The 255,577-nt window shown below is 41.1% G+C and overlaps 8 protein-coding genes across 14 annotated transcripts; 5 read left to right on the forward strand and 3 right to left on the reverse strand.

Moving 5' to 3' along the window:
- Positions 1-1,278: 1,278 nt before the first annotated feature.
- CCDC62 (coiled-coil domain containing 62) lies at positions 1,279-35,253 on the reverse strand. Its single transcript, XM_075996512.1, has 13 exons — positions 35,071-35,253; positions 32,551-32,743; positions 31,236-31,402; positions 28,665-28,766; positions 26,385-26,556; positions 23,482-23,583; positions 19,734-19,822; positions 19,272-19,387; positions 16,212-16,937; positions 14,073-14,217; positions 9,690-9,815; positions 2,800-2,893; positions 1,279-2,080 (listed from the first exon to the last, which is right to left on the reverse strand). The coding sequence occupies exons 1-12, from the start codon at positions 35,104-35,106 to the stop codon at positions 2,840-2,842; spliced, it is 2,028 nt and encodes a 675-aa protein (XP_075852627.1). The 5' UTR covers positions 35,107-35,253; the 3' UTR covers positions 1,279-2,080; positions 2,800-2,839.
- Positions 35,254-38,264: 3,011 nt separating this feature from the next.
- On the reverse strand, positions 38,265-48,706 carry DENR (density regulated re-initiation and release factor). Of its 2 annotated transcripts, none has more exons than XM_012782234.3 (8): positions 48,445-48,706; positions 47,614-47,728; positions 44,874-44,893; positions 43,739-43,823; positions 42,085-42,168; positions 39,497-39,613; positions 38,671-38,810; positions 38,265-38,556 (listed from the first exon to the last, which is right to left on the reverse strand). In XM_012782234.3, exons 2-8 carry the CDS (start codon positions 47,717-47,719, stop codon positions 38,512-38,514), a joined length of 597 nt encoding a protein of 198 aa, XP_012637688.2. In that variant the 5' UTR covers positions 47,720-47,728; positions 48,445-48,706; the 3' UTR covers positions 38,265-38,511. The 2 variants fall into 2 exon arrangements, with proteins under 2 accessions (XP_012637688.2, XP_012637687.2); XM_012782233.3 differs by having other exon boundaries at positions 48,508-48,526.
- A 15,135-nt stretch (positions 48,707-63,841) lies between these two features.
- On the forward strand, positions 63,842-67,208 carry HCAR1 (hydroxycarboxylic acid receptor 1). The gene has a single exon (XM_012782236.3). It carries the CDS (start codon positions 64,345-64,347, stop codon positions 65,374-65,376), a length of 1,032 nt encoding a protein of 343 aa, XP_012637690.1. The 5' UTR covers positions 63,842-64,344; the 3' UTR covers positions 65,377-67,208.
- An 8,315-nt stretch (positions 67,209-75,523) lies between these two features.
- LOC105880835 (hydroxycarboxylic acid receptor 2) lies at positions 75,524-77,587 on the forward strand. Its single transcript, XM_012782142.2, has one exon. The coding sequence runs from the start codon at positions 75,620-75,622 to the stop codon at positions 76,703-76,705; it is 1,086 nt and encodes a 361-aa protein (XP_012637596.1). The 5' UTR covers positions 75,524-75,619; the 3' UTR covers positions 76,706-77,587.
- Positions 77,588-104,612: 27,025 nt separating this feature from the next.
- Positions 104,613-178,772, reverse strand: KNTC1 (kinetochore associated 1). Its single transcript, XM_075996514.1, has 64 exons — positions 178,678-178,772; positions 175,083-175,253; positions 174,018-174,138; positions 171,892-172,007; positions 171,469-171,547; positions 170,675-170,752; positions 169,163-169,197; positions 168,856-168,966; positions 167,352-167,445; positions 166,934-166,986; positions 166,610-166,725; positions 166,146-166,200; positions 165,150-165,248; positions 164,015-164,058; positions 163,862-163,927; positions 163,697-163,772; positions 161,426-161,551; positions 161,247-161,336; positions 158,471-158,524; positions 157,761-157,822; positions 154,750-154,861; positions 153,859-154,002; positions 153,237-153,293; positions 153,043-153,144; positions 151,943-152,062; positions 151,709-151,852; positions 150,581-150,679; positions 149,867-149,970; positions 149,625-149,724; positions 149,115-149,249; positions 147,784-147,903; positions 146,148-146,220; positions 145,050-145,117; positions 142,730-143,010; positions 142,156-142,328; positions 141,278-141,375; positions 136,739-136,877; positions 136,198-136,254; positions 135,533-135,696; positions 134,588-134,692; positions 130,907-131,035; positions 130,351-130,467; positions 129,048-129,157; positions 127,053-127,260; positions 124,541-124,630; positions 123,459-123,630; positions 123,312-123,370; positions 122,956-123,172; positions 121,421-121,494; positions 120,380-120,590; positions 120,143-120,252; positions 119,034-119,080; positions 117,583-117,661; positions 114,944-115,062; positions 114,407-114,542; positions 113,514-113,609; positions 113,081-113,137; positions 110,499-110,553; positions 110,358-110,421; positions 109,308-109,437; positions 108,054-108,143; positions 107,454-107,599; positions 106,895-106,985; positions 104,613-105,906 (listed from the first exon to the last, which is right to left on the reverse strand). The coding sequence occupies exons 2-64, from the start codon at positions 175,236-175,238 to the stop codon at positions 105,883-105,885; spliced, it is 6,657 nt and encodes a 2,218-aa protein (XP_075852629.1). The 5' UTR covers positions 175,239-175,253; positions 178,678-178,772; the 3' UTR covers positions 104,613-105,882.
- Positions 137,354-138,036, forward strand: LOC105880887 (synaptosomal-associated protein 23-like). The gene is made up of 2 exons (XM_075996836.1): positions 137,354-137,648; positions 137,808-138,036. Exons 1-2 carry the CDS (start codon positions 137,383-137,385, stop codon positions 138,016-138,018), a joined length of 477 nt encoding a protein of 158 aa, XP_075852951.1. The 5' UTR covers positions 137,354-137,382; the 3' UTR covers positions 138,019-138,036.
- A 258-nt stretch (positions 178,773-179,030) lies between the features above and the next one.
- Positions 179,031-196,513, forward strand: RSRC2 (arginine and serine rich coiled-coil 2). 5 transcript variants are annotated; one of them, XM_012782240.3, is made up of 12 exons: positions 179,031-179,186; positions 182,465-182,572; positions 183,086-183,242; positions 183,673-183,716; positions 184,524-184,601; positions 186,082-186,294; positions 187,010-187,243; positions 189,476-189,598; positions 192,556-192,635; positions 193,441-193,673; positions 193,947-194,036; positions 195,533-196,513. In XM_012782240.3, exons 5-12 carry the CDS (start codon positions 184,594-184,596, stop codon positions 195,710-195,712), a joined length of 1,161 nt encoding a protein of 386 aa, XP_012637694.1. In that variant the 5' UTR covers positions 179,031-179,186; positions 182,465-182,572; positions 183,086-183,242; positions 183,673-183,716; positions 184,524-184,593; the 3' UTR covers positions 195,713-196,513. The 5 variants fall into 5 exon arrangements, with proteins under 5 accessions (XP_012637694.1, XP_075852631.1, XP_075852630.1 ...); XM_075996516.1 differs by having other exon boundaries at positions 193,444-193,673; XM_075996515.1 differs by lacking the exon at positions 182,465-182,572 and having other exon boundaries at positions 183,181-183,242.
- Positions 196,514-203,353: 6,840 nt separating this feature from the next.
- On the forward strand, positions 203,354-228,347 carry ZCCHC8 (zinc finger CCHC-type containing 8). 2 transcript variants are annotated; one of them, XM_020282892.2, is made up of 14 exons: positions 203,354-204,028; positions 205,718-205,760; positions 208,084-208,158; positions 209,850-209,955; positions 211,077-211,154; positions 216,124-216,227; positions 216,343-216,408; positions 216,984-217,044; positions 217,506-217,648; positions 217,937-218,079; positions 220,575-220,696; positions 223,014-223,100; positions 223,341-223,458; positions 226,312-228,347. In XM_020282892.2, exons 1-14 carry the CDS (start codon positions 203,596-203,598, stop codon positions 227,091-227,093), a joined length of 2,361 nt encoding a protein of 786 aa, XP_020138481.1. In that variant the 5' UTR covers positions 203,354-203,595; the 3' UTR covers positions 227,094-228,347. The 2 variants fall into 2 exon arrangements, with proteins under 2 accessions (XP_020138481.1, XP_075852632.1); XM_075996517.1 differs by lacking the exons at positions 203,354-204,028; positions 205,718-205,760; positions 208,084-208,158; ... (1 more) ...; positions 216,124-216,227; positions 216,343-216,408.
- The last annotated feature ends 27,230 nt before the right edge of the window (positions 228,348-255,577 follow it).

The following is a 255,577-nucleotide window of genomic DNA, read 5'->3' on the forward strand; positions in this document are numbered from 1 at the left end:
CTTTTCCAATGACTGAGATCATTTCTGGCAGGCAAATTATAGTGTAATTCTAAGATGGCATGTTCATCTTAAGAATGTTGATGATAAAATATAAATGCCAAAAATCTAGTTTTTTTTTTTTTTTTTTTTTTTTTTTTTTTTTTTTGAGACAGAGTCTTGCTTTCTTGCCTAGGCTAGAGTGAGTGCCGTGGCGTCAGCCTAGCTCACAGCAACCTCAAACTCCTGGGCTCAAGCGATCCTCCTGCCTCAGCCTCCCGAGTAGCTGGGACTACAGGCACGAGCCACCATGCCCGGCTGATTTTTTATATTATATATATTAGTTGGCCAATTAATTTCTTTCTATTTTTATGGTAGAGACAGGGTCTCGCTCAGGCTGGTTTTGAACTCCTGACCTTGAGCAATCCGCCCGCCTCGGCCTCCCAGAGTGCTAGGATTACAGGCGTGAGCCACCGCGCCCGGCCAAAAATCTAGTTTTAACTTGCAACTATTTCAAACATACTATAAGACTACTTCTTGCATCCAGTAAAGTACAGAAGGAAAAAGAAGAAAAAACAGACTGCTTCTCTTTAACATACATTGATCACACATTTAAATAACTTAGGTTGAGATAGGTAATTTGCTAATATTAGAATTCCCCATTCTTGAATTACATGTGGAATAATACACAACAATGTAGTGGGATAAGAATAGGTATCATAAGCCTATGAGCTACATTTAGCCATAAAATAGTTTTTAATTATTTTCAAATCCTTGAGTTCCCTGAAATTTTCCTACTTAGCATCTAGCAAGTGTTCCCTTTTCGAGAGGCAAGTTGAAATGTAGCCATGGACCTATCATAAAGAGAGGGAGAAAATTGAACATTTTGATTCTCAGACTGGAAGTCAGTCTCTCCGGGGACATTTTAGGTTTCCTAGTTGGCAGGCGGTGGTTCAGAATCAACTATACCTTTTTCAGTTTTGCTCTGTACAAGCCAGCCCGAGGGAGAAAGCATGCATTGATAAAGAACATAAGCAAACCTCACCCATGCCTCTTTTCAGCACCCTAATTAAAAAGGCTAAATGGGGTAGCTCTTCCCCTCTCATGAAAATCATCTCTGAAGTAACACTGAAACCTTCTAACAAAGGGACATTTATTCAGCACAATAGAACTTTGATATCTGCAATGCTTAAAAAAAAAAATGCATTCCCATTCCTGAGGACATTAACTTGCCAGGTTCAGTTTAAAGCAACTAACCTTCCTTATTTTACTCCTGTGTCGTGACAAGAAACCAAAGAAACATTTTCTTTATTATTAAAAATATTTTTTATTGGCTGAAGCTGATCGATTCTCTTAGAAGGGGCACAGAGGCACACAGTACTATATTCTTTAAAAAAAATTACAAGTTAAAACAGAAGTATTTTATTCTTTAATGATAAAATAAAATGCATATAAAACTTGATCTTCCAGCAAGCTTTGTATAAGTAGATGGGACTTCTATAGACCCAGACAAGATGGGGCTCTGCTCAGCTTGAGACAAAAGGACCTCGATTGTCAATTTAAGGAGATATTTTCCAGTTAAAAATATTTTATATCATATCATTTTATGTCTATTTACACAGAAAAGTCCAGACCTAAAACCGTAAGAGAATACTGTTATATTTTGAGCTGACTCTGATAAGCTATTGGTTATAATTTAAATGTATGCTCAGATTTTTTTTTTTTTTAAATCAGATAGTTAAAACAGCATTTCATAGGCAGGGGTTCTCTATTCGATGTTCACACCTTAAAAGAGCTTCTCTAGTGTTTAACTACAGTCTGTATCTTTGAAGAGATGTCTTTGTCTTTCTTAGCATAATTCCAAGTTTGTGTATATATACGATAAGGTCTAATTTCTTACACATGAAAATATTTCTTGCACACAAAAATGGTTAATTTGAAAAAAAATACATAGATGTTTAAAAAAATTAACGTTCAGGTCCTGCTCCCCTTGGGTGTTGAACGTCGTCGCTTAGGGAGAATTAAAATCCTCTTTTTGTTTTAGGGCTAAGTGTTTGGTATTGCTGTCTGCTTTCTGCCTTCTGCATAGATGAGAAATCTGCTTCTGGAGGAAGGAAAACAACAGAGTGGATAAAATAAAAATCAATTAGCATTGGACAGTGCACTATAAGCTCCCAGTGTCTGAGATATTAACTATGCATCCTGATTTTCATCAACAGCAGGTCATGCAAAAATATTACAGATATGATGACTCAGCAGAGAGAGGCGGAGAGAAGAGACAGGGAGGGGGGAGGGGAGGCTTTGCTGCTACCCCAGTGTCTTCCAAATGCCCTGTGCTTACCTTGGAACCCTCTGAAATGACCGTACCCTTTACCTTATCAAACTGGATTCCGGGAAGGCTTTGCATATGAAATGAAGGTTTGACAGACGGAAACGTAAGTCAAGAAAGTGCTTACTGGGTCAATAAACTTTTCTATAAAACTTAGTAGGAAGTCAAGACTCCCTTTCCTGCCAGATACCCAGGTGAAATGCTGAAAGGTGCATTTAGATCCTGATTGTTAAAGCCCTGTCTTTGTACTCACTTCCTCAGATTCAAAACTCTAGGTATTGAGAACGAGAACTTTTGGATCTGCATTTCCACCTGCAGTTGACATTGTGCTCTGATTAAATTTAGAAGGCATGTGTAAATAGGTCAGGCAAAAGAGAAAGTATTACAGGTCAAACAAATGCGTGAGTGGCCTTGACTCTGCGTTATCAATGTCCCCTGAGTTACATGTTAAATATCAATGGAGACATAAGGTGAGATAAGCAAAGGTGACTTACCCAGCATCACAGTGAATGCTGAGGTTGACTTTTGTTTTCTTCAATAACTGCCAGTGGTATTGTTTTGAGGTGACTCTTCTGAGACCTCTGAGTTCTAGAAAACAACTCTCAAATTAGTACCTGGAATAGAGACACTAGAAAATACTTAAGATTATACACAAATAGAGCAGAAATGGCTTTAAAAGACCTCAGGCAAAGAGATAGCTGCATTCCTATGTTCACTGCAGCCTTACACAGCCAAGATGCGGAAGCAACTTAAATGCCCTGCAACAGATGAGTGGATAAAGAAAATGTGGGCCAGGAGTAGTGGCTCACACCTGTAATCCTAGCACTCTGGGAGGCCGAGGCAGGTGGATCCTTTGAGCTCAGGAATTCGAGACCAGCCTGAGCAAGAGTGAGATCCCGTCCCTACTAAAAAAAAAAATAAAAATAGAAATTTTAGCTGGACAACTAAAAATACACATATAGAAAAAATTAGCTGGGCATGGTGGTGCATGACTGTAGTCCCAGCTACTCGGAAGGCTGAGGCAGCAGGATCGCTTGAGCCCAGGAGTTTGACTAGGCTGACGCCACGGCACTCTAGCTCAGGCAACAGAATGAGACTCTGTCTCAAAAAGAAAAAAGAAAAGAAAAGAAAGTGCTGTGTATATGCAGAGTGGAACGCTCTTTAGCCACAAAAACGATTGAAATTCTGTCACTTGCAATGACGAGGATGAACCTGAAGGACACTGTGCCAAGTGAACTAAGCCAGGCACGGAAGGACAAATCCTGCACAATCTCACTTACGTGTGGAATCTAAAAGGCTGAAGTCACAGACACAGAGGGTGGAACGGTGGCCACACGGGGCTGCCGGGGGGTGGATGGGAATGGGAGTTGACAGTCAAAGGGGACGTTTCAGTTTCTCAGGAGGAACGTGTTTTACTGGTCTACCGCACAGCATGGTGACTACAGTTAATAATGTTTTGTATGTTTCAAAATTGCTAAAAGGGTGGACTCTGAATCTTTTTTTTTTTTTTTTTTTTTGAGACAGAGTCTCGCTTTGTTGCTCAGGCTAGAGTGAGTGCCGTGGCATCAGCCTAGCTCACAGCAACCTCAAACTAACTCCTGGGCTCAAGCAATCCTCCTGCCTCAGCCTCCCGAGTAGCTGAGACTACAGGCATGGACCACCATGCCCGGCTAATTTTTTCTATATATATTAGTTGGCCAATTAATTTGTTTCTATTTATAGTAGAGATGGGGTCTCACTCTTGCTCAGGGTGGTTTCGAACTCCTGACCTTGAGCAATCCGCCCACCTCGGCCTCTCAGAGTGCTAGGATTACAGGCGTGAGCCACTGCGCCCGGCCTCTGAATCTTTTTACCACAAAGAAATAAGTATGTGAGATGATAGATATATTAATTGGCTTGACTTAATTATTCTACAATGTTATATGCATTACATTGTACTCTATAAACATATATAATTATTATTCAATTATTGTCCATTTTAAAAAAACCCCTAAGGGAATTAACAAAATACATTAAAGTGATTCCATCAACTACCATCCATGTATGGCACAAAGATTTCTTTTCCTTTTTTTTTCCCCAGAGACAGGGTCTTCTTCTTCTCCTTTTTTTTTTTTTCCAAGGCAGAGTTTTGATCTGTCACCCTGCATAGAGTGCAGTGGGGTCACCAACCCCAAAGTCCTGGGCTCTTGCCTCAGCCTCCCAAGTTGCTGGGACTACAGGTGCATGCTACCACGCCTGGCTAATTTTTCTATTTTTAGTAGAGACAGGGTCTTTCTCTTGCTTAGGCTGATCTTGAACTCCCGAGCTCAGATCTTCCTGCCTTGGCCTCCCAGAGTGCTAGGACTATAGGTGTGAGCCACCTCGCCAAGCCAAGAGACAGGGTCTTGCTCTGTCGCCCAGGCTGGAGTGCAGTGGTGCAATCATAGCTCACTGTAGCCTCGAGCCCCTGGCCTCAAGTGATCCTCTCGCCTCAGCCTCCCAGAGTGCTGGCATCACTGAGCTCAGCCAACATTTCTTGATTTCCTATTCATGTGTGGGGTTCCCTTGTCTCTGATCTCCTGGTAGGGCTGTTCTGTTTGCTTGATTTTATGTGTTAGGGCCAAACTCTGGCAGCCAGCTAATGCCCACATACAGCTGGCTCAGCCTCAGCCTCAAGACTGCACGGTGAGCCCTTAATGAAGGCAATGGTCAGGAACAAGAATCAACCACTCTAAGTGCCTGCTGGGTGCCTGGTTAGCTTTGGTGGGTGTTTTGGTGGGGGATGGGGGAAGGAGAGGAAGGGAGAAGAGAAGGAAGGGGAGGATGACACCTGGAAAGACCACAGTACTTGCGTGTGGTTAGCAGGCAGGCTGACTCCTCAGCCTCCCCCTCCTCCCCGTGGGGCCTGTATTCCAGTCACCAGGGACCATGCACAGCTACTCAGGGCACCCAGGAAGCTTCCAGACCCCTGTGTTTTCACTCATGCTGCTCCTCTCCACTCACCTGCCTGCCTCTGTGTTTTACAACCCAGTGTATTTTATCTCAGCCCTTTACAAACGTCATTCTAAAAGGGATCCACAAAAGAGGGTAAGAACCAATTGGAATGCCCCATCCCGAGTACTGGCCACGACTCCAAGTCCAGTTTAAGGCCGAGTCCACGCCCCATTCCCACCCTTGAGGCCAGGAGGAAGCCTCGTGGGCGAGGTGATGCGCTGCATTTGACTCTTCCCTTATTCCTCCTTTCCCTACTTTCCAATTATTGTTTTTGTGTGTGTGTGTGTGGGGGGGGAATCATCTGCAAATCACAATCACATACACAGGTATAAATCGGAGAAGTCGTGCGCCTCCTGCTGGTAACGATTCACATCACCCTTCCACTGTGTCCTTGCGGCGCAAGTGTCGATTCTTATTCCCGTTCCCGCTCTTACTAAACAGGCACAGGGCATAGGAACGTCCCAGTGTCTGCATGTTTCCACTCAACAATGCATCTGGAATATTTCCACAGCCCAGAGCCTCTTGATCCGTCTGTGGCTGGGACGGACTCCGTCGTGGGGACGGACGGGGCTTGCTCACCCAGCTCCCCTGTGCTGGGCGCTCGGATCGACTCCCATCTCTAGCTGTTGTAACGAAGCAACGCTGCAAATGCAAGCCTTGCACGGTGCCGCTTCGTACGCGTGCGGACATGTCTCCAGGAGAGATGCCCAAAGAGACACTGCTGCGTCAGTCGGTTCCGGGCGATTTTGAGAAAACACTGCCGGTTTCCCGCCAGGAGGACCGAATCCCTGTGAGCTCCCCAGCGAGGCAGCGGAGCGCCCGCTCCACAGAGTCTCTGAATTACCGTCCTCGTCTTTGGCGACAGATGGCAAGGCCCTGGCAAGGCAGACAGGCTGCTCAGAACTCCACCCTGCTTCCTCGTCACAGAAGTTAAGGATTTTCCACAAAGACTGTGTGCTTTTGCTGCGTCTAGCCGCACTCAGTGCGAAGGCACGAGGGGGATCTGTGAGTGTGTAAAGCGCGTCGCCGTCGCCGAGTGGGTGTGTTGATGGCGAGCCCATCGGTCCGCTGGGAAGTACACCCCATCTGGAGCCAGTAGTTTTCCAATTAAACGATTTTCCAATTAAATGATTTTCTGACTCTAGCTGCGCGATGCTGAGCAAGAGAGTCAGTCATTTTCCCTCACTTGTGACATGAAAGGCTCTTCTGGTTCTTTCTAGCTCAAGAACTCTCTTAAGCCAAGTCTCTGCCAACCTCAAACAGCTTTCCCCCTTTTTTTCCGGTGACACCTGAGCTCACAGTTGAGCCTTTTCTTTCCTGCACTTTTCTTACCAGTTCCAGTCAAGGTGGGACCCAAGCACTCCGTGTCTCCTGTTTCGGGGGCTGTGTGTGCCACCGCCAGGGTGCCGCGGTGACCAGGGCTCCTAAAGCCCCCACAGTGCGGTGGGAAGACGCGTCACCAGAGACTGGGGCCCGGGATGCGCACGCTGATGGAGACAGAGTCACACACACACCAGCCACGTATGAGGACAGAAACGAAGGCTGCAGTGAGCTACGCTGACTCTAGCCCGGGAAACAGAGGCAGAGCCCGTCTTGAAAAAATAAATAAATAAATAAAATAAACATCTTCCTCTGCCTCAGTGTAAATGAACTTCTTCACTAATGCTTCAGAGAGAATCTGTCAAGAAGAAATCTTCCCAGAAAACACCAAAGTCCATCACAGTTTCCAGTTTGAAAAGCTTATATGACCCACGTGGGTACACATGGTATACTCTGAAAAACTGCTATTTTGGGAGCCTATGACTTTATTTTATTATTTTATTTTATTTATTTATTTTTTTTTTGAGACAGAGTCTCGCTTTGTTGCACAGGCTAGAGTGAGTGCCGTAGCATCAGCCTAGATCACAGCAACCTCAAACTCCTGGGCTCAAGAAATCCTCCTGCCTCAGCCTCCCGAGTAGCTGGGACTACAGGCATGCGCCACCATGCCCGGCTAATTTTTTTCTATATATATTAGTTGGCCAATTAATTTCTTTCTATATTTATAGTAGAGACGGGGTCTCACTCTTGCTCAGGCTGGTTTCGAACTCCTGACTTCGAGCAATCCGCCCGCCTCGGCCTCCCAGAGTGCTAGGATTACAGACGTGAGCCACCGCGCCCGGCCTATTTTATTATTTTTTAAAGAGACAGGGTCTCAATCACTCTGCGGCCCAGGCTGGAGTACAATGGCGTGATCACAGCTCACTGCAGCTGTGAACTCCTGGGCTCGAGTGATCCTCCTGCCTCGGCCTCCCCAATGGCTGGGACTACAGATAAGCACCACCACGCCTGGCTATGTTTTTTTTTTTTTTTTTAAGAGATGGAGTCTTACTTTGTTGCCCAGGCTGACTCCTGCCTTGGTCTCCCAAAGTGCTGGGATTACAGGCATGAGCCACTGCGCCCCGCCATGGAGACCATTCTTTCAGGTAATATTTGCAACTACCTATTAAGGCTCATGGCAATGACTGATTGCTCGAGAACACTGATTCTGAAATGGTTAATGTTCTAGTTTTGGGTCATCTGTGTCACATGGAAAGTTGCTCCATGGAACTCCGAATCTAACGAAATACCAGTATGAAAACCCAAGCAAGAAATGTCACCATGGAACGAGGCCTGAGGATATCAGTTCTCACTATTCTCACTCAACACTGATCTGGACGTCCCAGCCAGAACAATATGGGAAGAAAAAGAAATAAAACTGTCTTTACCTACAAATGACACGACTGTATAAAAAATCCTAAGGAAGTTACAGAAAATCTACTAGAATAGGTGAATTCTGCAAAATTGCAATTTACAAAAACCAGCTACAGTTATTTGTACCCATAGGCAATTTTAGAATGAAATTTAAAATATCATGTATAACGGCAACGAGAGAATACAGGTGAGTATCCCTAATGCAAAAATCTGAAATCCACAACATTTCATAATCTGAAACTTTTTGAGTACCAACGTGATGCTAAATAAGGAAATGCATGGGAACGTTTTAGATTTCGGATTTTCAGATTTGGGATGCTCAACTGGTAAGTATACAAATGCAAATATTAAAAAATCTGAAATCCAAACACTTCTGGTTCCAAGCATTTCAGATGTGGGATACTCAACCTGTATTAAGGATACATTTAAGAAGAGATGTGCAAGATCTCTACAATAAAAATTACAAAATATGGTTAGGAGAAGTAAAGAGAGACCTAAACAAATGGAGATGCTCATGGTTGCCAATCCTTCCTAAAGTGATCTGTATATTCAAGGAAACCACAATACTAAAACACATTTTTGTAAAAATTGACAAGTTGATTCTAAAATTGATATGGTCTGCAAAGGACCTAGAATAGTCAAAGCAATTTTGAAAAAGAAGAACAAAGTGGAGAACTTGTACTTGATTTTGAGACTTTTTATAGAGTTATAGTAATCAATATAGTGTGCTACTGGTGTAAGGAGAGACAGACAGATCAATGGAATGACCAGCGAGTCCAGAAATAGATACTTCCTTGTGAGGTCAACCAATAGTCAGCAAAAGCGCCAGAACTAATTTAATGGTGAAAGAACAATCTTTTCAACAAATCGTGTTGGGACTAAATATGTGTAGAGGAAAAAAAATGAACCTTGATCCTTATTTCACACTACACACAAAAATGAAGTGGAAATGAACCATAGACCCAGATATAACTATAAAACTTCTAGGAGGAGAAAAGATTCACAATCTTGGGGTAGATTTCTTAGAACACAGAAATCACCATTAAAAAAAAAACAAAAAACCTGCTAAGTTGGACTTAATCAAAATTTAAAATTTCTGCTCTTCAAAAGATACTGCTGCGAGGTGGCTCACACCTGTAATCCTAGCACTCTGGGAGGCCGAGGCGGGAGGATTGCCCAAGGTGAGGAGTTCAAAACCAGTCTCAGCAAGAGTGAGACCACCGTCTCTACTAAAAATAGAAAGAAGTTAATTGGCCAACTAAAAATATATAGAAAAAATTAGCCGGGCACGGTGGCGCATGCCTGTAGTCCCAGCTACTCGGGAGGCTGAGACAGAAGGATCGCTTGAGCCCAGGAGTTTGAGGTTGCTGTGAGCTAGGCTGATGCCACGGCACTCTAGCCCAGGCAAGAGAGCAAGACTTTGTCTCAAAAAATAAAATAAAATAAAATAAAAAAGAAAGAAAGAAAGAGGAAGTTTGGAGGCAGTAACATTTGAGTATGACTTTTTCCTCCTTTAAACCAGCATGCTCCCTCCTTCCCTCTCCCTCTCCCTCTCCCTCTGAGACACAGAAACTTCCATTCTAACCAGTCCATTGGCCGCCCTCCCATATGCGCACACCAGCAGTCAGTGGCGCATTCGGACACTGCAAATGTAGTGGAGATGGAGCGGGACACGTACGTTTTTGGCGCTGCTGTTGACGTTCTCGCAGGTGATGGGCAGCAGCGTGCTCAGCTCCAGGTCTGTCACCATCTGCCGAGACTCGGCCAGCAGGCGCTGGAGCTTGCTCGTGGGGGAAAAGTCATCCTGGGGAGGTAGCACATTTGAGCATTCGTGAAATTAACAGGCATTTTTAAATTTTTACGTTACAGACACGTTTACAAACGCAAGTGCTAACTGCCCGCTAATATTTCTTGGACTTTGGGTACCACAAAGCAAAGCAGGACATCAAACAGTAGAACCACCAAATTCCTTTTATTTCTCAGAGCTGCCTCAGTTAAATAATTCGACTTAAGCAGAACTTATGACAACTAATTAAGTAACATCCGTATGATAGAACAATCCCAAGGCACTAGATATCTGTCCTAAGTGAACTTTTGAAGGCCACAGTTAGCACGGCAAAATACTTGCCAAGTGGAGCTTTAACACTAAAGGGTTGTTTGTAAGCTTATGGTCAATCTTCAACTGGGGATCGAAACTTTAACATGAAAAGGAGTCACTGCCAACTGTTCTCAAAGGGGCCTAGACTAAGTTTTTTGTTAAGCAAAGTTAATTTCTAATTTTCCACAAACAAGGATCACCACTGACCTGGCATGTCGAAGATGTTTAACAAACACGTGCTAAATGAATATGCCTGTGTATATACATGGATAACATAGGCATGCAATGTTATGTACTGCCTGAGAAAAAATAGGTCTGAACATTGAAAAAGGGTCTCTAAGAGCTAAAAAAAAAAAGTAATAGCTAATATTTTCCCTCATATTTACAGCTTTAAAAAATTAATGACTTTAGTGTGGTACAACTGACATACAATCACCTATACAATTAAAGTGTACAATCTGATGAGTTTCGACACAAGTATGTACCCATGAAACCACGACCACAAAGAACAGTGAACCCATTCATTGCCCTCAAGGCCCTGTGTGCTTCCTGTGTTCTCAGACAACCCCTGACCTGCTTGAGATTCCTCCGTTCTCAGACAACCCCTGACTCTGCTATAGCCAGAGATTAGTTTGCACTTTCTAGAATTTTATAGAAATGCATTGAAACTTTTATCTGTTTGACTTCTTTCATTTGGTATAATTATCTCGAGAGATCCACCCATATTGTTGTGCGTGTAAATAATTCTTTTTCATTGCTGAGTATTTCATTTATGGATGTACTACAGTTTTTTTATCCATTCACTTGTTAATGGACATTTGGGCTGTTTCCAGTTTTTCTGCTACTATAAATAAAGCTGCTTGAATATTAGTGTGTAGACGTATGTTTTCATTTCTTTAGGAATGGAATGGCTAGGAAGGTACATATTTAACTTTTTAGGAAACTTGCCAAAGTATTTTCCAAAGTGGTTGTACCAGTTACATTCCCACCATCAGTGTATGAAAGTCCCAGTCTAGTCAACACTTGGTATGGTCAATTTTTATTTATTTTTAATTTATTAATTTATTTTTTTAGACAGAGTCTCACTCTGTTGCTCAGGCTAGCGTGCTGTGGCATCAGCTTAACTCACAGAAACCTCAAACTCCTGGGCTCAAGTGATCTTCCTGCTTCAGCCGCCCGAGTAGCTAGGACTACAGGCGTGCACCACCAGGCTCGGCTAATTTTTTCTATATATTTTTAGTTGGCCAAGTAATTTCTTTCCATTTTTAGTACAGACAGGGTCTCGCTCTTTCTCAGGCTGGCCTCGAACTCCTGGCCTCAAGCAATCTTCCTGCCTTGGCCTCCCAGAATGCTAGGATTACTGGTGTGTTTAGGTTACATAGATTGCCTTTGCCCCACCTGAGTCAGTCTCAAGTGTGTCCATCTCCTTGTGCACTGCACCCACTAGGTGTGTACATACCCATCTCCACCTCCCCCCTTCTGCCTACTCCACTCCTGACGAATGTTATTACTATATGTGCACTTAAGTGTTGATCAGTTAATACCATTTTGATGGTGAGTGCATGCAGCGCTTTGTTTTTCCATTCTTGTCTTACTTCACTTAGTGCAATGGGCTCCCACTCCATCTGGGATAACACAAGAGGTGCTAGATCACCATTGTTTTTTGTGGCTGAGTATACTCCATAGTATACGTATACCACATTTTATTAGTCCACTCATGTATTGATGGGCACTTGGGTTGTTTCCACATCTTTGCAATTGTGAATTGTGCTGCTATAAACATTCTAGTGCAGGTGTCTTTTTTACAGAATGTCTTTTGTTCTTTCGGATAGATGCCCAGTAATGGGATTGCTGGCAGTTCTACTTGTAGCTCTTTGAGGTATCTCCATATTGCTTTCCACTGAGGTCGAACATTTTAAAAACACACAAAACACTACGTAAAGTTTACGTATATACTTCTAAGTGCTACAAGCATAAAAACAAGCATGGAACCGACTTCAGGATGGTGGTTAATTGGCGGCGGGGTGGGCATGGGGAGAACGCTTGTGGGACTAACGCTTTTTTAGACTTCATCTCCAACAGTGCATTTCTTTAAAAAGAAAAATAAAGCATGTATGCCCAAATGTAAACATCTGTTAATCTGAATGTAGGTACACAAATGCTTGTTATATTCTTTTTTTGTATGCTTAAAATATTTATTAATTAAAAATAAATATACCAATCACCTGGAAGGCCTAAGGGATGCCCCCACTAAAGCTGACCAGAGGGTACTGAGAGAAAGCAGAGAGCGGGCACTCGGACTTCAGTTATAACAGAATCCAGAGAAGAAAGCCCGGCCTCCCGGGTACCGCACAAATGACTGAGCCGTGAAGACTCGGTCACAATTCTCCCAGTGTGGACACCAGGAGCTGGGATGTCGTTAGCCGAGCTCAAGCCTCCTCTCCCTGACCTGAGCATGCATCAGAATCACCTGGGGGCTCAGGCAAACACGGACTGGGCCCCTCTCCCAGTTTCTGATTCAAGAGGGCCTGGGTGAGCCTGAGCAACTGCGTTTCTAGCAAGTTCCCAGGTGCTGCCGCTGCTGGTTCACAGAACACACTTTGAGGGAGAACCCCTGCTCTGAACAATCCCGTCCTCCCCGTCTTTCCTTCCTCCAGGCTCTGTCAGTGAAAAACCATAATATGGAAATGACACTTTTTAAAAAAATAAAATTTGTTGAGTTAAAGCTCATTCCTCCCATTCCTCACTTGAAATCAGATGGTAGGCCCATTTTAATTTCTCTTTTAAAAAAGGAAGGAAGAAAAGATTTTTACTTAAAGCCTTTGAGGAAAAGCACCTGCTCTTGCTGTGGTTTCTGAAAGTTTACAGAAAAGACGCCGGAAGACAGTCTACCCATAACGGGCAGTGTCAGAAAGGCCTCGTTCCTGGGCTCTAGCATAGCCCACAGCCAGGCACTGGATCTCTCACTGGCAGCAGGAAGATTTAAATTTGCCATCCTGGCAAATCATAAATGTTAGACCTTTTCTTATGTAATAAAATCCCATTTATCATGCATGCATTAGCATGCATGTCTCCGCAGAGCGGTATCTGTAAGCTAGCTCCCCAGCATGATAGCTGGGACTGGCTGAAGACTCAGCTGCCGCCAGGGGGTGTGTCTGGAGGAAGGGGTGGCTGAGCCCAGGCAGTTTGGTGACATCTTCTGGGTGTACATTTCTATATTGTTCTTGTCAGGTTTTTAACAATAAACATATATCAAATTGCAAAAAACAAAAAATACAATTTTTCTTGAAAGATAAAAAAAATAAGAGAATTGATTATAAAGTACATTAAAGTCCTATAATTTAAAAGAACTGGCTGGGCACAGTGGCTAATGCCTGTGATCCTAGCACTCTGAGAGGCCGAGGCAGGAGGACTGCTTGAGCTCAAGAGTTCGAGACCAGCCTGAGCAAGAGTGAGACCCCATCTCTACTAAATATAGAAAAAAAAATTCGCTTCAACTAAAAATAGAAAAATATTAGCCAGGTCCATGGTGGTGTGTGCCTGTAGTCCCAGCTGCTCAGGAGGCTGAGACAGGAGGATCACTTGAGCCCAGTAATTTGAAGTTGCTATGAGCTAGGCTGACACCATTGCACTTTAGGCTGGGTGACAGAGTGAAACTGTCTCAAAAAAAAAAAAAGAAAATGAAAAATTAGTCAGGTGTGTCGTCCCAGCTACTCGGGAGGCTGAGGCAGGAGGATCGCCTTAGCCCAGGAGTTGGAGGCTGCCGTGAGCGATGATCAAACCACTGCCCTCCAGGCAGGTGACAGAGTGAGGCCCTAGACCCTGACTCTAGAAACAAATAAACACATAACTTAGGAATGGCCAAAACGAAGCAAGCAAACTAAAGTGCTAGAGAAGCATCAAAAGCACACTGGCGAAAAATCCTGCCTGAATCAGCAGCGGATGTCTAAGCAAAATACGAACCTTTTCATTGGACGTCGCTTCATCTTTGCTGACCAACAAACTCTTAGGTGAGTTCTTTTTATCAGAAGACGACTCTGCCTCATCCTCTCTTAAGGCAGATTTTTGAGAATCCAAACAGTGGGAATGTTGGATGGCAATTAGTTCACTACGAATAATAAAACCAAACAAAAATGTGTCTTAAATCAGTATCGTACACATATCACTAATACTCTTATACTTAAACGTGTCTAAAGAGGACAAAAACATAAGTGTTTTTGTTAATGAAGCACCTTGAGTTTGAGTAGAATATTACAGCCTGGGGTAGAACATTATAAATTGATGCATACCTTTTGCAAGTAAGAATTAAAATTCTTAGTTAAGGGTAACTATAGAATAGGGAAGTCCTAGTTCCCAAAAAATACAAAGGAAAGACGGTTCTAGGGACAAGATCATCCAAAAGGGAGGGAAAAAAATAAATTAACATAGAATAAGATTATACTTGTGAAAATTTCCGGTTTTGGGTTTGTGAGACTGATTTCTGTTAACAGCTTTTTAAAGTCCTTTTATGAAAGTATTATGGCCCCACGGAGGCTGATCGATCCTCCTACAGGTAGACAGTGTTGGGAACAAACACGTAGCTAAGCTTCTAAGTATGTTATTAAGGTTTGGGCTCACAGCAGAGTTTAACAACAAAAGCCGTTCTGGAACGGACCAGAAGCCACAGAACCGCATCCTCCCACGTAACCTACAGCTGAGTGGGAACAGGCTGCCTGATGTTCCTCCCTCCACAGGTAAACCTCGATTTGTCAAATGCAACGGTGGCTAAAATGTGAAAATTTCAGTTAGATAATGAAGTAGGCATACAAGTTCTCACGATCTAAGGAAAAATAGGAAAACACGATTATCTGCTCTACTTAATCACATATTTGTCATGTGACGCCTTGGCATGCGTCTGGGCCGGCAGAACAAGCCGTCACTTCAATTACTTTAAGTCATCGAGGTCAAAGGGGCCTTGAGAGAAACTCTGAATGTAAATTTGCATTTAGTTCACACGTTAAATTTAATCCATTATGCTCTTAAAACTATCTGACATAAGCTTTTGCCTTAATATATAAGTGTTCTTGTTTAGTGGTGAAAAATAGATAGTTGTACCCTACTGAGACTTGCAATTATCCAAAGGTCTTTTAAAAGCCAAATAAGAATAGATGACATTTGGTGTCACAACCAACTTTTAAAAAATAAATTTTAATAATTGGCAGAATAACTAACTATCTGTGCGATTTTTAAATGACTCAAAGCTTTCGAAGGGCCAAAGGAAAAAAAATGAATAAATTATAATAATCAAATAAATATAAGGGCCAAGAATACTCCAAATAATGAAGTACTAGAAAGAAATTTTAATCATAAAGTCCTGTGAAAGTCAACGTAACGACTGAAATATGGCTCTCAATATAGAAACTTCATCTTTTCTGTAATTTAAGATTGAAGAGCTGTGCTTTATTTAAAAATAGCAGACATTATCACAGCGCTACTCAACCACAAGATTCAGCAATTCCAACAATAAGACGAGCCTGGATAATGCAGCCCAGGCTAACACCTAATCCATTTCCTTCTCAAAAAAAAAAAAAATCAAAACAAAACTCAGTAACTTTTACCAGTTTGCTAAATACAAATACGCTTTCTCTTGAGTCTCTCTTGAACTATGCCAAGGGACCCTGGACAAGGGCCGTGAGAAATTTTTACGTGGGGTCTGGGCGATGCAACCTGGACCAGAAAGGGTCAGCCTGCCAATTCAGGGTGGCTCAAGGGGTGAAGAATGCTCTAGAGCAGCATTCCACTCTGCATGGGGACCCCACCCGCTTGTTTTTTAATAAAACATATTTGTCCAACTCATAATAACCGGTTTTGTTTTTAAACAAAACCTTTGCCTCAGAAGCCACCCTCAGTACAAACTCTCCGCCGGAATCTTAATACAGGCCCTGGACAAAGGCCAGGCAGCCTAGGCCTCGATGGAAAGAGCGAACAGTCTGTCTTAAACAAGGTGTCTGTCTGCAAATCCCGCTTGCTGGTCCACGGCGGGCACGCAGCGGCGACTGTCGCCCTTTGGCATACACGGGGACGTGTGCTCCCTGGCCGTTTATGGCAGTGAACGTTACTAACCTCGTGGAGGAGTTACGTTTCGTCCCACTGACGCCTTCTGAACAAGTGCACTCGGACTTGTGGCGGACGTGTCTTTGGTTTTTGGAAGGCTTGAAAATACTCATCCACTCCCCGTCGGACATGTGGCCGGGGCCCCCCACGACGGCGTTGCTGGGGTGGCAGCACCTGGGCGATTCACAGTCGCTCTCACCCAGGCAGGCTTCGCTTTTCTGGCTGCGGGAGGTTTCAGGCCTTTCCGCCTGATCTTGGCCTTCCACATCCAGCTTTTCCGGTTGTCTTGGACCCGGAGAGTTGGCCAGGCCCAGGTAAACGTTGACGTCGTGCCACTGCTTTTCGTCAGATGAGGCTGATATTTCTGAGAGTTGTCTCTCCCCGTTCTCAACCCCAATTCCATTACCTTTTGGTGATTTTCCGTGGATCTTGCACAACGTAATTTTATTTTCAGGTTCGATCTGGATTTTTCCTCCCAGAGACCAAGGTTTTTGTTTCTCCATTAAGTCTTTTGTAAATACAGATGACAGAGTAATGACACTTCGTTCCCCGAATGCAGAATTGATCTGTAGTTTCTTCTCTTTGCACAAGTCACAGGAGCTCTTGTCTGATCTATTTTGCTGAACCAACATGGCTTCAAATTTTTGGTCCCTAACTGGTGACTTCTGATTTTTTCCCCTCTTAATATCGACTTTTGAGTGATGATTTTCAAGGTCTGATAAACTCATGTCTCTGCTATGGTGGCATTACAAAAAATGGAGGTTATGAGATATACTTGATATGCTATCACTCTAAGTATTTCACCCAAATCTCACTAGTAGAGCTAAATTACAATAAGACCTACCTGTCTGACCTACAGAGCTCAATTCCAGCCTGGCCTCCTACAGGAATCCTCTGACCACCAAGCCCATATTCACTTCCCTTTCCCACTCTTATCTCCTGTTGTACTTGCTGTCTATATAACAAATAAAAAATCAAGAATACTACATATACCATCTAGGGGATGGTCATGATGGAGACTCAGACTTTTGGGGGGAGGGGGAGAAATGGGCATTTATTGAAACCTTAAAATCTGTACCCCCATAATATGCCGGAAAAAAAAAGAATACTACATAAATCTAACAAAACATTTTCATAAACCTTCCTTTATAGTTTGCCACGTCACATGTAGTCCTGTATTTCAGGTATTCTAATCTGCATCATCGTGATATTGTGATAGCTTAGAAATCACAACTCTCTCCTATAATGGCAAAAAACCCATTTCATGCTCTTTATTTTTTTAAGAAATTGGGGCTTGCTCTGTCACCCAGGCTACAGTGCAGTGGCCCAATCATAGCTCACTGCAGCCTCCAACTCCCGGGCTTACAGGTGCGACCCACCACACCTGGCTAATTTCCTGCTTTTAAGGAATAACTTCAACTCATTTATGCCTCCCAGTGGCAGTGAAATTCAAAAAGGAAAAAGAGCTGATATGCGGAGGGCTTCTGCCTGTAAGAGAACCGTGGGCTGTTCTGGTGTCTGCAGGTGGCAGTGGCTGGGATACAGAGCAACAGGGTGGCCACCGCAGCAGAGGGCCTTGGAAGGAAAGCAAGACAGCAAGTGCAGCACCTGAAGCCTCAGTGACACTTCCTGGAGCCACACTGCTGCCTACCCCCCATTCTCACAGCTGACCACCACCACTCTGAACCCCAATCTCTCAGGGGAAGGACCCGACGTCAATCCAGCCCAGCCCATGGGTGTGTTCAGGCCTGGGGAACTGCCCTAATCCCCTGCCTTCTTTTTTTTTTTTTTTTGAGACAGAGTCTCACTCAGTTGCTGGGGCTAGAGTACCGTGGCATCAGTCTAGCTCACAGCAACCTCAAACTCCTGAGCTCGAGCGATCCTCCTGCCTCAATCTCCTAAGTAGCTGGGACTACAGGCATGCATGCATCCACCATGCCCGGATAATTTTTTCTATATATTTTTGGTTGGCCAATTAATTTCTTTCTATTTTTAGTAGAGATGGGGTCTCGCTCTTGCTCAGGCTGGTTTCGAACTCCTGACCTTGTGCAATCTTCCCGCCTCGGCCTTGCAGAGTGCTAGGATTACAGGCGTGAGCCACCGTGCCTGGCCAATCCCCATGCCTTTTAACCATGCCTTGTAACATTTCTGCTTACAAAAGTAAACTCAATGCAACTGCAGTACAGTTATGCCTGTTAAATGAAACCACAGAAACCAGTTTAAGGGCCAGGTGCGGTGGCTCACGCCTGTAATCCTAGCACTCTGGGAGGCTGAGGTGGGTCGATCACTCAAGGTTAGGAGTTCGAAAGCAGCCTGAGCAAGAGTGAGACCCCCATCTCTACTAAACATAGAAACAAATTAATTGGCCAACTAATATATACAGAAAAAATTAGCCAGGCATGGTGGTGTGTGCCTGTAGTCCCAGCTACTCAGGAGGCTGAGGCAGAAGCTGACCCCACAGCACTATAGCCAGGGCAACAGAGTGAGACTCTGTCTCAAAAGAAAAAAAAAAAAAAAAAAAAAAAAAAACCAGAAACGAGTTTAATTCCTACACTGCTTATTATAGGTAAGGGAAGACGTTTCCTGTTAACAAGGAAAACAGGAAAATCGAGTTGGGATCGCAGATCGCCCTCAGCTGGCTGAGTGTCTGCTGCGGCTGCTGATGCCACCCTTCGGCATCATTTCTTTCAGACAAGTACCACGTCCAACATGCCTTTACATCCCGCGTTCCCAGCCCTCGCCTGGACGCTGCGAGTGCTGAGCGGATGGATGACTGAGTCACCCCTGCAGTTTCTACTCTAGCCCGAAGCCTCCCGCCCCACAGACGCGTGTCAGGCTTAACGGATTTACTTTTGCCAAGTGGCTACATTAGGATCATGCCCCAAATTCTCAGATCTCGGGTCTCACCGTAACCCAGAATTACGACGATAATTATTAGCTCACTGACATTTATTTCCTACTCTATGGTGAACAGTGCTAAGTGCAGGCCCACGGCGAGTAAGGAATAAACACTGATCAAATAATGGGATAAAATGCAAGACCATGTTGATGGCACCGTGCTAAGATTACCTGCATTCCAGGGCCTTTGGTTCCTCCATCCTTGAGTCATACAATTGTATTAATTCCTGAGAGTTTTCCACGTTGAAATTAAGAAACTGCAGATCACTCTGTTGTTTTACGTAAATCTGCCATAGATATTGATAAATCAGTATGAAATGTCGGAACAAAACTAAACTGAGCGAACAACTGGGCACTTTCAAACCCTGTAACAGATCAGATAGTTGTAAGGGAAACCTGCCAAGCATGTCTGCTTTTGTTTTCCCAATGTCAGCACAAAGATTTACGAGGATAGCCAGTCTCCTGACCTTGAAGGACCAAGAGCAAGACCATGCCTGCTAAGCTAAACGTGACATACGTCTAATGCAGTTAGGATTCCAAAAGCAGAATCAACAGGCACATGTTCTTCCTAGTCCGTTATTTGTTTATAAATACCTCCCACCCAACACTGAGAGAAGGGAAGTGAGGACATACCTGTCTCAGGTTATGAAGTTCTGAATTTGTACGGTCTTGCTTTGACTTTGCAATATCAAGCAGCTCATCTTTCCTCTTTTCTCTCTCTACTGTTTGAGAACAGATATTATTAAAACATTCTTCATCAGCCAGATCAACACAAACCTCTCCCTTTCTAACAATTTAATGCTCAACTAACAGGTTTTTGTTGTTGTTGTTGTTCCTGAACTTCAAAATAGCAGCATGGCTTACCTACTGGGAAGAGCTTTAACCTGTGATTCTCACTAGATCCTTCATCAAATGGGAAAATGCTCACAATATAAAGCTAAGTCAAAAAAGGATTCAAAATTACATGTGTATCTGTATGCACATACGCACAGGAAAAATCTGAGAGCAAGTATCCCAAAGTATTAAGAAGTTATTTTTAGATGGGAAGATTAAAGACATTTATTTTTCTTTTTTGGGAGATAGGATGAGGGTGATTCCTACATTTCTGTACATAATAATATAGTACTTTAGTTTTTAACTCTTTTCTCCGGGAGCAGTGCCTGTAATCCTAGCACTCTGCGAGGCCTAGACAGGAAGATCGCTCAAGGTCAGGAGTTCGAGGAAAGCCTGAGCAAGAGCAAGACCCCGTCTCTACTAAAAATAGAAAGAAATTAATTGGCCAACTAAAGATATATAGAAAAAAAAATCAGCCGGGCACGGTGGCACATGCCTGTAGTCCCAGCTACTCGGGAGGCTGAGGAAGCAGGATTGCTTGAGCCCAGGAGTTTGAGGTTGCTGTGAGCTAGGCTGACGCCATGGCACTCACTCTAGCCTGGGCAACAAAGCAAGACTCTGTCTCAAAAAAAAAAAAAAAAAGAACATCTAAGGGCAGAGGCGTGTGCTTGCCTGTGGACGTCAGCTCCACCCAGACAGCCACTCCGCCAGCATGTGCTGGCGCTCTCGGGACACCGAGGCACGGAAACAGTGGGAAGCGATCTGTGCGAACCCCGCCCCCAACACGATTAGTGCTCAGGCCTTGCCAGGGCAGGTCTGTAGCATCATCTTACTTCTAAAGGTAACCCTTGCGCACAAAATTGAGAACCTTGAGAAAAGCACAGTGAATGCCACTGTGCCAGGTTCAGTAAGTTTTCTCTACTCAATTCTTAATTTCTTTCTTTGCATTAGGCAAGTCAACACTTTAACAAAACCACATAAATAATGGTAGACTTGCACAATTGAGGTAGAGCTGCATTTAGTTTATGTGAATTCAATTATGTACACAAGGAAATAAATAAAAAAGGAAGCCCCGACTTTTTGACTTGGGAAGGGGTGCCCACAGGACATCTGGCCCTCAGCTGGTCTCAGTTTCACAGGCCTCTCACAGTGGCAGGATCTTCACAGGCTGGGAGTATTCCTGACGTTTAAAGACACTTGTTTATGGCCGAGCGAGGTGGCTCACGCCTGTAATCCTAGCACTCTGGGAGGCTGAGGTGGGTGGCTAGCTCAAGGTCAGGAGTTCGAAACCAGCCTGAGCAAGAGCGAGACCCCCTGTCTCTACTATAAATAGAAAGAAATTAATTGGCCAACCAATATATAGAGAAAAAATTAGCCAGGCATGGTGGCGCATGCCTGTAGTCCCAGCTACTCAGGAGGCTGAGGCAGAAGGATCGCTTGAGCCCAGGAGTTTGAGGTTGCTGTGAGCTAGGCTGACACCATGGCACTCACTCTAGCCTGGGCAACAAAGTGAGACTCTGTCTCAAAAAATAAATAAATAAATAAATAAATAAATAAATAAATAAATAAATAAAGACACTTGTTTTTGGATACAGTGTGGCCCCAGAGCAAAAGCCCTTTATCTGGCCCTCAAAGTAATTTTAAATACATGTGAATATTGCCTTAATGTCTGATTGGAGAATAACCTACTGTTGGAGAAGAGGCAGTCCCACTGTAAAAGCTTCTCAAGTTCCGACAGCTTTCTGTGTGGCTGGGATTGGCTGAGAGATCACAGTGGAGTCTGCCTATTTTCACAAGCTGGTCACAGAACACTAAGAGGTAAGGGACTCTGCTGACGTCGGCCTGCGGAAGCAGCCTGCATGAGAGCTGCAGAAAGTGCACTGGGAGTCTGGAACCTGCCGAATTCCGGTCAAGGCTCTGCCTTTTACTGCCTGGGAGACCTGAGGCAAGACACACAGTGGCAGGAGGCCTCACCATCGTTCAGTTTGCAAACTCCTTATAAGCAATATATACAAACAAACCAACTCTCTGTCTATGTGAAGAACTTAATCTTCAACAAAAGGCAAAAAAGTTTCTTTTGTTTTGTCTTGTTTTTGTTTTTGAGACAGTATCATTGTCTTGCCTGGGCTCGAGTGCCATAGTGTCAGCCTAGCTCACAGTAACCTCAGACTCCTGGGCTCAAGCAATCCTCCTGCCTCAGCCTCCTGGGTAGCTGGGACTACAGGCATGTGCCACCATGCCCGGCTAATTTTTTCTATATATTTTTAGTTGGCCAATTAATTTCTTTCTATTTTTAGTAGAGACGGGGGTCTCGCTCTTGCTCAGGCTGGTTTCGAACTCCTGACCTTGAGCGATCCACCCACCCTGGCCTCCCAGACTTAATTCCTTTTATAATTATTAATAACACATACAAAAACTGTTTTCAAACAATGGCATGATATTGTCTTCAGTAGAAAAGATGTTTAGGAATCAGCTTAGGAAATTATATAAAAATTATTTCACAAAATGAAATTATAGTATTAGCTAATAAATTCTTTATACTTTACCTAGTAACATAATAGTAAACATGAGTAAAAAACGATAAATCAAAAACAAAGGAGAGGCCGGGCACAGTGGCTCACGCCTATAATCCTAGCACTCTGGGAGGCTGAGGCGGGCGGATTGCTCAAGGTCAGTAGTTCAAAACCAGCCTGAGCAAGAGCGAGACCCCGTCTCTACTATAAATAGAAAGAAATTAATTGGCCAACTAAAAGTATATATACAAAAAAAAAAAAAAAAAATTAGCCGGGCATGGTGGTCCATGCCTGTAGTCCCAGCTACTCGGGAGGCTGAGACAGGAGGATTGCTTGAGCCCAGGAATTTGAGGTTGCTGTGAGCTAGGCTGACGCCACGGCACTCACTCTAGCCTGGGCAACAAAAGTGAGACTCTGTCTCAAAAAAAAAAAAAAAACAAACAAACAAACAAAGGAGATTTAAAATATCTATAAACTTGATGCTTTCTTCCGACCTCCCATGGCATAATTCATAACATTTGTAAAGTACGACACTCTCTGCAGGCATGTGAGCTTCTGGACAAGTAGCAGGGTGCCTGGCATACAAATGCCGATCTTTGGATTGTTGTTTGAATTCAAATGTAAAGCAACAAATGTATCTTTAGTAATATAAGAGGTATCATTACTTGGAGATGCAGCAATCCTAGAAGTAATGAAAATAGTGACATCTAGTGGTAGAAAGCCACACTTTCTCCCAGTCTTTAATCACAGGAGATTATAATTAAAGCATCTCAAGGCTCCCTTCCACGCTCAGGCTGGAAGGGAGTGTGGCTCCTCATTTTTCAGAAGCGGAAATAGTTCCTGGGAGGCACAATGACAACATGAACATTCCTTGCCTGGCAACTCACAGATCCCTTACAGGGTGTTGAAAGACAAAAACAAAAAGCTATTTTGAGAGGGGCACAATTCCTGGACCCTGTCATAGCAGTATCATAGGAAGTTTAGGTGACAAACACATAACAATTCAATCACTTAAATTGATCATCTATTTTTACCAGTGAAAACCAATTCATCGTGGAGGCAGCTTTTCTCCTGCTTGAGGCGAATGATCTCTTCTCGCTGTTCGTTGTTTTCTGTTGTCTTTTCGCTGAGGTCCTCTTCACAAGAGAAGGAAAAAAAAGACCTTAAATAAATAGTAATTTGTGGGAAAATACACACTATGACTACCCCTCGTGTCCGAGCACTCCCTTCCCATTAATCTGAAAGTCCTGTTGGATCTATGGCCCAAATGTGGGACACTGAGCCTTTTAATTTAGGGGATCAGGCCGGGCGCTGTGGCTCACGCCTGTAATCCTAGCTCTTGGGAGGCCGAGGCGGGTGGATTGCTCAAGGTCAGGAGTTCAAAACCAGCCTGAGCAAGAGCGAGACCCCGTCTCTACTATAAATAGAAAGAAATTAATTGGCCAACTGATATATATATAAAAAAAAAAATTAGCTGGGCATGGTGGCGCATGCCTGTAGTCCCAGCTACCCGGGAGGCTGAGGCAGAAGGATCACTCGAGCCCAGGAGTTTGAGGTTGCTGTGAGCTAGGCTGACGCCACGGCACTCACTCTAGCCTGGGCAACAAAGCGAGACTCTGTCTCAAAAAAAAAAAAAAAAAAAAAAAAAAAAATTTAGGGGATCAACACTCACTGCAGGTAGCAGAGATCGACAAATTGGACTGAAGTTCTGGACACCCTGTTGGTGTCAGAGAACTGAAAGATTAGTTGATATCAGAGAAAATATCCCAGAACGTTGAAACCTCAAAACTCATGCTAGGGCTTTTGCATTCTCGGCCTCTCCTGCCTGAGAGGGACTTGGCCTGGGTCTTCACAAGGCTGGGTCCCCCCTCATTCAAGTTCCAGCTCAAATGTTAACTCTTCAATGAAGCCTTCCCAGTCTAACCAAATCAAATGAGTCTGTCTGTCTCACTCTCCATGCTCCCACCCAATATCCTGCTTGTCTTTTTTAAAAAAATGTTTTCAATAAATATGCATGTATAAAATATTTATAACACATAAATACTGACACAACAGACTTATTACTTGAATATCTCACCGAGGTACATATAAACATTCAATAAACACCCAATACCCACCATGTGTGCCAGGTGCTGTGTTATTAACTGTGTATCCAAACATGAGAAGACAAGAGTCTCACTGCTACCAAGAGGCTGACACTATGGTTATAGTTTTAGCCAAGGCTATGCATGGGGGTGAGAGCTGTGAGTGACCGTAGGTCAGGCATCATAAGGACGGGACTTTATAGAGTGCTGAATCTCTTCAATTAAATCAGCCAAGATAAAATTTCATAATTTCAGAATCTTTTCATTGAAATAAATGTAAAAGGTGATTTAGTCCGGGAATCCTTCCCAGGCTGGTCCCTCGCTTGAATACATCCAGGAGAGCAGCTCACGGCCTCACGAGGCGTCCCAGGGTGCACAGACGTGGGACGACTTCCCCAGACTGTGGCTCTGTCACAGCTTCTAAGGTGGCTTGTTCTAAGGAGGAATCAGCCCTCTTGTCCAATGCCATGACCATTTGTACAATGTGATACTGTGGGTGCAGTTTTAAGATCAAAATGATAGCCCCTCAGTCCAGCAGTTGCTGCTGCCCCACAGTGGGGAACGGTCGGAGAGAGGGGGCCCTACCTCCAGACCCTTGCAGACTATTTAAAATCTTTTTTTTTTTTTTTTGAGACAGAGTCTCACTTTGTTCCCCAGGCTACAGTGAGTGCCGGGGTGTCAGCCTAGCTCACAGCAACCTCAAACTCCTGGGCTCAAGAAATCCTACTGCCTCAGCCTCCCGAGTAGCTGGGATTACAGGCATGCGCCACCATGCTCGGCTAAGTTTTTCTATATATATTAGTTGGCCAATTAATTTCTTTTTTTATTTATAGTAGAGACAGGGTCTTGCTCTTGCTCAGGTTGGTTTTGAACTACTGACCTCGAGCAATCCGCCCGCCTAGGCCTCCCAGAGTGCTAGGATTACAGGCGTGAGCCACAGCACCCAGCCTATTTAAAATCTTTATACCATTACCTATATCCATATTCAAATATACTGCACTAACTTATTTGAGATACCTTGCCTTCCTTTCATTATAAAACTTCAAGAATTCTATTACTCAGAAAGAAGTGAATCATGCAGTTACCATGAGAACAAAAATAGAAAAGAAGAACCCGAAAGGAATTTTCGAAAACGAAACACACACCCAAACGCCACCCCGGTAGACTGTGGTGTTAGTAGCAATTCCTCATCTCTGCACGCGGCTCTGCGGTTCCCCCCACAGAGGAGGAGCAGAGTGCGTTTCCTTCACCGCTTGACTTGGAGTTCGGCCGCATGACTCACTTCAGCCAATAGACCGGGACAGAAGTGAGGGTGTCAGGCCCAGGCCTAAACCTTAGAGTCCTCACGTGTCTTTGCTGAAGCTTCCGCCCTCGAGGCGGGAAAAGCCCAGGCCAGCCCACTGGGGAGGGAAGAAGAGACCCGTGAGGCAGAGCTGCCCCCCATGAGCAGCTCAGCAGGGCCCAAAGGAGATCAGCCTGCTTCCGCCTGGCCTCGTCGAGATGGACGAGATGCACGTGTCTAATAAGCGCCCCGGCTGCACGCCACTCAGACACCGCTATTGTCCGTCACAGAGCATGCGTTAGCAGGAAGCAACGGTATAGTTGCCTAAACTAGGGCAGGAGTATTTTAAAATAGGATGTATTACGCAGTTTTCTCCAATTCTGTTACTACCGTGTAACCCAAAAATCGCAGCATAATTCTGTATAAATGAAATGGATATTTCATGTTAGGGCCCAAGGCCAGGAACAGACCTATTGACTCTCAAACATAAAGTTAGGTGAAGCCAAATAAGGCAGTATTATGTATTCCCGAGATAATATATTGTGATCCTACATGCATGTCTCTTTCTTACCTTTCAGTTTATTGACTTCAATCTTAAGTGCCTTCAATTTCTGCTTATAATCCTGCTTTTCTTTCACAATACAAGTCTCCACCATCTTGGCATCACGTAAAGCGTGCTCTAACAGTTTAAATTTCCCCGAGCAGTCTGAAATGTGATTGACTGCCTCGATAATATCCTTGTCCTAAAAACCAAATTTGAAAACGGTTATCCTAGATTTTAAAATTCCAACTAATCAGTAAGAAACGATTACACTTAAATTCCCATTGTGTGCCAGGTTTCATTCCAAGCATTTGTCATGTATTAACTTATTTAATCTTCACAGTAACCCCATGAAGTAGGTACTGTTATTGTTGCCAGGTGACAGATGAGTCAACAGACACAGAAAGGTGACTTTACTTGCACATGGTTACAAAACTAGTTAGTGATGGAGCTGCCATTTGACCCTAGCTGGCTGGCCACAGAAACTATGCACTAAACCACGATACCTTACTGACGCTCAGAAAGTTCAGAACCAGACAATTTGATTACCTGAGAAACTAGGAGCAAAGGGAGAGTTGGCAGCCCTTGGCGGGGAAGTCGTCCTCTGGATCCCAGGTAAACCCCAGGGCTCACCATTTCCTCCCTTCTTTCCACCTGTTAACGTGACAGGCTCTGAGACCTCCTCCCAAACTTACCACATTAGAATCTCTTATTTGCTGAGGTTGTTTTAATTACAAAAAAGGTATCTGCTTGTTATAAATCAATTAAAACAATACCTAAAAGTATAAAAGTAGTAAGTAAAAGTTCTAACCCTCTCCCACTCACCTGGAATAACTGTTATTAACAGGTTTTACCCCAGCTGAATGAAGTGTAAGCGTTTCTGCTACAGCATTGTATATGCATTCCCTCTTTCCTTTAAAAAACAGGGTCCTGCTCTGTTGGCCTAGGCTGGGGTGCAGTTGTGCAATCGTAGTTCGCTGCAGCCTTGAACTCCTGGGCTCAAGCCTCCCAAGTAGCTGGGACTACAGGCATGCACCACCATACCTGGCTAATTTTTCTATTTTTTGTAGAGACAGGGCCTCACTATGTTGCCCAGGCTGGTCTCAAACTCCTGGCTTCAAGCGATCCCCCCCACCTTAGCCTCTCAAAGTGTTGGGATAACAAGCGTGAGCCACCACGCTCAGCCTCATATATGCATTCTTAAAAAACCCCATCATCTGCACATGTCATGCTAGGAGGCTTACAGAATAATAGGGTGGGGGCAGGCCATTAAAAAACCAACGGAACTTTGTGCCCAGACAGACTAGTAGCAAAAAATAACAGTGTTAATAAGCACAGGAGCAATTAGGCCAATGCCAGTAGAAGCACATCACAGTCAATCCCTCTCAGCCTTAAACCTGGGGCTCTCCTTCCTCCTTTGATAAGTATGTCCTGAAAAGCACGTGCTTCAAATGGAAACCATTTTCATCAAAATAAAAACGCCAAATCTGCGAGCACAGCCTTCTTCACGAATCCACTGTTTTCACTTGGGGGAAATGCCTTTGTGGCATTTCCATTAGTGCTCACAGCTTTGCCAGAGTCTGCTCTGATGGAAACCATAGCAGTTGCTGAACTGGCCACCACTTTGCTAAAGAAAATATTGTATATTTTAATATTTTTCTCTTTAATTTTAAGAACGGTTGCCCCTGATCACTTCAAAACATTATGTGCTAGGGAAAAAAAATCACATATGAATTAGCATGAGTGTCCCATTATACCAACATCATTCCCCTAGTTACCGTCAAAGACGATGTGTTATAGCCCAAGAGACTGTATATTACTGCACAGCGCATGCTGGTGACTACATCAACCGCTTGACTAACAGTTTTACTCTCCCTTAAAAATAATATTTCCCAAATAAAAAAAAATTAAGAAAAAAAATTTATTTTAAAAAAGGAAAAAAAAATGTTAACAAGCAAGCTAATTGCCAGTAACTTTAAGAGACCTAATAATGGATACCTGACCAAAAAAAAAAAAAAAAAACAAGTAAATTTGTTAATTCCATGGCATGCCAAGGCCATGGGATGGGCTTTGGAGACAGAAGACCCAAACTGGAGACCTGCCTCTTCTTTTAATGCCTTGGGAACATCATTTTAAGCCTGTGTCCCTCATTTATAAAACGAGTATTTTAGAAAACGAGAGCATTTTCTATGTACTATGTACACTGGTAGCTCTATATTTCTGGGATGCTCTGGAACTTAGGTGAAATAATGCATGTGACTATATTAACTACAAAGTGCTCTGGCAAAGGGAGGTATTGTTTTTAATTACCTTTAGCTTTATCATTGTAGTGAGAGCTTGTTCTCGAGCTTGCAGTTGTCCTACCTGAGCAGAAAGTTCCACTAATGTGCTGCTCAGGGTTTCATTTCTAGCCTGCAAGGAATGACACACACAGCACTACTTGAGTCCTTTTAAAGCTTTCGTTATTATCACCAGCCACAGTCTATCTTCACTCTTCTATTTTGTTTTGCCTTGTTTAACTTTCTTTAAGTAACTAGTAGCCTAAAAAAGCAATCATCAAAAAGGAATACAAGGCCGGGCGCGGTGGCTGATGCCTGTAATCCTAGCACTCTTGGGAGGCCGAGGCAGGCAGATTGCTCAAGGTCAGGAGTTTGAAACCAGCCTGAGCAAGAGTGAGACCCCATCTCTACTAAAAATAGAAAGAAAATTAATTGGCCAACTAAAATATATAGAAAAAATTAGCCAGGCATGGTGGCACATGCCTGTAATCCCAGCTACTTGGGAGGCTGAGGCAGGAGGATCGCTTGAGCCTAAGAGTTTGAGGTTGCTGTGAGCTAGGCTGATGCCACGGCACTCTAGTCCGAGACTCTGTCTCAAAAAAAAAAAAAAAAAAAAGGAATACAATTCCTTTCCTTCTGTCAAAAAGAAAAAAAGTATATAAATATCTATTTCTACATGATTTCTAGCATCTTCTCAATACTTATATTTGCTCTACTGAATTATATTGGTTATGCTCATAAACATGTCTATTTCCAGTATCTTTTATGTATAATTTTAGGTTGGGAAGAAGGAAGAAAATGAATGAATGAGAACTGGGTTAGTAAGAGATTTCCTTTGCTGAAATACAGTGGCATTGGTGAATTTTTTAAAAACTCTGTGTTGAAAGAACTTCACAATGAGGTACTCCCACTTATCAGTTGCTGGTTTTTTTTTTTTTTTTTTTTTTAAACCAAAGCACTGTATCTGATATAATTACTGTGTACATGATGTATTTGCTAGCTGGAAAAAAAATAATAATCAGACTTTTTAAAAGAAACCTTCGGGAGGAAACTTAAATGCATATTACTAAGTGAAAAAAGTCCATGTGAAAAGGCTATTTACTGCATGACTCCAACTACATGACAGTGTGGAAAAGGCAAAAAACCATGGAGACGGTAAAAAGATCAGTGTTACCAGGGGTGAATGGGGAGGAACGGACAGGAAGCAGAGGACAGGTGGAGCACAGAGGAGTTTTAGGACAGTGAAACTATTTTGTACATACTACGATAGTGGATATATGTCATTATATATGTCATTTGTTGAAACCTCATAGAATATAAAACTCAAAGAATGAATCCTAATGTAAACTGTAAACACCAGGTGATAATGATGTGTCAGTAAAGATTCATCAGTTATAACAAACGCCCCACCCTGGTGCCGGATGTGAACAGTGGGGAAGGCTGTGTGTGTGTGTGGACACAGGGGGTGTGGGAACTCTCCTACTTTCTGCTCAATTTTGCTGTGAACCCAAAACTGTTCTAAAAGATAAAGTTCAGTAATTATAAAGATATCTTCCATTTTTTCATCCAACATATCAACAGATTCTGTAATGGTTTTTTTCCTTATTTTATAGCTAGAAACTATCCAGAATAGTATTCTAACAACAACAAAAAAACCCTAAAATAAAATCTACAATCTTATTATGAATTATTAAGACTCATTACTGGGCGAGGTGGCTCATGCCTGTAATCCTAGCACTCTGGGAGGCTGAGGCGGGCGGATTGCTCGAGGTCAGGAGTTCGAAACCAGCCTGAGCAAGAGTGAGACCCCCGTCTCTACTAAAAATAGAAAGAAATTAATTGGCCAACTAAAAATAGATAGAAAAAATTAGCCGGGCATAGTGGTGTATGCCTGTAGTCCCAGCTACTTGGGAGGCTGAGACAGGAGGATTGCTTGAGCCTAGGAGTTTGAGGTTGCTGTGAGCTACACGGCACTCTAGCCTAGGCAACAGAGTGAGACTCCGTTTCAGGGGAAAAAAAAAAAAGATCCATTACATTACCGAGACCTATACTGAATATCATTATGTAACAAGAATATGAAGGATAGAACAAAAAAATAGGCTGGTTTTCTCTCTGTACCTCTCATAAGGCACAAGCTGAAACTATGTGATGTCTGACTGGTTAGAACAAAAAACTGAAAAATCAGTCTTACAGACTTTATACCCAATATGCCACCAACATGGTGTAGACATGATTATCACATCAGATAAGACATAATAATTTAGGAAACATAATTTGAAGCTACCAAAACTTGATGATACTCATCCCAGCCTTTGAGAAAGGCTTTCTAAAATAACCCATTGTTGATTAACTGGTCGATGCTACTAACCCAATGGCATAATAGTTACAAAGGGTTGAATTGCAGCTTGATCTCCAAGACAGCAAAGTGCTGTGCAGCTGACCAAAACTGCAGGATGAATACAAAACTGCCATTGTGGATGGATGTATATACTTTCACACATACACCAGGTGCATTTTTAACGAAACATTTAAATCTAATTTTTCAATAATTGAAACACAAACAGCATTTGGACTAGTGAAGCTTATCAAAAATAAACCCAACCTCCAGGTCTTCAGCAAGTAGAGAAGAATGTGTTGCCCTTTGAACCATTTCCTGAAGCTGCAATTGAGTCTTCTGAAGAGATGTCTGGCATTCGATCTGATTGGATTCAAGGATTTTTACCTTCTTCATGAGGGACCTAATTATTTCTGTTCTTTTCTGTAGTTCGCCTGAGGGAAATTCAATAACTTATTTGTGGTCAGATCTGGAGCTTAAAATGCATTATTTTCAAAATCGGTGCTTAAAAAGTAAAAAAGTAAAAGTGTGCTAAAGACTTTTTTTTAAAGGAAAATTCTTGTGTGTGTGTGTGTGGGGGGGTGAAATGCACAGTACTGTATCTAGTCAAGAAATAAAACTGGCTGGGTGCGGTGGCTCACGCCTATGATCCTAGCACTCTGGGAGGCTGAGGTGGGCGGATCGTTTGAGCTCAGGAGTTCAAGCCCAGCCTGAGCAAGCATGAGACCTCGTCTCTATTAAAAGTAGAAAGAAATTAGATGGACAACTAAAAATATAGGCACTCTAGCCTGGGCAACAGATTGAGACTCTGTCTCTAAAAAAAACAAAACAAAAAAACTGATAGCAACCAGAAGCTCCTCGATGTCACTTCCTGAACACAATCCTATTTTCACCTTCCCAATGCCCACCCTGATCTTACAGGAATCATTTCCTAGCTTTTTATTGTAGTTTTACTACCCAAGACTGAATCCCCCCCAAAATAGAGCTTAATTTGAGGCCTGGAATTTGAGACCAGCCTGGGCAACATAGTGAGACCCTGTTTCTACAAAAAATTAGAAAAATGAGCCTGGTGTGTTGGTGCACACCTGTAGTCCCCAGCTACTCAGGAGGCTGAAGCAGGAGTTTGAGGTTGCAGTGAGCTATGATCATGCCACTGCACTCTAGCCTGGGCAACAGAGTGAGACTTTGTCTCTAAAAAAAATTAAGTAAACAAAAATTCAAAATAAAAAAAGATCAAGTTCAATATCAGAACTTTAAAATTTTCAAGGCAGTTCAAAAGAAATGGCTGGTCATCCCATCCTTATTCATATTCTTGTTCAAAACTTCCTTCAAATCCACCCTTGATGCTCACTCCGTATGAACTGGGGCTCCCACCCAGCACTCTTGCTATATTTGCCCTTCATTATTTGTGTGTGTGTGTTTTCGGCTGTTCATAAAGTCCTCCTATTGGCAATGAGACTAAACTCCATGACGGCAGGGACTGTTTCCTTCATTTCTTCTCTACCTTCCTTCCCCCTGAACCCTTTCCACGTGTTAGCACATACAGAAGTGCATAACAGATGTTGCCAAATGTATTTCTGACCTTCTAATTTGCTGCAACGTTCTTCCAAAGTCAACACTTTCTGCCGATCCTCTTCCCATGAAAGAAGCTGTCTCTGGTGCACTGCGACCATATCATTGAGCTCTTTATCTCGGTCTTTCAATTCTCCAATGAGCAACTGCAGCTCCTTCCGTTGTTTCTCAATAGTGGAAATCTCAATGTCTGAACCGATGTTCTAAACACAGAAAGTGAGTTTACATCGGAACAAAACTAATCAATAACATAAATCAGCCAAGGTATATTTTCCAAATAATCATTCCTCCCTTCAGTGCCAATTCTTAAATTAAGTTTTATAGTTAATATTATTTACAAGTTTTATTATTAAAAACATGGTATCAAAATTATGTGTACTTAAGAACCAAGTTCAAGTTCAAACCTGCCAGGCACTCTGCCTCTCTATTATTTTCTGTCATGCCTCACACACCACACAGAAAAAGTGGGACTGTTTCTAAAACCACAAATAAGCCCATTTCTGCACTTTTTCCCCCTTTGCTGTCATTCCTTCCCTGGAATCTTCCAGGAGAATCCTTTCCTCCACCACCTTGCCCCAGCAACTGCGGAATAAACAAGTGAAGGTAAACATGAAGCGGTTACAGTTTAAATGTAAATACATTTTAGTCTACAAAAAGAGAATGAAGTTCCACAGTGTTAAATATTTATTATAACCACAACATCAGAGACATCCATAGACACTCAATCTACCAAGGACAATTTAATATTGTCGCTGGTCCAAACTCAACATACCTAATTAAAAATCAAGTTTTGGAAGGAAATTTTGCACACATACACAAAAGATAATAGTACAATAGACTCCCATATACTCAATACCTAGGTTCTATCATTATCAAGATTTTGTAACATGTTTCAATTTTCCTTTTTCTTTTTGTTATTGATAAAAGATTTCTTTTTTTTTTTTTATCTTATTTTTTCTTCTTCTTTCTTTTTTTTTTTTTTGAGACAGAGTCTTGCTTTGTTGCCTAAGCTAGAGTGACTGCCATGGCATCAGCCTAGCTCACAGCAACCTCAAACTCCTGGGCTCAAGCAATCCTACTGCCTCAGCCTCTCGAATAGTTGGGACTACAGGCATGCGCCACCATGCCCGGCTAATTTATTTATATATATATTATATATAATATATTATATTATAGAATATAATCTATAATATATAATATATATGTTATATATATAATATATATATATACTTTTTTTTTAGTTGTCCAGCTAATTTGTTTCTATTTTTTTAGTAGAGATGGGGTCTCGCTCTTGCTCAGGCTGGTTTCGAACTCCTGACCTCAAGCAATCCACCCACCTCGGCCTCCCAGAGTGCTAGGATTACAGGTGTGAGCTACCGTGCCCAGCCTGTTATTGATAAAAGATTTCATTTCACCCTTACATACTTCAGTAAGCATCCCTAAAAATAAACACTTCTTATATAACCATAATGCTATGTTTACACCTAACAACATCATCTACAATAATCCCTTTTAAGCACATGTCGTTTTAAAGTCTAGTGCCCTGAATTTGGTCTGACCCAGGTGGCTATATAAATAACCTTTGGGCAAGTTACTTCTCTACTAAGCCTTGGTTTCCTCACCTGTCAGACAGTAACAACAGCACTTTAACTTCTTAGAGTCACGTAGATAAAGCAAGATAAACTCTGTAAAGTGCTTAAGCACAAAGCCTGGCACATAGCAAGCACTCAAGAAACATTAGCTACTGCTAAGACTATAAACCACGTTTCCAATTATGCTACCATCCCTATCTATGAAATAAAGAACTAAAGTTTTGCTTTAAGAGTTCCACCTTGGAGACAGTACTTGAAAGTTCTCCAGAGGTTCATGTACAGCATTACAGCTTTTTAAAAATGAGATTTCTAAATAAGAATGATGAATGAATTAGTTACTTACTAGTAACTAAACACAGAAAATGGAATTTGGAGTCAAGGGGTTCCAAGTCACAAGACTTAAATTCCAGTCCTTGGTTAGCCATTCATTCATTTATTCAACAAATATTTACTGAGCAGCAGTGGCTTGGGATTCAGTTATGAGCACACCAGGCAAGGAGCATATTTTCTACTACAGGAAAACAAGCAATAAGCCAAGAGTACAAAGAGTTCATCTTGTTACATACTGATAAGTGCAAATCCTGGGCAAGTTCACTTTCAAGACTTGTTGGTAAAACAGAGTTATAAGCGTGTCCCTCCACCCGCCAAGCTAAGTAAACTAAGGACATCAGACCAGGTGTACAGCAAAGCAGCTCTACAAATGCCAATCGTCATCCTTAAAAAGTGAGCACCTGGTACTCTTTAGCCTGGGGTGAATAACCAGTTTCTATCAGGTTAAGGAAACGGACGTGACGCCGTTTTTACCCTGTGTACTGCGTGCTGTTTTAAATTTTACGCAGAAACCGTTCTTTCCAGGCAACCTGGATTCTGGCCACCGTGCGCCGTCCTTCCAGACGCGCCGGGTGGGAGCAGTGGGCGGGCCCGGGGCGGCCGCTCACCTGGCGCACGGCGAGGTAGGTCGCCGAAGGGTTCATAGGTGTTTCTCCGCCCGGGAGAGTCGGTGCGGGCAGCGTCACCCGAGAAACGCCATAGGCGCGCCTGCCCGGAGAGGCGGGGGCGAGCCCGGAGCCCGGCGCCCCGCGCGCCCCCAAACCGCCTGCCCAGTGCGAAGGCGCCTCGCGACATTTGGCGACACTTGGCGACACTGCGCGCCAGCGCCGAGCCTTCGGGCTCCCGCCCGCTTCAGTCTGGGAATGCAAAGTCCATTACCCTCGCTAGAGGCTCCAGCGCCAGGGCTCTAAAGAGCCGGCTCTGCACCACCGCCCAGGGAATGCATAAGCGAATTAAAGGGTGTTGCTCCCCGTCACCCTTTTGCTCGCTTCTGTGCACAGCTGGCACCGAGAACAGGGCCCGACACGCAAAGGAGGCAGATGCCCAGCCCTTCTACTCACGTCGCTGGCATCCTAGCAGACCACTCTAAACCAACATACACAGGTGAGGGGGGGAATTATTTTGTTCGTGAATAGTGATGAGAATCGTGACACTTTGTCATGACAAAAGTTACCATATGTGGGGGTGAATCTAAGCTCTTTCGCGTGTTATCCCATAGTAACCTCTTCCTGTCTTTTCACTCTTCACCAGAACTATGGAAAGATAATGCTTATCACACTTCACCCTGGTCGCCCCGCCCCTAATGCTTAACCCATTACACAGCACCACTGGAAAGACAAGTTACCAAGTACAGTCATATTTCAACTTTGTTGGTTGAATATAAATTAGCAAAACATGCCACTGCGTTCAAAAAGGACAATCTGAAGATGGAAAAACAATATTAAGATTTCTTGCTTAGAAGCTTTACTGACAGGCTCATGTTCAGAACGAGGCAATGTCTTAGAATTTATCAAGAAAGCAAATTCTGACTAGTTATTAAAGATAGCCCATCAGTTGATGACTATGCAGTAAGTCTTGGTGGAGTGAGAAAGATGAAAAGGAAGGTGGGTTGAATGTCATTTTCAAATTGAGGACCATTTTAATTCACGTGCTTCTCAAGATTTCACCACTGTTTAAGATTTGGTATTTTTCCAGGAAGCCCTAAAGTGCCATTGTTCACCAGGCAACCACATGCCTTTAAAAGGACATGTATAGGGCGACTTCCAGGGCCCCCGCTCTTGGGGCCCCAGAACCTCGTCCACGAGTGTATAATAAAGCCACGTGGTTTGGCCCCCCCTAAAAAAAAAAAAAAAAAAAGGACATGTATAAAGAGAGTAAGAACCGAGGCTAATCTTCTATCATTTGTAAATAGTTATTGAACGTCGTAAGAGGATTACAATAACCAGGTGCCAATCAAAAATCCCAATATTTTCTATTCACTCCCCCTACAGGTTTTCTTTAAAACAAAAAATCTTTAAAGAGAAGGTATAACTTTTAAAAATGACATAAATGAAAGCTACAAGAATTATACTGCATCTGATTTTATACTCACACATGAGCTAATCCAAACTAAAGTCCTGAATGGATTTATTCCAGTCTCCTTACTTGATTTCCTCAGTAAGGGAATTTAGTAAATAATGAAGACAGGACCTAAAAGGTAGAATTCATTCTTAAAATAGTGATTTAACACATTTAAAGAGAAAGCCACCACAGATTATATATTAAGCAACAGCTGACTTACTGAGGCTTTTAACTAAAAGGGAGTTTAAAATCACATATTGTCAGCATCTATTTTTTTAAAATGAATGAAACATTCAAAACTGTATTTGCATTTGATGTTGTAAGCTTAATCATGAAAAATCTCTTACACATAATATAAGGCTGCTTAAAGGTTCACATTCTTTTTGCTAAAAATGCTATACTGTTAGAATGTATAAAGTCAATCCTTGAACTGTTAGTATATTTTAATCAAAGATTATAAACCATGTTGCATTTTAAATTTCAGGTCAAAGAAAAAGATTCACACATATGTTATCACAAGGACAATTTTAATCCTGCATTTTCCTGCAGTAACATCCATTGCCAGCTATCTATGGATTGAAACTGCATTCTAAGAACTGTGAACATTAAGAAACGTTACATGAAGTCACATGTGTTGATACAGGCATCTTCCAGCACCAATGGAATACATACATTAACACAAACCAAATGGTCTTGATGGATAAATGTGTTTCACCAGATAATCCTATTTAGAATTCACAGTTAATGCAGAATTTTTAAATTTTATATCTTTATTACACATTTTTCTAAGACTTCATTTAAAAAGACATTCTTCAAGATTGTAATTTGCATGGCAATAAACAATAGTTTCATACATTCTAAGTTTTTTAAAGGTGTCTATAGTAATTTAAAATACCGCAAGTCTTCTTTTCAATTTGCAGCACCTGACAAAGTTTAAATTCATTTAATGCATCCACTAAATTTGTCAGTTTCTCTTGTGAGAAAGACATGTTTCAATTGTTACTTTCCAGACCATATAGTGAGCATGGGTTTATATTATTTTTAATTGGTTAGCAGAATTTTACTCACATTACTTATAGCTAGAACAAGAACTCCCAGCCTCTCTGAATGGCCTTCCACTCAGAATAATAATGACTATCTAAAATGGATTTGGGTCTGGCCCCATTTAACATTACCAAACATGTTTCCATTACCAAACATATTCTTAGAAAATATGAATTTTAAACATATACATAATATTCTATCATAACATGATGCACCATCACCTCTTTAACCATTTCCCAATTGTTATTTATATCATTTGCAATTTTTGATATTAAAAATAACATTGTGATGGACACCTTCACCCATTAAGTTTAAGCAAGACTGACTATTTCTTTAGGATAATGTCAAAGAAGTGGCTTACTGGGTCATACAGTGCACATGGTTTTAAGGCTTTTAATATACTTTACCAAAGAATCTCCAGAACAGCTTGAACAACTCCTACCAAGAGTATGTAATTATGCCCACAAAGTGGACTTGGTAACAAGGAAGCAAATTCAATCATAAATCTGTTAGAGTCTCACCCAGCTCAAAACTATCACACCAAAGAAGCAAGGAGACATATTATTGGTGAGGAAGCCAAATTTTCAAAAAATCACTCAGCTTTAATCAGTAAAATAATCAACAGAAATGCTTCCCACAAAAACTCTACAGGGTTTTTCCAAAAATAAAAAGTTAAAAAGAGAAAGATAAAAGTCAGTACCAAATGACCAAAATTTTTTATTTGACTAAATTCTAACTCATGCATAAGCATGACAGTCTCCCCTGTTTATTAGACTTTGGCAATAAAAAAACAAGCAGCCTCGTACAGAACAGTGAAAACGCCAAGGATGAGGGTGCTCTACAGTTTTACTGTAGGATAAATATATATATATATATTTAAAAGGCCTCTCCCCCTTTGGCCATATCAACTTTCAGTTCAGGTCATTAAATACAAATTTTCAAAATCACTTCTTTACTTCTCCAAGATCTTCGATACTGTCATCATCTACCTATAAAACACAAATAATTACATTTTATGAGTTGTGGTGGCAAATAAGAAAAAAATGGAATAATTTGCCTTAAAAAAACCTATTTCTATATATACATGTGTTCTGTGTACTTACCTCTGGCCATTTTTCCTGAATGACATCAATTATGTCATCTGTAAAGTCTCCCTGAATGATAATTTCATCCTCCCCTGTTACTGAGGCACCACAGGAGAATTTTTGAGCAAAAAATCTTTGTGCTTCTTTAAGATCAATTTCTGTTTTTTTAAAAAAAGAAAGAGCAAGACTATAATTGGAAATGTGCATCAAAGATAAATTTCCATTTTGAAATTTAATCTGCATTTTAAATTCATAAAACAGATTGTGTTAAGGGGTTTCGTATTCCTTTCAGAATAATTACAAATCATCATAGGCAGAGATCTTAACAAGTCTTAATATTTACAAGGAGGTCCATTAATTGTTTTTCAATCTGTGCTGTTATATGAGGGAACCATGGTTTAATTTTCACCCAAGTTTTACTATTCATTCACGGTCAACAGGAACTAAAGGGGCTCTAAAAGCAAGACATTCTGCTGCTACCCACCTTCCCTCACCCTCCACTGTCATTCCCAGAGGGAACAAACCATTTTGCAACCCTTTGCCACCACCATGCCTGCAGAGGAGAGAGGAGCAGCACTGGATGGCTTCAAAGGGAATCCTTTCTAGCCTTCCTCATCCTACATAAAATGTGCCCAAGCACGAATTCTGGGAAGGAAAAAATAATACCAGTTCCTTCTACAAAAGATTTTCAATTTCTCCAAAGTTTGATTTTGAGGCTATAGTTAGAAATGCAAAACCTCATTTTGTATCACAGCAAAAAACCTGTGAAGTTTTCATGATACCAGAGAGAGAGAGAAAGAGAATATAGTGCATACATGTTAAATATATTTAAGCCTGAACTCACCAAAAGTTGCAAGGCCACATACTCTTGTTACGTATTTCTTCTTTGCCCTGGGAATTTTGGCTATGGTAACCTTCTGTGGAACAGTCTTCTTTTTTTGTTTTATTTGACCCCTTCCACCTTTATTTATTAAAAAAGAGCTTTCCATTAATTGTTTTGTTTTTTGATATAATTATAGAACACTAAGTCTTTTTTATAAAATTTATTTTATTTTACTTTTTTTGTGAGACAGAGTCTCACTCTGTAGCCTGGGTTAGAGTACCATGGCATCAGCTCACAGCAACCTCAAACTCCTGGGGTCACGTGATCCTCCTGCCTTAGCCTCCAGAGTAGCTGGTACTACAGGCATATGCCACTGTGCCCGACTAATTTTTTCTATTTTTAGGTGTTTGGCTAGTTTTATTTCTATTTATAGTAGAGACAGGGTCTCACTCTTGCTCAGGCTGGTCTTGAACTCCTGAGCTCAAGCAATCCTCCTGTCTCGGCCTCCCAGAGTGCTAGGATTACAGGTGTGAGCCACCACGCAGGCTAAGTCTTTTAAATTTGTTAATTTTCAAAAGGTCTAAGTTTCTCTAATATAAGATAATACATGCATGTATTCACTTAATAAATATTTATTAAGTACCTATTATGTGCCCAACACTAGACTAAGGGCTGAGGACACAAAGATGGACAAAACATAGTCCCTGCCCTCCAGGGACTCACAGTCTAGTGAAGGGAGTAAAAAAAAAAAAGAGCTAAATAATTACAGTAATCTGATATTATCATAATAGGACCCATGAATAAGGCACTACTGTAACTTTGCAGAGGAATGACTTACTCAGCTTCCAGAGGACAGAAAAGGTTTCCTAGATGAAGTAACATCTAGATTGGGTTTGGAAGAATAAGGAAGTGTCCAGGTGAAGGGGAAAGGGCTGGAGAGGTATAAGAAAGGACATTCTAGGGAAAGAGAACAAGTACAGAGATAAGACAATACATTTGGAACTTTGGGAATTATGCTTGTCTTGACTGAAGAATGCTAAAGGATGAAGCCAGAAAAGCAAATGAAGCCAGATGAAGCAGATGAAGCCAGAAAAGCAAAAGATTATGAACCAGTCATTAAAGGACTGGTACATCAATCTCTGGAATTTGACTTTATATTGTGGAAGAGAAGTCATTGAAAAACTACACAAGACTGAAATAATCAGATCTACATTTTGTCACTCTATGATGGATCTGTACTTAGCTGAGGAGACCTGTGAAGAATAAGGTTGACAGAAAGGCCACTAACGAGGCTCCTGCATTAGCTCAGGCAGATATTACGAAAATCTAAACCAAAGCTGTGGCAGCAATAGTGGCAACTAGGCACAGGATAAGAGGAGGAAGGAGGAGAAAAAACAGAATTTAGAATTAAGTGGGCAAAGGGAGAAAATCTAAGATGGTTCTCAAGTTTCTGGCTCAGATGACTGGATAAACTGTGCTGTCACTAACCAAAGTTGGAAAAATGAAAGACATTGATTTGGGACTTAGTAAGTTTAACTTTGGAAGTGCTGTGTTTGAGGTGCCTATGGGACCGTGCACACTTCTAGTCTAGAGACATGGGCCAGATTTTGGGAATTTTAAGTGTATAGTGGTGACAGAAGTTAGGGATGTAACAGAAGCATCTAGAAAGGAACATGCAGAGTGAGAAGGTAAGAGAGCTTAGGACAGAATCCTGAAAAACCCCAACTTTTAAGAGACAGAAGGAAGAAATGTATGCACAGACTAAGGAGGAGTGATAGAACTAGAAAGGAAGAATGCCACAGAAACAAAGGAAGTACAGCACTTCAAGGAGGGAAAGCTCAAATGCTTTTATTATTTAGTGATTACCAAGCCACCAGTGAGCCTGGCTAGAATTTCTGTGGCATTAAAGTTGGGTTAGGACAGACTGAGGAGTGAATAGTAAATGACAGAGCAGAAAGGGGTAGCAAGTCCATCTAAGTCTGGCTAAGAGGGAAAGGAGAGGGATAAGATTGGAAAAAAAAAGACATTATTTGGCATTTTTTTTTTAAGATTAAAAGTTCTGAAAATATTTATAAGCTAATTTTAGCCATAGGGGAGAATAATTAAAGAAGAAACAGGCACAGACAGGATCCACAACATAAGGAATTAGTTTTAGAAGGAAGAGTCAAGTATACACAACAGCTATAAAACAAAATTTTCAAATGAGCTATCAGAAAGTAATGAGAAGATGAAATTTTTTATAAATGTCCTCACTCCACTTAAATAGAATACATAGGAATTTTCGCTGGCTGGCTGCTTTTTACATATATACAGGGCAAATAAGTATGTTTTGTTAAGTCCAATTTACTGATAAAGCCCAAATCATATCACATCTGATCATGATCCTGAGAATATGGTTTTGTACCCCTCTGCATGATATACACATGGCTAGTCACAGGCACAATCATATCCAACCACAGCCTCTAAGCCTGGAACTCCTGGGCTCAAGCAATCCTCAGATGGAACTATAGGCTTGTGCCACTGCACCTGGGGAATCCTTTTAATTACTTATAACTTCTATCAGAGGGAAGGTATGTTTATACAATTCCAAACGTGAATTAAGGTCTTACCTCTCTTTTGTTTTTTCTTCTCCTCTTCTTCCCCTGCTGTTCCTTGACCCTCACTAATTCCAGTTTCTTGTTTGGGTGAATTTTCTAGACATAAACATGAAATCCAAAAGCATTAATACCCATCACATAATCATTTCATACTAATGTTAAAAAAAGAAATCACCTTTGAGCAAATCCATACACAAATAAGACGTTTTACCAATAACAGCACAACATCTGTTTAGCAAATGATTATATTGCTAGACTCCTTTCAAGTCGAAATCTGAAGTCATTATGGTAAGTGTGTAGTAATAGGAGAGAAAATAAAGTACTTGATATGTGCGGATTAGGATTACTTTAGCCACATGAAAGAAGCGTAAAACACTCAGGTGCTGCAGGAGTGTTCTAGCATCTAACCATACTAACCTTTCTTTCTTTTTTATGAGACAGAGTCTCACTCTGTTGCCTGGGCTAGGGTGCCGTGGCATCAGCCTAGCTCACAAAAACCTCAAACTCCTGGGCTCAAGCAATCCTTCTGCCTCAGCCTCCTGAGCAGCTGGGACTACAGGCATGCACTGCTATGCCTGGCTAATTATTTCTATATATTTTTTTTATCTGGTCAATTAATTTCTTTCTATTTTTAGTAGAGATGGGGTCTCGCTCTTGCTCAGGCTGGTTTCAAACTCCTGAGCTCAAATGATCCACCTGCCTTGGCCTCCCAGAGTGCTAGAATTACAGGCATCAGCCACCACGGCCGGCCCTTTCTTTCTTTTTTTGAGAGGCAGGGTCTCACTCTGCATCCCAGGCTGGAGGATAATGGTAATCATAACTCACAGTAACCTCAAATTCCTGGGCTCAGTGATCCTGCTGCCTCAGCCTCCTGAGCAGCTGAGACTACAGGCATATGCCACCATACTGAGCTAAATTTTTTTTGGTAGAGATGGGATCACTCTATGTTGCCCAGGCTGGTCTCAAATTCCTGGCCGCAAGTGATCCTCCTGCCTCAGCCTCCTAAGTCCCTGAAATTATAGGCATAAGCACCACATCTGGCTTCAATACATAATGTGGGACTCTACAGCAGCAGTCTCCAACCTTTTTGGCACCAAGGGAGTTCAGACGGTGATGCGAGCAATGGGGAACAGCTGTAAGTACAGAAGAAACTTTGCTGCCAGCCCCTGCAAATTCCCAAGTTTCACGGAAGACAAATTTTCCATGGAAAGGGGGAGTGCTGGGGAGGAGTACAGAGCTCTGCAGTCCAGTTCCTAAAAGGCCACGGACCAGTACCACAGCTCTACAGGACAAACGAGCCAGTTTCTTTTTACTTATTATTTTTTTGAGACACTTGCTCTGTTGCCTGGGCTAGAGTACAGTGGCATCATCATAGCTCACTGTAGCCTCAAACTCCTGGGCTCAAGCAATTCTCCTGCCTCAGCCTCTTGAGTTGCTGGGACTATTGCCTCATGCCACCATGCCTAGCTAAGCTTTCTATTTTTTGTAGAGATGAAGTCTTGCTATGTTACCCAGGCTGGTATCAAACTCCTGGTCTCAAGCTATCCTCTCACCTTGGCCTCTCAAGTAGCTGATATTACAGGCATGAGCTGCTACCTTAAAATAATGCCATACATGCATTTGTTTCAGGCATACAAGTCTGATGAAAGAAAAACAATGTTCATACCTACAGTAAGTTTTGCAAACTCATTTGGAAAATTCTTCTCTAACCATTGTCTACATTTAGCAACATCAGGCATATATTCACAGTACTGGGAGAAAAAGAAAGGAACAAATTGAGTCACAACAAAACATTTTCAGTCATCCAAAGCATTTAAATCAAAAATCATTCCCCGAAAAGAAAAAAAAAATTCCCTATGGTTGCTATATGAAGAATGATAAAAACTAACTACTCCCACCTGAATTCTTATCCACAGGAAATCTGTATTCAACCATGAAATGCCCCATGAAAAGTTAGAAATTAAAAAGGAGGGTTAGTTATCTTCTCACTAAAGCAATTTATTTCCTCTCCACCTAACAGAAGAGCCATTAGAAAAAGGAGCAACAGACAAAAATATCTACTTATTTATTTATTTATTTTGAGACAGAGTCTCACTCTGTTGCCCAGGCTAGAGTGCCATGGCGTCAGCCTAGCTCACAGCAACCTCAAACTCCTGGGCTCAAGCAATCCTCCTGTCTCAGCCTCCCAAGTAGCTGGGACTACAGGCATGCACCACCATGCCTAGCTAATTTTTTCTATATATGTTAGTTGGCCAATTAATTTCTATTTATAGTAGAGACGGGGTCTTGCTCTTGCTCAGGCTGGTTTCGAACTCCTGACCTTGAGCAATCCGTCAGCCTTGGCCTCCCAGAGTGCTAGGATTACAGGTGTGAGCCACTGTACCCGGCCAAAAATGTCTATTTCTTGCTTTGGGCACATAAGTGCCTCAGCTTTATGACCTGCCCATAGAGCCTGACTTAGAAAGTCTTATATACAATTTATATTGCTCTTTCTTTCCTGCCAGACACATAAATTTTGGCTTTAAGGTTACTCTTATTTTATTAGTTATTCACGAGTTCTATCTAAAAATCCAAAATGTATAGCAAAGTGCAAAAGATGTACACATATGACTTAAGTCTAAAGGAAAGAATTTTTAAGACTTTATAAAACCATAAAATTACTCTAAATCAAAGTTTGAAATTTTACTGTCAAATGATAGAGAATTAAAAATAAAAGAAAGTTCTAAAGGTAGCTCTAAAATCAAGAGTGACTTTAAAGGCAGAAGTGAAAACACACAGAAAAATATTTTAAAAGGACTTACCTCTGTTGGTAATGAACAGACTAGGGAAATGGAAAGAAAAAAGATTAGAAATGTTAAACATATATGTACATACACACACAGGGTTGATCATTACTTTTATATTTGACAAAACACTTCATTTCTACTTTTTTCTCATAATTTTCTCGTATCATTTTTCCAATGCTACTTTTTTTGAGGTAAAAGACATGGTTATTTGAGACGATACTATCTTGATTTTTTGATTTAAAGAGTGTCTCATTCAGTTGACGCAACATCAAACTATACTATCTTGCACATAGTAAAGTCTTACCACAACCATGGGTCCAAGTGGGTCCGAACTAAGCTAAGATGGGAACAATTCCCCCTACAACAAACCATAAGTGGAGCTGATTATTTCTTTTGGTGGCTTTTCTAAAATAGCCATTACTTTTCATCCTCACTGACACTTTTATAAACTGCAGCAGCACTTTTGCTACCATTTCTTTGCAATATACTTTTCCTTTTCTTCTTCATATTATGCTATAGATCATGAAACTATAAAGCTAGAATGAACTTTGGTTGTCATTCACTGTATAGCCTGTACCAGCTAAAGGACCAAAGGAACTAAAAGAGCTTCACGATTTTAACTGTGATTCTACCACTAGGGCAAGTGCTTATTTTGTTTTTATTCACTTTTTATTTTTTGACACAGGGTCTCGCCATCACCCAGGCTTGAGTGCAGTGGCATCATCATAGCTCACTGCAACCTCAAACTCCCGGGCTCAAGCAATACTCTTGGTTCAGATTCCCAAGGAGCTAGGACTGTAGTACTACAGGTGTGCAGCACCACGCCCAGCTAATTTTTCTTTCTTTCTTTTTTTTAGTAGAGATGGGGGGGGGGGTTCACTATGTTTCCCAGGCTGGTCTCAAACTCCCAGCCTCAAGCAAGCCTCCTGCCTTGGCCTCCCAGAGTGTTAGGATTACAGGCATAATCCACCGCATGAGGCCCTGTTTTTATTTTTAAGGTTTAAAATGGCATAGTTTGCTGGGCCCAGTATCTTGAGACTTCCAAGGGAGAAATGGGATGGTACACCATGAAATAACAGCAATTACCATATATCAGGCACCTACGATGTGCCAGGCACTTTGCTATGCTTTAAATTCATTATTATATTTAATCATCACAACCTTATAAGGTAAGAATTAACATATCTGTATACAGATGAGGAAATGAAGGTTAGACTAAATAGCCCACTTGCATCTAGATAACAGGAATTGAACACTGGTCTATTTTTGAAGCTCATGCTCTTAACCACTAAATTAGATTGCATAAAGTAAGCAGGTAACTTAGCTGTGACAGCCAAGTGAAAATGATCTGCTTTCCCCTCACCTGACTAATGTACCACCATGCTAGCACCCATCATTATTTTATATATATGATTAAATATCTCATCCAGTAACAAAGGTGGAATTGCAGGTTTAATTTGTAGGAACACACCATAAGGAACAGACTATTCCAGTAAATGGGACACTTTATAAGGTACTGGCTTGGACTCTTCAAAAAGTATCATTTTTTTAAAAAAGAGGGGATGGGGATAGGGAGTTCTAGATTAAAAGAGTAAAGAGATACATCCATCAAATGCAGTTTGCAAAGCCTGACTAAATTCTAGTTAAAAGCTGGGCATGCATGCCTATAATCCCAGCTACTCAGAAGGTTGAGGCAGTAGGATTGCTTGAGGCCAGGAGTTCAAGACCCTGTCACTAAAACAATTTTTTTTTTTAAATTAGGCAAGTATGGTGGCATGCACCTATAGTCTCAGCTACTTGGAAGGCTGAGGCAGGAGAATCACTTGAGCCCAGAAGTTCAAGGTTACAGTGAACTATGATTGCACCACTACACTCCAGCCTAGACAACAGAGCAAGACCTAGGCTCTTGAAAAAAAAAAAAAAAAAAAAAAATTCAGATTAGGTCTCTATTGCACTCACAGAATGTTAGGTCCACAAGAACAAAACCATTTTTGACTAATTCACTACTCAGTCCCTAGCACTTAAAAAAACATTGCTAGGCACATAGTAAGTGCTCAAAAATATTTACTGAAAAAAGCAGTATCTACCCTTTTACTGTCCTGAGTCTTCAAATTTTTCTGAAATTTTCCAAGATGCTAATAAAATAGAGCATTTGAAATTCACAAACATTTCTATATTGAGAATGAAGAAAAGTACTCAAAGGGAAAAAGATCTTGATTAAACCTAATACATGGAATATTGCTTAAACCAAGAAGACTTTTTCAACTGTCCTAATGTCCATCCTTCCAACCTCATTTCCCAATCCTTAACTGGCACTCTCCCTACACTGCACACTATAGGAATTCAAAGCTGCTCGTTTGTCCACAGACATGCATCAAGCTTTTTCCTGCATAACTGTTCACTTAATCTGGGATTCCCTTCCCCACTTTCTCATCTAGTCCTTGTCATCCCTAAAGACTCAATACCTTCCAAGAAGTCCTCCTCTAATAGCCAGACTAGCACGTAACATCAGGCTGAAGTAATCTATTTGCATGTCTCTATTCCAAATGGACTGTAAGCTTCTCCAGGCCAATTACACAGGTTGGGAAAAATCTGTTCCTGTCTCCTCCTCAGACCCCAGCCACTCCCCAGCTGAGGATCCACCAAATGACAAAAACAGATTGGGTGGGGGGAAGCTCAATAGGAGGAAATGTGAAACTATTACCACAATGCATAAAAATAGAGTAAGAGTCATTTTCTGCCTTCCAACACTTGCCTCCACAATAAAGGACGCGAAGTGGGTAATCGGCATCTAACTTGGCACTGTTCCTTGGTTCTCCTTTGGAATCAGCCCCACTGGATTCAGAAATGTCAGCAGCCATTTCACAAACCTGTACACAAGGAAAGTAACACATTTTCACTATTGTGGACTAAGACCCCAGAAGAGCAGTAGTCAGGGGCTGTCTTGCTGCCTCTCACTAGAAATCCCCCTACCCCAAAGCTGTTTCAATTCTGTTAAGTGAGGGATACAAGCTGCACTACATCCATAAAATATGAGCAATTGCAGTACATCATCTCCCTGGTCCTCGGGTCTGCAGGGAAGCAAGCAGCAAACGGACCATGGAGGATGGGAAAGAGAGCGGGACACTAGTAAAAAAAGATGAAGCAACAAGGAGAAAAGGATGGGTGGGTGACCTCGGCAGACGCGGAGCAAAAGGTGTGAGGGTGACCAGGGACGGATGCAAACTGCAGTGCGAGAGAAAGGCTACTAAGCTGCTGGCGAAGAGAGTCTGGAAAAGCCTAGGAAGAAGGGGTGGGTCACCGCAGGCGCCCAGAGTGCAGGGCGTGGGGGCGGGCGGCTAAACGGCAAGGGAGGGGCATGAAGAGTCGGGAAAGGGGATGGGACAGGGCGGGGTGTCCAGAGCCCGAGGAGAATGAGGAGAAAAGTGGGGGGGAAAGAACCAGGAAGGGGCAGAATGTAAGAGCACTGAGGGGACAAGGGCCACCAGGTCTGAGGCGAAGGGGCGATCCCAAGGGACACCAGAAGGGGCCCATGTGGGCGGGGGTGTGGAGACGCCCGGCCCGGCCCCCTTCCGCCAGGCAGCACCTCAGCTTCCAGCACGCTCTCTACGAGCTTCTCGGAAACCGGAGAAGCACGAGGGGTCGTTACCCAGGCGGTCGCACAGGTCTCGCCACCTCCGCTCCCACCGCTATCGCCAGCTGAAGCGACACATGCGACTCCTCTTCCCCGGCCAGGGCAGCCCAAGAGCCCCTCAGCGAGCCGCGTTCCCGCGAGACAATGAGCCTTTATCGCGAGATTCAGGCTGCCGCTGGGCGGATGTCGCGAGAAGCCTGAAGGCGGGGGCGGGGCTGAACTAGTGAGCATGCGCCTTCCTGTCCGGGGGCGGGGCCCAGCGCCGAGAGGCGGGGTAGCCGGCGGTGCTCTTTACCTGTTGCGCTGGACCGACGAGTCGTGAGAGGTTCCCGGGTGGAAGGGGTCGCGCCTGGAAACGCGGAGACATGCTCCTGAGTCAGAAATGACTCCCGATTAATGAGCCCGTGGAACATCGCCGCAGTGTCTGGAATGCATCCTGGAGTCCTGACTAACCTCCAGCCTGCTGGCTAAGTCACTCCGCTGCGGGGAGAATGCGGCTGGACAGGGCGCTTGGCTTCAACACCACGCCCTAAATTGGAGGAATTCTTCTTGAAGAGATACTATCAACGCTATTTACGTGTTTTTTTTTTTAATCGTCCGCAGTCTCACCACCATAACAGCTGTTTTTGTCACCTTCTTCATGTTTACCTGTCCTTATATGTGTTCTAACGTGGAATGACTCTGTCCCATCTCAGACTTTCTCAGGAGCTGAACGCCTGGTGGACATAACCACGTACGGTGTGTCCTGTTGCCCTTGGGGGAAAATCCCTCCATGTCCTCAGTCAGCCTGAAACCCATCTGTGAGATGGGAGTGATAACACTACAACACTTGCAGAGGAGATAAGGCAATGACCCCCCCCAAAAAAGTGCTTTGTAGATGGTGAAGTTTGTTCTTTCCTGTTTTGCTTACTCCTCCACTCACACCTGCCTTATTCTCCTCCTTCCCTGCCAACTACATTCACCATTGCTGCTACCACGCATTTAATTTTCTGTTTACGACTTGTGTGTGCACTCAGACATCTATCTGGCACCATCCTTTCCACCAGTCGTGTGTCTTCCACCCTGACATCTTTCTTAAATAAAAGAAGAATTCCCCTGCGCCCCCCCCTCACAGAAGGATCAATTCTACATGGCACTTGTGCAAGGAGAAAAGATTTTGTTCCCACCGAAGCATGTTTGACTCCAACAATAATAGCTTCCGCGTATTGACACCCACCCCTCCCCCACTATGTGCCAGGAACCACCCATTTGGGGATAACGAGTCCAGGTGGATTCATTCCACAAAGTTTTCTTAGGCTCCTCCTATGCACCAGCCACTGTGCTAGACAGACTGCGAATACGACAGTGAGCAGAAGAGCTAAATCTCCATTCTCACTCAATGTAGCAGTCTTGCACATGTCAGCTGATTTAAGCCTTACAAAAGCCCTGCGAAGTAGGTGTTAATATTATTGTCCCTAATTCCCAGATGGTAAAATCAAGGCTCAGAGGTGGAAATGAATTAAGTTCACATATGCTTAGAAGCACACACAAGAACTAGCATATTTTATTGATCTTAAGATGCACACTGGTGTTCGCAGCCGCTTTCAACTCTAGCTCGCCGAACAACAGCGGAAGGAGAAGAAGGGTGAGTAAGGAGGTCTTTATACCACGGCTCGGCTCGTACAGAGCGGACTGCCTTAAAATCGACCCCGGTAAAGCACCCAGGAAGTAACTGGCTACAAAAGGCGCTCGCAGGAGCGCGCCCTCTGCTGGAGGAGCGAAGAAACCTCGCCGCTCCAGGCTGGTACCCTGGCACTCCGCGAAATCAGACGCTACCAGAAGTCCCCCGAACTTCCTTTCCAGCGTCTGGTGCAATAAATTTGCTCAGGTCTTCAAAACTAAACCTGCGCTTCCAGAGCACAGCTATGGGTGCTTTGCAGGAGGCAAACACCTGGTTGGCCTGTTTTCAAGACACCAATCTGTGCGCTATCCATGCCAAGCGTGTAACGATTATGCCAAAAGACATCCAGCTACTTTCAGCACTTCAACTTTTATAAATAATCCTGTTAAAGTTTTTCTGGAAAATGCCAGCATTTGGACTTTTTAAAAAAAACAAGTAAAGTTCTTCATTGACGGCAACTAAATGGTGTTTGTAGAATTTTTACCATACAGTAAGATTTCCATCCATTCACTGTACTTTTCTGAGTTGTGCTCCATGCAAGTACATGGTTTTAATGTTCTGTCTCCTGTGCTTGTTCTTATAAGCTTGCTATTCAAATACATTAAACTTTGCTGGGCATCTACCCAAATGATCCAGTGACACTCTACAAAAAAGACACCTGCACTCGAATGTTTATAGCAGCACAATTCATAATCGCAAGGCTGTGGAAACAGCCCAAGTGCCCATCAATCCAAGAATGGATTAATAAAATGTGGTATATGTATACCATGGAGTACTATTCAGCTCTAAGAAACAATGGTGATATAGCACATCTTATATTTTCCTGGTTAGAGCTGGAACCCATACTACTAAGTGAAGTATCCCAAGAATGGAAAAACAAGCACCAGTTATATTCTCCAGCAAACTGGTATTAACTGAGTAGCACCTAAGTGGACACATAGGTACTATAGTAATAGGGTATTGGGCAGGGGGGAGGGGGGAGGGGGGAGGGGGGCGGGTATATACATACACAATGAGTGAGATGTGCACCATCTGGGGGATGGTCATGATGGAGACTCAGACTTTTGGGGGGAGGGGGGGAATGGGCATTTATTGAAACCTTAAAATCTGTACCCCCATAATATGCCGAAATAAAAAAAAAAGAGGAAAAAAAAACCAAATACATTAAACTATAAAAAAGTGTACATTTGTCACATATCAACATCTCCAGCAGGAAAGGGAGAGTCTCTTTTTTAGAGCTCTCTCAAAAATCTGCTGGGATTCACTCTGGTTGATCTACCCTTGAACCAGTCACTGTTACCAGCAGAACACAATGTGCTAATTGGCTTAGACCTGGGTCACATTAGAGGCTTTTTTCCTCAAATTAGTCCTGATGGACACATAGGGTTAGGGCTAGGGCAGGCCCCCTCCCTCCCCGTCCCCCCACCCCCTGCACCTCCCCACGTGCAAAAAACCCAGCCTTTCTCAGGGTTTATTAACACTTGTTCTAGCCCAGTGTTTCCGAACAATTTTCCCCCCACTATGACATACAATGGACGCTATGACCTTGTAGAGCACAATCTCATAAACAAATCAACATTTTTATGAAATTCTAAAATAGTTACAGGGATGTAAAGCTACCATAATACGTAATTTTCAGACTTTATAAGTTTGTAATTTATAATTTTCACAACTACTTACACTACATCTGTAAGATAGCTCACTATGAAGTGTATGATGTCGCTTGCTTCCTTCCTTTTCTATTCAAGAAGTCATTTGGGGTTACTAGGAACAAGCCTCACCCCAAAGAGAGTCATCATGGGGCTAATGTTCAATCTGTCTAATTTGTTTGAGTAATTAAAATTTCAGAGTTTAGCACTTTATATTATATTAGCAATAAATTTCCAGCCACACGCCATACATACAACTGAATGCAACACGCCAAAGGACTGTTGAACTCAATCTCCACGGATGAGAACTGCTAAGTAAACTGGGCTCAATTTATTCTCAGGCTATCTGAACTTACCTTCCAAACTGATAACGTTTTCATCTGTTAGTTCTAGTCTCAAGCAAAAACATGTATTCTTTTTCTGAAAAGAGAGTTTTTATGTGTCACCTTTCTCCCTTATAAATTTCCTTCAATAATTGCTATCTCAGCAAGATGGTACCTTCTCCTTGGGTCTCTTGATACTCATTGTGGTTTAAAAAAATTTTTTTTTTTTTTTTTTTTGAGACAGAGTCTCGCTTTGTTGCCCAGGCTAGAGTGAGTGCCGTGGCATCAGCCTAGCTCACAGCAACCTCAAACTCCTGGGCTTGAGCGATCCTTCTGCCTCAGCCTCCCGAGTAGCTGGGACTACAGGCATGCGCCACCATGCCCGGCTAATTTTTTATATATATATATATCAGTTGGCCAATTAATTTCTTTCTATTTATAGTAGAGACAGGGTCTCGCTCTTGCTCAGGCTGGTTTTGAACTCCTGACCTTGAGCAATCCGCCCGCCTCGGCCTCCCAAGAGCTAGGATTACAGGCGTGAGCCACTGCGCCCGGCCAAAAAAAAAATTTTTTTTTTTTTTTCTATTTTTTTTTTTTTTACCAGAAATGTCTGTTGTAAAAAAATTTTTTTAATGAAAGCAAATTTTAAGAGTACGGGAGTGGATCTCAGTTTCAGGAATAGTTGAGTCCTACAGATAAAGTAACATATTTGAAAATTCAAGAACATATTCAATGGGCTGGGTGCGGTGGCTCATGCCTATAATCTTAGCACTCTGAGAGGCCAAGGCAGGCAGATTGATCGAGGTCAGGAGTTCGAAACCAGCCTGAGCAAGAGCGAGACCCCATCTCTACTATAAATAGAAAGAAATTAAGTGGTCAAATAATATATATGAAAAAAATTAGCTGGGCATGGTGGCTCATCCCTGTAGTCCCAGCTACTCGGGAGGCTGAGGCAGGAGGATTGCTTGAGCCCAGGAGTTTGAGGTTGCTGTGAGCTAGGCTGACGCCACGGCACTCACTCTAGCCTGGGCAACAAAGTGAGACTCTGTGTCAAAAAAAAGAGAACATACTCAAGGATATGTTGCTGCCTTCAAGAATCTCTCGGAGAATTATAAAGCAAATTCAAAAAGTGAATGTTTGGTGACTTTGGGTAAATATGTGGAAGTTACTTTGCCCTGTTCTAGTAGCTTTTCTGTAAATTTGAAATTATTTTAAATTTATAAGTTTTTTTTTTTAAGGAAACTATGTCTTTTCATCTATTGGCTCCTTCCCTATGCTTTCTTCATATTCCGTAGATACTTAGGTTATTTTCTACTAGTTTATCAATCCCAGATAAAGAGAGATGATTCTAGCAAATCAGATTACTGTCTCATTAGCCTTTTGAGTCATGTGCCCATCCCTGAGCCAATCACGGTGGCTGCAGGATGGAATGATTTTATTGGCCAGACTTGGTCACATGCCCATTCGTAGAGCCAAGACAGGGAACCATATCCTTGCAAACCTCAGAGGTGGAGAGAGAGGGAGAGAAGGAGGGATGAGTTGCCAAAGGAAAATCAAGGTGCTACTGCCAAAAGGAGAGCTATATGGATGCTGGGAAGACAAAACCACCATGTAAATATACCATCAGCTGAGCTCTTGATCCCAGAAGCCCTGCTCAAAGGGAGAAGGGTTCGGGGACTGAGACGGATGGGGAAGAAGCAGGCACGACAGAAGTTAATGAAAACCACCCTGTTCTGCTTCTCCAAAAATTAGATGTCTAATAAGGTCATTTGCTCTCCTTGCAGCACAGGACTGACAAGGGACACAACCAGTTCTGCCACAAGAGGCCAATAAATATTCAATGTAGAGGAGCATTCATTTTAAAAGATGACACAATGTTGTCAGGATGAGATGAGCACTTTGTTAAGTCAGGCAGTAAAACCCGTCCTTGCTTTAGTAAAACCAAGAGCCCCCTTACATAAGAATCCCAAAGCCCCTCGACACTCTGCGAGTCTTACTACAATAGATCTTAGTCTGTCTTTTATTATAAAAATATCACGTGCTTCTTCCAAAAATTTCAAACAATACAAACGTGTATACAAGAGAAGATAAAACTTTCTCCCTCCCCAGAGTGTTAAGAGCGTGCTACATATATGATAATAATAATAGTAACGATAGCTAAAACTTATATAGCACCTACTCTGTGTTGTACACTGTTATGAGCACTTTACATAGATTAACCCATTTTGCCTTCACATTAGAATGATGTGACATTTTTCCCATTTGACACAGAAGGGAACGGGTAACATGGCTTACGTAAGATCTCACAGCCAATAAGTGAGAGAATTAACTTGAAATCCAGGCAGCCTAACTCCAGAGCACATATTCTTATATTTCAGATTTTAAATTGCAATGCATATCTACAATTATTTAATTGACATGCAATTTACCTAACATAAAATTAACCATTTAAAATGAACCATTCATTCAACCTGAGAAGGCAGATGAAAAATATAATAAAATGAACAATTCAGTGGCATTTAGTATATCCACCATGGTGTGCAAACACTACCTCTATCTAGTTCCAAAATATTTCCATCACCCCCAAAAGAAACCCATTAAGCAGTCACTCCTCATTGTCCCCTGGCAAACACTCATCTGCATTCTTGTCTCTGTGATTTATCTATTCTGGATATTTCACATAAATGGAATCAACACTATGTGACCCTTTGTGTCTGGGTTCTTTCACTTAGAATGATGATTTTGAAGTTTGTACACTTGTAACATGAATCAGTACTTCAGCCGTTTTAATGGCTGAAACATATCCCATTGCATGTAAATAGTACAATTTCTTCATCCATTCATCCACTGGTGACCATTTGGGTTGTTTCCACCTGTATTAGTCAGGGTTCACCAGAGAAAAAGAACCCACAGGCCAGGTGCGGTGGCTCACGCTTGTAATCCTAGCACTCTGGGAGGCAGAGGCGGGCGGATTGCTCGAGGTCAGGAGTTTGAAACCAGTCTGAGCAAGAGTGAGACCCCTGTCTCTACTATACATAGAAAGAAATTAATTGGCCAACTAATGTATATAGAAAAAATTAGCCGCATGCCTGTAGTCCCAGCTACTTGGGAGGCTGAGGCAGGAGGATCGCTTGAGCCCAGGAGTTTGAGGTTGCTGTGAGCTAGGCTGACGCCACAGCACTCACTCTAGCCTGGGCAACAAAGCGAGACTCTGTGTCAAAAAAAAAAAGAAAGAAAAAAAAAGAACCAACAGAATGTGCATATATAGAGAGAAATTTATTTTTAGGAATTTCTCACATGATTGTGGAGGCTGGCAAATCCAAAATCTACAGGGTAGGCAGAAGGTTGGAGAGTCAAGGAAGAGCTGATGTTGCAATTCATGTCTTCAGGCTGTCTGCTGGCAGAATCCCTTCTTGCTTGGGGGAGACCAGGCTTTGTTCTACGAAGGCCTTCGACTGATTGGACGAGGCCCACCCACACTATGGAGAGCCATCTACTTTACTCCATGTCCACAAATTTAAACGCCAATCTCATCCAAAAAACACCCTCACAGAAACATCCAGCATAACGTTTGACCAAAGGTCTGGGCACCAAGGCCCATCACACCACCTTTGGCAATTGTGAATAGTGTTGTTACAAACATTCGAGCACAAGTATTGGTTTCAGTCTCTGTTTCCAGTTCTCTTGAGTATATATCCAGGAGTGGAATTGCTGAGTTGCATGACACTCCTATGTTGAACTTTTTGAGGAACTGCCAAACTGTTTCCCATAGCAAATGGGAAATAGTTTACGTTCCCACCAGCGATGTAGAAGGAAATATATGTTTTAATTTACAAAAATTGGGTTATACTATACAAATTGCAATGTGGGTTTTTTGTTGTTTTTTTTTTTTCCATTTAACAATGTATCTTGGACATCTTTCTGGGTTAGCTCTGCATCTTATAGCAGAAATGCTTAGAACAGGGCCTCGTCCAAAGGGAGTGTTATACAAGTGAATGCTTTTTTTTTTTTTGAGACAGAGTCTCACTCTGTTGCCCAGGCTAGAGTGCCATGGCTATCAACCTAGCTCACAGCAACCTCAAACTCCTGGGCTCAAGCAATCCTCCTGCCTCAGCCTCCTGAGTAGCTGGGACTACAGGCATGCGCCACCATGCCCGGCTAATTTTTTTCTATATATATCTTTTAGTTGGCCATTTAATTTCTTTCTATTTTTAGTACAGACGTGGTCTCACTCTTTGCTCAGGCTGGTCTCCAACTCCTGACCTTGAGCAATCTGCCCTGCCTCAGCCTCCCAGAGTGCTATTCTATTTTTTAAAGATTATATATTTTATTTAATAAGTATTTTATTGAATTAAGTCATTGTAATATATATATCTCGTTCCTCACTGGTAAATATTTAAGTTGCTCTCATATTAATTTTTTTAGTGCTATTACAAGCTTTTTAAAAAAAATACAGATGGGGAGTTGCTATGTTGCCCAGACTGTATTCAAACTCATGGGCTCAAGTGATCCTCCCACCTCAGCCTCCTGAGTAGCTGGGACCACAGGCATCTACCACTGCATGGTCCTTATTTATTTTTTGGGGAGGTGGTGCTGGAGGACAGTGGCATCATCACAGCTCACAGCTACCTCAAACTCCTGGTCTCAAGCAATCCTCCTGCCTCAGCTTCTCGAGTAGCTGGGCCTACTTGCACAAACCACAGGCCCGGCTAATTTTTTTCCTACATTTTTGTAGAGACATAACTATGTTTCTCAGGCTGGTCTCAAACTCATGGCCTCAAGCAATCCTCCTGCCTCAGCCTCCCACAGTGTTAGGATTATAGGCATGAGCCATCGTGCCTGGCCTATTTAACTTTATATTATGGAAAATATGTACAAGTCCAGAGAAAAGGACAGTGAATGTCCATCTTCCTGTCATTCAGCTACAATAATCAAAAACTTGTAACCTCTCTTGTCCTATATATACTTCTCTCCTCTGCCAGACTACTTTGAAGCAAGTCCCAAATATTATGTAATTTCATCTACACATATTCAGTGGTTATTTCTAAAAGATAAGGACTCTTTCCTTTTTTCTTTTTTATTCTTTTTTATTTTTTTGAGACAGAGTCTCACTTTGTTGCCCAGGCTAGAGTGAGTGCCATGGCGTCAGCCTAGCTCACAGCAACCTCAAACTCCTGGGCTCAAGTGATCCTCCTGCCTCAGCCTCCCGAGTAGCTGGGACTACAGGCATGTACCACCATGCCCGGCTAATTTTTTTCTATGTATATTAGTTGGCCAATTAACTTCTTTTTTTTTTTTTTTTTTTGAGACAGAGTCTCACTTTGTTGCCCAGGCTAGAGTGAGTGCCGTGGCGTCAGCCTAGCTCACAGCAACCTCAAACTCCTGGGCTTGAGTGATCCTTCTGCCTCAGCCTCCCAGGTAGCTGGGACTACAGGCATGCGCCACCATGCCCGGCTAATTTTTTATATATATATCACTTGGCCAATTAATTTCTTTCTATTTATAGTAGAGACGGGGTCTCACTCTTGCTCAGGCTGGTTTCGAACTCCTGACCTTGAGCAATCCGCCCGCCTCGGCCTCCCAAGAGCTAGGATTACAGGCGTGAGCCACAGCGCCCGGCCTAACTTCTTTTTTACTTATAGTAAAGACGAGGTCTCACTCTTGCTCAGGCTGGTTTCAAACTCCTGACCTCGAGCAATCCACCCGCCTTGGCCTCCCAGAGTGCTAGGATTACAGTCGTGAGCCACTGCGCCCAGCCGAGGACTCTTTCTTTAAACATAAGCAAAATCTCATAATCACACCTAACATAATTAGCAATAATTTCTTAGTATCCTCAATTAGCCAGTATTTAGATTTCCCGAAATATCTCAGACATTTTACCAGTTGGAGTTGCTTAACTCAGAGTACAAACACTTGGTTGATATATCTCTTAAATATCCTTGATTTCTATAGTTCCCCCCTTCTAATTTTTCTTACACTTTATACATAGAAGAAACCATTGTCTGCGATTTTTTTTTCTTTTTTTGAGACAGAGTCTCACTTTGTTGCCCAGGCTAGAGTGAGTGCTATGGCGTCAGCCTAGCTCACAGCAACCTCAAACTCCTGGCTCAAGCGATCCTACTGCCTCAGCCTCATCTACATGCCTGTAGATGGGACTACAGGCATGCGCCACTATGCCCAGCTATTTTTTTCTACATATTTTTAGTTGTCCAATCAATTTCTTTGTATTTTTGGTAGAGACGGGGTCTCACTCTTGCTCAGGCTGGTGTCGAACTCCTGACCTTGAGCGATCCGCCCATCCCGGCCTCCCAGAGTACTAGGATTACAGGCGTGAGCCACCACGCCCAGCCCATAAAACTCATTTTGAAATGGCAGGAACTTCCTCATCAAAGCCCATGTCAGGTCAGCGTGACACCCGGGTGACACTGTGAAGCAATCCTCATCTGTCCCCTTTAACCTTTACGCCCAGCCTTCTCCTGGGCTGCAGCCCCTCCAGGAAGAAACAAACAAACAAAAAACCCCAGAAAATATGATGAATCAGTTAAACCTTAAATTTGGTCAGAAATTCCACCCTTCCACAGAAGGCATGTTGAAATATTTGGCCGGAGAGGAACTCTAGGACTCAACGGCTGACGTTGCAAGATCACTGTAAGGCCAGGCGTGGTGGCTCGAGCCTGTCATCCTATCACTTTGGGAGGCTGAGGCAGGAGGATCACTTGAGACCAGGAGTTCAAGACCAGCCTGAGCAAGAGGGAGGCCCCATCTCTACAAAAAATAGAAAAATTAACTGGGCGTAGTGGTGCATCTGTAGTCCCAGCTACTCGGGAGGCTGAGGCAGGAGGATCGCTTGAGCCCAGGAGTTTGAGCCTGCAGTGAGTTAGGCTGATGCCACGGCACTCTAGCCTGGGCAACAGAGAGTGAACCTGTCTCAAAAAAAAAGAAAAAGAGAAAGAAAAAGAAAGAAAGGTCACTGTAGAGCATTGAGTGATGCCCCCTCAAAATACGTGTTTGTGTCCTGACTCCCAGAAATTGTGAATTGAATAGGACTTTATTTGGGAAAAGAGTATTTGCAGATGCAATTAAATTAAGGATCAGTAGATGAGATCATTCTGGATTATCTGGGCCCTAAATCCAATGACGAGTGTCCTTCCAAGAGATGCATGGAGGAGAAGGCCATGGAGACAGATTGGGGGATGCAGCCACAAGCCAAGGAAAGAGACAAAGAAGAGAATCTTCCCTGGACCCTCTGGAGGGAGCGTGGTCGGGCCGACAGCCTGACTTCAGACCGCCGGCCTCCAAACTGCGAGAGAATAGTTTTAAGCCATCACGTTTGCGGCAGTTTCAGGAAGCTCACACAGTCACACACAGTCACCCACTCAGGCACCTGCATGGGGAAGGAGTTTTGGGGAAACAGAGCCCCTGAATTCCTACCACACGGTTTCTCCTCCCACCACCTGTTGGGTGGCTCCCATGGGACTATTCACTTCCTGCTCTTGTCACGTTTAGAGGGAAATACTGTCTTATAGAAAGCATCAGAGTAGGTGGCGCAATGGGGGCCCAAGAGCCCCAAGCCAGTGCCAGATGCCTGGCAGGTGTGCCCCAAGTTGCTTCTGTCGGCCCCTCCTGTTCAGTAGCATCTTGCCACAGCCGGGAGGAGCAAACTGCAGAGGCCCGGACTTACTGGTTGATTAGTGCATTTATTTATTCAACACTGACTTACTGAATGTCCCCGTGATGCCAGGCGTCGGGCTATGTGCTGGAGAGAGACACGTGTAGATCTTTACACGACTGCCGTTATATGGCAGAGATGGCACAAAGAAGAGGGCCTGACCCAGACTAGAGAGGAAGAGTCGCTGGAAGCTTGGGGGTTGGGGGGTAGCCACGAATGGCATGTGGCTTTTAAATTTTAAATTAATTAAAATTAAATAATACTAAAAATTCACCTCCTATCACCCCATTTTAAGAGCTCAATAGCTACACGTATACAGTATTACAGAACATTTCCGTCATTATAGAAAGTCCTGGCTAGGCACATTGGCTCACGTTTATAATCCTAGCACATAGGGAAGCAGAGGCCGGAAGATTGCTTGAGGCCAGGAGTTTGAGACCAGCCTGGGCAAGCTCGACTCCTGGGCTCAAGCGATCCTCCCTCCTCGGCCTTCTAAAGTGCTGGGATTACAGGCACATACCACAGCGTCCGGCCTCATCTTCCAGACTAAAACTCTGTCCTCATGAAACACTCACTCCCCATCCACCTCTCTTCCCAGCCCTGGTAACCACCATTCTACTTTCTGTCTCTAAGAATTTGACTCCGAGGTACTCTTGATAGCGGAATCAAATAGGGTTTTTTTTTGTGTGTGTGACCAACCAATTGTACTTAGTATAATGTCTTCAAGCTTCATTCATACTGTAGCATGTGTCATACTGTCCTTTCTTTCTAAGGCTGAATAATATACCATCGCGTGTCTATACCACATTCTGTTTGTCCACTCACCAACTGGTGGACACTTGGGTTGCTTCCACCATTTGACTATTGTGACTGATGCTGCTATGAACATGGATGTACGAATACCTGCTTTCAATACCTTCAGCCATATACCCAGAAATGGAATTGCTGGATCATATGATAATTCTATGTTAAATCTTTTTTAGGAGCTGCCAGACTGTTCCACCGTGGGTGTCCCACTTTGTATCCACCAACAACGCACAGGGTTCCAATTTCTCAACAATCTTGTGATTTTCTTTTGTTTTTGTTTTTTATAATAGCCATCCTAATGTGTGTGAAGTGCTACCTTGTGCTTTTGATTTGGTTTTCCCTAGTGATTCGTAATGTTGACTATCTTAATGGCAAATGTGCTTACTAGTCATTTGCATATCTTCTTTGGAGAAATGTCTATTCAAGTCTTTTGCCCATTTTTTAATTGGGTTGGGTTTTTTTGTTGTTGTTCTTGAGTTGTAGGAACTCTTTATATAGCCTAGATATTAATCCTTATCACATATATATGGTTTGCAAATATTTTCTCCCATTCCATGGGTGGGTTGCCTTTCATTCTTTTGGTAGCAAGTATCCTTTGGTGCACAAAAGTTTTTAATTTTGATGGAGTCTAATTTATCTATTTTTTTTTCTTTTGTGCTTTTGGTGTCATATCCAAGAAATCATTGGCAAATTCAACATCCTGAAGCTTTTCCCCTATGGTTTCTTCTAAGAGTTTTATAGTTTTAGCTCCTACATTTAGGTCTTGGGTCTCTTTTGAGTTGATTTTTGGATAGATGTTAATTTGATGCACAAAGAAATACAGCAGCAGAGCCCGGTCCTGAGTGTATGGTACACTGAGAGACAGATGCCATCTTCTGGAAGCCTCTGGGGTAGAATAAGATCAGATTGTATGTGAAAAACCAGTAGACTTCAGAGAAAATCAAACCAATCTTTTCTTCCCTAATCTCCAGCCTTCCAGGTAATTCCAGTCAAATGAAAGAGAGAGAGGAAGATGATTTGACAAGACACACGACATGTAGCAAAGAAAGGCAGGTGTTTGTCATACGGAGAAAAGGGAAGTAGTTTTGTTTACACGAATCCTGACAGTGTCTTATAATACAGAAGGAAGAATATTTTCCATCTGCTGGAAAATCCAACCAGGGCATGTGAAGGTGTTCGGAGTTACCCCTCTGGCCTCATCTTGGGGTGTCTCAGCCTACCACGGTTACCTCTGTTAGTTCACGCCCTCTTGCAGAATTGCAAAGGCCCACGGAATGAAAGCAGTTGCTACGAGGGCTCCTGAAAAGTAGGAGTTAACCAACCGGATCCTTATTCTATGCCCCTCCCGCCAAGAACACGGACTTTGTCTTCAAGGACCTCCTAGATTGTTGGGGTAACTAGACGTAGATGTTTGATGCGCACATTTATTTGTTAGAAGTTATGAGACTGACAATTAGGGTGTGGGGCAGATAGTGGCAGGAACGTGATGTTATTGCACAGGGAGGTTGGGAACCACCTGTGAAGGACCTTGTATGTCAGTCCAAGGAATGTGAGCTTTCACCTAGAGCAGAGGTGGCAAACTCAAAATCCCACAGAGACCAGGCATGTCAATAAGAAAAGCTGACCAGAAATGAGGTAGTAGGGAAGGGTAGGGACTATGGCAAAGTGCACAACTCATGCTCTGTCTAAAGGGGCAGCTACTCTTAGCTCTAGCTGATTGTTACCACATGGGATTATTGGTCCAATGTGGCTACATCTTCCAGTTTTCTAAGAGAAGACAGAAATCCAGGAGGGCCCCAGGTTTTTAAAAACATACAGGCCAGGCCAGGCGCGATGGCTCACACTTGTAATCCTAGTACTCTGGGAGGCCAAGGCGGGAGGATCGCTCAAGGTCAGGAGTTTGAAACCAGCCTGAGCAAGAGTGAGATCCCGTCTCTACTGAAAACAGAAAGAAATTAATTGACCAACTAAAAGTATATATAGAAAAAATTATCCCAGCATGGTGGCGCATGCCTGTAGTCCCAGCTACTCAGGAGGCTGAGGCAGGAGGATCGCTTGAGCCCAGGAGTTTGAGGTTGCTGTGAGCTAGGCTGACGCCACGGCACTCTAGTCCCGGCAACAGAGTGAGACTCTGTCTCAAAAAAAAAAAAAATACAGGCCAAACCAAACTGGTTTTTAAGATCAATATGGCCCATGGGCCATCGATCTGCCACCTTGGCCGATTGAAGGGAGCTAGTGAAGGTGTTTAGGTGAAAAAAGGTGTATGATCCTATCTGTGCTTTAGAAAAATCTAATTGCTGTGTGGGAGATGAATTAATAGACTAGATGAAGGAAAACGAATGAGGAGCCTGCTTCAACAGTCTGGATGCGAGGTGGCCGCGGTCTGTGCTAGGACGGGGCAGCGGGGAATGCTGGTGGGCTGACTTGGAGTCCAGCATGCAGAGGGAAGAATTTAGCTTGAATGCGCATCTAGAAGAAGGCAAATGCACGGTTTCCATGCACGCTCCCCACACACCCCTGTCCTAAACTGGGAGCTGAAAGGCACAGGGCAGATAGATAATCCTTAAAGCCAAAGGGCAGGAAATTTCAGCAAAGACTTCAGTTCTTCCTGCAGTCTAATTTTACTCTCGATTATTTTAGAGATAGGCTCCTTAACCAACTCCTCCAATCCTCATCCGCTCCCATGGGATATTTTTAATTTATGGGCTCAGCACACAATTCAAATTAAAAACATGCATCTCACGGAGTCGAGCTCTGTTGAGCAGCCAGTGGGAAACGCAGGGCCAGCTCCTCTGCAAGAACGCTGGGCTCTGCGTCCCAGCAGAGTTGGGGGGACCTGGCTCCCCAGGAGGCCGTTTCGTGGAGACTGACATGCAACAAGTGGGCTTTGGATCCATTCTGTGGTCTTGGGGGTTGCGCAGCTGGTCCCCGGGGTCCTTGGAAAGGCAGAGGGTAATAGAGTGGGAATGCAAGGGAGGAAGGGTGACTTCCTTCCAAGAATGTTTCTGGCACCCAACAAGTGCGGTGCTAGCACTCTGCCACTCTGCAGACCCTTCCAGTCTTTGAGGGCTGTACTTGCGGGCGTGGGCACGGGAGACCCTAAGACGCTGCAGAGCAAAGCCTCCCTCGCTGGCACGGCGCGGGAGCAGGCGCCCCGTGGGACGCGGGAGAGGATGGGGCAGTCAGGCAAAGGTTAGGGGAGGGAAGCAGAGGCCGAGGTCCAGAACGGCTCGGCTCCGGGAAATGTTTGTATTTCTCCACCAGGAGGGAGGACAAACACGCTTTTTTTTCTCGTGCCTTCTGGGCAGCTTTGCGCGCTCTCCAGCACAGAACGCGTCCGAGGAGGAAAGAGCGAAGCTGAAAATAAAAATCATCCCGGGGCTGGACCCGGCAAGTCCTCTGCAGCATGCATCTCATCGGACCCCCGGGCCGCCTCCCAGAAACGACCACTTACGTGAAGCTGCATGCCTTTCCCAGCCCTGCCTGGCGACAGGCTTTGCCTCTCGGGCAGACTGGCGGCTTGTGACCTGGGCTGCAGAGAAAGGACCTCACCGGGACTCTCGTTTCCTGGCTGGAGTTTCTCTTCTCGGTGCGCAGGCAGCACCCACCCAGCGGGCGGGCCCGCGCCGGTGATGCAGCTGGACGCGCGGCAGCCCGGCGAGTGGCAGCCGTGGGGTAAGCATCTGTGCCTCTGCGGGGACTCAGGGGCCGCTAGGCACTAAGGACACTTGTCCTGCCTCCGCCATGTACAACGGGTCGTGCTGCCTCATTGAGGGGGACCCCATCTCCCAGGTGATGCCGCCACTGCTCATTCTGGCCTTCGTGCTGGGCGCCCTGGGCAACGGGCTGGCCCTGTGTGGCTTTTGCTTCCACATGAAGACCTGGAAGCCGAGCACCATCTACCTGTTCAACCTGGCCGTGGCCGATTTCCTCCTCATCGTCTGCCTGCCCTTTCGGACCGACTACTACCGCAGACGGCGGCACTGGGCGTTCGAGGATATTCCCTGCCGGGTGGTGCTGTTCATGATGGCCATGAACAGGGCCGGGAGCATCGTCTTCCTCACGGTGGTGGCTGTGGACAGGTATTTCAAGGTGGTGCACCCCCACCACGTGGTGAACGCCATCTCCAACCGCACGGCGGCCGGCCTCGTCTGCGTCCTGTGGACCGTAGTCATCCTGGGGACTCTGTATCTTTTGATGGAGAGCCACCTGTGCGTGCAGGAGAAGTCCGTGTCTTGTGAGAGCTTCATTATGGAGTCCGCCAATGGCTGGCACGACATCATGTTCCAGCTGGAGTTCTTCTTGCCTCTCGGCATCATCTTGTTTTGCTCCTTCAAGATTGTCTGGAGCCTGAAGCAGAGGCAGCAGCTGGCCAGACAGACTCGGATGAAGAAGGCCATCCGGTTCATCATGGTGGTGGCTGTGGTGTTCGTCACGGGCTACCTGCCCAGCGTGTCGGCCAGGCTGTATTTCCTCTGGACGGTGCCCTCGAGTGCCTGTGACCCCTCCGTCCACCTAGCCCTGCACGTCACCCTCAGTTTCACCTACATGAACAGCATGCTGGACCCCTTGGTGTATTATTTTTCAAGTCCCTCCTTCCCCAAATTCTACACCAAGCTCAAAATCCGCAATTTGAGACCCCGGCAGCCAGGACACCCAAAGACACCACGGCCGGAAGAGATGCCAATTTCAGACCTCTGTCGTAAGAGTTGCATCAGCGTGGCAAATAGTTTCCAAAGCCAGTCTGATGTTCAGTGGGATCTCCAAATGTGTTGAATGGCACTAAGTAAACTGACCAACCACATCTAGAAGGACAGATTGGTGACTTTAGAATGAATTCATGCTAAGGGGTGGGGGGCGTTGGAAACGCCACCAGCCTTTCTGAGCTGTATCTTCATGCTGCTGGAAATGAAATGCACATGACTATACCTTTCTGGAAGGTTCCAGTCGATCAAAGTGAGTTGGTTGAATGTATATGATCTGATTACAAGGGTAAGGCACCCTATGGGCTGCTGGCGGGGGGGGTTAGGAATCGCACAGCCCCTGTCACTTTAAATGGCTGAGTAAGTAGGAACGAGTGTTTAAATGGGTCAAGTTCTCTTTCTGGGGTGTGGGGAGTAGATAATGAACTTAAAGAGCTATCAGCATTTCCTATCCTCTGACCTTAAATCATCACTTGTCTTGCAAAACAGAAACTGGGCTAAGTTAATACTTTTATTTCAGACCGAGTGAGGCTCTTTTGACTGGGATGCCTCGGTCCTGATGGTTTCATCTTCACAGGGACCCAGTATACATTTCTTTGTCATTGTTTTGACTTCCCGGCAGCCCAAGAACAATAGCCGAACAGTCGGCCCTGACCTTCTTCAAGCTTCACATTTTTCTGCAAATCTTTGCTTTTCTAAGAAGGTGCTGAGAGGTATGTTTACCTGCCCCGGTTTCTCCAGTGGGATATGCTGAGTCCAGCATAACAGCTTTGGCTGCTTGTTATGTGACTGTGAATTGGAATTATTCACTCATTTATCCTCCAAGTGTGCACTGCGTTCGTATTTGCTGTCAGGCACGATGCTGGTGTCCTTTCCACCGGGAGGGTCATTAATCAACTCTTGTGCGACAGTAACATTTTTCAGGTGGCAAACAGAGAAGTTGAGGACTTCCCTCCTTTCATGGAATGTAGTTTCTAGACCAGTTCTGTGCAAACATCAGGGTTATTGTCTTATTGCAAGGTTGCCTGCCTTATGCACGAGTTTCCCAGATATGTGCCCTCAAAGCTAGATGACTTTATGAAATGACAGGCTGCCCTGCCCTGAATTTCCAAGTCAACCGACTCCTTTATCTACACTCTCTCAAAATTCCCAGGGTCCTCTCCCTACATTAGGACCCGGCCATCTTCTAGTCTTCGGCCTCAAAACACCCGTGTAGGCTGTCTCTATTATTTCTTTTTTCAGAGACACTGAACAGCCCGGTGACAAAACGTACGGGCTAGAGAGAGTCAGAGGGACCTTAAGTTTGGATCCCAGCTCTGCCACTTCCCAGATGTGGGACCTCTGGGCAGATCTTATGTAACCACTGTTAGCTTCAACCTCCCTCCTCTGTCAAACAGGGGTAACATCAGTGCTGACTGCAGAGGGTCGTTGGGTGGATTCAATGAATGTACAACCCTGAAGTGAAAGGATTCTGTTCACTGTTATATCCCGGGTACGTAGACGACACCTGCACATAGTAGGTACCTAATAAATATTTGTTAGATGAATGAATGAATAAGTGCATGTAAAGCATTATGCCCTGTGCCTGGCAGTAAATGCTCAATATTATGGCTCACTATATTAATATGTTTTACACATACAGAAACTGAGGCACAGAAGCAATTTCCTTTGGGGGCTCAGAGCCCCCAAGTAGCTGCTCGGTCACCACGCCTGAATCCCCCCTCCTCCCTAGCTCCCTGGGCAGGAGTGAAAGCAAACAGTATAATCAGCACCAAAGAACCATATTTCCTCCCGATAGAAATCTGTGAAAACTCACTTCTGCTTTTAATTCTATTCTTAGTTACAATTCTTTCTTGGGCTGTTCCTTTCTTGCTTCATTGTAATAAAAATGGATTCTGAAAGAAAGTCTGTGTCCTGCGTGTGACTCTAGGTTAGAAGACTCCTAGGACTTTGTCCTCCAAGGGAAAAGGGCTGTGCTACCCAGAAGTACACGGCAGGGAGGTAAACAGAGGCTGTCACTAAAAAATGGCAAGAACAAACAGAAAGAAGGAAAAATCAAACCAGGCTGGGCGCTGTGGCTCACACCTGTAATCCCAGCGCTTTGAGAGTCTGAGGCAGGAGGATTGTTTGAGGTCAGGAGTTTGAGACCAGCCTGAGCAACAGTGAGACCCCATCTCTACCCCAAAATAGAAAATTTAGCCAGGTGTGGCAACATGCACCTGTAGTCCAGCTACTCGGGAGGCTGAGGCAGGAGGATCGCTTGAGCCCAGGAGTTTCAGGTTGCAGTGAGCTAAGATGACACCACTGCACTCTACCCGGGGTGACAGAGCGACACTCTGTCTCAAAAAACAAAAAGAAAAGAACAGAAAAGTCAAAGCAAACCTTCACCCTAGTTCTTTTTTTTTTTTTTTTTGAAGAGACAGGGTTTTACTCCGGCCTGGGCTGGGGTGCCGCCTCCCCAGTAAGTAGCTGGGACTACAGGCGCAAAGAATGGGGTCTCAGTTGCTATGTTGCCCAGGCTGGTCTCAAACTCCTGAGCTCAAGAGATCCTCCTGCCTCAGCCTCTCGGAGTGCTAGGATTAGCAGCCTGAGCCACCACACCCAGCCCTAAACCCAGACTTGATTCTACATTTGCTTCCCCTTTTAAGTTCGTAGAATGTGATGAAAAATAAATCACATAAAGAAGTTTCTTCAGAAACTGTAAGGAAGAGGAGCATACCTTTGGTGACAAAACTTTGTTTAAACTACCTGAAACAGGAAAACAGTCAATTTACAGGAAAACGTTTTTTCCTTTTATGGTCTTTCAGGAAAAGTCACATAAAAGCTAGAAGAGGGGCCGGGTGCGGTGGCTCACGCCTGTAATCCTAGCACTCTGGGAGGCCGAGGCAGGAGGATCGCTCCAGGTCAGGAGTTCAAAACCAGCCTGAGCAAGAGCGAGACCCCGTCTCTACTATAAATAGAAAAAAATTAATTGGGCAACTAAAAATACATAGTAAAAATTAGCCGGGCATGGTGGCACATGCCTGTGGAACCAGCTACTCAGGAGGCTGAGGCAGAAGGATCGCTTGAGCCCAAGAGGTTGAGGTTGCTGTGAGCTAGGCTGATGCCATCGCACTCTAGCCAGGGCAACAGAGTGAGACTCTGCCTAAAAAAAAAACAAAAAACAAAACAAAACAAAAACTAGAAGAGGTATTCGACCAGATAGTCTATAGGGATTATGTGGAAAAAGAATAAGAAGTACCTTTTGTTGGCGCGATGATAACACTTTAAGTTTCGGTCTGTTCTGAGCCTGGGATTCCCTACACTTCCTCACAACCGGAACGTTAGGCTGCTGTCTGAGCTCTCTAGCATGCAGGGGCTGAATCCCAGAGGGGCTAGAATCCCGGGCGCAAGGGGTTGAGCCAGTTGTTCAAAATTCTACAGCGAGGTGGGGACTTGGCCACTCTGTGACACGTGGCCTCCACTTGCAGCCTCAAGCCACCAGCATCACAGTGAGTGTGTCAAGGGCTCCCGGACCAGCTACGTCCCTTGCAGGTCCTGGTGAAAAATGAAAATGCAAGGTCTCTTGTTCATAAAGTATTAAGGTGTCTAGACAGTCACCGCAGAGCATTAAGCCGAGCACGGGGCCCTTCTGAGCTCATCCATAAAGGCGGGGCTCTAAGAGAGAGAGACAGACAGACAGACAGAAGACAGAGAGATATGGGGCAGAATAGACAGACGGGCTCACACATAAGGGCCTAATCTGTGCGCACGTCCCAGTGTATCCGAACATAAAATGATACCGCGGGCAGACGTCAATAGGATTCATTCACTCATGCTTTCCCTCTTTTGAGGAACATTCGTGAAGCACCAGCTCTGTACCAGGCGTAGGAGAAGAAACACAAACGAAAGACATAGTCCCTGACCCCACGGAGAGCACTGAGCAACCAAGGGGAGAAAATAAAATGGTACATCAAGGCCACGGCGGCGAGAGTGGCAAACACGGGCTTCCACAGGAGCATCCAGGGGCCCTTCCTCCTGTTTCAGGCGACGGGGAGAGTCTTCTCAGAGGCAGTGGCTTGCAAATCGGCCCTGCAGGACGCTCAGGGAGCGGCCAGGGAATCCTGGCAGAGCTGGAGAGGTGAGAAGGAGCACGCTGACTGTCTGGGAGGCGCAGGGAGACAGTGGGGCAGGCTGCAGCTGTGACCGCCTGGACAGAAGCAAAGCCCCGAGTCCGGCTGGGGGCGAAGCATCTGTTCGCAACCCTTACAGTGCAGAAGACTCAGGAAAAGCCTTTAGGATCCCCTTATCCTTTTTTTTTTTTTTTTTTAAATAATGTTTCTTTATTTGCAGAAGGCATATAATTTTTTGTTCAAATTCAAAGAACACACAGATATATAGAGTAAGGCGTAAATGTCTTCTTTTGGTTCCTCTTAATCTTATTTCCAGGAAACGACAGCTTTCAGCATTCGGGGTATATGTGCATTTTGCACACAAAGAGTCTTTGGCCTTATTTTACAAAAGCAAGATCACACCCCATATATCCATGTCGGTTAGATCTAGACACTGTTTTGCAAAGTAGTTTCATCACAAATAACTTCCCACATCACAACGTAGAAATTGAGCTCATTCTTTTTTTTTTTTTTTTTCTTTTGAGACAGAGTCTCACATTGTTGCCCAGGCTAGAGTGAGTGCCGTGGCGTCAGCCTGGTTCACAGCAACCTCAATCTCCGGGGCTCAGCGATCCTCCTGCCTCAGCCTCCCAAGTAGCTGAGACTACAGGCATGCACCACCATGCCCGGCTAATTTTTTGTATATATATTTTTAGTTGGTCAATTAATTTATTTCTATTTTTGGTAGAGACAGGGTCTCGCTCAGGCTGGTTTCGAACTCCTGACCTTGAGCAATCCGCCCCGCCTAGGCCTCCCAAAGTGCTAGGATTACAGGTGTGAGCTACCACGCCCGGCCTAGCTCATTCTTTTTAACTACATTTCATTGTATAAATCAGTGGGCCCCAACTTTTTTGGAACCAGGGACCAGTTTCATGGAAGACAATTCTTTCATGGGGCGGGTGGTGGCAGATCTCTGTGGCCCAGGGGTTGGGGACCCCAGGTATAAATGATCCATATATACTTTACTTAACCAATGACCTTTTCATAAACATTTAAGCTGTTTTCAATTTTTCTTCTATCGCAACCATGCTATAGTGGATATTCCGAATGATATATCTTTGGGCACATGTGTCAGGGTTTGGGGGAGATTCTTGATGATTCTTAGACGCGGTGTTGTTGGGTCAAAAGACAGCCATACTTTGGAGAGGTGTAGCACACGGGGCCTAAGAGCCTTGGAGCCAGACTGGGTTCAAATCCCATCTCTTTAGTAGCTGTGTCGCCTAAGGCAAGTTACTTAACGTCTCAGTGCTTCACTTCTCTTGTTTGTAAAATGAAGAACAAAGGGTTGTTGTGAATACTGAATGAGTCTAGATGTATAAAGCACATACTATAGCGTCCGACATAGAGTAGGCACCATTTCTGTGTTAGCTCTTGTTATAATCATGACAGATACCACCAAATTGTCTAGCAAAAAGGCAGAACCAATTTGTACTCCCACCAAGAGTATATGCAAAATTCTTCTGTACCAACTCTTGGGCACAAGGTCCTTGTTTGTTTTGTTTAATAAGCATTTTTTCTCCTTTAAAAAAATAAGACCTTCACCCCTTTAAAATGAAATCCAATGTATCAATTTATTCTTTTTTTTTTTTTTTTTTTTTTTTTTTGAGACAGAGTCTCACTGTGTTGCCCGGGCTAGAGTGTCGAGGCATCAGCCTAGCTCACAGCAACCTCAAACTCCTGGGCTCAAGCAGTCCTCCTGCCTCAGCCTCCTGAGTAGCTAGGACTACAGGCATTTGCTACCATGCCCGGCCAATTTTTTCTATATATATTAGTTGGCCAATTAATTTCTTTCTATTTTTAGTAGAGACAGAGTCTCTCGCTCTTGCTCAGGCTGGTCTCAAACTCCTGACCTTGAGTGATCCTCCCGCCTTGGCCTCCCAGAGTGCTAGGATCACAGGCGTGGGCCACTGCGCCCGGCCTATCAGTTTATTCTTTTGCTGCATGTGCTGTTGGTGCTGTACCTAGGATAGACCTAGTCTAACCCCGGGTCATGAAGACTTACTCTTATGTTTCTTCTAAGAGTTTAATAGTTTTAGCTCTTACGTTTAGGTATAGGATACATGTTGATTTAATTTCCGTGTACAGTATAAGGAAGGGAGTCCAGTTCTTTTGCTTGTGGCTGTCTAGTTGTCCCAGGATCATTTATCAGAAAGACTGCTCTTTTCCCCATTGAATTGTCTCGATGTCCTTGTCGAACATCAGCTGCCCAAAAACGTAAGGGTTTATTTCCGTGCTCTTAGCGCTTGCTTCGATCGATAACGTCTGTCCTTAAAACCAGAATCACACTGTCTGGATTACTGTAGTTTTTCAGGAAGTTTTTAAATTGGGAAGTGAGAGTTCTCCAATTTTGTTCTTCTTTTTTCAAGATTATTTGGTTACTCTGGTTTGTCCTTAGGTTTTTTTACATTAAACCCAATACCACATTTTAAAACCCTGAAATAATACTCTTCTCCTTTTAAAAAAATGTATATGTTATGCATGTATATCTGCCAGCAAGTATACTTAGCTTCCTACCTCTCTACTCACTGGCTTCTACCACTTCGTCTGCCTCATCAAGGGCTCCGGGGTCCCTTATTTCCTCCCTCCTAGCCAAGGGTCTCGACTCAACGTCATTTACACTCTGCAGTGGGGTGTCTCCCAAAGCGGCCCCGATGCACTATGCCTCCTAGTGCTCCCGCCGTTACATGGCCCGTCCTCGTGGAATACGGACTGGTTGTGCCACATGCTTTAAACAATGGACTTGTGGGAGGGGATGCTCTGGGATTTCCAAGCCCAGGCATTAAGGAGTTCTGCTTGTGTGTTTTCGGAAGCTCTGAGTAGCCCATGTACAACGTCTAGTCCATGCTGTGGAAAGAGCATGGGAAAAGGCTATTCGTAGACACCACTTGTAGAGGCCACATAGAGAGGCCACCGGGGGAGGCCACACAGAGAGGCACAAAAATATATGGAGAGGGAGAGAAGCACAGGTGTTCCATTGTCCTGCTTAAGCATCCACATGACTCCAGCCTAGAGAGGCCCCACATGAGAACCGCCCAGCTGAGCCCAGTCGACCCAGAAAAACACGACAGATAATATAGTGGTGTTTGTTTTAAGTCAAAAAAGTTTAAGTTTTTGTGGCAATTTGTTACACAACGACAGATAACTAAAACAGAAATCGCAGCTTAGTTCAAAGACACCAAACAGTTAATTATTAACCCCTCTATGCCTCAGTTTCCCAATCTATAAAATGGGTGTGATGATAATAATAGCACCTCTCCCACAGGTTTTTTTTCGAGGATTAAATGAGATCACATATGAAATCTCTTGTAGCAGACAGTTGATAAATGGTAATGTTATTTTTAATTTTTAAAAATAGTTCAATCCCATTTAGTGGCACACATTCAAGCTGTCATAAGATAACCAGGCGTGGAGATTCAAGTTAATGGTGCCAGTCGTAAATTTTAAGTGGAGTTTCCACCAGACTCTGTGGAATCACTCACTGCCTTAGCTCTTGAAATGATTCATTAGACAAGTTTCTGTACAGCTCATGCACTTGTAAGAAAAAATAAATAAATGCATAAAAGAAGGACAGAAGCAAGATAAAACATGCCCGCTGTGCAGTAGGAAGACCGGAAATTCCACAGCAGGCACCAGGGTCCAGGGAGGCTGCAATTTACATTCTGCCTGAGTGATTGTGAACTTTGGTTTAGAATCATAGAACCTGAGAGCTGGAAGGAAGATCGTCTAAGTCCTCATTTACACATGAGGAGGTGAGGGGTCGAGAGGTTTCAAAGCTTGTTCATGACAGAGCCAGAGTCAGCACCCAGAGGGTCTAGCTTTTCTTTTTTCAAACTTAAGAATATTTGTGGTTCTTTTCTGATTTTATCCATAAGCACTGCTTAAAAATATATATAAAATTGTAAAACCTAGAAAGGGAGAGTCCCTTGCAAATTCCTGCTCCCAGAAATAACTGTGACTCATAGTCGGGTTTTCAGACTGCTAGCTAACAAAGGCCCCCAGCATGACTTGGTGAATGTCATTGACAAGGGTCCACATTCATCCAAGAAGGAAAAACAATATTCACGGGCAGCAAGGACGGAAACAAATGCCAGTCATTTCATTAGAGCCTTGCTACAACTGCAAAATGCGACCCAATCCAGTGCAACCTAACAGACACGGAAGTAGAGCACAGTGGTTAGGGACACGCAGGCTTGGAAGTCAGTGCCACATTCAAATCCGATCTCTGCTCCTATTGTCTGGGTGGCTTTAAATACATTACCAACCTCTCTGAGCTTCACTTTCCTCATTCTGAAATCCGAATCAGTAATAATCCCTTCCTTATGGGCTACAGTCAGGGTGAAACAAGATAATGCATTTAGAGCACTAAGCGTGGGATCCAGCATTCTTTATAATGTACATGCCATCGTCATCATCTTCATCTTCATCTCATCACCGTCACCATCATCGTCAATTACCTCTGGTCCTATGGGAGTCTATGAGGTCATTCTGACTCTATTTTACGATAAAAGGTCTACAAACCCCTATTATTAAACCTGGTTATGCAGCTAAAGGAATAGATTTCCATTTTCTAACTCAAAGCAGGAGCAACACAATTTAGAAACCTCTTGCACAGCAAGAATTCATAAGACCAAAATATTAACACACTGACTGCCACACTAGAAAAAAAAATTATTTTTTCCTTGGGGCCATGGTGTTTTATTACAAAAATAGAATAAAAACTTCGAAAACAAAATGATCTTTTCTAATTTAATGAAAAATGTGTTATTTTTTATTGTTTTCCGTGTGTGAGTTATATGCAATTAAATTGTCCATATTAATGGTAACAATAAGAACGTCAACAAGTAAGATCTTCATGAACAAACTGCAGGGTTTTGCCCAGCGGGCCACCCATCACGTAACACGTGTGCTACAGCATGGCAGCGTGAGTTGCCTGGCACCACGCAGCTCCCAAGGTGAAGAGACGTGTGAGTTACACGTGCTTCATGAGGCACCGGGCTCAAAACTCACGTGAGTTAAATACAACTCACATGGCAGTTAATATGTTAAAGAGTAGGAATGTTGACAGGGTGATACCTAGTCACACTGAAAAGCAAAGAAATGATGTGTGATGTGGTCTCCTGCTGCAAGGCAGAGTTTAATATTCTCTTAGGTCCTGTCATTTTAAGTTTAATTTTTTTTAAATGGGGGCTTTTAAAATATCACATACTTAGCAGGGGAGGTTGAGCGTGTGTGGCGACGGAGGTATACAAGAACTCTCCATGCTTGCAGCTTAATTTTGCTGAGAACCTAAAACTTCTCCAAAAAATCAAGGACATTAATTTGAAAAAAAAATCATGTACTTAAAAATAAATCACTTACTTAAGCACGGAAGCATATCACAATCTAATGTAAACAAACAAGAAACCCAACTTATTTTAACATACTACTGGTGATCTAAACTGGGCTCAAGTTTTCAAACATCTTATGAAATATTATGCTCTCAAGTAGCTTTTTTTTCCTAACTAGAGATGAATTGCAGAGTTTTGTTATGAAAAAGCAATCCATGTTTGTACATAGAATCGGCATAGGAAAAGTGCTGAGATTCAACCTGTCCTCATAAAACAGGCAATTACTGTCTTCTCAGCCTTTCCAAAAGAAATCATAGGCATGCTACTGTTTAAGTCATATGTATACTAATCGTTCATGCTCATTTGTAGTGTTTCTGAAAAACCATGTTGTTTAACACACAAAGCTATTATTGTTATCGTTGCTGTTTTGCTAATTATGTAAATCAAGCAAATGACAGTGAATTAATTCTGCAATGCCAAGTACTCAATCAGCATACGGGCGCTGCAAAACTGACACATTTCAGTAATTCGAAAATGACAAGTCGGCTTGCCTAAACTTATCCTTTGCATTTAGGAAGTGTCCTGGGTTCCTGTCTGCCCAGGGGATTTTTATTACTTGTTTATGCAAACAGCAGGTTGCATAAGAGCCTTGCTGCCTTTTTTTTTTTTTTTTTTTTTTAGCGATTTCATAGTTTCCTGGTAACCATTCAGTCATCTATTTCAACACCCTGACATGACATAAAAGCCAGCGCTGAGCCACACGTTCGCCACACGGACACACACCTCTCTCCCTGTGCTGGCTAGGTGAGGCGCTCCCTCGCACGACCCGGCCCCACTCATGAACGGGCACCAGAGCCATTTTCTGGAAATAGACAAGAAGAACTGCTGCGTGTTCCGAGACGACTTCATCGCCAATGTGCTGCCGCCGGTGGTGGGGCTGGAGTTCGTGTTCGGGCTCCTGGGCAATGGCCTTGCCCTGTGGATTTTCTGTTTCCATCTCAAGTCCTGGAAATCCAGCCGGATTTTCCTGTTCAACCTGGCCGTGGCCGACTTTCTCCTCATTATTTGCCTGCCGTTCCTGATGGACAACTACGTGAGGAAGTGGGACTGGAAGTTTGGGGAAATCCCTTGCCGGCTGATGCTCTTCATGTTGGCCATGAACCGCCAGGGCAGCATCATCTTCCTCACGGTGGTGGCCGTGGACAGGTATTTCCGGGTGGTCCATCCCCACCACGCCCTGAACAAGATCTCCAACCGGACCGCGGCCATCATCTCCTGCCTCCTGTGGGGCGTCACCATCGGCCTGACGGTTCACCTGCTGCACAAACGCATGCTGTTCCCCAACGGCCCCTCGAACCTGTGCAGCAGCTTCAGCATCTGCAACGCGTTCCGGTGGCACGACGCCATGTTCCTGCTGGAGTTCTTCCTGCCCCTGGCCATCATCCTGTTCTGCTCGGCCAGGATCATCTGGAGCCTGCGGCAGAGACAGATGGACAGGCACGCCAAGATCAAGAGGGCCATCAACTTCATCATGGTGGTGGCCATCGTCTTCGTCATCTGCTTCCTTCCCAGCGTGGCCGTGCGGATCCGCATTTTCTGGCTGCTGCGCACGAAGGGGACGCAGGACTGTGAGGTGTACCGCTCGGTGGACCTGGCGTTCTTCATCACCCTCAGCTTCACCTACATGAACAGCATGCTGGACCCCGTGGTGTACTATTTCTCCAGCCCGTCCTTCCCCAACTTCTTCTCCACTCTGATCAACCGCTGCCTCCGAAAGAAGCCCTCCGCCGAGCCGGACAGTAACCGGAGCACGAGCGTCGAGCTCACGGGGGACCCGAACCCTGCGAGGAACGTTCCGGATGCCTTGATGGCCAACCCCAGTGAGCCGTGGAGCCCCTCTTATCTCGGCCCAACCTCTCGCTAAATAGCCACACCGAGGAGGGAGATTGTCACCGAGAACCGAGATCTCTGGACAAACAGCTGGGCTGTTGCACAGAGCGACATCGCTGGACTTGGCCTAAGCTTCCCCAGAACTTCCAGATTCGGAGAATCGGATTTAGAGACACAGTGTGGCAGAGTGGGCGACTGGGTGCAAGGCGTGACCACACAAATCTTGGAGAAGCAGAGAGCAAAACTTGTAGGCGTCTGAAACTTTTGCTTAATCTCTGACGCTCTTGGGACTGGAGACGAGCAAATTGTCAACACTTCTGCTGAGCAGAGTTGGAGCCACTGAGCCGCCCGTCGGGACCTGGCCTCCTTCCTTCACCCGCCTGAGCCCTGGATGGCTCTCCGCTCCTGGGGTGCCATCTAGCCTGTTTGTGGGCTCCAGCGGGCATCAGGAGGGCCAAGATGGGAGGGAAGTTATGCCGCTCCTAGAGGGAGCCCAGGCAACATAAACAAGCCCATAGATCACCTGAGATCCAGGGACCGATTCATCTTTCAGCCAAGCTTTAGCAGGAACGGATTCAGCAAAGAGATTCTTAAGCTTTGGTTAATGTCTGAGCTTCCAGGGGTGGTAAATGAGCCCTGGGAGGGACTGAGCTGAACAGTGTTATTAATGGGAAGAAAATGATATTGGTGCTACTTCCAGCAACTAATCCATTTCTCTCTTGTTTACACTAATTTTAAGGTTGAACAGTTAAAAAGGCTTTGGGGGAGAAAGCTGCTTCCCGACTGTTTGCTTTTATCATTAACAGGGACGAGTGCCCCAATAGGTAAAGGGGGAGAGTCCTCCTGGTCCATTTGCTCGTGTTTCTGTACTTACATAATAAATCTACTATTTCAATAAATTGTGAATTTTGACACAGTCCGGTGCCGCGCATGTCTGGGTTATGGTTCACAGAAATGGACTTCTTACTTAACAGAGACTTTTATGGGCTGTTAACTATGTCCTGGTGGAAAACTTCTGCACACGGCAAAGCAAGAAAAGGACGCAGACGCTGAGCTGCAGCGTGTCATTTAAGTAAAAATTACATATGTGTCGAGACAAGGTTGGAAAAGGGCTGGGAATATATAAGAACAATTTAATTGGGAAGAGTCATACAGATAAGATTGCAAGAGCACTTAGCATTTTATTTAGAGTTCGGTGAACATGGCTATTGGTATTTTTGTGTATTAAAAAAGGAATTGAGCCCGACTGAGATTTTTCTGTAGGAGGGGGAAGAAAGAGCTTCCTATGGAATGGTTTCAGTTCCCAGTTCCGAGATGGAAAGGAGATGTACTGGTTTGAGTGTGTGATCGGTCCAAGTTTCTGTTACGCTTTCGTTTCCATCTGTCACTCCTTGATTCTTCAGCAAGACGGGGCATGCTTCAACCTCCCAATGAGGACACAGATAAGAATTTAGAGGCTCGGGCTCCCAGCCCTGGGAGAATGGCAATGAATGAGGAAAGGTAGACGTTCTTGAATTTCTCCCATGTTTTCAGATCAGTCCTCTTGTCTGTATCACCAAGCAGCTCCTGGGGGTAGAAAGTCCAAAGCAGGGATCACCTCCTTCGAGAGGAAGACACAGCAGAGATGAGCTCCGAGGAAAGAAGGGATTCCCCAGCCTCAGAGGCATGAGTCAGTGGGGGGCCAGGCTGGGGAAACTCCGATTCCTTCAGAAGACAAACTCACTGCCTCACATCTGCTCGTTTATTCAGGCATTTCTGTCAGTTCTTATGTATTAGGCACCAACTGTGTGCCAGGTGCAGTTCTGAGTGGTGGATTAGAGCAAAGAACAAGGCAGTAGAAGCCCTCTTCCCATCGGTGTCACATTTGAGGCAGGGAGGGGACAGGAATGCAGTGGACAAGTGACTGGAAGGGACTTTGGAGTGGCTGTGGCTATTGTGAAGACGCCACTGCAGGGTGATGGGTAGAAAATGACCAGGCGGGAGTGACTGGGAGACCTTCAGCTGAGCCGAGAACAATGGATCAGAGCAAACAGTGCAAATACCTGGGGGGAGGACACTTTCCCAGGGGGTCCCTCTGGACACTTTCCCAGAGGGAAAGGTAAGTGCAAAGGCCCTGGGGTGAGAGCTAGTTTGGTGGGAGTGTGTTAGTCTCCCGTGCTGCCTTAATATAGTACCACAAATGGGGTGGCTTAAAGCCAAAGGCATTTATCCTCTCCCAGATCTGGAAGCGAGAAGTCCACACTCCAGGTGTTGTTGGCAGGGTCAGTTGTGTCTGGGGGCTGCGAGGGAGAATCTGCTTCATGCCTCTCTCCTGGCTTCTGGCATCCCTGGGTGCTCCTTGGCTTGTAGACACATCGCTCCAGTCTCTTCCTCTGTCCTCACGTGGCCATGTCCTCTGTGTCTCTCTGTGTCCCCTCCTCCACTTAGAAGGACACCCGCCATTGGATTTAGGGCCCACCCTAATCCAGGATGCCCTCTTCTTGAGATCTTTACCTTAATGATACCTGCAAAGACCCTTATTCCAAATAAGGTCACATTCTAAGATTTGGGATGGACGTAATTTTGGGGAGCCACAGTCCAACCCACTATGGTGAGGAACAGAGAACAGGCCAGTGTGGCCAGGACCCAGCAGTTCGAGGTTATGGTGAGCTATGATCGTACCACTGCGCTCCAGCCTGGGCGGCAGAGCAAGACCCTGTCTCTAAATGAATACACACATACATATATAAATTTTTAAAATAGGAGCAAGTAATGCAGGCAGTACTGGACCAAACCATCAGTGACGGCCGGGTCTCACGCTGTGGCTCCGTGTGTGCGACAGAGACAGAGAGAGACAGAGAGTACATGTGTGTACGCGCATGTCTGTGTGCCTGTGTATTGAAACGGGCAGGTACAGCCACGGATGCTTCCATTCCCCGTTGCTGCCTCCCTAAATCTAGAACCACAAAAGCAGGGGTGCGAGATTTGGTTCGTTCCTGATGTTATGCACGCCCCTTCCCTTTCCAGACTTGGCAGCCCGTTCACCCCACGGTGCCTCGGCCGAGGTGGGGGGCTCTGACCGCACCCCGAGCTCTGGCGCGGACACATCACAGATCCTTACAACACATGTTGCGTTCATTTTCAAAACAGTTCCCGGTTACGAGCTGTCCCTCTGCCGGTGGCGGTGCCGCTACCAGCAAGCAGCTGTCTTTGCAGACGGCCTGCCGGGGCCACAGGGTCCCTTTCTCCCCCCACTTGCTCCTGTCGTCAGAGATGTCGCCGAGGCATCGGTTGCACGAGGTACTTCGGTGGCGTTTGGTGGAGCCAGTCAGTACTGGAAGTTGACCGATCACCAACCACCTGGGCTACGGGGTGTCACCTGCTCGCCCAACCTTTGGTTCAAATTGGTGACGTCTTCAAATCCGAACTGGAATTCTGATGAACCGCTTTGATGGCCGAGGCTGGAGCTGTTCACGTTACCAGCAAACTTCCTGAGCAGGAAATTCCATTTTTTTTCCCCTTCATTGTAGCAAGACTGTGCCTTGAAAGTATCCCAAGAATGGAAAAACAAGCACCAGATATATTCTCCAGCAAACTGGTATTAACTGAGTAGCACCTAAGTGGACACATAGGTACTACAGTGATAGGGTATTGGGCAGGTGGGAGGGGGGAGGGGGTGGGTATATATATACATAAGGAGTGAGATGTGCACCATCTGGGGGATGGACATGATGGAGACTCAGACTTGTGGAGGGGGGAGGGCATTTATTGAAATCTTAAAATCTGTTCCCCCATAATATGCCGGAAAAAAAAAAAAGACTGTGCCTTGTGCCGACTGTTTAACTCACGGTCCTGGCAGGTGCGAGTGACTGAAACGGCTTGGCTTAAGCAAAAAATCCAAAATCGAAAGAAGGAAGGATATTGGAGAGAGAGTGGTTCTCACAGAGACCGAGAGAGCCATAATCCAGGCCGGGCGGCCCCGGGAGAGCAGCGCGGCCCTTCACCCAGCTCTCGGCCATGAGCGTGACCCAGCCTCTCACCGCCTGCGTCTCCTCGGTCAGACTCTTCCCCCAGTTGGTCCCAAATCCCTCTTCGTGAAAGAGCAATGAGGGCAATGCTTGCATGCAGCTGCGCGGAGGGGTATGTATATTTGCTTGTCACATTTTTACTGGGGGCCGCCAGGCAGGGCGTGTCCTCCCCGTCCACGGAAGTGTCCAGACCTCCTCCAGCCACGCCAAGTTTGGGCTGGGGCAGCTGGGGTGCGGGGCACGCCGGGCCTGTTCCCGCCGCCTCAGAGGGGCACGGGCAGTGGGGGGCTGTGGGTGGCGCCTGGCGGATGGCAATGTCATGCCTGGTGCAGGAGCAGTGGCAGCAGCACGGTGGGACGCCCGCGGTGGTGGAGGACGCGGCCACACTGCCCGCCGGCCCAGGCACCCTGAGGAAGGGGGAGCCTCGAGCCATCCCGGTTTCAGAGGCTGTGTGAAGGGCTGTGCAGAGGCGTGCTCTCTGCTGGGCGTCCCTCACATGTTTCCATCACCCTCCGTCTCACCAGCCCGTTTGGGCTTTCGGCAGAGCTGACCTTGATTCCCTAGCCCCCCAAATTCCATGCTACACAACGATGGTCCTCGAAGAACTGGGAGGTCATCAGTCAACCTTCTGAAAGCAATGGCTTTCACACTGCCCCGAACCCATCCATCTGTGGACCTCCAGATGTGTGTCTTTTTCTTCTTTTTTCTTTTTTGAGGCAGGGTCTCAGCTCTGTCACCCTGGCTAAAGTGCAGTGGCATCATCATAGCTCACTGCAACCTCATACTCCTGGGCTTAAGCGATCCTCCTGCCTTAGCCTCTCGAGTAGCTGGGACTACAGGCGCACGTACCACCATGCCCGGCTAATTTTTCTATTTATGGTAGAGACAAGTCTTGCTCTTGCTCAGCCTCAGGCTGGTCTTGAACTCCTGAGCTCAAGCGACCTTCCTGCTTGGTCTCCCTGAGTGCTAGGATTATAGGTGTGAGCCACCAAGCCTGGCCTGTTCTAGAGTCTTTTATAATAGAAGGCCTTCTTGGAGATTTAATCTTTGTTATTCTATATATTGCTTAATAAAACTCACAGCAAAGACATACTCTTTGGCAGGCTTAGCTGAAGTGAGTCCCTGGCCATGAAGTTTTTTCTGTTCACTGTTTCTTGTCTCCTTTGACATAACCAATGCTAGATTCTCTTTCGGCTCAAATGTAACATTTGGCCACCCTCTGTCTCTACAGGGAGAAGGACTTTGCATATGGCATTACAAACATCAGGCCTGACATACAGTCCACAATCCCACGCCCTGTCTGGCGAAAGGCAAGTACTTCTGGGATCTTAACAAATATTGATACACTGAGAGCTCTGGGCACACCCAGACATGGATTTACAGCCATCAATAGGTACTGGGGACTGGACATGACGTTCTCAATGCAATTCTGAAAAAGAGAGAAATGAACTGACCTAGTGATGTCACTGGTTGGACAACAGTGTGTTTCTTTTTAGCATGTTTGCAAAGTCTGTAATATGATGTTGTAGCAGAAAACTTATACTGTTTTTGATTTCAGTGAAGCAACTTGAATGCAAAGATGTTCTCCCAGTCAGAATGAAGGCCCAGAGAGTTTGAGTAACTTGTCCAAGGTCTTACAGCTGGTAAGTGATGAACCAAGTGAGCGAACACGGGCCGCCTGACTCCAGACTCCGTGCTTCAAACATGCAAAGTGCAGGATGAGCAGCTGGAGCTGGAAAAAGTCGTATGAATACCTTGACCCGTTTGGGGTCAGAACTTCTGGAACTTCCCAGCCTGCCCAACCTTATTAGATCCTTAGGCATCTCCCGGGCCCAGGATGAGATCTTATACGTAAGCTGCCTGGTACAGTGCCCAGAACTTAGCGGAGGCTCTATAAAAGTTTGTTTCCCTTCTCAAAATCTATCTCTAGGTGGATTCTTTTATTCCTTGTTGAAGATTCTTCTTGCTTTTCTGAAGAAGCAACCAGTTCACAAGGAGGCAGGTCAAAGATGTTCATTGCAACATTGTTTGTAACAGTGAAAATAGGAAACAACCTTGATGTCCATTAGCGTGGGAACAGATAAACACAAGGGGCTATAGGCACCCGTGGAATACTACACAGCAGCAAAGACAATGAACCACAGAGACGTGTGTTAACAGCACTAAATCTCCAGCATGCTATCTGGAGCAGAAAGCAGTTGCCGAATGGTAAGTGTAACATGGCAACATCTGTACAAATGTTTGAAACATGCTAAACAAAACCATATACTGTTTTGGAAACATTAATACACAATAACATAAAAATCATGGATGAGAAGAGTGCATACTAACTTCACAAATTACTTCTGCAGAGGGAGAGGAGGCTTCAATTGTATTTGTAGTATTTGTAACGCTTTTAAGAAGGTTCTGGCTGGGCGTGGTGGCTCGTGCTTGTAATTCCAGCACTTTGAGAGGCTGAGGTGGAGGATCGCTTGAACTTGGGAAGTCAAGACCAGTCTGGGCAACATAGTGAGACCTCGTCTCTACAAAAAATTTTCAAATTAGCTGGGCGTGGTGGTGTGTGCACCTGTAGTTCCAGCTACTCCGGAGGCTGAGGTAGGATGATTGCTTGAGCCCAGACATTCAGGGTTACAGTGAACTATGAGGACACCACTGCACTCTGGCTTGGGCAACAGAGCAAGACCCTGTCTCAAAAAAAAAAAAAAAAAAAAAAAGACGAAGAAAAAGAAAAAGAAGAGGGAAGAAGTTTCTGCAACTGTCCATACCACGGAATACTGCTCAGCAATGAAAAGAAAGAAACTATTGATACGCACAACTCTCTGGATCTCAAGGGCATTATGCTGAGTGGGGGAATAAAAAGCCAATCCCAAGAAGTTACATACTGTATAATTTCATTTCCAGAACATTCTTGAAATGATAAAATTATAGAGATGACAAAGACCCCCAAGTGCCTCAGAATGTGACTGTCTTTGGAGGCGGGGCCTTTAAAGAGGCTATTAAGTTAGAACGAGGTCATTAGGGTGGACCCTGATCCAATAGGACTGGGGTCCAAGAGGAGACTGGGACACAGACACACCCAGTGGGGTGACCACGCGAGGACACAGGGAGAAGACAGCCATCCGCAAGGCGGGGCAGAGGCGTCAGAAGAAACAACCCTGCCAACCCCCTGACCTTGGACCTCTGGCCTCCAGAGCTGGGAGCAGATAGATGTCTGCCGATGCGGCCGCCGCTCTGTGGCACCGAGACGGTCGGCACGGGCAGGTGCACAGGTCTCTGCACCTCGGTCTGCCGGCGGTTCCAGGGCTCGGCTGGAACACCAAATGTGTTTATTTAAAAACCACTTATCACCTATAAATCCGAATAGAATTTTATGTAAGGCCTGCTGTGCTACACAGCAGAGAAATTCAACTTTAGAAAAGGTACAAGAATAACATTAGGACAGATTGACTCTCCATAGGCAAACATTGTCCACCTGCTGCCACTGTCCCCACTGACTTTCTGTTCCATGAAGGACAGAAATCTCAAAATTTATCAAAATGCATCTTTAAAAAAAACTAAATGAGGCCAGGCGAGGTGGCTCCCACCTGTAATCCTAGCACTCTGGGAGGCCACAGTGGGAGGATTGCTCAAGGTCAGGAGTTCGAAACCAGCCTAAGCAAGAGCGAGACCCCGTCTCTACTAAAAATAGGAACAAATTAATTGGCCAACTAAAAATATATAGAAAAACTTAGCCGGGCATGGTGGCACATGCCTGTAGTCCCAGCTACTTGGGAGGCTGAGGCAGGAGGATCGCCTGAGCCCAGGAGTTTGAGGTTGCTGTGAGCTAGGCTGACGCCACGGCACTCTAGCTGGGGCAACAGAGTGAGACTCTGTCTCAAAAAAAAAAATTTTTTTTTTCATCTCTTAAGGCCAAAGGAAGATTTTCAATGATACCCAATAATTCAGACAGTATAATCCCCGGGGTCCCCTCTATCTGATGAAATTACTTGAGGAAAGACTGACCAAACCACAAATAAAATTGAAAAGAAAACTCAAGCAGGGCACAGAAGAAAGAGAGGAAAAAGTGTTCGGGACACAGGCATATGACGTTGTAAATCTCACTGGCTCAGAATAGGCTGGGATTCCTGTAACAGACAAGGACTCCCTTAAAAGAGAAGAACCCTTAAAACCAAACGGATATCCTGAAAGGGAAATTGTGAGAAATCCTAGATTATCTCAGCAAAACCTCAGGGAGCAGGGTGAGGCGTCAGTCTGTGTCATGGTCTCATCAGGGAACAGAAGAATGGGAGAAGAGAGGGGAAGTGAAAGTATTCCAAAGGTCTCGTCCTGTCAGGGTGAGCGAGGAGACGAATGTGACATAATGACAAATATATATTTGGTCTCTGCCCTTGGTTCCCGACCCAGAGCTTCTAAAAACCCTTACAAAGGTAATAGGAACATTTTTTGTTATCCTTTTTAGTTTTAGTCCCTGGTTCCTAACACAAGAGCTTTGGGGACCCCTGAAATCTCTCTCTTTTTTTTTTTTTGCTAACGTGATGACTGGTGGCCGGTGGCCGTACACAGCTTTAGGATGGGGGACGGTGGTCACCACCAAGACCAAGGCATGGGGGTTGGAACTTTCAGCTCCCTCTCTTGATACCTGGTTGGCTCAATCATCAGTGGCCCATGATCTAATCAGTCGTGCCTACATGATGAAGCCTCCGTGGAAACCGTGAAGGACAGGTCTGCAGAGCTTCCCAGTCGGGGAAGCACTGACGCGCTGGCCGGGCACCTGGAGAGGGTGTGGAGGTCCCATGCACCCCTGATCTGGAACCTTACCCCACGCCTCGCTTCCACTTGGTTGTTCCTGAGTTGCGTTTGCTGTAATAAAGCAATCAATGTAGGAGATGTGCTTTCCCCAGTCCTGTGAACCGTTCTTAGCACGTGGTTGCACGTGAGGAGCTGGTGGGTCAGAAGTACAGCTGGACCCCGGGGACTTGCGCCTGGGGCCCGACGCGGGGGCCGTCTTCTTGGGCCAGGCCCTTTACCTTGTGGGAGCTGATGCTAACTCCAGCTCCACCATGTCAGATTCCAATCGATTGTAGGACACCCAGTTGGTGTCCAAAGAGAATCAGAAGTTGTTTGATATGGAAACCCCACACATCTGGTGTCAGGAGTGTTGTGAGTATATAGAAAAACTGTTTGTTTGTTTTTTTCTTTTAGGAATGAAATAGATCAAGGAGCCAAGAGGAAAGTGCACTTCAGTGTAGAAGATGGTAGATCAAATGTCTCTGGTGTTAAGAGCAAGGACATTAGTCATGGAGGAAACGGGCGTCCTTCTTAACCAAGCCTGGGAACTCAGAAGCTATGAAAAAAAGATGGATTTATTTGACCACATAAACATCGAAACATTTTATGTGACAAAGGATACCATAAATAAAACCAATTCAAATGATGGAGCTCGAAAAATATTTGTAGTGTAAATAATAGTCATCAACTCTTATCGACTCACCGTGCGCCAGGCACCGTTCTGTTCCTTTACACGTATTAACTCATTTCTCTCCAACACCACTACGAAGCAGGAATGATTGTTATTTTACAGATGAGTAAACTGAGGCATGGCAGGGTTAAATAACCTGTGGGGGGCCATGTGGCCAGTCAGGGCAGTGTCCAGATGCGACCTTTGGCAGCCTGCCCCAGGGCCAACCCTCTTAATCGCTCCGCAGATGAAAGCCAAAAGCTAAGTGGACACTATATAAAGAGATTTTACAAATTGAGCTGAAAAACAGAAACAGCCAACGCAGAAATGGACTTAGGCTATAAATAAATAGATGATCCATAGAGGAGCAAACTCCAATGGGCAACGCGCATCAAGAGACCCTCCAATGCCCAGCGGTCAGACGAACGCACACGGAAGAAGCAAGGAGACGTCATTTTACCAGATTGACCCAAGCTCAAAGGGGGACAGGCTCGGAGGCAGGCGGGAGTGCGAGGAAAGGGCGCTGTTGGACACGCGCAGCCTTTCGGCCATTTGGGAGAGCGATTTGGCAACATCTGTCACAACTGAAACTAAACGTGCCCTCCGAACTGCTAATCCCACTGCTGGGAGTCTGCCCAAGAGAAACAAAGACGCCCACACTCAAGGACAAGGATGTTTACTGGGGCACTGTCTTCTGTGGCAGAAAACCGGCCACAAAGTAAATGCCCATTAAAAGAAAAAAGGGAAACGACGGGAAGAAGTACGATACGTGCTCCCTGTGGAATATCACACGGCCATCGAAAAGAATTATGCTGCTATCTTGCAGAATTTCCACAGGTTAGTGTAAAATGTGAAAAGCATGATACAAAACAAATGTGTCTATCATGTCCCGTTTTTGTAAAAGAAAAAAAAAATGTACATCTGTGGAGGATGCTATGTGGACACAGGGAAGCAGAAAGGACGCCCTTGTTGGGGCGTTGGGAGACCCATGTGGGTTGACGGATAAGGACCCAGAATAGAGGAGGCAGGTGGGCAAAAAGGTTTTACCAGGGGGTGGCAAACTGTGGCCCACAGACCAAACCAGCATGCCGCTTGTCTTTTATAAATAAAGTTTTATTGTAACACAGCTGTTTGCAGGGCCAGAACTAGGGTGAGGCTAGCAAGGTAGACACGGCACGCAATTTAACAGGCACTCGCTCCCTCACTCTCAGCAGCACCCCTGCGCTTGCAGACCTAAGAGTGAGCACCTCCTTACAGCGTGCACCCCTGGGCCTCGCTCCTCCCAGCCTAACCCATTTACGTGCATTTGCGATATTTACAGTGCAGATAACATTTGCAGGACTAACACCCGCCTGGATGGTTCTAAAATAAAATTGAGTATATGAACACATTAAGGTCCCTAATAAACAGTTATGTATCTATCTATATAGAGATAAATTTTAATAAAATGAGATCAATGAGGGTCTGCAATCTGGGGGCCACCAGCTGTGTTTCTGATGAGCCTGCAGTGTTTTTATAAGTTCCTATACGCTCCTGAGCCTGGGACCCCTGGACATGCTTCCATCAGACACAGGGCTGCCCCCCAAATGGCCACAGCACATAAACACATACACAGTACACCCGTGGCATTAACATTTCACGGGGGCAGGAGGGGTGGCAAGGATGTGGAGAAATTAGAAACCCTGATGTTTTGCTGGTGGGAATGTAAAATGGTGCAGCCACTGTGGAAAACCAATTAGCAGTCCTTGATAAGTTAAACATAGAATTACCATATTACCCGGCAATTCTATAATACTCCTAGGAACACTTCCAAAAGATTGAAAAACGGGTGTCCAAACAAAAATTTGAACTCAAATGTTCGTAGCAGCACTATTCACAATAGCCAAAATGTGGAAACAACCCAAAGGTCCACCAACGGATGAATGGATAAACAAAACGCAGTCCATCCATACAGTGGAATATTATTCAAACATGAAAAAGCATGAAGTCCTGACAAACATGGATGTTACAATATGGATGAAATCTTCAAACATGATGGCAAATGAAGGGGACCAGACACAAAAAGGCCACATATTATAGAATTTATGTGACTTGTCCCGACTAGGCAAATCCACACGACAGAAAGCACATGAGCAGGTGTCAGGGGCAGGGGTCAGGGAATGGGAGAATGGGAAGTGACTGCTTCACGGGTAAGCAGTTTGTATTTTGGGTGACGAGAAAGTTCTGACACTAGAAAGTGGAGTGATGGTTGCACAACATTGTGAACGTACCTGATGCCTCTTTCAAATGTTGAATTTTATATCATGGATTTTAAAATTTTAATTAAAAAAATTTTTTTGATCTTTCTAAAACAATGTTATGCATATCTTATCACAACAAGAAAATGTGATGGTGGGACATCTAGGGGAAATAAAGTCTAAAAAGGAGACTTGGAAAAGGGTAATGATGGGGGGAAAAGTAGGGGAACATCGGGCTAAAATCCAGTCTGTATCTCAACACAGGGAAGATTGTTACCCTTAAAGCAAATACCTAAATAATTCAAGTTTTTAAAACAGCGAGTGCAGGATCTTGTTGGCCTTTGTGGAAAATCACCCCCTTCTTCTCTCTAATTGAGGATTTGGAAGGTGTCCGCTAACAGGCCACAAAGCTTTGAGCTTAATCCCTGTTTCTTGTCTAACTATTGTCTGATTTTGTGTGTTGCTTGGGACCAAGGGTTCACTCAGGTTAGCCAAGTAATGAAAGTTAAACAAACAATCCCAGCCCAGTGAGAAAGCGCTGGAAACTGCCCAGCCTTTGGGAGAACTGGAACTTAGAGTCTTTAATTAAGACCCAAATACCACTGGTCGGAAGGTGTATCATTATTTTATAGACCACAAAAAAAGAAAAATAATGCACACAATAAAACTGACGTACTTTTTTCTCATCACTTCAAAATTTCATTTGATTCTTTAGTCTTGGGTGTTGATTTTTTATTTCCTATGTCAGTCTTTTTTTTTTCTTTTTGAGATAGGGTCTTGCTCTTGCTCAGGCTGGTCTCAAAACTCCTGAGCTCCAGTGACCCTCCTGCGTTGGCCTCCCAGAGTGCTAGGATTACAGGCTACTCTCTTGGCAATTTTTAAGTGTACAATACATTGTTCATTGTTATTAACTATAGTCACCACGTTGTATAATAGATCTCTTGAATTTATGCCTCCTGTCTAACTGAAAGTTTGTACTTTTTTTTTTTTTTTGAGACAGAGTCTCACTTTGTTGCCCGGACTAGAGTGCCGTGGCCTCAGCCTAGATGATAGCAACCTCAAACTCCTGGGCTCAAGCAATCCTCCTGCCTCAGCCTCCCGAGTAGCTGGGACTACAGGCATGCGCCACCATGCCCGGCTAATTTTTTCTATATATGTTAGTTGGCCAATTAATTTCTTTCTATTTATAGTACAGACAGGGTCTCGCTCTTGCTCAGGCTGGTTTCGAACTCCTGAGCTTGAGTGATCCTCCCGCCTCAGCCTCCCAGAGTGCTAGGATTACAGGCATGAGCCACCGTGCCAGGCCGAAAGTTTGTACTTTTTAACCAACACCTCCCCAACCCGTCCACCCACCTGCCCTCGGCCCCTGGTAACCACCATTCTACCCTCTGCTCCTGTGAGTTCAGCTTATGAAGATTCTACATGTGAGATCACACAGTGCCTGGCTTATTTCACTCAACATAAAGTCTTCCAGATTCATCCATGTTGTTGCAAATGACAGGATTTCCTTCCTTTTTTATGGCTTAATAGTATTCCATTGAGTATACACGGCATTTTATCCATTGATGGACACTTAGGCCGATTCCATGTCTCAGCTGTATAAGCTGCAATGCATGAGGAAATGCAACTCTCTCTCTCTCTGACATCCTGATTTCCTTTCCCTTGGATATATACTCAGTACAGGGATTGCTGGATCACATGGTAGTTATAGTCTTAATTTTTTGAGGATATTCCATACTTTTTTCATAACATGTTCCTTTTTATGTATACACGAGACCTATTTAGGGGCTGGGTGTGGTGGTGCACACCTGTAGTCCCAGCTACTCGGGAGGCTGAGGCAGGAGGATCGCTTGAGCCCAGGAGATTGAGGCTGCAGTGAGCTATGATGACACCACTGTATTCCAGCCTGGGTGACAGAGAGGGAACCTGTCTCTAAAAATTAACAGAGTAAAAAGAAAGATGTAACTGCAACCAACTGATTAAGATGTCCCTATGACACCTTCACGTTTAGAATCTGACTCTTCTGATGGCTTTCCTACACACGCTCTGAGGTCCGTGTTTTCCGCTCACTGTTGTCCTCGGCACCGCAGGAGTGCTGGGAATTCAGCGTCTCTAAAAGACCCGGAAGCCGTTGGCACCGGTTCCTAGGCCGGCTGGGCAATCCCGTGGGGCAGCCTCCTCTTACTCCTCCCGCGGGAATGCGGCTGAACGCGTCCGACTCTCGCCTCGCCTCTTCCCTTGCCAACCTTCAGGTTCTTAGGAGGCAAGAGGGCCCCGCCGTGTCCTCAAGCCACCGACACCCATTCTGCACATGGTGGTCCCAATGCTGTCGGAGTTCACCCACCTGCAGGCAATGCCAGCGACCCCGGGACTGCTGCCTGGCCACAGGCAGTACTCAAGACATCATCTGCTGTTAGACACGTTCCAAGGTGTCAAACTGTGACAAAAACAACAACAAAAGGTGCATCTTTGAACCGATGAAATATGGTGGCCAGGAAGAAGAGCTGGAACTGTGTCACCATCCTCGAGATGCAGCTCCTCAGTCACTGCTCTGACTTCTCACTGGCTTTGCTCTCCTTCTTCCCCGCCCCCCCCCCACGGCTTCTGCCAACTGTCTCCTTTCTGGGTCCCTTGGCTTCCGCACGACTCCAAGGGAGATGTCTGTTTCTCCCATGTCTCAAGTTCAAACTTCCATCAGGAGAGGCCCAGACTGGATTGTTGTCACTGCCCAGCACTGATCGCCCCTGATGAGCAGGTGTGCGTGAGTCCAGTTGTCACTACCCAATTGTAGCAGGTCAAAGTGTGTCCCCCCGGCCCAAGAGACATGTCCATGTCTTAACCCAGGAACCTTCTTCATGATGTGACCTTATTTGGAAAAGGGGTCTTTGCAAATATAATTAAATTTAAGATCTCAAGATGAGATTACCTTGGATTATCTGGATGGGCTCTAAATTCAATGACAAGTGTCCTGACAAGACATGCAGAGGAGAAGGTGATGTGGAGATAAAGGCCGAGGGTGAAGCGATGCAGCCACGAGCCACAGAAAGCCTGAAGCCACCAGACGCTGAAGAGGGAAGAAATGATTCTCCCCCAGAGCCCTTGGAGGGAGTGTGACCTCCCAATGCCTGGTTTTCAGACTTCGCCTCTGGAACTGTGAGAGAATAAATTTCCGTTTGGTTTCAAGCCAGTACCTGCACGGCCATTTGTTTTGGTGGCCACAGGAAACTAATGCTCCAGGATAGAGGTCCCTTTGGAGCAAGGCTTTTGCACCAGGCCACCTCACGGGTGCTGGCCAGACATGGACAGCTCCCCGGCACGTGGGCCAACAGCTGGTCCACTTAGTTGAAGCCACGTGGTCACGTGACATGGTGTTTGTGCCACGGACTTCTCTTCCCTGCTGCACAGAAAGAGTGACATGAGGAATTGCAGTCAGGTTTGCACAGACTTCCTGCTTCTTTGGCCTTGGGGTCTATAACAATCATTTATCCTCAAACATTCTTTTCCTTAGGAGCATTAATTGTTTTTTTTTTTTTTTTTTGAGACAGAGTCTCACTCTGCTGCCTGGGCTAGAGTGCCGTGGCATCAGCCTAGCTCACAGCAACCTCAAACTCCTGGGCTAAAGCAATCCTCCTGCCTCAGCCTCCCGAGTAGCTGGGACTACAAGCATGCACCACCATGCCCGGCTAATTTATTCTATATATTTTTAGTTGGCCAATTAATTTCTTTCTATTTTTAGTAGAGACGGGGTCTCGTTCTTGCTCAGGCTGGTTTCGAACTCCTGAGCTTGAGTGATCCTCCCGCCTTGGCCTCCCAGAGTGCTAGGATTACAGGCGTGAGGCACCTCGCCTGGCCGGGAATGTTAAGTTAAAAACTAATTAATTCTTGCTGTGCTCTAAGGAGTGTCCCCAGAGTCTACACTTGGCCTTGCTTTCTCTTTGAGGGTGTTCAATGACATTTCCTGATGTGACCTCATCCCCTAAGCCCTGCACTAGAATGACCTGGGGCAGCTTTGCTACCTGTCTATTGTTAGACTTTCAGATTGTCACGGAGGGTCCAATCTGAATTCTTCCTCTCTCCCACACTTTCACAGAACCTGGTACTTTTTTTCTTCATGGTATGATCACAATGTTAATGAAACACTTACATAATTTATAATCCAACATCAATCCCTACCACGCTGTGAGCTCCATCTATACCATTTTTTTTTTTTTTTTTGAGACAGAGTCTCACTCTGTTGCCCGGCCTAGAGTGCCATGGTGTCAGCCTAGCTCACAGCAAGCTCAAACTCCTGGGCTCAAGCGATACTTCTGCCTCAGCCTCCCGAGTAGCTGGGACTATAGGCATGTGCCACCATGCCTGGCTATTTTTTATGTACACTTTCAGTTGGCCAATTAATTTGTTTCTATTTTTAGTAGACACGGGGTCTCGCTCTTGCTCAGGCTGGTTTCGAACTCCTGACCTCGAGCAGTCCGCCTGCCTCGGCCTCCCAGAGTGCTAGGATTCCAGGCGTGAGCCACCGCGCCCGGCCGTCCATGCGTACCTTTTGTGCAGTACCTGACGCACAGCAGGTGTGAAACCAGTATCTGCCGAGCAGATGAATAAGTGATGTCCATATGGCTTGGTAGTGGAAGCAAATGCAAACCTGGGTCCACAAATCTGAATCGAGACGACAAAGCAGGGTGCTCTTGCAGACACACCCCCGTGTCCCTGCGAGGGGCTGTCGAGGGAAAGCGCTCCCTGCGTGCTTGGGGTCCCCCCCCCACCCTGCTGACATTTCACAGCCGCTTCCGCTCCACGTGGCCTTGACTCTCTGGCTTGCTGATGGTCATGACCCTTGTTCCCACACTTCTTTGTTAAGACAGATGTTTGCAGAATAAACACCCCAAGGAACAAAGAGAGCTACACAGCCCCGAAGGACAGGCTGCGGGGCAGCTAGAACAGACAAATTCACACCCTTGGACTGACCACAAAGTCCTCTAATGACATTGGGGGTGGGGATGTTGACGGAAAGCGCACCTGCCTGTGTCACCACCTCCTAGACATGACCCTCCTCTAAGTGACCTTCGGAGGTGACTGGGCTCAGGGCAAGTATGGAGACTTAGTCACGGTCAGCTTGACCAGTCGTGGTGGTCTCACCCGGCTTGCCAGGACAGGACGCTCCTGTCGGCATGGAGATGTGACCCGATTCTGGCCAGGAAGATGGCAGGGGGAAGCCTTCTAGGGACGCTTTTTAGAAAATTTTTCTCACTACTGAAAAGGACCTTTTGGTTTGGCAGTTCCTCAAAAAGTGAAACATAGAATTACCATATGACCCAGCAATTCCACTTTCAGGTATATGCCCAAAAGAATTGAAAGCAGGTTATTCAAACAAAGACACGTACAGGCAAGTTCATAGCAGCACAACAGCCTAAGGGTGGAAACGACCCAAATGCCCATCAACAAACGACAGATAACCAAACTGCGGTCTATGCGAACAACACAATATTTAATATTGTTTTTTGGTCATGAATGCAGTACGGATGCATGCTACAACATGGATGAACCTCAAAAATATGATGCTAAGTGAAAGAAATCAAACACAAGAGGCCCCCTGTTGTATGATTCCACTTCTAGGAAATATCCAGAGTGAGCAAATCTTGGAAACAGAAAGCAGATTAGCTGGGAGTAGGGAAGTGAGGAGTGAACGCCTAGTGGTTATGGGGCAGGGGGTGATAAAAATGTTTTGGAACCACATAAAGGTGATATTTGCAAAATGTGACTGTACTAAATACCACTGAATTGTACACTTTAAAATGGTTAGTTTTATATTATGTGAATTTCACCTCAATTTTTTTTTTTAAAAGGATATTTGAAAATTCTTGCAAGGACATAATGTTGGGAGCAGCCCAGTACATCTGTACCATGGGGGGACAGCCAAGGACACACCAGCATGTGGAGGACGTGGCGTGGGAAGGTGGGAGGAGCGTGGCTATGTCACTGTCCTGTCCTGGGAGCTCTGTATCTCGACCTGTCCTTATGAAAGATGATGAATGCTGTCTATGCTTAAAGCCATTTCTAGCTGGGTTTTCTATTACTTGCAGCCGAAAGCACCCCAATGGATACAGACTTCAGGGTTCTGAGAAAGCAAGGTGAAGGTGTCAGTTTTATCCAAACAGGAACAAGAATTGCAAGATTGGCAGCAGCCACCCTCATGTCCCCGTGTGTCTCTCATTGGAGAGAAAAGGTGTTATAATGTGCTGCTACAGCTTAAGTGAAAGAAATTCAGTGTTTCAGCTTGTAGGGAAATAACTAATGATGAAGGTTTCTCACTAGTGTTTAATTCGCAGGCTTAGGCAAGGATTGTGCGTGCGTGTGCATATGTGTGCGTGTGTGCGTGAGGTCCCTGGCGTGGCTGCCCTATACGTTCCCTGCTGTACTCCACACGTAGAAAGGTTTCAGAGCAAGGATCTCAGCTGGGTGGATTTTTGATAAGGGCGTTTAAAGGCTGACCGAAGGGATTAGTATTAGCAAGCGATGTTGGACTTGAACTTGCTCTTACTCTATTTCTTGGCGCTTGGTCCCAAGTCATTGTGTAATGTGTAAACTATGAAAATAAATGACTTAAGTTGCTTACAGCAGAAACCTGTTTCCCAGCTGATAGATTCAGGGAAATAGGTCCTGTGCCTATTGCTGATTGAGGTGCTGTACTTGTTTATAAAGGTTGCGGCGGTTAGCTGTGATGGAAATGAATTCAGACTTATCCCCGTGAGGATTTCTAATAGGGATCTGGAATCGCATTCCTCGCTGTCTTCCCATCTTAGGCTTTTGGGTTTTTTTGTGTGTTTTTTTTTTCCTACTCAACTGGGAATTTATATAGTCAATGGGTCTCGTCTACAAAGAGGTGAGTTGTTTGTTCAAGAAGTCTTAAATTGCCTGGAATGTGAAATATTTCCAAAACAATGCGTGAGTGTGCTAAAATAAAAGGAAGCAAAACACAAAATCCTGCTGACTTTCAGAGGATTGGCAGGGACCAGGACATCGAGTTAAATCTAAACAACCGCCAGGGTACTGTGGGGTTTGCCTGTGACCCAGCTGCACAGAAAGGAAGAGGAAAGAGGAAAAAATGTTGAGGGTCCACCTTCCAGTTATCGACTTTTGAAACCTGTTGGTTTTGTAGCTTTTCTAGGGATTCAATGAGATCATTAAAATGTATGTGAGTTGGTGAACGTGGCCAAAACCTCAGGACCCCAAGCAGAGGGTTTAAAAACCTGAACAAATTCAGAAGCCAGCAATTAAAAAAAAATAATATAAATGGAAAAAAAATAAATTAAAAAATGAATAAAATTATAAAAAAATAAAAACCTGAACACTAAAATCTATAATTATGGAAGAGGAAAAGACTAAAGAAATATACATTGATTATTAATTATGCTTAAGGCTGAAAATTAGTAAAGACTTAGCTATAGGAATCCAAAAGAGATTTTGATCACCTTTCAGAAGAATATGATTTCGATATTATTCAGCCTTAAAAAGGAAGGAAATTCTGACTCACACTTCAAACATGAATGATCATTGAGGACATTATGCTAAGGGAAATAGCCAGTCACAAAAGGACAAATATCGCTATGATTCCACTTATTTAAGGTCCATAGAGCAGTCAAATCCACAGAGACAGGAAGTGAAATGGTGGGGGCCAGGAGCTGGGGGAGGGGGAATGAGGAGTTACTGTTTAATGAAAACTCAATTCCAAGATGAAAATTTCTGGAGGTGGTTGGTGGTGGTGGTTGCACAATATTGTGAATATGTTTAATATCAAGAAACTAAACCCTAGGGTGCTATATTGAAAAAAAAATAAATTAAAAAATTTTAAAAAGAAATTACATTTCATGTTTCAAAAAGGGCTTAAAAGACCGGGGGTGGTGGCTCACGCCTGTAATCCTAGCACTCTGGGAGGCCGAGCTGGGCGGATTGCTCGAGGTCAGGAGTTCGAAACCACCCTGAGCAAGAGTGAGACCCCTTCTCTACTATAAATAAAAAAAGAAATTAATTGGCCAACTATTATATATAGAAAAAATTAGCCAGTCATGGTGGCGCATGCCTGTAGTCCCAGCTACTCAGGAGGCTGAGGCAGCAGGATCGCTTGAGCCCAGGAGATTCAGGTTGCTGTGAACTAGGCTGACACCACGGCATTCACTGTAGCCTGGCAACAAAGCAAGATTCTGTCTCAAAAAAAAAAAAAAAAAAAAGGGCTTAACAAAAGAAACTATACACTTAAAAATGGTTGACATGGTAAATGTTATATGTATTTTATCACTAGTTTTAAAAAGAAAGAAAGAAAGAAATTGAAACAGTATGATTTCTAATCTCTCCTAGGAATATTCTATTTCTTAGTCTGCATGTTTCTTATGTGGGCATGTGCATTTTGTGAAAATCCATCATAATTTCTGTATGTTTGTTTACTTCAGTAAAATTTAGAAGATCATTGTTTCTAGTCGCAGCTAGATGGAGAACTCATTGAAAGGAATATACGCTTTACCCAAAGACAAAAGCAGTAGAATGTGAGGGAGGAAGTTATAGTGGGTTGTCCCAGTCCCTCATGGCCCAACTCGTGTCTACCTGGGACCTCAGGATGTGACCTTATTTGGAAACAGGGTCTTCGCAGATGTAATTAAGGCAAGGATAGAGATGAGAGCACCCAGGGTTAGGGTGGTCCCTAAACACAATGTCCTTTTAAGCAACAGAAAAGGACACAGAGACATAACAAGGAGAAGGTGGACGCCTGAGGAGGGAGGCAGAGATTGGAGCCATGTGGCCACAAGCCCAGGGACACCTGGAGCCACCAGCAGCTGGAGGAGACCAGGGAGGGGCCTCCTCTAGAGCCTCGGGAGAGAACGTAGCCTCCAGAACCATGAGTGAGTAAGCGTCTGTTGTTCACACAATCCAGTTAGTGGTGACTTGTTATAGAAGCCCCAGAAAACGACTGCAGAGGTATGTGGGGCAAACACAGGGAGGAAAACGTTTCCTCCTGCTGCCTTTCAAGAGACCCAACCAATGAAACTGCCCTTTGCAGAATTAATAAAGGGCCACAGGTGGGAACTGCGGCAGGGGAAATATATATATAACCAGCCATTGTCCCCTGGCTTGTTGTCCTACCACTGCTCACTATGCAGGAATCTCATAGCTGACGGTCGTGAAGATTCTCAACTTTCTTCACTGCCCCTATAGACGACATCACCCTCATGAAACCTGAGGCCAGTTTTTGAGCTATCTTCCAGGCCCTGCGTTCCGGTGGACCAGCGGACCCACGTGGCCCAGTGGTCCATACCAAGGACCTGACTCAACTGGTCTTGTGACCCCCACCCAGGAACTGACTCAGCGTGACAAGACAGTTTTTACACCTCTGTGATCCCACCCCGAACCCAGCCAATCAGCAGGCCCAATTGCCTGGCCCTTTGCCCGCCAAAATGTCTTTAAAAACCCTTTCTCTGGCCGGGCGCTGTGGCTCACGCCTGTAATCCTAGCTCTTGGGAGGCCAAGGCGGGCGGATTGCTCAAGGTCAGGAGTTCAAAACCAGCCTGAGCAAGAGCGAGACCCCGTCTCTACTATAAATAGAAAGAAATTAATTGGCCAACTGATATATATATAAAAAAAAAAAATTAGCCGGGCATGGTGGCGCATGCCTGTAGTCCCAGCTACTCGGGAGGCTGAGGCAGGAGGATCGCTTGAGCCCAGGAGTTTGAGGTTGCTGTGAGCTAGGCTGACGCCACGGCACTCACTCTAGCCTGGACAACAAAGTGAGACTCTGTCTCAAAAAAAACAAACAAACAAAAAAAAAAACCCTTTCTCCTAAATTCTCAGGGAGATGGATTTGAGAACATCCTACTGTCTCCTCACACGGTACCTTATTAAAACTTTCTCTGCAGTGGCCCTGCTGTATGGCCTTCCTCTTGGGCAGTGGCCGTGAACCTGGTAGGGATATAACACCAAGCAGGCTGATGGAAAGTGCTCCCATGGCTTAACTTGGTCACCGGCTTTCTTCCAGTTCTTTCTTCATTTCACTCTTAAGATCTCTTTTTCACTTTCTTATAACTCTTATCACTTATGTTTTCATTTCACCCTTGCTTATCAGCCCAGAAGTAAAAATATAAGCATAGAAAAATCCCACCAGTGATCTAGACTGAATCAAAAGAATGTAACTTACCGAGAAAAGGCCACTCACTGACATATTAGTATGTGGGGTTCTTATTTTCACGTGGCAAACTTGTGAATGGTAGGACTATCACCCTAAATATCATATGCTGTGGCTGGTTGAGTCATTAGAGAGAGAGAGAAATATGCACACCAGCACATGTACTCATATTGTTTGATGATGAATATCTTCCTCCTAGATATTCTGGCTCCCCATTACCAAAATACTAACAACTTCAGGGGCACATGACATTGTGGGGTAGGATGAGGGGAAGAAATTTTGTAAATTACCACTTCCTTCTTTTAGAGGTTGAAATATAGTATGGGTTATGAGTAATGTATTTTTTTAAGACTTAAAAAGATTACCAAGTCTATATAAAGAACAACAGAAAAAAATGAATTGATAATCATCTTGGTTTCGAGGTAATACTGCTTCCTTCTAGTTCGTTACATCATCTTTTTGAGTACAAGGAATGTCTTAACGCTTCGTACATATGTGCATAGCTGTAGTAAGTAAGATATTATCAAGCAATTCAAGGAAAGTGGTTATTAAGTAAATACCATATTAAAAAGAGTTGAGAGGGCTGGGCACAGTGGCCCACGCCTGTAATCCTAGCACTCTGGGAGGCCAAGGTGGGCGGATTGCTTGAGGTCAGGAGGTCGAAACCAGCCTGAGCAAAAAGTGAGACCCCCGTCTCTACTGTAAGTAGAAAGAAATTAATTGGTCAACTAATATATATAGAAAAAATTAGCCGGGCATGGTGGTGCATGCCTGTAGTCCCAGCTACTCAGGAGGCTGAGGCAAGAGGATTTCTTGAGCCCAGGAGTTTGAGGTTGCTGTGAGCTAGGCCGACGCCACAGCACTCACTCTAGCCTGGGCAACAAAGCAAGACTCTGTCTCAAAAAAAAAAAAAAGAAATCTAAAAAAAAAAAAAAAACAGTTGAGAGGATGGTCGGGCATGGTGGCTCACACCTGTAGTCCCAGCACTTTGAGAGGCCAAGGAAGAATGGTTGCTCGAGGCCAGGAGTTTGAGACCAGCCTGAGCAAGAGCCAGAACCCGTCTCTACAAAAATCAGAAAAATTAGCTGGGCGTGGTGGCACACACCTGTGGTCCTAGCTACTTGGGAAGCTAAGGCAGGAGGATCCCTTGAGCCCAGGAGTTTGAGGTTGCAGCGAGCTATATGAGGCCACTGCACTGTAGTCTCGGTGACAGAGTGAGACTCTGTGTCAAAAAAGTAAAATAAAATGAATAAGTTCAAATATATACATATTCAAGTTCCAAAAATGGGACTTCCCTGGCATACCAAAAGCCAACCCTCTATCTATCAGAACTTTATTCTGAACAACAAAACCAACGCTAGGATTGGGACACAACTCTCTTTTACTTTAGCTTCCGAGTCAAGGAAGCAGGAAGGTCCCTTCCATTTGTTACGTTCTAGCGCCACCACCTGATCCCTTCCCTGCCCCAGGACACAATTACAGACTCCCCCTGCCACTTTGGGCTTAGGATTGGTTTTCTGAAGATCAATCACACAAGTATTAAAGAAATCCAACGTACCTGGTGAGGTACCATTTTCACCTAGCAGATTAGCAACGAGTCTCTAAAAGCGAGATTGTGCAGCGTGAGGGAGGAGGTCGTAGAGCAGACGCCCCCTGGTGCCGGGAGGAAAGGGCGTTTGCAAAGACCACTGGAAGCACACACACAGTCTGGCAGTTTGCAAGAGCCTTTCCAGTGTTCCCTTCGTTCCTTTGGATCTGGCAAATCTGTTCCTGGAAATGTATCTCATGGGAATAATTCCAAATGTGAAAACAGCTTTGTGAAAAATATTAGTGCAATGTAAACGTGCAGAAATACTCTAGTAAATGACTGAAGAGTTTGAAGGGTCTGTTAGGGCTAAGTAATGCCCGACATTGATCATCTCATTTTATCTTCACGGAAACCACGGAAAGGGATATCTTATTCCCATCCTATGGGTAAGAAAAGGGCTCAGGGAGATAAAGCAACTCAGTTCAGCCCCTGGAACCCAAGCTTGCGTGGTTCTCCAGCCTGTGGATTTTTTACTACATCAATGCAATAAACCCAGCTAGTAAAAATAACAATGATTAAAGTCTATAATAGCAGGGAAAATGATATTAAGTACAAAACTGTATATGCCGTAGGATTGTGACTTTGTAACAAACATCATGAAAAGAGAGATAAATGGAAATAAAAAACAAAACGAAACATCTGCCAAAGGAACTGGTCGTTGTGCAACCACCACCTTCTTCGGGTTCCAGAGCATTTTCATCATCCCAAATACTTTTTAAAAATAACAACTTTATTGATATAGAACTCATATACCATATCCTGCATTACTTTCTAACAGGAAAAAAAATCACCAACATATTTTTTTTAAATAAATAGTTATTTGCTTTTCATCGGTCTGAAAATTGTTATCCCAAAGTTGCTTTCTCACTTTCTCTTAATTTGATAAAGATGCAATTCTTAACACAAAGTCATTATCCCCTAAAGGAGATAGAACAACCGGCTTCATGGAGAAATCTCCGTTAGTTAATGTGTAGATTCATGAGGAACCAGCAAACCCCAGCTCAAAACAGCCCTTTACACTTAAATCTCAGAAAGGAGGAATGCTGGGGATTGCATTATAAACACCAAGAAAGGGTAGAAATAAATGCAGGTGATTTTTCTTATTTATTCCTTTCCTTTAACCCTGATATTAAAAAGTTCCCATGTTTTCCTTTATCGTTTAGTCTCCACTTTTATCACATTCCTGGGCAATTTAAATAATCTCATCTGGGAGCACTTCCAGTCCTTCTGGCCAGTTCATCCTACCCCCAGCTGTCAAATTATCCTCCTAAAACATTAAGTTCGCTTTGTTATTTTCCTACCTAAAAATATCAACTGTTTATGGTGTCAAGGTGCCAACGTGCTTTTTCTCCCCTCCTCTCACCCTGTTTCCCAGCTCCTGCTCCACCCCTTTTCTTGCTAGTCTCTTTTGGTATTTTTTTTATTTTTGAAACCAAGTCTTGCTCTGTCACCCAAGCTGAAGTGCAGTGGCGTGATCACAGCTCACTGCAACCTCAATCTCCTGGGCTCAAGTCTCCCTCCTGCCGTAGTCTCCCAACCACTAAGTTTTATTTATGAACATTGACATCTGAATTTTATCTAATTTTCCCCAACCATGATGCTTTTTACTATTCTTTTGATTTTCTTTTTCTAAAACTCTTTAAAAAAGTAAAAAATCATTTTTTGCTCACCACAGCCACTGTTTTCGCAGATCCTTGGTCCCGACGGTTGCTACTTTAAAAGTGTAGTCAGTGAACGTGCAGTATTGGCAACACCTGGAGCTTGTTAGAATGCAAACTCTGGCCGCAAGTGCGCTGTGATCTGTAAATAGCCACTGCACTCTCAACAGCACGCAGGATCCGAACCCCCAACCCAGACCTGTGAATCTGAATCTGCGATTCAAGGAGGCTCCCCAGGGGATTCATGTAAATTGGAATCACATGGGAAGCTTTAGAAAATTACTTAAAACCCAACTCCTCTAGAGTGTTATACAACTGGTATGGATGTGGCCTAAGCATTGGGATTTCAAAAATATCCCCAGGCGATTGAACTGTGCAGCGAAGATTCTAATGTGCAAGAAAGGTTGAGAGTCACTGGCCTACTAGACCAAGGGCTGGGCACTTACTCCTATGCACATTTCTATTCTTCCTTTTGCAGTTGGAAATTCTATAGCGCATGTACTCTGTGTATCCCACTGGTGCTCTCCAAAGAATACTAGCAGCTAGCGGGTACTCTAGTTCTCTCCGATTGATTTGATAATCGATTTCTAATAAATTCCCTACTTTACAAAATTAAGTACTTAAAATCTATTCTTGTAGATGAACTGGTAATATTTTGCCTGTGTGCTTGCAGCCATTTTTTCAAAGCATAAACCCCCCAAATATGTAGATTAATACATAGAAAAACTTTCCATGCTTCTTCAGAGGCAATATACTTCAATGTGCAATCAGTGAGAAAAACACTTTATGATTTTTGACAAGAACTTGAGAGTAGGTAGCTGTTGTGTTTCACATTTGAAGAAAGACTAAGATTGACAAACAGATTGTATTTATATACACCATCCTGCATCTTGCTTTTGAAAAACGTGATTTTGAAAATGGCCACCTATTACTGAACTATATACTTAACAATGGTTAAGATGGTAAATATTATGTGTATTTTGGCACAAAAACAATTTTTAAAAAAATGACCATAGCCCTTTAAAACAAACAAAAAACCCACACTGAGCCCTTAAAACACAAACAAAAAAACAGAGCCCTTAAAAAAAAAAAAGAGCCCTTTTTAAAAATTAAAAAAGATCACACCTAAGTGGACACATAGGTACTACAGTATTAGGGTATTGGGCAGGGGGGAGGGGGGCGGGTATATATATACATAATGAGTGAGATGTGCACCATCTGGGGGATGGTCATGCTGGAAACTCAGACTTGTGGGGGGAGGGGGGGAAGAGCATTTATTGAAACCTTAAAATCTGTGCCCCCATAATATACTGAAATAAAAAAAAAATCAGAAATTTGATACTTCTTCCATTATGGTGTGGGGTTTATGCCATCTCCCCCTTGATTCTGGGTTGGCTTTGACTGTTTTGAATAAAAGTGTACAGAAGTTATGCTGTGATTTTAAAATTGCCTTGTTCTGGCTGAGTGTGATGGCTCATGCCTGTGATCCTAGCCCTCTGGGAGCAATTCTAGGAGAATTGCTTGAGGTCAGGAGTTTGAAAGCAGCCTGAGCAAGAGTGAGAACCCAGAATTAGCCGGGCGTGTCACATGCCTATAGTCCCAATTACTTGTGAGGCTGAGGCAGAAGGATCGCTTGAGGCCAGGAGTTTGAGGTTGCTGTGAGCTAGGCTAATGCCAAGGCATTCTACCCCAGGCGACAGAGCGAAGACTATGTCTCAAAAAATAATATCACCTTGTTTTATTTTGCTAAGTGTTGTTTTGCACCCATTATGCATCTTTCCTATGTTATGTCATTGTTCATACAGTATACATTGATTGGGGGTGAGAGAAAATTTGTATCGGCAGCCCAATTATGTTTTCTATCATACATGAACTTGCCCCCTAAAGAATTTACAGGCATTAAAAAATCAGGTTACATTATGCAGAAACTGTTGGTGACATGTTACATGTTTTATATTGTTTTAGTGATATTTGGAAAACTAGCTGGGGTTTCTGGGTGGGCTGGGAATATGTTTCCCATATAAAATCATGGAAAATAGACTTCTACTATCTAAATTTTGTTCTCCAACATACGTTAGAGTAGGATAGCAAAGGATGCTAGTTTTCCCGGGGGCTGTCCCTAGCAGGAACGAGCATTTTCTCATTCGTTTCTATTTTTTATAAAGATGGGGTCCTGCTCTTGCTCAAGCTGGTTTCAAACTCCTTACCTCAAGCGATCCTCCTGCCTCGGCTTCCCAGAGTGCTAGGATTATAGTCATGGTGATTACAGGTATGAGCCACCACGGCTGGCCTGGACTATGTTTTAAATATAGGTCAAATCCCATTTAAAAATATCATTGCAAATTAAGCTATTTGCATTTTAAAGGAATTATTGAGAAACAGCATAATAAACACTTTCATAAAACAAAATAATTTTTATAATTTTATAATTATATATAATTTTATTGCACTTGCAATGTAAGAATTTGCAATTAGTTAAACAGAAGCCTACGTAACATGACAACTAACATTCTGGGCACTCACAGGTGCTGTCCTATGTGTTTTATGTGAACTGTCATTCAGATCTCCTGCCACTAGACAGTAGGTACTTTTACTATCCTCGCTTTACAGATGAGGGAATTAAGATTTAGGAATTAAGTAACTTGTCCAGGATCACACAACTAATAAGTGATAGAACCAGAATTAAAATCCAGACTTGAGTGAGTTTTACAAGTTTAATAATGATGCTACATGGAATTTTCCATTAATACATAGAAATATTTTCCTCAACTGGCAAAACAAAGGCAAACTAATTCCAGTAATATTAAATTCTCTTTATTCCGGTTATTCACAAGTATAGCAAAGACTGCAAAGGCAGAATAACAGGTGTAATGAGCATTTCTGTGTGCCGGCGTTTAGCTCTCCCCTGCCCTCCAGGCCAGCGCCCTGCTACTGGGGGTTACAGCCTGCACACTGCCTCTCCAGAGATGCCCAGCCAGGTGGCGTCCTATCTGCTTCTGTCATTTCTTGGCACTAGCACAAGAATGCAAAGGTTCAAGAAAGTGCAGAGCTATTTCTTTTCTCTCTAGGTGGTGGTTTGGCAGCGGTGGAAGCTGGCAGCAGCAATGGTGGGAGGGGACTTCTGAGCTTCTAAGTACGGCGGTGGCAGTAGCAGCTCCGACAGCTCAGTGGCAAACGTGGGCTCGGGTTCCATGGCAGGGGCAGGAGCTGCTCCTGACTTTTGGCTGCTAATCCCTCCCTCCTCTTCCCTGGCTCCCCCTCCAGCTCCCTTTGCTCTTTTGGTCTTTTTAACACCTTTATAAGCAACCTCTGACATGCATGGCTTCTGTTTTCCTCACTGGCCACTGACTGATACACTCTGCAGCTAAAATTATATAAATATTTATTTATAACAACAGTAAAAAGATTGATATTATTTTTCCATATGGAAGAAACAGGCTATATAAGTAGTCACTTTCCTTGAGTGGGAGAGCAAACTATAATATTTTTGCAGTTTGTTTCCTTCACATACAGCGTAAAAAACTAATAGTCAGCCGAGCATGGTGGCTCACGTCTGTAATCGTAGCACTCTAGGAAGCTGAGGCGGGAGGATTGGTCAGGAGATCGAGACCAGCCTGAGCAAGAGTGAGACCCCATCTCTACTATAAATAAATAAATTAGCCAAACAACTAAACATAGAAAAAAATTAGCCTGGCACAGTGGCACGTGCTTGTAGTCCCAGCTACTCGGGAGGCTGAGGCAGAAGGATTGCATGAGCCCAGGAGTCTGAGGTTGCTGTGAGCTGGGCTGATGCCATGGCGCTCTAGTCCAGGCAAGAGAGTGAGACTCTGTCTCAAAAATAAAAAAACAAAATAAACCCCCAAAACTAATAGTCTTTACAAGTTATACAAGAAACAGGCAATGAAAAGATTTATTAATTCAGGGCATGAGTTCTTTATGGGGCGATTATACTAATATTAAATATATTACTTGGGGATGATGGTTGACAAATTGCTACAGCACAGAGATTGCACAATTTAAAACTGTAATAAATAGGATCCATTCATAGCAGAGTCCAAACTTGTTCCTGTCCTTCTTGAAAAAAGGTTCAATGATTTACCATAATCCACTATGAAACATCTAAATGGGAAGAAACACAGTGTTTATGAGCATCAGTTAGTTTTTTAAAACAGAAACTGGTCAGATTAAACTACAGAACTTAGCTGTTGTGACAAAAATCTACATGTAAAATTATTTGGCATTTTAGACAAATCAGATATGACTGGAGAGAAACAGATATTGTTTAAGGGTTATAAATTCATTTCCTGAATCAATATTCTCCCTTTTTGAAAAAAGTAATCTTATGCCGTTGAGCATGACAGACCAGAAGTGAACACTGTAAGTTATTAATGGGAGTTAACAGAATGTGGGCTTATTTTATTACTAATATGCCTGACCTAGACCAAAGCAAGAAGGCCAAAATATTCAGGTTTACTAAAACTAGCAAAACATGACCAAGTAAAAATGTTACCTTATATTTAAGTTCCAAATAGGAGTATAAGTAAATTATATGCATAGTTTACACACACAAATAATTTGGAAAAATGTACAGCAAAATGTTAACAGTGATCCTGTCTCTGAGTAGTGAGATTTCAAGAGATCAGTTTAGTTCTTGTTTCTGGTCTGTCTTTGTTCCTCCATATTTCTTTTTTCTAGAGTAAGCATATATATCTTAGGTAATTGAAAAAGAAGAATGAATTTAAAAAGCAATGAATGCCCAAGCATGACAGTAATCAATACCTTCTTAAATTTAGTTTTTCACTTGCTTTGATATTAAAAACACTTTATGAGGACTCATGATGCTGGAAAGCGCCCAAGAGCCCGTGTGGCCCAGATATGAAGAACTGAAGCCCAGGTGGGTTAAGCTGCTTTGCTGCTCAGTGGCAGAACTGAGATCAGAACCATGGCCTCCTTATTTCTGGTCTAGAACTCTCTAACACAAAAAGTAAAATATGAAAATATACAGACACACAAAAATACACTGATCTCCGGAACACTGGAAAAGGCTGGGTCAATTTCAAGACCCTAGAAATATAAACGGTGTCAGGTCAGAAGCTAAGAGCTTTACCTTCAGGATGTCACAGGGAGTGGCGTCTGGCGATACCGGTTTCCCGAGATGCTTTGAATATTCAGTTACCAAGACGGAAGCTTCATCTACACTATGGAATCAAAAGGAAAAAGCGGCATGAGGAAACTTTTGGGGGTGGTAAATATGTTCGCTGTCTGATTGTAGTGGTGGCTTTACAGGTATATACACATGTCAGTTTCTCAAAGTGCATACTTCAAATATGTGTAGCTTGTGATATGTATCAATTATACCTCAAAAAATCATACAAATAATAAAACATAAATGACAATAAGTCATTACAGCCGATCACAAAGCGTTAAACAAGCAGAAGAAAGGTGTGGTGATGAGAAAGGGAAACCTCTCAAGCGACAGACAGCACAGTCAGACCCAGTGTGGGGACGGAGCCAGCAGGTACTGCGAGCCCCACTGAACTTGCCCTTTCTCCAGTGGAGTTTCAAATGATGACCAAATAGCTCTACAATTGTTTGATATTTTCCTCCAAAGTAAAGATAAAATAAGGAAATTCTATAGTAATATTTTTTTAAAAACATTAACTTACCTTAAGTCATTTGCCACATAGTTCACTAGTTCAGTGATGTTGTTGGTGTTCATCATATGCAGCTTCAACACTTGAAAGTATTTTGTCTTTGCCAAAATCCCAAACTCCTTCTTATTTATGATATCGTTTAGAATCAGACTTCTAATCTATAGAATAAGTATCATTACATTAAAAACGTGTTAAATTCCAAGTCCTTATTCAATATGGAAACATCTCTGACAACCAGAAGCAGAATTATCGTTGCGTTGTGACTAAGCCTCATTTTAGGAGGAGGACTGCTTTGGCCCATTTCAGCAGATGGTAAAAAAATGAAAAAGTAATTGTTGTCAAACATTTTAAGACTTTTATGAGGAAGAAGATCTGTTCACAATTACAAGTGTTTAAAGCTACAAATTTTCCACTGAGCACGGAAGTAAGCAAGATAGTCAGGGTTGCTGCCTTTTGAAAAATTTACTGAGGTTTTAATAAAAGCAAAATAATTTTATATATTAACAAATAGCTACACATGGTAGTTCCCAGCTTAATCTTGGTTTGGAAAAATGATAATGTTTTAAAATCAAAATTTTCATAGCAAAAAAAGGAGATGAAATAGCCTCTTACTTGATGTGAAAATCCTGCTAACTGGCTGGTGTTCATATGTTCTTCTAATTGCTGTAAAATGACCTGAGGATCACATGAGCCCAGAAAATTCTAGAGACAAATCAAAGTATAATTAATGGAAAAGCATCATGAGTACTAATTTCTGTCAAATCTGGAAGATTTTCATCTTTACATCTGAAATATTTTAAAGAATTTCTAATCTAGGAAAAAATACTTATCGACAGAAAATTATTGAAATGATGGAAAATAGCATTTTACAAAGACTTATTCCAACAGCAAGAGCTGTTTATCAGGCATTCTGTCGTTCTAAGTGCTAAAAAAGGAATCTATTTAAATACTGAAATGTTGAAAAGTATCAAGGGATGAATTTATGAATAATCAAAAGAGGAAAAAAAAAAGACGAGCACAGATGGCTTTGAGAAAATGGAATTAATAGACCAAATGACAAATAAAAAAATATGCATGTCCATTTATATAGATCTGTGTGCACTGGCATATCTGCCTGTGGGGAAATAGCTGTGCAACATTTCAAACTGCTTTGTTCTCTTTGTTCTATATGATTACAATAAAAGAAATGAGAGGTAGTTTTTTTCTTTTTAAGAATTCTGTCCTCATTACATCTACTTGAAATTGCTTAAAAAAAAAAAAAAATAAGAATTCTGTCCTCAGAATGCTCCTGGCTCCTTTTGTTAGGCACCCACATGTAAAATCTGACTCCCCCTCTCTTTTATCTCCCACATCTAATCACTAAGTTGCTGCTTTCCTTGTAGCCTTTCCATCTTGTTCAAATTCATTGCCACCACCTTGGGTACCTATCCTCAAGCTTTCCCTGCCTACCCACAGGGTTGTTTTGTGTGGGTCAAGCGAATAAAATTATGTTCAAATGCAATACCCTCCCAAGACTTCCCCCTCTGGCCACCTACCTCTCTCCTCTGGTCAAGTCTACATGGGTTAATGGGTTATTCCTTCTAAAATACGGCCTCCATCATTTCCCTTCACTCTTCTAAGAAAATCAGCTGTTCCCCACTGATAAAAAGCTCCAAGGTCTCTTTTCAGACATCCCTCAGCTGGACCTTAATCTACCTTTCCGTCTTACCGCCCATTAAACCCGCAAACAAAACGTCTCCCTCACCCCCACTGATGGACTCATGCTTTACAGGTCTGGTGAAAAGAAAATGCAAACTTTTACAAGGGACATGAAAAATGAGACCTTATATTTCCTTGGTAGCCCCAGAGGAATAGTGTGCAAGATACCTTAATCTGCTGGTGTCTTTTCTCTGAGTGTGGCATGAACATCAGACAAGCTAAGGCAAAAGCCGGAAGCTCCAACTGGAGATACTGCCTGGCAACCCCGATCATGTCGAGATCATCTGAAACTGGACATCTTTGAGAGAATGCATTAATTGGTTAATAATCTGTCAGAGTCACTAGATTATATTGGATTTTTTTGCTTTCCATAATCATTTACCTGTCCAGGCTTCCCATAATTTTAGACACTAAAGTGCTGGAATGCTTAGTAATGAATAACTTAAGTCTTTGATGGCATATGACGTGGAATAAAAGAATCTACCTACAGGAACACAGACTACAATTTGCTACTGTGATTATGTCTGGAAGCCTACAGATGCCTAAATTCTTGGATGACTCAAAATCTAAGAGACAACACTATATGATTTGGGTAGTCACAAAAGGTACTTATAAAAAAAAAAAAAAAAAAAAAAGGTACTCTATGCTTAATTAACATCAAGTGTTAATACTAATTTTTAGAGAACTCTTTTTTTTTTTTTTTTTTTTGAGACAGAGTCTCACTCTGTTGCCTTGGGGTAGAGTGCCATAGTGTCAGCCTAGCTCAGAGCAACCTCCAACTCCTGGGCTCAAGCAATCCTTCTGCCTCAGCCTCCCGAGTAGCTGGGACTACAGGCATGTGCCACCATGCCCAGCTAATTTTTTCTATGTATTTTTAGTTGGCTAATTAATTTCATTCTATTTTCAGGGTCTTGCTCTTGCTCAGCCTGGTCTCGAACTCCTGACCTTGAGCGATCCTCCCGCCTTGGCCTCCCAGAGTAGTAGGATTATAGGCGTGAGCCACCGCGCCTGTAGAGACTTTCTTGAATATTGATTTACTAGTTGTACCACACATGGAAAGCATTTGTAAAAATAATAGCTATTTTATTATAAAAACAAGTGTTATGCATAACTTCCCAACAAAAAGGCATTACTCGTGTGAGACGTCTATTAGAAAGGAATCTTACAAAAGCAACAAATTTTATATTTTGTTGGTAGGCGAGCAAATGTTTTACTTACTCTAGAACAGCGATGAGACTCTCACGACAATCTGATAGCTGACTGGGACTTAAAGGACAAGAGGCTGAAGATAAAAAAACAACAGTGATATACATACACACAGATACGGAATGCTCTGCCAATGTCTCAGAGGAGAAATACCTGAAAGTAGTGGGATCTGTATCACACGCTGCCAAGCTTTGCTGAAGTAGGGTACCTGGGGAAAGAAGTTGGTTAAAGAATCCACGTCTGGGATTTTACAAACTCTTCTTTATTTTGCAGCCACAAAACCATACATTTAAAGCTTATATTCAGGATGCTAAGACCAAAATCATAAACTGATAACTCCTGATTAGAGATGATTATGGTTCGATAGTCCTTTATAACTATTTTTTAAAATATTTAATATTTAAAATATTTTTATATTTTCTTCTTTCCCTTAATGTGAACAGAAATATAGAATTTTATAACCATTTTTAATTTTTACTTTTATTCATTTAATTTTTTTTTTTTTTTTGAGACAGAGTTTCACTCTGCTGCCCGGGCTAGAGTGCTGTGGCATCAGCCTAGCTCACAGCAACCTCAAATTCCTGGGCTCAAGCAATCCTCCTGCCTCAGCTTCCTGAGTAGCTGGGACTATAGGCATGCCGCCACCATGCCTGGCTAATTTTTTATATATATATATGTATTTTAGTTGTCTAGCTAATTTCTTTCTCTCTTTTTTTTTTTAGTAGAGACAGGGTCTAGCTCTTGCTCAGGCTGGTTTCGAACTCCTGAGCTCAAAGGATCTGCCTGCCTCAGCCTCCCAGAGTGCTGGGATTACAGGCGTGAGCCACCATGCCCGGCCTGTAGTCCTTCATAACTATATTTCAGGATCTTGCTATATGATCCTGGCGGATTCATTATTGTTCTATTGGCAAAAAGTGTCAGAACTCGACTCAGAAAACAAAATTAATACTAAGCCTGTTATGTGCCAGACACTGTGCCAGGGCTACAGGAAAGGGGGAAGGGGCCAAGAGGGAGAATTTCAAGAAAGTGAATATGAAAGCAAACGTCCATCAACAGAGGAGTGCTTAAATAATCTTTGGTGCATTTTACTTCATATTACAGAGAATTAAGAAATAACAAAATACCTCAAAGAGCTATTGTAAGCCCCAACAATCCGAGGTGTATACTCATGAGAAATGAAAAACATATGTACATGTGAAAACTTGTACATGAATGTTCATAGCAGCATTATTCATAATAACCAAAAAGTAGAAACAACCCAAATGTCCATCAACGGACAAATGGATAAATAAAATGTAGTATATCCACACAATGGAACATTATTCGACAACAAAAAGACATGAAGTTCTGATACATGCTATGACATGACATCATGCCAAGTACAAGCAGCCAGACACTAAAGTCCACATACTATGTGATTCCACTGATACAGGCTGTCCAGAATAGACAAATCTACAGAGACAGGAAGGCAATGAGTGGGTGCTGGGGCTGGAGGGAGTGGGGAATGGAGAACGATTGCTAATGGAGATGCAGTTTCTTTTGGGGGTGAGAAAAATATTCTGGGATTAGATGATGGTGATGGTTGCATAACCTTGTGACTACAGAAACTACTTAATAGTACACTTCCAAAGGATGACTTTTACATGTAATTATATTTCAGTAAAAAAATGACATAGATCTATATGTGCTGATATGGAACAATCTCCCAGAGACCAATGTTTAGTGAAAAGAATACTTTGTTTAGAATGTGACTGAATTTATGTACACAAAGATATATACATAGTTGACCCTTGAACAACACCGGTTTGGCTGTGCACATCCACTTATATGCAGATTTTCTTCCATCTCTGCCACTCAAGACAGCAAGACCAACCCCTCCTCTTCCTCCTCAGTCTACTCAATGTGAAGACAATGAGGATGAAGACCTTTATGAAGATCTACTTTCACTTAATGAATAGTAAATATATTTTTTCTTCTTTATGATTTTCTTGATAACATTTTCTTTTCTCTAGCTTACTTTATTGTAAGGATATAGTACATAATACATACAGCATACAAAATATGTGTCAATTGACTGTTTATGTTGTCAGTGAGGCTTCTGGTCAACAGTGGCTATTAGTGGTTAAGTTTTGGAGGAGTCAAAAGTTGTACAAAGATTTGACTTCACAGGAGGTCGGTACCCCTAAGCCCCACGTTGTCCAAGGGTCATCTGTATAAATACGCACACGGCCATGTACTTATATAATAACCGGAAGACTCCCTAAGAATACATAGGAAATAGTAAACAGTGGTTACCTCTGGGGAGACAGTAATGAAGGGAAATCATAAAGGAGAATTTCCATGTTTTACTCAGCATATTTCTATAAAATAGATATTACAATGATTATATGGGTGTATGTTTTGTGAAATTTATAAAAGATGAACAAGACATGGTCTTTGACTTTAAAGACCTTCACAATCCTCAAGGGGGCAGCACCAATGTCTAATTAAGATAAATTAGACTACGACAAATGTTAGCACAGAGCCAACATGGTTTGAGCGTAAATGAAGAAATGACTTGTGGGGCCTAGAGAACTCAGGAAAGTGATGCCTTCGAGGAGGTGACAGGACTTTAGCAGAACATCGTCCTGCAGCCAATCAGTTCTGTTCTCTACAGAGGAGCCGACTGCTTAATCCATGCGCCCGCTGTCACACAGCCCACAGTATGAAGATTAAATTCAACAACATTTACATACCTGCCATAAAGAATGGATACTAGACATGGCTTTTAAAACTTTCCTTAGATAAGAAATCTGTAAAATAAAATAAAATAGTTTTAAAGACCACTAAAATGCAAAAGTTTGACGTGAAATACTAGATTCTTAAAGTTTCAAAAGGAGTATCAGTAAAAATTTATCTTCCATGAGAACTGCCACAGAAGTTCACTTACAAATTCATAAATATCAAAAAAGGCCGGGGAACCTTCCATTTGTTCCCAGTGAAATTGATGTCATTCTGAGTTTGTACTCTCTGGCCTAACACCAAGTTCTTTTTAGCATGGTATGAACCCAGTGAGACTGAATGTGCTTTTAGCATACATCTGTTCAGTAATAAGTATCAATGCAAAATGCTTTGGAGATGCTGTACAAAAGCTTTAAAATACACTTAGTCTAGGGAATTGAGTCTTACCATTTTGAAGCCAAGAAGCTTTTGCAAGAGTCCATTCCAAAGCTGCAGGTCATAGATTTTGTATTCTAAACAAAGCTCAGTCACTAATCTTACCGCCTGGTAAAAAAAAAAAAAAGGAAAGAAAAGAAAAAAACCATGATGCTTCCAGACACCAGTAAATCAAACTACCTTTAGAAAAGGTAGGGTAACTTAATACAAAATATACTTATAATCCAAAAATGTCTATTGAAGACTTCCTTCCTTCTTTCTTTCTTTTTAAATTTTTTTTGTAGCAACGAATCTCACTATGTTGTGCAGGCTGGTTTTGAACTCCTGAGCTCGAGCGACCCTCCCATGCCTCCCTCCCAAAGTGCTAGGATCATAGGCGTGAGCTACTGTGTCCAGCCAACCTACATCTTTCTAATGAAAGAAACAAAAAGATGTTCTTTTTCTTGCTGTCATGGACTCACAAACACTTCAGACTTCTCCCCCTTTCTTCTAAGAATAGTTTGCCTGTTCACTCCATACACCCTGCCTGTTCTGGGCTCCAACTGCTTCAGAGACTAAATTCTTACAGGCAACTAGGAGGAAGAGAAATGATACCTTCTTTCTATAGGGACAGAGGGTGTCTTCTCCCTGTCTAGAGGACAGACAAGCCATGAGAGGGATTATAAAAATGCTCTCTCTTGGTGACAAGGATGACTTTAGCCCATGGGCTTCGAGGAAGAGCAGTAAGGGGACCTTCCAGGTTGTCGTACCCATCCGCATGCTGGGACAGGAAAGTAGAAAAGGTTTCAGAGCAATGGGCTTGTTGGGGGTTAAAGAGTTTCTCTGGTTTTGTCTCTCAGGGACTCGAGAGAAAATGACAGCATGTGAGAAGGGGCCCTGCCTCCTGGATGACTCGGTGAACCTACCATGGCCTCGTGACTGTGGTTTTTCCACAGACCCTTAATCATTCCTTCTTTAGGACTGTTGCAAAATTGTTCAGATGTGATGGGGATATTCAAAGTCTCAAATAATGCCAGAAAAGTTATACACTTCAAATCAGATCTGGAAAACAGAGATGTTTATAAGAATCATTCTCGTGGGCCATGTTTACATTTAAAATACAAGCCACTTATGAAAATATTAGGCCAGTTAAAAATAAAATAAAAAAATTAATGTCCATTTTGGACTTCTAAATATATTCACTGACTACAGCACCAGATAGAAATCAGTTTGAGCAGGATACAGAAAGCATCCAGTTTCTAAATGTCTCCAATAAACGAGGAAAACATGTTCTCAAAGGCCTACTGCCCCCTTGCCAAGACGTCGAGGACATTCAAGGCATCAGGACCACATTCACGCAGTTACTCTAATGCACGCTTCTGAATTAAGGGGCTTAAAAGTTACAGTTTTAAAAAATGACCTGTTTCCTATTTCTTAATACAATGAAAAAAAATTCTACTTACTTCACTTCTTCGATTGGTTTTTTAAAGAGAGATTCTATAGTTTTCTTGTCAGCCAAATACAGGAGACACCGCAGAGCTCGTGTCCTGTGAGCGAACGTTAACTGATGCATACCCAACGTCTGGAAGACCAAGAGAGGTTTGGAGAGTCACACATGGGAGTGTTGTCGGTGGGTAAATGAGTTTCAGTTCAGGTAACATAAGCAACATAATTTTTTTAATTAAAGTCAATCTCTGCCTTTAAGGAATGCATAGTACAGAACAGTGCTTCTCAACATGTGGTCTGTGGACCCATGGGGGGGGGCACAGCTAACCCTCAGGAACTAAAGGGTCAAAACTATTTACATGATGATACTAAGATGCTGTTTGTCTTTTACATGATGCTGATATTTGCACTGAGGGTGCAAAAGCAATGGTGGGAAAACTTGGTAGCAGAATCAAGGCAGGAGCCCCTAACTCTCACAGTAGCCACTGTACACATAGGCATGCATTGGCAGTATTAAAACCAAAGACTTTCACTTAAAAATGTTCTTGATGAAGCAGTAAAAAATAATTTTATTGAAACTCAAATTTTGGGCCAGGCACAATGGCTCACGCCTGTAATCCTAGCACTCTGGGAGGCCTAGGCCAGCAGATCGCTCAAGGTCAGGAGTTTGAAACCAGCCTGAGCAAGAGCGAGACCCTGTCTCTACTAAAAATAGAAAGAAATTAATTGGCCAAGTAAAAATATATAGAAAAAATTAGCGGGCATAGCGGCATGTGCCTGTAGTACCAGCTACTTGGGAGGCTGAGGCAGAAGGATCTCTTGAGACGTGGAGTTTGAGGTTGCTGTGAGCTAGGCTGATGCCACGGCACTCTAGCCTGGGCAACAAAGTGAGACCGTCTCAAAAAAAAAAAAAAAAAACTCAAATTTTGGATATACAGTCTGCCCTTTGTATCCATGGGTTCCACATTTGTGATTTGATTAATGGCAACGGCAGATCAAAAATATTCAGGGTGGGGGGAGGGGGGCAAATTCCACAAAGTTCCAAAAAGCAAAACTTGAATTTGCCACACTGCAAGTGCTACACTGAATCCACTTGGATGAAGGAAGGTGTAGGCATTGTATTAAGTATTATAAGTAATTTGGAGATAATTTAAAGTATATGGGAGGATATGTATAAATTATACACAAATTTTATGCCATTCTATATAAAGGACTTGAGCATTCTTCGGTTTTGGTATCTGTGGTGGTCCTGGAGCTAATCTCACACAGATAGCAAGAGATGACTATATCATATAAATATGAATTCACATTCAAATACATATTAATTTTTTTTTTTTTTTGAGACAGGATCTTGCTCTGTCACCCAGGCTAGAGTGCAGTGTCATCATCATAGCTCACTGCAACCTCCACCTCCTGGGCTTAGACCATCCTCCTGCCTCAGCCTCCCAAGTAGCTGGGACTATAGGTGTGCACCATCACGACTGGCTAATTTTTCTATTTATGGTAGAGTTGGGGTCTCACTCTTGCTCAAGCTGGTCTCAAACTCCTGGCTTCAAGCAATTCTCCTGCCTCGACCTCCCAGAGTGCTAGGATTACAGGTGTGAGCCACTGTTCCTGGCCAAATATATGTTAATATCAATTAATTCAAATGTACTCATTAATATTCTATGTGGTAAAGTGGGAAATACACAAAACATACTGCAAGCCAAAGTACTTAGACAGCTGAGCTATGAGCTGCACTAGCCATGGCATCACACGGATACCATTTTTATTTGAAAGAGTGACTCAACGACAGATTCATATGCAAAGACAAAAAGGGATTATCTTTCCTTCCTGTCACGGACTTACAGCCAGCATCTGACTTCCCCCTTTTCTTCCTTTTCTGCAAGAACCACTTGCCTGTGGGCACCACACTCTTCCTCTCCCTCTGCTCCAGCTGCCTCAGAGGATGTTTCTATGTGCAAACGCTGGAAGCCAGGGGTCATACTGCCTTCCAGGAAGGGGAGTTCAGTCTAGCTAGAGTCTGATGGGCAGAGAGGGTGCCCTGACCAGAGCAGGCAGCTGAGTGTGCCAGGCCGTGAGGCCACAGGGAGGCTTTTCTTGTGGCCAGTTCTCTTAGCCCCCTGGTATCAGGAATGTCGACTGACCAGGGAGTTAATAACAATGAATACAGATAACCTGTGGGAACGGTAACATCTGCAGTTTGCTGAGCAGATGTTACTGAGGCCAGCACTAAATGGAGCACGGTGGACAGCACAATCCTTGTTTATGACATTAGATACACTTTGAGAGCTTGTTTGGAGGTTCTAGGAGGGAGCACAGCTACTCATATACCCTTGACCGAAGAATGATCCTCCTCTATTGGGGAAGATTGTCCTCTTCGACCGAGCGCACAGCTTTGGGAGGGACGCAGATGGAACGTGGAGGGAGGAAGGGGATGCCTGCCTAGCCAGCCAGATCAGCCAAATCAACCCTGGCGATCAATGGGGTGACAGCTATTGCAGCCAGATTGCCCCCACATCCTAGATGCACTCTAAATAAGTATGTACATGAGCATCCTGAATCAGCTGTTCATGCAATCAAGCCTGGTAGACACACGGGAAAGAGTGTTAAGCTGAGGTGCACAGATGAGTTGTGATTAAGTTTCTAGCCTTACAGTTGTCGCTGACGTTGCAAACACAAAGAGCATTCTTGAACTGTAATCCATCGGACGAGACAGGAGGAGATACTGCACTCTGGGAAAAAATATAATTACATTTATTTAATTTAGTGATAGATTACCAAAACAACAGACTTATGTTTCTATCCACAGAAAGTCATTAGACATCCCAAATGTAGGCAAGAAGGATTATGGGTCAATGACATTTTTGCTTCCCCTTTAAAGGAGGTTTAATCTTTTCTTGAGTTTCTTCATGGCTAACGAGGAAAATATATACAATAAAACCAGGCCTCAGCTTCCTCATCTATAAAAGAGCAATATTTCTATTGAAGAAATTAATACAAATGGTAGCTGTAAAGTTCTTTGAATACTTCGCAAGGGAAATTCTGTGTGTAGTACCCAAGACCTTGTAAGTGACATGTTTCAATCTCTAGAGTCAACCTCTAGGGCAGGCTGGCCTCTCCCAGGAAAGGGCCAGATAGAGAGGGGTAGGGGTAAGGTGGAGTGGAGCTTTCAGTGGAAAAAGGCAGGAAGTTATGAACTTTGCTTGAAAGTCATGAACTTTTAGGATTTTCTTTTTTCCTCCTTTCTTTGAATTGCTTCCCTCTAAGACTTTCCATGTGGCTGATTCAGTTAGACACTCTAGGAGCTACCGCTTACTAAACAAAGGTACACCGGCTTTTAAAATACTAAGCAAGGCCAGGGGTGGGGCCCAGAGGGAAGGAGGGCATGGAGTGCATGGTTAGGCCAGCTCTGCTCCAAACTGGGAGAAACGCTCTCCCTGGATTTGTCTTTTCTCACTATCAGCTCTCAGGGATGAGGTAGGATATAGGATCTTGGCCTCCCAGGCCTCTTGACCTACTTTTGCTCTGGGCCAGGAATGGCAAGAAGCTGGCATGTGTGCCACCACACCCTCTCCGTGCCTACGCCAAGCAACACTCATGGATTGCCACATTCTTTCTGATTTGGGCCCAGATACAGTCTTTTCAAGAGAACAAGCCATGACCAATCAGACAACACAATAGATAAAATCAGCGTACATTTCTTGGTCTCAGCCATAGGTTACAAGGATAGAGGGAATTCGGTGGTCCATATATGAACCATGCCAGCTTACCATGGTGAGAGAACATGTAGGGGCCCAGGGCCAAAGTCCTAGCTAATAAAAGAGTTTTCCTCTGCTTAGGATACACTATCTGCTGAAGATGTTCTAGGAACCCTCAATATTCGTGGGAGCTCACCAGGGGGTCAGAAATTCTAGATCTTGGCTGTCTCTGATTTTTTCCACTGGAGATACTCATAGCCATATATCAATGAATTGGTTTTTCTCAGAGACTCTGACCCAAGTTATATTAAAAAGGTCTTTTAACAAACAACCTCTGAAAAATGTATTGGTAAGGTATCTATTAGGCATCAAGACATAAGCGAATGTAAGTAAAGGAAATGAGTACCTTCGTAGTGCTTCATCTTCTTGAAGTTCAAACAATTCTGATGGATTCTTTGAAAAAGTAGGAAAAAAGGTCAAAAACTAAAGAAAGTTTGACTGTAAAAACTTTCATCTTATGAAAATCTATTAGATGAAAGACCCAATATACAACATTATGTTTACATAGAAAAATTACAATGTATATAATTATGAAAAGAATTTTGCTTAAGTGATGGGTTTACTCACATTCATTCACTTAACATTTACTGAGCACTTAGTACGTGATGGGCACGATTCTAAGTGCATGGGTAAACAAAACAAGTATTCCTGTCCTCCTGGAGCTTACACTCATTGGATAATTTTTAAAAGGAAAGGACTCTGTGAATTTTAAATGAGTCATTCATTAATTTAGTATATATTTATTGGGACTTACAGAGGACTGTGTGCTAGATTCTGTACACAGATGTAGTCGCTGGCCTCAAGGAAGTTTTAGTTTGTACTTTGAACTTATGTATAAGTTAAAACATCTGTAAATGCTGGTTTTGAAGAGTCAACCACAGATTCTATGTGGCCTAGACATGCTTCTAACTCCTCTGTTCCCATTGAAGCACAGTCCTTGCTCTTGGTAAACACTTAAAAAATACTTGTTGAATCAAATACCAAGTGATATAAAAACCTACTAATTAGGCCGGGCGCTGTGGCTCACGCCTGTAATCCTAGCTCTTGGGAGGCCGAGGCGGGCGGATTGCTCAAGGTCAGGAGTTCAAAACCAGCCTGAGCAAGAGCGAGACCCCGTCTCTACTATAAATAGAAAGAAATTAATTGGCCAACTGATATATATATAAAAAATTAGCCGGGCATGGTGGCACATGCCTGTAGTCCCAGCTACTCGGGAGGCTGAGGCAGAAGGATCACTCGAGCCCAGGAGTTTGAGGTTGCTGTGAGCTAGGCTGACGCCACGGCACTCACTCTAGCCTGGACAACAAAGCGAGACTCTGTCTCAAAAAAAAACAACAAAAAAAAACCTACTAATTAAAAACCTAAGGTTGAATTGTGTAGGACAAATATTCACCCTCCCAGAAGAAGCCCTTGGCTTGTACTCAACAGCAGGTGTCCTTGGCTGAGACTACTCACTTCCCCAGGCTTTGCTGAAGGGCACAGCCATTTCTCCAACAACATGTCCCAGACTTTTTCCAAATTAATTTCATTGACTTCGGCTATTTCTTTAGCTGCTGCGTGAATATCTAAGATATTCAAGATAAAGAATTTTTTAAAAAAGAATAACTCAAGTGGTCAATATAAGCAAACTGAGTATCAAAATGATAGTTCTTGAACAACAACAACAAAAAAAATCAAGAGTTTTGTCCTCACCGGGATAATCTTTGCCAGATGCATTCTGAATTCTTTGATTGATGCTGGGATGTTCATAGAGACTGACAATGAGATGCGCTGGCTTTCCTATCACTCTTAAATATTCCTCCGTGTTCAACTTGTGGGCTATGAGCACAGCTTCCGTGCCCGATCGCCGGTACTGGATGTGGAGCTTCTTCAACAAAGCCTCAGCTTTTTCACGCTTTTCATCCTTTTGAAAAATTCCAAGCAAAAAGAAAATCTTATTTTATAAATCTCATTTGAGACTAAGAATCCAACTTTATCAAGCATGGTCCTACTCTTCCTTAGTTACGTCCTTAAGCATCTACACAAAGTCGTGGTCTTCTTTCTCCATCCGAGGCACCAGGGCAGGATGAGAAGGCAGGCTACGCAAGCACAGCTTAGTTCAGAAGAAAGAGGAACCTTTAATCTCATAGTTCAGACACACTTAGGCTGGGCACGGGGGCTCACACCTGTAATCCCAGCACTCTGGGAGGCCACAGCGGGAGACGCTTGAGGCCAGGAGTTCGACACCAGCCTGGGCAATACAATGAGACCCCATTTCTACAAAATATAAGAAAACTAGCCAGGTGTGGTGGCGCATGCCTGTAGTCCCAGCTACTCAGAGGTTAAGGCAGGAGGATTGCTTGAGGCCAGTTTATGGTTGCAGTGAGCTGAGATTGTGCCTAGGCAACAGGGTGAGACTCTGTCTCGAAACAAAAAAACAAAAAAACGAAGTGGAGACCATTCTTCCAAGTGGAGTATCGCAAGAATGGAAAAACAACCACATATATTCACTATTAAACTAGAACTAATCGATCAACACTTATACACATGTATGGAAGTAAAACTCAACGGAAATCAAGCAGGTGGGAGGTGGGGTTGAGTAAATTCACACCTAACAGGTACAATGCACATTATCTGGGTAATAGACACACTGATAACATTGACTCAATCTGTATAAAAGCAATACATGTAACCAAAACATTTGTACCCCTGTAATATTCTGAAATTAAAATAAACAAAACAAACCAGACACACCTGTGATGGGATGTTCTCTAGCCATCTTTCGGCTAAATAAAGGCAGAATTTCAAAGCAGACATCTTGAAGGAACCTAAAAAGTTAAAGAAAAGATTTATAAGCAATCTTAATTATCCTTTAAAAAATATATTTTGGCCAAATTGGTAAGTTTTTTTGAATTATAAAAATGCATACTCAGAGTAAAAAAAAAAATAAGTAAATAGGACAGAATGACACAAAGTAGAGAGTAAAAGTCCTTAGAGGCTCTCATTAGCTTCCATTCCTTAGATTCTTATATTCCTTCTAGAAGTTTCCTGTGCATCTGTGGGCACGCAGGTATACATGCCCATTTTAACCCAAATGGGATGAGACCATACATACGCTAATACAATTTGCTGTTCTCACTTTATATCTTGGATATCTTTCCAAATCAGCTATATATTATTCCATTCTATGAATATGCCCTATTTTTTTTTTGACACAGAGTCTCGCTTTGTTGCCCAGGCTAGAGTGAGTGCCGTGGCGTCAGCCTAGCTCACAGCAACCTCAAACTCCTGGGCTCAAGCGATCCTCCTGCCTCAGCCTCCCAAGTAGCTGGGACTACAGGCATGCGCCACCATGCCCGGCTAATTTTTTCTATATATATTAGTTGGCCAATTAATTTCTTTCTATTTATGGTATAGACAGGGTCTCGCTCTTGCTCAGGCTGGTTTCGAACTCCTGACCTCAAGCAATCCGCCCGCCTCGGCCTCCCAGAGTGCTAGGATTACAGGCGTGAGCCACCACACCCAGCCCCCTATTTTTTTTAACTAGTTCCTGATCGATGAGCATTTTTTTTTTTTTTTTTTTTTGAGACAGAGTCTCGCTTTGTTGCCCAGGCTAGAGTGAGTGCCGTGGCGTCAGCCTAGCTCACAGCAACCTCAAACTCCTGGGCTCGAGTGATCCTTCTGCCTCAGCCTCCCTGGTAGCTGGGACTACAGGCATGTGCCACCATGCCCGGCTAATTTTTTATATATATATCAGTTGGCCAATTGATTTCTTTCTATTTATAGTAGAGACGGGGTCTCGCTCTTGCTCAGGCTGGTTTTGAACTCCTGACCTTGAGCAATCCGCCCGCCTCGGCCTCCCAAGAGCTAGGATTACAGGCGTGAGCCACAGCGCCCGGCCTCGATGAGCATTTTTAAAAAAAAAAGTTATTGTAAAACTTGTGTTACAACTGAAAACATGGCAATAAGCGCCTGTGCTTGTGTGTTTGGGTACGCGAGACTATCCAAGGATTCATCACTGAAAGCGTGATCGGGTGTTAGAAAGTACACAGCAGTTCACATTCCTACCACCAAGTTGGCTAGTGCCCGTATCCCCGTACCCCAAACACACCGCAAGGACCCTGCTGACTTTACTTACGGGTTTTAGCACTCAGCAGTGCCATGAGTGAAGAGAGCCAGCACATACACTCTAAAACTCTCAGCACATAAAACTCTCATATTGCTCCTCTTTAAAGACATAAAAGGAATACTTTTTTTAAACAACAGTTTTAAAGGAAAAAAATCTTTACCTTCAGGGATATCCTGGGCAAGGCTGATGGCAATCGCTACGGCCCACTCGGGGTTGACTATGGATAGTAAGTAGGACTCGATGGTTTGAGTGATCTTAGTTATTTCCTTGTTAATTGATGTTGAGGATTTCGCTTGTGTTAACTTCAGGAGCTTTGGCTTCAGCTTTTTTTCAAAAACGTGTTTGGCCGTAGACACGTACAGTGTGTCCAGGGAGAACTTCAAAGGAAAGGAAAATTATGGCTGATTCGTATTTTCACCTTTAAGGCTCTACATGAAAGTAGCATAACAATCTTTTACATAGGGTTGGAATTAATTATAGGATAAAAAAATGTCATACCAAGTTTTAACCCATTACCTTCATTAATTTAGAAATTAAGAGCAATGTCGGAAAGGATTCTTCACTGAGTTCTGTAGCTGGAAAGAAAACAAGGAGAGTATGATTTGCTTACGAAAAAAAAATTTTCACTATTCAGTAAAATTCATTAAAAGTTAATGAACATACAGAGAATTTTCCAGAAGTTCTGTGCTGTGCCAAAGAATATCAGGTGAAAAGGCAGTCTAGTTTGGGCCGCTGATGGCAAAGTTATTACATGTTCCAACATATACTGATATTCTAGGTCCACAGGAGGAGAAATTCTTCTGTATGACTTCAAATGTTTCAGAACATTCAATGCCTATATTAAAATAAAAAAATATTTTCCTGTGAGAGTTACCCAATCCTAGGCTGTTTAAAACTCTTCTAACTCTACACCATCAAAGGTTTCCATTTCTGACACACTCTTGTTTTCATAAAGATGATTACAACATTTTCTAGTCTTCTCTTTCGTAAACCAATGCTACACTGTTGTTGGTAGGATGTTTTGTAAATGAGAGTTGGGTAGTTCTCTACATGTTCTTCAAATAGTTTAAGATATACTTCAAAAAAATACTTGGTTTCATTAAAATGAGAGAAGGCAGATCTAAAATTAATTCTCTATATCCCTTATCCCTCTTATGTTTATATTTTAAACTTGGGGGCTTATATAACTTTTTGAGTCAATTCATTTTCTTTTAATTTCTAAAATCCAATTAAAAACATTAAAGCTATTATGACCAAAATTCAGAAATGATTAAAAAGTTAATGAAAGCACTGAGATAGAATTTTTTTGAAGAGTTATGTGTTATTTTCAAAAATCTGGGAGGAAAACGCTTTATCCAGGACTTTGTACTGGATCTACCCATTAATACACAAAGCTGAATCTACCTCTGAGCCCCATGTTCTTTTGTCTTGCTAGATGACAAATAATATTGCCTTAACTCTTCACAGTTAGTCCTCTAGCAACTTCCTGCTTTTGGATAGCAGAAGAAGTGGTTTAAATCACCTCAATACAGCAAAAATAGGATGGAAATAAGTGACAAACATGGACAGCATAAAAATCTTTTTACTTTTGTGTTCCTTTTAAAGAAAAAAGATCTACAATAAAGTGACCAGTTTAAAGATAGCTCAAAGTATAATCCAGAAAGACACTGGACAACTGTCATATGATTTATGATCCAAATAAAAGCGTGAAGATGATTTTTAAATCTTTAACATATTTGTTTTACCTGATTAATATTAATATTGGTTATCTTTTCATCGGCTCTTTCTATAACTTTCAGGACAACTTCGATCATTTCGTAGTCATAGGGATCCAACTGCACAAAAACAAAATACATCCACCCTTGAGAAGGTATCGCCAATTACGTTCATCAGTAGAGGTCACAAATATAAAATCTCAGTGCACTACCGTGTTACATTAGATCCATTATTCTTTCCAAAGTTAGCTAAAATTTTCTAACTTCTAAAATTAATTACCTCTGTTAGGATAAACAGATATGCTTAAAAATATCTCAAAAGCTATTAAAAAGAAGTCATACAAAGCAATGTTGTTTTTTTTGTTTGTTTTTTTTTTGAGACAGAGTCTCACTTTTGTTGCCCAAGCTAGAGTGAGTGCCGTGGCATCAGCCTAGCTGACAGCAACCTCAAACTCCTGGGCTCAAGCGATCCTCCTGCCTCAGCCTCCCGAGTAGCTGGGACTACAGGCATGCACCACCATGCCCGGCTATTTTTTTGTATATATACTTTTAGTTGGTCAATTAATTTCTTTCTCTTTTTAGTAGAGACGGGGTCTCGCTCAGGCTGGTTTCGAACTCCCGACCTTGAACAATCCGCCCGCCTCGGCCTCCCAGAGTGCTAGGATTACAGGCATGAGCCACCGCGCCCGGCCGCAATGTTGTTTTAATAAAGAAAGATGCTCTTAAAATACTAAAAACATAAAAAGAATAAACATATGGTCAAAATTTCATAATTTTATAAAATTTCAGAATTAAAGTTCTATTTCTTCTACTTATGATGGGAAAATTAGAATAAGAAGAAATTGACTTTTTCTTGGAAATGACACAACTAAAATCGAGGCCTCCAAGCAAAAGTTTCTCGAAGGATTCTGTTTTAGCTCTACCTATATACTGAAATACAAAAGTTAATGGGGTGCATCTGTATATACTTGTAAAAAGGAAGTATTCTCTTTGCTCTTTGTTTCTGCCCACAGACCATTAATTTTTTTCTATCTTTTTTAAATGCCAACTAAAGTCACATGAAAACAACATTGAACAAAGCAGGAAGATGAACTACTGTACTTAGAAAATTTGAGCAAGTCTATACAATTTTTGGCTGAATTACAGTCAAAATATAAAACTGAAATATTTCTTGCAGTCTTACAACGTTATTTCTCTTGCCATCTGTCTACATTCTCCCATTAAACTATCCCTTGACCTAAAAATTCTAATTCTCAGATCTCCTACGAAGATAACCAAACAAGAGTATGAAAATGTATGTGTGAATATACTCATTGTAACAATTTATAATAATAAAATTTAGGGTGCAGTGGCACACAGTTACAGTCCCAGAGACTCGGGAGGCTGAGGCAGGAGGACTGCTTGCACCCAGGAGTTCAAGACCAGCCTGGGAAACATAGTAGCACCCCTTCTCAAAAAAATTTTTTTAAATTAAAAAAAACTATAAACAATTTAAATGTCCATCCATAAATTAAATACAGTATATTTTATCAACAGTGAAATAATAAACCTGCATCTGTCAAAAAATGAGATAGATGTATATGTACTGACATGCAATGAGAATATGTCAAGTGAAAAAAGAGGGTAACAGAATAGTACTTTTAGGATAGGAGAGTCCCTACACCAAACTATTAACATTTCTATTGCTAGGGAATGGGGTTAGAGGGAATCTCCCTTTTTGATTTATTCCTTTCTCTCTAGTATGATTTTTTTTTTCAAGAATGTGTGCTATTTTCAAAAATCTGGGGAAAAAATGCTATGTTGCTGTGTCTAGGACACAAAGGATAGACATGCATGGAGGGACAATCACATGAAGAGGCAGCCAGAGGGCAGCCATCTGAAAGCCAAGGAGAGAAGTGTCAGAGGAAACCAACACTGCTGGCACATTGAGCTTGAATTTACAGCCTGCAGAACCACAAGCAAATAAATTCCTGTTGTTTAAAAAAGAATTGCTGGCCGGGCGCAGTGGCTCACGCCTGTAATTCTAGCACTCTGAGAGGCCGAGGTGGGCGGATTGCTCGAGGTCAGGAGTTCGAAACCAGCCTGAGCAAGAGCAAGACCCCCGTCTCTACTATAAATAGAAAGAAATTAATTGGCCAACTAATATATATAGAAAAAATTAGCCGGGCATGGTGGCGCATGCCTGTAGTCCCAGCTACTCGGAAGGCTGAGGCAGAAGGATTGCTTGAGCCCAGGAGTTTGAGGTTGCTGTGAGCTAGGCTGATGCCACGGCACTCACTCTAGCCTGGACAACAAAGCGAGACTCTGTCTCAAAAAATAAAAATAAAAAAAATAAAAAAGAATTTCTATCCCAATTTAAAAAAAAGGCAGGAAAATTATTGGATTAAACTATATTCAAAATACAGAGATCTAGAATTATTTCAAAATTAAAAGTTTATAAAAATATAGAACATATACATCCAATTTGTGACTATACATATCTAATTAAGGGTGGGAGGGATGTATGAGATGAGCCCATACATTCGTTTCACCATTCCTCTACCTTATGTAGTATTCCACTGAGACTGATGACCAAATCTTTTGTGCTTGTCAGTAAAGGAACCATCTCGAGGGCTTTGGCCAGGAGCTTGGACCGCTGCTGCTTTGTAGACTTCGGGCTTGCAATGCTCTGGCTTTGGCTGGCATTGGTGTTGTGGAGCAGTGTTTCAATGAACAGCTGAAGAGCTGCGTCACAGTTCAACTGAAATGTGCTAAAAGATGCATTTAATCACACACTCATCTTTCTAAATGCATGCATTTCCATGCAGAGTTTCTGACAAAATACTCAGGTGCATGCTCCCATCTCTGAAATTTAACCTTATCCGTACAAAGGAATATCAGAGATTTCAACAGAAATGACAAAGGTCTGTGTGCACTAACCTTGGAATACATATTGTTAACCAAATGACATGCTACAAGATGGTATATAAATTATAATTCTGTTTGAAACAAATTTTATAAAGTGCATGTTAGCCTACTTATAGTGAAAAAAAAGGACAAGACAAGCCAAACACTTTTTGACTATGATTCTCTCTCAGCATTGGGATTATGTAGAACTTTGATTTTAATATGTTCCAGCTGAGTTAGAAAAAATAAGGATTTAAAAATTAGGAATCTGATTAGTATAGAGAAAGTGACAAGTGAAATGCCTTTTCAGGCCCTATTAATAAGATGATGATGGTTTACTTTGCTATACAAAATATATAAAATATCAAGAAAAGCTTTAAGTACCGCCATTTTCAAGTCATTCTGTGATATTCTAAAGGTCATCTAAATTTATTCAGACAGACTGCTTGAGGCAAAAGTGTCACTATCACACAAATACAAATCATCAGTGCCACGTAATCAGAATGATTGTGAAATGAACCTGACATTATGGCTACTCAAATTTCAGAAAAAGGTTCTGTACTATAAAACAACACACAAGCATCTGCCAGGAGTGCAAGTTAATAAAGGAGAGTGTGTGCACCTCGCTCTCCTCCAAACCAAAGAATGGCATGATTTTGTTATTTCAAAGTAGTTTAAGTCAGTGCTACTTAGAGCTACAGGCAGCTCATAGTCCTTGACTTGTAGGCTCAGAAAGGTGACAGCCAGGGTCATTACTCTATTTCCCCACTATCCACAGGCAGAAAGAATTGGATGTCTGCCTGGTGTAGGAAATGCACTAAGCCACTTTATTATCAGTAACTCAGATTCCATTGCTCTGTTACAAATCAGATGGAGGTTACAGCACCCTTAGTATTTTAGAAGCAGTCACTAAATAATTGACCTTGAGTAGGTCATGTAAGATGGGCTTGTTTTCTCATGTATCAACTGGAACTAATATGCAATCAAACTATAAAAATTAAATAGATCATGTGCATGAAAACACTTTGAAACCAGCAAATGAGTCCTCGTATTTAACAGATAGAAGCATCTGAGATGTAAATTATAAATCACTTATTCCTAATCATCAAAGTCAGCTAAATCTATAAATAACACATTTTGTATTATTTAGGTTTTTTAATTTGCTTACAAAGTTTTTAATAGGAAATTAGGAATTCTAAGTCATACTTTTCATTATTTGTTAATTTAAGATTATTTTGCTAAGTTGATCTGATTTAGAAGTTTAATTACTCAAAAGGATAGTTCCAAAGTTTTCTGATCACAGGAATCATCCAGAGCTCCTGTTAAAGATCAGAGAAGTCCAGGCCTCAGTCCAGACCTGCTCAGTCAGCTCTGCCTGCCAAGGAGAGGCCCAGAAATCTGCGTTTTTAATCAAGTGCCCCAGGTGATACTTTCTATGAGGCAAGTTTGACAAACACTAAAAGTGAATTAAAAAGGTGATACCATAAGAGAATTTAATCTACCTTTGGATTTGCTCGGTTTGGGGGTGAGCAAAGAAAATACCAGAGGTCTGTGGGCCATGTAATAATCACCTTTGTTACTGTGTTTTCACAGTAATGATTACCAGTTTGTTAAGCTAACAGAAAAATACCACTGAAGTTTAAGGAATTACCTGCAATATTCCAGAATGAGGCTTGTGTCCATATCTGTATTTTCCACAAGAGCTTTAATGAGGTCTTTCTTGGCAAGAAAATGTTGCCTGAAAACTGGTTGAAAGGAAATCTAGAAATAAAAAGAACAAAATAAAACTCTATAAACAAGGGCAACATTATGACTTACCCTTTTACTATCTTTTTTTTTTTTTTTTTTGAGAGAGAGTCTTGCTCTGTTTGCCCTGGCTGGAGTACAGCGGCGTCATCACAGCTCACTGCAACCTCAAATTCCTGGGCTCAAGCAATCCTGCCTCAGCCTCTCGAGTAGCTACACCTGTAGATATGTGCTACCACGTTGGGCTAATTTTTGAATTTTTTTGTAGAGATACAATCTCACTATGTTGCCCAGAGTGGCCTCAAGCCATCCTTCCGCTTTGGCCTCCCAAAGTGCTAGGGTTATAGGTGTGAGCCACTGTGCCCTGCCTACCCTGTGGTTAAAAGGAAAATTCTTCTATAGTTCCTCCAACTTTTATTTTTATACCCAACCCAACCCAACCATCGTTCTGAGATTTGAGATGTACGTAGGTCCAAAATCTCTCTTAGCCGCTCTGTTGCCTCTTCATCCATGAAGTTTGGTGGTTGAGGTCAGCGGAACACCAGTCCCAATACTATAGAAATTAGGTTTCAAAACATATACTATTTCTGCAGTGGTTACCTTCCTGATAAGCCAACTATTTGAAAATAAAATAAGATGTTTTACATCTTTTGTAACATTTTTGTCTATTCTTTTGCTAAGTAATTTTACTTTTTCTTTTTTCACTAAAAGAGCCTAGATCTGATGCAAAGTCAAAAATAAGGGACATTTCCTTTTCCCTACTATTAATAGAAGTTCTTGAAGAATAGTATACTTGTATATATATTTTAATATTATCTTTAACCAAATAACAGCAGCAGAAAATAAAAGTATGAGGCTAAAGGCTAGGCCTGAAATAGCATAAGTGTCAACTGATACTAGACATATACTCATAAATGAGAGAGCTAAGCAGCTGAAAATGTCGGGCCCCTTTTAAACTCCTCAAAAATGCAGAAAAAAGGAGATGAGGCAAAAAGATCCTTATTTCTTTGAAAGCACCAATATGTGTACTTAATATAACTTTATATTAATATAAAATTATATATATTACATAATGTATATAATAATACAAAATTTATGAATCAATACATATACATTCTCCTCCCCAAAGTAAAGGACAATGAGATCTTTATCTTAAATTTTCTAACTGGGTAATTATCAGAATTGATAATAGCAGCACAAACACTCACTCCAAGTTTACCAAGGCGAATACCCCACTGGGCATCAGTACTGAGTTCATGGAACTTAAGTTCCATTTCTATTTCCTGGTAGAGACTGGCCAGTTCAGAGCCCACCAGAGATATTGCCTAAAAAAGTAAAATAGAATTATCATTCAATCACAAATAGAATAAGTTCTCCTAACACCTTTTAGATGAAACACAACAATAAAAATCATAATCTTTGTGGTAACAGTGTAGAATGTTACATATTGCTTTATACACAGTCATTACTTTTTTTTTAAATTTTTTTATTCTTTTCTTTTATATTTTTTATTTTCTTTAAACATTTTTAATTTTTTCATTCTTTTTCACAACCTAGTCAGGCTGACTGGCAGAGAGTCATTACTTCTTATACAATATTTAGGGAATTCAGCTTTTTGTATGATGCCATGAATTTCATCTGGCTTTCCTTTATAATGAAAGGCCAAATTTTAATCATCTTGCAAGCAAAATCCCCGCAAAAGGCAAGTTTTAAAACAAACAACATCCAAGAGAAGTTTTCTAACTGTACTTCCTTAGGGCTTACCAGAATTTTGTCATAATTCTGCCATGCTTTATCTATGAGCTTCCAGAGATTTTCAAACACATCTTTTTGGGGTAAGAGAGTGCAATAACCCAAGGCCAGGTCAATATCCACCAGGCGACAATTAAATACCTACGGGAAGAAAACATCAAAAGAAGCAAATTCCTCACAATTCTGGAAACAGAATTAAGTATCTGAAGGCTTATTTATCACTACATTCAATTACAGACACTATGAAAGAACAAATGTTTCATGAAAAGTTATTTATAGTAACATAATTTCAATGTGTTAGGTTTTAATGTCCTTTATTAGAAATTTAAGGAAAGCAACTATAACAGGTTCCACAGGGCACAGAACTCTTCCCTTCTCTCCCGCCAGCCTCTTTCATCCCTGACTCCACATCTCCAACACCCCCCCTTTTCCTCATTCTTAGCCAAGGATCTCACTCACTGTCTGCCTCACCAACAAACCAGAAGCAGCCGGAAGACAGCTGCCTCATCCTCCCACCACCAAATCCATCAGCCCCTGCACCTGCACCCAGGTACTACTCTACTCTCCCTCCAGACACCGACCGGCCCTGCCCACCCGAGGCCAACCCTCCACGTGTTCACTGGATGCCAGCCCCTCTTATCTACTTAAAGTCTTGCTCCAACCAAAGTCCACTCTATCTCACGACCATCAGTTTTTCCTCTCTTGTGGCTCAATACTCTCTCATCTTAAAAACAAAATCACTGACTTCCTCTTACTCCTATCCTATTTCTCTGCTCCCCTTTAAAGAAAATCACTGCAGAAGATTCCCCCCTGCCAGGCTCTCCTGGACCAAGAGGCTCTCACCCCCAACTCCACCAACTGTTCTCACAAAGGTCACAGGTGACCTCTGTGGCCAAACTCGATGGTCAGTTCCCAATCCTCACCTTATTAATTAGCAAGGATATGGAGAAAATGAAACCCTTGCACACCATTGATGGGACTGTAAAATGGTACAACTGCTATGGAAAACAGTATGGAAGTCCCCCAATAAATTAAAAATAGAATTACCACATCATCTATCAATCAATCCCACTTCTAGGTATACACTCAAAAGAACTGAAACCAGGGTCTAGAAAAGATATTTAGACACCATGTTTGTAGCAGCACTATTCACGATAGCTAAGAGGTGGAAGCAACCCAAGTGTCCAACAATAGATGAATGGATAAACAACATACAATGGAATATTTGGCTTTAAAAAGGAAGGAAATCCTGTCACAAGTGACAACATGGATGAACCTGGAGGACATTATGCTAAGTGAAAATAAGCCAGTTACAAAAAGACAAATAATGTATAATTCTACTACTAGAGGTATCTCTAGTAGTCATATTCACAGAGACTCGAAGTAGAATGGTAGTCACTGAGGACTAGGGGAGGAAAAAGGGGATTTAGTTTCATGGGTGTAGAGCTTCAGATTTGCAGGATGAAAAACTTCCACAGATCTGTTTTGGAATAATGTGAATATACTTAATACCACTGAACTATACAGTTAAAAATAGTTAAGATTTTCTGTTATTTTTTCTGCAAATTTTCTGTTATTTTTTTTTTTTAATCACAAGTAAACCATGACTGAGTGAATAAATGTAACATTTGGGGCTTAGAACTAACTGAACTAAAAATAGAGCAGTGATGAGTTGGGTACAAAATTCACAATGAAGAAAATTTTCATCTTATATTGTGAGGGAGCCTCAGAAGGCAATATATGGCATTATAGTCAAAAATCAGTATCCTTTAGGCACTACAAATACAAAAAGAAAATGGAAGAAAAATCTATGCACATAGTGTCAAAGATTTTCCATGAAGTAAAGGGGAAAATATCCATAATCCAGAGAACTGCAAAGAGAAATGCAGTTTATTGCCAGGCCCTGACATCATTTTGCAGCTAGAATAGTAAAGACTTCAGATGAAAAGAGATGATTATAGTAAAGACTTTCAGATTAAAATAAAGAAGACTAAAGAGATGACTACTAAATGTAATATGTCAGAAGTTGGCAAATTTCTTCTTATATGGCCAAACAGCAAATATTTCAGCTTTGCAGGCCACATGATCTCCACAGCAGCTATTCACCTCTTCCCTTGTGGCAGAGATAGTGTGTACGTGAACAGGCATGGCTGTGTTCCAATAAAACTTTATATACAAAAACAGACAAGCAGGCCACCAGCCTTGCAGGCTGTAGTTTGCTGTCTCCTGTAATACATGATGCTAGGCTGGATCTTATACTTAAGTGGAAAATATGCTATAAAGAACATTATCAGGTAAAAAGACAAAATTGGAATATGGACAATAAATACAAGTATTGTATCACTGTTAAATTTAACAGAGTTGATAACGGCTGCTGTGTAGGGGAATGTTCTTATTCTCAAGAAACAAACACTGAACTATTTAGGAGTAAAGTGCCATAATGTATGCAACTTACTCCTAAATGGTCATAAAAAAATACACACACACACACACACACACACACACACACACACACAAAATACAAAATAATTTTATGTAAAGAAAGAGACAGGCCGGGCATGGTGGCTCAAGCCTGTTAATCCCAGCACTCTGGGAGGCTGAGGCGGGTGGATTGTTTGAGCTCAGGAGTTCGAGACCAGCCTGAGCAACAGCGAGACCTCGTCTCTACTAAAAACAGAAAGAAATTAATAGAAAAAATTAGCCAGGCATGGTGGTGCATTCCTGTAGTCCCAGCTACTCAGGAGGCTGAGGCAGGAGGATTGCTTGAGCTCAGGAGTTGGAGTTTGCTGTGAGCTAGGCTGACGCCACGGCACTCTAGCCCAGGCAACAGAGTGAGACTCTGTCTCAAAAAAAAAAAGAAGAGAGAGAGAGAGCAAGCCAGCAAGTGATGAAGCAACAAGGGTGTACCAGAGCTCTTTGAACTGTTCTTAAAACTTTGAAATTATTTCCGTTTTAAAAAAGGTAATCTGGCCGGGCGAGGTGGCTCACGCCTGTAATCCTAGCTCTCTGGGAGGCCGAGGCGGGCGGATTGCTCAAGGTCAGGAGTTCAAAACCAGCCTGAGCAAGAGCGAGACCCCGTCTCTACTATAAATAGAAAGAAATTAATTGGCCAACTAATATATACAAAAAATTAGCCGGGCATGGTGGCGCATGCCTGTAGTCCCAGCTACTCGGGAGGCTGAGGCAGAAGGATCACTCAAGCCCAGGAGTTTGAGGTTGCTGTGAGCTAAGCTGACGCCACGGCACTCACTCTAGCCTGGACAACAAAGTGAGACTCTGTCTCAAAAAAAAAAAAAAAAAAAAAGAAATAAAAAAGTCTATTAGAACCTTTTAAAAAATAAAGACTAATGGAAAATTAGGATTTCTGAATTTATTTCTGATAGTTATTTCTGATAGAAATAACTTACAGCTAAGATCCTTATAATGCTTTAATCCATAAAACAAGTAACTAAAATCAGAAGACAAATGTGGGAAAGGTTGACTACCTATTTCATAAATGCTCCACAGAATGTCAATTACCATAGTAAAAAAAAACCACCACAACGATCAGCTGTGATATAGGTTATTGAGGCTTTTGAAGAGTCAAACACTACTATATGGAACCAGGAATCATCATATGCACTGTTGACTGAGGTAAAAGGAAAAAAAAAAAAAAAAAAAATGGCTACTAAGAAACCAAGAACAAATACTTACTTTGTGCAGCAGGGTTGAGGCATTTTCCCTGATAAATGTTACAGCTTTTTCTTTCAACTCCATAACAAGGTTCCTTGATTTCACCAAGGTGGTCTGTCCAAATAACTTTTAGAAAAGAACAAAAGAATCTTTAGGTCTACTTCTGTGTATCCTTCTGAAAACTCTTCTCAACTATTACACATCTTTGAAAATTCATCATTATATGAAAAAAGTATTAGCATTAATCTATAACCAAGCTAGAGCTGGGGGTGGGGGACTGCCTGAGAAGGGGCAACAATGAACTTTAAAAAATATTCTGCATCTAGATTGCGGTGTTGGTGACAAGGTGAATACATTGGTTGATATACTTAAAACATGGTGCATTTTAATTTTGAAAGCGATGACTCAATAAAATTGATTTAAAAAAGAAAGAATCAGCATTTAATAAATATCAGCAGAGTAGTAGAAATGAAGACAATTCCCTCTGAGACTAGCTTCATAAGCAAGGTACAGACAGACCGGTGGTTTGTCTTCTAAAATCTCATCAATGACACTGTCAGGAAATAATTATAATAATTTGGACAATAACAAAACAAACAGCAGAGAGATATTTTTGACTGAATGAATGTGGTGTAGACAAAACAGCACTGAGTTTGGCATGCAAAAACTTACTACAACCTAAAACCTTGGTGAACTTACTTTATCTCCCTGAATCTGAGTTCCCACATTTGCAGAATGGAACTGTCGGGGTTGCTGTGAAGAGTGAGTTTCCAATTGCATGCAAACACCTTGAACTACACTGGAATCTTAGCAGAAGTTCAACAAATGTTTCTTAAATCTGACAGATTTGTCAATTTCCTTGCTACACAGCCCAATAGGATAATGTTGAGTCCCAATTCCTATGTTTGGCAGTGCTTTTGTATCTATAGTCACCCAAAGTCCAAGTATTTGTTCTCAAAACTATACCTTTTCACTTAAACTGGCATTCATGAAATTTGACACAGAGTGCTGAAGACAGGTACCAAATGAACCAACTACAAATCTTAGGGCCAGCTCCCACTGGCTAGATTCCTGAAGATTCTGAAGCAGGGCAGAAATGGAATTTACAGCAGGTAAAATAAGGCCATCACCTGCGAAGTGATAAAAGGATTTTCATCTGAGTATAAGGATTTTAATATTTAGATTTTATAGGCAAAGAAAGAGCATATTATAGAAAAATTTTTAGGGATAGCGTACTTCTCCAAAGCAGGTAATAGTCATGGAATTCACTCTCAAAATTAGTTCATGAGAGAGTTAACATGAGGCTTGATTTAAACCAGAAAATCACTAAGTCCACTAGATAATGAGATATTCTGATTATAATGTGCTTATTTTAATTGAGATGTTTAAATTGTTAGCTGATGAAAACCATTTCTCCATTTGGAAGACTAAAATTTAAGAACAAATTCATAAAGGTTAAGACTATAAGCTAAATTGCACAATCTCTGACCTTTTAGATGACTAGCAATGAAAGAGTGATAACTAAATAATTACGTTAAGGACATTAACTCAGATTCATATTTTAAGGAATTTCTATAACTATATCTACAAAATCTTATTCCAATGCTATATACATTTCTGATGTTGAATACCTTCAATAATAGAGCAGTATGGCAAACTTGCAGACTCCAAGGGATGTCTCTTGCTCTCTACAAGAGAATAATAAATTAAATAACACTAAATAAAATAACTCTCTCATAAAGCACACGACTCAGAGATATTTAAATATTGTGTTATGATCAAATAATCTAAAGCAAACTGCTATTTAAAAAAATTAAAATATACATACAGAAAAATGCACAGGTAAGTGTACAACTTGATAAATGAATGAGCAGCACCCAGATCAAGAAACACATTACCAGCACCCCAGAAGCCCCCTTTGTCCTTTGCAGTCATTGATTCCCCCAAGGACAACCACTACCCTGACTTCCAACAGCATCAGCTTAGTCCTCGGCTGTTTCTGTGCTTGATGTAAATGAAATCATACAGTATATAGTCTTTTGTTATCTGGCTCCTTTTAGTCAACACTGCCTATAATACAAATACTATCGTGTGTAGCAGTTCCAAACCTCTTCGGTTGAAATTCTCATAAAGCAGAAAGACATACAAAGTAATGATACAAGTAAGATTTACCAGCTAGAGGCACAAGTGATGAAATCAATTCATAAATAACCGGTAGCACCAGCTGTGACTCAAGAACAATTCCATCTTCGCTGAAGAAGTCACTGTAGGACCACTCTTCATATGGATCTTTATGAGTTCCAAAAGCAGTCTACATATCAAATCACACGGAAAGGACAGAATTAAAGACACCGCAGAACACAGATGGCATCTTCACCGAGCAGAGTCCACAGTCAGATATGTTAGTACCAAATGGTTTTGAATGTCAAATACAACTATGTACTGTGTTTCTACTGGTCTGTGGCTTATAAAAATATCATTTTATATTAAATTCTAACAGAAGGACCATGTTCAGAGAGGCCTTGTTTGAAGCCCAATGTTTTAAAAGATAGTGCGAATAAAAGCCAATAAATGTGATTGGAAATGAGAAGTGGCCTCATGCTGGGATTACAGGCTCAAGCCAGGCTTGGCAAGGAGTTCAAGACTAGCCTGGCCAACATAGCAAGACTCCATCTCTATGAAAAAAATAAAAAAAAAAAAGAAGAAGAAGAGGTCGGGTCTGGGGGTGTTGGAGCTGCTGCAGTCAAAGAAGAGTGACCAGAACCACTTGAATATCCGCATTTCCATTTCTGTGCCTGATAGAGTTTTGATTCATCATGGATAATCTGTCATCAGAAGAAATTCAGATGAAGGCTCACCAGGTTACTGATGAGTCTCTGGAAAGTACAAGGAGAATCCTGGGTTTAGCCATTCAGTCTCAGGATGCAGGAATCAAGACCCTCACTATGCTGAATGAACAAGGGGAACAACAAAATCGCATAGAAGAAGGCATGGACCAAATAAATAAAGACATGAGAGAAGCAGAGAAGACTTTAACAGAACTCAGCAAGTGCTGTGGCCTTTGTGTTTGCCCATGTAATAGAACAAAGAACTTTGAGTCTGGTAAGGCCTATAAGAAAACATGGGGAGATGGCGGAGACAACTCACTTAGCAACGTAACATCTAAGCAGCCAGGCCAGGTGGCAAATGGTCAGCCTCAGTAACCAACAACAGGAGCAGCCAGCGGAGGATAGATTAAACATATAACTAATGATGCCAGAGAAGATGAGATGGAAGAGAACCTGACTCAAGTAGACAGTATCATGGGAAATCTAAAAAATATGGCTCTGGACATGGGTACTGAGATTGAAGCTCAAAAGAAACAAATAGAACTGATCACAGAAAAAGCTGACACCAACGAAGATCGTATTGACATTGCCGATGCCAGAGCAAAGAAACTCATTGACAGCTAAAGCTGCTGCTGTACTTCTTTATCATTTATTCACTTCCCTAGCTTCTCCTCCGAAGTCATCGTTTTTAGAGTTTGAAATTTTGGCTCCATGCTCTTCTAATCAGGAAATAATGTGGAAGAAGGGCCAGAGGAGTAAACAGCTGCTCCCCAACCCCCATTTTATATTTTCTGTTGCTGTTGAGGGTAGACTGCTACTTAGCCTTCCTTCTGGTATTTTCTTTCTCAGTTCATAGTCTTACATTGGTTTTCATACATCACATACAGTGTTTTCATCTTCTTCTTTACTTCAGCAGTTTCTTTTGCATTCAAAATTCAAAATTTAGAAGCATTGCCAAAGACAACCCTGAGAAAGGAAGCTGAAGAGCTGACTGCTTTATTCCTTTGTTTTTGTGGTGGCAGAAGGATGAGAGAGAAGCAAGAGATAAGAGTCTGTTATCTCAGTAAAAACTTGCAGGCCACAAAACAAGAAGTTGCATAACCACAGTAAAGATCTAGTTGGGTATAATTTTTTTCTTTTTTTGAGACTGACTCTCGCTTTGTTGCCCAGGCTAGAGTGAGTGCCGTGGCATCAGCCTAGCTCACAGCAACTCCAAACTCCTGGGCTCAAGCGATCCTTCTGCCTCAGCCTCCCAAGTAGCTGGGACTACAGGCACGCGCCACCATGCCCGGTTAATTTTTTCTATATATATTAGTTGGCCAAAGAATTTCTTTCTATTTATAGTAGAGACGGGGTCTCGCTCTTGCTCAGGCTGGTTTCAAACTCCTGACCTCAAGCAATCCTCCCGCCTAGGCCTTACAGAGTGCTACAATTACAGGCGTGAGCCACCGGGACCGGCCATAATTTTTAATTTAAATTACAGTTATTGCCAATTTAGGTTAATGCTTGATTCGGAGCTTTTATACACAATATTTTTGTTATGCATCACAATTTTGCAACCTCTCCTCCAGATAGAATAGAATGAATTTTCTTAAAGTGAGCTTAATTTCTGAACTCTTAGTGATTCATATATATACATAGATTGTATGATCCCATTTCTTATTGCTCTCTTCAGGAACACTTTGGATAAATGAATAGTTTTTTATTTTCATGTTATTAGTAGTCTCATGGTCCCATTACAGGCCTATTAACCTCATACATATGTCAATAGTCTTTGAAGAAAAAATATGTAAATATATATTTATAACGTGAGAATTTCTCTTTAAAGCAAGGCTTAAAATTTTTGGAAAAGTTTGACAAAGTATATCACATAAATTCAGATTTACCTCAATGCCAAGAATCATGTTTAGATAGGAAAAAGGAAACTTATTTTGAAAAATAGATTGCTTTGAGTTTTATGTGGCTTTAGATTTTAAAAAATTAGGATTTATCCTATGTTACCAAAAGGAATTTGGAAAATTGTGCCTTTGGTTTAATTATTGGTGATTACACTGTCATTCTCTTACCCTTGTGCAGTGAACTATGTCCAGAATCAACTTTATGTAGATGTTATGAGATTCTGATTGGTATTTATTAACCTTTATTTAAAAATTAGCATCTGAACACTTCAAAGATATCAATGTGGATTGGTTTGGCCACTAACCACTGCTTGATCCTTTCAATTACATTTTGTAACTAACTAATGGTATTGTTCTTTCAAGTAAGTAACATGTTTTTATGACTTATTTGGGGGGGTCAATAATTTCATTAGCTCTTGTTTAACAAATTGAATAAAGCAAAAATCCATAGGTGAAGAAGCACTCCAACAGAAAGCTGCCTTTAGCACCTTCCCAATTTTTATTGGAAGTATTGACAAGACTTTCTATAATTTGTCATGACATTCATTTAAATTATTACTAGTTTTTTATTCATTTGGTCTTAAATACACTATTGACTGAAAGGATAGTTTCTGAGAATGACAACTCATGTACTAGAGAAGATACAGTTAACATGGGAACTTCCAAAGTCTGAAGAAGAAAATATTAAAGGGAGACTCAGTTAGACCCTCTGTAATAGAAGTGCTCCATGTCAGAATGAGTAGTTTGGCAGATGATGGTAAATGTGTAAAGTAGGAAGGTATAAAACATTAGGGATTATGCTATACCTAAATGCCCTTCCAAAAAGCACTCAAATTTTTTTTAACACTATTCTGCCAAAAACATATTAGTTCTGAGGAAACCAGTATCCTGCATGCGTGGTATAATTGGTTAGAAGCATGAGCTAAGGCACCAAATTGTTTGAATTTACATTCTACTTGTTTGCTAGAGTGACTGTAAACTCATTTTTTTCCTTAGTTTGTATGTAAATAGGGATTATAACAAGCATATCTCAGTGATTTTGTGGTTTTGGTACTAGACCACCACAATAAAGCAAACACTGCAATAAAGTGACTCACAAGAGTTTTTGGTTCCCCAGTGCATATAATAAGAATTATGTTGGCTGGGTGCGACAGCTCACACCCAATCTTAGCACTTTGGGAGGCAGAGGTGGGAGGATTGCTTGAGGCTGAGAGTTTGAGACCAGCTTGAGCAACACAGTGAGACTCCATCTCTACAAAAAAAAAATTTTTTTTTTCTTTTTTGGGGCCAGAGTCTCACTTTGTTGCCCAGGCTAGAGTGAGTGCCGTGGAATCAGCCTAGCTCACAGCAACCTCAAACTCCTGGGCTCAAGCAATCCCGCTGCCTCAGCCTCCCGAGTAGCTGGGACTACAGGCATACGCCACCATGCGCGGCTAAATTTTTCTATATATATTAGTTGGCCAATTAATTTCTTTCTATTTATAGTAGAGACGGGGTCTCACTCTTGCTCAGGCTGGTTTCGAACTCCTGACCTCCAGCGATCCTCTCACCATGGCCTCCCAGAGTGCTAGGATTACAGGCGTGAGCCACTGCACCTGGCCCTCCCAAAATTTTTTTTAATTAGCCAGGCATCACTTGAGCTCAGGAGTTTGAGGTTGCAGTGAGCTATGATGACACCACTGCACTGTAGCCCAAGCAACAGTGAGAACGAACCTGCCTCAAAAAAAAAAGAAAAAAAATATGTTTACACTATTTTGTATTCTATTAAGTGTGCAATAGTATTATATCTAAAAAACAATGTACATACCTTAATTAGAAATACTTTATTGAAAAAAAAGAAAAAAGAAGAAGAAATTTTCTACTCTAGAATAAGAAAACATAAAAGGTAGATTCAATATTTTTGTAAACTGTGCAAATGATTTAAAAATGGCACATAATAGTTGCCAGAGAATTTGTTTAAGGAAAAAAAATCAAAAGTAACTTACTTTCATTAGAATTCCACAATCATCCATTTGGCATTGTCTTGAAAGCTCTACTGCTGTTAAAGTATATTTACATAGTTCTAAAGCATCTAGTAAAAAATCTAAAAGAAAATGGAGACAAAGCATTAAACTCAAATTTCATGTCTCCAATGAAAACAATCTTTTTATAATTATCTCTCAAAATTATAAAGAAGGCCACAAAGTAGGTAGAAAGGTTTCGATATAGCTTTGACTATTGTAAATAATACAGTTCAACGTTTTTTTTCTTTTCTTTTCTTTTCTTTTTGAGACAGAGTCTCGCTTTGTTGCCCAGGCTAGAGTGAGTGCCGTGGCATCAGCCTAGCTCACAGCAACCTCAAACTCCTGGGCTCAAGCGATCCTGCTGCCTCAGCCTCCCAAGTAGCTGGGACTACAGGCATGCACCACCATGCCCAGCTAATTTTTTCTATACATGTTAGTTGGCCAATTAATTTCTTTCCATTTATAGTAGAGACGGGATCTCGCTCTTGCTCAGGCTGGTTTCGAACTCCTGATCTCAAGTGATCCGCCCACCTCGGCCTCCCAGAGTGCTAGGATTACAGGCTTCAACATTTTTCTTAAACTTGGCTTAAAAGATCAGATCAAATATGGGGAAGCAAAGAATTTCACAATCTTACTAAAGTGAATAATATCAACGGTCAGTTGTTAATATCTTGAAATATCTGAAACATTTTACAACAATAATCCCCAAAGAGAATGGATTATAATTGTCCCATTGTAAAATGGTGATACTATCTCTTTTCTAGTTACTGTACTGTTTGAGTGTAAAGAGATAGCATTTGGGAGACAAGAATGAAATGAACCTGAGAATACAAAACTATGTATATTATAAATCTTGTCACCTGGACTGCAGATGGTGGCAGCTCGGCAGGCTAGATCATGTATCTCAGAAGGAAGGTTCACACCCACAGGTGCTGTCATTGGGATATCATCAGCCAACATCTGACAAAGCTTCTGACACGTCAGAAACAGTAATTTCCCAGTGTCAGCGTTGCAGTGATACTTAAACAAATCTCTGCAGGAAAGGAAGCGCTGGCAGTTAGAATACTCATATTGAAAGTAAATGCATGTGCCTTTTTGGATTAATATATAATCATCATCGTCAACACATAAAATGTCTCTAAAATGTTTTCATGGTATATAGTGCACTTAGTTTTTCAACTTATTTTGGAGACCATTACATGTCAAAGTGCACAGTAACCTAAATATAATGGTCACGTAACCTAATCTGCAGTATTGGTTACTTGCCTTTGATGCTACTACTTTCTGGCACAGAGGCCCCAAATAGGCTCTCAGGGCAAGAAATCAAGAATTCCTTATGTGAAAATGCCACTGGCCCCACCCTTACTATTGAAGCTAGCAAGTCAATGTTATACTTTCAGATGAGCTATGCAATTCAGGGATCTGGAACGGCACCTGCATTTTTTCAGTGCTGTTTCGACATTCCTGTCTTTTAAGGCTCTCAAGGTCAGCTCTGCCTCCAGCTCTTGTCTGGACACCTGCAGCGCCAGTGCCTGTCTGTGCAGCTTTGATTCCATGCTCAGCTTCTTCAGCTCAGCAGCCGTGGGCTCTGGGGTGCTCCTGGGTTTGTGTTTAGCCTGTGTAACTTCATGAGTTCTAACATACTGTTCACGGAGATCTGCTACCAGGGAACTATTGCTGTAATCTTCAAATGGAAGAAAGACCTCAAAGTTCTCCTGTAGCAAAGATAAGCAAGACAAAGTCCTAAGTTTTGTTTAGTTTATGTATTATTTAAAAAATCTTTATTTTTTTTCTATCTCAGCTGCTTGAATGAGAATTATCATTATTTTTTAAACTTTTCTTTATCACCTCTCCCTCAAAGACTACTTCTTCATAAATTAAGAGCTTAAGATGTTGTTTCAAGTCATACAATTTACAATATTATAAAAATTTTGGAAAATAGAGAAATATGACAGTGACCAGGGTTTCTCAGTTCCAGGATACTAACATTTTGGACCACATAATTCTTTGCTATGGGGGGCCCTAAACAGAAAGAGAGAGGAATTAAGTATTAGGTTTCTATGATTCTGTGCTGGTGGCTTGAAGAACTCAGCTCTGCTCTTTTCTATAACTCCTGGTTGGCTGTTAACTCCAAACCTAAAACTTATTTCTCATATCTAATAAAAAAAAAATCCAAGTGAAGATTGGATTTTTTCAATCTTCCAATCTTGGCACTGAAGACCAAGTGCCACGGCTCACACCTATGATCCTAGCACTTTGGGAGGCTGAGGCGGGAGGATCACTTGAGCCCAGGAGTTTGAGGTTGCAATGAGCTATGATGATGGCACTGCACTCTAGCCAGGGTGACAGAGCAAGACTCTGTCTCAAAAAAAATTAAATAAATTACATTAAAAATTTTTTTAATTACCTCTGTACTACATACTGAGAACAATAAAAATTCTTTCACCAAAAAAAAAAAAGGTTTAAAAGAGTACAGAATGAAAATTAAGTGTTTCCAGGCTAGGCATGGTGGCATGCACCTATAGTCTTAGCTACTTGGGGGGCTAGGGCAGGAGGATCACTTGGATCCAGGAGCTCAAGGCTACAGTGAGCTCACATCACTCCACTCAAGCTTGGGCAACAGGGTGAGAGCCTATCTGTGCAAAAACAAACAAGCAAAAAAACAAAAATAAACAAAACATAAGAGTGATTGAATGTCTTCTTTTTAAAGGATTAATCCACCAAGGGATTCCTCTTCTTTCAATGTGCCGATCTTTTCCCAGAGGAATGCAGTTTCTGTATCTAGTCAATAGATTCCATGAGTTTTATAGTATATGTCCTTTTTAATATCTTATTTTAGCTGTTGACTGCTAGTGAGCATACTAAATAGACGAGCAAGGGTGTTGAAGTCAGTCAGTCTGAACAGCAGCTCCGGTGATCAGCTGTAAGACCCTGGGCAAGTTACTTAAGCTTACTGAGCTTCAGGTTCCTCATTTACAGAACAAAAACCAGGGCTACCTCCAAGGCTGGTGTGAAGATTACAGACATACACCAGACCTGGCACAATAAATGTCCAACAAAATAGTAGCATGATAAATATACACAACTTCGCCTATATCAAAATCATTGCCTTAAAATACATCTAACTTTCAAATTTAAGAAGAGCATAGAAAAGTTAACTTATGCTCATAGATGCTTTTCACAAATAATCCTATAGTCTAATACAGCAGGTCTCAAACTTCTGGGTTGTAGCACTCTTTACACTCTTACTTGTATTATCCCACTTACATAAAATAGCCAGAACAGGCAAATTTATAGGAGAGAAAGTTGACTAGAGGCTACCAGGTGCTGTAAAAAGAGGAATGGGGAGTTATTGTTTAATGGCTACAATGTTTCTGCTTAGAGTGATGAAAAAATAGACAGCATTGTAAATGTAATTAAGGCCACTGAATGGCATATGGAAAAAATGTTAAAATGGAACATTTTTTGTTATATGTATTTTATCATGATTTTAAAAAATAATGCAATATACCAAAATTATTAACTTATATACTTCAAGTGAATGAACTGTAGGGTATACGGATTATCTGGATTATCTCTCAATTAAAAATGTTGAGAGACAGAGAAAGAGAGAGAGAAAAAGAGGGGAGGGAGAGAGAATGAAGGATAACCAGTATCATAAGTCCCTGTAGGCTAATGCAGAAAATTTTGAGAAATAAATACATTCATTGGTCAAGTATTAATAATAGTGTTCGATATAGCTCAACATCTTTACCTGTAAGCTAGCGACCACTTTAAATAGTTTCAAGATTTCTTCACATTCATCCTTCTTCTGAAGATTGTCTAAAATTAAATTTTATAAAATGGAAACGGGCATAGGAAAAAAATAAAATAAAAAAAAAAAAAAAAAAAAAATTAAATTTTGCAAAGTTACAGCAGACATACAAATACCCACATTATTGGAATTTTTAAAAGCTAGCATTTTAGTTAGCTGTGGTTCTCTTATCTCAAGTCTTCAGAAGTTCTTTGCAGATAACATACATAAAAAAAATAAATCTAGGCCGGGCGCGGTGGCTCACGCCTGTAATCCTAGCACTCTGGGAGGCCGAGGCGGGCGGATTGCTCAAGGTCAGGAGTTCAAAACCAGCCTGAGCGAGACCCCGTCTCTACCATAAAAATAGAAAGAAATTAATTGGCCAACTAATATATATAATATAAAAATCAGCCGGGCATGGTGGCTCGTGCCTGTAGTCCCAGCTACTCGGGAGGCTGAGGCAGCAGGATCGCTTGAGCCCAGGAGTTTGAGGTTGCTGTGAGCTAGGCTGACGCCACGGCACTCACTCTAGCCTGGGCAAGAAAGCAAGACTCTGTCTCAAAAAAAAAAAATAAATAAAAAAATAAATAAATCTAATTTGAAAAAAGAAATCTAATCTTTCTGGAAGTAGAAAAGGGAAGTTACAAGAGAAAGCTATTTCTCTGAAATATATTGTAGCTTCCTCTCCCCCTGAGAGATACTTTCTTAACTATTTTACCTAAGTTCAAGTTTAAATGGGTTTTTCTTTTCCCGATCATAACCAACTGATAAATGAGAAAAATGAGCAACAAGTGCAAGGAAGCAAAGAATTCTAGTCTAGCATTAAGTAGCTCACTGAAGCATATAAACAAATGAAAGGTTGATTCTACATGCTGTTCTTACACTATTGGGACAAGAATAAGGCAAAAAAGATTTTTCATGAAAAAAATGAGTAAGATCCATACAGACAATCAAAGCCAGAAAAACTGCGGGTATAATGACAGCTGTCATCCATGCCCCTTTCTGAAAAGGAGGAGCTTTGGAATGAAGCCAAGGTGAGGGAACAGAGGTAGAAACTACCTTTCTGAATCTCACGGAGTATTTTAAGAATGTCTATTGACGTCTTCGCTACAGACATTCTCCAGGCCTTGTCCTAAAAAGAAAAATGCAAAATGAAATTGACTGCCTTTATTCACCACTTCTGTAATACACATACAAGCACACACACAGAAGCCACAGAATCAGAAAAACAATTAAAGCTGTTTAAAAAAACGAGAGGTCCGGGTCAGGAGGAGTCGAGCAACTAACACATAGATCCTAAATGAGTCTTACAGGGGCTGAACATGAAAAACTACAGGGTAGACTCTTATGATTTGGAAATACCATAGAACGTGCAATTCTCCCAAATAAACTTTCAACTACACTGTGATTCACAGACCCCCCCCTTTTAATTTATTGACTATTTGAAAAACATTTAGAAAAGTTAAAAAAAACAGAAGTCTAATAAATAATCGCTATCTTCCAGTAATTATTCTTAAAGTTTTTTTTTTTTTAAAGAGAAGAAAAAAAAAGAGAAAGTTTAATTAAAATATTCAAATATTTTCACTACTGGAGCAGTTCAAGCTAGTGGTTAGGAACACAGATTGTCATATTATATAGTTGGAGTTGAGGCTCTTCCACTTTCTAACAACCTTGAAAAGGGTGTTTATCTTAATACTTTAGTTTCTGAACTTAATACATAAGGAGCTAACAATAGGAACTATATCACAGCTTTTTTGTGAAGATGAAGTCGATAGTTTATTTCAAGTATTTAACCTAACGCCTACTGTGTATTAAGAGCATAAAAATATTAGGTGTTAAAAAACAAAACTCATTTCCCTAAAGGAAAAAAATTATTGAAATGGACTGTTGAGGGAAGTCAGGAGGTATCTATCCCCAAGGGCTTAAAAAACCAACTATCCTGGATAAATTAGGCATTTGGTTCCTTATCTGTAAAGAAGTAAACTGGGCTGGATGAGGTGGCTCATGTCTATAATCCTAGCACCACGGCAGGCTGAGGTGGGAGGATTGCTTAAGTTCAGGAGTTCAAGACCAGCCTGAGCAAGAACAAGACCTTGTCTTTATTAAAAATAGAAAAATTAGCCGGGCACGGTGGCTGTGCCTATAGTACCAGCTACTCAGGAGGCTCAGGCAGGAGGATCACTTGAGCCCAGGAGTTTGAGGTTGCTGTGAGCTATGATGATGCCACTGCACTCTAGCCAGGGTGACAGAACAAGACTGTATTGGCAAAAAAAAAAAAAAGAGAGAGAGAGAAGAAGAAGTAAACAGGCTCTCTTGAAACTATTTCTAAGTTTCAGTGTTCTAGGATTATTTATATTTATGTTAGCTCTGTAGCTGACATTACTATTTAACAGCAATAATTATGTCCTATACAATACAAAACACTGTTCACATTGCAAGGCATTGTGAAAAACCCTTTATAGCTACTTCACGTAATTCTTCTAATCTGCAGATCCTAGGTTATTCTGTGTGGGCTTGAGCAACTCCTCCAAAGCAGCTGTATTTGATTTCTTCTGCAGTAAATTTAGAGGAATTTTTACATTAGGCTACTCAAGCAGTGAGAAAGGTAGATCTTCATATCTCTAAGTCCATCTTTTCTAGCCTATTGATAAATATCCATAAAAACTGATTTATTTTTATTTAGTGAAAATCTCACCTCTTTGGAATTATCTGGTTCTTCTTGTAAGGCCAATCGTGCCCATATAATGACTCTTTCTGCAGTCTTCTCAGCTTCAGCAGGAGGCAAAGACCTCAACAGAAGAAGACAGTCTTCACCCTATAAACAGTGTTGGAAATGAAGAAAAAATCCTTGGTACCCGCAAAGAACAATTTGGACTTACCTCTTTTTTTCCTATTTAAAGTGAAAAGACATCATTTTAAAAAATAAATTATGGTTCAATGTTTTAAAAATCTGAAAATTCAGGGGTTTTTTGTTTTTTGGTTTTTTTTTTTGAGACAGGGTCACCCAGGCTAGAGTGCAATGGTGTGATCACAGCTCACTGTAACCTCAATCTCCTGGGAGTAAGCAATCTTCCTGCCACTGGACCCGGCCTCCTGAAAATTTATAACAGCAAACCATAAAATAAATTTAACAGACAACCCTTGGAACTGAAGATCTGTTTAATTCTTAGGCATACCTATAGTAAAAATAAAAATGCTTAAAAATATTAAGAAAATAAGAAAGAAAACCTACATCCCATTCTGGAATCAAAGGATCCTACAACATACAGAAAATGTGGGTCTGAATTTTGTTAACTACCAGAGTATGAAAGCTATTACCTATTCACAAAATACTTTTAAAGAACCCACAGGCCGGGTATGGTGCCTCATGCCTATAATACTAGCACTCTGGGAGGCCGAGACGGGAGGATTGCTCAAGGTCAGGAGTTCGAAACTAGCCTGAGCAAGAGCGAGACCCCGTCTCTTCTATAAATAGAAAAGAAATTAATTGGCCAACTAATATATATAGAAAAAATTAGCCGGGCATGGTGGCTCATGCATGTAGTCCCAGCCACTTGGGAGGATGAGGCAGTAGGATTGCTTGAGCCCAGAAGTTTGAGGTTGCTATGAGCTGGGCTGACACCATGGCACTCACTCTAGCCTAGGCAACAGAGTGAGACTCTGCCTCAAAAAATAAATAAATAAATAAAAATAAAGAACCCACAGATATGAAAAAAGTAAACAATATAATATCCTATGTTTTCATCTTGGTACAACTTTATTTTGAGCAAATCTGTTTGGACAGTTTGATGGGTTTCAATAATTTTTAAGGATTTAGTTGGCCAGGTGTGGTGGCTCACACCTGTAATCCCAGCACTCTGGGGGGCCGAGGTGGGAGAATCACTTGAGCTCAGGAGTTTGAGACCAGTCTGAGCAAGAGTGACACTCTGTCTCTATTAAAAAACAAATAAACAAAAAACAGAAAAAGAAAAAAAGTATTTAGTTAACAAGGAAGCCATATGAAATGACAATATAAAACTTACATACCTGTTCTCTATCAATTAGGTCAATAATTCTTAGACTGTAGATCTCATCATCAGACAACATAAATGCTTGGGCTACCTTTAAAGCGTCTTCTAGAGAAGATGGGACATCTTGTTTGAGAATGTATCTGACTACCCTCTGAAACAGGGGCAAAATGTACATTTCTTTATTATGAAATCTCAGAGAATCCATAAGTCATTTTCTCATAAGGGCAAAGTAGTCAGAAAATTAAAATAATGCAGCAAAAGAATAAAATAAACTATATGAAAGATTCAAACATGATTTATATCCTGAATCACATGATAGTCCTGTCTTCTTTATTCTTTAGCTTCTTAATTTATCATTTGTTGCCCTTTATACTGTCATAAACAACTGAACACCCTATAAACACTGTATATAACAAAAGAAAAGCAGTGGAAAACCTAGCTCTAATAACCTCCTAGAAGACAATCCTCATTAGCTTCCCATGCTGCCCTAGAAATGGGAAGAAGACTTTTCCAATATTGTACTTACCATTATTTCCTTATTTAAGAGATTCACCTCTCTTATTCCATAGCCTCGTAAGAGTTTTTTCATCTCCATTAATTTGTAACTTTCCTGTAATAACTTGACTCTAAAAGCAAATTTATGGATATTAACATTGGATTATCTTTTTTATGAAATACTATGGGAAACAGTAAATAATTTAAAAATGTAAATGAATGTCGACTTAAAATATGAGGGTTACCCAAAGCACAAAAAATTTGTAATCTTACTTGGGATGGTCCATTTCCAGGTGCTGTTTCACCAGCTGCTCCACAGCTGCACTCCAAGGAACCACTGCCGCGTACATTATCTTAAGCACAGCATCAAATATGAGCTACCAAGAGATACGGCATGGAAAACAAATAGCCTTTGGATTCATGTTCCACATAAATTAACGGCACTGCCTAATCAGCAGAGGTCTTATGTCGACCAGAAGGTAGTTTGAGACTATTGATCTACTGAATGCAAAAGCATATGTTTCTTCCAATTCTCACACACAAATAGCAATTTTATTATTTAGAAAAATTGGGAAGGGTATTTTGCCTGCTAAGACACACAGCTTTATTGCTCTCTACAGGCTCTGCATCTGAAAACAGTTTTCACAATTTTATTCACATTTTATAATGGCAACTAATCACAATGTGAAGTCAGAATAACAGCATATGACAACATATTAAAAAATGTCTCCTTGTTTCAGAAAAGCCTGAAAAGATATACACCCAACTGACCATGGAGGTTCTTCTGGGGGCGGGAATGAAAAAAATGTTCATTTTTGTTTTCCATAATTAAAGAAAACAGAATTATGAGCGGCTTTTTTTTTTATGCCTTTTTAATACTACACAAATTCTACTTAACAAATATGTGTTACTTTTATGGTCAGAAGAAAAGCTTGAAGAAAAGATCCAGTGCTCAAAAGGAAACCAAAATGGTCACTATTTACTTACATCTGTGTCAGACAAACACCCTATTACTGCCATGGCCTTTGCTTCCCATGCTGTTTCAAAGAGTGATGTGGACTTTGAGCTACATCTCTTCAGTAAATCCTAAAAAAGGGATAAACATATATATGTTTATTAAAAATTAAAACCTCTGGCTGGGCGTGGTGGCTCACGCCTGTAATCCTAGCTCTCTGGGAGGCCGAGGTGGGCGGATTGCTCAAGGTCAGGAGTTCAAAACCAGCCTGAGAAAGAGCGAGACCCCGCCTCTACTATAAATAGAAAGAAATTAATTGGCCAACTGATATATATATAAAAAATTAGCCGGGCATGGTGGCGCATGCCTGTAGTCCCAGCTACTCGGGAGGCTGAGGCAGAAGGATCGCTTGAGCCCAGGAGTTTGAGGTTGCTGTGAGCTAGGCTGACGCCATGGCACTCACTCTAGCCTGGACAACAAAGCCAGACTCTGTCTCAAAAAAAAAAAAAAAAAAATTAAAAACTCTTATAAAAAAAAAAGCTGGGTGTGGTGGGTTGTGCCTGTAGTCCCAGCTACTTGGGAGGCTTAGGCAAGAGGATCACTTGAGCCCAGGAGTTTAAGGCTGCAGTAAACTATGATTTTGCCACTGCACTCCAGCCTGGGTGACAGATCAAGACCCTGTCTCTAAAAAAAAGTAAACACACACAGATAGATCTAAAAAAATAGCCTTTATGAATGCATAAAAAAACCCAAAAGTTCTAATTAGTCATGAATGTTAAACAATGGTCAAAAAATACAAAACTGCCAAAACTTTAGCCTTCAGTTTTATAAGGTATAGAAAGTCTAAGAAGGAAACATGCTCGAAGAATCTACAAATAAGATTACTGCAGCATATTAATGATGACAAAAAAATAACTGCTAAAATGTATTGAGCTGATACTCCTATGATGTTACAACAGTGCTCTGGGGAAAGCCCTAATATTATCCTCTTTTGCTCAAGGGCATCAGTCAGTTAGCAGCTGAATTAACCCATATTCTTAACTAATATGCTGCATAAGTCCTAATGGTAAAGCATGACCTTTCTTAAAAAGAGTTAAACATTTAATACAAAGATAAACTGCATAGATCCAAGAAATAAGACTAAATCTAAAGAAAGTTACCTCTATGTACAGCAAAAGAAGTTCCTCCTCTTGCAAGTTATGTTCCCTCATGTAAACTCTTATAAACTTCTCTAGGACAGAGGGAATTAGCTCTGGGGCCAGCACTTTATCAAACATTCGGAACACTATGGTGGTTGCATTTTCCTGGATGCCAAAAGAAATACAGCTTAAATGCAGACTCGAGCTGTAACTGGATATAATACAAAAAATAATTGTGATGAGTCCAGACTTTACCTTCTCAAAATCAGAGAGAGCCAATTTGCAGTTGTATTTCCTATGCAAGGTAATCAACTCTTGCAAGTTATTTACCAAAGTCCTTAACTGACATACTTCCTCGGTGTTCTGATAATCCTTCTAAAACAAAAGTGTTAAAAGTTGTTAAAGATATAAAAGTATGAGAGGGGAAACAGATGGAGTCAGAATTATTTCAGATAAAATAAGAAATAACCATGAAATTTTCTTTCTCAAAAAAAAAAAAAAAAAAAAAAAGAAGAAGAAACATAATATTACTACAACATTTTTTCAGAACCCAAAAACACTTAGGTACACAGGCCTGGAGCGGTGGCTCACGCCTGTAATCCTAGCACTCTGGGAGGCAGAGGCAGGCAGATTGCTCGAGGTTAGGAGTTCGAAACCAGGCTGAGGAAGAGCGAGAATTGGCCAACTAATATATAGAGAAAATATTAGCCAGGCATGGTGGCACATGCCTGTAGTCCCAGCTACTCAGGAGGCTGAGGCAGGAGGATTGCTTGAGCCCAGGAGTTTAAGGTTGCTGTGAGCTAGGCTGATGCCACAGCACTCACTCTAGCCTGGGCAACAAAGTGAGACTCTGTCTCAAAAAAAATAAAAAAATAAAAAATTATTGACATGGACATTTTAGTCCTAATGGCTGTTAGAATATCTAAGAAATACAATCAGGCAAAGGGGTGGCTTACTAGTTCAACTGGAAGGAGACCTGATTGATGTAGCCTTTGAAAACTAATCTCAATACATTACTAAGGCTTATTATTTTAAAAGATTGTGAAATGCTGCTAATGCAGAAAATCCCAATTATACTACTTAAGAGAAAATCTATATATGTTTCCCCTTTGGCTGGTTCAATAGAGAAAAACAATGCATTAAAATAGGTTGAAGATGTCAGACACAAATGTCAGAAAGGAAAAAAGCAAATTTTCCTTTATGTGGATTTGAAAGCCACAAAACAAACAGAACATAAAACAAAAAAATTTAAGAAGTGGATACATTTCCAGATACTTCTCTCAATATATGTGTAGACAAACCCTTGAACATAAATTGACTGTTTCATTATTAAAATGCCATTCTTCACATCATACCAAGGAAATCCAATGCCAAGAGGAAGCCAATCCCAACTCATCAGTTTTTTCTGCTGTGAAAAATATCTCTGCCAGTTGAAGTCCATTTTCTGGCCAGTTTGCCTTTAAAAAATATTATAGGCCATTAGAAACAATGTTTCATGTTGTTGGGAGTATGCAAAATATCTTTTTAACATTAATTGAACTGGTATTACCTTATCAGTTAATTCAAGATTCCTGGCTGCTTGCTCCAACCATTTTGCAATAATTTTCTGAAATAGACATATCGTTTAAAAATTAAATTCTCAATTGAAAAACCTCCACAATCATCTTTTAAAAGATGCATTTGGCCAGGCGTGGTGGCTCACGCCTGTAATCCTAGCACTCTGGGAGGCCAAGGCGGGCGGATTGCTCAAGGTCAGGAGTTCGAAACCAGCCTGAGCAAGAGTGAGATCCCATCTCTACTATAAATAGAAAGAAATTAATTGGCCAACTAATATATATAGAAAAAATTAGCCGGGCATGGTGGCCCATGCCTGTAGTCCCAGCTACTCGGGAGGCTGAGGCAGGAGGATTGCTTGAGCCCAGGAGTTTGAGGTTGCTGTGAGCTAGGCTGACGCCATGGCACTCGCTCTAGCCTGGGCAACAAAGTGAGATTCTGTCTCAAAAAAAAATAATTATAAAAATAAAAATAAATAAAAGAGATGCATTTAACTAACACTGGTATTAGTTAACTATTAATTTAAATAACTGGTGTTAACCAGACTTAATCTTCAATGACCAAAGATAAAAAATAATATTAAACCATTAAGAGAAGAAATACTGAAAGAAACTCACTTGTCCTTCAGGTACAGTCCTTCTTACAAATGGGATCACATTATTTTTAAACCAAGGACAAAGTTTTTGCAAAGAGACTGGTGTAGAAATGGAGTTGAGCAAGTTCTCAAGCATTTTCACATCGAACTTGCTTTCAAAGTTTGCCTAAAGTATAAAAGAGTGAAAAATTAAGATATATCCAATAAATTTAAACTGACAGCCTCAAACAAAAGTTTGGCAAAGATCTAGTATGAAGTATCTCAAGGAATACCCTATTTATTTAAAAATGAGTGCTAAAAGAGATTTATACTATATAAATGATTCTACCTGGGAGCCACACTTTTCATGAAATCTCATGGCAGTGAGTATCAAATAATAAATCACATAGCAGAGGAATCGGAAGAGATAGTATTCTAAGGAAAACATAACTGGAGGGAACAGTCCAAATCCTAACAAGCAATGTAGCTGTTAACAGCATCATGCCAAGATGCTACTTTATGGACCTAACATTATATGCCACATTAGGCAACCTTAAAGAGATTCAGATCAGCCATTTTAATGGGTAAACCTTGACCACAATCTGAGCTGCAGTAGGAACACCCTCTCCCCCAATGCCACATTAGAAAGCCCACTAATAAATCATGTAATAAAATGTTGCCTTTTGAGCTAAGATTAGGAACTAGACTATTAATGATGACATAAAATAAGGTGCTAGCATATCTTCATAGTACTTTCTCTGATGTAATATCACCAGAGGACAATTTCCTCTGGGGTAAGTCATATATTATGAAACAATGTGAAAACAGTCCATTACCCAGTCAAACTTGCCACCCCGTTAGTTTCCAACATTGACTCAATCATCTATCTAAGGTGCTAGAAAGCCATTAAGGAAAAAAACGCAAAACATGTTACCCGGTTTCTCAGCCAAAGGTACTGTGCACAAACAAGGTTTCCTTCCTTTAGCTGTAAAAAAATATCTTTAAGATCATCTTCATTATTCAAAAATTCAATCCAAGAACTACAACTGAGAAGGCAAAGAGAGAAAAAAAGTTAGTTTAAAAAAAATTAAAGTTATACTTTACAAATGGATATCTTTATAGAATTTAACTAGTAGGTTTTCCTCATCATGTTAAAAGGCCAGGCATGGTGGCTCACGCCTATAATCCTAGCACTCTGGGAGGCTGAGGTGGGTGGATCGTTTTGAGCTCAGGAGTTCAAGACCAGCCTCAGCAAGAGCGAGACGCACTCTCCACTAAAACAAATAGGAAGAAATTAGCTAGACAACTAAAAGTATATATATAAAAAATTAGCAGGGTATGGTGGTGCATGCCTATAGTCCCAGCTACTCAGGAAGCTGAGGCAGGAGGATCACTTGAACCCAGGAGTTTGAGGTTGCTGTGAGGTAGGCTGACGCCATGGCACTCTAGCCCGGGAACAGAGCAAGACTCTGTCTCAAAAAATAAAAAAAGACAAGTTAAAAAACCAGTTCCAAAGATTACACAGTGAAAAGGAAGCTTCCTTCTTATCCCAGACACATAGAACTCTTTCCCATGGCCATGTGTCTTCTTGTAGGGCCTTTCACAGATAATCACCATGTATATAAACAATTATTTTTAGTATTCATTGGGTTTGTTGTTTTTTTTGTTTTTTTAAATTGAGACAGGGTCTTACTATGTTGCCTCGGCTGGATTCAAACTCCAGGATTCAAGCCATCCTCCTACCTCACTTTTTTTTTTTGAGACAGAGTCTCACTTTGTTGCCCAGGCTAGAGTGAGTGCCATGGCATCAGCCTAGCTCATAGAAACTTCAAACTCCTGGACTCAAACAATCCTACTGTCTCAGCCTCGCGAGTAGCTGGGACTACAGGCATGCGCCATCATGCCCGGCTAATTTTTTCTATATATTTTTAGTTGGCCAATTAATCTCTTTCTATTTTTAGTAGAGACTGGGTCTCACTCTTGCTCAGGCTGGTTTCAAACTCCTGACCTTGAGCAATCCGCCCACCTCAGCCTCCCAGAGAGCTAGGATTAGAGGTGTGAGCCACCGCGCCTGGCTGAGATCCTCGTAACCTCCCAAGTAGCTGGGATTCCAAGCATTTTTAATTTCTAAAGTTTTTTTAATATATGCTCTCTATATGTTAAAAATTAATTTTAGGCCAGACGCAGTGGCTCACGCCTGTAATCCTAGCACTCTGGGAGGCCAAGGCAGGTGGATTGCTCGAGGTCGGGAGTTCGAAACCAGCCTGAGCAAGAGCAAGACCCCGTCTCTACTATAAATAGAAAGAAATTAATTGGCCAACTAATATATATAGAAAATATTAGCCAGGCATGGTGGCCCAGGCCTGTAGTCCCAGCTACTCGGGAGGCTGAGGCAGAAGAATTACTTGAGCCTAGGAGTTTGAGGTTGCTGTGAGCTAGGCTGACACCACGGCATTCACTCTAGCCTGGGCAATAAAGCGAGACTGTGTCTCAAAAATAATAATAATAATAATAATTTTATATTATATTGGCTAGACACAGTGGCTTACTGCTGTAATCCTAGCACTTTGGGAGGCCAAGACAGGAGGACTGCTTGAGCTCAGGAGTTTGAGACCAGCCTGAGCAAGCGGAACACCTTGTCTCCACAAAAAATAGAAAAATTAGTCAGGCCTGGTGGTGCATGCCCATAGTCCCAACTACTCAGGAGCTGAGGCAGGAGGATCACTTCAGCCCAGAAGTTTGAGAATGCAGTGAGCTATGATGATGCCACTGCACTCCACCCTGGGTGACAGAGTGAGACCCTGTCTCAAAAAAAAAAAAAAAAAAAAATCAATTTTAAAAAGAACAACTAGGCCAGGCGCGGTGGGTCACGCCTGTAATCCTAGCACTCTGGGAGGCCGAGACGGGAGGATCGATCGAGGTCAGGAGTTTGAAACCAGCCTGAGCAAGAGCAAGACCCCATCTCTACTATAAATAGAAAAGAAATTGATTGGCCAACTAATATATAGAGAAAAAATTAGCCAGGCATGGTGGCATATGCCTGTAGTCCCAGCTACTCGGGAGGCTGAGGCAGCAGGATTGCTTGAGCACAGGAGTTTGAGGTTGCTGTTAGCTAGGCTGATGCCATGGCACTCGCTCTAGCCTGGGCAACAAAGTGAGACTCTGTCTCAAAAAAAGAAAAAAAAAAAAACAAAGAGGCCGGGCGTGGTGGCTCACGCCTGTAATCCTAGCACTCTGGGAGGCCGAGGCGGGCGGATTGCTCAAGGTCAGGAGTTCGAAACCAGCCTGAGCGAGACCCCGTCTCTACCAAAAATAGAAATAAATTAATTGACCAACTAAAAATATATATACAAAAAATTAGCCGGGCATGGTGGCACATGCCTGTAGTCCCAGCTATTCGGGAGGCTGAGGCAGTAGGATCGCTTGAGCCCCGGAGATTGAGGTTGCTGTGAGCCAGGCTGACGCCACGGCACTCGCTCTAGCCTGGGCAACAAAGTGAGACTCTGTCTCAAAAAAAAAAAAGAACAACTAAAGAGAAACAGAGACCAAGGATGCAAAGAGAAAAGCTTTTGACCTCAAAAATAAATATTTACTGCAATCAAAATTAAGAATCAAAATCAAGTCACTGTGGTATTATTTTTTGTAATGACTTTGTTTTCACTTATCACATTGGCAAAAACCAAAAATTGTATAACATAGTGCTGGTGAGTGAGAAAATGGGTTCTCTCCTACTCCACCTATCAGAGCGAATACATTTGGAGGGCAAATTTACTTTTTGCATTTACTTTTTACCCTAGGAACTGCATTTCCAGAAATTGAATCCATAGATATACTGAACACCCCTGCAGAAACACAGATTTATCCATAGTAACACTATTTTTTTTAGATACTCCAAACCTATATCTAATTCACAATCTAAAAATTTTAAATGGGGAATATTCACACCTGAATTTTTCTGGTCCAAATGCTCCATAAAAAGTAGTCAACTTTGCATGAGCCCTTAATACCTAAAGAGAAAATAATGTGATAATCTGAATATTGTGTGTGACAATACTGAAATTGAAAACACTAAAACTTAAGTCATTCCATTTCAGAAGTCTTACACACATTCACATTTTATACCATATTACAGGTCAGTTGTTATAAACACAGCTTCCTTTAATTAACATAAAACCAAAAAAAAGTGGAATAATGAAAACATTTCCAATTACATTCAATTATAAAGGCATTAGGACATTAATTGTGGATGCCCTTCAAAATCTGTTTTCCCACTGATTTATAAACATTCTTATGGCAAAATCTAGCTGGATTACACCAACACTTAGTTTGACCTAAGAATTTAAATATATATACATGCATGTGTCCATGCTCACAAGAATTCTGGCACCCTCATAATCAACATAATCACAGTTTTACATTTATTTGAGCATTTCACAGGTACAAGGTACTATGCAAAATGGTTTATAGAATTTATTTCCTTGATCTCAAAATGACCCTATAAGGTAAATACTATTAATCTTCCCATTTTGCAGATAAGAAAACTAAGATATTAAAATGATAACTTGCTCTTGAAGAAACACGACCCATCTTGAATGGAAAACATATTATGAAGGTACATACACCCCCAAATTAACCTACAAATTGAATATAGTTACCTCTTTCAAACCATCAGAATAAATAAGAACAGTTTTATCTTCTTTCTTCAAAAGCTAATTAAGAACAATAAAAAACACAGTGAGTAGAACATTTGATATATTACAATTTTCTTTATTTTTTTTTAACCCAAGGAACTGCTAAAGTATTAATATTATGATTTTCATAAAAGAAGATGGATTTTCCGTGAATTAGTTAAAAAAATTATTTTTAAAAATAAACTGTATGTGAGTCCAAGATGAAGAGTAAACAATAAATGACATATTTAAACAAATCGCCAGGCACGGTGGCTCACGCCTGTAATCCTAGCACTCTGGGAGGCCGAGGCAGGAGGATTGCTCGAGGTGAGGAGTTTGAAACCAGCCTGAGCAAGAGCAAGACCCCATCTCTACTGTAAATAGAAAGAAATTAATTGGCCAACTAATATATACAGAAAAAATTAGCCGGGCATAGTGGTGTGTGCCTGTAGTCTCAGCTACTTGGGAGACTGAGGCAGGAGGATCGCTTGAGCCCAGGAGTTTGAGGTTGCTGTGAGCTAGGCTGAGGCCACGGCACTCGCTCTAGCCTGGGCAACAAAGTGAGATTCTGTCTCAAAAAAAATAAATAAATAAAAATAAATAAAATAAAATAAATAATGCATTTTATCAAAATAGCCTGTAACATTTTACCCATGTTACACCTTGATTTTAAGGAATCTATCTAGCAACAGTACTCATAGGTCACCGAGGGGAACAATCTACTGCAAAAATGACATTATTTGCAGTAGCAAAAAACTCATGTTAAAAAAGGTCCATAACAGAAGAAGAATCCACTCTTTTGAAATTATTTCTTTTGCAAAAGACAAATTAGCATGTAAAAACATTATAAAAACTTACCCTCCACCTCACACTCTACTGTCCAAAAAAAAACAAACCAAAGTGCTGGCAAGGATGTAGAGAAATTGGAAACCTTGTGCACAGTTGGTGAGAATGTAAAAGAGTGCAACTGTGGCAGAGCACAGTATGGTGGTTCCCCCAAAATTAAAAATAGAATTACCATATAATACAGCAATTCCACTTCTGGGTATATACTCAAAAGAACTTAAGCAGGGACTGGAATAGACATTTGTATGCCCATGATTACAACAGCACTATTCACATTAGCAAAATCATGGAAGCAACACAAATGTCCATCCACAGATAAATGCATAAACAAACTATGGTATTTATATACAATGGAATACTACTCAGCTTTAAAAAGGAAGGAAATTCTGTCCTTTGCAGCAACATGAATGAACCTAGATGACATTATGCTAAGTAAAATAAGCCAGTCACAGAAGACAAATACCGCATGATTCCACTTAATATTGAGGTATTATACTTAGAGTAGTCAAAATCATAGAGACAGAGGGGAGATGGTGGTTGCCAGGAGGTAAGAGGAGGGGAAATGGGGAATTAGCATTTAATGGGCACAGAGTTTCAGTTTCATGACATGAAAAGAGTTGTGGAGATTGACGGTGGATGAACGTATTTAATACACCTAAACTTAAAAATAGTAAAGATGGTAAATTTTATGTTTATTTTAATAAAATAAAAACAAAATTGGAAAAAAAAGTGGAAACAACCCAAATATCTATCAACTGATAAATGGAGACACAAAATGTGGTATAGCCATACAACAGAATATTATTTGGCAATAAAAAGAAAAACAGCACTGATACACACTATGACCTGGGTGAACTCTGAAAACATTATGCTAAGTGAAAGAAGCCAGGTGCAAAGGACACATATCAGGCCAGGCGCAGTGCTTCACACCTTTAATCCCAGCACCTGAGAAGACTGAGGCTGGAGGATCACTTGAGACCAGGAGTTCTAGGTTACAGTGAATTACGATTGCACCACTGTACTCTAGCCTGGGTGACAGAGCGAGACCCCAGCTCTTAAAAAAAAAAAAAAAAAAAAGAGGCCAGGTGCAGTGGCTCACGCCTGTAATCCTAATATTCTGGGAGGCCGAGACAGGAGGATTGTTTGAGCTCAGGAGTTCGAGACTAGCCTGAGTGAGAGCAAGACCCTGTCTCTACTAAAATTAGAAAGAAATTAGTCGAACAACTAAAAACATATAGAAAAAATTAGCTGGGCATGGTGGCGCATGCCTGTAGTCCCACAGCTACTCAGGAGGCTGAGGCAGGAGGATTGCTTGAGCCCAGGAGTTTGCGGTTGCTGTGAGCTGGGCTGACGCCACGGCACTCTAGCCCAGGCAAGAGAGTGAGACTCTCTCTTAAAAAAAAAAAAAAAAAGGACAATTGTCCAATTGAAAAAAAAAGACACATATCATGTGACTCCATTTATTTGAAATGTCCAGAACAGGCAACTCTACAGAGACAGGAAGTAGATTAATGGTTGCCTGAGGGAACAAGGGGGTGACTTTATGGGTATGGGGTTTCTTTCTGGGGTGGTGAAAACGTTCTAAAATTGATTGTGGTGACAGTTGCACAACTCAGTGAATATGCTAAAAACCACTGAACTGTATTTTATTTATTTATTTTTTTAGACAAAGGGTCTCGATATGTTGCCCAGGCTGGACTCAAATTCCTGGGCTCAAGCAATCCTTCTGCCTCTGTACACTTTAAATGGGTGAATTATGTGGGATGTGAATTATCTCAATAAAGCTATTATGAAAAATTTTTTAATTGTATACATAGAGAAGAGAATTGGAGGAAAAATGTATTTGGAGTGGTAGGATTATGAGTGATTAAAGCAAATTCTCTCTAAACAAACAAACAAAAAAACCCCAACTTACCCTGGTTTTGGCATAATTGAGCATTTCCTGAGTGGTTTCATAGGTTATCCACTGAGCCTTCAAACAGTAATTCACCACGAATTCATCATCCTGTTTCAGAAATTCCAGACAGAGTAAGGCAACCTAACATTCATCGACACATAAATCCAAATACTCTAGTACGGGACAAGGAACCATACCTGGATTTTATGTAGATTTTCCTTAGCTTCATCTACAAGTTTTTGCCATTCGGTTTGCTCACTGGTGTCCACAGAACTCAAAGCTAGTTTCTCCAATATATCATTTGATTTTACCTTGTAAACAAGCTGTAATATAAACATGTCACAAGTGACTTGACGTATGACAGTATCAGAGGATGACTTATTCTCACAGCAGCCTCATGAGACAAGCTATTATGAAAAAAAGGTAAATTCTCATGTGGTCCAGGAATAAGGTTTAAAGAAGGGGCTGGGTCAGGTCAGCTCATGCCTGTAATCCTAGCACTCTGGGAGGCTAAGGTGGGAGGATCACTTGAGCTTAGGAGTTTGAGACCAGCCTACGCAAGAGCAAGACCTCATCTCTACTAAAAATAGAAAAATTAGCCAGGTGTGGTGGCCCAGGCCTGTAGTCCCAGCTACTCAGGAGGCTGAAGCAGGAGGATCACTTGAGCTGAGGAATTTGAGGTTCCAGTGAGCTATGATGATGCTACTGCATTCCAGCATGGGCAACAGAGTGAGACCCTATCTCAAAAAGAAAAAAAAGTATCACAAAAATAATGTGACAAATATTCATGTATTCATCAACTTTCATTTAAAAAATAAAGCATATTATTATGCCAATATAATTTAAGACTCTTCTTTCATCCTCCCAAATAAATCAGCCTCTTTCCCCCAGCCAGAAGAATCTATTATTATTCTACCGATTTCTTTATATCTTAACTCATATACATTTCTAAACAATACTCAGAATTAATCTGCTTGTTCTAAAACATTACATTTTCAAAACAATATATGAGTAGCCACCACCCATTTAGTATTAATAAATATTAATTATTTAATCAACTACAATCAGGCTTTCTCCTTCATCACTTCCCAGGAAACCAACTTTTCAAGGGGTATCAACCACCTCCTAATTGCCAAATCCTCCAGACATCTTTCAGCTTTTATACCTAATCTTCTCTGTAGTATTTGAAACTGCTAATCACCCCCAACTAAACTTAAAAGTTTCTCCTCCTTGGCTTCCATAATTGTATAGTCCTGTGATTTTCCTCTTTTATTTCTTCCCAAATATGTGTACAGCCCCATGTGCTATTGTCCCCTGGATCATATCCTGAGATCTCTTTTCACTCTCCACATTCTAGCAGAGTGGTCTGAGCCATTCCTCTGGAGTCACCTAATTCTAGAATAAGCTGAGGCCACTTCCCAAGTTCTTACCAGACATCCCTATTTCACTGGATTCCTCATAACTAATTTTTTTAATTTTAGAGATGGGATCTTACTATGTTGCCCAGGCTGGAGTAGAGTGGCTATTCGTGGACATGATCATGGCACACTACAACCTCAAACTCCTGGGGCTCAAGTGATGCTCCTGCCTCAGCCTCCTTGGTAGCTGGGACTACAGGCACACACCACAACAGGCTCATAACCGATTTTCATAAAGAACTTTTCATCTTTTACCCCTAACCTGCTCTTTCACACACATTCCTCATTTTAGGTCATGCCACCACCATTCAACATGTGTCCTCAGCCAGAGTCCTGTTAGTCAACCTTAAGTCTCCTTCCCTCCCTCCATTTGATTACTAAGTCCCGCTGATTCTACCACCTATATTCCTCTCTCATCAGTTTCTTTTTTCTCCTACATCTCCATCCACGGCACTGGTGCCAGTCTCCCAGAGAAAGCTAAGCTGCTTAGTATCCCAATTGATAATCGCACCTCTTGGTTTATCATTTTCAAAACAATTCTCCATCTTTCCAAAATGACAACTAATCAATATACTCTCCTGTTTAAAACTTTCAGTAGCTCCCCATCACCTGCAGAATTAAATCTCAATCCTCTGCAGTGCACACAAGGCCCTACAGCCTGGTCCCCACTTTTGCCTCATTATCTCTTTTGCTCCACTACCCGTATATAACCTGCATTCTACTCCCACCTAATTACTAGGAGCCCCTGGAAGCATCACAGATCTCCCTCACTCATTCATACTGTCTTCATACCCAGACTTCCCTTCCTCTCCCTGGATATCTGGAACACTTTCAAGATCTGACATGAAAATTACATCCTCAATGACATCTTTCCACACCACTGCAGGTCACTCTCTCCTTTAAATGCCTCCTCGACTTGGGTCACACCTTAATCACTGACCTAATCACACTAAATTCCACTTATATTTTACATGTCTGTCTCTTCAGCCTCTAAGACATCAAGGAATGCCTGTTCAGTGAACAAATGAATAGTAATACATGAACGATTACCTCAACATCCAGTCCAAACTGAATGGCAAAGCTCTCAGCTTCAGCAAATCTGTGTTTGTGAAGTAACCGACTCAATCTGGCAAGATGGAAAAGAAATTTCATTATTAACCAGGGAATTTAAGTTTTTTGTTAAGAGGTAAGACTTAAGAGAGAATGAGAAGTTACCTGTTTTCTGGTAAAGCTTCTGTAAGACATCTGAGTACTAAAACAGAGACCGAGTCTTCAGATAGTCTAAAAAAAGTTTTCACTATTAAATGTACTAATTTAATATTAATAAGTAAATTTTAACTTAGCTGATTAAAACAAAATATAACCTACATTGGATCATTTTTGCAAATTCCTTCCAGAAGGTATATGGTATCCTACAATAACAAAAACATGATTAAAATTCCAACATAAAAGCGATGCATTTGTTACTACTAGAGTAATTATAGTGTCAGATAAGAATTAGCCATCAATGGGTTTTAAAATCACAGTGGGGAAACCATTTGTGAAAAGGATATTCTCATAGTCTCAGAATAATACCATACAGATTACTTACTAATCATAAAGGGAAAAATCTTTATGAATAGAGAAATCTGCCTTAACTAAGTGATAAACTTTAACATCACCAACAACAGGACAGATACCATGAGCTCCTCAACGTGATGTGGTTCGGACACAGTATCGTCTACGCAGTGTTTGTGCCAAAAAAGCTTAACATGAATCTAATCATGATGAAACAATCACACAAATCGAAAGAGAGGGAAATTCTACAAAACCACAGGGTGGGACTCTTCAAAAAGGCCAACATCTTAAAAGACAAATAAGACTAGGGAACCATTCTAGATTAGACAATCACATGACCATGACAACTAAATTTGATGAGTACTCCTTGATTAGATCCTGGGTAATGGAAAAAAAATAGTTTTAAGGCACAATTGGTAAAATTTGAACTTGGAAGCTTTATTTCATAATAGCAATGAATTAGTGTTAAATGTTCTAAATTGTAGAATACCTTCATTCTTACAAAGTACCTATAGAAGAATTTAGGGGTGACAGGTCATGATGGCTGCAAATAATTTCCAAATGGTTTGAAAAAAATATAGTGTGTGTAAAAAGAAATGGAACAAATGTGGTAAATTTTTTTTAAAAGACCACAATAAAAAGTACATAAATAAGAGCGATAGCCCCCCCATCATCATCTATATCTCCTGCTGAGAAAGTTGAATAAACTTACAACACAAGAAAGCTGAATAAGCAGATGACTAAAGTTTTACTTGATTAATTTGCTTTTACTTCTTTTTTTTTTCATGTGAAGACTAGCAAGTAAGTGTACTTGAGGACCTCTGTTACTAAATATAGTTATAAACTTGAGCTCTATCCAAGTATTCCACTAGGTTCCACTCAGGCTTATCATAGTTATTCTGAAGATTTTTTATAATAAAGTAATTTAAAATATGCATAAACTTACTGTGCTAATTCCTGTTTGGACCAGAGAAGAAACACCAGACACTTCCAAAGAATATAGTATTTCCATTGTAGGTAATGAATAAACCAGGAGGTTTTTCATCTAAGAAAAATGGTAGACAATTAATTTAGTAGATTAATATATACCTACAAAGACAAAACAGCACTGCACAATCAAGAGCATAGATTATAAAACACTTGGAACAAAGCTTAATGCAAAAAAGTCATTTATAAGTAAGATTGTTACTATGTTATTTAATTGTTACATATAAAATTATATTTCTATGTCTCCATGTTCCAAATCTGTTGAATGAAAATCCACATGCCTGAAGTCCATTCTACAATTTGTATTTAGGGTGAATGTAATTCCTCAACACCAAAACAATAAACACTATAATAAACATGTTCTTAAAGACATTTTTGATTCTTGAAATGCTCTGTTTAAAATGTGGAACCAAGATTTTTTTTTGTTTTTTGAGACAGTCTCGCTTTGTTGCCCAGGCTAGAGTAAGTGCTGTGGCGTCAGCCTAGCTCACAGCAACCTCAATCTCCTGGGCTCAAGTGATCCTCCTGTCTCAGCCTCCCGAGTAGCTGGGACTACAGGCATGTGCCACCATGCCCAGCTAATTTTTTCTATATTTATTAGTTGGCCAATTAATTTCTTTCTATTTACAGCAGAGATGAGATCTCGCTCTTGCTCAGGCTAGTTTTGAACTCCTGACCTCGAGCAATCTGCCCGCCTCAGCCTCCCAGAGTGCTAGGATTGGAACCAAGATTTATATCTTTTTAAAATGGGAAAAAAAGTTCTGCAGGATTATTTCTGATGTGTCAAGTTTCTGTGTGAACTAAGAGCTAATATCCTGTGAGCATTAATTAACGTCTACTTCTGTATTAGTCAATGCTATTTCTTTTTTGTTTTTTCCTGGTACAGTGACTCAAAATAGTTAATGCTATTTCTAACACATAATATGGATAAGAATGAAATAATATTTTCCAATACCTTCTTATTAGTTGTAGTTGTCAGAGCTACTAATTTGAGATTTGTTATCCCTTGACTAAAAGAGAAAGGAAGCATTAAGTGAATCAAATAAGCTTTTACACAATGAAAATATAACATGTTATTTGTCAAAAATAAAATAATATAAGCTTTGCCAATTGCTAGATATAAGCTAAGTTAAAGTGCTATTCTTGCATAAAAATTAAAATGGATCTACATAGACAACACTGGATTCCGTTTCTACATGTGATGGCCCAGACTGACACTCTGTTTCTAACATAACCACCTGAAGGTTCACAATCACTCGCCTGTTTGTTCCCAATGAACTTGGCAAACAATGAATCAGTCCTTACTGTTTCACAGTGCTGTTTAGAGTGCAAAACATAATAAATGATCTGAACAAAAACAAGACAAGAAATCTAGTGCTAAGGGAAGGGAAATTACTACTAGCTGCAGTCATAATGTACCGAGTGACTGATGAAGGAGAATCTGCTTCCGTAGTAAGAAGAAACTCTTCTATGTGAAGAGAAGGCCAGTTCCACACAGGAGTTAGAGTGTAAATATCCCATAGACTCAGCACATTCTGCAAAAGAGACTTTTCATTTACACGTCTTCTTAATGACTAAAACTTCACATTTCAGGATCTGTTTTTTGATATGTATACTAAAATATAGTATACAGGATAGTAATCCACTTCAGCCAAAGCCCCTGCCTTTGCAAGTTTGACAACATTTTTGTTGGTACATACACTATCAAGGGAAAACATTGAAAGAGAAATATCAGAAACGTACAGCAGTATCAAGAACAAAAAGCAGATTGTCTATCAGCTGGAACTTCTTTGCACCTACAAAAGAGAAAGTTAAGATGTCTGAGGATTTTATTTCAGTGTTTCATATATCTATATTTAAATAGTAAACTAACATTAATATTTATAAAAAGGCAGAACATTTAAATTAATAGTTCCCATTTTCATTTATTCCTGCCTCTTTTTTAATTTTAGGCAACTACTAAAATGTAAAACCTCCCAAAATGAAGAGTAACAACTAAAATGTGTTGAGAACAGTCATGTAGGTGGACAACCATCAGACTCAACTGGCTTGTTTCAAAGAATGGTATGGTAAAATGGCCCATATGCTGGCCCAACTATACTGATGGGAAAATTGAAACTCACTAATAATTACCAGAAGTAAGTTCATTAACTTATTTTACCTTTAATAATCTCTGCATCAATAAGGTTCTTAACTGTCATTCCTTTCTTGGAAGAATCTGGTTCCCATTTTGAGAACGCACAATCACCAGATCCCTAGAAAAGTGAAAATGGTATGTCAATTGCAAATTTGATGCTTAGACCTGAAAATGCCTCAAAGTAGAAACATGTAACTGTGCACTAATTCCAAAATATATTTACATATTCAAGCTAAACTAGCTTTTATCTACCAGTTCCTCTCTTTAGTTTCAGAAGAAAGTGAAAAAAAACAGTGAATGGTTCATATTTATTGTTATCACATGAATATTTAAGAAAGAGTAGGAATATTCTGGCAACTTACCCTAGAGACATACAGTGAACTTGAAGACCTCTTTCAGTATTACAATGTAAATATAGTATTTGATTAAATATTTTCATTAAAATAACCACAAATATTTGGGGAAATTATAAATATTAATTTTACATTATATGAAACCCTGGCAAAATATTAAACTATTGATATGCATAATGTGAAAATGATTGCTTCTTAATATATAAATTTGGCAAGTAAAAATGTTATAAATGTTGTTATACTGAATTTTTGCCTATTCCTTGAACATATTAGATGTTTTCCCCCCAAATTCCAAGAAATTATAAGCAAACATATTGAAAGTGATACGTAAATAATAAAATGTTACTTTTCACAAATAACATGAAATATTATACAGTAATAGTAGTGAATCAATTGTGCTTTTCTGGAAATTCTTGTCCAGTTTCCTATTTTACTAATAACATATACTTCCAAGTAGCCTAGCTAGCCAAGACTAAGAATAACGTAGAATCACTAATGTGGGGATTAAAGACTTTTTACTCTTTAGGACCATTCTCTAATGTTGAGGTTCTTAACCTTGCTTATCTCCGGATTCAAGATATCTGTGAACTTAGATGGGAAAAAAATTTATGTCTTTATTTTCACTAATCTCTATCCAAAACAGCATTTCTTTCATTTACGATTGCAGGCCAAAAAAAAAAAAAAAAAACCAACAAACCCCCAAAAACAGTATAATCAGCAGTACTTATGAGTGTAATCAATAGTAATTACACTTTCTGCTAGATATACTATGGTTACTACAATTCTGAAGTAGTGATATATAAACAATATTTCAAGATAGCTGCAATATGTCATTTATTTTTAAGAAAATGTGTGATTTCTATTAGGGACAAAGTCACAGGTACTGTTACGACTGTGGAATTTTTTGGTCTTTTTTTAAATTGTTTTTGCCTACTCTCATAATTGAAAGAAATTCTATATTTCAGGTAGAGACTAATGAAAATAAAAACACAATATTTTTTCCAAGACAGCAATTTAAGTTTACTTATTGAATTATTTTTATAACCTTAATTTTATAATTTTTCCATTTCTGTTACATGTTTGTTATAAATTAATTTGTTATTTAACCAAACAATAACATTTTAGTGAAGACACACTTTAGGCAACCAAAACAATAGTTTTACAAAAAGAATTACCCCAATTATCACAGGAATTTCACTTGTTAAATCTCCAACCACAAGACTGAGACATCCAAGAGTATGATAATTTTCAGTAGATATAAAGCTGGACTTGATTTGTCCTTGTAACTACAAAGTTAAAAAAAAAGAATGGTATATATATTTTTATACTCCACAAAATCACAAAAATCAGTGTAAAACAATCAGTTATAAATGTGTTTTTAAATAGAAATGTTATTAAAAATGCTTTATCATGGTAATCAGAACGATCTATGTTTACATTAAATATAATTTTTAACAGGACAATATGGTTTTGTTTTCTTACCTCTTTCACTGTATTGAAGTCTACATTCTCAAGCGCTGCATTAAGAAAGAAAGAAGACTACATTTATAGTATTAATCTATAAAGTAATACAAGTCACCTCTTTTGTGTCGAGGTGAAATTAAATACATACAATGTAGTTCAAAGAACGCTAGTCAAGGCTGGGTGAAGTGGCTCACGTCTGTAATCCTAGCACTTTGGGAGACTAAAGCGGGAAGATTGAGCTCAGGAGTTAGAGACCAGCCTAAGGAAGAGCGACACCCCATCTCTACTAAAAATAGAAAACTTAGCCAGGCATATTGGCATGTGCCTATAGTCCCAGCTCCTTGGGAGGCTGAGGCAAGAGGATCGCTCGACCCCAGGAGTTTGAAGTTGCAGTGAGCTATGAAGGCACCACGGCACTCTACCTGAGGCAAAAGAGCAAGACCTCCAAAAAAAGGACACTGGTGAGAATTCATATTCATAAGACAGTGCTGACTTTTCAGTTTTGCCCCTGCCCAATGACATAAACCATGACTACAGGTTAGTCAGTTCCTCTCTATACCTCCCCTTACCACGTTTCTTCCTACTGAGGAGGTCTCCATGCTCTGACTCTCCCACTCCCATTCAAGCTCTGAAGTCTTGTCTGTACAGTGTTCATCACTTCTCACTCATTCATTCAACTGTGTAACTTAACTTGTCACATAACCAGGACCTAGCAAAGGCCTGGCACATCGATGTTGTAAAAATGTTTCTTGAGGCCAAGTGCGGTGGCTCACGCCTGCAATCTTAGCACTCTGGGAGGCCGAGGCAGGCAGATTGCTCGAGGTCAGGAGTTCGAAACCAGCCTGAGCAAGAGTGAGACCCCCATCTCTACTATAAATAGAAAGAAATTAATTGGCCAACTAATATATATAGAAAAAATTAGCCGGGCATGGGGGCGCATGCCTGTAGTCCCAGCTACTTGGGAGGCTGAGGCAGAAGGATTGCTTGAGCCCAGCAGTTTGAGGTTGCTGTGAGCTAGGCTGATACCACGGCACTCACTCTAGCCTGGGCAACAAAGTGAGACTCTGTCTCAAAAAAAAAAAAAAAAAAAAAAAAAAAAAGGTTGTTGAACCTGTGCCCTGAATCAATTCCTCAAAAGATCTCACCTGGCTCAGAGGACGCATGGTCCATCCTACTCACTTAATACATAGTATCGATAGATAATCACCCTGCACTATTAACACTCAAATAGTCATTTCCATCTCCAGATTCATCCAACCTCTCAAAAAGCATTTATTATTGTGCTAGTGTATGTCTTCTGTCCCCATTTAAGCTGTAAACTACTCAAATTATATTTCTTCAGATACTGGTACAGCCCTAGCAGAGGAGATTAAGTATATTCTGAATACTTAAAAGTATACTCAGTATCACTGAATACAAGTAAACTAAAATAATATTCTTAAAGATAATATTTAAAAATTGACTAATTACTAAATTAATAAAACTAATAACTATTGCTACAAATCAATAAGAATGTAGCACATTACTTACCTTGTTCAATTTTTAAAAGCTGAAGGTTTGTAATACAGAAAAATCCACTGTTTGTAAGAAGCAGCATATAATAGGTACCTATTAAAATTAAATCAAAATCAGTTTCTCCAAAAGGCACACGGATATAAAATTTAAATATGTCAATTTGCTCATTTAAATTTTAATCATCAAAAAATATAATAAGATAGATAAAACTTACTTACAAAGATTTAGTAAGTTCTTACCAAAAACAATGTTAACTTCTTTAAAATTTTTATTAAAAAAAAAAAAAAGGGAGGGGGGGAAATGGGCATTTATTGAAACCTTAAAATCTGTACCCCCATAATATGCCAAAATAAAAAAAAAATTAAAAAAAAAAAAAAAAAACTTTACTTGTCAGAAAAAAAAACACCTCAGATATATCAAAATAAATTAAGGCCCAGTTAACATTTGTTGAAATCAGACTATGATAAATATGCTGAAACCTACAAAAACATTTTTTTAAAATGTCTCCTTGGTAATCTATAGAACTCTCAAAACTATAAAAATGAGTTTAGAATACTATATTTAAGAAAAGTACATGTTTAAACCTCTGAAAAGAGCTAAAATAAAAAAATTGTTTCTTACAATAATATTAATTGTATTAACAGAAAAGAATTTAACTCTATGTAGGTAGAATAACAATAAATTTATATAATTTATTAACCTTAACTTTGAATCTTTTTTATTTTTATTTTTTAACCCTGTTATTATGATAATGAACTTTTGATTATTAGTCAGAAGTTACTAAAAAAAAAAAATTCAAGGAAATTTACCTTCATTTGAACCATCTTTCTCAATAACAAGATTCTGGTAAGTACGCTGATTTTCATCATTTGCTTTCTGAACAAAAGCCTAATTGCAAATTAATTTCAAATGGTAAGATTAAACCAAGAAAAATACAATAAAGAATTATATTCTTTTAACCCTACTGTTATCAGCTATCATTAGCAGTAATTCTGCCTATATTCCAAACATTTGAATTTTAAAATGGAAAACTATTTTGAACAAGCTTACTAAACACTTTCAAAGCTTAATTTTTCAATTTTACATTTACTTTATGTTTCTGAGGTATGATTTTTTAATTTAATGTAAAAAATAAATCATTCTTTTAATTTGAAACACAGGTTAAGTAATGGTTTCCTAGAGTTTACTTGTCTAAAATTTAAATAATGAATACGAAAAATGTAACATCTTACATTAGTGAGTAATGTTTGCTTTGACTTTACATGAATAAGATGTAAGTTGCCACTTCTCTCACCAACCAAAAGAAACTTTCCTTCTTGACATAGGCCAACCACATCCACTTCAGTATCTGAAAATTTCAAATCAGAGTCACAAGCTTCCTTCAAAAATATTTATTTTCATTATGGAAAAAGGCAAATCTTGTCATTAAAAAGTCAACTATTATTTAAGCTGCTTCCAAATAATGTAAAAAAGTTGTGATGAAAGTAGAAAAGAATGCTACTGACTTTTATTCAGCCAACAAATATTTATTATTTACTATTTGCTAAGCATTGTTCTAGGCCTTTTGTGTATATGTGAGAATAAGAACAAAAGATTCCCACCATCACAGAACTCAAATTCTAAGGCAGAAACAGATGACAATTAGCATAATAGAAAATTATAAGATAAGGTGATAAATGGTCCTGGCCAGTGGCTCACACTTATAATCCTAGCATTTTGGAAGGCCAAGAAAGGAGGATCACTTGAGGCCAGAAGTTTGGAACCAGCCTGGCCAACATAGCAAGATCCCATCTCTACAAAAAAAAAACAAAAAAAAAACAGAAAAATTAGCCAGGCATGGTGGTGCACACCCATAGTCTAAGCTACTGGGGAGCCTAAGACGGGAGGATCCCTTGAGCCCAGGAGTTTGAGGTTAGAGTGAACTATGATCATGCCACTGCTCTCTAGCTCAGGCAATAGAGGCAAAACCCTGTCTCCTTCTATCCCTCCCCCCAAAATCAAGTGGGAGTATGCACACTGTGTTCACACAATAGCAAGAAGGCCAAGGTAATTAAAAATGGAGCAGACAAGGGGAAGGCAAGATAGAAAAGCAATAGTATGCAACTGGCTTACGACTTAAAATTATTCAGCAACAATGTCTTTGCACAGATATATTACAGGTTACCACGGCCTACTATTTCAATGGTGAAATTGTGAATCTTGTGGACCAATCAGGGTCAATACACTAAGCTTGCACCAAATATGAGTTTCTTGCCTCCATGATGCAATCAAGATTATGTTCTTAAATACACGCCTTCTAGTTCTTTTTAGCTGTCTGCTCTTACGAAAATACTTCTACAACCATCTTTCTCTCAAAATTGGTACTCAAGAAACAAAAGCCGGCCAGGCCAGGTGGCTCACGCCTGTAATTCTAGCACTCTGGGAGACCAAGACAGCAGATCATTTGAGCTCAGGAGTTCAAGACCAGCCAGAGCAAGAGCAAGACCTCGGCTCTACCAAAAATAGAAAAAATTAGCCAGGCATGGGTGGCACATGCCTATAGTCCCAGCTACTGGGAAGGCTGAGGCAGAAGGATCGCCTGAGCCCAGGAGTTTGAGTTTGCTGTGAGCTAAGCTGATGCCATGGCACTCTAGCCTGGGCAACAGACTGAGATTCCGTCTCAAAAAAAAGAAACAAAAGCTTTTCATAATGTTTTCAGCACAATCACTGATTTGTCCCTTAATTCACTCTTAAGTCCATGTTTGCATGTATTAATACTTAAATCCCGGCCAGGCGCGGTGGCTCACGCCTGTAATCCTAGCTCTCTGGGAGGCCGAGGTGGGTGGATCATTTGAGCTCAGGACTTCGAGACCAGCCTGAGCAAGAGCAAGACCCCGTCTCTACTAAAAAAAAAAAAATTAATTGGCTAACTGAAAATAGAAAAAAAAATAAAGAAATAAAAAATAAAAAATTACTTAAATCCCATTCACTCAATGAAGAATTCATAAATATTTCAAAAGACTTTTATTGCTATACATTCTATAAATATGCAAATATCTGGTAATAATGTTGAAATTATGTATAAGATTCAGAAATTTGAACACAAATGGGCTCAAGTGTTTTCCACAGTATTCTAACACAAAAACCATGCAAGCAAACTAAAGTGTTGCTTTACCTGTTTCCCCTTAGACTTGACAGAAAAGATCATTTCAGTATACTGACTCTAGTGCCCAGCACAAAAAAGGCACTCAAGATTAGTTTCTTGAAATTATTCTAATTTCAATTCTTAGAAAAAATGGAGTAAAGAAGAGGCAATCCAGTAGAAATAGCAAGATATATTTGACTTCCCATTTATTTTATTTCATTACATTAGACTTACCAAATATAAGATGCAATTGAAGTGATCTACAAATACTGTCAAGCAATATCACTGATTGGTCTGCTACAATAATAAACCCATCACTTAAGCTGCATGCTTGTATCTTTGGATTTAATGAGGCCTGTGAGAGGGAAAAGCATGACTAAAATTAAAACATTTTTATACAAATTTAACAATACTTATCAATAGCATTGGGACCATAGTCCCAAACACCCAACATTAAAATTCAGTGTGACAGGCCTTTTTTCTTTATCCCATCTATCTAATTAGTCATCAAGTTTTTCTTTGCATAGTGTATCTTGAATCCATCCAGGGTACTATGTAGGAAGCTGAAAAAGAAGAAAGTTGGCCAGGCATGGTGGCTCACACCTGTAATCCTAGCACTCTGGGAGGCCAAGGTGGGAGGATCACTCGAGGCCAGGAGTTCAAGATCAGCCTTAGCAACAGCGAGACCACATCTCTAAAAAAAATAAAAAACTAGCCAGGTATGTTGGCACACACCTGTAGTCCCAGCTACTTGGGATGCTGAGGCAAGAGGATAGCTTGAGCCCAGGACTTTGAGTTTGCAGTGAGCCCATTACAACACCACTGTACACTAGCCTGGGTGAAAAAGCCAGACTCTGTTTCAAAAAAAGAAAAAGGAGGAAGAAGAAAGTTCAAATGTAGAAAGAAATGCATGGAAAGGATAAAACTCAAACTCAGCAGGGTGCTTAACTCAGAGATGAGGTATAGGGGGAGCATGGGATCAGGCTGGGACACCCCCCCCCCCCAGAGCCTTCAACTCTATTGGTAATGTTTTAGTTCCTAAGCTGGTGGTAGATATTCTTTGTATCAATTTATATACATTTTGTAAGTGCTTAATGTCAAGAGGAGCTATGAAAAGTTCAATTTTGAAAATACTGATCCTAAGATGATGGAGGAGGAATTCAGATGGGAATGTTTTGTCTGGCAATCCGAAAGTGAATGCTGATTCCCCGAGAAAGTGCTATATTCATTCACAAAACAGGTCTACTAAGCACTTGGTAGAAATTTTGTGAAAGAAACAGTCTGTGTGACAATCGTTACCTTTTCAGAGGAGATCTTCACTAGCAGATCTACTTGATATAAGGCAGTCCCATGTTCTTTTCTTGAACCAACACTCAGGTACCCACTTCCTGTATCATCATTTGTTAGCAGCTCAATATCATTCCACATGTTTCTGAGACTATCTTCCTGAGTCATGAACCACTGTCTTTCCTGTGACAACATGTAAGATTAGAGACCAAATTATCTTGTTGCATATAATCCAACTCCTTAGGAAATGAAAAAGCTTACTCAAAAAATAAAAACAGGCCAGGCACAGCAGCTTATGCCTGTAACCCCAGCACTTTCGGAGGCTAAGGTAGGAGGATCGCTTGATGCCAGGAATTTAAGACCAGCCTGAGTAACATAGGGAGACCCCATCTCTAAAAAAAATTTACGCTAAAATAAAATAAATAAATAAATAGAAACAAATAAATAAATAAATAAAATTTAAAAATTAGCCAAGCATGGTGGCATGTGCCTACTCAAGATGCTGAGCTGGTATGATCACTTGAGCCCAGGAGTTCAAGGCTGTAGTGAGCTATGATCACGTCCCTGTACTCCAGCCTGGGTGACGAAGCGAGATCCTGTCTCCACAAAAACAAAAAAACTACTATCAACACATAAAGATTTCTCTGTCTTCATGCTATTTCTGTGGTCAGTAAACACAGAGCCAATAAGATAAATGGAACTAGAGCTATGATTATCACCAGAGAACGACATATTGGTTTACACCAACAATTCTAATCTTACCATTGTGTTTTAGAGCTCCCAGTTCTTTGTGTGCCTAGATTGAAATGATATCAAATTCTCATTTGAAATAAACCTTCAATCAGTATAGCAACAAAGAATGTAGGCTGTGAAGTCAGACTATCTGGGATATCTTATGATGACAAGATTCCAGATGAACTTTAAAAAAAAATGTCCATTAATGTTTTTATAGTATTACTATACAATAAATAAAAAATGATAAGAGGAGGAAGAAGAAACTCCATTAGGTTTCTGGACCAAAGACAACACTTGAAACCTTAAGAGAGTCACTTAACCATCTCAACAGCAAAGATTTACTTGACCCGTATCATTTGTAGTCTGGATGTGAACAGAACACTGAAGAAAAACCACCCCTGAATCAAGACTAATGGGGAACAATAACAAAATAATTACAATTGTTTTGATAGGTGTTACCAGAAGTATGTTTTAAAATCTATAGGAGGTGGGGAGGAGACAAAATAAGGAAAAAAAAGAATCTACAGGAGGTATAGCACAGGGAAGGTACAATTTCTGACTTAAGTACTCTTTCACAATTAGTCAGTTGTCCTTACAAGCAACTTAAATGTTCTGTTCCTTGGTTCTCTACTCTATAAAATGGAAATATACAGTTGGTCCTTCATCTCTGTGGGTTCCACATCCCTGGATTCAACCAATAGGCATGTCAAAAATATTCAAAAAGAGCCATGTACAGTGGGTCATACCTATAATCCTAGCACTTCGGCTGAAGTGGGAGGATCACTTGAGGTCAGGAGTTTGAGACCAGCCTGGGCAAGTAGCAAGACCCTATTTCTACAAAAATATTTTTTTACAAATTAGCTAGGCCCAGCTACTGGGAAGGCTGAGGTAGGAAGACAGCAAGAGCCCAGTAGTTTAAGGTTGCAGTGAGCTATGATGATGCCATTACACTCTAGCCTGGGCAACAGAGTGAGACCCTGTTTCAAAAAATAAATGAATAATTAATTACATCTATACTGAACATGTAGACTTCTTTCTTGTCCTTATTCCCTAAATAACATAATATAGTCATTTATATAGCATTTACATTGTATTTGGTATTTTAAACCATCTAGAAACAATTTAAAGGGTAAAGGAGGGTATAGGTTATGTGCAAATATCATACTATGCCATTTTATATCAGGGATGTGAGCATCCAAGGATTTTAGTATTTGTGGTAGATCCCGGAACCAATTGCGTATGGGCACTGATACCAAGGGATGACTGTTGTTGTAACCCACCTAAAAGGGTTGAGTTTTTTTTGTTTTGTTTTTTTTTTTGAGACAGAGTCTCGCTTTCTTGCCTAGGCTAGAGTGAGTGCCATGGCGTCAGCCTAGCTCACAGCAACCTCAAACTCCTGGGCTCAAGCGATCCTCCTGCCTCAGCCTCCCGAGTAGCTGGGACTACAGGCAGACGGGGTCTCGCTAAGGCTGGTTTTGAACTCCTGACCTTGAGCAATCCGCCCGCCTCGGCCTCCCAGAGTGCTAGGATTACAGGCGTGAGCCACCGCGCCTGGCCTAAAAGGGTTGAGTTTTAACTCAAGGGTTGAGTTTAATCCAGCACAATGCTTGGCTCATAACAAACACTCAATTTTAAGTGTTAGCAAGCAACACCTGGGCTGGGAATTTAAGGTCATAGGAGTTTTTTAAATATAGGAAAAGATTTTTTTCTAAGAGCATAAGCAAGGGTACAGAAACAAAACATTAGAGGAAAAGAGAATAGTTTTAGTGCCTGGTGTTTCAGTGGGAGTTGGGAGACTAAGATAGGAGGGACAGGTTGGAGTGAATATTTTACGGGCTTCAGTTTCCACACCTGTAAAACAGAAAATTATTATCAATTTCCTAGGGCTGCTGTACTCTCTCATTCAACAAATGTTTATTAAGTGCCTACTATGTGCCAGGCACTTTTCTAAGAGCTGGGAATATAGTTGTGAACCAGTCACAAAATGTCTTCGCCATTATTGTTTATATTCTGAGAAGAACAAAAACAAAATAGATAATATGTATTGAGCGTTTATTGCGCGCCCAGCAGTTTTGAACACTTTACTCGTGTAATCTACAGCCTATTTTATACCTGAAGAACACAAGTCAAGGACGAAATAATTGACCAAGGTCACCTAAAGCAAGTAAGTGGTGCGAATAGAGTAAATGGATTCAAATCTACACCTGCTTAACTGTCATACTGCCTCCCTACAAAAATAAATAAATAAATGCACAAATAATTACAAAAAGCCCTAAATGTTTTTAAGGAAACAGTGATCAGATGGATGGGGGGAAGAGTCGCTTAAGAAGATCTTCATTGGGAAAGGAAAGAGGTGACATCTGAGCTGACACCTAATAAGCCAACTCTGGAAAGCTCAGGTGGAACAGCAACGTAGGCAGAGGGAACAGAGTGCAAAAGGCTCAGAGGCTGGAAAGAGTTTGGGGCTGCTGCCAGGTCAAGGCAGGAGCAGAAGATAGTGAGGGACAAGCAAGTGGAGCCAATTGAAACCTCGACATCAAGATTGAATTTTATTCTCAGAGCGGGGGGTGGGGAAGGATAGTAAGCCGCTAGTGACATGATTTGATAGACATTTTGGGATCACCCTGGCTGCGGGGCGTGGAGAACAGATTAGCGAATATGAGATAACAAGCGAGATGAAACGCTTCTAGGCCTGCATATATAAACGTTCTCAGCTGGACATCGCCAGTAATTATTGTAATCCTGCCAAGAACCGACTGCAATCTCTCTCCTGCCAGCGTCGAGAGGAAAACACCCCGAACTGAAGCTGAGGCTGCTTCAACCTGAGACCACCCCCCCTGCAACCCACAGCAGCGCAGGTCCCCCTCCTCACCTGCAACTGAAGAAATTTAAGAGGAACAGTCAAGTACTTCACCCTTCCTACTGACTCACACAACCGCCTCTAGTCTCTTTAGGGTTCCATCCCACAGGTTTAAATTGGCGGGAGAACACCAAACCCAACCTCTTTTACGGCGGCCGGAGGAGGCCAAGATTAATCTAGAGTCGAAATACAAAGTCGCCCCACCCTGAATTCCGCCCATTTCGATCTCCCTGCTGTGCATACTAGGGTGTATCCTTGGCCCCGCCCCTTTCGCTGGCTGTACACGCCCCCTTTGAAAGAACAACCAATCACCGCATCGAAAGACGTTGTTATAGAAACCCTTGTTACCACCCCTTTTCCTCCCAGCAACCTGTGCGACGCACCGGGCCTCATCCCCCTTTGTGCCATCCGGGTCTCTCGCGCAAGCTATTTAGTCTGTGGCGAAGCGTCGGGGCGGCAGGAGCTGTTGAAAGCGGCAAGTGGAGGCGCCGCCCTAGCGGCTAGGACTCTGAACTATGGCGGTAGGTGCCAAATCTGTGTTTAAAGCCAGGGATGTTTTTCTGCTACTTCCCCGAGAGTGGAAGAACAGCTCCCAGTGCTGTTGTCTGTGCGTGTATGTGGACAAAATGGCGCCGCGGCCTTCTTCTGCGCTCGCCATCATGGCTGCCTGTCTAGGGGGGGAAGTAAGGCGGTGTCGATGGGGGTGGGGAGCCGCTGGGAGTGCCTTTTTTTTCTAGAACTTTCCTCATCTCTTCCACCACCCCGTGTTCCGTTCGGCACGGCGAGCTGCCTCCATTTTAGCTTACTCATCCTGGATAGTGATTAGTATTGAGTTTTCTTAGGGGCTTGAGAATTTATGTTTGCGGTGGAGAAAGGGGCTGGGGAAGAGAGAAAGACCAGGAGTCGTCTCTGAGAAGTATGGGGTCAAAAAGGCGGTGCCTCTAAGGGACAGTATGTGAGAAAAGAACAGTGTTGTAGTTATTTTTTTTCGTACGTTCAGTGAGATGCTTCTAGTTGCATAATTTCCGTTTGTGTTCGTCTGTGTAAACCTTAGTTTATTGCTCAGTAAGGAGCTGGGAGGGTATTGCTGAAAGGAATTAGGAATTCGACTTAAAAGGTTTTGGAGCTACCAATTCAGACTGATGGCTGGGTCTCCGGAGTGCCTCGTGATGTAATCAATTTGAAGCTTTTGGGAAGCATAATCAAGTCCCGTCACTGACCTTTTTAAGAACCTTCCATCGACCAAATAATTGCTACGGTCCGTAAATTACGTATTCTAAACAATAAGCCTGCTTTGGGTGTAAGATGTCCAATTCTGATGGATCACATTATTGTGTAATTGCCTCGTTTTTTAAGTTCAAAAGGAAAATGTAAGCATTTTGCGTTCCTTTTTGTGACTAGAATGTTTTATCTTCCTATTTTTGAAAATCAGTAGGACAATTAAACATAATTTTAAAGTTTACTCTCCCTAACAATTGGGATTTCTAGAATTAGGGAGGATTGGATGTTTTCTGCATTCTCTCCTGCACCTCCCATATCTAATTGATTGAATTTAGAACAGTATTTTAATAAGGTAGGCTGTTTGCTATTTATAGAACTAGTCGATTTAATGTTTTCTTTTGTTTAGTGTTTGGGGCCTCAATACACTTGATAGTAGTCTTTTTCTTGGGTTCCAGTATTTTAAAAAGTGAAATCAATTCAAACATTTAAAGTAGCCTAGTATTAAATCTATTGCTTACCCTCCTTTGGACTGGAAGAAAAAGATTTGTATATGGAGGTAGATTCCTACTTAAGAATATTCAATTGATTTTTTCTTTCCTGGATACCTTAAACTACTATAAAATATTCTCAGGGAAATAAAAGTTTTGGGTGGGCAATGTGGTTGCCTGTCAATTCATCTCTGTTTAGTGATAGGATGATTTTTGTTGTTCGGTATTTTATAGATGAAAATGGCCGTTTGGCCTGTGTCATAGGGTGTTTTCTCTGTTGCCTGAAAGGTCTTTTACAGGCTAAGTACTGGCTTTTCTGCGAAAAGGTTGTTTTCAGTTCTAGTCTTGGTTCTCTGCAAAAGTAAATAAGATGTAGCAGTAGTTGAAGAATGTTGTCTCTGACAAGTGTCATGCACTAGGGGAAGTGATAATAGTGCTTAAAGTTTTTCAGCTTGCCTTTTTTTTTTTTTAAACCAAGTGTGATGAGCTTAGCATGGAATAGATGAGTCTGAAATAGACCATAAGGATGATAATGAGAACAGAAATAAAAGAAAATGTCTTTCTCCACTCCCACTGCTTCATTTGACCTAAAAAAATTAAAATGTCCAATGTTAATTTTGAAAATCAAAATAATCCTTAATTGTGTGGTACAGCATCATTTATTAATAGTAGACATAGAAAAAGAGAGATGTGGTACCATTTTAGGTGAGTCAGCTAATGTTGCTGGATCTCCTCTATAAAATGAGAACATTCTTTGAACTCTAAGGAATGAAAGCCTTTCAGCATAAAAATTACTGTCATTTCAGAAGTCATACATATATGATAATGCTAGGATGAGAGCCTCCCTGGTAGTTAGTGTTCTTACAATTCTTATTTTCATTTTTGTACCACTGTTAGAGATATGACATAATTTATGTCCTTCGCCCCAACTAAATTGTAAATCTTTCCTTTTTATTGTTTTATTCCTGGGGTCTATCTTCAGTTTTGGCACATTTTTGAACGTTGGTAAATACTTGCAATGCAACCAGCCTCACACCTCATTTGTCACAGTACTCCCATTTATTTTACTTGGCATTCATTTTCTAGACTAATGCTCCTAAGGAAAGAAGTTCTTCATTGTGTGATTCCTGTTGCTGAAGATTGTGTATCAATTTCTTATTTATCCAATCCATATTTCTTCTGATGTCCTAAGTAAGAAATCAGTAAACTTTTTTTTTTCTTTCTTTCTTTCTTTCTTTCTTTCTTTCTTTCTTTTTTTTTTTTTTTTTTTGAGGGGGGAGTCTCACTCTGTACGGGCTATAGTGCAGTGGCCTCATCGTAGCTCACTGCAATCTCAAATTCCTGGGTTCATGATCGTGAGATCCTCCTTCCTCAGCCTCCTGCATAGCTGGGACTACAGGTGCAAGCCACCACACCTGGCTAATTTTTCTTTTATGTTTTGTGCACTATTGTCCAAGCTGGTCTCAGAACTCCTTGGCCTCCCACAGTGCTAGGATTACAGGCATGACCCACTGCCCCTGGCCCTAACAACCCTTTAAGAAATGTTAAAACCATTTTTAGCTCAAGGATGTACAGGCTGAGGACCATACTTTGCCAACTCCCGTCCTAGTAAGTAGCTCACCAGGTTATTGACTGTATTACCTTCTCTGGTCAGATAACTTATGTGTCCACCTTCTGCATGTAGCTAAAACTGTTTTCACTCTCTTATAGAGTTTGTCCTTGAAGCTTTTTTCTATGTCTCCAACTTAAATGAATATTTTTAATTTATGGTACTCTTCTTTGTAATTTGGACCACACAATTCAGCATAGCCACAGAAATAAAGTTTTATCAGAAGCTAATAGCTATAATCCATTTCTTCCTCAAACACTTATTGATTGATTTCTGTGCTGGATACTGTTTTAGGAGTAAGGCAGATAATTGCCTTCTGTAAACTGGAAAACAGCTGATAACTTAGATGAAGGAACTTACCCTTAGGTAAATCAGGTCTCTGGAAAAGAGTGTGTACAGATGATTATTTTACATTTTTTTACATTTATATTGTAATAATTATAAAATGCTTTAAAGCAGAAACAACTTAATGTTTCCATAGCCCAGAGCATATGTGAGGAGAGGCAGACCATATTTTGCAGCAGCACTGTGCCAAATGGCTGTTTTCATTAAAGAGGGTTAATGAAATTAAGATTGGGTTCTCAGATAGGTAAGTTAATTTTCTGTTTATTCTTTTACAATATTCTTAAAGCATTATTTCACTGTTTTAAAATCTAAGGTTTTTAGTATCTTTACCAGTTCATTTAAAATGCCTTATTAATGTATGCCAATTTAAGATAAAATTAATTGACAAAGTAAGCTAAATCAAATCTAAAAGGGATTGTGTTTTCTCTGCTTAAATGTTTGTTGGAAATAGTTGGGGGCCTATGCCACCATGTTTTAAAAGTTATAAAAATATTAAGAAAGTTAAAGATATATCAGCCTAAGTATATATGTCTCTCTTTGGTATCGTATCAGGTTAGTTATTTCCAGTTACTGGGGCCTAATAGTATACAAAGCATGCTTAGCTACTTGGAAATCAGCCATTCTGAGTTGTTGACTTTTTTTTTTTAACTATTGGTAAATCCCAAGTGTGACTATCTTCCCTCCCTTTCTCTTTTAAGAAATTGAAAAAATTTAAAATGTAATTAAGAACTTTAATCATTTGTCTTTAAACTTTTAGGCTAGTGATACAGAACGAGATGGACTAGCCCCAGAAAAGACAACCCCAGATAGAGATGATAAAAAAGAGCAGTCAGATGTATCTGTTTCTCCTAGAGCTTCAAAACATCATTATTCAAGGTCACGATCAAGGTCAAGGGAAAGAAAACGAAAGTCAGGTATGTATTCATATATGTTCTTCCCAGTTGAGAAATGGGCAATGAAAGTATATTGGGTGTTTTCTGAAGAATTTTTCAATTGTAAGAAATACAAATGTCCTAATGCAGGAATTTTGTAACTGTCCGAAGGCCAAAAAAAATCTTCTTAAGTTTGAGTCATGGTAGCTATTTAAGAACCCCTGAGCAACATGGTTTGATTTTAATTATAATTTAAATTATACTGTGTATAATTTTTAATTATACACAGTATTACTGTAGTAGAATAATCCCACACCTGCCATAAAAATGTAGTCATTTGAAGAGGACTAGTAAATAGATCTGTGTTAGCCAGGTTGACTAGAAGCTGTTTATTTTGCAGCATTGGAATTTGTGTTTAAGGTGAGATGTTTCTGTATCTTTATTTATAGTGAATTTTTTTGTTTGTTCACAGATAATGAAGGAAGAAAACACAGGAGCCGGAGCAGAAGCAAAGAGGTAATTAACACTTTGTAGTGAATAGGTACTTTAAAATACTTGTAAAGTATCTGGTAGAAATGTTTGTATGAATATGACATTGTCAAGGTAAGTACCAAAACTTGAAATTTAAAAGGTTAATTGGCTTATAAAATAAGCATGATTTGGATTCATCATTTTTCAAGAAGATAGTTGTTTATATGAAAAATACCTTCAAAAACTATTAATTTTATTATATTGTGAAAGTATTCACAATAAAAATTTTATATGAAGAATATAATTGGATTTTTTAGGCCTGTCACACAGAGCTTCCATTAATTTGAGGTCCCGAATCTCCTCATGCCTGACAGTTGCTCAGGATTTTTAAATAGCCATCATCTTTAGCAATACCCTAGATATCTGTGGACTACTTTTTCTTTATGAGGGATAACGAGAGTTCTCTTTCCTTAGCTAAGTGGTTCAATTTCCCCAGTGGTAGTAATGAATTTTGAAATGAAGGTTTGAGTGAGGGACAGCTAAAAAGGTGGCAATGACAGCAAAGTTTGAGGAAAAAGAAAGGCAACAGCTGTGTTGCAGAGGAGTTAACTTGTTCACCCACCTGAGAAGACAGGAAATAAGCCTACAAGGAAGAGCAGAAGTAGCAGCCAGAAAGGGAAGAGCAGAGTCTACTGGGGGCTGGGCAAGGGACTCCTAAAACAAATGTGGGCAGGGACTTCACCTCTTCCCCTAATGGAAGCTCTGTTAAATTTTTAATTTAGGAGAGTTTTTGTGAAAATGACTATTTTGTTTAGCTCACATGATAACATTTCTATAATAAATCATACTCAGCGTGCTAATGCGCGAAGAGACTGAACTGAAGACGCTGCAGACTCAGATAGCAAAATAATAAGCCTACTTCATGATAAGGTAACTATTAGTCATTCAAACTCCTATTTCCCTTAAATATATCTTAAATCAGTTAAGGGTTTTAATGTTTTTTATAAAATAATAATGTTATGTTTGGAAAACTGGTTTGAAATAAACTTTAAAACCACCTGGAATGTAACCACTTATAGCTTTTCCAGTCTGCCTCTTTATGGCAAAATCAAGCAAATTTTCTTTTCTAAGCTCATAGAGAACTGGCAATGAAACTAAAAGTTAACTGTGTTTCCAGGTCTCTTATTGTTCTGCAAAATAATAAATTACTGTTAGCATTTTCAGCTGTATCATCATCATGCATGTTCCAAAATGATTGGCCAAGTTTTTTATTTTTAAGAAAAGTTAATCTTGAGTGGAAAGAAATATGTTCTGGCCTGTTTTGGGAAACATTAAGCATCCTATTTCGGTGGAAGAGTGGTGGCCTAGGCATCAGAATAATATGGGGTCCAGGTTTGGCTCAACTACTGTGTAGCTTTGTGACTTTAGATCTTAGTTTAGTTATACATAAAACAAGGGGATTGAATTAGAGGATCTGAGATTCCTTTCAGATTTAAATTTTAGTGACTCTGAGATGTCTAGAATTTTAAGCTTTACCTACAAGTTGAATTAACATCATAATATGGGGAAACGTAATATTTAGCACTTCCTACTTTGAGTGGTAGAATAGAGACTTGATTATACAGTTAATTTTAACTGAGTCTCTAAATGCATGTGTTGTGAAAGCCTTGGTTTTAATCTTTCTGATTATGGGGGGAGTATTATGATGGCATAGGGATTATGTTATACCTATTTTGATTTCTTAAAAATTAAAACACATATGGTTGCCATTTCTACCCTAGGTACGTGAAATGTAATAGAACTCCAAGCCTGTTGGAATTTGCAAGATGAAAAGTGATTATTTCACAATTTAGACATTGGGAGAAAAATGAAGAGCTATCTTCTAGAGAGGATGTGGCAGGCAGTATAGCTATAAAAGGGACACTGCAACTCTTCGTAAAGTAATCTGAAATTGCAGAAAATATTAATGCTTAGTAGTATTAATTATACTTAGCTACTTAATTTGAAATGCGTTTTCTGGTGCATTTCTCTGTGTATTTGTTATCTCCAGTATTGTTTACTTTTTGAACTTAATATTTTGTACTCAGGATTTACAAGTCAATGTATATAATGGTCTGTATGCTTTTAGATAAACATCAGGGATTTTTCTTTGATATAATGGTTTTTCAGTATTTCAACTTTGAAAATCATTGTTTTTACTGTGGTATTGAAATTATTTGGGGAGGAAACTGTATTTGAGGGTTTTATAAGGGAAAAAATTTAGTAATTACATCTGCAACATTTGGGTTATGAGAAACTAGATCGTGTTTTGTATTTGCCACACACTCCTAAGGTTACTAATGTTGCATCACAACATTTTTGTCTACTGATACCCATACTAACTCTCTTTGTTGCACTATTTTCCTGAAAGAACCAACTTCTTCTTAAAACAGGCAAGAAGACATGAATCCAAAGATAAATCCTCTAAGAAACACAGGTCTGAGGAACATAATGACAAAGAACATTCTTCTGATAAAGGAAGGGAGCGACTAAATTCATCTGAAAATGGTGAGGACAGACACAAACGCAAAGAAAGAAAGTCATCAAGAGGCAGAAGTCACTCAAGATCTAGGTCTCGTGAAAGGTAAGAAGTTTTGGTATTATAATGTAGTGTCTTCTAATAAGCTTTAAGTTACATAAGCTTTTCACTAACCTAGCGGTACCCAGATGATTTTAACTAGGAAATTGATATTTTTTGCTAACTTGACCTGGACCTTTGCCCACTAATAGCTGAAGCCTTTTTACATGTTGCTTTCTAATAAATGCAAAAGTGGTTTCTAAGACTAGTGGATAAGGGATAGTTAACATATTCAATTAGTGGCTGGATTTTTTTTTTTTTAACCTCTTGATTTATCTGTCTTGCTCTGGAAAAATTATTATTAAATTGTTTATATAGTTTAAGCCAACAAATAGTCCTTTCACATCACTGATGTAGAATGTGCAGCTAAACCATAATCTAAGTTTTCTTTTGGCGTGGTATAAAGTTTTTTAAGGAACTTGACCCGGCTCAGATTTGGGGCATGTTAAGTTATTAAATGGAACCCTAAATTGGGGTAGAATGCATTGAACATTCTTGGCATGTTATAGCTTTACTGTGTTCTTTAGGCATCACCAAACAAGTATGAAGGTCCATATTTAGTTTATAACTCTTCCCTTTGAAAGCCTCAGTTATCCTATCTATAAACAATAAGTAGTTTATTGCCTGTCTTGATTGTATTACCACAAATAACTAATTTATAAATATGTAAGTAAAATGACACGACTCTGAGTAAGTACAAATTTGTGCTCTTTAATTTCAGACGCCATCGTAGTAGAAGCAGGGAGCGGAAGAAGTCTCGATCCAGGAGTAGGGAGCGGAAGAAGTCTCGATCCAGAAGCAGAGAGAGGAAGAAGTCTCGATCCAGAAGCAGAGAGAGGAAGAAGTCTCGATCCAGAAGCAGGGAAAGAAAAAGACGGATCAGATCTCGTTCTCGATCAAGATCAAGACACAGGCATAGGACTAGAAGTAGGAGTAGGACAAGGAGCAGAAGTCGGTAGGTGACCATCATCCTGAATGAAATAGGCCCCTCCGAGTGTTTATCTATCTTCTGTCAGAGAATATTAAAATTATGGGTCACAATTTTATGTATAGATTTTGGTAAAGTTATAAGAACAAACCTAAACACTTGAATAACATTCTCACATATTCTTACGTGATTATTAAATCTCCTGAGTAATGCAGGTATGAATAATCCTATTGAAGTTCAGTTGTTTTGAGCACTGAATTGTATTGATTTTTATGATCACAATAGCTAAACTGACACTTATTACATGACTACCATGTGCTATATGCTAATAGTCTTTGGTGTATTCGCTCATCTAATCTTCAGAACAACTAACTATATTGTGAAATAAGTTTATCGACTTTAAAAAGGTTAAGTAACTTGCCCGCAAATTCCAAAATCATATCGTTATTAAGTGCTAGAGCATGTTTCAGATAATGTCTGAATTCGAAGTGCGTGTGCTAAAGAACATAGGAGGAAACCTCTTTTTACAGATGTTCTTCAGAGAAATGTTTTTATTTTCTACTCATTTACATAAGACATTAGGATATTGTATACTCATGTATGGGTATAAAAGTAACAGGAACACTTTGTTGATTTAATTTGTAAAAGATTGACATGCGGCTGGGCACGGTGGCTCACACCTGTAATCCAAGCTCTCTGGGAGGCCGAGGTGGGCAGATTGCTCAAGGTCAGGAGTTCAGAACCAGCCTGAGCAACAGCGAGACCCCGTCTCTACTATAAATAGAAAGAAATTAATTGGCCAACTAATATATATAGAAAAAATTAGCCAGACATGGTGCTGCTTGCCTATAGTCCCAGCTACTCGGGAGGCTGAGGCAGAAGTATTGCTTGAGCCCAGGAGTTTTAGGTTGCTGTGAGCTAGGCTGACGCTACAGCATGCATTCTAGCCTGAGCAACAAAGTGAGACTCTGTCTCAAAAAAAAAAAAAAAGATTGACATGCAAGTAAAAATAATAGATCTACGGTCACTGAAATAACTTGGTCTTTTTGTTTTGTCACTTGTTTGGTCTTTACTAATTCAGTATCCATTTTTAATTGCTTTCGGGGCATTTCTGGTCACTGACATTTCTTAGTTTTGACAACTGAAAACCTTTTATTCTGATCATCTGTCATTTGGCTGTTTTGGAGAGGGAGGAGGTTTCCTTTCTTTTTTTCCTTCCTCCTTTTTGTTTTTTTTTTTTATTTTGAGACACAGTCTGGCTTTGTTGTCCAGGCTAGAGTGAGTGCCATGGCATCAGCCTAGCTCACAGAAACCTCAAACTCCTGGGCTCAAGCAATCCTGCTGCCTCAGCCTCCCGAGTAGCTGGGACTACAGGCATGTGCCACCATGCCCAGCTAATTTTTTTCTATATATATTAGTTGGCCGATTAATTTCTTTCTATTTATAGTAGAGACGGGGTCTTGCTCTTGCTCAGGCTGGGTTTGAACTCCTGACCTAGAGCAATCCGCCCACCTTGGCCTCTCAGAGTGCTAGGATTATAGGTGTGAGCCACCGCATCCAGCCCCTTCCTCCTTTTTTGAGACAGGTTCCTGCTCTGTCACCTATGCTAGAGTGCAGTGGTGTCATCATAGCTCACTGCAACCTCAAACTCCTGGGCTCAGGCAATCCTCCTGCCTCAGCCTCCTGATTAACTGGGACTATAGGTGCATGCCACCACACCTGGCTAATTTTTCTGTTTTAACCCCCCAAATTGTTTTCCTTCTTCAAAAAACAGAGCTGTGTTCAGTCTGGTCTTGAACTACTGGCCTCAGCAGTCCTGCTTCTGCCTGCCAAAGTGCTGGGATTACAGGTGTGAGCCGCTGTGTCTGGCCATTAATCTTTTAGTAGTGATAACATTGTGTTTTTTAAAACATCTACAAATTTATTGTAGGTTAAAACACTAGGAACATTTGACCTGTCTATCCCTATCATGTACATAATGACTTACAGGAGTACAAAATGACTGAGATAAAAAGCTAATCTTGTTTCCAATGTGTCCGGCTGTAATAGATGGTTAAATATTTTTAAAACTGGCCATATATACTAGGAACTTGTAATAACTGCAGAAGATGAGCAGAAGAGGTAGAGGAAGGAAAGGACTCAAAAAAACATATTTTTTATCATTTGGATTTTTGGTGAACTATGTAAATATAATTGATTTCTATTTAAAGTAATTATTACTTGGCCATAATTAGACATGCAAAATGTGATTTACTACAGAGATAGAAAAAAGAGAATTGAAAAACCAAGAAGATTTAGCAGAAGTTCAAGCCGGACTCCTAGTCCACCTCCCTTCAGAGGCAGAAACACAGCAATGGATGCACAAGAAGCTTTAGCTAGGAGGTGAGTATATTTTTTTTATTCATTTTTCTCTTCTCAACTTTAAGTGGATGCTCATTGTTTGGATAAAATGAATTATTTAAGCCAAGGATACTTGAAATATGTTAATCATAAGTACCTAGGCACTTTGTAATCTAGAACTATGTAAGTAGTTTAATTCTCCTCTTAAATGTTTGCACAACTAAAAAAAATGTCTACAACAATACCTGTTTTTTGCTTCATGATTGTCTGGTTCAAAAACTATCGATTTTGCTTCTAAAATGGCTTTACCTTTTTTTCTCCCTCAAGAAGACAAAATACCTGAAACAATAAGTAGAATTCTGTTGATAGTTTTTTTATTATTATTATTATTATTTTGAAGGTAGCAGTAGCAAATAATAGACAGACCTTATAAGCCAACTTATTTGATCTTACAAGCTTTATTTCTGGCAACTTGTCTGCTGTTTCAAAGACAATGATTTTGAAACCACACAGCAGGGCTATCTAACTAAAATCTCTCTCATACAGAGAGGCCAAGAGTAAAATAAAATCCAAGCTCTTGTTTGCAGGTTTTCCCATGTTCTGAAAAATAGACTCTTGGGATTTTGATTTTTTTTTTTTTTTTCTTTACAAAATTGAGTTTGTATTTTTTTTTTTATTATAAAAATACAGTTATCACAATGTAACCTGATGTGCTGCTGCCCTGTGAACCCAGACTGGCAGAAACTCCAGCTGAACAGCAGCAGCAAAGGTGTGAGCTCACCCGTTGTTCATTCCATTCACCGTGGTGAATGGTGTTGATTTCAAACCTGCAGTGGCCATTTTAATGCAACCAATAGTTGTCACTCATTTTCTTTCTGAAACTAAAATCAACAGAATTAGGAAATAATTTACTAGAAAATTTGACAGGTATTTTTTAAGCGCTAAAGTGTACTCTATTTACTTGTTTGTATACTATAATTCTCTATTCTGTTTTAGTTTTTGGACTTTATAAAGTGAAGCTGTTAGTTACTAGCATTGGAAACTTTTACTGATTTAAACAGACTACTTGGGGAACTTTCAAGTGAAAAGTTCACATGAAATCCTGTAATTTTAGAAGACTAGATTATTCCTTGGCTGCTTTGAAACCATTTTGGAGATAGTTTTGACATCTATTACCAACCTACATTTTATTCTAATGAGAAACTATTTTATTCTCAAGAACAAAAATGGAGTCTATACTATGTCTTTCTTGCATATGTGCTCAATAAGAGGGACTAAGATAATAGGTTGTTATATTCCCTTTTTATGTAAATTTCAGCAAACAACAATTTACTACTACTATATTTTATTACCTATGCTGCCCCAAAACAAAAAACACCTTCTCTACAATCCTTACCTCTTTATACCACATTAAAGGGGGTGAGTAGCATTTAACTTATGTTTGGCGAATTGAGGAATCCTTTTGAAGAAAAGGGATTTCTCTTTCAAGAATTCATTATGAAGATAATGTCACTTATTATTTGCTGTATAAGAAGAGCAAACCTGACAATGCATTAATATGCATATCATTAGTAAATTTAGTATAACCAGAATTTGGATTTTTTTGTTTGTTTGTTGGGGAGGAATTTATGTTTCATATGACCGGTTCCTTTCCTAATGATAAATTTCTTCAGCTGCTAAAAGTAATTTCCTAATATAAAGAGGTTTTCCTTCCATTTTATTAGGTTACAGAAAATGACAGGGTTTGTTTGCCCTTTCATGTTTGGCTTTTTGATTTTTATTAACTTTTGGAAGCTACAATAAAGTCTGTCTTAAAAATCATTATCTGGATGGTTTTTTGTTTTTGTTTTTTATTTTTTTTTTTTTGAGACAGAGTCTCCGTTGCCCGGGCTAGAGTGCCATGGTGTCAGCCTAGCTCACAGCAAGCTTAAACTCCTGGGCTCAAGCAAGCCTTCTGCTTCAGCCTCCCAAGTAGCTGGGACTACAGGCATGTGCCACCAATCCTAAGTTTTTCTATATATTCTTTCTATTTTTAGTAGAGATGGGGTCTCGCTCTTGCTCAGGCTGGTCTTAAACTCCTCACCTTGAGTGATCCTCCTGCCTGGGCCTCCCAGAGTGCTAGGATTACAGGCCTGAGCCACTTCGCCCAGCCTATCTGGATATTTTGATTGGCCTTCTCCTCCTGGTTCATTCTCTGAGAAACATGTAGGTAATTTTATAAATTTAAATTATTTCTTTCTTTTTTTTTTTTTTTTTTTTTTTTGAGACAGTCTCACTTTGTTGCCCAGGCTAGAATGAGTGCCATGGCGTCAGCCCAGCTCACAGCAACCTCAGTCTCCTGGGCTCAAGCAATCCTGCTGCCTCAGCCTCCCGAGTAGCTGGGACTACAGGCATGCACCACCATGCCCGGCTAATTTTTTCTATGTATATTAGTTGGCCAATTAATTTGTTTCTATTTATAGTAGAGACGGGGTCTCGCTCTTTCTTGCTCAGGCTGGTTTCAAACTCCTGACCTTGAGCAATCCGCCCGCCTCGGCCTCCCAGAGTGCTAGGATTACAGGCGTGAGCTACCGTGCCCGGCTTTAAATTATTTCTTAACATAACTTGAAATATACTCAATTCTCTATAGTTATTTATATAAGACTTAATTTTATTTTAATTCATACAACCAGCACTGATAAAGATTGGGTAATTTTAAATTTTTCATCCATTTTTTGTGACAACTGCATATGTACATAATTGTTCCAGTTTTTGATTACTCAATCAATTCAAAATGTTTAAAACCACTATTAAACTATTCTTTAACGGTGACTGATGCCATATTAAGAATGATTGCTTTTTCTCCATATATAGATATCAGTGGAGGGGGATATTAAACATTAATTTAAAACTCTATATAAAATATTTTATCACTTTTCATATTTATATATAGAGAAATATAAAGATACATACTGGTTTTATACTGAGTTATTTTGAATTTATTTAAATTATCTTTTCAGGTTGGAAAGGGCAAAGAAATTGCAAGAACAACGAGAGAAGGAAATGGTTGAAAAACAAAAACAACAAGAAATAGCTGCAGGTGATTTTTTTATTATGGAAATAGGGCATGTTCTTTGTAGAAAATTTTAAAAATGCAGAAAAATAATTAGAAGAAAAGCACCTGTGATCCCTACAACTTGTCAGTACAGTGACTATTTTTGTTCTTATAGCAGCACTTAAGTCACTTACTCTTGATTCCATAAGAAATTTAATATGGAAAGTTTTTTTTTCTATTGACATTCTTAATAATAGTAGTAGTTTTTTAATAGTCAAAGTTTTTACAAAATGCCATTTTGTAACAAAACTTTCATGAATGGTGTCCCATAATGTTGGTAATTAACTTTCTAGGGTTGTATATATTCTGGACTACAAAAATATATAATCAGAATTGTCTGTTTACGAAGGATTGACTCAATTGGAGTGGAAATACCACACCTGGCGCTTACCCTTTATTGCACCTGGCCTTAGCATCTGTTATATGTGCAGAATACCTGCTTAATACTTCTTAATGTTTCCTGTGTGTCAAATGAGATGTCTGTGCAAACATTTTGTAAACTGTAAAAACCATACAAATAAATAAAAGATTTTATTGTGTTATAAGTACAGTTATAGGCACCATAGTCCATTTCCACTGAAATCATACCTTCTTACTATTGTAAAATTCTCTTTATCCTTAGAAAAATAGTTTTGGTAAATATTAGGGAGATGCAGAAATATTTCCGTTGATGAACACACCTAATAAGTCTTTACTAAAATGTTATTTATATAGATTGGTAGCTTTTTATATGTAAATAATAATCCAAATCAGGAGGTTTGTCTTAAAATTAATACTTCCATCTCTTCAGCAGCTGCAGCTACTGGAGGTTCCGTTCTGAATGTTGCTGCCCTGTTGGCATCAGGGACACAAGTAACACCTCAGATAGCTATGGCAGCTCAAATGGCAGCCCTGCAAGCTAAAGCTTTAGCAGAGACTGGAATAGCTGTACCTAGCTATTATAACCCAGCAGCTGTGAATCCAATGAAATTTGCTGAGCAAGAGAAAAAAAGGAAAATGCTTTGGCAAGGCAAGAAAGAAGGGGTAAGTTTTCCCATCATTTTTCATTTATTTCTAATTAGCAATTACTTAGAAAAACATATTTGAATTGGAAAAGATCAGTTTGGTCTTACCTTGGCTTCTAAGAACCTGTAACTTAATACTGAAATAAAATATGACAAATTAGGGGTACTTATTTTGTGTTTTTATAACATGTCTTAAAATAATTATAAATTTCGTTGATAGAGTGCTATAAATATTATTGTTTCTTTTAAAAGGTAAATTTTACGTATACTAAAGTTTAGTGTTTCTTAACAGGACAAATCCCAATCTGCTGAAATATGGGAAAAATTGAATTTTGGAAACAAGGACCAAAATGTGAAATTTAGGAAATTAATGGGTATTAAGGTGAGTTATACTTTGTATTAAAATTGTGTATATTAACTTCTCTTATTAAGGTTACATTAGTTCTCAGCTGCAAAATGTTATTTCAGTAGTAGGACAACTCTGCATACTTTCACTTATGTTTTTCTGTTTATGTTCTCGAGGTTAATTCATGGGTTTGACTAAACCTATAGTCCTCACTGTTTGACAGTATAAGTTGTTCAGTTTAAATTGACACATTTGTTATTACTGAATTCCTTAGGTAAACTTGTAAAATCATAAGCTTTTAGTGTATAAAGATGGGATTTTAAAAAGGAATTAATTTGCTGGAAAAACTTTTCTTAGGGTTGACTCTACGTGGTGATATGGGGCCTTCTTAATCTTTAAAGTTTCAAGGAACCTTTTTTTTTTCTTTTTAACTTGTAAAAAGTTGGGTTTTATTGAACTTTAAATATACACATACAGGCCGGGTGTGGTGGCTCACGCCTGTAATCCCTAGCACTCTGGGAGGCTGGGGCCAGGAGGCTTGTTCGAGGTCAGGAGTTCGACACCAGCCTGAGCATGAGCGAGACCCTGTCTCTACTAAAAATAGAAATTAATTGGCCAGCTAAAAATACATAGAAAAAATTAGCTGAGCATGATGGCGCATGCCTGTAGTCCCAGCTACTTGGGAGGCTGAGGCAGAAGGATTGCTTGAGCCCAGGAATTTGAGCTTTCTGTGAGCTAGGCTGACGCCATGGCACTCTAGCCTGGGCAACAGAGTGAGAGGCTGTCTCTAAATAAATAAATAATAAACAAACAAACACAGTATTAGATTTAATATAACTTGGAACGGTCCACAAGTACTCAGAGTTTAATTATTACTAAGAGGATTGGCTTTTGAGGAAATGTTCAGCTAAACTGCACTAAGCTTGCTATTTCTCGAACATGTCACAGGATTTTTGCATCTGCTATTAGTCCTCTCTCAGATAACTACATGACTCTTATATCACTTTTTTTTTTTTTTTTAAAGAATTCTTTCCCATCACCTTTTGTAAAATAGCAAGTAGTCCCATTCCTGGAACACTCTTGTTCCCATTTTCTCCTGTACTTTTCTCTCTCGCATTTATACACTGTCTGACATGCTCTACTTTTTGGGGGGGTTGTTTGTTTTGTTGGTAGAGATGAGGTATCATTATGTTGCCCAGTCTGGTCTTGAATTCCTGGTCTCAAATAGTCCTCCTGCCTCAGCCTCCCAAAGTGCTAGGATTACAGGCATGAGCCACCAAGCCCAGCCTTGTTCTACATTTTGTGTGTTTTTTGCCCCCTAACTAAACTGAAGTTAATTTTTGTTATATCCTGCTCTATTCCAGACTTAGAAAAAGGTATTGCCTTGCACTCTGGAGGTATTTAATGAATGAATGGAAGTTAAGTGATTCGGGTCAAATATGTATCCTGAAAATATTTAATGGTACTGTCAAGTGAGAATCTATTTTTATTCCCATGTGAATTCATTTTAATATTTTATATCTGATACTTAGAGTGAAGATGAAGCTGGATGTAGCTCAGTTGATGAAGAGAGCTACAAGACTTTGAAACAACAGGAAGAAGTATTCAGAAATCTAGATGCTCAGTATGAAATGGCAAGATCACAAACCCATACACAAAGAGGAATGGGTTTGGGTTTCACATCTTCAATGCGAGGAATGGATACAGTTTGAAAAAGATCACACATGTAAAGTTTTGGACTTTATAGACTTCCTCTTCTGATGTCAAGTCCTTGTTCACCGAACAGCTAGCATTCTAGCTTGCATGGGTGTTGCATTGACTTTAATTTATTGAAAAATACGATTTTTTGTAAATATCAGATCAGTGATACTGGTGTTAGTGTTGTAATCAGGTTAAACCCACTTCCATTAAACTTGACAGGACTATAGAAGGACAATATTTTTTAGTTCATAAATTCTACTTTTCAAATATCTAAAAGCTGCAGGTGGGATAAAATCTCATACATGAATTTTTTCGTGTCCGCTGTCTTGTGTACTTTTGTACTTAACCTTGTACAGTTATTTTCATCTTTTGAAACATGAAAGAAATGTTATGTAGATGTTCTTTAGAAGATCTGGCCATTTGGTACATAATCCAGCACAAATAAGCTGGATGGTGATGATAATAAAAATGGTTTTCTCAAAACTGGTGTTAATTTAAGTTACCTGGAATTCTTGTTCGAATTTGTTTTATGGTTCCTGCAGCATTTTGCAATTGCTATTAGAAAACACTGGCTAGAAATTCTCCCACCCCCCTTTATAAGACCAGTTAACTATGCTATAGGCAGTACCGTGGTGAGCAAAAATGTAAAAGGAGGGTGGGAGGAGCAGACAAAATAATACTGTTTTCCTGCTATTATAAGGGACAGAATTGGTGTACAGTATTTGTTAAATATTCCGTATGTTATTCAGGAAATCAATTAATGCATTAAAGGGATGTAAGCACTTTTATTTTAATAAAGTGCCTTATAACAAGTTCTTTGTATGCCCTTTGCTCATTATCCCTTTGAAGTCTTCTCCAGCATAAACTAAAGTACTAAAAAACTAGAAAACTACTTTGTCTTGAAATTGAATAGGGGGTGAGGGAAAAACTATAAAATTCATAGATCAATTACTTTCATTACAATGTTTAACTTTGCTTAGCAAAGCACTTTGGAAAACTGTAGGAGCACAGTACACCAAGGGAAGATTGTTTATAGGGATAAAACTTACACCCTTATTTTAACTGGAATTACAAAGTCCTGCCAACTTGCTTGTTAAGATATTCTTCCGTTAAACATGAACATCAAATGATTGGATTATAAAATTATAATGTCTTTTGGTAAACGTTTAGTGTTCTCAGAGCACAGTAATTACAAGGAGAAATGGTTTTTTACCGTGCTTAAATGACAAGCCAAGACTTGAATAAATGACACCATCAGTCTTTGATTTTGTGGTCATCACAAATACATTTTTCAGTTAAGCTCCACCCTTTCAGGTAAATTTCATTAAAAATACTTGTTACCCTGTAAAGTAGTGTTACAAAAGCTTCCTATTTCCACAGTGTTTTAGGACCTGACCATATACAATGATAAGATCTATCCTTTGCTCATCTAGAGCAGCAGTGACTAATAAAACACATTTTATTTCAGTGATTTTTAAAATTTTAGTAGCTAAATGTAAGTAGTTAAAAAGTGAAATTACAGTTGACTCTTGAACACCATGGGTTTGAACTGTAGGAGTCCACTTACAGGTGGATTTTTTTAAAATAAAAGTTACCTGAATGAGCCTGCGTCTTCATCCACCCCCATTTCTTCTTGTGCCACCCCAGAGCACAACTCCTCCGTTTCCTCCTCAGTGTACTCAATCCAATGACTAGGAGGATGAAGACCTTTATTATGAACACACTAGCTTTATTATAAGAATACAGTATATGATACAACATACAAAATATGTGTTAGTCAACTTTATGTTATTGGTAAGGCTTCCAGCCAGCAGCAGACTATTGGTAAAGTTTTTAGGGAGTCACAAAGTTACAAGTGGATTTTTGACTGCATGGGAGTCGGCACCCCTAACCTCCCTGTTATTTAAGAGTCAAGCATCGGCCAGGCGCGGTGGCTCACGCCTGTAATCTTAGCACTCTGGGAGGCTGAGGTGGGTAGATAGCTTGAGGTCAGGAGTTCGAAACTAGCCTGAGCAAGAGCGAGAAAAAAAAGAGTCAAACACTCTATCAGATATTGGTCTAGGGAAAGAATTCATGAGGAAGACCCCCAAGGCAAGTTTCTGCACTGGCAAGGAAACTGATCATTTAGAGCAAATAGACAACCCACAGAGTGGGAGAAAATATTCACTCTACATTTCCAATAAAGGTCTAATAAGAATCTACCTAGAACTTAAAAGAATAAAAAAAAAATCAACCCCATCAAGAAATGGGCAATGGAAATGAACAGAAACTTCTCCAAAGAAGACAAAATAATGGCCTGCAAACATATAAAAAATTGTTCAACATCTCTAATCATTAGAGAAATGTAAATCAAAACCACAATGGGATACCACCTAACCCCAGTGAAAATGGCCTGTATCAAGAAATCCAAAAACAACAAATGCTGGCAAGGATGTGGAGAGACAGGAACACTCTTACACTGCTGGTGGGACTGCAAATTAGTGCAACCTTTGTGAAAAAGGATTTGGAGATACCTCAAACAGCATTCGACCCAGCAATAGCATTGTTGGGCATCTACCCAAAAGAACATAAGTCTCTCTATTATAAAGACATCTGCACCCGAATGTTTATGGCAGCACAATTCATTATTGCAAGGGCATGGAAACAACCTAAGTGCCCATCAATTCATGAGTGGATAACTAAAATGTGGTATATGCTCACAATGGAATATTACTCAATCCTAAGAAACGACAGTGAGCTAGCACCGTTTATGCTATCCTGGATGAAGCTTAAGCCCATAATACAAAGTGAGATGACACAAGATCTGGAAAATGGGCTACCGATCTACTTGCCATCAAATTGGTAGTATGGTGCTCAAAAAACAGTAGTGTTCAACAGGGATTTGGGGGGTGGGGGAGACCCACATCTTAGGGAAGTAGTGAGCATTGAGGGGGGAAGGGATTACCTCTATCCCTTTGTAGGGAGAGGTAAAGATACACATTGTAACCAAAATGTCTCAAAAAAAAAATCTGGAAGTGGGAAAAGGGGAGGAGGGGAAAAGTATGTACTTACACGGTGGGTTCAGTGCACACCATCGGGAGGCTGGACACGCTAGAAGCTCTGGCATATCGGGGTTGGGGTGGCAGGGGCAAGATATGTAACCCTAACAATATCTGTACCCCCATAATGTGAGAGAATTAAAAAAAATAAAAGATAAAAGAGTCAAGCGTAATTTTATTAGTGCAATGTATCCAAAATACTTCAGTATGTAATGAATTCTTTTGAGGCATTTTACATTCTTAATACTTTTGATGTTTATTATATATTTAATACATCTCACTTGGCACTAGCTTTATTATATATTTAATATATTTAATACATCTCACTTGGCACTAGCCACATGTAGCCAGTGGCAACCACATTAGTGCAGGTCTGATGGGAGTTACATAGGTAATTGTAAGTTGAATGATTTATTCTAAGAAGCTATTATTGAAGGACTGGAGAAAAGGAGAGTTAACTGTCTCGATTTTGGAAATGGGTTTATAGGGGAGACATACTCCATAGTTTGCTTACATCTATTGTTACCCCTTTTCCCCTGGATGCTCTGTGCTTTCAGTTTCAATTCAAAGCCTTATGCTCCATGATGGGTGCTTTGGGTTTTACGTTTATGAGCAACAGGGACATAAGTTGCTGTCCTGGAGATATTTTAAAAGATGTGATGAGGGGACATGATGGCTTACACCTGTAATCCCACCACTTTGGGAGACCAATGCAGGAGGATTACTTGAGCTCACCAGTTTGAAACCCGCCTGAGCAAACAGCATAAAATTTAAAAACTAGCCAGGTATGCTTGTACATGCCTAAAGTCCAAGCTACTCAGGAGGCTGAGGCAGGAAGATCATTTGAGCCTAGGAGTTTGAGGTTACAGTAAGCTATGATCATGCCAAGGATCCAGCCCTTTTGTCTCAAGAAAAAAAAAAGACTTGGTTGCTAGGCAGGAAAGTGAGACTAGAAGTCCATACTAGTATTTAAGGTTAGATATAAATTCAACAGTGGGAAAACTATTGACTTTCATGGTAACTTGAGAGAGAGAATAGGACTTGGTATTTGTAGGTATTGAAAGGGCAAATACAATGATGACATTGAGCCTTCTAGGTGGGGTGATGGTGGGTTTTGATTCCACTAAGCTTAGAAAACAAATAGCATTTAAGAAGTAGGGCCGGGCATGGTGGCTCACGCCTGTAATCCTAGCACTCTGGTGAGGCCCAGGCGGGCAGATTGCTTGAGGTCTGGAGTTTGAAACCAGCCTGAGCAAGACCCCGTCTCTACTAAAAATAGAAATTAATTGACCAACTAAAAATATATATAGAAAAAATTAGCCGGGCATGGTGGTGCATGCCTGTAGTCCCAGCTACTTGGGAGGCTGAGGCAGGAGGATCACTTGAGCCCAGGAGTTCGAGGTTGCTGTGAGCTAGGCTGAAGCCACGGCACTCATTCTAGCCAGGGCAACAAGTGGAAGGAAATGGAAGCAAAAGTTGGGTTTTAAACATAATTCTAAGTTAATCAGTTTAGTGGACCACAGATGATTTTAAGTATATCATAGATATACTCAGAAATTAATTTATATGAGACTCATTCCCAGTTCTCCCATTCTACTTTTCTTATTCTTCTCAACCCAGCCCTTTGAGTTTCTCAACAATTAGTCCTAGACTTTCTTCCAAGCTTGACCCAAAGATACAGTTGCCTAATATACACTTTCACTGAGGCCTCAAATCTTTTCTTCAATATATCTGTGATGTCTAACCAAAATGCTTGAAAAACATCTTCTACCAGTCTAGTTACTTCTTTATTGCCCATAAAGATAAAATTGCCTCAAGGTACCATATAACAAAAATGGAACTCCCTCTTTGCTCCCAAATCTGGTCCACATCCAATATTCTCTATCTTAAATGATCATTTGTTTAACCAGTATCTTAAGTCAGAATCCTAGCAAATGTACCTGGCCCCTTTCCCCTCATTCCCCATACTTGATCCTTAATGAAATCTGTTGCTTTAATTTAATCTTTTAAATACCCCTCTTATACCTAAATATCTAGCTAATTCTCGCCACTACTATTGCCAATACCCTAATCCAAGTTAGCACTTTTTTTTTTTTTGAGACAGAGTCTTGCTCTGTTGCCCAGGCTAGAGTGCCATGGCGTCAGCCTAGCTCACAGCAACTTCAAACTCCTGGGTTCAAGCAGTCCTTCTGCCTCAGCCTCCTGAGTAGCTGGGACTATAGGCATGCGCCACCATGCCCAGCTAATTTTTTTATATATATATATTTTTAGTTGGCCAATTAATTTTTTTCTATTTTTAGTAGAGATGGGGTCTTGCTCTTGCTCAGGCTGGTCTCTAACTCCTGACCTGGAGGGATCCTCCTGCCTTGGCCTCCCAGAGTGCTAGGATTACAGGCGTGAGCCACCACACCCTGTTCAAGCTAGCATTTTTTCTTTTTTAATATGAAAATTAAATTCTAATAAATTATAAAAATGCAGATTGCTGGCCGGGCGCTGTGGCTCACGCCTGTAATCCTAGCTCTTGGGAGGCCGAGGCGGGCGGATTGCTCAAGGTCAGGAGTTCAAAACCAGCCTGAGCAAGAGCGAGACCCCGTCTCTACTATAAATAGAAAGAAATTAATTGGCCAACTGATATATATATAAAAAATTAGCCGGGCATGGTGGCGCATGCCTGTAGTCCCAGCTACCTGGGAGGCTGAGGCAGAAGGATCACTCGAGCCCAGGAGTTTGAGGTTGCTGTGAGCTAGGCTGACGCCACGGCACTCACTCTAGCCTGGGCAACAAAGTGAGACTCTGTCTCAAAAAAAAAAAAAAAAAAAAAAAAAAAAAATGCAGATTGCTTATCTTTACTTAAGGCCCCTGAAAATTCAACCTGATTTTTTTTTTTTTTTTTTTGAGACAGAGTCTCGCTTTGTTGCCCAGGCTAAAGTGAGTGCTGTGGATCAGCCTAGCTCACAGCAACGTCAATCTTCTGGGCTCAAGCAATCCTACTGTCTCAGCCTCCCGAGTAGCTGGGACTACAGGCATTCACCACCATGCCCGGCTAATTTTTTCTATGTATATTAGCTGGCCAATTAATTTCTCTCTATTTATAGTAGAGACAGGGTCTTGCTCTTGTTCAGGCTGGTTTCGAACTCCTGACCTTGAGTGACCCGCCCACCTCAGCCTCCAGGAGAGCTAGGATTACAGTGATTTTTTTTTTAATTTAGCAGTTTATTTGAACAAAAAATGATTCATGGGTCAGGTGTGGTGGCTCACGCCTGTAATCCTAGCACTCTGGGACGCCGAGGCAGGAGGATCATTTGAGTTCAGGAGTTCAAGACCAGCCTTAGCAACAGCGAGACACCGTCTCTACTAAAAAAATAGAAACAAATTAGCTGGACAACTAAAAAAACATTATGTATATTATATTATATATAATTATCTATTATAACATATAATAGATATGTTATAATTATCTATTATAACATATAATAGATAATTATATATATATATCAATTAACCGGGCAAGTGACACATGCCTGTAGTCCCAGCTAATCAGAGAGGCTGAGGCAGGAGGATCGCATGAGTCCAGGAGTTTGAGGTTGCTATGAGCTAGGATGACACCACGGCACTCTAGCCTCTGCAACAGAGTGAGACTCTGTCTCAAAACAAGCAAACAAAAAAACAAGAAACAAAAATGATTCACGAATTGGGCAGCACTCCAAACCAGAAGAGGTTCGGAGAGCTCTAGCCATCAGCATTAGCAGTGAGCTTTTATAGACTGAACAAAGAAGCAAAACAGAGAAATCACTTCACTGGCTACAGCTAGGTGTCTGAATTATTTGGAATTGGCTGCCTGTGATTGGCTGAAACCCAGCTGTTTGTGATAGGCTGAAACTCACAAGCTAACTAGTATTTCTTGTACTGCAAAAATTTATCAATCTGTCTATTAGACTCACAATTTTACTCTTGCTCCACCTCGAATCGAGACCATTTTATCAAAATGAAAGTTTGCTAGTCACAAACATAGCACATATTTAAAATTTATCAGTGACTTCTGAATGTTGGGAGTGGAGAAAGGATCCCTTTGAGTTCTGTGAGTCCAGCCTCATCTTGCTTCGTCTGCCTTCTCATTCAACATGTAGTTTCTTCAGCCTAGAATGTTCTTTGTTTCATCCTCCATATTTTCACAACTAACTTTGCCTACCTAATCATATTTCAGTTCAAGTCCCAATTCACTGACTCCCACAGACTATGTTGTTTTTTTGTTACACATTCATAACTCCCTGTGTTTTTCACATTTCTTTATGAATACCCATCAACACCCCGCTGGATCCAAGAGCAGGAACAGGATATTTTTTGTTGTTTCTTGTGGACTATAGGTTTCATGAGAGCAGGAATTTCCCTATTTTGCTTACTACTCTTGTATCGTCGGATCCTAGACAAGTGCCTGGTACATTGAAGATATAAATAAATGTGATTGAATAAGTGATTAAACAAGAGAAACCACAGAAAGCCTCAACAGACAAATCTAAAATCGTAGAATCTAACTCATTTTACATAAAAAATGAACCAAGCCCAATAAACTAAAATAAACTAAAGTAGCTTGTTTAACATCATAAACGTCATGTGTGGCAAAGCTGGAGTTCCTTATTCTCTTGTTGCTGTTAAGCACGCACGCCAGAATCTATGATAAGGCATGCGTCGTACTCTGATTTTCTTCAGCCTTGCTTGCCTAGCACGGACAATCCGTATTGTTTTAACACGTTCTGCGGTAGTCAGTTTTTCTTCACGTTTCAAAAATGGACCAATCCCAGTATGCAAAGCAAACAATGCGTTAACAGTCTCTTAGAAACCACACGTCCCGGCATGCCATGCTCCCGAGCAATCTCGGAAGTGGGGACGAGAGACGCCGTTGCATTCTGGGAATTGTAGTCTGTCGGGACTGGCCCCGCCTCCTGTGCAGCCTTGGCGGTCTGCGTGTGGAGAGAATCGTACAGGGTGGATTAGCGTGGCCCAGGCCCTCGAGAGCGGTGCCGCCCTACAACCTTCGCCCCCAGCCCCCGTGGCCGGCTCCGCCCCTTCTCGAATCTTTTCCACAGCCCAAAATGGCGGCCGAGGTGGATTTTGGCGACCTGGAGCTGTTCGAGGCGTTTGACCACCCGGAGGAGTCGATTCCAAAGCCCGTTCACACCCGCTTCAAGGACGACGACGGCGACGAGGCGGACGAGAACGGGGCCGGCGACGCAGAGCTGCGGGAGCGGCTCCGGCAATGCGAGGAAACCATCGAACAGCTCCGCGCCGAGAATATCCTTCCTGTTCGCTGGGCCCTGTCACCCGGGCGTGGGGTCGGGGCAGCGCCCGGCGTGGGCGGAAATTCCAAGAGGGCAAAGAATTCGAAGTAATTTCTCGCGTCCCGCTGGCGGGCTGACAATCTAGGGTTCGGGTAGTGCAAGCTGCCGTGGGGCCTCGGCGCAAACCTTCCTTTCTGGAAATCCGTCTCCTGACTGGATCCATTCCTCCTGCCCTCACCACCTCCCGGCCCGGTTCCGTTTTACAGGGCTATTGTAGACTGCTCGACTGTTAGATTGTAGACTGGCCACCACTTCTCTTCCTCTCTTTAGGGTCCTCCCATTTCATATTTTGCAACCAAGCTCAAGTTCATGCCGTCGGTTGTATGTTAGGAGATACCAGATACTTAGACCTTGGATCCGTTTTTTATGGCGGGGGAAAAAGCTGGTGGTCCTAGGATGCAGAGTTGGGAGCCTGAGGGAGTCCGGGTGCGCAAAGAGAAATGGCTAATTGCTTGATTGAAATTGGAGATTAAGTTTAGAGTTTTTCCACTTTGAGCTAGCTTCTGTGGTGAAGATGCATTGCAACGCTTTGGGGAAAACGCGCCAAATAAGTTTCTGTTTGGCTTAAGTTACATGGTAACAGTTTTTTTCTGGATTTGCTAGTATGTTTATTTACATTCTTAGGGTTTTTAAAACCATATATACAGATAATTTTGGTTCGGGTAGTTTTCCTTTTAAAATTTGTAAAGAGCCCTGAAAGTGGTTGGTATGTCAGCTTTTAAGGTTTTTGAAGTCAGATTTTTTTTTAAAATATGTTGCCTTTTTCCTCGACATTTTGTTAAGAAAATTTTCAAAATACAAGAAAGTTGAAAGGATTATAAGTAAATATCCATAGATTGCATCCCAGATTCTTGTTAGTTGCTTGTTGTACTGCATTTTCTTTATCATATATCACGATGCTTTGACTTGGAAAATTTTCTTTTTTTTTTTTTTTTGAGACAGAGTCTCGCTTTCTTGCCTAGGTTAGAGTGAGTGCCGTGGCGTCAGCCTAGCTCACAGCAACCTCAAACTCCTGGGCTTAAGCAATCCTCCTGCCTCAGCCTCCCGAGTTGCTGGGACTACAGGCAGGAGCCACCATGCCCGGCTAATTTTTTATATATATATATATTAGTTGGCCAATTAATTTCTTTCTATTTTTTATAGTAGAGACGGGGTCTCGCTCAGGCTGGTTTTGAACTCCTGACCTCGAGCAATCCGCCCGCCTCGGCCTCCCAGAGTGCTAGGATTACAAGCGTGAGCCACCGCGCCAGGCCTGGAAAATTTTCTTAATTAGCTGTTGAAACTTTTGACAAGGACATCATTGTTTGAAAATGTTTTTGGTTCAGTTTGTTTCTTTTGAGCTTAAAGATCGTGTCTTAAAGTATATGTTCAAGGGGATGAAACCATAGTAATTTTTTTTTTAATTTTTTTTTTTTAATTTTTTTTTTATTTTGGCATATTATGGGCGACCATAGTAATTTTTAGGTCCCAATGCCTAGCCCTGCAACAAAACAGGAGCTCAGTAAGTGTGTCATCCTCAAGGTATTCTGAGTCTTTTACGTTTGTAGCATTCTGACACCAAAAGTAAGAGGAGGAGGAGTTGAATTTTATGATCTGCATGATTCTGTTTAATGAGGGCTAACATTCCTTAACAAGTAATAACATCAAGAACTTAAAAGAAAATTGAACATTCTGACTCGACCAAGGTATGAGATACTGAAAATATACCATAGTTGTCCCTTGTTATTTATCCTCATGTTAGTATTTAGTCACAATTTCTTTGTGAAAAGTGTGTAGTATTTTTGTGTCATTTTTATTTGTTTAACAAACTCTGAAGAGATCAGAGTAATGGTCCTTTATTCTTAATTTGTGGGGGTAAAATAAGGATTCTCATAAGTGCATTAAACTTTTTTTTTTTTTTTTTTTTTTTTTGAGACAGAGTCTCACTTTGTTGCCCAGGCTAGAGTGAGTGCCGTAGCGTCAGCCTAGCTCACAGCAACCTCAATCTCCGGGGCTCAGCGATCCTACTGCCTCAGCCTCCTGAGTAGCTGGGACTACAGGCATGCGCCACCATGCCTGGCTAACTTTTTGTATATATATTTTTAGTTGGTCAATTAATCTATTTCTATTTTGGTAGAGACGGGGTCTCGCTCAGGCTGGTTTCGAACTCCTGACCTTGAGCAATCCGCCCGCCTCGGCCTCCCAGAGTGCTAGGATTACAGGCGTGAGCCACCACCACGCCCGGCCCTTTTTTTTTTTTTTGAGACAGAGTCTCACTTTGTTGCCCAGGCTAGAGTGAGTGCTGTGGCGTCAGCCTAGCTCACAGCAACATCAGACTCCTGGGCTCAAGCAATCCTTCTGCCTCAGCCTCCTGAGTAGCTGGGACTACAGGCATGCACCACCATGTCCGGCTAATTTTTTTTTCTATATATATTAGTTGGCCAATTAATTTCTTTCTATTTATAGTAGAGACGGGGTCTTGCTCTTGCTCAGGCTGGTTTCGAACTCCTGACCTTGAGCAATCCGCCCACCTCGGCCTCCCAGAGTGCTAGGATTACAGGCGTGAACCACCACGCCTGGCCAAAAGCCTGTGTTTTTAAAAATAAAGACTTATTTCATGCATAACCACAACACCATGATCACACCTAATAACTGGCATGATTTCCTTAATAAGGTCCCTTACTCAGTCCATATTCAGATTTCTCCAGCTGAGTGTATTTATAGCTGGTTGCTCAAACTGGACTTCAACCACGGACTGTGCAGTTTGCATGTGGCTCTTAAAAAACATGCATTTTTAAAACCTGAAGTTTGCCCAAATTAAAACAAGTCTCTGAACTTTTTCATATTTTAATTTTATTTCTTTACTTGATATGAACAATTCTAAATACAAACTGACTTATTTCACATGCTATACAGGTAGAAGAATATGAGGAAGGTGAGAGAGGAAGAATCAGAGATAACAGCTGGTCCCTGGTTTCTGAAGAGATATAGTACAGATTTCCAGGCTGCATTCTAGTTCTGTTTTTGGCAGTATTCGCAAGTCAAATCCAGGAATAGTATACTTATATATATATATCTCTGCTTTGGAATCTTGGATTTGAGATATTTAGTGCAATGTGCTTTACCCTCCAAGAGTCAATCCATTTATAAGTGTTTTGTTTTCCCATATACTTCCGAGCCAAATTCACTCAGATTCTTTTAGAAATATATTCTTGTAACCTGCTGGTTTATCCAGTCCTTCCTCCCCTGCTCCCACTCTACTTTTAAAGAAACTAGGCATTAGGTAGAGAAACTTTTTTCATTAAGAACTGAAAGATTAGTTCCTAATTTTTTGTGAAACATTTCTAAAAATGCTAGCCAGATTTGGTGGTTCATGCCTGTAATCCCAGCACTTTGGGAGGCGGAGGCAGGAGGATTGTTTGAGGGCAGGAGTTCAAGAGTAGCCTGGCAACAAAGTGAGACCTTGTCTCTACAAAGTATTAAAAAATTAGCTGGGCTTTGTGGCACACACCTGTAGTCCCAGGTACTTGGGAGGCTGAAGCAAGAGGATTGTTTGAGTCCAGAAGTTCAAGACTAGCCTAGCAACAAAGCGACACCCTGCCTCTACAAAGTATTAAAAAATTAGCTGGGCTTGGTGGTACACACCTGTAGTCCCAGCTACTTGGGAGGCTGAAGCAAGAGGATTGCCTGAGCCCAGGAGCTTGAGGTTGCAATGAGCTATGATTGGGCTACTGCACTCCAGCCTAGGCAACAAAGTGAGATTCCTTTTCTAAAAACGTATATTTTTAGATATATACACACCCACATACACATATTAATGTTAAATAAGAGGTACCTTTGTATAAAACCATTAAAGTACATAGAATCGGTAAAAGCTTAGATTTTTCTTGAGAAAACTGTAGTTCTTTGTTCATGATCTTATTTGCAAAATATATGATCTTTGGTACTTAAGAATTATAAAAGTTATGTGTATTATAAAGCAAGTTTTACTTTAATGTCTTCTAAGAATATGTTTTAATTCTGTTTTAGTGGAGTATTGGTGAACAATACTAAGTTAGATGGACCTTTATTACAGATTCTATTTATGAACAATGCTATTTCAAAGTAAGTAATTTTTTCCCTTTCCTAAATATAATGAATTAGTGTGCTTATGAAACAATGTCTTTTATAATTGTGCTATTTTCATTTGTACTTATCTTTATTCTTTTTTTTTTTTTTATGTGATCTAAAACATTTGTACTTATCTTTATTCTTAAAATGCTCTTGGAGTTTAAGTGTATGGAATCATGATTAAGAGCAAGGACATTGGAGTCATAGAGACCTGAATATGATTCTGGTCTGCGGGGAGGTCACGGAACTTTTCTGTATCATCAGTTTCTTCCCTGGATAATAGAGTCCTATGAGTAACTACCCTTTAGGTAGCTAAATGAGCACCTATAAGAGCCCAATAAATAGCTTCCAGTAAAAATAACCACTACCACCATAACAACAATAATAATGTTAACCACGTCTCTCCCCACATCAGGCAATGGATTCCATGTTGGCTATCTTTGAAGCCTACCCACATAATTATTTTTTTTAATAGCAAAACCAGACTTTTGCAAGCCATCCAGCATGCTTGGGTTTAGGGCGATTCTGTGCATTCCTGTAGTAGGGCTTGCTAAAGTGTTCTGAAATGGTTTGAGGCCTTGCCTCAAACTTGTGCACCTCAGAACACAGTCACAGACATTTGAGACAATTGCTTGCCTCCACCCAAGATACTTAATCATATTGTTATCTTACGTGCTGCCCAAGGTCAAAAAGGTAGAGGGAATGGTGCCAGGCCCATAACCTACTTTATTTCAGCAGAAGTGGAACCCGAGGCTCTGGGGGGTAGGGCAGCAGCAGAAAAGAGCTGGGCACAACTGGGCTCTAGTACTATTGTGTCTTGTCCCTCCTCCCCATAGATTTGATATCTACTCTAGCTCATGACAGTCTGATTTCTGCACCATTTACCTGGCATTTTCACCTGCAGAAACCTTAGGATGTCATAGCTAGAAGAACCATCAAAGATCATCAAGTCTGTGAAAAAGAAGCTGTGTCTGAGACATTGTCGCTGCCCACTTGCAGCCTAATAAGACCTGGGCTCCTTTGACACCTGAACTGAGCACTACAGAGTATTTGATGAGCTTAGTTCTTGACCTGGAGCGATAGGGTAGACTTCGGTATTTTTTCCTGCATTGCATTTTGCTTTTATTTTTTTCAGTTTCATATTTATACTGATGTTTCCTTATATGTGTATAAATAGTCTCTGGGAGGAGGATGTGGAAGAACCGAATACATTGGCTGTCTTTGTGTTGCAGAAGTAGGTGGCTAAGAGATGGGGTAGGAAGGGAGCTTTTCATTATGTAACCCTTTTACTTCTTTTGGATTTTGGACCATTTACATTAGTATCTATTCAAAAATTAAGCACATAAAATTTACAAATAAAATCCATTCTTTTTTTTTTTATTTCTTTTTTTTTTTTAATTAGTACTGCCTCTGTGGAATAAAATCCATTCTTTACACAACTGTTTGGCAACTGTTATGCCAGACGCTGTGTTACATTATCATAATCATTTTGTTAACTTGGCAACAATTTGTATCTTTCCTTTAGGAATAATTTCCTGAGTGTTACAAAGAGTCAGTGATTTGATAAACCTCTGAAAAAAGAAGTAACAGAATTTACACATGACATCTTATAATGATGTATACGACTTCAGTCTATTAAATGTTTTACTCTGTCTGGGTTCTGACCATTTTGTCCTCTTATACAGGCAATATCATCAAGAAATAGAGGAATTTGTATCAAATTTAGTAAAAAGATTTGAGGAACAGCAGAAAAATGATGTGGAAAAGACTTCCTTTAATCTTTTGCCCCAGGTATTTCAAATTTAAGAGACTTTAAGATTAGTAGATTATGCTTTTCACTGCCAATTATTAGGCCATGATAATCCTTTTGAATCAAAACCAAAGTGATTGTAAGATTGTCTGTTCACCTCCCTTCCGCCCGTTGGCTTTCTTCTCCAAAGGCTGAGCAGTGCAGCCACATGGTCTTTGGGATTGTGGCTCCTTTGGTCAAGGGAGTCGTATCCAGACCTGGCTGCACTCAAAATTGAAGCTTTTCTATTTCCTAACTTGGACACATGGTTTTGAGCAGAAAATTAATTTCAGGCCAGAAAAAATATCTAAATTTCTGGGATTTATAAAAGATGGATTCTTTTTATAAAACTAACAGACATGTGCTATCCTTCCCCCCCCCCAACGTGTTTAAAAAAGAAATCCATAGTGTACCCAAAGAAATCTGAGAAATTTCACTATGTAAATATTAGAGCATAAGTGTATGTTTTAAAAAATCAGAATTATTACTGGGCTTTTTATTTAAATTGAAAATTAAGGTAAGTAAGAATCTCTCAAATAAACTTTATCCTCAAGGTTTGGAAAATAGGAGTGTTCTGATTAATTGAATTTTTTATTGCCTTTAATTTTTATGTCTTCTGTATAATTTTTAAAGATTCAAGAAGCAAAATATATTTAACAATAAAAATCACACTGAATATTGTTTTTGATTCAAGGAACTCTTCAGAATTTTGTAGTAGCTTGAGGACTGTGAGGGTTATATTATCAGTATTGACCAGTAATCTAAAATTGTATATTTTCTAAATCTTCCTGGTTATCTGATTTTAAGATAAAGTCTGCCTTGCAGTTTATGTATTGAAAGTTCCATAATTAACATTAACACGAAAGTCATAGTGCATGCCAGTGCATCAGAGGAAGCTCTCTCTTTATACTTCAGTTTTCCCATGTGAAATTTCCTTCATAACATTCTTAGCTTAACTTCTAAACTTACCCTAATTATGACAATGATAAATCCAAAATTTTATATACCTCAATGGTATGTATTAGAAAATAAAAGAAGTATGTGTTCATATTCCTAAGATTTAAAATTTAAAATTGTGAAAACATTGGTTACTCTTTGTAATGTACGTTTTTCTTTGTATTAGCCATCCAGTATTGTGCTAGAAGAGGATCATAAAGTAGAAGAATCTGGTGCCATTAAAAACAACAAGGAAGCTTTTAGTGTAAGTTTGGACATTTTAGTTTTGAGTTCTGCAGATATATTTCCTATCCTTTGTCAACTGGGTGGCAATTTAAATGATAAAGTGGTATATCGTATGTCTTCAATTGATCACATCATTCTTCTGTTATAAATAACAGTGTAAACTTTAGCCTCTGAATATTATAGTTTGCTTTTCAGTAACTATTGCATTGTGACCTGGGGGCACAATAGACTTACTTGGAGGACTTTGTTTTTGTCCTGAAAACCTCATTGTTTATCTTTGAGAACTTGGATGAGAAAGCATGCTTGTTGAATGTAAAGAGATGGCTGAAGCTGAGAGGGATAGATAGCTAATACAACAGATGGCAAATTTGGAATTTAAAATGTTGACAGACTCAAATGGTGGGTGAAAAATAGAAGAAACGTCAGAAGGATGGCCTACATTTAGTCTAACAGCCTTTCAGTACCTATGCAAAATCCAGTAGTGTCAATACAATGTAGTGGTCCAGGAGTGGTGGGTCACACCTATAAACCCAGCACTTAGGGAGGCTGAGGTGGGAAGATCACTTGTGCCCAGGAGTTCAAGGTTGCAATGAGCTATGATAGCACCACTGCACTCCAGCCTGGGCAACAGAGCAAGATCCTGTCTCTTAAAAGACACACACACACACACACACATAACGTGGTATGATTTTGTAGCTTATAATTTTAAAAAAATGTAGTCCTCTATTCTATAAAAAGAAAGACTAGTTTTCACATTTCTATGTTGTTATATTTCGTATTCCATTGATACACCACACTTTTAAAGACATGGGGCTGCTGGGGTGATGAAGAGCCCACAAGCCATGTTGAAAAGATTTACAAGGGATGTCACATCTCTGCAAATAGGATAAAAGCTCTTATTTGGAAAAAGTATCATTTTATATCACCCTTTAAAGTGTTAAGTGGCAGAATTAGGACCAGTGATTGAATTGAGTATACAGGGGTAGATTTCTTTTTTTTTTTTTTTTTTTTGTGACAAGAGTCTCACTCTGTTGCCCAGGCTAGAGTGCCATGGTGTCAGCCTAGCTCACAGCAACCTCAAATTCCTGGGCTCAGGCAATCCTCCTGCCTCAGCCTCCCCAGTAGCTAGGACTACAGGCATGCACCACCATGCCCGGCTAATTTTTTTTTTCTATATATTTTTAACTGGCCAATTAATTTATATTTTTAGTAGTGACAGGGTCTCGCCCTTCTCAGGCTGATTCAAGGTCAGGATCGCTCCTGACCTTGAGCGATCCACCCGCCTCAGCCTCCCAGAGTGCTAGGATTACAGGCACCTGGCCTGGGGGGTATATTTCAACTCAACTTTTAGAAAGCCAAAATTTCTATCAGATGTTAAAAATAAAGTGGTACATCTCATTTAAAAAGTGAATTCTGGGCCGGGTGCGGTGGCTCACGCCTGTAATCCTAGCACTCTGGGAGGCCGAGGCAGGCGGATAGCTCAACGTCAGAAATTCAAAACCACCCTGAGCGAGACCCCATCTCTATTAAAAAAAAATAGAAAGAAATTAATTGACCAACTGCAAATATATATATATATATATATGTATATATATATATATATATACAAAAAATTAGCTGGGCATGGTGGCGCATGCCTGTAGCCCCAGCTACTCGGGAGGCTGAGGCAGTAGGATTGCTTGAGCCCAGGAGATTGAGGTTGCTGTGAGCTAGGCTGATGCCATGGCACTCACTTTAGCCTGGGCAACAAAGCGAGACTCTGTCTCAAAAAAAAAAGTGAATTCTGTTAGTGACACATGGTGGCACATGCCTGTAGTCCCAGCTACTGGGGAGGCTGAGGCAGGAGAATTGCTTGAGCCCATGAGTTTGAGATTATAGTGAGCTATGATCCTGCCACTTCACTCCAGCATGAGTGACAGAGCAAGACCCTCTCTCTTGAAAAAAAAAGAAAAGTGAATGTTCCTGGATTCAAATAAAGACTGAGATCTCAATAGGGCACTTCTTTTTTTTTTTTTTTTGAGACAGAGTCTCACTTTGTTGCCCAGGCTAGAGTGAGTGCTGTGGCATCAGCCTAGCTCACAGCAACTTCAAACTCCTGGGCTTAAGCGATCCTCCTGCCTCAGCCTCCCGAGTAGCTGGGACTACAGGCATGTGCCACCATACTCGGCTGATTTTTTCTATATATATTAGTTGGCCAATTAATTTCTTTCCATTTATAGTAGAGACAAGGTCTCACTCTTGCTCAGGCTGGTTTCGAACTCCTGACCTCAAGCAATCTGCCCACCTTGGCCTCCCAGAGTGCTAGGATTACAGGCGTGAGCCACCACGCCCAGCCGATAGGGCACTTTAAAGAATGATTTCTGGGCTCAGTGCAGTGGCTCACACCTGTAGTCCTAGCACTCTGTGAGGCCGAGGAGAGAGGATCACTTGAGGTCAGGAGTTGCCTGAGCAGGAACAAGACCCTGTCCCTACAAAAAATAGAAATCTTAGCCAACTTTGGTAGTATGTGCCTATAGTCTCAGCTACCCAGGAGGCTGAGGCAGGAGAATCACTTGAGCCCGGAAGTTGGAAGTTGCTGTGAGCTATGATGACACCACTGCCCTCTAGTCTGGGCTACACAGTGAAACTGTCTCAAAAAAAACCAAAAAGAATAAATGATTCCTGTATTTGAACCAGGTAACTTCATTTTCTTTCTAATTCAAAGGTTTTGATATTTAATGTAGGACCTACCTAGAAATTGGGAATTTCATGTGTTTATTCATTTAGGCCTTTAACAAATACTAATAAATATTTGCTGAATGCTGCTTTGTGCCAAGGACCATTCTAGGTTCCAGGCACACAGCAGTGAAAAAAAGGGCAGAGTCCCAGCTCTCACTGAATGACATCCTGGTGGGGGAAGGCGGTACTCTGATGAAAAATCAACCACTGTAAGGAGTTAGACTAACCATGGGGAAGGTGGTTTGTATCATGACAGCCTGTTAGTGACAGCTTATCTGAACCAAGACCTGGGTGAATTAAGGGAGTGAGCTGAGGGTGCAGTTTGAGTGAAGAATACTCCTGACAGTAGGAGATACTAGTATGTAAGTTCTAAGCTCATTACAGACACTACTCATGAAGTTACTGTTATATTCCCGTTTTACAGATGAGGAAGCAGATATGGAAAGCTAAGTAACTTGCCAGTGGGCTAGTAAGTAACAGAGCTAGAGTTTGAAATGAGATCTTCAGAGTCCAGAGTATATAATCTGAATCCTTATGTTGCCTCATAGACCATAGTGAGGACTTTGGGTTTTACTCTGAGTAAGATGAGAGGCCATTGGAGGGTTTTAAGTAGAAATGTAACATGATACAATTGAATTTTTAGAGAAACTGGGTTCTGTGTGGAACATTGTCTATAGCTGGTTACATGGAGAAAGCATAGCTGATGAAACGCATTGAATTGGCTGTAGAATATGAGTGCAAGAGAGTTGTCAGAATGACTCAGGTTTTTGGCCTGAGCAACTAACTGGAATGTCGTTGTGTTTTCTGTGATGGGGAAGACTGGAGGAGGAGCAGGTTTGGAGGGGACTAGGAATCCAATTCAGTTTTAAATGGATGAGTTTGAGATGCCACCTACATGTCCAGGAAGAGCTGTCAAGTTGGCACTTGGTATACAAGACTGGAGTTAGGAGGGGTCAGACTCTGACCTTTGGGAGTTATGAGCGCATAAGTTACATTGATACCGTGGGTCTGGGTGAAGCACCTAGGGAGTGAATGTAGACGGGGGGACCAAGGACTGAGCCCAGGGCACTCCAGTTTATAGAAGATGGAGAAAGGAGAAGGATCTAACAAACAAGACCAAAGCTTGGCCAGCAAGGGAGGGAGAGAGCTGAGAGAATGGTGTCCTGACAGGCTAGGGAGGAAAGTGTTTGTAGGAGGAAGGAAGAATCAATTGTGTCAGTTGTTGCTGGTAGGTTGAATTAGATGCAGACCGAGAACTGTCCCGTTGAATTTGGCTGTGTGGAGGTCCTTGGGGAGCTCCATTGTCGAGTAGCTTAGTGCGGTGATTCGAACAGATAGGAACAAAAGCATTGCTAGAAATGTTCCAGAGAGAATGGCAGTGTCATTAAAAAAAAAAAGTGGGAAATATGTTCCAGATAGATTAAAAGAAACTAAAAAGATACAACATCTAAATGCCACATATGAACCTTAATCAAATCCTGGCTTAGGCAAAAACAAAAAGAAGAAGAAAAAAAAAGTTGTAAAAGACATTTTGGGGATGGTGGGGAAAACTGAATGTAGATTGGCTATAGATGGTACCAGGGAGTTATTAATTAATTTTCCTAGATGCAACGGTGGTATTTTGGTTGGTAGGATAATATTCTTAGAAGGCTCATACTGAAATACTTAGGGATGAAGTGTTATGATGTCTGCAACGGACTTTCACGTGGCTCAGTAAAAAGTGTGTGTGTGTGTGTGTGTGTGTGTGTGTGTGTGTGTGTGTGTGTGAAGAGAAAAGTACGCACACAAAAATGTCAGCCTATTAACAATAGTTGAATCTGGGTGAAGGCTACAAGGCTATTCATTGTACCATTTTATCAATTGACCTGTATGGAAGTTTTCCAAAAAATTGGAGGGAACAGAAAAGAGTGAACGGGAGGAAAGGAAATAAATAGAGGACCTTGCTGCCAAAAGAAGCAATGGATTGATGGGGCATTAGAGGGAAATATGAGAGTCAAGGTTTTCATTTTTTGTTTGAATTCTAGAGAGAGTGCAGCTGATAGTAATGATCCAATACAAAGGAAGAACTCAGTGATCTAGGAGAGAGAGGGGAATTTAAAGATGTAGTTTTTACTTACACATCAAAATCTGGCTCCTTTAGGGAGTTGATTATTATTTCTATTAATTTCATCCACAAATAAATTGTTAAAACAGTTAATCATAGTCTTACATTATTTAATGTCTTTTTTTTTCTGCTTAAATAGCAATATTTTTTGACTTGTTTTCTGCAGGTTGTAGGAAGTGTCCTGTATTTTACTAATTTTTGCCTTGATAAATTGGGGCAACCGCTACTAAATGAAAACCCTCAGCTTACCGAAGGATGGGAAATACCCAAGTATCCTACATAGTGAATGAAGATCTTTTATGCATCTTGCCAATAAGTTCACCTTTTAAAAAATTTCCAAATTTTGCAGACTATGATAACTATTCCTTAATAAAATTCACTAAAGGTACCAGCAAGTCTTCAGCCACATTGTTTCTCTAGAAGGGCAAGAAATACAAGTAAAGGCAAAAAGGTTTGTGTGGGGAGTTGTTTTATTCCTTTTTTTAAAAAACAAAAAAACATAAACTCTTTTAGCTTGAAAAGTTAATATTCGTTATTGCTGGTTTACTATAAAGTACCGATTGAGCTATAATTTCAATGTATGGACATACATTAAATGTTTAAATTGATCATCTGTTACTTGGAATTCATTGGTTAACACCTAATATGCCTGGGTGGGTGGAAAGGTATAATTGTTGCTGTCTGTTTGATTGCTGTCTTATAACCATCTGCCTTCTTTCCACATTACCTAACTAAAATATGATAATCTGTTTGCCTCAATCCTTCTGTTATTAACCACTGAAAAAACTCAAAAGAGGTAACAGATTAGTCAGGAACAGAATGGTTCTTGGTTAAAAGACTCTGCACAGTACTGTTTGTTTAAATCACTAAATACAGGAGATGTATGTGTACTTATTGCAGGTGTTAGTGATCTGTGATCTACTTGCTTTCTTGTCTCTGATGCATTTTGCTGTCATATAGAATTTTATTGATTTGCTTTCGTATTTTTATTTACATTATCAAAATCTTTGTTTTTTGACCAAATAGGCCAAAGCCTCACTGTTTCAATTGTGGTTCTGAAGAACATCAAATGAAAGATTGCCCAATGGTAAATTTTTCTCATATAAAAAAGTCTTTGAACAAGAACTTTCTATGTTTTTAACACATTTATGCCATAGTGTGATATGAAGAAATTTCTTTTATTGCTTTCCTGTGGTTCTTTAATTTGAAATCTTTTCAAATTCGTGCTTACATTTCAAGACATTAAATGTTAAAATAACAATTTATGACAGTACTGTCTGTATTTGAAGGGAATGAAACATATGAGTTAATTTTTAGACAGTGAATTCTAAAAACTGGATTTTATGTTATGATAATACTGAGGTAGTAAGAAATTAATGTGACTACTTCTTTTCCTTGCTTATCTTTCTAAAATATCCATCCTCTTTTAAACTTGTTCTTGATACATTAAAACTAAAGTAATCTGCTTGACTTAAAAAGTAATTATTTTTACTTAATTTGTAAAATATTTTGAAGTTGCTTGATACCATTCTTTCAAACATGATTTAGCCTCGGAATGCTGCTCGAATAAGCGAAAAGAGAAAAGAGTATATGGATGCCTGTGGAGAGGCAAACAGTCAGAATTTTCAGCAGCGATATCATGCTGAAGAAGTAGAAGAAAGATTTGGAAGATTCAAGCCAGGAGTTATTAGGTACTCCTGTCATTTTACTGTATAATGTTATTTTTATTTCTCCAGTATTTGGAACATTCTGTGTATCTTCAAATAATTATCAGGATGTAAGTGTACTCTAGCAAAGCCCTAGGTAACATACATTAATTCATTCAAAAACATTTATCGAAATCTTAACTCTGTATTTGTTAGGCACCGTGCTACATGCTATGTAAATACAAGACAGAAATATTTTAAAATATCAGGACATTATTTGTTTTCATACATACAAGAATTCAGTATTTTTCTTCCTCTTTTATTTTTACTTAGTGAGGAACTTCAAGATGCCCTGGGTGTGACGGATAAGAGCCTCCCACCTTTTATCTATCGGATGCGCCAGCTGGGGTACCCACCAGGGTGGCTTAAAGAGGCTGAATTGGAGAATTCAGGTCTTGCACTCTATGATGGAAAAGGTATGGTATGTTAAGTTGGAGATGTCAGCTGAAGTGTTATCTTTTTTTTGTAATTAAAAGGATCACAACAAAATGTGATAGGCCAGACATGGTAGCTCACGCCTATAATCCTAGCAGTATGGGAGGCTAAGGCAGGCGGATCATTTGAGCTGAGGAGTTCGAGACCAGCCTGAGCAAGAGCGAGACCCTGTCTCTACTAAAAATAGAAAGAAATTAATTGGCCAACTAAAAATATATAGAAAAAATCAGCCGGGCATGGTGGCAGATGCCTGTAGTCCTAGCTACTCGGGAGGCTGAGGCAGAAGGATCGATTGAGCCCAGGAGTTTGAGGTTGCTGTGAGCTATGCTGACACCACAGCACTCTAGCCCGTGCAACAGAGTGAGACTCTATCTCAAAAATAAATAATTAATTAATTTTAAAAAGCAGGTTTAGGGCCGGGCGCGGTGGCTCACGCCTGTAATCCTAGCACTCTGGGAGGCCGAGGCGGGAGGATCGCTCAAGGTCAGGAGTTTGAAACCAGTCTGAGCAAGAGTGAGACCCCGTCTCTACTATAAATAAAAAAAAGAAATTAATTGGCCAAATAATATATATAGAAAAAATTAGCCAGGCATGGTGGCACATGCCTGTAGTCCTCGCTACTCTGGAGGCTGAGGCAGTAGGACTGCTTGAGCCCAGGAGTGTGAGGTTGCTGTGAGCTAGGCTGACGCCATGGCACTCACTGTAGCCTGGACAACAAAGCGAGACTCTGTCTCAAAAAAAAAAAATAGAAAGAAATGAATTGGCCAACTAAAAATATATATATAAAAAAAGCAGGTTTAACTTACACATTATGGTACCATTGATCTTAAATTTTAAAAAACCCACATGGATGAGAAAATGCTCTGTGTTCTTTGAGGACATATCTATGTAAAAAGTATTTCTAAAAGGTCTTAACCAAGAACCATCTAGATTCTAGGGTTTACACTCAGAGATCTTCCCTGCCATCTCACCTAAATATGTCTCTCCCTAATCCCACCTACCTGTCCTGCCGGTCTTTATCACTGTACCCTGTTCATTTCCTTTAAACCATATCACAATTTATATATATTTATATTATATACCCCTGTTCTATTTGAATATTATCCATTTTCCCAACTAGATATTAAGCTTCATAATTGTTAAAACTGTGCTTTTTTTATTCACCAATAAATCCTCTAGCATGTAACATAGTACCTAGCATGAAGTAGATATTAATTTTTTTTTTTTTTTTTTAAGAAAAAGGGTCTTGGCTGGGCTCAGTGGCTCATGCCCATAATACCAGCACTTTGAGAGGCCATGGCAGGAGGATCACTTGAGGCTAGGAATTGAAGACAAGCCTGAGCAACATAGTAAGACCTCATTTCTACAAAAAAATAGAAAAATTAGCCAGGTGTGATCTCATGTGCCTGTGATCCCAGCTACTCAGGAGGCTGAGGCAGGATATCTCCTGAGCCTAGGAGTTTGAGGTTGCTATGAGCCATCATGACGTCACTGCACTCTAGCCCTCCCAACAGAGCAAGACTCTGTCTCAGAAAAAAGAAAAATTCTTAATTGGTACCCAGCAAACTCAATTCAACAGTGGTTACCCTGGGAAGAGAAAGAGGAGCAAAAGGCTTTAGTTTTATTTCTAATATCCTGAATGTTTGGTAGGTTTTTTTTGGGTTTTGTTGGTGGTTTTTTTTTTTTGAAGATTTGCTCTGTAGCCCAGGCTAGAGTGCAGTGGCATCATCATAGCTCACTGCAACCCTCAAACTCCTGGGCTCAAGTGATCCTCCTGCCTTAGCCTCCCAGGTAGGTGGGACTACAAGCGTGTGCTACCACGCCTGGCTAATTTTTCTATTTTTGGTAGAGATGGGGTCTCACTCTTGTTCAGGCTGGTCTTTTTTTTTTTTTTTTTTGAGACAAGAGTCTCACTTTGTTGCCCAAGCTAGAGCGAGTGCCGTGGCATCAGCCTAGCTCACAGCAACCTCAAACTCCTGGGCTCAAGCAGTCCTGCTGCCTCAGCCTCCCGAGTAGCTGGGACTACAGGCATGCGCCACCATGCCCGGCTAATTTTTTCTATATATATTAGTTGGCCAATTAATTTCTTTCTATTTATAGTAGAGATGGGGTCTCGCTCTTGCTCAGGCTGGTTTGGAACTCCTGACCTTGAGCAGTCTACCTGCCTTGGCATCCCAGAGTGGTAAGATTACAGGCGTGAGCCACGGCGCCCGGCCCAGGCTGGTTTTGAACTGCTGAGCTCAAGCCGTCCTCCTGCCTTGGCCTCACAGAGTGCTAGGATTACAGGCATGAGCTACTGAGCCCAGCCTAAGTATTTCTTTTTATCAAAATGATGTGTCCACGTTGTTTAAATTAAAGCCATTCTCAGATTAATACTGTTGCTATGAGTATAAACACTTTCCAGGTGTACTTTTAGCCTGGGGAGAGGTGTGTATTGACATCTAGCAATATTAACATTTTTGATGGTCTATAATAGATGGTGCTGATGGGGAAACAGAAGTTGGAGAAGTACAACAGAATAAAACTGTCACTTATGATCTGTCGAAATTGGTAAACTATCCAGGTTTTAATATATCTACTCCCAGAGGAATTCCAGATGTAAGTATATTGGTTTTTTTTCCCTCTTGCTGGGAAATGACATTATTATGTTAAAGATTATTCAAAATATTAACTTATGTAGCAGTTATTGTTACATAAAGAAGTAAATTTGTTACTTACATGTTTAACTTTTTAATTTCCATTATGTTGACAAGAATCAAGTGAAATCTTGTATTCATCAAAATCAAAGTCTTTTCTGGTTTTAGGCCCTAAGCAAAGGAGCTAAAATAGATTGATTAGATTCTATAAATCTAAAACTATTCTGAAATTAAAAGATTTATTTAAATATAGATGGTTGTGAGGCAGTATTATAAACTTTACAGAATTACTTGGGAAATAAATTTTTGTCTGTAATACATCTAGGTATGCTATGACTCGTTTTTCTATTCTTTCTTGCCTTTTTCACCCTCAAAATAAAATTTCTCATTCTGTATATGAGTGGTTTTTCCAACTACTCTTTTCTAACTTTCATCTTGTTTCAAGATCCAACAATTGGCCGGGTGTGGTGGCTCACGCCTGTAATCCTAGCACTCTGGGAGGCCGAGGCAGGAGGATTGCTCGAGGTCAGGAGTTCAAAACCAACCTGAGCGAGACCTCATCTCTACCAAAAATAGAATGAAATTAGTTGTCTAACTAAGAATATATATATATAAAAAATTAGCCTGGTATGGTAGTGCATGCCTGTAGTCCCAGCTACTTGGGAGGCTGAGGCAGTAGGATCACTTGAGCCCAGGAGCCTGAGGTTGCCGTGAGCTAGGCTGATGCCACAGCACTCACTGAAGCCTAGGCAACGAAGTGAGACTGTCTCAAAAAAAAAAAAAAAAAAAAAAAAAAAAAGATCCAACAAATAACTATTGTGTTGTTGTTTTATTAAAAACTATTCTTAGGACCTGGACAGCAGGGAAGAAGCCAAAGATTTGAATTTAGAATATAGTAAGCAAAGTGATGAATCACACAAGATAGTATGTAATTCATTAAGGGCTAAATTGCATGATACAAGCCATCTGGGCTTTTGGAAGTGGGTCCAAGTCTACATCAGAGTCCCTTCAAGGCACTTATTAGAAATGCATGTTCTTTTTTTTATTTTTCTTTCCTTATTTATTTATTTATTTATTTTTTTTTTTTGAGACAGAGTCTTGCTTTGTTGCTCAGGCTAGAGTGAGTGCCGTGGCGTCAGCCTAGGTCACAGCAACCTCAAACTCCTGGGCTTAAGCAGTCCTACTGCCTCAGCCTCCCGAGTAGCTGGGACTACAGGCACGTGCCACCATGCCCGGCTAATTTTTATATATATATATTAGTTGGCCAATTAATTTCTTTCTATTTTTTTATAGTAGAGACGGGGTCTCGCTCAGGCTGGTTTTGAACTCCTGACCTTGAGCAATCCGCCCGCCTCGGCCTCCCAGAGTGCTAGGATTACAAGCGTGAGCCACCACGCCCGGCCCTTCTTTCCTTATTTTTTTTCCTAAGACAGGGTCTCACTCCGCTGCCAGGGCTAGAGTGCAGTGGCATCATCATAGCTCACTGCATCCCCAAGTTCCTGGGCTCAAGTGATCCCCCTGCCTCAGCCTCCCAAGTATCTGGGGCTACAGGCACATGCCATCACGCCGGCTAATTTTTAAATTTCTTGTAGAGATGGGGTCTCACTCTGTTGCTCAGGCTGATCTTGAACTCCTGGCCTCAAGTGATCTTCCTGCCTTGGTCCCCAAAGTGCTGGGATTACAGGCTTGAGCCACTTCACCTAGCCAGAAATGCACATCGTTTGGTCCCACCTGTAGACTTAACTGACTCAGTGGACTCTGGAATCTGTATGTTTCACTAGAGCTCAGAGTGATTCTTTCTAAGAACACATGCCACCATGTGCAAGCCACTCTTGAATGTGCTCTTGGAGATGAAAGAGAAACAGTAATGTTGGACCTTGAAGATCAGTTCTCTATTTGGAAAGAGAAAGAACAGAAGGTAGAAAATTCAGTGTAAGTAGGTTAGGAGAAGTTAACAAGTGCCTGGGCATGACGGGAGAGAGGCCAGAGCCAGGAAGGTCCAAAAGGAGTTGTTACTGCCTACAACTTCTGCTTGCAGTAGGTAGAACCTTTTTTAGCCAAGCATTACGTCAAGTAGTCTTTTTGAATTAAGTCATAGTTATTTTATGGGTAGGTCCCCCACCCCCCAAACATACCATTATTTTCTTTAATTTCCAGTGAGGAAAAGTCACATAAGAAGCAGGAATGTAATCTGAAACTCCACTCTACCTCCTTTGAGCAAAATCTCACAACATGACATTTTCTAAATACATGTTTTTCCCTTCTCTTTTCATCATTAGGAATGGAGGATGTTTGGTTCCATACCAATGCAGGCATGCCAGCAGAAGGATGTGTTTGCCAGTTTCCTTACTTCTAACTTCCAATCGGTAAATAGATTTTAAGGGTCTGGTCTATATAAAAATCTGTTGTGGATATCTGCGAGATTTTGTGATTCATTAGCATCTTGTTACCTCTTCTTGCTTTGTTATCTGATGAATCAAAAGGAAAACTAGCTAAATTCACCACTTACCTAGATCAAGCTTCAGATTGTTTTTCTACATCATTTAAGTGAAGGAATGGAGTTCCTTATCTAACCCATCTAACTTGTGTTTGGATTTCTCCTTTAGCCGAGTGTGAGGTCCAGCAGCAAGAGGTCTTCCTCTCAGTCCAGCCCATGCAGCCCAAAGAAGCAGAAGAAGGAAAGCAGCTCGGCAGCTTCCCTCACTGATATGGAGCTCGACTCAGGTAGGTTTCATCCTGGCTTTGATTTCATCGAGGAGGTAGAATGAGTTTGTGTGCTCCTGAGTTCTATGAGAAAGGGGAAACTCCTTTATGAGCACTGACTAGATAGTAAATCTTTCTTTGATTCTTGGAGACCAGAGTATCACCACTATCACTGAGAAAAACTGAATTGGAATCAGGCATGGTGGCATGTGCCTGTAGTCTCAGATACTTGGGAGACTGAGGTAGGGAAATCTCCTGAGCTCAGGAATATGAGGTTACTGTGAGCTGTGATCATACCACTGCACTCTAGCCTGGGTGATAGAGCGAGAGATCCTGTCTCTAAAAAAAAAGAAAAAATACATAAAGATGTCAGCAATATAAGTTGCCCTATATGTATATATGAACCCTGCTCCCATTTCAAATTCTTAGGGAGAACTTAAAGGTCATGGATTAAATCCCCTTAAAGCTCAAAGGCATTAAAGTCCAAAATCAAATTATTTTGCACAAGTGACTTCAAAATCAAAGCCCTCAAATTATTTTCCCAAATGTTTTACTCTGCTTAGTGTCAGTCTCAGGGTTAGAGTTCACAGCCTGGGCTTCCAGCACCTACAGCCCTCATTCTCCAGTCTCAGTTTTAACAAGGCCAAAGAGTTCATAGGAAACAAAATTATCCCAACCTTTGTCACACATACCTATGAAATTTTTAAAACAGGTAATTCCTGAAAAGCGTATAGCCATTATCTCAGACAAAATTATGTTCCCAGAGTCCTGCACTTCTCAGTATTATCAACCACCATAGCCAAGACTCAGTGTTTTTTGAGTGAGGGTAAAAATTTGCTTTCAGTCTCTCAAGGCTGCTGGTCAGTTAGTGCTAGTCTGTCTCCACCACCTGTGAATGTAAAGTCAGGTGAAATCTCTCAGTAAGTGAATTTGGGTCCTGTGCGCATTATAAAATACTGTGGGATATGCCTGTGCATGTGTGATCATTTCAGGCATTTGCCATTTCTCAAAGTTTGAGGATTGGTGGTGGTTGGCACTCCTGTCACCAGGTCTACACGCTTCTGTGCAGTCATTTTCAGCCCTGTGCTGGGGGCTCTTCTATGTCTTTTTAGGGAGTTGCTAAAGCCTGAGAAACCTACCTTCTAGGGGAAGTGTCTCTCTCTCTCATACCAACCTGAGCCCATATGGTGAGGTGAGACTCTTGATCCTATGGCCAGAGCCTTAAGGTTCCAACTTGAGTGCCTCCACAGTCCTTCCTTGGCTGTCAATCAGAATGAAATATAGGACAAGATGCAGCACTTGTCTTACTAACCCTGGTTTAATTAGAACTTTGCTAGCTCTCTATAATGCAGGCAGGACCTTCTTTTTGCATTAGTTCTCTGTGATGCAAACAGAACTTTTGCAGAACAGAGGTTATTTGTAAGGGCCTGACGTGACTAATTTCCATACCATCCAGACTTTGTCTCAGCCACACCTCCTGACAAATGCTGGGCCCTCACCGTTGTAGTCTGCACCTCAACTCACCGTGTCGCCCTTGCCCTGCAGTCTGTAGTGGAGTCTTGCTTCCTGAGCCTCTGCTGGCATCCAGGGAGGCTTCCGCCTGCCTGCACACACCTGCTCAGTATAGCTCAAGGTCCTGAGGCCACTTGCTAAAGGCCCTTTGGGCCCAACCATCAGCAAAAGCAACTGGTTTTGTTTATTTATTTATTTTTTGAGACAGAGTCTCACTGTGTTGCCCAGGCTAGAGTGAGTGCCGTGGCGTCAGCCTAGCTCATAGCAACCTCAGTCTCCTGGGCTCAAGTGATCCTCCTGCCTCAGCCTCTTGAGTAGCTGGGACTACAGGCATGCGCCACCATGCCTAGCTAATGTTTTCTATATATATTAGTTGGCCAATTAATTTCTTTCTATTTATAGTAGAGACAGGGTCTCGCTCTTGCTCAGGCTAGTTTCAAACTCCTGACCTCGAGCAATCCGCCCGCCTTGGCCTCCCAGAGTGCTAGGATTACAGGTGTGAGCCACCGCGCCTGGCCTAGGTTTTGTTTACAGGTCCTCTGCCTCCTTAGAGATGGCCACACTTAAAAATAAAGTTACCATGAGATATCACCTACTGAGGACAAAGGACCATGTGGCCAGAGGTTCCTTGCCCAATCCACAGACTTAAAAGATGGGCCAGTGTGAGTCTCCACAAGGTGCTATGATCAGAACACTGTGGCCACACCCTGGGGCCCAAGGCCTAAAGCCTCACATGTCCTCATGTTTCTTTCCACCAAAAACCTCTCCAGGTATCTCCTCACCCCTCATCAGTCCTCCTGTTTTATTAATACTTCTCAGTGCTGCCTGCCAACACACTAAATGTCAAGCTCTCTGAGGGTGTTAATAGCAGTCCCTTTCCTGCCTAGGTTCTGAACTACTAAGTGATCATACAGTAAGTAAGAGGTCAAATTATCAAGGCCAGCGTTTAGCTCTGCTTAGTGAAAGGCCAGGTGGGCCTGCCAGCTGAACTAGGCTGCCTTCTTAGCACCCAGTCAGTGGGCCTAAGTCAAGGCCATCCCTGTCTACCCTTGTACCATGCAGCCCCCCCATCCAGCTGCTTCAGGGCCACAGCTCCACAAGGAGGGGCAGTGGGAATGACCTCTCTGAGCAGCTCACTTCCAAGGAGAAGAAACATTGAGTCAGTCTAATTTTCACTTTCTTGTGGAAAGTTTTATTAGTAGCGTATAATTTGTGTGTTAAAAGTGAAATGGATTCCATGTCCCAGACCTGTGAGTATAGAGATTCAGTGTGGAATTATGAAATACAGCTGAGTTCAAATAATTTTAGTAAAACCAAATGCCATTACAACTGCTGAAGTATCTCTTAACTTTCTCATTTCAGATATGGAGGTAGCTCATAGTTCCCAGAGCAGCGAAGCTTTTCGGTTTCAGCCACCATTACCTCCTGGCACTCCTCCTCCACTGCCACAGGGAACTCCTCCGCCCGTCTTCATTCCTCCGCTCCCCAAGGGCACCCCGCCACTGACTCCCAGTGACTCACCCCAGCCCAGGACAGCATCTGCAGCTATGGACGAGGACGCACTGACTCTAGAAGAACTTGAAGAACAGCAGAGGCGGATATGGGCGGCCCTTGAGCAGGCGGAGAGCATGAACAGTGATTCTGATATTCCTGTGGACACACCTTTAACTGGGAATTCTGTTGCCTCGTCACCTTCTCCGAATGAACTAGATCTCCCCGTCCCAGAGGAAAAAGAATCTGAAAAGCAGGTGGTGCTGGATGAGCCTGAGGTACCAGATGCTTGTACAGAGAAATCGGAAGTTGAACATTCCTCAGGTCCCGATGCTGAGGCTACATCGCTCTGTCAGGAGAATGAAGAGTCTGCTCGGGTAGACATTAAAGGTGCTCCTCTTGATAATGGCAATGTCGTATCAAACTGTGACATTAGGAATGGAGGTGGCCAGAAGCTCTTTCACTCAGACACCACTCCTTCCATGGCCACTAAAATTCACAGCCCCATCCCTGACATGAGCAAATTTGCAACGGGAATAACGCCATTTGAATTTGAGAATATGGCAGAATCTACTGGCATGTACCTCAGGATAAGAAACTTGTTAAAGAACTCGCCCCGAAACCAGCAGAAAAATAAAAAGGCTTCTGAGTAACTGCTTGGCATAGCACCAGGAGCTATTTAATTATCTATAACTTTGTCTTCTGTTAATTAGTACTAAGTGGACAGATAAAATTGTTTTCCTATTTGTCCCTCCCGTGTTTAAAATTCTACCCAAGGTTTAATTGTGTTCTCAAGTCAAGCCTATTTTAAAGAATGAGAAGACTGGGCTCACTAGTTTACAATGTTTCATTCTCACTGACAAAAAGTTGGGTGGGGGGGCAAATGTAAGTTTGAGCTGGTTTAGAGGTAGTTTGTTAAGGTTTATACTATTTTTGGATTGTGAGTGTCTGTCAAGAGTGGTTTTTATCTGTCTTTTGTACGTTGTTTTCCCTTTCTACGTTTTGCTAATGATCCTGTATATAAGTTTAATATATCACTTTTTAAAAGAAAAAATTCTAACCATTTTAAATTCATATTTCAACTCTGACAACCAAATGAGAAAAATCAGGGATGAGCAGCTTTATCCATTTGGGGTATTTTTATAAGTGATTTACATGCATCAATTTTAATAACACTTTTACTTTTTTGTAACTTCATTCTGCATATAAGCTTGCTATACAGGTATGTTCATCTTTGTGTACAGAGGTTTAATAAATTAGTTTTCATATACATAATCTAAGACTTTGAATGCAAAAAAAGTGATTCACAGTTAAATTAGTGTATATAACCTTGTAAGTGTGGAGATGAATTATATGGTTGCAAAATTTAGTGATAGCAAAGGAAACAATTATGAAATCGCAAGTTTGGTGGATTTCAGCTTTAAATATAGAAATCGCAGACTCTTTTAAAGCAATTTTGAAAAAAATGAATGGAAGGCAGCTAGCCTTTGTACAAAAATAATTTTCTAGATTTGAATCCTAAGATTATTAATAGTTAAAAATTTTAAAGTAGACAAGCAAATTGCTTTTAATTGTCAATTATATAAGATAGAGCTGAAACTATGGTTTTTGTCTTTATGTGGAATGCCCTTACGTCTTTATACTTAGTCAAGTTCATGAAAAGAAATGTTTAGATGATCTTGAATTACTAGTCTTAGGTAGTGTTACCCTGCTCTCGGGCCAACAGTGGGAGCAAGATAGAACCATTCCAGATTTACTTCTCATTTCTGAGAACTCGAGTAATCAAATTTACTGTTCTATAAACAATAAAGGGAATGAAAATTATATGAATGGGGTGGGGGGCAATTTGTTTTTAAGGCCCCCACAGACTGTGCTAGAAATAGAATAAAATACTTTTGGCTTCTTTTCCCTCTGAGTTTAAGTACATAGTAAAAGCAATGCTTTATGATAAGTTGCACAGTGCTTTTACATACATTATCTGACTCAACATTTCTATCAGGCAAATAATTAAGGAAAAAATAAGGAAAGGGGGGCAGAGAGAGGTTAGAGGGACTTGTCCACATTCAAGAAGTGGTTTTCGAGAGTCCAGTCTTCAACTAAAGACTATTCCCTAAATCATAGTCTAAATGCCCTTTTACGTATTGCATTGGTAGAGTCATCTGTGTATACCAGAAATACCTTGACGGTTACCTTTTTAGCACATACCAGATAACATGTTAAGGTATTTTTGTGCATTCACCCACTTTCACAATCACCACGTTAGGTAGGTATTGTTAACTTCACTTTTTACAGGAAATGCCTAAGACACACAGCTGGTAAGCCACCTAGCAAACTACATCCAGGTCTCTCCGACCCCCACATCCATGCTCTTAACCACTGTACTGCCTCCCTGTCAAGAGCTCTATAAAAGCACTGATTTCTCAAAAAATTGGCTCCTATTTCTTCATTTGTTCAATTATGTGTTGGGGACACATTTGTTTTCGATGTTGCTCAGCGTGCTTTGGGGCATTAAAAGAAGTAACTCTAGAATCCGCCTTTAAGGAGCTTATATAGCAATGGGAGAAAATGGAGGGTCCCTCTGAGTTAAATAGGACTTAGTGGCCGAGAGAAGACAGCAAGTTACTTGGGCCATTTGGGGGCCGTGGGAGAGTCACGTATGGTATGTAAGACTGGCTTCAGATTCCCAGGACTGCTGGTTTAAGTATTCATTTGGCGGGTATTTGAAGATTTCTGGAAAGAGAGAATCCTTTAGCTAAATCCTTAAAGACTAGGTAGGAGGATTCCATAGACAAAATGAGCTTTGAAGTGTACAGGAAACAGCATGAGTAAAGCAGAAGTTAAAACACTCAAAAAATGTAGGGTTGGGGGAAAGACTTAAGAGTTGCATATTCATCGATGCTAAGAACTCTGGATTGCTTTGCTATGCGGTTTGAATTTTACTAGTGAGAAGGATCTAAACATCTTTTTGTAGCAAGTGACCTCATCCAAGTGGTATTTTAAGAAGATAAATCCTAAAGCAAGATTCTGAGGGAATTGAAGAGACAATTTATAGAAGGGAACATGTAACAAATGGGAAGTAGTTGCCTTGAGGGGGGTATCCCATTTTTAAAGTTTATTCTGTTTTCTGTACTTGAGTATTATGATGAGAATGTTGGGTGGAGGAACAAGTTATTGTTTGGACTTGTCCGTGCTCTGACAAATCTCCAGGTGTGGGTAGGTGAGGTAACAACCAAACACTTGCACTTCAAGACGGACTTGGAGCGCAGGTGGGGATCTTTTTCTAATCTCTGTCTTGGGTTAGAAGGAATGTGGATTGTAATACAGGTTGCTGAAACAAGGCCAGCTCTTTGTCTTCACTTCGAGTAGGTAAGTGGAAAGAAGGCACTGCCCTTACTGAAATACAAAATAGCCTAGTTCTTTTTCCAGAAGATTGCATTTTCTTAAGTGGTGAAAATAATTGTCTATTTTCTACTAAGAAGAGGCTTCCTCATAGTTGATTTTATCCTTCAAGTTCTCTGCTGGAATCATTCTGTTCTTCTGCCTTGCACTTTGTAGATTTTCATTAGCAGGCAAAACCAACGAAGGTGTTGTGACAATTTTTAGTATCCAAGTTGCTTGTAAAATGTGACTCAGTTTCCAAGAACCCAATTTTCTTCAGGATTTAGGAAAATTATTTTTCCTTCCACTTAATAGATTCATTTAATTTAATGGTATAAATGCACTTTGAAGTGAATGTTTAGGATTAAATTACAGTATTTTGTTAAAGGAAAGTGTTTACAAATAGTTCTTAATTACAGAGCCATGTCTATATTCTTAGTAAATTAGAAAACTCTGAACAAGGCATGTTTTGTAAATCACCAGCAATCCAGCTAGAATGTTCATATTGGACTGGAGAGGGGAACATGACAGCTATCTAAAAATAGGAAATTAACTTTTTTTTTTTTTGGTCTCCTAAAGAAATGATGGCACGTGGGGGAGGGGAATGGAGTGACACTGTAACAGTACATTAAGCTGAAAGACTCCCTCCCCATTCATTCAGTCTGCAGAGCACCTCTTTGTCATTCACATTTGGATTCTAAATTTGTGAATTTTATGATTTAGAAGACAGCCTCTCTGTAAAATTCATATCCCTTTCCCCTTTATTAGCTGATGTGAAATGTCTACACATCAGATCCAACTTCTAGTCCATTTTCATTTGCCATTAAATTACACCCTTTCTTAGCCTTTTAAAGAATAAAATGGGATGCTTCATTTTTCTTTAAAATGGTTAATTTTTAAATTGTCAGCAGGAGAAATAATAAAGCCATACATATGAAGGAAAATAAGCCATAGAGGAAACCCACACCATTTTTCTTCAGACAGTATAGAAATTTATTTTCCCAACAATTTTCTAAACATGAAACCTTTTTTTATTCCCCAAAGTGAAAATTTTTTATTTTGTTGCTCGTTATAATACATGTTTGTTCTAAAAAGTCAAAACAGTAGTATAAAGTGAAAGTCCTTTATAGTTACAACTTTTGAAGGAAATCATTGTTCACAGTTTGGTATACTTTTTTCCTGAGCAAATGCATGTACCTAAGTTTTGACTTTTTAAATATTTTGTATATATAAATGTATGTTTTAATATGGGTGAGATTATATACTTTCCATGTCAGTATTTGAAATCTAAGTATTATTCTTAATGGCTGCAAAGTAGTATACCACATTTTATTCAATGCTGTTGACAGTATTTTGTTGTTAATGCTGCAGTGAACATTCTTAAAGGTTGACATTTGAATATTTGTGGAAATATGTGTAGAGGATGCATTCCTAGATTATAAATAAGATCGAATATTTTATGTTTATTGGCAATTTTTTTCTATGAATTCTCTTTATATGCTTTTCTCATTGTTCTGTTGCGTTACTTGGTATATTGTAACTCTTTATAAAAGTTATATATCTTTTGTTAGGTATGCTGCAGAATTATGTTTTCAATTTGTCATGTATATTTTAATTTGTTAATGGCATCTTTTTCTGTACAGAATCTTCAAATTCTTACAGATCAAATCATTGAATCTTTTTCTTTATGAATTGACAGTTTCAATGTGATGTTCTGTTTTCCAAAAACTTTGTTTTGCAAGTTGACACTCTGATATCCAATAATGTGGCTTATTGACTAAACCTGGTATTGCAAAATTAATTCCTCCTAGTATTTACATGGTGTAATTGGTAAGACTAACCCTTCTTACAACTACCTAAATTTATTTTCAGGTCGATAGTTTTACTAATTACCATACAAATTTGGTTCACCGTGCCCTAAATATCATCATATTTTAGATTTTCTTTATGAATAAACTGGAAAGACAATGTCATTTTTTTTTCCTTTTATTGTTTTTTTTTACACATGGATAAATGAAAAAAAAATCTAGGAAGAATGATTATAGCAAAATACCAAAAATATAACCTAACCAAAAGAAGAAACAGATCACAGTAAAAAAAAAAATAATATATATATGATCCTAATCATTTTATTACATATGTGGAAATGGGAAATTCTGTATACCAGAAATTCTAGATATCAGAATTTTTCTTTTTTAAGAGACTGGGTCTCACTCTGTCTCCCAGGTCAGAGTGCAATGGCACCATCATAGATCACTGCAACCTTGAACTCCTGGGCTCAAGCGATCCTCCTGCCTCACTCTTCCAAGAAGCTGGGACTACAGGCATGCACCACCACACCTGGCTAATTTTTAATTTTTTTTTCAGAGACAGGATCTTGATATGTTGCCCAGGTTGGTCTTGAACTCATGGCCTCAAGCTATGCTCCCTCCTTGGCCTCCCAAAGTGCTGGGATTAAAGGCATAAGCCACTGTACCAGGCCAGAAATGCATTTTTTAAACAAAGTTCACTATCAACAATGTGATGGCTACATTTGGAATTTGTGTAATACAAGGAATTCCTGAAAATGCAAAGGGTGTAACCTTACTCAGTTCTCTACCATGCCACACAGCTGAGATTGCTCCCTATGGGGGTGACCTCATACCAGAGTGTGTTCTTAATGTTTGCAATCGCAAAGGCTAGTTCATTAGTCATAAGTAAGAATGACAAATTAAACTAGGTTAGAACAGGTTGTGGGATTAGACTCAGGGCAAATTTCTCATGGGTTTATAATAAATTTTCCTCTGTTGTCCCGGCCCGCGGGACCTTCTGTTACTCCCGGGGGGCCAAGGGGGACCTTGCCTGAAAGAGATGGGCGAGAGAAAGGAACGAGACCAAGCAAAGGGTTGTCAAGGTCTACTTTACTTAGATTCTTAGTAGGTTTTATAAGCATACAGAAACAAGGAAGTAGAAACAAAAAATGCAGTGGGGTGACAGTGAGTCTTGGGTTTGGGCTAATCAGCCCCAATCAGTATGGAGGTTGTTTGTGACTGATTATCCAACCTCAACCTGGCAGGTGGTCGGGAACAATTGCAGTTAGCACACCCTGGAGCATTTCGCGGTCAGCACGCCATGGAATGTATTCTTCTCGGAGCTATAGCTGGAGGGTGGGGTGCTGTTTTTGTCCTAGGAATTTTCCAGAGCGAGGCCCGTGCGTAGGACAAGTCATAGGGGTGTTGAGGGTCCCAGCTTCTAACACTCTGTCCCTCCCTACCACATGCCTGCTTTGCCTATTCTGATCTTGGACTCTTTAAACCAATTATAATTCTTTTCGTTGTATTGATCAAGTTTACTTTCTACAAACATTTGGAAGACGAGTGAACCTTTAATGTTAGGATGGTTGAATTTAATATTGGTTCATGACTTTAGAGCAGGTGTCCTCCAACTACGGCCTGAGGGCCACATGCAGGTGTTTTTGCCTGTTTGGTTTTTTTTATTTCAAAATAAGATATGTGCAGTGTGCATAGGAATTTGTTCATAGTTTTTTTTAAACTATAGTCCAGCCCTCAACGGTCTGAGGGACAGTGAACTGGCCCCCTGTTTAAAAAGTTTGAGGACCCCTGCTTTAGTGTCACATAACAGGACAGGCATAGTAGGCATGTGGTAGGAACAGAATGTGCTGCCCACAGTCATAATGGAAGGAAATGCTAAATTTTCCTGAATTTTATCTAAAAGGTCCATGGGCCCCCGGTGAAGAGCCTTGCATTAGAGCAATCAGAAAATAAATTTCTCGGGGCCTGTGTTAGGGCATTTGCTCTGGCAGACCTTTGCTTAGACCACTTTTCCCTGAAATCCAATTGTCTGAGTCTCTCACCTCCTTCAAGTCTGTGCTTAAATTTCATCTTCTCAATGAGACTACTGTGATCACCTGACATAAAACCACACGCAGGCCAGGCGAGGTGGCTCACACCTATAATCCTAGCACTCTGGGAGGCCAAGGTGGGAGGATTGCTCAAGGTCAGGAGTTCGAAACCAGCCTGAGCAAGAGTGAGACCCCATATCTACTAAAAAATAGAAAGAAATGAATTGGCCAACTAAAAATATATAGAAAAAAATTAGCTGGGCATGGTAGTACATGCCTGTAGTCCCAACTACCAGGGAGGCTGAGGCAGGAGGATTGCTTGAGCCCAGGAGTTTGAGGTTGCTGTGAGCTATGCTGATGCCACGGCACTCTAGTCTAGGCAACAGAGTGAGACTCTGACTCAAAAAAAAACCAAAAAAAAAAACACAGAACACATGCACAACACCCCGATCACTCCAGTCTGCCCTACTCTGTTCTCTCTTCTTCATAGCATTTTTCACTTTCTAACATATTCTATGATACTTACTGTTTTCTGGGTTTTTTTGTTTTTGTTTTTTTGTTTTGGGTGCTTGAGAACATTATTAAACCACTGAAATAATTAACCCTGAAGCTGAACCCTGTTCCAAACTTCCTGTTCTGTGAGCTAAGTCTCCTTACTGTTTAAGTTAGTCTGAGTCAGACTAACTGTTGAAATTGTGCTGAGGTAAATGCTATTAAAATGGGAGAGAATTTTTGACCAGTGGGAACATGAACCTCAACATCCGATGGGTCCCAGCAGACTTAGGCAGCCTTATCTCCTTTTAGCTTTCGGAATTTCATTTGAGACCCAAATAGCTTTATCTGGCAGGAACTTACACAAGTTATTAATGTTTCAGACGGCCTGTCTTTGGTGAAGTAATATTGGTTTTGCATTTAGGGAAGGTTAAAGTGTGGGGGGGCGTAGACAGTCTCATACATTGTTGGTGGGGATATGAATTGGTTTGATCTTTTTTGGAGGGTAATTTAAAAAATTTAAATGTGCAAACTTTAGATTCAGTGGTTATAATCTAAGAATTAATCCTATCAATGTTTATGTAAGTATACAATATATCTGCATACGGACTGTTTATTGTGGCAGTGTGTGTGATAGCAAATATTGAAAATAACCTAAATGTCTGTTGATAGGAGTCTGAATAATTCATAGTATACTCATGATCTTATAATGCAATGATTGGGAAAAACTGAGGCAATATACATCTTCTTATGCAGAAAGGGGTATATCTCGATATCCTCCTATTTATTAGCCAAAGAGTGGCATATATGTGGATGTATATGTATGGTACATATATTATCAAATAGTTAAGTTAACATATATAAACATATATTTAATATAGTAACTTTTATTTGTAACAATATACATATTGACTAAAATATATATGTATATTAAATTTTATATTTTTACTGGAATATGTATATATTGTTAGGTACAATACACATATACATGCAGGTTTAATGATTTTGATTCCCTACCTCACATGATACACAAAAGTATATCCTAGGAGAATAAAAGATTTAATGTAAAAAGCAAAAATGTTAACATTTTTGTAAGGAAATATGGGGAATACTTTGTGACCCAGTGTCTTAAAAACATGTTAATGAAAAAGCATCGTTTTTAAAAAGTAAAAAAAAACAGACCATATATTGGGAAAAGATACTTGCAATATATATAATCAGAATATATTTAAAAACCTCTATAGGCCCGGCACAGCGGCTCACACCTATAATCCTAGCACTCTAGGAGACCGAGGCGGGTGGATCACTTGAGCTCAGGAGTTCAAAAGCAGCCTGAGCAAGAACGAGACCACGTCTCTACTAAAAATAGAAAAAAAAAAAAGCTGGGCAACTTAAAAAAAAAAAAAAAAGAAAGGAAAAATTATCCAGGCATAGTGGCATGCACCTATAATCCCAGCTACTGGGGAAATTGAGGCTTGAGCCCAGGAGTTGGAGATTATTGTGAGCTAGGCTGATGCCACAGCACTCTAGCCCACGTGACAGAGAGAGACTCTGTATCAAAAAAAATAAAATAAAATAAATAAAAACTTCTTCACTTGGCCGGGCGTGGTGGCTCACGCCTGTAATCCTAGCACTCTGGGAGGCCAAGGCGGGCGGATTGCCTGAGGTCAGGAGTTCAAAACCAGCCTGAGCAAGAGCAAGACCCTGTCTCTACTATAAATAGAAAGAAATTAATTGGCCAACTAATATATACAGAAAAAAATTAGCCGGGCATGGTGGCACATCCCTGTAGTCCCAGCTACTTGGGAGGCTGAGGCAGTAGGATGGCTTGAGCCCAGGAGTGTGAGGTTGCTGTGAGCTAGGCTGACGCCATGGCACTCTAGCGCTGGGGCAACAGAGTAAGACTCTGTCTCAAAAAAAAGAAAGAAAAAAGAAAAAAAAAGAAAGAAGTGGCAATTCTAAGCCATTGCTAGAAAAGTCTAAGAAAAATAAAGAGCAGTGTGAGAAATTCATTGTCCAAAGAAAAGGAAGAGTTTTACTTTTTATTTATACTCGTCTGTATTTGAATTAATTACCATATTCATGTCCCAGTTTTATAACTTATGTAACTAGTTCAAATTTAAAAATAAAATAAAAATAAATTCCTTCATGATTAATTGCAAATCTTGGTACATATACAAAAAAAGGTATTGTCTTATGTATAAAATAATCAGTTATGTTTTTTGCAAGCCTCATGGTAACCTCAAATCATATACAAAAAAAAAAAAATGAAGGGTATTCAGAAGAAGCATTTTTTTTTTTTTTTTTTTTTTTTTTTGAGACAGAGTCTCGCTTTGTTGTCCAGGCTAGAGTGAGTGCCATGGCGTCAGCCTAGCTCACAGCAACCTCAAACTCCTGGGCTCGAGCGATCCTTCTGCCTCAGCCTCCCGAGTAGCTGGGACTACAGGCATGCGCCACCATGCCCGGCTAATTTTTTATATATATATCAGTTGGCCAATTAATTTCTTTCTATTTATAGTAGAGACGGGGTCTCGCTCTTGCTCAGGCTGGTTTTGAACTCCTGACCTTGAGCAATCCGCCCGCCTCGGCCTCCCAAGAGCTAGGATTACAGGCGTGAGCCACAGCGCCCGGCCCAGAAGAAGCATTTTTAATAAGTTTTTAAGTTTTTTCTAAAATTGAATTTAGGTATGGTATGAACTGCCTCTAAAATTTACCATCCTAACCATATATATATGTATTTTTTTGAGTCACAGTCTCTCTCTGTTGCCCAGGCTAGAGTGCTGTGGCATCAAGCCTAGCTCACAGCAACCTCAAACTCCTGGGCTCAAGTGATCCTCCTGTCTCAGCCTCCCGAGTAGCTGGGACTACAGGCATGCACCACCATGCCCGGCTAAATTTTCCTATATATTTTTAGTTGGCCAATTAATTTCTTTCTATTTATAGTACAACCAGGGTCTTGCTCTTGCTCAGGCTGGTTTCGAACCCCTGACCTTGAGCGATCCACCCACCTAGGCCTCCCAGAGTGCTAGGATTACAGGTGTAAGCCACCACGCCCGGCCCATCCTAACCATTTTTAAGTGTACAATTCAGGAGTGGTAAGTACATTGATATTGTTGTCCATCCATTCTCCAGAAATCTTCTCATTTTGTAAAACTAAAATTCAATACCCATTATTAATAAGTTTTATAATAGAAATTTTGAAACATAGGCAGAAGTTGAGAGCAAAGTTTAATGAAGCTCCTTGTGCCATCACTCAGCTTAACAATGGTCAACAATTGGGAATAGCGATTATTTTATAATCACTTGAAAAAGCTTTCTTGACATTGATTTCAGCCACTTTGAAGTTACAATGAGATATTTTAAAAAATAACCTTTAATTCTTTCCTATAATAAACTTTGCAGTACTAGAGCATTTAAATATTTTAAGAAAATTTATCACATAGACAGTCTCTTTTTGTACATTAAATAAAGTTTAACAGTAGACTAATGTTACAAGAAAGATTCCTTGCCAGATACGTTTTCCTTGAGATTCCTCAGTTTTAGACATTTTTAATATTTTTCTCATCTTTTGTGTAAATTCCTTCATAATATTTATCTTATCATAATTGAACACATGCTTTGCTTGCTTAAGTTCAATTGAGACAAGATTCACTAGTAGGCAAGATTTACTACTTATGATTTCTAACTTTGTTTCCATAGATGTACACATTGCATCTGGTAGTGTTAGAATTTTAAATATTATCCAGGCATTTTTACAAAATAAGAATAAAATGCATTACCATACTTATTTGTTAATGTAGTTAACAAATGTGTTAAATTAGTTTAGTAATCATAAACATTTAATTACTTTGAAAACAATTTGTAGGTTCAATTCCTAAGTTTGCATAATGATTGCTAGAAAATCATATACGTTGAATGAGTTACTCGTGGTCAAATAATTTCAAAATAAAAATTAGAAAAATCCTTTCACATTTTTATCCAGCGAGAAAAGTTCTATTTAATATGGGATGTGTGTGCGTTGGAGGTGGGGGTATGCCTCTACATATTGGAATGCCTAAGTTCTACAAAGATCTGAAAGTGTCTTGGGTTGGGGTGTACACCGTCTATAAATTCTTTTTTTTTTTTTTTTTTTTTGAGACAAAGTCTCACAGTGAGTGCTGTGGCATCAGCCTAGCTCACAGCAACCTCAAACTCCTGGGCTCAAGCGATTCTACTGCCTCAGCCTCCTGAGTAGGTGGGACTACAGGCATGTACCACCATGCCCAGCTAATTTTTTCTATATATATTAGTTGGCCAATTAATTTCTTTCTATTTATAGTAGAGACGGGGTCTCACTCTTGCTCAGGCTGGTTTCGAACTCCTGACCTCGAGCAATCTGCCCACCTCGGCCTCCCAGAGTCGTAGGATTACAGGCGTGAACCACCGCGCCCGGCCTATAAATTCTTAATACTTCTCTTTTGAAAAGGTGGAGCCTAATTCCTTTCCTTGAGTGTAGGCTTAGTGACTTATTTCTGTTAGGTAGGCTTTGTGTGACTTCCAAGACTAGACCAGAAGGGCAACTTGAATAAATATCTCTCCAGTAAAATGGTCAGACCATTGTCAATCCTCCCTAAATGGTGATTCACATGTTGCAAACCTCAAGAAAGGATTCTATAATTCCATAATTCAATGAGTTAAATGAGATTTTTTTTCATTTCTTTTTTTTTTTTTTTTGAGACAGAGTCTCACTCTGTTGCCCGAGTTTGAGTGCCGTGGCGTCAGCCTAGCTCACAGCAACCTCAAACTCCTGGGCTCAAGCATTCCTCCTGCCTCAGCCTCCCAAGTAGCTGGGACTACAGGCATGCGCCACCGTGCCCGGCTAATTTTTTCTATTTTTTAGTAGAGATGGGGTCTTGCTAGTGCTCAGGCTGGTCTCAAACTCCTTAGCTCAAAGGATCTGCCCACCTAGGCATCCCAGAGTGCTAGGATTGCAGGTGTGGACCACTGCACCCAGCCTTTCATTTCCTAAATTGTCATTATTCTATCAAAAATCATAAGCTAGTATTAGAACTCATCACCTCTAATCTTCCATTTCACTGTTTGTCCATTAGGCCTTAAGACCCGTGGATTTTTTTGGCATCTTAAAACCAGTTTTTTACATGTTGCACCACAGTGCTTTTTCACTTTGTAACTATGGGAAAACTGTAAAAGCAAAAATTGGCACCTTTGGTGAGGAAGTTAATTTTAGTGCAGTGTACTCCTTTTGTCATTATGTAGCCAGGCTTCAGGCTGCTAAAGCTGACTCTCCTTTCTCTGTTTATTTCAAAGAGCTTAAATGCAAAAGAAAACTAGTTTTAAGTTGGGTGTGGTGGCCCACGCCTATAGTCCCAACTCCTCAGGAAGCCAAAGCAGGAGCCCAGGAGTTTGAGGTTGCTGTGAGCTATGAAGATGCTACTGTACTCCAGCCTGGGCAAGAGAGCAAGACCATGTCTCAAATAAATAAATAAATAAATGTTAAATAAATAAATAACTAAATGGCCGGGTGCGGTGGCTCATACCTGCAATCCTAGCACTCTGGGAGGTTGAGGCGGGAGGATTGCTTGAGCCCAGGAGTTTGAGGTTGCAGTACACTATGAAGATGCTACTGTACTCTAGCCTAGGCAAGAGAGCAAGACCATATCTCAAGAAAAAAAAGAAGGAAAAGAAAAGGCAGGGTGCAGTGGCTCATACGAGTAATCCTAGCACTCTGGGAGGTCGGGGACGATTGCTTGAGCCCAGGAGTTTGAGGTTGCTGTGAGTTAGCCTGACACCACTGTACTCTAGCCCGGGCAACACAGTGAGATCATGTCTCAAAAAAATACATATATATGGCTCACACCTGTAATCCTAGCACTCTGGGAGTCTGAGGCAGGAGGATCATTTGAGCTCAGCAGTTCGAGACCAGCCTGAGCAAGAGTGAGACCCTGTGTCTACTAAAAATAGAAAAATTAGCCAGGTGTGGTGGCGTGTGCCTGTAATCCAGCTACTTGGGAGGCTGAGGCACGAGAATTGCTCAAGCCCAGGAGTTTGAGGCTGCTGTGAGCTAGGCTGATGCCACGGCAGTCTAGCCCAGGTGACAGAGCAAGACTCTGTCTCAAAAAAAAAAAAAAATATATATATATATACACACACACTACACACATATATATGCACATATATATACATATACACACACAAACACACACACTTTAAAGCTAAATATATAAAGTTGTAAAATAAATTTTATCTGAGTGAATTTGTTCACACATAATATCTCCATTAGAAAACAGAGCAAACAATGATGGTCAAAATAGTATCGCTCAAGGGGAAGAAAAAATACAATTTCTTCCTTGCTGAAAAATTAGCCTTCTAACTGTAGAATCACATGCCTGTAAAAAGTGTCATTAAACCTTCTGGGAAAACTAGCCTCTTATAATTTTCACATCTTCAAGCTAAAAATATGTCCAGGGTAATAACAAACAATCGTGCCCTGCTTCAGATTCTGCCTCTGAATAGTAAAGGCTAATTTCCTGTTACAACACTGTGTCCCTATGAGAACAAGAGACAAAGTGTTATTCTCCCATTTCACAGATTAAAGAACGGAGACCAGGTAAATTACATGCGGAAGGCTACTACGGCCAGTGTCAACCAAGATGGAAACTCATGAGTTCATAGGCCTCCTCCAATGGGTGGAAGTCAAACTCTTGGCAGCTATTGGAACCATAGGACATTTCTGGTTTTCAATTATTTATGTCTACAAAACGGCAATTTCCTATGGTTCAACCTAATAAGTTGTTTACATTTATTGTGACATAGTGTCTGCACAAACCCCAAAGCAATGTATTTTCTCTCTTCATAGCGCTATCCCAAACAGAAGGGACTTGGCAATGTTTGAGTCTGAAATTAGGATCGTGTACAGAACACACTGAACGACAGCCCCTCCTATTAATGATTTATTGCCGAATAACAAATGAGTCAAAAACTTAGTGGCTTAGAACAACAAACACGACCTCACACAGTTTCTGAGCATCAGGAACTGAGGAGCGGTTTAGCTGCCGACTTTGGACAGAAAATCTTTAGTGTTAGAAGGTAAAGTGGACATTTAGCACTTCTTGCTGCCTGGAATCCAAATGCCGTTCCAAGGTGGGGACTCTTGGGGTCGGTTCTGAGCCCCTTTTCCTGATACAGAGCCAGAGAATCAGTGCTGTTCCCTGCCCGCCACCGATCCTTGGCGATGCTTGGCATTGAAGCACAGGCCTTGGGTAGAGGCTGGGCCCATTGGATGACCCTGGTGGGACTTTGACCTTGAGGCACTAACGCAAAGGCCCAAACATGGCTTAAAAAGAATCTCTGTGGCTGCAGCAGGGCTGACAGTCCAGAATAATGGCCGCAAGTGTCCAGTGGCACAAAGTGGCACACAGTGGCACACAGCTCATCCCCACGCTGGTGACGCTGCTGTCTCCAGGGTTCTGCGGGGCGAATCTGTTTGCTTCCCATCAGCATCCCTTCCGAAGTTTCCATCAGCTTCCTTTTCACTACTAAAACCAGGTATTACTCTATCTTTCATCCTCCACAAATACGCTTTTGGAAAGGAAAAAGAAAAACACCCTGTTGGCATCTCTGTTCTCTTCTTGTGGGGTTTTCATCCCTTTACTACCACTTTGGTAAGATTTAGGAAGGGAGTAGACATAAACCCATGGTGAATTTTGTGACACACTGGAAATTGAAGGAATAACAGAACAAAGATTTAACAATAAAGTTAATATTGTGCATTTTTATCTGTATAGGTGCATCGCTGAACCATTTGAAAAGCAAATTGTAGAAATGATGACACTTCCAGGCCGGGCATGGTGGCTCACCCCTGTAATCCTAGCACTCTGGGAGGCCAAGGCGGGAGGATCGTTTGAGCTCAGGAGTTTGAGACCAGCCCGAGCAAGAGCGAGACCCCATCTCTACTAAAAATAGAAATAAATTAGCTGGACAACTAAAACTATATAGAAAAAATTAAAATTAGCCAGGCATGGTGGCATATGCCTATAGTCCCAGCTACTCGGGAGGCTGAGGCAGGAGGATTTTTTGAACACAGAAGTTTGAGTTTGCTGTGAGCTAGGCTGACTCCATGACACTCTAGCCTGGGCAACAGAGTAAAATAAGACTGTCTCAAAAAAAAAAAAAAAATGATGACACTTCACCTTTAAAACCTCAGTTTGCATTTCCTAAGAATATGGTCATTCTTCTATGCAGCCACAATACTATCAGGGTACCTAAAAATATTACCACCCCAAATCAAAGTTTGCATATTGGTTGTTATGTCTCTTTATCCTCTTTTAATCTAGAATAACCTACCCTTCCCCCACCATGTGTGTGTGTTTTTTTTTTTTTTTTTTAACTTTCTATTTTGGAATAATTATAGATTCACTGTAGGTTGCAAAGAAATGTACAGGGAAGTCCCATACCCCACTGCCAATTCTAATATCTTATACAACCACAGCAAAATCTCTAAAACAGAAATGGACATTGATGTGATTCATAGACTTCATCTGATTTCCCCACTCATACGTATACTCATATATGTGTAGCTCAATGCAAAATTTGAATAATAATTTTATTGAGTTATAATTCACATTCTATAAAATTCATCCTTTAAAAGTGTACACAGTGGCCGGGCGTGGTGGCTCACGCCTGTAATCCTAGCTCTCTGGGAGGCCGAGACGGGCGGATTGCTCAAGGTCAGGAGTTCGAAACCAGCCTGAGCAAGAGCGAGACCTCGTCTCTACTATAAATAGAAAGAAATTAATTGGCCAACTAATATATATAGAAAAAATTAGCCGGGCATGGTGGTGCATGCCTGTAGTCCCAGCTACTCGGGAGGCTGAGGCAGGAGGATCGCTTGAGCCCAGGAGTTTGAGGTTGCTGTGAGCTAGGCTGACGCCACGGCACTCACTCTAGCCTGGGCAAGTGAGACTCTGTCTCAAAGAAAAAAAAAAAGAAAAAAGTGTACACAGGCCGGGCGCGGTGGCTCACGCCTGTAATCCTAGCACTCTGGGAGGCTGAGGTGGGCAGATTGCTCGAGGTCAGGAGTTCAAAACCAGCCTGAGCAAGAGTGAGACCCCGTCTCTACTACAAATAGAAAGAAATTAATTGGCCAACTAATATATAGAGAGAGAGAGAAAAAATGAGCTGGGCATGGTGGCGCATGCCTGTAGTCCCAGCTACTCGGGAGGCTGAGGCAGTAGGATCACTGAGCCCCGGAGATTGAGGTTGCTGTGAGCTAGGCTGACGCTACGGCACTCACTCTAGCCTGGGCAACAAAGTGAGACTCTGTCTCAAAAAAAGAGTCTGTTGGGAGCAGAGGCTCACACCTGTAACCTTAGCACTCTGGGAGGCAGAGATGGGAGGATTGCTTGAGGCCATGGCAGCATATACCTGTAGTCTCAGCTACTCGGGAGGCTGAGTCAGAAGGATTGCTTGAGCCCAGGAGTTTGAGGTTGCTGTGAGCTAGGCTGATGCCATGGCACTCACTCTAGTCCGGGCAACAGAGTGAGACTCAAAAAAAAAAAGTGTACACAATTCAGCTCAGCCTTTGTACGCAAATGTCGCAATAAACTTTTCACCTTTGCCAAAAAAAAAGTGTACAATTCAGTTTATCTAGTAATAAATAAAATAAAAGTGTACAATTCAGTGGTTTTTTAGCCTATTCACAGAGTTGTAAAACCATCTCAAACAAGTTTAGAATATTTTGTCATTCCCCAAAGAAGCCCTGTATCCATTATCAGTCACTGTCCATTTCCTCTTTTCTCCAGCCCCTGGCAACCACTAACTTACTTTCTGTCTCTGTGGATTTGCCTGTTCTGGACATTTCCTATCAATGGAATCGGAGTTTGTGGTCTTTTGTGACTGGCTGGCTTCTTTCACTTAGCATGGTGTTTTCAAAGTTCATTCATGTTGTAGCGTATATCAGTACTTTGTTCTTTTTTATGGCTGTCTTAGTCCATAAGTTGGGTAGTTTAGAAACAGCAGAAAGATATTTCTCACCGTTCTGGAGGCTGGAAGTCCAAGATCAAGGTGCCAGCAGATTCGGTATCTGGTGAAGGCCATGTGCTGGTTCATAGATGGCGCCTTCTCACTGTAGCCTCATGTGGTGGAAGAGGAAGAGGCTAACTAAATCTCTGAGGTCTTTTTTTTTTTTTTTTTTTTTTTTTTGAGACAGAGTCTCACTTTGTTGCCCAGGCTAGAGTGAGTGCTGTGGCATCAGCCTAGCTCACAGCAACCTCAAACTCCTGGGCTCGAGTGATCCTTCTGCCTCAGCCTCCCGGGTAGCTGGGACTACAGGCATGCGCCACCATGCCCGGCTAATTTTTTATATATATATCAGTTGGCCAATGAATTTCTTTCTATTTATAGTAGAGACGGGGTCTCACTCTTGCTCAGGCTGGTTTTGAACTCCTGACCTTGAGCAATCCGCCCGCCTCGGCCTCCCAAGAGCTAGGATTACAGGCGTGAGCCACAGCGCCCGGCCTCTGAGGTCTTTTTTATAAGAGAACTAACGCAATTCATAATGGCTCTGCCCTCATGACTTAATCACCTCCCCCCAAGCCCCACCTCCCACTGTCATTACCTTGGGGGCTAGAATTTCAGCATATGAATTTTGGGGAGACACAAATATTTAGACCATAGCAATGGATGGAAAATATTCCAATGCATGGGTATACTACATTTAATTTATGCACTCATAAGTTGGTGGACATTTGGGCTGTTTCCATTTCTTGGCTCTTATAATAATGTTATGATTATTTGTGTACAAATTTTTTTTTTTTTGAGACAGGGTATCACTCTGTCATCTGGGCTGGAGTGCAGTGGCCCAGTCACAGCTCACTGCAACCTCAAACTTCTGGGCTCAAGTGATCCTCCTACCTTGGCCTCCCAGAGTGCTAGGATTATAGGCATGAGCCACGGTGCCCCGCCAAGATATACTAATTTGAAAGTCAAGAATTCTGGGGTAGGCCGGGCGCGGTGACTCACGCCTGTAATCCTAGCCCTCTGGGACGCCGAGGCGGGTGGATTGCTCGAGGTCAGGAGTTTGAAACCAGCCTGAGCAAGAGCAAGACCCTGACTCTACTATAAACAAAAAGAAATTAATAGGCCAACTAATATATACAGAAAGAATCAGCCGGGCATGGTGGCACATGCCTGTAGTCCCAGCTACTTGGGAGGCTGAGGCAGAAGGATTGCTTGAGCCCAGGAGTTTGAGGTTGCTGTGAGCTAGGCTGACTCCATGGCACTCACTCTAGCCTGGGCAACAAAATGAGACTCTGTCTAAAAAAAAAAAGAATTCTGGGCTAGAGATATAGATTTGGGAATTGCATGTGTCTAGATAGTAATTGAAGGTCAGAAAATTAGTGAGATTATCCAGAGAAAAAATGGTGGGTGGGAAGAGAAGAGGAACTAAAAGGGATCCCCGAGAAACATCAGCCCTAAGGGGTAGGTAAAAAGAGACCTGCAAAAGAGATCGAAAAGGAATAGCCAGAGAGGAAGGAGGAAAATAAGAAGATCATGATGCTATGGAAAATAAACGATAAGAAGGGGCTGGGCGTGGTGGCTAGCAAGAGATACTTTAGTTCTTACTGAAGTATTTGCCCAGATAATCAGTCCTCTTCCCAATAGGATAATTCTATTCTTTCAATCTTTCTGCTCCGCCACTTTGGCGTGTTGGTTTCTGTCTTCGTGCTCATCATCTCAGGGTGAAAGCTTTGCTGCCTCAGCCCCAGACGGCACATCTGTGTCTGTCCCCATTTATCAGGACGGGAAAAGTTTTCCCAGAAGCGCCTCCAGCAGACTTTCCTAGGGAGAATCTGAGGACCTGAGCACAAATCGTTGGGCACATTGCCCTGCCTAATCGAATCAGGGTTTGTTTTTTAGTAAAGGGGGGGATGGATCTTGGGTAGGAAAGTAGCTATGTTCACCACAGCTGGGTCCTGTGACGGGGTGACCGGGATCCGTGTCTGAGATGGAGACTGGTCCGGACACATGCTCTTTCGTGGCTAAGTCGGGATTCAGCGCTTCCTCCCTGCTGAGTCAGCCTTCCCTCCCAGCGCTGGCTCAGCTGACTCGGCTGAGTCTCTGCCATGGCACTGCCACAGTGGGTCCCAGAGCAAAGCTCTCAACAGGCCACTTACGCCACTGAGTGTCTAAGGAAGGCCCAGGAGCACAAACTGCACTTTTCTCAGATCTGACCTTGCTGCCCATCTTAAAAAGGTTGGCATGGGGCCACCACCCTGCGGAAAGGTCTCCTTCCAGACTCTCAAAATGTGGAGTGAGGACAAAGGCTCCCTGCCCTGTCCCAGATCTCAACCTGTGGACCTGCCTTCTCCACCTCTGTCTCTCGTCTTCCTTTCTCCAGATCAACTGCTGGGCCTGGAAAGACAGCACTCTCTGTGGCTTCCTCCATGTCGTATCTTCCTTCCTCTCACCTCCAGCCTCCTGGCTAAGTCTTTTATTTTTTTTTTCTTTTGAGACACAGTCTCACTTTGTTGCCCAGGCTAGAGTGAGTGCTGTGGAGTCAGCCTAGCTCACAGCAACCTCAAACTCCTGGGCTCAAGTGATCCTCCTGCCTCAGCCTCTGGAGTAGCTGGGACTATAGGCATGCACCACCATGCCTGGCTAATTTTTCTATTTTTAGTAGAGATGGGGTCTCACTCTTGCTCAGGCTAGTCTTGAACTCCTGAGCTCAAACAATCCACCTGCCTTGGCCTCCCAGAGTGCTAGGATTACAGGCGTGAGCCACCACGCCCAGCCCAGCTAAGTCATACAACAGTTTCTTCTGTACATCATAGCAGAAATTCTATGGGCGTGCAGATCCTTGATGTGACAAATAATTTTTTTTTTTTTTTTGAGACAGAGTGTCGCTTGTTGCCCAGGCTAGAGTGAGTGCCGTGGCATCAGGCTAGCTCACAGCAACCTCAAACTCCTAGGCTCAAGCAATCCTACTGCCTCAGCCTCCCGAGTAGCTGGGACTACAGGCATGTGCCACCATGCCCGGCTAATTTTATATATATATATTAGTTGGCCAATTAATTTCTTTCTATTTATAGTAGAGACAGGGTCTCGCTCTTGCTCAGGCTGGTTTTGAACTCCTGACCTTGAGCAATCCGCCCACCTCAGCCTCCCAGAGTGCGACAAATAATTTTTTAAAAAATCCTTTCTCGCTTGACCACGCTGGGATATCAAGACATTATTTTCTCTCTGCAAAATCCTATTTGGGGGTGGCACATACATTACAAATGCAGTTAATGCCACTGAGTTATAATGGTTAAAATGGCAAAGTTTATCACATGCCACAATTAAAAAATTAGTAATGTTATATACCAAAACCATTGAATCATACTCTTTCAATGGGCAAATTGTAGGGTATGTGAATTACATCTTAATAAAGCTATTAAGGCTGGGCATGGTGGCGTATGCCTGTAGTTCCAGCGACTCGGGAGGCTTAATCAGGGAGATGGCTTGAGCCCAGGAGCTGGAGGTTGTAGTGAGCTATGATGACACTACTGCACTCCAGCCTGGGTGACAGAGTGAAACCCTGTGTCAAAAAAAAAAAAAAAAGCTGTTTAAAAGATCCTATTTTGAATGTCAAAACCCGAATATTAATAATTAATATTAATTCCTTCTTTTTCTTTGCTCTTCTTGGCTAACAACCTTACCTCCCCTTCTCTCCCGCCTTCCAGTTATGGCAAGTGGATGCCTTGAGCTGTCTAAGTTCAAGGTCAGGTTTGAGGAAAGATAAGAAAAGAAAAGCACATTAATATTTTGTTTAAAACTAAAACTTCTATTAAACACATACAGTCATGTGTCGTTTAACGACAAGGATAGATTCTGAGAAATGTGTCGTTAGGTGATTTCTCTGTTGTGCGAACATCGCAGAGTGCATTTTCATACCTAGATGGTGTAGCCCACTGCACACCTGTGCTAGACGGTATAGCCTGCTGCTCCTAGGCCACAAGCCTGAACAGCATGTTGCTGTACTGACTACCATAGACAATTGTGAATCTAAACATATCTAAGCATAAAAAAAGGTACAGTGAAAATACAGTATCATAATCTTATATGGGGATGGTTGTATATGTGGTCTGTCATTGACCGAAACGTTGTTATGTAGTATGTGACTGTTTATCTATCTACCTATTTATCTCTCTTGCTTATTTTTTTAATATAGCATATTATGCACACTGTTTTTCATTTTGCTTTTTTGGTGCAATATATTTTCCCCAGGAAATCCTGAAACAAGTTTCATTGAAAACCATTAATCTCAAGTGTGTCCAGTTGGCCTTCTTTACATGTAATAAAGGTGATTTCTTTATATGTAACCCAGAAAGACACACATACATGTACTCACACAGACTGTGATACATGAACTCAATTAAGTTAACTTAGCACTAAAGAGCTTAATAAAGTAGTTAATCTGGCATTATATTTTTTTAAGTTGAAATCAGTGAAAAACTATCTTGTACTTCCAGGATGTAGGATTGAGGATTATATCACATTTTTTTTAGAGACAGGGTTGTACTCTATCACCCAGGCTGAAGTTCAGGGGCCACATCATAGCTCACTATAGTCCTGAACTCCTGGGCTCAAGTGATCTGCCTGCCTCAGCCTCTCAAGTAGCTGGGACTACAGGCATGTGTACCACTATGCCTGGCTAAGTTTTAATTTTCTTTTTGTAGAGATGAGGTCTTGCTATGTTGCTCAGGCTGGTCTTGAATTCCTGGCCTCAAGCAATCCTCCTGCCTCGACTTCCCAAGATGCTAGGATTACTAACATGAGACACATCACCCGGGCTAAATTTCCTTATTTTGTTTGAGCTTTTCCTTTTAGAAAGTATCTAAGTGAGATTTAGTCTTTTTTTTTCTTTTTCTTTTTTTTTTGTTTTGAGACAAGAGTCACACTTTGTTGCCCTGAGTAGATTGCTATGGTGTCAGCCTACCTCATAGCAACCTCAAACTCCTGGGCTCAAGCGATCCTCCTGAGTAGCTGGGACTACAAGCGCAAGCCACCATGCCTGGCTAATTTTTCTATTTTTAGTAGAGACTGGAGTCTCCCTCTTGTTCAAGCTGGTCTCGAACTCCTGAGCCCAAGCTATGCTCCTGCCTTGGCCTCCCAGAGTGCTAGGATTATAGGTGTGAGCCACAGCACCCGGCCAGATTTAGTTATTTTACTTAAATTTAAGCCCTGGCAGAGGCTGAATATTCCTTGTATACATTTTCTTAGATTTATAGCCAAAATTTAATTTTGGTCTCTTTTTTACAGCTAGATTGTAGATCTAATATGGTTGTGATTCATCCAGTTGTCAGAAGTGAACACTAATAGCTGAATCTATAAATAATAAAATATTAGTGTTAGGAAGAGTTTTAGTCCAAACTGCCTCCCAATTTAAAAATCTCTTCTCCAAAATCTCATCTCTTACCTACTTGGTTATCATCTATTTTGTTTGTTTGTTTGTTTGTTTTTGAGACAGAGTCTCACTTTGTTGCCCAGACTAAGTGAGTGCCGTGACGTCAGCCTAGCTCACAGCAACCTCAATCTCCTGGGCTCAAGTGATCCTCCTGCCTCAGCCTCCCTAGTAGCTGGGACTACAGGCATGCGCCACCATGCCTGGCTAATTTTTTCTCTATATATATTAGTCGGCCAATTAATTTCTTTCTATTTATAGTAGAGACAGGGTCTCGCTCTTGCTCAGGCTGGTTTTGAACTCCTGACCTCGAGCAATCCACCTGCCTCGGCCTCCCAGAGTGCTAGGATTATAGGTGTGAGCCATCGCGCTCGGCCATCATCTATTGTTTACTTAACTTTTTCTGGAGAATTTATTATTTTTACTTATTTATTTTATTTACTTAAATAATGTAAATTATTTTACATAAATAATGTAAAAAGTTTATTTACATAAAATTAACGGTTTTAAAATGAACAATTCAACATTTAGTACATTCACAATATTGTGTGAGCACCACCTCCACCTAGTTCCAAATATTTTTGCCACCCCAAAAGGACTCCCACTATCGTACCTGTTAAGCAGTTGCTCCCAACTCTTCCCTCCCCCAGTTCCCGACAAGCATTAAATCTGCAGTCTGGTCTCTATGGTTTTACCTATTTTGGATATTTCGCATAAATGGAATTATATATAACCTTTATGTCTGGCTGTCTTCCCTCAGCATAATATTTTCGAGGATCTTCTAGGTCGTAGCATGTATCAGTTCTGTATTTTTATGGCTGAGTAATGTTCCATTACTTGCATATATTACAGTTTGTTTATTCAGTCATCAGTCGATGGACATTCGGTTTGCATCCACCTTTTGCTACTGTCAATAGCCCTGCTGTGAACATGTGGGTACATGTATTCCTTTGAGTCTGCTTGATTTTTGCTGAAGATAGACTCAACTTTTCACATACTCAACAAATATTTGTCGAATTAGGTTAGAACTGCTGCATCAACAACTGATTTCACAAATGTTTTGTTTTCCTGGATATGAGTCACAGAATCTTAAAAATGCTTGTGGTTGGAACTTTACAAGCGATCTTGTTCAACCCCCTCATCATGAAACTGCAGGCACTCAAAGCACTAGTCTATTTGGAAGGCCCTAAATACAGTTTACATCATGGTGTGTGGGGCCCTATTGATATTGTTCTTTGCTAACTGAATGTACACAATGCGCCTTTTGTTGTCACAAGATGGTTCTCTTTGACAAGTGGTTGTGTGAATTGAAATTTAGTAGCTTGTCATTCTCTCATCATTTTGCTTTTTGAAAAATTCTGTGGATTTTCTGCCATTAATTTACAATCATAGATGAAAAAAAAAGTGAAAAGAAATGAAAAAAAATAAAAAAAAAAAGAAAAATTCTGTGAAACCATTACCACGAGCATTGTTCGTATAAAGTGCCTATGGTAGTCTTAACTGGATTCAGTGATAAAATTAATTTTGGGTCCAAAATAGCCAATGAACGCATCATCACATGTTGGGGGATTTATTTTTTGGTTTCCTTTCTTTGCAGTTCAAAAAGCTGTCTGGGGCATTATGTATTTATGACTGGAAGAGCAAAAAGAAAATAAAAAATAAAATAAATTTAAATATTTTTTAAAAAAATAAAAAATAGCCGGGCGCGGTAGCTCACGCCTGTAATCCTAGCACTCTGGGAGGCCGAGGCGGGCGGATTGCTCAAGGTCAGGAGATCAAAACCAGCCTGAGCGAGACCCCGTCTCTACCATAAAAATAGAAAGAAATTAATTGGCCAACTAATATATATAATATAAAAATCAGCCGGGCATGGTGGCGCATGCCTGTAGTTCCAGCTACTCGGGAGGCTGAGGCAGGAGGATTGCTTGAGCCCAGGAGTTTGAGGTTGCTGTGAGCTAGGCTGACGCCACGGCACTCACTCTAGCCTGGACAACAAAGCGAGACTCTGTCTCAAAAAAAATAAATAAATAAATAAAAAATAAATAAAAAGAAAAATCTGTCTGGGGGCCGGGCGCAGAGGCTCATGCCTGTAATCCCAGCACTCTGGGAGGCTGAGACAGGAGGATCGCTGAAGGTCAGGAGTTCAAGACCAGCCTGAGCAAGAGCAAGACCCTGTCTCTACTAAAAATAGAAAGAAATTAATTGGCCAACTAAGAATATTTATGAAAAAAATTAGCTGGGCATGGTGGTGCACACCTGTAGTCCCAGCTACACAGGAGCCTGAGGCAGGAGGATCGCTTGAGCCCAGGAGTTTGAGGTTGCTGTGAGCTAGGCTGACACTGAGGCACTCTAGCCTGGGCAACTGAGTGAGACTCTGTCTCAAAAATAAAATAAAATAAAATAAAATAAAATAAAATAAAATAAAATAAAATAAATACAAATCTGTCTTCCTCTGGTAGGGTCACTTTTCAATTAAATGGACCAGCACTAGCTCTCCATCTTTGCAAGGAAATGTTAATATTTCCCAAAGCATCAGACACTGTTAACTTAAACATAATATCTTTCTTATATCTGTTGTGATCAATCTCTCTTTCAATTTTTAGCAGAGCTGAAAGGAAATTGACAAGGAGTATGGTCTGGTGTATTATACCCAGACTAGGCATAAAACCCAGGGAGTTCATGGAACAGTGATTACCTGGCCTTGATTTAGTGAAGCAGTCAGCAGAAGTCAACGGTTTGAGGTCAACTTCATCGCTGTACCCCCAGTACCTGGAATAGTACCTGGGACTCAGCAAGACTTCAGTAAATATTTGTTGAATGACTGAATGAAAGCAATTTGACTCTGGTTTCTGAAGCAATGCTAATAAAAGTCGATGTAATTTCAAAAATAGCATAGTGAAAATGAGTTTCTATGAAGTTCTCCTTCGTAAACAAAGGACTAGCTGGGCACTGGGGTGTGTGCCTATAGTCCTAGCTACTCAGGAGGCTGAGGAGGAAAGATCACTTGAGCCCAGCAATTTGAGGCTGTAGTGGGCACGATCACATCTGTGAAGAAACACTGCATTCCAGCCTGGGCAACAGCAAGGAGTAAGAGTCAACAATCCCTGCTGTCTTGGACTTTGCATTCTAGCAGTGGTGGAGGGAGATAGGTAAGAAACAAAATAAACCTGTGGCAGAAAACCATTACAGAAAGAACCAAATGCTAAAGGCTGTGTAGAAACAAACCACCAACACCATATTTGTTTATTTTTTTAACAGGGCCTGGTGCAAAATAAATCATTTTGCAGAGAATATTTTCTACTCATTCTGATTAAGGATGATCTTAACATAATACCTTTCCTTTCTTTAAAAGAAATCAAAGTAGGCCGGGCATGGTGGCTCATGGCTGTAATCCTAGCACTCTGGGAGGCTGAGGTGGGAGGATTGTTTCAGCTCAGGAGTTCCAGACCAGCCTGAGCAAGAGCAAGACCCTGTCTCTACTAAAAAAATAGAAAGAAATTAGCTGGATAACGAAAAATATACATAAAAAATTAGTTGGCCATGGCAGCATATACCTGTAGTCTCAGCTACTCGGGAGGCTGAGTCAGAAGGATTGCTTGAGCCCAGGAGTTTGAGGTTGCTGTGAGCTAGGCTGACACCATGGCACTCACTCTAGTCTGGGCAACAGAGTGAGACTCAAAAAAAAAAAAAAAAAAAAGAAATCAAAGTAATGCATTCACGTGGTTTTAAAAAAAATAAGATAAATTTGGGTTTATAATGAAAAGCAACAGTTCTGCCCCACTCCTCCCTATTTTTATTTTTTGTTACGTAAAACTCAAGACAGAACCTCCCTATTTTTAACTCTGTTCCACAGAGACTACTAATTTTTTGCTTTTAGTCTATCTCTCTAAAGATATACCTGTGTTGTTTTTTATCAACGGTAGACATTATCTACTGACTTTCTGTTATAACTAACTACTCTCCCTGCAACACAGTCCTACCACTATTTTTAGTTATTCCTATTGGTTACATTAATGATATGGTCAAAACTTTATTTTTTGTTCCAGAAAAAAACAACAAAAACAACCAACCAAACAAAAAATACCCCAACAGGTATTTACTAACTTCACTTTGTAAAGTGAAGATTTGGGAGCTCTTAGTGACTGTCTACCTCTGCCACTTCCCTTCCGTCTTCCAAAGTCTTCTCAGTTGGGCTGTTCTCATACTTTTACAGAAGACATGCATTTAAAAAAGCATAGTGGCTCCACCTAAAAACAGAGTGTGTAAGCTTTTTCTTTTCTTTCTTTTTTCTTTTTCTTTTTTTTTTTTTTGAAACAGGGTCTTGCTCTGTCACCCAGCTAGAGTGCAGTGGGGCCATCATAACTCATAGCAACCTCCAACCTCCTGGGCTCAAGCCATCCTCCTCCCTCGGGCTCCTGAGTAGCTGGGCCAACATGTGGATACCACCACACCCTGCTAATTTTTTTCTCTTTTTAGTAGAGATGGGGGTCTCGCTCTTGCTCAGACTGGTCCCTAACTCCTAACCTGAAGCAATCCTCCCAAAGTGCTGGGATTACAGGCCTGGCCACCTCTAGAGGTCCTGAATGCTTATTTTGAAGGAGAACCCTTTAGTTTTAACACTGAGCAGCCTGGGACGGAGAAGTCAATGTCCTGGTGTTAGGGTTGAGACTAGGCCTTGGTCACACAACTAAAGGGGGAGTTAAAAACTCCATAGTCAAGGTAAATAGCATTGTAATGTGATATTTTTAAAAAGTCAAAATTAATGCCCAAACTCCATGATCAATATTTTTAATAAAGACAGGCTCGGCAGCATGAGTGGAGGAGACAAGAGAAAAGCAGAAGTGTTTACAGTTGCATCTCATCACGGCAGTGGTCTTTGCCTCATAGGGCATCTAGATTCCATAGGTCGCTTACTAGAGCTGAAAAAAGTGTGCAAACTAGGGCGTGAGGTGTGCATTTCAGAAGATAAGGAACATAGATATTGGATTTCAGGGGTACCACTACCACCTGACCTTGCAGCTTGTAACTTAAGGCCATGTTGAATTAGGTAGTTTTAGCATTTTATGTGATTTCAGAAATGAATGGAGGGGAGGGGCGGGGCCAGGAGACAAATTTACTTTGTTCAGAACTCCGTGCATTTCCAATGTAGTTCCCTCCCCCTATTCTGTGCATCTTTGTTGGTCCAGGCAGCACCGTGCTTTGAATAAAGGTCAGCAAGTGTGTGTGGGGGTCACCCCCCTGATTATTTTCTTCTACGGAGGAGGAGAAGGAAGCCCCAGGCCCCCTTATCCAGCACTGAATTGCAGCAAAATCCTGGGCTCCCCCGACAGCTGCAAATTCCTCCCAGGAGCTGCAAAGCTTCTGGGGTTGCCATGGTCCATGGGAGTGCAATGCCGGCCGCCCTCTGCTACCCCAGCCCGAGCAGGCTGTTGCTGCCTCCGCTCCAGTCCCTTTCAAAAGCTTTTAAAGGAGATCCCTGGGGGAAAGCGGGAGGACGGGACATTAACCAGGGCTCCGGTCCAAGCGGCCCAGGCAAATAAAAGAGGCTTTTCTCAAACTAAAGGAGCAAGCCGTGGGCTTGTTTCAAAGGATTTTTAAAACCTTCGTCCTTTCCTGGAGGGAGCGGGGGAGCAGAGATGGTTCTTCCCAAGCTTAACTTGCTGTAGGCAGCTCCTTTCCAGCTTTCTTCCAGGGATCCTCACCCAGGGTCTTTCCCTGGAGGGAGGAAAGGGCAAAGATGATCCTCCCCAAACTTAACCTGCTGTGGGCAGCGCCTTCCAGCCTGTTTCAAAGGATTTCTCACCCCAGCCTGGCGGGAAGGGGAGGGCAAACAAATGAATCAGCCCCAAATAGCAGGCTGTGGTCAAGACTGAATGGAGCTCCTAGGTGTGACGTGCAAATTCTGGGAATACTTTGCCGAAAACCGGGAACTAACCGAAAGGATGAGGAGCCCCTTGGAGCAGGCCTCTGGGCTCGCCCTTGCA

The sequence above is a fragment of the Microcebus murinus genome, chromosome 22, assembly GCF_040939455.1.
Source record: "Microcebus murinus isolate Inina chromosome 22, M.murinus_Inina_mat1.0, whole genome shotgun sequence".
In the NCBI taxonomy this organism is placed as follows: domain Eukaryota; kingdom Metazoa; phylum Chordata; class Mammalia; order Primates; family Cheirogaleidae; genus Microcebus; species Microcebus murinus.

Excerpts from the sequence above, each read along its gene's own strand:
- CCDC62 (XM_075996512.1), bottom strand. The coding sequence starts at position 35,106 with ATGAACCCTTCGGCGACCTACCTCGCCGTGCGCCAG. Across the intron at positions 28,767-31,235 it reads TACTTGCTGAAGACCTGGAG|GCTAGAAATGAAACCCTGAG; the intron begins GTTGGGTTTATT and ends CATTCCTTGCAG. Across the intron at positions 9,816-14,072 it reads AAGCGACGTCCAATGAAAAG|GATGACTTTTCCCCCACGAG; the intron begins GTTCGTATTTTG and ends CTACCTCCCCAG.
- DENR (XM_012782234.3), bottom strand. The coding sequence starts at position 47,719 with ATGGCTGCTGACATTTCTGAATCCAGTGGGGCTGATTCCAAAGGAGAA. Across the intron at positions 43,824-44,873 it reads TCTGTTCATTACCAACAGAG|TACTGTGAATATATGCCTGA; the intron begins GTAAGTCCTTTT and ends TTTTTCTCCCAG. Across the intron at positions 38,557-38,670 it reads TTCAGGAAAAATGGCCAGAG|GTAGATGATGACAGTATCGA; the intron begins GTAAGTACACAG and ends TGTGTTTTATAG.
- HCAR1 (XM_012782236.3), top strand. The coding sequence starts at position 64,345 with ATGTACAACGGGTCGTGCTGCCTCATTGAGGGGGACCCCATCTCCCAG.
- LOC105880835 (XM_012782142.2), top strand. The coding sequence starts at position 75,620 with ATGAACGGGCACCAGAGCCATTTTCTGGAAATAGACAAGAAGAACTGC.
- LOC105880887 (XM_075996836.1), top strand. The coding sequence starts at position 137,383 with ATGGATAATCTGTCATCAGAAGAAATTCAGATGAAGGCTCACCAGGTT. Across the intron at positions 137,649-137,807 it reads TGTGTTTGCCCATGTAATAG|TATAACTAATGATGCCAGAG; the intron begins AACAAAGAACTT and ends ATAGATTAAACA.
- KNTC1 (XM_075996514.1), bottom strand. The coding sequence starts at position 175,238 with ATGACTCAGGAAGATAGTCTCAGAAACATGTGGAATGATATTGAGCTG. Across the intron at positions 136,878-141,277 it reads ATTGTGGAATTCTAATGAAA|ACTGCTTTTGGAACTCATAA; the intron begins GTAAGTTACTTT and ends TTTGATATGTAG. Across the intron at positions 114,543-114,943 it reads AAACCAATCGAAGAAGTGAA|ATCTGATTTGAAGTGTATAA; the intron begins GTAAGTAGAATT and ends TCTGTTTTCCAG.
- RSRC2 (XM_012782238.2), top strand. Across the intron at positions 183,717-186,103 it reads GCCGGAGCAGAAGCAAAGAG|GCAAGAAGACATGAATCCAA; the intron begins GTAATTAACACT and ends TTCTTAAAACAG. Across the intron at positions 194,037-195,532 it reads GGAAATTAATGGGTATTAAG|AGTGAAGATGAAGCTGGATG; the intron begins GTGAGTTATACT and ends TCTGATACTTAG.
- ZCCHC8 (XM_020282892.2), top strand. The coding sequence starts at position 203,596 with ATGCTCCCGAGCAATCTCGGAAGTGGGGACGAGAGACGCCGTTGCATT. Across the intron at positions 208,159-209,849 it reads ATGAACAATGCTATTTCAAA|GCAATATCATCAAGAAATAG; the intron begins GTAAGTAATTTT and ends CCTCTTATACAG. Across the intron at positions 209,956-211,076 it reads CCTTTAATCTTTTGCCCCAG|CCATCCAGTATTGTGCTAGA; the intron begins GTATTTCAAATT and ends TCTTTGTATTAG.